This window comes from Leucoraja erinacea, chromosome 24, assembly GCF_028641065.1.
Source record: "Leucoraja erinacea ecotype New England chromosome 24, Leri_hhj_1, whole genome shotgun sequence".
NCBI lineage: Eukaryota > Metazoa > Chordata > Chondrichthyes > Rajiformes > Rajidae > Leucoraja > Leucoraja erinaceus.
The window spans coordinates 2,600,301-2,888,658 of record NC_073400.1 but is presented as its reverse complement, the minus strand read 5'-3'; the positions used below and the strand labels follow the sequence as shown (position 1 = coordinate 2,888,658).

At 45.2% G+C, this 288,358-nt stretch overlaps 3 protein-coding genes and 2 long non-coding RNA genes across 11 annotated transcripts in view; 2 read left to right on the top strand and 3 right to left on the bottom strand.

Annotated features, from left to right (window-relative positions):
- Positions 1-71,477, bottom strand: part of srgap2 (SLIT-ROBO Rho GTPase activating protein 2) — a 206,037-nt gene extending 134,560 nt beyond the window's left edge. Inside the window, exon 1 of one of the 2 annotated variants that reach the window (XM_055654380.1) lies at positions 69,989-71,477. In XM_055654380.1, the coding sequence (XP_055510355.1) occupies positions 69,989-70,055 (67 nt within the window). In that variant the 5' untranslated portion in view covers positions 70,056-71,477. The remainder of the gene's footprint in view (positions 1-69,988) is intronic. The other variant, XM_055654379.1, reaches the window with a different exon arrangement.
- Positions 71,478-98,006: 26,529 nt separating this feature from the next.
- Positions 98,007-116,073, top strand: fam72a (family with sequence similarity 72 member A). Of its 3 annotated transcripts, none has more exons than XM_055654377.1 (5): positions 98,007-98,093; positions 99,896-100,047; positions 108,477-108,554; positions 111,492-111,616; positions 114,853-116,071. In XM_055654377.1, the coding sequence occupies exons 2-5, from the start codon at positions 99,902-99,904 to the stop codon at positions 114,939-114,941; spliced, it is 438 nt and encodes a 145-aa protein (XP_055510352.1). In that variant the 5' UTR covers positions 98,007-98,093; positions 99,896-99,901; the 3' UTR covers positions 114,942-116,071. The 3 variants fall into 3 exon arrangements, with proteins under 3 accessions (XP_055510352.1, XP_055510351.1, XP_055510353.1); XM_055654376.1 differs by lacking the exon at positions 98,007-98,093 and adding an exon at positions 98,100-98,243 and having other exon boundaries at positions 114,853-116,070; XM_055654378.1 differs by lacking the exons at positions 98,007-98,093; positions 108,477-108,554 and adding an exon at positions 98,100-98,243 and having other exon boundaries at positions 114,853-116,073.
- A 25,713-nt stretch (positions 116,074-141,786) lies between these two features.
- On the top strand, positions 141,787-261,027 carry tfeb (transcription factor EB). Of its 4 annotated transcripts, none has more exons than XM_055654373.1 (9): positions 141,788-142,251; positions 218,890-219,137; positions 229,847-230,098; positions 230,687-230,782; positions 245,243-245,348; positions 250,298-250,348; positions 251,820-251,895; positions 258,092-258,260; positions 260,207-261,027. In XM_055654373.1, the coding sequence occupies exons 2-9, from the start codon at positions 218,937-218,939 to the stop codon at positions 260,618-260,620; spliced, it is 1,365 nt and encodes a 454-aa protein (XP_055510348.1). In that variant the 5' UTR covers positions 141,788-142,251; positions 218,890-218,936; the 3' UTR covers positions 260,621-261,027. The 4 variants fall into 4 exon arrangements, with proteins under 4 accessions (XP_055510350.1, XP_055510348.1, XP_055510349.1 ...); XM_055654374.1 differs by lacking the exon at positions 141,788-142,251 and adding an exon at positions 190,244-190,446; XM_055654375.1 differs by lacking the exon at positions 230,687-230,782 and having other exon boundaries at positions 141,787-142,251.
- Positions 181,455-190,195, bottom strand: LOC129708567 (uncharacterized). The gene is made up of 3 exons (XR_008725369.1): positions 189,926-190,195; positions 186,121-186,227; positions 181,455-184,700 (listed from the first exon to the last, which is right to left on the bottom strand). It is a non-coding gene; the product is annotated as an uncharacterized LOC129708567 (long non-coding RNA).
- Positions 219,144-247,724, bottom strand: LOC129708568 (uncharacterized). The gene is made up of 3 exons (XR_008725370.1): positions 246,842-247,724; positions 229,859-230,079; positions 219,144-222,086 (listed from the first exon to the last, which is right to left on the bottom strand). It is a non-coding gene; the product is annotated as an uncharacterized LOC129708568 (long non-coding RNA).
- Positions 261,028-288,358: the final 27,331 nt, after the last annotated feature.

Below are 288,358 nucleotides of genomic sequence, written 5' to 3'. Positions count from 1 at the left end.
ATTTCAGTATGCAGTATTTCAAGAAGGCAGTTCACCTCCATCTCAAGGGCAATAATGTTTTATGAAATAAATGTTACCCTTTTCAGAGATGTTTACATTCTGAAAAAACGAATAAATAAAAAGTTGTCATGATTGCTTAATCTCAACACATATTAGCAACAAAACCTGCACTAATCCTGCAGCATTATCATTTGACATTGTGCCAATTGTAGAATAAATACTTCTTCTCGCACAGATTGCAATGTTTCCATAAAGACCGCTGTCCAGAGCCAACAATAATTAAAAGAGTCGACATCCTGCCAAGTCCAAATCATAATTTTCTCTCAGCTGCTGCGAACTGCACCAAACCCGAGTAAACAAAAGCGCACGGCACCTATTGCCAAGTAACAATTACAAGATAAAAGCTTCCACAAAGCAGTCAGCTAAAGGCCCTGTTCCACTTTCGCAATTTTTTTCGGCGACTTGCCGGCACCCGTCATAGTTGCAGCAGGTGGCCGAAAATTTTCAACATGTTGAAAATCCAGCGGCGACCAGAAAAAGGAACGACTCTTTGGGCGACTACTCAGCAGGCGTCACCCCGCGATGTCGCATGTTTGGACAATACTTTCTGTGCTTTGTACTGATAAAGCAAGAGTCACCTTACAACAATTTGTGGACTCGAATTCTTGGCCTATTGATGCACAGACTCCCTTTCATGTTCATGGTGACCTTTGTGGACAATGCGATTCTAGATCCCCACTCATAGGTAACATGGTAACTCAGTGAGCAACGAGGTGATTCAGCACGAGACTGTGACAGCAGGCTTAATGATGGATAAAGGACATCCAACTTTCTTCACATTTTATCAATCTGTTAAAACTTTAGAAGAGAGGCAAATCACATGAAAAATGGCTCGATTTCCGCTGACTTGTTAGCACGCAACAAAAGCTTTTCACTGTACCTCAGTACTTGTGACAAAAAACTAAACTGAACAGGCTTCCCACATTGTAGCAGGCCTTATGAGACAGAACAAAATGTAGTCTGTTGCTGGAATAATTCAGATTATACTGATGGAAGGAGGCAAAGCTACATTTGGATTGGATTAGCAGTGGAGAGAACTAATGGAAAGTTCAGATGAGAAACAGTGGGAGGTTACAACTCTAGCATCCATCTACACCAGGGGTTCCCAACCTTTCTCAACCCGTTTACCCCGCATCTTTAATAGCACATAACAATATTATTTCACTTATTTATGAACAACTAATGATGAACAGATACCCGTATACCAGAACCAAACACAGTCAGTCAATGAGAAAAAATATGTACAAATTCAGAATCAACAAATATACCCCCTGGGGGTAAAGTTACCCCAGGTTGGGAACCTTTGATCTACACTAATGAGAAACCATTTGGGATTTATTAAATGAGACGATAAATATGGAGACAAAACAAAAATGGGAAGGGAGAGAGAAAGAGAGCAATTTCCATAATTACTTAAATATATTGAGGTTACATTTGCAATGCAAATTAAATTAGGCAAAGACATAGATCTCCAATGTAAAGCTGGAGAGAGGCTTATGGAACGGTTTCATCGTTGACAGTCGATCTGGTTCGAGATTTTTCAGGCGAGTGCCCTCGAGCTTGAAGGTCGAAGACAGTCGCTGAAAAGTCGCGTTAGTGGGACGTGCCCTTTAAGCTTCTCTTCCATCATCTATCTTCATCTCACTCCTACTCAGATCTCTGCATTTGTTCTTCTACATTACTCCAACAAAGGACAACATATGATGAAGAAATAGCATCTTTCAGTTCAGCTTTATTGCTGTTAAATGTACTGAGGTACAGTGAAAAGCTTTGTTTTGCATGTCATCCAGACATGATCAGATATATCACGCATAGATCCACTCAGTTCAAACTCAAGTACAACAGATGAAGCCAAGGGGAAGATACAGAGTGCAGGATATAGTTCTCAGCACTGGAGCACATCAATTCCACAGACAAAGTCCAATGTCCTCAATTGGGGTAGAGGTGAATCAAGCTGAACCCAATCTTATGCAAGGTCCTATGTAAGGACCATTCAGAAGGCTGATAACGCAAGGGAAATAAATTGTGATTTTCTACATCTTCTACAGATCTTCTACATCTACTAACTTCAATAATTTCAGATAGATTGCTTTTCCTGAACTGGCCAGTTCTGATGAAAGGTTAAACATTCAATGCTGGAGTAACTCAGCGGGATAAGCAGCAACTCTGGAGAGAAGGAATGGGTGATGTTTCGGGTCGAGACCCTTCCACAGACTGAATCTGAAGAAGGGTCTCGACCCAAAACGTCACCCATTCCTTCTCTCCAGAGATGCTGCCTGTCCCACTGAGATTCCAGCATTTTGTTTCTATCTTCGGTGTAGAAACATAGAAACATAGAAAATAGGTGCAGGAGGAGGCCATTCGGCTCTTCGAGCCAGCACCGCCATTCATTGTGATCATGGCTGATCGTTCCCTATCAATAACCCGTGCCTGCCTTCTCCCCATATCCCTTGATTCCACTAGCCCCTAGAGCTCTATCTAACTCTCTTAAATCCATCCAGTGATTTGGCCTCCACTGCCCTCTGTGGCAGGGAATTCCAGCATCTGCAGTTCCTTCCTACACATACTGATGGAAGGTTAGGCGGCTGCTGCATTTATTCAATTCTCTCTCTCCACAGATGGTTCCCGATTTGATGCTTATTTCCAGTAAATGCTGTGTTCTGCATCACACAGTTCCAGCAAATGTATTTTCATTGCCTGTGCTCACATTCATCTGCCGCTATTTATACTGCACCAGATGATCAAACTGTCTCATTGAGTAATAGGGTGGCATCAAAACCAATTATTTATTCTAGATAAACTTGAGCTTCACCCAATCACAGATAATCCTTTTGTTCACTGCGCACACCTCAAAACTGGCTGCAGCTTAAAACCTACTTGTTTTCTCATTTATGAGCTCTGATGGAGGGTCATTTAGCCAATACTGTATGTTTGTCTTTCCACAAGTGCGACCTAATCTGCTGGGCATTCCCTACATGTTATACTTTTATTTTGTAGCCCCCACTTAGGCGATTTTGTTCGGCGAATGTTAAAGTCGTGGCAGGTCGCCGAAAAGCTGTTGGGCCTGACTGTTAGTCGACTCTCCCACTAGTTGAATTATCCTCTCCACATCGACTTTCACTATTTGGTAAGTTTCAACAAGGTCTCCCCTCATCATTCTAAATTCCAGCGAGTACAGGCCCAGTGCCGTTAAATGCTCATCATAGGTTAGCAGACTCATTCCTGGGATCATTCGTATAAACCTCCTCTGGACCCTCTCCAGAACCAGCACATCCTTCCTCAGATATGGGGCCCATCTGTGCTGGTAATCCCTTCATACTCCTCACTAGCCATCCTTCTGTCCTGATATTACTGACTTTATTTTTCTCACCTTGTTATCCAGCCCTGGGGCTGATGGCCATCATGACTCTAGTGTTGCAGTGAAGTACTGGGCAGCAAATGTTCAAACTCAAACATACAGCGTTCAGTCTTGGCACAAAAGCCATGGGTCTCGGTTAAATTAAAGTTTGGAGCACATGCAGCCAATGAATAGGATAACACTTGGCATCTCGCTGTCATCGATATACTGCACATACCCATTAGAGTATACGAGAAACTCTAGACCACCGGTTCACATTTCAATACTCACAGTACATTGCAGATTATAAGATCATAAGGTCATAAGTGATTAGAGCAGAATTAGGCCCTTCAGCCCATCAGGTCTACATCAAAGATCTTATAGCGAAGCAAGATGGGTTACTCTCACGCAAACGTGAGGTACGCTCATGGGCGGATTCATGGGTGATTATAGGACACATTTTATCAACCTGACTCCGCCATCTTGGTCCGCCATCTTGTTCCGCTTTCTTGCTCCCGCCTTCTTGCTTCCGGCCAAAGATTGGATCCGCAGCGAGGAGAGAGAGTGCGGGGCCCGGGGCAGCGGGGAGAGAGAGTGCGGGGCCCGGGGGCAGCGGGGAGAGGGAGTGTGGGGCCCGGGGCAGCGGGGAGAGAGAGTGCGGGGCCCGGGGCAGCAGCGGGGAGAGAGAGTGCCCCAAGACAATGTTTCTTATTTACAATGTTTCTTATATTTAATGTCCCTTGTCTAGTCTGAAATAAAGTTCATTATTGGATTAGAAGAAATATAATTGTGTGTGTTATATACATTTATATAATTTTCATGTATGTGTGTTTATAAACATTTTATTCTTTAACAAGAATCAACAGAATTATGAACTAACAGAATTATGAATCTAACCCTATAATCACGCACAAAAAGTCCCCCCCTGTCAATCACCCTGCGAGTCGGGTCGGTTCCGGTTACTACAAAATCAACTCAAACACTGTTTGTGAGCCATTTAAAAAGAAATGATTTAAAAAACATTAAAAAAGACAATTACCAGAATCAAATTTTATTCTTGACAAGAAGTTTGAACTGACAGATTTATGAATCTGACCCACACAAACTGTTGCCCCGCAACATTGATTACAGTGCGAGTCGGGTCGGGTTAGGTAGGCTCAGGTTGCTAAAATGGGCGTGGAAAAATGCCCATGATCCCCTCCATAGCGTACTACACGTCAGTCCATTGCATTTAGCAGGAGTAGCCTATCTTGCTCTGCTGTAAGATCTTTGGTCTACACCATTCAATCATGGCTGATCTATCTCTCTCTCTCCTAAGCCAATTCTTCTGCCTTCTCCCCATAACCTCTGATATCCTTCACTAATCAAGAATCTATCTGTCTCTGCCTTAAAAATAACCATTGACTTGGCCTCCACAACCTTTAATGGCAAATAATTACACAGATTCACTAAAGAAATTCCTCCCCATCTCCTTCCTAAAAGAACGTCCTTTAATTCTGAGGCTATGCCCTCTAGTCCTAGACTCTCTCACTAGTGGAAACATCAATTCTAAATGATGTTATTAATGACAAATTTTTATAACTATGTATATTTACAGTTGATATGTGTGCACTCAGTATTTTAGCAAAGAGGAAGAGAAAAAATAATGTGTCGTTGAACAGATGTCAAAGTACAAAATAAAGTCGAATCCCCAATTGTGAAAATGGTAACAGGGAAAATGGGAAATAGACAGCAGGTTTGAACCCAATCAGCATGGAATTAGGAAATGGAATTGACAAATCGCTACAATGCTGAGAACTATCTTCTGCACTCCATCTTTTGCTTTGTTGTACTTGAGTTTGACGATTGTATTTATGTATAGCATAGCATGCAAAGTAAAGGATTTTGCAAGGTCTCTACATGTGACAATAATAAACCTGAAATTAAATGTGGAATTTTTAAATTAAAACGAGCAGAATACGCAAGGACAAATTAGTTTGTGTGGTATTTTGGGATTTTCAGAAAGCCTTTCATGAGTTGTCACATTGGAGCTTATAAACCAAAATTAGAGCACGTGGTATAGGGGGGAATTCTCTGTTGTGCGTTATAGATTGTATAAAGGGCCTGTCCCACTTAGGCGATTTTTTTCAGTGACTGTCATAGTCATAGCAGATCACCGAAACCCTTCTACGGCAATGTCTACAATAACCTACCACCTAGTCGACATCCAGCTACGGCAAGCTACCGACAACCGGCGACGTCCACACCTACGACAAGGTAAGACTATTTCCTTCGCTCCATAGATGCTGCCGCACCCGCTGAGTTTCTCCAGCACTTTTGTCTACCTTCGATTTTACAGCATCTGCAGTTCCTTCTTAAAGACAAGGTAATACAATACAGTCGCCGGTCGGTACCTGTCGCCAGTTGACGTTGGTTGACGTAGGTAGTCGCCAGTGGAATTCACCGGTCAGCACCGGCAACAAACCTACATCATCCTGGCGACCCCCTACGTCAGGAGAAGTCAAGCAACGCTCATTGGCGTCAAGCCAACTATCGCCGAAAAGTTTTAAACATTTCAAAAACCAGCGGCGACCAGAAAAACGTCACAATTCTTTGGGTGACTGAGGAGACGACACACGACCATACAGGTGACACCATGTGGACACAGCCTAGTCGCCTAAAAAAATCACCTAAGTGGGACAGGGGCATAACAGACAAAAAACGAAGATAGAATAAAGGGAATATTTTTGTTTGGAAAATTGGGACCAGTGAGGTGTGTCAGATATTGCAAGGGGTTCCAAATGTTGGCAACCTATATCAATGATTTGGGTGACACAGTCGGGTGTAAACCAGTTAAGCCTGCTGCTGATACATAACAAGCTGATATTGTAGGCTGTGGAGAGGATGCTAAGGGCGGCACGGTGGCGCAGCAGTAGAGTTGCTGCCTTACAGCGCCAGAGTCCCGGGTTCGATCCTGACAATGGGTGCTGTCTGTACGTACGAGTTTGTACGTTCTCCCCTGCGTGGGTTTTCCGTAAGATCTTCGGTTTCTTTCCGTACTCCAAAGACGTACAGGTTGGTAGGCTTGGCATGAATGTAAATTGTCCTTAGTGTGTGGATAGTGTTAGTGTGCGAGGATCACTGGTCGGTGCGGACTTGATGGGCTGAAGGGCCTGTTTCCGCGTTGTATCTCTAAACTAAACTAAACTAAACTAAATCTCAGGAGAATATCGGCAGACTAACTGAAGGTGCAAGAACATTACAAATAGAACATAATGTGAACAACTGTGAAGCCATCCACATTGGTCGAGGAATGTGGAGTATTTTTTTAAATGGTGAGAGAATGAATGAAGTTAATGTTCAGAGGAACCTTGATGCCCACGCATACAAATCAAGTGAATGTGCTGGGGCAGCAAACAAGTTGTGAGGCAAATTATTACTGCAAGATGATATGAGTACAAGGATAGAGATATCCAGCTGCAGTAATATGGGGGTGTGGGCCTCATGAGACAGCAACTGGAATATTGTGTAGGAAGGAACTGCAGATTTGGTTTAAACCGAAGATAGACACAAAATGCTGGAGTAAAGGGCATGTCCCACTTGGCCGTCATTTGCATGTAATTTACGCGACATCATTTAACCGTCACTACGCACGCGCCGTGATACGCACGTGATGCGCGCATGGTGCGTGATGACATAGGCAATGACGCACGGTCGCGCGCGGCGTTGCAGGATTTTGTGATGTACAAAATCTTCGCACGCCATCTGCGTGATGCGAAAATGACGGCCAAGTGGGACTGGCCCTTAACTCAGCAGGACAGGCAGCATCTCTGGAGAGAAGGAATGGGTGACATTTCAGGTCGAGATCCTTCTTCAGACTGATGTCCGGGGAGAGGGAGATACGTAGATAAGGAAATGTAAAGTGTACAAACATGACAAAGGGAATGGAGATCATGGAAATGTAGAATAGATAATTGTTAGCTGGGAGAATGTAACTACGAAGCAAACAGAGATAAAATGTAGTTTGAGACAGTAAGGCTGGTGGGAGAACTGGGAAGGGGGAGGGATGGGGAGAGAGGGAAAGCAAGGGTTACTTGAAGTTAGTGAAGTCAATGTTCATACCACTGGGGTGTAAACTACCCAAGTGAAATATGAGGTGCTGTTCCTCCAATTTGCATTGGGCCTCACTCTGACAATACCCAGGGCAGAAAGGTCAGTGTGGGGATGGGAGGGGGGTTAAAGTGTTTGGCAACCAGGAGATTGTGTTGGTTTAGGCAGACTGAGCAGACATGTTCACCGAGTGAAGACGGAGAGAATATTTGCTCCCTTGCCCAGGGAACATTATATCTGCAGTGGATGGAATGCAGTAAAGGTTTCCTGGGATGACATGTTTCTCTAATGAGAGAGGATTAACCAGATTAGGCCTCTACCTTCTTGTGATAAGAAGAATGGGAGATTTTCGTATTAAAATGCACAGCATTCTTCAGCGATGTTAAAATGGCAAAATAGATGCAGGGATGATGTTATCCAGGCTGGATTATCTGGAGCCAGGAGCCACTGTCTCAAAATAAGAAAGCATTCAGGACAGATGAGAAGAAATGTTCTCAGTGACACAGTGCAACTTGGCATTCTCTGCTTAAACTCTGTGAGATTAGTTGCTCAGTGGATTCAAGGCAGAGTTGAGTAACCATTGGGTGTTAAGGAATTCAAAGTATTATGGAGTTAATAGAATTAAATTGTGCTGGGTAAATCCCCAGTCCCACTTTCACGACCTCTGCCGAGTTTGTCCTTGACTCATACTCGCTGCATGGTTGTCACGAGGTCGTAGGAGGTGGTAGGTAGGTCGTAGCAGGTCGCGATGCTAGTCGTAGGTACTTGTGGCATCAAGTAGGTCAGGGCGTTTTTTCTAGCATGATGAAAAACGTCGACGTAAAAAATATCTTGAATTAGGTCGTGAAAGTGGGACATGCCCTTAATAGATTGGTCATGATTTTTTAAATGATTAGACACAAAAGACCAAATAACCTACTCTTTCTGTGTTTTGTTTGTTCTTGTGCTCAATATTGAACACATATATAAGATAGACACAAAATGCTGGAAGGGACAGGCAACACATAGTCTCCTCAGTTGCCCAAAGAATCATAGCGTTTTTCAGGTCGCTGCTGGAGTTTGAAATGTTTAAAACTTCTCGGCGACAATTGGCTTGACGCCAATGAGCGTAGCTTGAGTTCTCCTGACGTAGGTGCTGTCGTAGGTTGTCGCCAGGATGACGCAGGTTGTCGCTTTGGTGAATTCCATTGGCGACTACCTACGTCTACCGGCGACAGGTACCGGTGACTGAATTGTCTCACCTTGCCGTAGCTTGTCGCGGGAGGACGTAGGTTGTCGTAGGTGGACGTCCTAATGGGTCGCCAGCTGTCGGTAGCTTGTCACACTAGGTGGTAGGTTGATGTAGACATTGTCGTAAGGGGGGTCCAGTCATCCAGTGGGAGGGTCGACCAACAGTCAACCGTTGGGCCTGAATATATTGATTTTCACAATGAAGTTTCCAATGTGAATAAGACTTTATTACGGATGTTTAGATCAACAAATGGCTGTTTCCAGTCCAGAATGGTTGGATGGTGACACAAGAGGCTGCACATGCTGCAGTTTGTAGCAAAAAGCAAACTGCTGGAGGGACTCTGTGGGGGCAGAAGGATTGTTGACGTTTCGTGTTGAGCTTCTCCAAGAGGACCAAGTGTAGAGAGTAGGATAGTATGAAGAGCTGAGGGGGAGAGGTAATACAGGGAATGGCAGACGTCAGGTGGAAACAGATGAGGCGGTGGGGGTGGGCTGGGTAGAAACATAGAAAATAGGTGCAGGAGGAGGCCATTTGGCCCTTCGACCCAGCACCGCCATTCATTGTGTATGGCGATCCACAATCAGTAACCCGTGCCTGCTTTCTCCCCATATCCCTTGATACCGCCAACCCCTAGAGCTCAATCTAACTCTTTTAAATTCATCCAGTGAATTAGCCTCTACTGCCTTCTGTGGCAGAGAATTCCACAAATTCATAACTCTCTGGGTGAAAAATATTTTTGTCATCTCAGTTTTAAATGACCTCCCCTTTATTCTCCCCCCGGTTCTGGACTCTCCCGACATTGGGAACATTTTTCCTGCATCTAGCTTGTCCAGTCCTTTTATAATTGTATATGTTTCTATAAGACCTCCTCTCATCCTTCTAAATTCCAGTGAATACAAGCCCAGTCTTTTCAATCTTTCCTCATATGACAGTCCCGCCATCCTGGGGATTAACCTCGTGAACCTACGCTGCACCGCCTCAATAGCAAGGATGTCCTTCCTCAAATTAGGAGACCAAAACTGCACACAATACTCCAGATGTGATCTCCTGTACAACTGCAGAAGGACCTCTTTGCTGCAGAAGGACCTCTGTAGAGTCAGGAGAGAGTGACCGGTGGGTGATGAATAGGAAGAGATAAGGAGGGTGTGGGGAAAAAAGGTGACGGATAGAGACAGGCAGGGGAAGGCCAGCATGGACGTGGAGAGAGATCCTGGAAGTGAAGATGCAAGAGGCTGCAGATGTGCAATCTGATAAGTAACGACGGTGATTTGAAACTAGGTAAGGGAAGAATGCTAAGAACCAGTCGGGGTGAGGGCAGGAGACACGGTAAATTAAACATGTGAGCGATGTTGATGGTGGAATCAGGATACTTTTCTCCAGAGATGTTGTCTCTTGGGTACCCCTTGGGTACTCCAACTTTGTGTCCATCTTTAGAATAAGGAAGGGGCAGGTGAGAGAACCTGCGTGGACCAGGAGAGATGAGGGTTACCTCAAATTGGAAAAATCAATTTCATACCGTTGGGTGGTAGAACCCAGAAGGAATATGAGGTGTTGCTCTTTGAGATTAATTTGGGCTCGCCGTGGCAATGGAGGCCGAGTACAGACCAGTGAGTGTGAGTATGGTAAGGGGAGATGAAATTGCCACTGCTGGTAGAACACAGGTGCTCCGTAAAACGATTGCTTAGTCTAGGGTTGGACCCGCCAATGTGGAAGACTCACATCAGTAACACCGAATGGGTAGATGAGGTTGGAGGTGGTGCATGTGAGTCTTTGCCTGATGTGGAAGACCCTGGGTGGTAATTTGGGAAGTTGCAGTGGAATGGGCCAGGTGAATGGCGTAGTGTGGTTGGGGAAATTGCTTCCAAGATGGCGCCCATCCCAGGCGACTATTTGCGTGCTGGTCACAGAAGCAGATCCACAATCACATATTAAAATCGCTCCGCACTCTTAAATATCTACTCCTACAGCAACATTTCTTACTTTAACCACGATCTCCTTATTCCCTAATCCCTTATCATGTATCTGTACACTGTAAATGGCTCGATTGTAATCATGTATGGTCTTTCTGCTGACTGGACAGCATGCAACAAAAGCTTTTCACTGTACCTCGGTACACGTGACAATAAACGGAACTGTAACTGCAAATGATGAGGATACCAGGGGGTCATGGAGAGAGTGGTCCTTGCAGAAAGTGGGAAGGGATGGGGAGGGGAGGATGTGACTGGTAGTTTGATTCCGTTGTCTTTCATCGCTGCTCGCTGCTATGTGGCGGTGGAGTGAAAAGTGAGAACCAAGTCCAATAACCCACTGTAATAATACTTCAGAAATAGAAATGCAGAGGAAATGATGTTATCTCATGTATATTTGGCACAGAAACAGTCAGGGGCATAAGAGCAATTGACGCCAGGAATTTCCGACTCCCCGTTTACTCCAGAAAAATAAAATGATTATTATTTTTCCAGCAATACACAATTGTAAAGCTGTTTTATGGCAAAAATTCCATGAACGCATATTTATAAACCATCACTCACAGGGGCTTATGAGGTGGAAGCCCACAATGTGAAAATATATCTCTTTCGGACCATAGATATGAGACACTAAATCACAGCCCATGATCTGGCAACTCCATTGCACAGTGTCGTTCCTCATTTTTGGTTAATTGATGGGCTGTCCCACTTAGGAGACTCTTTAAGGGCCTGTCCCACTTGGGCGTCATTTGCGCGCCACGCAGATGGCGAGCGAAGATTTTGTACATCACAAAATCCTGGGGCGCCGCGCGCGACCACGCGTCACTGCCTACGTCACCACGCACCATGCGCGCGTAAATGGTGTCGCGTAAATGATGCGCAAATGACGCCCAAGTGGGACAGGCCCTTTAGGCGACTGCCAGGGACTAGTTCTAAAGGAATTCACCTACGACACCTGGCGACAACCTACGACAAGCTGCGACATCAACCCATGTCAACCCATGTCAACCTACGACAGCAAAATTGTCGCCACTGTCGCCGAAAAATGTTCAACATGCCCAAAAAAATCGCCTGTGGGTAGGCCCATAAATAAGGAACACGAAGGAGCCTATCCTACAATGTAGGGACCAAAGGAGTAAAAAGAAATGAGATACAAAGTCCACTTTTCAGTTGAATAATCTTCATGAGTACTGATGATTTGTCATCAACCAGAAATATTGATATTGTTTCTTCCTTCACAGATGCTTTTTTACCCTGCTGCGAATTTCAAGCCTAATTTAATTTCACATTTGAGTTTGCTGAGTTTAGTTCATTCTCACGTGTACCAAAGTACAGAGATAAACTTTTGTTGCATGCTAACCAGTCAGCAGAAAGACAATACAGTCTGATGAAGGGTCTCAACTCGACAAGTCACCTATTTCTTTCATCCAGCGATGCTGTCTGTCCCCGCTGAGTTACTCCAGCATTTTGTGTCTATCTTCGGTTTAAACCAGCGTCTGCAGTTCCTTCTTACACATGATGACAATCGAGCCATTCACAGTGTGCAGATACACTAGTAGTTCAGGGCTGCTCTCTAGTTGTTGTTAGGATGGTTCAGTTGCCTGATAACAGCTGGGAAGAAACTGTCCCTGAATCTGGAGGTGTTCGTTCTCATGCCTTTTGCCTGATGGGAGAAGAGAGAAGAGGGAGTGGCTGGGGTGCGACTTGTCCTTGATTATGCTGCTGGCCTTGAAGCGCGAGGTATAAATGGAGTCAATGGAAGAGAGATTGGTTTGTGCGATGGTCTGGGCTGCGTCCACAATTCTTTGCAATTTCTTGCGGTCTTGGATGGAGCTGTTCCCAATCCATCAATGCTTTCTGCAGCGCATCTGTTGGTTGGTGAGAGTTGTAAGGGTCATCCCAAACTTCCTAAGCCTTCAAGGAAGTGGAAGCGTTGATGTGCGTTTTTGGTGTGGATGGGGTTTTAAAGGGATATGATGAGATGTCAGGCCCAGGCCTGGCTTTTTAAACCTATGGGTTTCACTCTCTGTACAAGTTACTGCTATGGAGGAACTACATCCTCCTGACAATACATTTAACATTTTGTAGATTATGAATTAATACTCCTCCTGCATACTAAACAGACAACAAAGGACAAATTGATCAGATTGTAATCATGTATTGTCTTTCCGCTGACTGGTTAGCACGCAACAAAAGCTTTCCACTGAATCTCAGTACACGTGACAATAAACTAAACTGAAATCTGTATTATGCCTTTACACAGTCACGGGCCATTTGCTATGCGAAGTTCATGCGAACATTTCACATTATTCGTAGGAGGCCATTTGGACTCCCCGTTTGGAATCTGTTCTTGCTTTCAGAGCAATCCCATCAATCCCATTCCTCTTTCTGCATCCCCCAATAATCTTTTTTTCCTTTTGGCCCACCCACCTTCCAGGGTAATAATATACAGAGACCAATTAACCGATCAACCATCATGTCTTTCAAATATGGGAGCAAAGCCGAGAAGCTCGAGAGAAGCCCATGTCCTCACACGAGGGACACGCTAACTCCACACAGACAGCATTTGAGGTTAAGATTGACCCCAGCCTCTGGTGTTGTGCAGCAAACAGCACTACTTGCTACGTCAGTCTGCCATCCTTCTATATCGACCCTAACTGCACATATTTCCATTCCTCTTCCATGATTTCATCTTCTCCTTCAAAGTAGCTAACCTTCAACCCGCCCATGTGGTACTTAGTTCCACATTCAAAGTCATTGCCAGTTAAAAATAGATTCTTCTGAACTCCTTACTGGATATACTAGGAAGTATTTTACAAGATGAACCCTTTCTTCTGATGACAATAGAAATAGCGGTTTCTATAGAAATAGGAATAGAAATGCAAGATCTGAATAGTAACACAGCACATGAACATACCCTCTCTCTAAACCCTTGGCATTTCCCAAGGGCGAGTTGGAATTCTCAATTCCATCCTGAACTGACTTTTCCGAACAGCTGAGAATTGGGTCTCCAGTATTCCGATCGCTGTTCTTGCCTGCTGATCACATCTGCTTTTCATTAAAATTCCAATGGATTCCTGAATGGATGTGTTAAGAAACCTTCTCTGCACTCGTGAGTACATGTTTAGCCAGAGCATTTTGCCAGTGAATTTTCTCCACAGAATCCACAGATGCTGTAACCCTGGAATCTACCACTTGGGAGAGAGGGCCAACATCTGGAATAAATCAATGAACCTTTCCTGCCTTTGGTGAGGGGAGGGGAGGGGGGGGGGGGGGGAACAAATGGAGTAATCATTCAACCAGAACTAAATAAAGGGAAAATACAGAGGGAAGGACTGAAACAGTGGCTCGTTTGTACAGAGAAGTCTGCCCTTTCTTTCAAATGACATCTACTATTCTTTAAAAAAGATTTGTTGTTTACCCCGGTATTTTGAATGCAACATAGATATTGTAGACGATCAGTAACAAATAAGAACAAACAAATTGAGAATGTTATTCCAAGATAGCATGGGAGAGGGGGTCTGTCTGTAGTTCTCACTGGACAACCAAAGCAACAGAATTATTAGAGAGTTTAAAATTATATACATAGCAGAACGATCAATACTCTGCCCTCGTACCTACATCCACCCATTACTTGTGCAAGAAGGAACTGCTACCAAGTTGCCGAATATCATTAGGATAACGTACATTTTCAAGGCCATGCTTTTTTCAGTTGCCTGGTTTATTCAACTTAATAAGAGAACCAATCCTGTCCTAACTAACAAAACTTTGCAAATGACTCAAAGCGGCAAGGGGGTGCAGCGGTAGAGTTGGTACCTTACAGCGCTTGCAGTGCCCGAGACCCGGGTGCCATCACGACTATGGGCGCTGTCTGTATGGAGTTTGTACGTTCTCCCCGTGACCGGATGGGTTTTCCCCGAGTTCTTCGGTTTCCTCCCACACTCCAAAGACGTACAGTTTTGTAAGTTAATTTGCTTGGTATAGCGTAACAACTGTCTCTCCTGTACGTAGGGTAGTGTTGATGTGAGGGAACCAGGTGGGCCCAAGGGCCTGTTTCCACACTAACTAAAGCATCAGTTTGAATGCATTTCGTTGTCTCTGTACTGTACACTGACAATGACAATTAAAATTGAATCTGAATCTGAATCTGACTTCTTCTTCTCTGTGTGCAAGGTGGAAATGTGAAAGGGGAGGGAATAGCTTTAAACTGGGATGGGGCAAAGTTTAAATGAGATGTCCGGAGCAAGTTTTTCCACAGAGAGTGATGGGTGCCTGGGATGTGCTGCCAAGGTTGGTGGTGGTGGTGGTGGTGGCAGATATGACAGTGGCATTCAAGAGGCTTTTGGATAGGCACACGGGAATGCAGGAAATAGAGGGATACGGATTACATGTAGGCAGAAAAGATGTATACAAATAGTGTTTGTACATCTCAACTACCTTCTCTGGCAGCTTTTTCTGCATACCTACCACCCTCATGAGTTTAAAAGTTTCTCCTCAGATTCTTATTAAGTCTTTCACCTTAAACCTATGTTCCCTGGATCTTGGTTCCAGTATTCTGGGTAAAAGCCTCTGCATTTACCCTACTATTCCTCTCATGATCTTATAGACCTCTATAAGATCAACCTTCATCCTCCTGCGCTCCAAAGAATAAAGCCTTAATCTGCCCAATCTCTCCCTACAGCTCACACCTTCAATTCCTGGCAACATCCTCATAAATCTAAGGTAGACACAAAATGCTGGAGTAACTCAGCGGGACAGGCAGCAACTCTGGAGAGAAGGAATGGGTGACACTGCAGGTCGAGACCCTTCTTCAGACTTGTAGTCTGATATAGTTGTCTGTGGAGACAACGTCTACAGCTTTGCCCTCGTCGTCATTTTTGGTTACTTCTTCTCAAAACGTAATCACATTTGTAAGACAGGAACACTCGCGCATTAAACCATACTGACTATCTCTAATCAGCCCCAGTGTATCCAAATGCATATGTATCTTATCTCTCAGAATATTCATTGGAGACCCTCAGACTATCTTTAATTGGACTATTCTGGACTTTATTCCCATTATCCAGTAGTGGACAGCTTGATGGAACAAGTGTGCCCTGAACCGTTGCAATCACACTTTTAAAAACATCCCACATACCAGACTTCCTTTTCCCACAATCAACTCGAATCAACGAGCAAGTTCCTGTCGAATGCAAAGTTGGCTTTGCCCCAAATCAGCATTTTAACTCTTGGGCCCGCCCTGTCTTTATCCATAACTATTTTAAAGCTATTTGTTCACTGGTCCCAAAAGGCTCACCCACCAACACAACGGTCATTTGCTCTTCCCAATTACCTAAGAGTAGGGGGTGAGTCCAGAACCAGGGGTCACAGTTTAAGAATAAGGGGTAGGCCATTTAGGACCGAGATGAGGAAAAGCATTTTCACCCAGAGAGTTGTAGATCTGTGGAATTCTCTGCCACAGAAGGCAGTGGAGGCCAATTCACTGGATGTTTTCAAGAGAGAGTTAGATTTAACTCTTAGGGCTCAAGGAATCAAGGGATATGGGGAAAAAGCAGGAACGGGGTACTGATTTTAGATGATCAGCCATGATCATATTGGATGGAGGTGCTGGCTCGAAGAGCCAAATGGGCGAATCCTGCACCTATGTCTATGTTTCTATGTTTCATACCTTGCCCTTTCATGCCAAGTAGATCAAGCCTTGCCCTTCCTGTGAAGGGCCCTCTACATATTGCCTGAGGAAACTTTCTGAAACACATTTAACAAAGTACACCCTGTCTAAGCACCTGGCACTATGACAGTTGCAGTCTATATGGGGAAAGTTAAAATCCCTTACTATGACAATCTTATTAGTCTTGCAGCTGCCCGCAATCTCTTGGCATATTTGCTCCTCTAATTCCTGCTGATTATTTGGGGCCTATAGTACACTCCCAACAAGGTGAACATCCCCTTTTTATTTCTCAGCCTCACCCATGTAAACTCACTGGACAAACAATCAACTAATGTCATCTTGGGGTACTGCTGTGACATTCTCCTTGGCAACATCCTCTCCTCCTTCACTCTGCCCGCATCTCACCAATAGCACCTGTACCCTGTACTTCTGAGTGTTCCATTACTGACTGTCAGGGTTATGCCTCAAACAGAATGCTGGAGTAACTCAGCGGGACAGGCAGCATCTCTGGAGGGAGTGACGTTTCGGATCGAGACCCTTCCTCAGACTCGACCCGAAATGACACACATTACTTCTCTCCAGAGATGCTGCCTGTCCTCCTGAGTTACTCCAGCCTTTTGTGTCTATCTTCGGTGTAAACCAGCATCTGCAGTTCCTCCCTACACCGTATCCCTCAGACTAGTTCATCAGAGGACAGTGAAGAATGCCTGCATATTGGGAGGCCCATGCCATGCCCCAAAAGTTCAGATCAAGTAAAAAACAGTAAACTGGATTTTATTAACATGTAATGAGAAATATAATTACAGCCCACAACATCGACATGGCTATTGTTTATGTTTATGTCTAGGTCCTGGTTTGAACACTCCATTACAGAAAGATATCAAACCCATAGATATTTGACATTGTAGAGTTGGGTAAGCAATGTCAGATAATACAACTACACATAGGAGAAGAGATTAGAACTGCTTGGATTCACTGGAGATAATAGAAGAACAATAAGCAAAAATAACGTCATGGTTTTCCGCTTCTCCTTGTGATTTCTCTCGGCCAGCCTTTGAGATACATTCCTCCTTCCTCTCCACTAGGATTATATCAAACATGTCATTTACTTTTCCACAGAGTTCTAAGCTCTGCCCGATGCTGCTGATCAATGTGCATTTTCTGTTTTTGTCATCCCTTTCCAAATGACGTTTTTAACATTCTCTGCTGTGCAAAGTAGATCTTGGGCTTTACCAATTGATTTGGGGATAGTTTAATCATAAACTAAATAAATCAAATCTTCTTCAAATACGTTAAGCCATCGACAAAGTGGAAGAGATATGTTTGATTAAATAGCTATTCAGCATCCCATTAGTGTTAAGCTGAACAAACCCAAGAGCATTGAGGCAATATTTTGTGAGCATCGCAGAAGGGCCTTCTTGTGCCTAATGAACTGGAGATTGAATAACTATCGGATTACCCAACTAATCAGAGACGTCAGATGGATGAGTAGTGACATCTGGACATGAGTATGTTGAGGAATATACACTTGGAATATTCAATGCACAGTATGGTGATGAATATCTATACAGATAAGTGAATTAAGTGTACAAAGACCAACTCTGCATCAGAATGAGTTAATGTTTTAAACTTAAAACATCTTAAAGCTGGAGTTTTTACTGCTCATTTCCAGAATGTGGCATTCTGTTTCCACGGAAGTACAGGTGAACTCTGGGAGGGGAGGAAGAGAAGGGGAGGGGGAGCGGTGAGGACCCTAGAAAATGTACCCTAACACAAAGCCACATCATCTATGGATGCATTGAGAAACACAAGTTGAAAAATAAATCTTGCGTTGACTTATTTATGTTCTCCACTCAAATCATCAGAGCATTATGTTATTCTGAATTATTTATTCTGTGCCTCAAATATTTGCGTAGTGATTTGTGAATTCCGCCAGGGTGAATTTCTGTAATGTGGGTGGCCGTAATGCCGGGGCCGGCTGCAGTGGGGAATCGGGAAAAGCGACGCTGCCAACAATCGCACGTCTCTCGAACTGTATCACAGCCATTCCGTCCCATCCCCATGAATATTGATGAGAGCCCAGATGGCGGGGAAATCTGTTGAGTGATACAAATGGTGGCACTGGCAATCTATTTTACGCTCCGCCACTTCATTAAAGAAGCATAAAGCATTAATTAACCATTACGTTCATCCAATATTAGACAGAGTTTCAGTGCAGAAAAAAAAATTGTCAACAAAAGCGTGGACTATTGCTACAGCACTGCTCAGATATTATGAAATATGTGCCATCTCTTCAAACCAAAAGAGGGGTCGGTGTCCCACTCATAGTCTCCGAGCCCTTTGACATCCCCTAATTAAACCACTGACAGCACCCATGATCCAAAGACCTTCCTTGCCCCCTCCTACATTAAAAGTCTTCTCACCCACCACTCCCACTCCAGGTCCCTCAGATCGGCCGACTTGGGGCTGCTGAATATCCCGCGGTCTAGGCATAAGCTTAGGGGCGACCGCGCCTTTGTGGTTGCAGCTCCTAGACTGTGGAACAGCAGCATCCCCCTTCCCATCAGAACGAACTGCCCCCTCCATCGACTCCCTTAAGTCAAGACTAAAATCTTATCTATACTCCAAAGCCTTTCCTGACGTCCACTGAGCGAGGGTTATATGTATAGATGTATGTAGTTTGTTTGTTTACACTATTCTTATAACAAATGTAGAGCACTTTGGCCAACGAGAGGTGTTTTTTTAAATGTGCTATATAAATAAATTTGACTTGACTTGAACCTCTTGACATACTTTTCTTCTTTAACATGCTCCTTCCGTCAACCCATATTCCTTCTCAAGCTCATGGCCATCTGCCCTTGTATGGCTCAGTGTCAAATACTGGATAGTCAAGTGCCATGGAATGCTCTGCTACAAAAAAAAAAGTTTTATAAAAATATATGTTATTGACACCGATCAAGGCATCAGAAGGTCTCCCTACTTTGGCACCACTGTGGCCAGAAGTGAGATTAACGTCCTCCGCACTGAAGAGAACTGGAACTCAATTTGACTTACTCTCGCTCTGTCCGTGTCTCTGTCTCACTCTCTCTACCAGAAGCACATCAAATAAATAAACTGCAGAGCCAGAGTATTTTCCTTCTAAATATAACCAGAAACCCCTTTCATATATTGGATTTTAGAGATTACAGTGCATATTTATTTTAAAAAGAGCAAAATAAATAACGACTATATTGCACCAGTTGCCATCTGGAGAGCTACAAGCTGTCAAGAGTTTCAGTAAAACTGCAAAACAGCTGCATCCACCAACTTGTGCACAACTTCCTCTTTTAATTGTGTTGGTGACTAAACCTGAGACTCATTCTCAGGCCTGAAGTGAAATATTTTGCCCAAAAACGACAACATCTGATCTTTTCTCATGACCTTTCACTATTCACCAAATGAGGATCTAATCTAAACATGCAATAGTTGTGTAAGTGCTGGGATGTGTTTACGCAGAGGGATATATTGCAAGGACTGCTCAGCGCACAAATTCAATGATAAAAATATAGATCACTGGTGTATTATGTAAAATCATCTGATTGTAGGTAATTTGAAATTAATTATGTCATTTACCTATTGTGAAGATAGACACAAAATGCTGGAGTAACTCAGCGGGACAGGCAGCATCTCCGAACAGAAGGAATGGATGACGTTTTAGGTTGAGACCCTTCTTCAGAGTGAGTGTCAGAGGAGAGGGAGACAGAGAGAAATGGAAGGATAAAGGGCCCGTCTCACTTGGTCGTCATTTGCGCCTCATTTACGCGTCATATGTAAAAATGGTCGACGCGTCGTGATGCGCGACATTGCGCGCAAATCACGCATCAGCACGGCCGTCTGGTGCGTGCGATGTCATTAGAATACCCTGCGGCGCGCGGCAACACATGGTTACGGACGTTAACGCACGGTGACGTAACCATGCATCACCACATGATACACGTGAGACGTCGGGACACCAGCGTGCGACGCCAATGCATCAGCATGCGTACGCTATACGTCACGCAGGTGGCGAGCAAGGATTTTGTTACGGTACGTAATCCTGGAGCGCCGTCCGATACCGCGTGCCACCACACGCGATTCCACGTCTCGCCATGCGCAATGCGTGCGTCTCCCACACTCACCCCACGCGTCACGACGCGTCAGCCTATTTTACATATGACGCGTAAGTGAGGCGCAAATGACGGCCAAGTGGGACAGGCCCTTAACGTGTGAGAACAAGAGATCAATGCGGACGATGGGCGAGGAAAATGTAGAATTGTTAGCTAGGGGAAGGTGACAACAAGGCAAACAAAGGTAAAATGGAATCAGGGGAACAGTCAGACTGGTCGGAGAACTGGGATGAGGGAGGGATGGAGAGAGAGGGAAAACTAGGGTTACTTGAAGATACAGAAGCCATTGTTGAAGGGCCTACTCCTGCACCTACTGTCTATTGTCTATTGCAACAGTACCTGCCTCAAATATCTCCTGCAGCAGCTCATTCCAAACACCCCCCCGCCCCCCCATTGTGTGAAAATGTTTCCCTTCATGTACGTATTTAATTATTCCCCCCTCTCCTTAAACCCAAGTCCTCTGGTTCTTGATCCCCCTACTCTGGGCAAGAGATTGTGTGCAATAACCCGATCTATTTTTCTCATGACTTTGTACACCTCTATAAGATCAACCTTCATCCTCCTGCTCTCCAAGGACCAGAGTCCCAGCCTACTCAACCACTCCCTAAAGCTCTGGCCCTCGTGTTCTGGCAACATCCCCGTGAAGGTTCTGTGCACCATTTCCAGCGTGATTGTATTCTTTGAAATTTGAATTCTGAAAAACCATCCAGACGTTTAAAAAATTTAGACTTAAATTTCCAGCATCTCTGATCAGGTTCAAACTCAGGCCTTCTGAATACTAATACCAATGTTTCAATTAACCATAATACTACCATCTCACTCATGATCCCGGTACAGGCCAAAGACGAGGAGTGAATTATGGAAGCGCAGGATGCAACAGTAGGTGAAAGGGAACGTGGGGAAGAAAGGAAAATTGGGGACTTGGGAGCGTGTAGGGGTTGGAGATTGGAGTCTGGGAGGGAAAATGGATAATGAGGGCAGGGAAAGTATAACGAAAACTGTGCGTGCAGGAAAATGGGGGAGGGGGGGAGGGGCGAGATGGACGCCGGCTCGGGGCTGAGACAGCGCCGACAACGCCGGCTCGGGGCGGCGGCGGCCTGAATCCGGGGCTCGGCCACGGGCCAGTGGACGACATCGTCGGGAGCTCGCAGGCTGGTGCCTGTTTTCCGGAGCTCCCGCGGCAACAGCTGCATCCGCTGGACTGGAGGGCAGCAGCTTCGACCACCCCGGGCCGCGGAGCTTGAACCAGCCCGTTCGCGGAGCTTGGTTGAGCCGTGGGACTGTCCATCGCCCGGTGGGGTAACAACATATCGCCTCAGCGCAGAGGGAGAATGAGGAGGGAAGAGACAGTAACTTTAAGACTTTTGCCTCCATCACAGTGAGGAGGTGCCTGGTGAACTCACTGTGGTGGATGTTATTTTGTGTTTATTGTGTGTTTTGGTGTTATTATTATATGTATGACTGCAGGCAACGAAATGACAAACAGCAGGGCTTTAAACTACGGGGAGAGGTTGGAAAGATCTGGATTGTTTTCTCTGGAACACAAGATGATAGAAGTATGTAAAATGATGAGAGGCATAGGTAGGGTAGACATTCGGAGCCGTTTATCCAGGATAGAAAAATCAAATAATACAGAGCAGGGCTTTAACGTGAAGGGGGAAAATCTTGATTTAGATTTTTTTTAACAGTAGCATAGTGCAGCAGATGTCTCTGCATTCTCAAAGAGAGAAGTGCTGAGGAATTAAAGGGCCCATCTCACTGTACGAGGTAATTCTCCTGAGTTTTCCCCTGATTCGAACTCGGAGAATGTCTGTAGCGGGTCCGTAGGAGTTCGTGGACGTCTCGTAGCGGCTCGTACGAGTAAAAAGTAACAATTTATTTCATCAGGAGTATTATTTTTTTTTACTCGTGGACATTTTTCACAGTGTTGAAAAAACGTCACGAGTTTACCGGATTTCCCGAGTACCTACGGTTACTCGTAACAGCCGCTACGGGACATCCACGAACTCCTACGGACCCGCTACGGACATTCTCCGAGTTCGAATCAGGGGAAAACTCGGGAGAACTCTTGAATTACCTCGTAGAGTGGGACAGGCCCTTTATGTACCCTCCAATGCGAGATTCGTGTGGCCGTTGCATTATAATTTAACGTTTCTATATTGAGTGGTTACACCCTGAAATCTGTGGTGTTTCTGGAGACTTTGCAGGAACTCGCCTGCGAACCGCACAACATTCCAGCTGCAGCTACTTCCCCACTGCTCAGTGCTGCAAAATCTCTCTCACACAACAGTACACTTGTAGCCTCGATAAACAAATCATCCCGCTTTATGTTTTCTCTTTGGTAGCTCTTTGCGTGGAAAGTAACTTACATGGTTATTTAATTTGTCAATAGTAAACCAGAAAAGAGAATTGAAATAGTCAAGTCAATAGTGTTTTAATGTCATGTGTCCCAGATAGAGCAATGACATTCTTACTCGCAGCAGCACAACAGAATATGTACACATAGTGCACTGTAAACAATATAGTAAATGAGAAAAAAAGTTCAGTGTGTGTGTGTGTATATATATATACACACACACATACTCACACATACACACACACACATCAAAATCAAACACACAATAATAGTGCAATTATAAACAATTATAGCCTATGTGGTTCAGAGCTTGGAGGTTGTGGTGTTTAATAATAGCCTTTAAGAAGGAACTGCAGATGCTGGAAAATCGAAGGTATACAAAAATGCTGGAGAAACTCAGCGGGTGCAGCAGCAGCATCTATGGAGGGAAGGAAATAGGCAACGTTTCGGGCCGAAACCCTGAAGGAAATAGGCAACGTTTCGGGCCGAAACCCTGAAGGAAATAGGCAACGTTTCCGGCCGAAACCCTGAAGGAAATAGGCAACGTTTCGGGACGAAACCCGGAAGGGTTTCGGCCCGAAACTTTGCCGATTTCCTTCGCTCCATAGATGCTGCTGCACCCGCTGAGTTTCTCCAGCATTTTTGTCTACCTTCGATTTTCCAGCATCTGCAGTTCCTTCATAAACATCAAATAGAACAAGTTCTTCCGGGTTTCCTCCCGAAACGTTGCCTATTTCCTTCAGGGTTTCGTCCCGAAACGTTGCCTATTTCCTTCGCTCCATAGATGCTGCTGCACCCGCTGAGTTTCTCCAGCATTTTTGTCTACCTTTAATAAAAGCCTGATGGCTGTAGGGGAGAAGCTGTTCCTGAACCTGGACGTTACAGTTTTCAGGCTCCTGTACCTTCCTCCCGATGGCAGGGGTGGAATGAGAGCGTGGCCAGGGTGGTACTGAGATGTTTGAGGGGCTTGGTAAGGAGCACAGAACCGTTTCCCCCCTTTCATCCTTCTTCTTCTTCAGTGCTGCGAGGCACTATCTCCATGTTAAAGTTACAACATAAATCCAAGCCGTTATTTCCCTGACAATGCTCAGCAACATGTGAATCGAGTTCATTTGATCGGAGGCCAACAGAGCCTTGCACTAATCTCTGCACAAAACCTTCCACCAAGAGCACAAAAAACAAAAAAGAGCAAGAACAAAGAAACAAAGACCAGACGGCAATTGTCCAAATGGAGAAAAGGAACCATGGATAGAATTTAGAATTATATAGAAAAGGAATGCAGAGAATAGACAGAGAAAAGTACAGGAAATGGTGCGGCATGGGGGTGCAGCTCGTCGCCCCGCTGCCTCACAGCTCCAGTGACCCATGTTCGATCCTGCAGAGTTTGCTCGTTCTCCCCGTGACATTGTAGGTTTTATCGGGGGGCTCTCCAATTTCCTCCCACATCCCAGAGGCAGGCAGATTTGTAAGTTAATTGGCCGCCGTCAATTGCCCCAAATGTGTAGGGAGCGGGAGTGAAAGTAGGGCCAAATAGAACGAGTGTGAAGGGAAGATCGATGGCCGGCAATCGACCTGGTGAAGCTGTCTATAGCGGCATGCTGTATCTCAAGGCAGGCGAATGTGCACTGGGAAATGGCAGAGATACAACACCATTTGTGGAACTGGGAATAACTCCCAAACACACATCACAAGTCTTATCTAAAGTGGTTTTCTGCTTTGTGTGTTCATCTCTGACCATTCATCTGCCATTGTTCACCTATGACCTGTCGTGCTTTGTCCTGCCCCTCCACTCTTCAACCTTATTTCCCCTCCCACCCCTGCAATCGGTCTGAAGAAGTGTCCCGACTTGAAACGTCGCCTATCCATGTTCTCGACCTGCTGAGTTACTCCAGCATTTTATGTCTTCCCGTGGTTACAGACTGTTCAACTTAATTCCTATTTTGCTATAAAAAAAACCTCATACCATTGAACCATAATTCCTTTATGCGTTTGTTGCATTCCTGTCTGGATGATTCGCAACTTCCAGATCAATTAGGAAAATGACAACAATTGTTGGTCCGACCAGTGAATTAATAAAAAAAGTCTGTAATATTTTCCAGTTGTGTAAACTCTACAACTTGATGTCCGATTCTAACCATATCCTCTGCCATGATGGGCAACTGAGCTTTCCCAGCATGGGTACCGACCTCCCTACATGGAAGGTTGTCCACAGGAGTCACTGGCTCATGAAGACAGCCTGCATCATCAGGGACCCCATGTTCTCATATCACTCCTACTATCACAAATGTACAGGAACATTAAAAGTAGACAATAGACAAGTTGGGCAAGGAGTCGAAGGACCTGTTTCCACACTGCATCACTGACCAGCCAACATGTCACATCTACAACTAGTCCCACCTGTGTTTGGCCCATATATCCCTCTAAACCTGCCCTAGTCATGTACCTGCTTAAATGTTGCTTAAACATTGCAAAGTACCTCTTCTGACAGCTCATTCCACACACCTACCACCCAAATCATACATGAACCCCACTTGGGAGACAATATTGCCGTCCCTCATCACTATGGAGTGTAAATCCTGGAACACCAATGACAACACCTTGGAGATAGCTCCTTTGCCAGTGGATTGCAGCTGCTCAAAGGTTCACCACCATCCTTCAAAATCAAGTACGAATGAGCATGAAACGCTGGCCGCGTCAGCAATGCTGAGATTCCTTCCTGCCTCAAAGAAAGTCCAAACCCACTGCAGATTATACCAACCAAAATGTGAACTCTGCATTTTTAAAACTTGTATTTGTACGGTTTCATAAAAACATGGTTAGATCTCTCATAACCTGAAGAGACAAGACCCAACACGTCTGCATATATATAAAACACTCCGTGTAACGAAACAAGAACAAAGAGAAAACATGTAAATCTGATGTTTGTTTCTTAGGCAATGATACAGCTCCTGGAACAATGGTGTACGCAACTCTTTGACAAAACAACATTTTGTAACTGGCTCTAAATATGTGTCGTATATTCTGCGCACTTGATCTTTAATAGAGAAAACATTGCGCACACATTTTGTCTTTTACTATGTTTGGCTCCACTGTGTCAATAAAACGCTGATCAAAACATTGAATAGAGTGATAAAACTGTACAATAAATGTTTCATATAACCAACAGGCAGATATTGGATACTGGGTGAAAAAATCAAACTCGACAGATAATGGTCAAACTGGCTAGCATACATGGCTACATTTTAAAGAGCTAGCAAATGAGTCTCCATGGCCCATCCGCAAGGCATCAGTATATAGTAATTCTACCTTTACAACCTTCTTCAGAAAATTATTAATGAATCCGCTCTCATCACTTTGGCAAAACAATGCATTTCACATCTGCACATAATCACATCCACCTGGATACAAGCCCTATCGCTCCAATCCCTGCATATCCATACGCTTATCCAAGGTTGTTTCACCGTGGCCAATGTATCTGCTTGAACCAGCATGGTGCATAATACTGCATCATTATTTCATGATTCTTATACTCAATGCCCCAATCTATGAAACCAAGGGTATCATATGCCTTCTTCACCACTTTATCTATCCAGAGAGCTGTGGACTTGAACCTCAAGATGCCATTTCTCTGCTCTTCCTTGCAGCTGATCTACACCCCCCACTCCCCACTGTATACTCTGGCAGCCACTACACCAGCAAATTGATGTCATCTGCAAACTTACTAATCAACCCATTTATATTTCCATCCAAGTCATTAATACATATCACAAACAGCAGCGGTCCCAACACAGAGCCCTGCCCACAGGTCACAGAGCACTAGCCTGAATATTGTCCTTCCACCTCACCCTTGCTTTTCCATCAGTTAGCCAGTTCTGAACCCATATGACCAAGTCACTATTAATCTCATGCATCTTAATCTTCTGGATCAGACTTATCAAATACCTTGATTGGAGGGTATTAGCTATAAGGAGGGGTTAGACAATTTGCTTTGTTTTCTCTGGAGCATCGGAGGGTGAGAGAGATGAGAGGTATGAGAGTCATTGATAGGCTAGACAGTCAGAATCTTTAAACCAGAGTGGAAATATCAAATATGTCAAAGGGGTGCAGCATAAATTTAAAAAAAAAACATGAGAGAGTAAAGGGCCTGTCCCAATGTACGAGGTAATTCAAGAACTCGCCCGAGTTTTAAAAAAATCAAACTCGTGGTAGGTACGTAGAATGTACGCAGTGGCTACGTCAGAGCTCGTGGACGTCTCGTAGCGGCTCGTAACGCTAACGGCAGGTACTCGGGAAACGCGGTAACTCGGGAAGTTTTTTCAGCAGTGTGAAAAATGTCCACGAGAGCCCCGATTACCTACGAATGGCCATTACCGTAATTCTCCGAGTTCGAATCAGGGGAAACGCGGGAGAACTCTTGAATTACCTCGTACAGTGGGACAGGCCCTTAATGGGTACGTGGATCGTGCTGCCTTGGGTGGTGGTGGAGGCAAATACAACATACAACAGCACAGAAACACAGTGTTTCTCTCTCAATAACCACAATGTTTGCACTGGGCATTATCCCCAAGTTAAAGTGATCCCATCTGCCTGCACATGTATCTATGTGAAAGCCTCTTAAACGCCACAGTCATATCTATACTCTCCCCTTACATTCAACCACCCAACACCTCATACTTGATCAGATTAAACTCCACCTGCCATTCTTCTGCCCATGTCTGCAACTGATCTAAATCTCGCTGGCTCATCGGACAGCATTCCCAACTCCTCCATTTTTGGCGTCATCAGCAAACTTACTCACCAACCCATCTACATTTATGTCCAGGTCATTTATATATATCACCACAGATCCCCGCAGAACTCCATTGGTCAAAGACCTCCAGCTAGAATACCTTCCTTCTTTTTACCACAACCCTCTGCCTTCTATGAATAAGCAAGTTCTAAATTGGAAGTCAACGCCACCTGCCCGCGTTTGATTCTCGATTCCCCTACTCTGGGCAAAAGACTCAGTACATTCTCATGATCTTGTACATCTCTCTCTATAAGATCACCCCTCGTCCGCCTGCGCTCCAAAGAACACAGTCCTAGCCTGCTTAATCTCTCCCAATAGCTCAGGCCCTCAAGACCTTGCAACATCCTCATAAATCTTCTTTGTATCCTTTCCAGCTTGACAATATCTTTCCACATAGTGCCCAGAACTGAACACAATACTCGAAATGTAGCCTCACCAACGTCTCATACAACTGCAACATGACCTACAGCCAATACCAATACTCTGACTGATGAAGGCCAATGTGCTGAGAACCTTTTTGACCACTCTATCTACCTGTGATGCCACTTTCAAGGAACTATGTGCCTGCACTCCTAAATCCCTCTGCTCTACAATACTCTCCAGAGCTCCTGCCATTCGCTGCCTCGGTCCTGCCCTTGTTAGACTTCCAAAAATGCAACACCTCACTACATTAGATTCCAGCAACCATTCCTCAGCCCACCTGCCCAACCGATCAAGATCCTGCTGCAATCTTCGACAACCACCTTCACCATCTACAATGCCACCCACTTTAGTGTCATCTGCAAACTTGCGAATCATGCCTGACATGTTCTCATCCAAATAATTGACTTTGATGACAAATAGTAACGGCCCCTGAGGCACATCACTAGTCACAGGCCTCCAGTCCGAGAAGCAACCTTCCACCATCACCCTATGCATTCTTCCATGTAGCCAATTTTGTATCCAGTCAGCTATCTTTCCTTGTATCCCATGCAATCTAACCTTCCAGATCAGCCTACCATGCAGATTCAGTGTCAATGAGATCCATATATACAAAGCAATTGCTGAGATCCATATATACAATGTCCACATCGCTGCTCTCATATCTGGTCACATCTTCAAAAAGCTCAGATTCGTCAGACATGATTTCCCATGTACGAATGTGTAGGAAGGAACTGCAGGTGCTGTCTGTAGAAAAGTCTCGACACAAAACGTCACCCATTCCTTTCCTCCAGAGATGCTGGCTGTCCCGCTGAGTTGACTCCAGCACCTTGTGTCTATCTCCCTTGTACAAAACCATGCTGACTATCCCTAATCAGCCGTTGTCGATATGAATGTATGGAATCATGTGCAGTCAGAGAAGATTAATTTAATTGCCAGCATGGCCGATATGGACATTGTGGGCTGAAGGGCCAGTTCCTGTGTCGTTCTGTTCTATATTTAGCTAACCTTCTTTTTGAACATCTCAATCAAATATCCTCCTCCTTCTACTTTCTGAGATAATTTAGTGAAGGCCTTTCCATGTAACTGAACCCCCTCACCCGAACCACTGGTGCAATTCTGGTTTATTGTTGAATTATCATAAGATCTTATACCTTGCTCCAACCATAAGAGAGTGGTCGGGGGTGACCAGAGATTTACAAACATTTAACATAGCGTCCTTACTTTTGTACCAAGTCTTGGTATGTAAAGTTGCTTTTTGTTAAAACAGTCTTTTCAAATCATCCTGCCACTTTTGCAGATGTGTGGACCTATCCTCCCATTTTAATGTTATGCCTTATATGCCGCAGTGAAACTTAAATATTAAAAAGAATGCTGTGCAATAGCAATTCATGGAGAGAAATTACACACTTCTCACCAATCTGAAATATTATAGACAATAGACAATAGGTGCAGGAGTAGGCCATTCGGCCCTTTGAGCCAGCACTGCCATTCAATGTGATCATGGCTGATCATCCCCAACCAGTACCCCGTTCCTGCCTTCTCTTCATATCCCCTGACTCCGCTATTTTTAAGAGCCCTATCTAGCTCCCTATCTAACATTCCGAATAGGCCTGAATGTTAGCCCTATCTAATATTCATTTTGTGTCTACGTTGCCATTTTATCTTTAATTCCACACTTCAATTTTACCAGTGAGTTGAAGCCGGAATTACTGAACTACCACCTTCCATCAGCAAACTAGATGGCCGAACATCAGAACAAGTTAATTAAGATTATTGATGATTGAGTTAAGTATGTCGAGCGGTATGAATATTGATTTCTCTAACTTCAAGTAACCTTTACTTTCCCTCTCTCTCTGTCCCTCGCCCACCCTAGTTTCACTGTCCTCCTGATTAATTTACCTGGTCGTATACTTCCTTGTCACCTTCCCCTCAGCCAACAATGAACCATCTACATGTCCTTGATCATCGTGTATAAAATCACAAGGGGGAATAAATCAGATAGGTGCACAACAGTTTCTTGCCCAGAGTAGTTGAATCGAGGATCAGAGGACATAGATCTCTGAAGGTGGGAAAGATTTAATAGGAAACTGAGGGGTAACTTTTTCACACCATGGATGGTGGGTGTATGGAACAAGCTGCCAGAGGAGGTAGTTGAGGCAGGGTCTATCCCAATAATTAGAAACTGTTAGACAGATACATGGATATGGTTGGGGGGGGGGGGGGGGGGGGGGGGGGAAATATATGGTTAGACAGGTACATGGTTTTGGGGGGGGGGGGGGGGGGGGGGGGGGGGATATGGACCAAACGTGGGCAGGTGGGACTAGTGTAGCTGGGTCATAGTGTTGGCTGGTGTGGACAAGTTGGGCCAAAGGGCCTGTTTCCACACTGTATCACTCTATGACTCTATGACTGTACTAGCTGCTTTGATCTTACCCTCACACCTTGCCCTTCCATATCTCTAGTCTCCCTCTCCCCTGACTCTGTCTGAAGATGGGTCTCAATGCGAAACATCACCCATTCCTTCTCTCCAGAGATGCTGCCTGTCCAGCTGAGTTACTCCAGCATTTTGTGTCTAGCTTCGCGCTAAACCGGCATCTGCAGTTCCTTCCTACACAGAACAAGTTAGGTGTTGCTTAAGGTAGACAAAAACGCTGGAGAAACTCAGCGGGTGAGGCAGCATCTATGGAGCGATGGAAATAGGCGACGTTTCGGCTCGAAACCCTTCTTCAGACTGGGGGGGGGGGGGGGGGGGGGGGGGGGGGGGGGGGCGGGAAGAAGAAAGGAAGAGGTGGACCCAATGGGCTGTGGGAGAGCTGGGAAGGGGGAGGAGAAAGAAGGAGAAAGCAGGGACTGCCTGAAATTGGAGAAGTCAATGTTCAAGTGTTGCTTAAGTCAGTGTTGCTTAAGACATCTTTTGGTAAATCAGAGGCACCTACTTATATAGCTCCTCATTACCACTCCCATGTCTTTCTATTATGCACTTGATAACAGCAATTTGTAAATCAGGTATACATTAACCGATGTGCGTGTGGATCACGGAAAATCACCAAGGTTATGTTTCCGTGTCTGACCCATTCTCAGCAGGAAGCCACACTCTCGGCAAGTATAGACTGCCCATCCCAGTCTCCTATACTGGAAGTCCAATGGTACTTCATTGTCACATGTACCTTGGTACAGTGAAATTCCTTTTTGTGTACACAGTTCAGTAAAAATCTTAATATCCATAGACTCAATCATACTTAAGTCCAAGAGAATAGTGGCATGCATTGAGACAGTACACAAGAGTCTTCACATTTCCAGCATTCTCCCATTCCTGTCCAATGCTCGTTTGGCTTTCTTCCTCAATGGAGGAGCATTATTATAAAATCTAACCTGAAATGCAGATAATTTTTTTAAATTAAAAAATTGAGAAGGGCAAATCCATGGGACAAACGGACACTTCAGAACTAGAATAGACTACTTCTGTTCGTATGTACGAAGGATCTCATGCTAAATGAAAGCTTTTCACTTGGAAAAGAGAGTGGGTTGAGTGTTTGCAGAGTCTGACGTCTGTTCCTGGTCTACTGATACATTTGCAATAATGACAACATGCTCCATCCCTCCCATGGCAGCAGCTAACTCCAGTGAGCTTTCCAAAGCTGCTCTCCCTTGGATAAAATTACAGTAAATAGTCGTTTTAGCGACCCTCGCATGTTTAAACTTTGCCCCTTTCACCATGATAATGCCCTCTAGTCTGACACCTCCAAACTGGGGAACTGTCCACCCATTGTCTTCATGCAGTGAATCAATGAAAGTATGAATATTGATTTCTCCAACTTCAACTAACCCTTGCATCTCCCCTCTCTCTCCGCCCCTCCCCCACCCGAGTCGTTGCACTAGGTTCAGTCGCCTTGTTGAGTCTCATTGTCTGTAACACGATCTCACACAGGACACAGCTAACAATGGCCTGTTTCCTTTATCATCATGTTGTTCAAGAAGGAACTGCAGATGCTGGAAGATCGATGGTACACAAAAATGCTGGAGAAACTCAGCGGGTGCAGCAGCATCTATGGAGCGTAGGAAATAGGCGACGTTTTGGGCCGAAACCCTTCTTCAGACTGATGGGGGGTGGGGGGGGGGGGGGAAGGAAGGAAAAAGGGAGGAGGAGGAGCCCGAGGGCGGGGGGGATGGGAGGAGACAGCTCAAGGGTTAAGGAAGGGGAGGAGACAGCAAGGGCTAGCAAAACTGGGAGAATTCAATGTTCTTTATCATCATTATTGTTTTGCATTCATTCGTTTGTTGTATATCTCTCTATATCACCATCTACATCTCTCGTTTCCCTTCCCCCTGACTCTCAGTCTGAAGAAGGGTCTCGACCCGAAACGTCACCTTATCCTTTTCTCCAGAGATGCTGTCTGACCCGCTGAGTTACTCCAGCTTTTCGTGTCTGTCTTCAAAGAAAAAGTCAGCACAGCCTGCATGCATTCCACCATTCAGCGGTACAGCATTCTAGAGAGCAATCTCTGGAATAAAATGCTGGTTAAATGATACTGGCTATGACAAGCTGAACATGTCTTCCAGCCCCATACAAAGAGCTTCCAATGACAGCCTGCATTATTCATACAATAACAGCTCTACCTAAGAGCAATACAACAGTTTAAAATAACTTTAGAAAAGCAACAGGAAAGAGTAAGGACACAGCTGGCAGTGAAGGGAAAGAACAGGAGTCACAAAGAAATGCGAGTGCTACAAGCAGAGGACATCTCATTGCATCCGGGGACCACATGCCAAGCGGATCATCAGTGTTTGTGCTGGCACCTCTTCCTGCTCAGCTATAAGGGACTCTGGAAAGACATCATTTTGGAAGCTCTCAAAACGAGAATCACATATTAAGTAAGTTTATTGGCCAAGTATTCACATACAAGGAATTTGCCTTGGTGCTCCGCCCACAAGTAACAACATGACATACAGTGACAGTTATGAATGACTCATAAAATACTAAACATTAATAATAATAAAACATTAATGATAAAACACCATTGATCAAGCATGTGAACCAACAAAATACCAGATCAAAGGGAGGCTACAGATTTTTGGATATTGAGTAGAGCAACTACTCGTTTATGTCTGGCTGTGGCAGCTTTGACAATCCGGAGTCACCTTCCAGAGGGAAGTGATTCAAAGAGTTTGTGGCCAGGGTGAGAGGGGTCAGAGATGATCTTGCCCGCTCGCTTCCTGGCCCTTGCAGTGTACAGTATTACAGGGAATTACTACACAAAGCCGGGCATCATTCACAACTGTTATGATTTACAAATCTTCCTTCGTTTCATCTTCCTCTGTAACTGAATGTTTGGAATTGATGGGGTACAGTGGTGTGGTGATGAGGTAGTTGCTGACCCAAAGAACCATTCAGGTAGCAATGAAACACAGAGCAATGGCAGGCTAATTAACTCTGGGGGTAATTCAAATGAAATGCACGCATCACTTTTCACCTGGGTATCATGGGCTAGCACAGAAGAAAAAGTCACACAATGGCGCAATCTGTTGCTTCTTTGCTTGAAGATAGACAGAAAAAGCTGGAGTAACTCATGCAGCATCGCTGGAGATAAGGAATAGGTGACGTTTAGGGTCGAGGCTCTTCTTCAGACTTTCTGGCGCTGTCCGTGTGGAGTTTGCATGTTTACCCAATAATCATATTGGTTTCCTTTGAATGCTCTGGTTTCCTTTCTCATCACAGAAATGTGCTGGTGGTTAATAAACTGCCATGAAGTACCTCTACTGCAAATAGATGGCAGGAAAATCGAGGGGGAGGGAATCGACATGCAAGAGAAAATGGGTTGCAAGGAAATAGGTGGAGGAGAGGATTGAAGGGATTGCTCTCTGAGCTTGCAATGACTTGATGAGCCAAGTAACCCCTTGCAATATCGCAATGAAAGTCTGAATAAGGCCATGGAACTCACGAATCTATGAGATCTTCCTCTAGTCTGTCAAAGAACCCAAGACGCTAGAACAACTGTATCCATAGGTGAAGGGGGCAACAAGATGGATAATCTTTATTTTCTCATACACTGTGTTCATTTATCAGAAGGTCCGCATTTAATGCACGTCCTTAATTGCTTTTGGAAGCACTGCAGTGAGACAACTTCTTAAAATTAGTTTAGTTTATTTTCACGGGTACCGAGGTACGGTGAAAAGGTAAAGATAGACATAAAATGCTGGAGTAACTCAGCAAGACAAGCAGCATCTCTAGAGAGAAGGAATGGTGAAGTTTCGGGTTGAGACCCTTCTTCAGACTAGTCAGGGGAAAGGGAAACCAGAGATATAGACGGTGATGTCGAGATATATAGAACAAATGAATGAAATATATGCATAAAAGTAACAATGATAAAGGAAACAGGCCATTGTTAGCTGCTTGCTAGGTGAGAATGAGACGCTGGTGTGACTTGGATGGTGGAGGGATAGAGAGAGAGGGAATGCCGGGGTTACTTGGGGTCAGAGAAATCCCTGCATTCCCTCTGTCACCATCCCTCCCCAGAGTATAGTCTTTCAGCATTGTAGCACAACAGTTCCAGAGAACAAGTCCAATGTCTACAATGAGGTAGATTAGATAATCCGGAATGCCCTCGTTTATGGACGTCTGTTCAGAAGTCTGATAACAGAAGGGAAGAAGCTGTTCTTAAGTTTGGTGGTGCGCTCTTTCAAGTTCCTGTGTCTTCTGTGAAACGGAACCAGAGAGAAGGAGGAATCAGTTGATATTTTTAAGGCAGAGATAGATAGATTCCCGATTAGTACGGTGTCAGAAATTCCGGGGAGAAAGCAGGAGAATGGGGTGCGGAGGGTGAGATAGATCAGCCATGAGTGAATGATGGAGTCAACTTGATGGGCCGAATGGCCTAATTCTATTTTTGTCTTCATGAATGCCCTGGGTGGGAAAGACCCTTGATTATGTTGACTGCTGGTGAAGTCAACGGCCGGGAGTCTGGTCTCTGATGCTTTGGATTACATCCACAACTTTCAGCAATTACCGGCAGTCTTCGGCAGAGCTGTTCCGCAAACAAGCTGCGATCCATCCCGACAGTATGCTCTCTGACGTGCATCTGTAGACGTACGTCAAAGTCATTGGATACATGAACATAGAACAGTGCAGGACCGCACTTCAGCCCACAATGTATGGTGCAGCCCGAAGATGAACTGATCTCATCTGCCTGAATCGACTTTCCTCACTCCCCTGAGCCTATTTAGAAACATAGAAACATAGAAATTAGGTGCAGGATTAGACCATTCGGCCCTTCGAGCCTGCACCGCCATTCAATATCATGGCTGATCATCCAACTCAGTATCCCGTACCTGCCTTCTCTCCATACCCCTCTGATCCCCTTAGCCACAAGGGCCACATCTAACTCCCTCTTAAATATAGCCAATGAACTGGCCTCGACTACCCTCTGCGGCAGAGAGTTCCAGAGATTCACCACTCTCTGTGTGAAAAAAGTTCTTCTCATCTCGTTTTAAAGGATTTCCCCCTTATCCTTAAGCTGTGACCCCTTATCCTGGACTTCCCCAACATCGGGAACAATCTTCCTGCATCTAGCCTGTCCAACCCCTTAAGAATTTTGTAAGTTTCTATAAGATCCCCTCTCAATCTCCTAAATTCTAGAGAGTATAAACCTAGTCTACCCAGTCTTTCTTCATAAGACAGTCCTGACATCCCAGGAATCAGTCTGGTGAACCTTCTCTGCACTCCCTCTATGGCAATAACGTCCTTCCTCAGATTTGGAGACCAAAACTGTACGCAATACTCCAGGTGTGGTCTCACCAAGACCCTGTACAACTGCAGTAGAACCTTCCTGCTACTATACTCAAATCCTTTTGCTATGAAAGCTAACATACCATTCGCTTTCTTCACTGCCTGCTGCACCTGCATGCCTACTTTCAATGACTGGTGTACAATGACACCCAGGTCTCGCTGCATCTCCCCTTTTCCTAGTCGGCCACCATTGAGATAATAGTCTGCTTTCCTGTTTTTGCCACCAAAATGGATAACCTCACATTTATCCACATTATACTGCATCTGCCAAACATTTGCCCACTCACCCAGCCTATACAAGTCACCTTGCAGTCTCCTAGCGTCCTCCTCACAGCTAACACTGCCCCCCAGCTTAGTGTCATCCGCAAACGTGGAGATATTGCCTTCAATTCCCTCATCCAGATCTTTAATATATATTTCCTCAAAAAGGCTGGCAGCATCATCAAGGACCCACACCATCCTGGCCACACATTCATCTCCCTGCTACCTTCAGGTCGAAGGTACAGGAGCCTGAAGACTGCAACGGCCAGGTTCAGGAATAGCTACTTCCCCACAGCCATCAGGCTTTAAACTTGGCTCGGACAAAACTCTGAACATTAATAGCCCATTATCTGTTTATGTGCACTTTATCAGTTTATTTATTCATGTGTGTATATATTTATATAATGGTATATGGACACACTGATCTGTTCTGTAGTCATTGCCTCCTATGTTCTGTTGGGCTGAAGCAAGGCAAGAATTTCATTGTCCTATCAGGGACACATGACAATAAACTCTCTTGAATCTTGAATCAAGTAGAGCTGTTGTGCTTTTTTTGGCTGTAGCTTCAATGCAGTTGGTCCAGGTCAGATTGTTAGTACTACTTAGACGCAGGAACATAAAGCTCTCAACCATTTCCACTTCAAAATCATTAATGATGATTGGGTCATGTATTCCACCATGCCTCCTGAAGTCGATTACGTCATGATCTGAAGTATTGTGAATGGTGATGATGTGAATGATATATGCAGATATCATCAGCAAACATTTCTGCTCCAATTATGCGTTCATCCATCTCGCTGGTGAATGCTGGGGCAAAACCTTCATTCAGCAAACCACGCATATCCCCAGGCACCACACACAAATCAAACTGCAAACGCCCATGCACTGTCATGAATTATGGCCCTTCTTCATGGCAGGCATGAATGTGACAGTACCCAGAGATTTACTATAAGACACAAAAAGCTGGAGTAACTCAGCGGGCCAGGCAGCATCTCTGGAATGGGTGACGTTTCAGGTCGGGACCCTTCTTGACTACAAGGGCACTATGAGAACACAAGTTGCTATCTGTTTTTCAAATTGCCGCAGGCAACAAATACAACATTTAGGACACATCAGCCCAAAATATATTCATGGCATTTTTGGCTTAAATGTTCCAAGTACAAATGAATTAACTGTTCTGCATCAACATACACATTGACAAGTCAAGTCAAGTCACATTTATTTATATAGCACATTTAACAACTCTCGTTGACCAAAGTGCTTTACATTTGTTATAAGAATAGTATACACAAGCAAGCTACATACATATATACAAATAGCCCTCGCTCAGAGGACGTCAGGAAAGGCTTTGGGTGAACAGATACGTTTTTAGACAAGTAACGACACTCATAGAAACATTGAAAATGGGTGCACGAGGAGGCCATTCGGCCCTTCGAGCCAGCACCGGCATTCATTGTGATCATGGCTGATCGTCCCCTATCAATAACCCGTGCCTGCCTTCTCCCCATATCCCTTGACTCCACGAGCCGCTAGAGCTCTATCTAACTCTCTTTTAAATTCATCCAGTGATTTGGCCTCCACTGCCCTCTGTGGCAGGGAATTCCACAAATTCACAATTCACTGGGTGAAAAAGTTTTTTCTCACCTCAGTCTTAAATGGCCTCCACTTTATTCTAAGACTGTGGCCCCTGATTCTGGACTCGCCCAACATTGGGAACATTTTTCCTGCATCTAGCTTGTCTAGTCCTTTTATAATTTTATATGTTTCTATAAGATCCCCCCCCACTCGATCAAGCAAATAATCTTTCCCTTTTATGCAGGGTTTTGAAAGCAGACCATCTCACACCCTTCATTGCAGACCACTTTTTCTTGCTCCCACTCTTTCCTCACAGATTTTATCTGAACACTCTCATTCCATTGCAGCTACATAACTACTCGGGGAGAAAGCCATGGAGCCATCTGAAATGAATCAAAAACAAAAAAATAAAAATCTGGAAATGAGCAGGGTGTCCAACATTCCCCACCCGTAGCTCCACATTGACCACGCTGATTTATCCACCGACTTCCGCTTCATGCTACAATAGACTGCCATCCCACTGGGTAATAGCAAGCGACTCTGTGAATCATCTTCATTTATTCATAATATAGCTACATAGTGAACTGAAATAAACTTCAGAAATTCATTGGAATTTAGAAGCATGAGAGGGCATCTTATATAAAATTCTTAAGGGGTTGGACAGGCTAGATACAGGATAAATGTTCCCCATGTTGGGGGAGTCCAGAACCAAGGGCTCACATTTTAAGAATAAGGACTGAGATGAGGAAAAAAAAATTCACCCAAAGAGTTGTGAATCCGTGGAATTCTCTGCCACAGTGGGGGCCAATTCACTGGGTGTTTAAAAGAGAGAGTTTGGGCTAACGGAATCACGGGATATGGGGAGAAAGCAGGAACGGGGTACTGGTTTAGGATGATTAGCCATGATCATATTGAATAGCGGTGCTGGCTCGAAGGGCCACATGGCCTACTCCTGCACCTATAGATGACGGCAATCATGCCAACTTACACAGTGTGGGTTGTACAAACTGAATTCAAGCATACCCTGGAAGAACAAGAATAAGTGAAATAATTTTTCAAGAGCTCATGGGTTAAGTAACAGATCCATCCATTCCTCAGCTTGATCGGGCTTGGGGAAAGTTGACATGTCTACTAGTATGGAAATCGGACTGCTGGAGTAACACAGCGGGGCAGGCAGCATCTCTGGAGTGAAGGGATGGGTAATGTTTCAGGGTCGAGACCCTTCTTCAGACTGAAAGTCGGGGGAGAGGGAGTCTAGAGATATGAAGGGGTATGGTGTGAAAATGACAGATCAAAGCAGACGATGATACGGAAATGTAGAATGGTTCATTCTCCTCTCAGCTAACAATGAACATTCATTGGATTCTGAGGTTTTGGAGAGAGCGCAGAATGTTGCCTGGATTAACAGGTTTCAGCTACAGTTGAACAGACGGATTGTTTTCTCTGGAATGGCAGAGGTTGAGGGGAGACTTGATAGAAGTGTATAAAATGATGAGGCATAGATATGGTAGACAGTCAGAACCCATTTCCCAGGTGGAAATGTCTAATACTAGAGGGCATAGCTACAAGGTGTGAGGTGTAAAGGTTAATGGAGATGTGTGGGGCAAGTTTTTTTTCTACACTGATAGTGGTGGGGGCCTGGAACACATTGCCACGGATAGTGGTGGAGACAGATATAACAGTGGCATTTAATAGGCTTATAGATAGGCACAGCGATGTGCGGGAACAGGGGGATAGGGACCATGTCTAGCAGATGAGACTAGTTTAACTAGGCATCTCGTTTGTTATAAACTGTGCTGTACTGTTCTATGTTCTATGTTAATAGACTAGGTGAAATTGAAAATGAGTGCAGCATTGGAAAGGCTGCCTGTGCTTTAATAAAGGAGCCCGGTGTGGTTGGGTGCTTCCTGATGTAATGCAGATTAGTTTATAGAGTCATATAATGTGAAAACAGGATATTGGAACATTTGGTCCAAGTTGCCCAAGTCGACCAACATGTCCCATCTACGCTAGTCCCACCTGCCTCGTACATTTTCTCTGCCCCCTTTCCAGTTTCACATCTAACATCATTAGTTTAGTCTAGTCTGGTTTAGTGTAGTGACACAGCATGGAAACAGGCCCTTCGGCCCAAGCCTACCACCAATTACCTGTTCATACCCGTTCTATGCTATCCCACTTTCGCATCTACCGGTGTATACATTAGGGGTGATATACAGAGGCCAATTGGCTTTGGAATGTGGGAAGCAACATGCAAACTCTGCACAGTCAGCAGGATCAGGATCAACCTGTGTCCCTGGCGCTGTGAGGCAGCAGCTCCACCAGCAGTGCCACCCATAATTGCTGGAGGGCTGGGAATGAAAATTGCAGAAGGACTTGCCATTTCTTTGCGCTCTTTCCTTGGAACAGGGGGGGGGGGCACCCAAGAACTGGAAAATGGTACCAAAAAAGACATGCCCGGGACTATAGACAATAGATGCAGGAGTAGGCCATTCGGCCTTTCGAGCCAGCACTGCTATTCAATGTGATCATGGCTGATCATCCCCAATCAGTACCCCGTTCCTGCCTTCTCCCCATATCCCCTGACTCCGCTATTTTTAAGACCCCTATCTAGCTCTCTCTTGAAAGTATCCAGATAACCTGCCTCCACCACCCTCTGAGGCAGAGAATTCCACAGACTCACCACTCTTTGTGAGAAAAAGTGTTTCCTCGTCTCTGTTCTAAATGGATTACTCCTTATTCTTAAACTGTGGCCCCTGGTTCTGGACTCCCCCAACATCGGGAACATGTTTCTTGCCTCTAGCGTGTAACAATCTTATATATTTCAAAAGATAGGTCAATCATTTTTATTCTCATCAGTAGAAGAGCTTTTCAAAACAATACTCGGGAATAAAAAGATATTTGACTGAACAAAAGAGATGCAACACAGACTTGCTGAGACCAAGTCATGTTTAATTAACCTGAATTGACTTTATGAAAATTATAGTGAAGAGAATGCATTTTCCAATGTCATTTGACAAAGTGCCGCATAAAAGGCAGACGAGCAAAACTGAGTCCCATAGGACAAAGTAATGGACTAAAAAGCTTGTTTCAGGACAGAGAACAAAAGAGTCATGATCTTGCTTTACCCCAGATTACAGTTTGTTAGATGGTAACGTGTCACAGACGTCAAGTGTTAGGACCTTAGAATTATTTAATTTACATGAATAACTTGGTTATTATAAGTGTGCAGATTTAAATTTTACAATTCGCAAATGCAACCACGGTAGAAGACTACAAAAGGACATAGATGTGCTGACTGAATGGTAATTGTATCTGGGTATCTGTTAACTGATACGCTTTGGCAGAAAGCACAAAGAGAAACAATAGGGACTCACTGGCACTGTTCTAAAGGGATGTATAGAAGCTGAGCAGAGCAGCCGGTATTTGGATGATTGTGAGCAGTTTTGGGCCTCATATCGGAGGAAGCATATGCTGGCATTGGAGAGGGTCCAGAGGAGGTTTACAAGAATGATCCCAGGAATGATTGAGTTAACTATGATGCGTGTTTGAAGGCACTGGGCCTGTACTCGCTGGAGTTTTGAAGGATGAAGGGACACTTTGTTGAAACCTACCGAATAGAGAAAGGCCTGGATCGAGTGCATGTGGTGAGGCTGGTTCCACTAGTGGGAGGGTCCAGGGCCAGAGGCCACAGCCTCAGAATAAAAGGACATACCTTTAGAAAGGAGATGTGGAGGAATTTATTTTGGTTAGAAGTGGTGGATCTGTGGAATTCATTGCCACAGATGGCTGTGGAGGGCAAGTCAATGGATATTTTTATGGCGGAGATTGAGAGATTCTTGATTAGTACAGGTGTCAGGGGTAATGGGGAGAAGGCAGGAGAATGGGGATGAGAAGGAAAGATAGATCAGCCATTACTGAATGGAGAGGTAGATTTTATGGGCCGAATGGCCTAATTCTGCTCCTTCAACTTATGAACTTGTAACCCTGCATGCAGACATTAATGTTAAGAAAACAGCTTGTATACCAGGGCGTCATATGTCAAGGCAAACAACAAAAGTGGGGAGATTATGTTGTGTGTTTTAAGGGAACGATCAAGGCACACGTGATGTATTGCAAACCTATTCTGGTCGTCACAGTTTACAAAGGAGTTGGAGATTTGAGGAGGCAAAAGAAAGACATTTACCAGAATAGTTCTAGACATTTAGGATTTGGCAAATTGTTTTATTGTACTTGCGTACTAGACAGAGACATACAAGAAGGTGACTGGTTCAAATACAAATATAAAGTAATGGGCAAACGATACTGTGTGATGCAAGGATTTTTCTTTAAATGCAAAGTGGATATTATCTGGAAGTCAGTGTCTGAAAGGGCTGGATAGTGCTGGAGTATCTGTAGATCAGGCAGCATCTCTGGAGAGAAAAGGAATAGGTGACGTTTAGGGTCGCAACCCTTCGTTGTATCCTTGTATCCCCGTTGTTAGCTAACCTTCCCCAGCCAACAAAGGGCCATTATGACTCCACACTGCCTGAGGTGATCTGTGGCCGGCCCGGAGTTGTTCTGGTCTTTTCTTGCCTTCCGTTTCCCCCCCTCAACCCTGCCTCTTTCTCTCCGTATGAAGAAGGGTTCCGACCCAAAATGTCACCGATTCCATTTCACCTGACCTCGCTGAATTACTCCAACGTTTTAGTTTACTTTAGTTTAGTTTAGAGATACAGCACGGAAACATGACCTTCAGTCCGCGCCGACCAGCGATCCCTGCACATTAACACCATCCTTCCCACTAGGGACAATTTACACTTATACCAAGCCAATTAACCTACAAGCCTGTACGTCTTTGGAGTGTGGGAGGAAACAGAAGACTTCGGAGAATACCCAAGCAGGTCAAGAGGAGAACGTAAAAACTCCGTACAGACAGCACCCTTAGTCGGGAATAAAACAGTTATCCAGCTATCCAGCACTACAAGCGCTGTAAGGCAGCAACTCTACCACTACCACCATGCAGCACATTCTGCCTCTATCTTCGGTATAAACCGGCATCTACAGTTCCTTCCCTCACCAAACGCAAAGAGGAACTGGACGCACGCAAGGGAAGGCAAATGGAATTGCTCAACAAAGAGCTGGAATAGACTCAACTGGTCAAATGATCACTTTCAATGCTGAAGAAGGGTCTCGACCCGAAATGTCACCTATTCCTTCGCTCCATAGATGCTGCCTCACACGCTGAGTTTCTCCACCATTTTTGTCTACCTTCGATTTTTCCAGCATCTGCAGTTCTTTCTTAAACACTTTCAATGCTGCAACATTTTAAAAAAAATCAATCCCACTTGGGTGAGATCAACAGTAGCAATCTCTTTCAATTTCCCTTCACAACTTTTATATTTATGCTTTTCATATACTTATTGCTGCTGACAACTGATGGTCTCATCTGACTCCACTATGACAAAGTGTTGAAATAAATTGTATCCCAGTGACTCAGTGAAATATTTACTTTGTTATTTTCATTTTTCAGATGAAAGCCTTCAATCTATTTCCCCATCTTACCCAGCCAGGGATAGACAATATTATTACTGTGCTCCCTGCTGATCAGCTGCAATTTTACGAATTGCTTTGCAATTCCCCACACCTTGTTCACAACATCCCCCTTCTTTCACCTCCCAACTCCCAAACTGTTAATATTCTTAATGATTTTTTTCATTACAAGAACATTTCCAGGTGCGATTTCTGGCGAATCATTTTTATCTCCTGACCACTGCTCAAATCAATTCCTGTAATCGGGCCTTTGGAATTACGCACAGTACTAACATGGTATCGAGCCCACAGCACATGTGCTGTACAAGGAAAAAACGGAGTAAAGGGCCTGCCCCACCAGCATGCGACTGCATGCGGCAAGCGCGACCAAACCGGAAGCGGGGGCCGCGTGGAGGTCGAGTGATCCGTACGAGTTGATGTGAAGTTCGAGCGAAGTCCGTGGGAAGTTCGCGCATGACGTACGGCGTCACGACGCTGCGCACGCCGTTGAGACGCTGCGCACGCCCGTCGAGGCGGTGCGTACGGCCTCAATGCGGCTGCGGGCCGGCAGGCCTTTGCCGCGCGGAATTTTTTGACAGTGTCAGTTTTTCGGAGCCCCACGCGGTGTCGGGACCAGCTCCGCACAACTCCATACAGCTCCGGCGATCGAAGTGGGACCGGCCCCGCGAGGCCGTGCGGCTCAAGCGACACGTTAGGCCGCGCTTGCCGCATGCTCGTGGGACAGGCCCTTAAGTGCCTTGTATCCCACATTTCCAATTGCCCATTAGAGCAGGGGTCGGCAAACTTGTTCTGTTAGGGGCCAGGACGCATCTATCACGTGTACACATGGATCACGCCCCCATCCCGCCCCGGACGGCAGGCATCAAATCACGTGTTCACAGAAGGTAGACAAAAATGCTGGAGAAAATGCTGGAAATGCTGGAGCAATTTCTTTTGTCTACCTTCGATTGTTCCAGCATCTGTAGTTCTTTCTTAAACGTGTTCACAGAAGGTGCGCGGCCGAGCCGGCGGCTTTGCGCAGGATGCGGTACAGCCAGACGGTTGATTACGGGGGATAAAAATGATTTTGGGTTACAGGCCGCATTCGGGCGTAGGTTGCCGACCCCTGCATCAGAGGTTGCGCATGTTCAGTCTTAATGATGCCCCGTAGAGCGATAGTGTAGAAATTGATCCTTCGGCCCAACTTTCCCACATCGGCCAACTTAGCCCAGCTATACTAGTCCCACCTGCCGCGTACTCGGCCTATCCATGTACCTGTCTAACTGTTTCTTAAACGTTGGGATATTCCCAGCCTCAACTACCTTCTCTGGCGGCTTATTCCATACACCCACCACCCTTTGTGTGAAAAAGTTACCCCTCAGATTCCTATTAGATCTTTTCCCTTTCACCTTAAACCCATGTCCTCTGGTCCTCGATTCACCTACTCTGGGCAAGAAACTCTGTGCATCTATCTGATCTATTCCTCTCATGATTTTATACATGGACTCAGTGGGCCAAGGGGCCTGTTTCCACGCTGGATCTCTAAACTAATCTACATTGGTGTAAACATATAAATCTGGGTACAAATTTTTGTCAATGCCAGATATAAATAAGCATAAAGTGTATATAAATAATAAAGATTAATGATGGTTAAGTGCTGTGAGAGTTGAGAACAAGAAAGCTTTATCAAAGGGAGAAGCTTATCTTCAATAGTTTGTGCAACAAAATAAAGAGATCTGAAAAGTACCTCTATAAGATCACCCCTCATACTCCTGCACTCCAAGGGATAGAGTCCCAGCCGACTCAACCTCACCCTATACCTCACACCCTCTAGTCCTGGCCACAATCTTGTAACATCCACGTCCTGCACAACTGAAAACATTTCCACAATTTTACCCACATCTACTAATTGCTTAAAATAAGGTAATCAAGGATGTTTGCAGAACTGCAGAGAATACTGAGGTCCCAAGTATATTTATCTTCAATGTATTAATTTAAGATTGTAAGGTATGCCCTGATGCATCGTTTGAGTACGGGAACCTATATTGAAAAGGAAAGACGTAATCCAAAATGAAATGAAACTCAAACATCTAAGAAAGGTACAGCATATTGCAGGTGCATTCTCTGACAAAATGCATACACATGTCCTCCTTGCTTCTCAGCTGGAGCTTCTACATGGAATCTACTTGTACAACCTCAACTTAGTGTGGAATATCTAGTTAGGGGTGACACAGTGGTGCAGCTGGTGGAGAGAGCTGCTGCCTCACAGCGCCAGAGACAGGATAGATCCTGACATTGGGTGCCGCCTGTGTGAAGTTTGAACATTTTCCCTGTGACGACATGGTTTTCCTCCGGGCGCTCTAGTTTCCTCCCACATCCTAAAGATGTTTGAGTTTGTAAGTTAATTGGCTGCTGTGAAATGCCTCAAATGTGTAGGGAGTGGATACAAAAGTAAAACAACATAGAACTAGTGTGAACAGATGATCAGCATGGACTCGGTAGGCCAAAGGGCCTATTGAAGGGCCTTGATGAACTGTACACTGCAAGGGCCAGAAAACGAGTGGGCAAGATCATCTCTGTCCCTCTCACCCTGGCCACAAACTCTTTGAATCACTTCCCTCAGGAAGGCGACTCCGGACTGTCAAAACTGCCACAGCCAGACATAAAAACAGTTTTTAACCCACAAGTAGTTGCTCTACTCAACAGCCAAAAATCTGTAGCCTCCCTTTGATCTGGAATTGTGTTGGTTCACATGCTTGATCAATGGTGTTTAATCATTAATGTTTTATTATTATTAATGTTTAGTATTTTCCGAGTCATTCGTAACTGTCAATGTATGTCATGTTGTGACTTGTGGGCGGAGCACCAAGACAAATTCCTTGTATGTGAATACTTGGCCATTAAACTTACTTACTTACTTATAAACTTATTTCCATGCTGGATCTCCAAACTAAACTACATTGGTGTAAACATATAAATCTGGGCACTCATTTTTGTCAATGCCAGACATAAATAAGAATAAAGTGTATATAAATAATAAAGATTAATGATGGTTAAGTGCTGTGAGAGTTGAGAACAAAAATGAGCACAAACCATCAGAAACCTATCTTCAATAGTTTATAGAACAAAATAAAGAGTTCTGGACAGTACTTTCAAAGAAACATTTTCTGGAGAATATGTTTAATATGTCAACATTATTCAAAGCATCGAGGTTTCCCAATAGTCACTTTCTGCACGTCTGCCAACACACAAGGACAATCTGTAATTGTCGCTCGGATGGAGATTGACCTGTTGCCTGCTAATAGCACTGTGTTTTTGTCTGAGCCATTGCGAACATGCCTTTACAGTAACATTGTTACGGTCAGCTGAGGCTCAGACTGTATTCAGAGTTCATTATTCTTTCAAGCCAATGCTCCTTTTGTGCCGTCGATGTGCATGGATTTTCTTTGTTGGTTTGCGGAGAATAGTCCCACAGCAAACAGGCAGTGGCATGCCTTGTCGCATTCTCCTGCCAACTCAGCAGAGGCAGCTAAGGAGAAAGATGAGCTTTTGAAATTTAAGATAGACACAAAAAGCTGGAGTAACTTGGCGGGTCAGACAGCATCTCTGGGGAAGAGGAACAGGTGACGTGACGCTTCGGGTCTTTGAAATTTAATGTGAAAGGGAGGAAAATTGGTTAATCGTGGTTTAGTTATTTTCTTTGGGGAGAAGAAAGAAAGAAACACTCTTTGTAGTTTTTATCTGCATGAAGACACTGGGTTTCCATTGACCAGGCACCACCAAGTATGCCACCTTAGTTGATCACCCGACAGCCCAGACAGTGGATTATTAGACAGTCTGGTTATTTGACCAGGAGCAGCACAATAATGCAGCAATTAGTACTATCTCACACTTCCAATGAACCACGCCCAATGCTGACCTTGGATTTTAACTGTGCACACTCTACTTGTGACCACTTGGGTCACCTCCTATTTCACTTGGGCATCTTACACCCCAGCGATATGAACATTGACTTCTCTAACTTCAAGTAACCCTTGCTTTCCCTCTCTCCATCCCTCCCTTACCCTACTTCTCCGACCAGTCCGACTCCCCCCCCGATTACACTTTATCTCTATTTGCTTTGTCCTCACCTTCTTCTAAATCTACATTTTCCTTGATCCACACCCCTTTGATCTCTCGTTTTCAGACCTTACCCTTCCTTATCTCAGTGTCTCCCTCTCTCCTGACTCTCAGTCTGAAGAAAGGGCTCGACACGAAACGTCACCCATCCCTTCTATCCAGAGATGCTGCCTGTCCCGCTGAGTTACTCCAGCATTCTGTGCCTATCTTCGGTGTAAACCAGCATCTGCAGTTCCTTCCCACGCATTGTGTCTCCTTCCTGTTTTCTCCCCCTGTGCTCGCACAAGTAACTTAACAATTACAGGACTGTGGGCGTACAGCACTAGCTGAAATACTGCCTTTCCAAGGATTTGTAGTTGCTGGTTTAAACTGAAGATAGACGCAAAAAGTTGGAGTAACTCAGCGGGTCAGGCAGCATCTTTGGCGAGACAGAATGGGTGACATTTCGGGTCGAGACCCTTCTTCAGACTAGTTAGGGAACAGAGATATAGACAATGATGTAGGGAGATAAGGAACACTGAATGAAAGATTTGCAAACAAGTAACGCTGATGAAGGATCTGCCAGCTTGTTCAGTTGGACATTAATTATTTCAGAATTTGCCATGGAAAATGTTCAAACATTCTCGCAGTGTCCTGGTCAATGTTTGTCTCTTAAACAATATCACTACATTAACCAGTTTCAGTCTGAAGAAGAGTCTTGACCCAAAACGTTGCCCATTTCTTCTCTCCAGAGATGCTGCCTGTCCCGCTGAGTTACTCCAGCATTGTGTGTCTATCCTTTGTGATTCTTGGCTGCCTGTGTGTGCAGAATGATTGCAACATTTGTGCAACCCACAATCACTATACCCCAATCAACAAATTCCATCTGTAGTGGGTTAGCCATTTTGAAATAAGTGAGAGAAGGTCCTGTGTAAATAAAAACCATTTGCATGGGAAGCGGTTTGTGGCGATGGGCCAAATGATTTTTGTATGAGGGCCCACTGCTACGTCATTTAGTGACGCACAAAGCCCAAAGCCTGTGGCATCTGAACAGGCCTAAAGTAGACAAAGGCCATTCATTCACTCATTCATTCATTCATGACAAGCTGGGTGGAAACACACCTTGAACAATCAAACACCTCCCAAACACTCATTTTGCCAGTGTAGCATAAGCAAAGATCAGGTGAGTGGAAACTAAATACATACAATGAGGAGGGAAGGGAAGAGTGAGACAAGGAAAAATGTCAGAGCCCAGGTTTGCTTGAGGTTGAGGACAGGGGTAGGACCAGAGATTGGAACCAGGTTTGGTTAGAGCTGGTGAATCCATAGTTGGGGAAATAGAGGATTAGCACATCATACAAGGGTGACAAGATGGAAGGATGGAAAAAGAGCACTATTTAAAGAGACGGATACAAAGTGCTGGAGTAACTCCGCGGGTCAGACAGCATCTCTGGGAAAAAAGGATGGATGACAAATCAGTTTGGAATCCTTCTTCGAAAGAAGGGTTCTGACCCGAAACGTCACCTGTCCTTTCTCTTCAGCGATGCTACATAACCCCCTGAGTTACTCCAGCACTGTGTGTCTGTCTCTGGTATAAAGCAGCATCTGCAGTTCCTTGTTTGTGTCAATGGGTGGGTAGTTCAGCTGATCATTTGTGCTGTGCCACTAATTAACTTCGTCAATGCAGCTCAAGGGTCTGAAATAAGTCATTAAGTATTATAATTGGATATCTATAAACAGCAAACTCAATGGATCTTGACCAAAGAGAGAAGGGAATCTTGACTATACCCAAGAGAGACACAAAAAGCTGGAGTAACTCTTCAGAAGAAGGGTCTCGACGCGAAATGTCATCAAGTCCTTTTCTCCAGAGACGCTGTCAATGACCCGCAGAGTTACTCCAGCTTTTTGTGTCCATCTTCAGTTTAAACCAGTATCTGCTACTCCTTCCTACACCTGACTGTTCCCACACAAACTAAACAAAATCACTTTATTCTTACACAGAGCTGTCAGAAAATATTTACAGCGGCCGGCAAGGTGGCAGAGCGGTAGAGTTGCTGCCTCACAGCACCAGGGATCTGTGTTCGATCCCGACTACGGGTGCTGTCTGTACAGAGTTTGTATATTTTCCCCGTGACCCCGCGTGGGTTTCCCCTGGGATATCCGATTTCCTCCCTCACTCCAAAGACGTCCTGGTCTGTAGGTTAATTGGCTTTGTCAAATTGTGAATTATCCCTAGTGTGTTGGATATTATTAGTGTGCGGGGATCGCTGGCCGGCGCGGACACGGTGGGCCGGAGGGCCTGTTTCCGCGCTGTATCTCTGAACTAAACTTTCTTGTGCGAGACCTTTCGTGTCATGAAAAGCGGATATCGGGGCTGTAAGAGGTCTTTCCATAAGCTAGGGTATCGTCTAATTCACCTCCACCCCATTGTGGACATTGTTGATTGGACCGGGTTGTTTGAAGGAAAAGGAACATCAGCAAAGTAGGATGTTTTATTAAAGTGTGCTAACTAGGGTCCAGGACATGCATGTTCCTGGTAGAGTGAAGGGCAAGGCAGGTGAGCGTAAGGAAGCTTGGCTGACAAGAAAAATTGAGGCTCTGGTTAGGAGGCATGGGGCAGGTTTAGGCTGCTGGGATCAAGTGTATCCCAGGAGGAGCACATTTAAAAAGGGAAATCAGTAGGGCAGGAGGTAGCTCTGGCATATAGCAATGACGATGATCGTAGGAGATATTATATGTACGGTGGTACATAAAAGGGGAAAGGATAACCAGGGAGAGAATAGGGCCCCTAAGGAATCAAAGCGGTCAACTCTGTGTGGAGCCATAGGAGATGGAGAAGGTCCTCAACAAGTATTTCTTCTGTTTTTATCAAGGAGACATGAGGACTGGGGAACTTCAATGGAAGTGTCTTGAGAGCAGTCAGTATCATGGTCGTGGAGATGATGAAGGTCCTGAAGCAAAAGAAGGTGGACAAATCTCCCGGGCGTGGTCAGATACAGCTGTGGGAAGCTGGGGAGGAAATTGCAGGAGCCCTGGCTGAGATTTACAGCTCGTCACTAAATACAGGGCAGGTGCCCCAAGACTGGAGGGAGGCAAATGTTGTGCCTCTATTCAAGAAGGGCTGTAGGGAAAAGACTGACAACAACATCGCATCACATATTCTCCATCCTGCCATCTGGGAAGAGGTACAGGAGCATTAGCCGCAAAACCAGCAGGATGCTCCTCAGCTTCTTCCTGCAGGCTATAAGACTGATAAATGGACTTTGCCCCCTGCCAAAGTATCGCGCACCAACCACCAACCTGGACACACTGCAGCAGAGCCACTGTCGTGCCGCTGCCCATCGGAACGCCTGTTGATGTTTAGTAGAGTGTTAATTTGTTCATGATATATGTATTTTTATTTCTATTTATTTTTAATGCACACTGAATGGACACTGGTTGAGCAACGTTTTATTGTTTCCTCTGGGTATGTGAATACTCAGGAAATGACAATAAAGATATACAATACAATACAATATAGCCAAGTGAGCTTAACATCTGTGGTTGGAAAGTTACTGGAGAGTTTCTGAGTGATAGGATAGACATGAATTTGGACGGACATGGGGTGATTAGGAATAATCAGCATGGTTTTGTATGTGGGAATTTGTGTCTCACAGACTTGTGTGTTTTTTGAAGTTATGACCAAAAAGGTAAAAATATGTATTCCTGCCCCCCTCTTCCATAATAAACCATGTTGTCAAAACGACCCCAGTACTGCTGTATGTTTAAAGTAACCACTTAAGAAAGATTCAAGGAAATAAGAGGGGCCATGGAAGAATCTAAGCCCATCATCTTATCATCCATCCTCAAAACAAAAGCCACCTATTATATTTTCATGTGGATTTAAATAGAAACATCACACGTACCATAACCGCCTTGTGTCTATAAAACACCAAAGACAAGAATGAGCAAGTCTATCCCTAATTACTGATGTGATGAAAGATGCCTGTGCATCCACTTGTAATCGTATCTTACACTTTAGTGTTTCCCTGTTTCAAGCAAATGTCTCCTATCCTTGTAGCTTGTAAACTGTGTTCTGATTCCAGGTCTGTTCTTGGCAGAGTTACAAACGCTGCCCGACATTCAAGCGGAAAGTGAATCAGAGATAAATTTAAACAGTTAAAAAAAGTTTCATTTTTCCAACCACTGGCTTCTAAGTCTGCATTTTCATTGTTCTTCTTCATTGCTTCCATACTAGGATGCATCTATGTTTTAAAGAATGGTACCAAGCGCGATCGAAGATAGGATAATAGTTACATAACAAGGCCGGGATTTAAATTAACTTCTCACTATGAAACTGATTTTACTAGGGTGGTGGGTAAAATTTAAAGATAACACCTTAACATAGATTCTTATGATCAATTAAATAAAATCAAGCAACTCACTAATCTTCATCCAAGGAGAAACAAAACACAGTTGTTGGGCAGATTAGTGCAAATCTTGTTATTTTTGATGCACTTAAAATGGCTGCTGTAATGTCAGGTAGGGAGGAACTGCAGATGCTGGTTTACAACGAAGATAGACACAAAATGCTGGAGTTTGAAGAAGGGTCTGTTGGGCGGCTCCGCGGCGCTCACTGGGAGCTTCCAGCGGCCCACCTCCCTCTCGGCCGTTCCTCGCGGGTCCCGTTGACATCCCCAGCGGGCAAGCCGGGCCTAACGGTGGGCTTGGCCCCGCTGGCCAGGAATCTCAGAAAAACTGGGCCGAATGGCCTACTTCTGTGCTGTACTGTTTAATATTCCATGTTCAGCTTGATAGTCAGCTTATAGCCTGACCTAAAAACAGCTTTTTCCCACAAGGTGTAGCTCAACCCAACAGCCAAAAGTCTGTAACGTCCTTTTGCTCTGGTATTTTATTTCATTCTTCACGTTTAAATTATAATGTTTTATTTTTAAGTTGTCTACTGTATGTCATTTTGCTATTTGTGAGCAAAGCACCAAGGCAAATTCCTTGTATGTATACATACTTGGCTAATAAAATGTATTCAATTCAATTTATAACAAAACTACTATCTGCTTCCATTACCCATAATTGGATATAACCACACAGATGAAGTAGAGAATGGTATTCGTATTACAAGGATCGAATTGGTTGTAATGCCTAGTTTTAATTTGTTATGGATTTTAATTGGGAACTAAAGAACCATTTAAAAAAAAAAAAAACTTTGGAAATTGAAAAGCAGAAAATAAAATTATCTTGGGGTAGAAAACAGTCTGGGGGGAAAAAGGTTTCCATGTAATCTCCCCCCAGTGATCAGACACCAATGTCTCATTCATCTCATTCAGGCTACTTGTTTCACCACAGATGGCTATAGAAATTGACAAGCAATTACTTCCATTGACACTTGTCAAATGATTTGCTATTAAACACTGTAATATATAGCGTTTAGCACTTTTAGTTGGCAGTAACAAAATTAAATGTTTTGGCATAGCGGTAGATTTGCTGCTTTACAAGCGCCAGAGACTCGGGTTCGATCCTGACCACGGATGCTACCTGCACGGAGTTTGTATTCTCCCCGTGAAGCAGGACTCCCCATTGGATTGCAACCTTATTGTGGTTGGGGAGCTTGTGTCTCTCAGTGACCCCTAGAGCTATGCCAGCGGGAGATTCGTCTCCTGTTAGGGTCTCCCATGCTGGACAGGTCGAAGGGTAGAGGCGAGACGAAGAGTGATCCACTGGTCCTCCAGGTTGGAGGTTGAGCACAGGGCTAACGACCCTGTCTCGTAAAACAAATATGTTGCGGAAACAGCAACTGAAGGAATCGACACTACCAAGCGTGATGGACCTCCAGGGCTCTCGACAGATGCTAGGATGAATGGCAATGGTGAAGAGAACCAGACAGCATCCCAAGAATAGCCCTGCACTGGACACCGGAAGGGAAAAGGAAAAGAGGGAGACCCAAAACCACCTGGCGTTGAACTGTAGAGGAGGAAATTAAAAGTGTCCAGAAGCTAGTGTCCAGAAGCTAGCCCAGAACAGACTGGAGTGGAGGACCTTCCTTGCTGCCCTACATGCAAGGAGGCCTAACAGGCAGTAAGACGAGAGATTAAGTCGTGAAGCAGGAGTATGGTACAGGAGTAACAGTCATATGGGACCCAGTTCAGTAACTCCAGTAAATGGAAACTTTCAGATTGTTCTATTAGCTTATATAAACAACATATACAAAAAGTTCACCACTTGCTTTGGCAAGTTTTAGACTCAAGGCTTCCGAGTAGTTAGTGCTGCACATTAACCAGTTTGTAAACATATTGTGATGAACTGGTTTGATGGATCACAACATATAGTTTTGCCCACGAACTAAAGACACAAGTTTGATGAAGATGGAAAGTTCAATTGTTGTTCATAAATGTGGTGCCAGATCAACAAAGCCATATGTTCAAGACAGGTTCTTAAAAATCAAATACTACCTGCATGAACAGTTGTATATCTTGTTTGACCATTATACTTTAACGGCAGGTTACACAAAAAAGCTGGAGAAACTCAGCGGGTGCAGCAGCATCTATGGAGCGAAGGAAATAGGCAACGTTTCGGGCCGAAACCCTTGGGTTTCGGCCCGAAACGTTGCCTATTTCCTTCGCTCCATAGATGCTGCTGCACCCGCTGAGTTTCTCCAGCTTTTTTGTGTAACCTTCGATTCTCCAGCATCTGCAGTTCCCTCTTAAATACTTTAACGCCAATCTTGCTATCTTCACCTCATGAACCTTACCACAGCACGACTCAATAATTGGTAGAAGGGAAATTGTCAACGGAATAAAAAAAATGTGAAATAACTTGGACAATCAACACAGCAACAAAGAACTACAGCCATTATGGCATTCAGAAATAGTTCCTTAAAATAGGTCATAAGGAATAGTAGAATTAGGCTATTCGACCCACCAAGTCTACTCCGCCATTCAATCATGGCTGTTCTATCTCTCCCTCCTAACCCCATTCTCCTGCCTTCTCCCCATAACCTCTGACACCTGTACTAATCAAGAATCTATCTATTTCTGCCTTAAAAATATCCACTGACTTGGCCGGTAAAGCCTTCAGTGACAAGGAGTTCCACAGATTCACCACCCTCTAACTAAAGACATTTCTCCTCATCTCCTTCCTAATAGAATGTCCTTTAATTCTGAGGCGATGACCTCTAGTCCTTGACTCTCTCACTGGGACATTGGGCAAAAATGCACTGATTTCTTATTCCCATTTCAATTACAAGCGATAGCAATTTATTTCATTGTATCTGGAGCACAACAGAACAGGAACCAGAACTAAATTATTTGACTCAATTAGCTTCCAATCCTCTTATGATTTGACTGAAATCTCAGATGACGTAAAAAAAAGGAGAACAAGTTTAACAACTGTCCTCTTAGAATATGGACTAAAAAAATCACGGGTATTTTTTTAAATCTGTACATATGCAAAGAAGATCATCTAACAAAATATTCAAATGTTAGACAAAAAAACAGCTTAAGAACAAAGACGACGAGCAGATTTATAGGACCTTTCAGAAGCTCAGGACAGCAATTGTGCTTTTCAACTGTTATGTTCTTAAATCATAGAAACATAGAAACACAGAAATTAGGAGTAGGCCATTCGGCCCTTCGAGCCTGCACCGCCATTCAATATAATCATGGCTGATCATCCAACTGATCAGTATCCCGTACCTGCCTTCTCTCCATACCCCCTGATCCCCTTAGCCACAAGGGCCACATCTAACTCCCTCTTAAATATAGCCAATGAACTGGCCTCAACTACCCTCTGTGGCAGAGAGTTCCAGAGATTCACCACTCTCTGTGTGAAAAAAGTTCTTCTCATCTCAGTTTTAAAGGATTTCCCCCTTATCCTTAAGTTGTGACCCCTTGTCCCGGACTTCCCCAACATCGGGAACAATCTTCCTGCATCTAGCCTGTCCAACCCCTTAAGAATTTTGTAAGTTTCTATAAGATCCCCTCTCAATCTCCTAAATATCATAGGAGCAGAAGTAGGCCATTCGGCCCATTGTGTCTAATGCACCATTCAATCATGGCTGATCTTTCTTTCACTCTCAACCCCATTCTCCTGCCTTCACCCCATAACTTTTGACACCCATACTAATCGTGTATCGGTCAATCGCTGCCTTAAAACAAAAGGCAACAAAGACAACAAAATCCAGATTCACCTCCCTCTGACTAAAGAAATTCCTCCTCGTCTCCTTTCTAAAGGTATGCCTTTTTATTTTGAAGCTTGCCTTACCTTGCACTAAATGTTATTCCCTTATCATGTAGTGCCCTCCATAATGTTTGGGACAAAAACCCATCATTTATTTATTTGCCTCTGTACTCCACAATTTGAGATTTGTAATAGAAAAAGAAAATGTGGTTAAAGTGCACATTGTCCGATTTTATTAAAGGCCATTTTTATACATTTTGGTTTCACCATGTAGAAATTACAGCAGCGTACCTATACACTGTATATGGCTCAATTGTAGTCATGTATTGTCTTTTCGCTGACTGGTTAGCACGCAAAAAAAAGCTTTTCACTGTACCTTGGTACATGGGACAATAAACTAAACTAAACTGAACGTCTGGTCCTAGACTCTTCCAGCAAATCCTAAAGACAGTAATTCCAAGAGTGCATCACTCCCTTCGTACTACAGGAGATCTAATATTCAGATTTCTTATTGAATTACTTTGATAAATATTATGCTAGTCAAGGACCATAGATAGAATCTCACTGCAGACAAACCTCACTATTACTTGAGAATCAATACAGGATATTTGGTCCATTTTCAAAAGGAACTGTTCTGTACATCCATCTCATGGTTAGAGAAGAGTAACTACAATGCAATCAGTTATAGAAAAATGCACTCTTATATCCAGATGTTTTATGCATGAAATACTTTCTGCTGTAGACACAAAAAGCTGGAGTAGCTCGGCGGGTCAGCCAGTATCACTGGAGAAAAGGAATAGGTGACGTTTTGGGTCGAGACACTTCCTCAGACTAAGAAATACTCAGACTAAGTCTGAAGAAGGGTCTTGAAACATCACCGATTCTTTTTCTCCAGAGATGTTGCCTGACCCGCTGAGTTGCTCCAGTTTTTTGTGTCAAGAGTCAAAATTCAAGAGAGTTTTATTGTCATGTGTCCCAGATAGGACAATGAAATTCTTTCTTGCTGCAGCACAACAGAATATGTAAACATAATGCAGAATGGGAGATAAAGTTGAGTGTGTCTATAGACCATAAACCACAAACACACAATAAACAGATAAAGTGCAATAGTAATAATACTGTTATTGCTCAGAGCATGTTTGATGTCTTGTTTAATAGCCTGATGGCTGTGGGGAAGTAGCTGTTCCTGAACCTGGACGTTACAGATTTCAGGCTCCTGTACCTTCTTCCCGATGGCAACGGAGAGATGAGCGTGTGGCCAGGATGGTGTGGGTCTTTGATGATGTTGGCAGCCTTATTGAGGCAGCGACTGCGATAGATCCCTTCAATGGTGGGGAGGTCAGAACCGATGATGGACTGGGCAGTGGTCACAACTTTATGCATTCTTTTCCGCTCAAGTTGCCGTACCATGCCACGATGCAGCCAGTCAGCATGCTCTCTACTATGTACCTGTAGAAGCTCGAGCAAGTCCTCCTTGACATACCGACTCTCCGTAATCTCAGGAAATAGTGGCGCTGATGTGCCTTCTTAGAATTGCATCAGTGTGCTGGGACCAGGAAAGATCTTTGGAAATATGCACCCTCAGGAATTTGAAGTTCTTGACCCTTTCCACCATCTTCCCGTTATAGACGGGATTGTGGGTCCCTATCCTACCCCTTCCAAAGTCCACAATCAGTTCCTTGATTTTGCTGGTGTTGAGAGCCAGGTTATTGTGCTGGCACCATTTGGTCAATCGGTCAAGTCAAGTCAAGTCAAGTCAAGTCAAGTTTATTTGTCACATACACATACGAGATGTGCAGTGAAATGAAAGTGGCAATGCTCGCGGACTTTTGTGCAAAAGACAAACAACAAAACAACCAAACAAATTATAAACACAATCATAACACACATATTCTTTTACATAATAAATAATAGAAGGAAAAACGTTCTGTAGAGTTAGTCCCTGGTGAGATGGGCGTTTACAGTCCGAATTGCCTCTGGGAAGAAACTCCTTCTCAACCTCTCCGTTCTCACTGCATGGCAACGGAGGCGTTTGCCTGACCGTAGCAGCTGGAACAGTCCGTTGCAGGGGTGGAAGGGGTCTCTCATGATTTTGTTTGCTCTGGAGTTGCACCTCCTGTTGTATAGTTCCTGCAGGGGGGCGAGTGAAGTTCCCATAGTGCGTTTGTTCGGCCGAACGCACTACTCTCTGCAGAGCCTTCTTGTCCTTGGCAGAGCAATTCCCAAACCAGATGGTAATGTTCCCGGACAAGATGCTTTCCACCTCCGCTGCGTAGAAGCACTGGAGGATCCTCGGAGACACTCTGAATTTCCTCAATTGCCTGAGGTGGTAAAGGCGCTGCCTTGCCTTACTCACCAGTGCTGAGGCGTGTGATGACCATGTCATATCCTCAGAGATGTGGACTCCCAGATATTTAAAACAGTTCACCCTATCCACAGGATCCCCATTTATCCTCAATGGAGTGTACGTCCTCGGATGATGTGCCCTCCTAAAGTCCATGATCAGCTCCTTCGTTTTTTTGATGTTCAAGAGGAGGCTGTTATCCTGGCACCAGAGTGCTAGATCAGCCACCTCCTCCCGGTCGATCTCACTTCTATACTCTGACTCTGTGATTCGTCCAACCACAGTGGTGTCGTCGGCAAACTTGATGATGGAGTTTGCACTATGTCTGGTTAAGCAGTCATGAGTATAGAGTGAGTACAGCAGGGGGCTGAGCACGCAGCCTTGAGGTGCTCCCGTGCTGATTGTTATCGAGGATGACATATTTCCACCAATACGGGCAGACTGTGGTCCGTGAATGAAGAAGTCGAGGATCCAATTGCAGAAGGATGCGCAGAGCTTGCTAACCAGCTTGAATGGGATGATGGTATTAAACGCCGAGCTGTAGTCTATGAATAACAGCCTGACATATGAGTTTTTGTTGTCCAAGTGGTGCAGAGCGGAGTGGAGGGCCAGTGAGATCGCATCCACCGTTGATCTGTCGTGGCAGTAAGTGAACTGCAGTGGGTCAAGGTTTTTGTCGAGGTAGGAGTTGATTTGCTCCATGATCAGCCTCTCAAAGCACTTCATCATCACAGACGTTAGTGCCAATGGTCGATAGTCATTGAGGCACGTCACCTTGCTCTTCTTGGGCACCGGTATTATTGATGCCCTTTTAAAGCAGGTGGTAACCTCAGACGTGAGAGATTGAAAATATCCGCAAAAACTCCAGACAGTTGGTCTGCACAGGTTTTGAGAACACGACCGGGTATACTATCAGGTCCAGGTGCTTTGCGAGGGTTCACCCCTCTGAAGGATTTATGACTGTGACTAAAATGCCATCACGGCGAATGGGGGCTCGGGAAGGCACATCTGTGTTCTCTTGATCAAAACGTGCGTAGAACGTGTTGAGCTCGTCAGGGAGTGATGCTTCGCTGTCGTTTGAGCTGCCTCCTGATTTTGCCTTGTAGGAGGTGATGGCATTCAAGCCATGACACAGTTGCCGAACATCCGTCTCATCCTCCAGCTTAGAGCAGAAGTCTTGATGGCCTTACCATGGTCGTATCTGGACTTCTTGTAGACCTCTGCATCGCCAGCCCTGAATGCCCGGGATCTGGTCTTCAGAAGAATGCGGATCTCATGGTTCATCTTTGCTTTTCATGTCTATCTTCACTTTAAACCTGCATCTGCTGTTCCTTCCTACACAGTTTCTGCTGTGTTGCGTTTATTTTATCACAAAAGGACAACACTATTAATTTAGTTTTCATGCTTTCAAGAGAGAGTTAGATAGGGCTCTTAAAGATATGGGGAGAAGGCAGGAACGGGGTACTGAATGGGGATGATCAGCCATGATCACATTGAATGCTCTGTATCTCTGTATCTCGAAACTAAACTAAATGAAACACCAAAACATAATTAGAAAATAGAAACATAGAAAATAGGTGCAGGAGGAGGCCATTCGGACCTTCGAGCCAGCACCGCCATTCATTGTGATCATGGCTGATCGTGAAAAAGATGAACCATTTATAGATAAACTATTGAAGACAGTGAAAAGAAAGCTTGTGCAAAAGGTTTAGAATGACTGTGTCGGAAATCTTACAAGTGTGAAGAAATAGCCATAGAAATCCTTGTGCGAGTGCATGAATTCAAGAGGGAAGATGATGGAAAAAAAAGAGATGTAACGGAATATATTGGCCAGAACTTCTCCAATTTTTGATGTTACCGCAAAGGGTGCAGAATGAAATTCCAGTTGTCCTCCGAGTTCTTTCTTATTCAATCATTGACTAGATAATGTGATCCACTGAAGGTTGCCGGATCCCAAATTCCATTTGAAATTGACTGCCATCCTGTGTAGATTTCCAGTCACGCCTGTCTTTCATCATTTTACTGACAATACTTTAGAGATAAAGTGCGGAAACAGGAGCCTTGGCCCACCGAGACTGCATCAAGCAGTAATCACCCCATACACTAGCACTATCCAACACATTAGATACAATCTACAATGTAACTAAAGCCAATTAACCTACAAGCCTGTACGTCCTTGGAGTGTGGGAGGAAACTGGAGCACCCGGAGAAAACCCACGCAGTCACAGGGAGAACGTACAAACTCCGTACAGGTAGCACCCGTAGTCAGGATCAATCCTGCGTCTCTGGCGCTGTAGGGTAGCTGCTCTATGATACTGAGCCGCCTATGGTATATCTAAATTTAAGATTCACTCCTCCGCACTATACAAAACAGCCAGAAGGTACTTCCTTCGCCATTTGGTAACATTTATGCTCATTATGCCAAAATATTTCTATACTAAGGCTGGATAACTTACAATTTTCAGCATTATGTGAGCCCTAATTAGGAAGAGTCTAATCAATGGGAGAGTGACATCTCCTTCTGCAGCAGCCCATAGATGATGGCTCTTTAATGCAAGTTTGGAAAAGAGTACTCGCTCTCTCTCTCCCTTCTATTTCCAACCAATGCAATCCTATGGCCTTGCTGGTCAAGCTTAAGATTTATTAGCAATTGACAGTAAATAAACATTTTTGTTTCTCTAACAGGAATTGTGTCAAGATGACGGGTTGCCCTCAAGAGGAAATACACTTTAGAAGCAAAGAACTGCAGATGCTGGGTAATGCACAAAAGGACACAAAGTGCTGGGGTAACTCAGTGCGGCAGGCAACCATGGAGAACGTGCATTGGGCGGCGTTTCGGGTTGAGACCCTGTTTCAGACTGATTGTGGGGGGTGGAGAGAAGAAAACTAGAAAAGGGGGAAGGCAAAACAGAGTTAGCTGTGGAGCAAAATAATTCACAGAAGGGGGGGGGGGGTGTCGGGCAGTGAGAGAGGGCGTCTCAGAACCCGGAGAGAGAAGGGAAACCTCTTCAAAGTAAGCATACCTTGAGGAGATTTCACAGTGGAGCAGTGAAAATATACAAACAAAGAACTGAAGATGTTGGCTAAAACACAAAAGGACAATAGGTGCTGGAGTAACTCAGTGAGTTAGGCGGCGTCATCTGATTTAGCAATCAGTTCCAATATTTGTTTACATGGGTGAAAGTCTAATCCACCATTCCTGAAGCACTCTTAATAACAACCAACATGTTCTAATGCAATGTCTCTACTTTGAAAATGCATTAAACATCCAGATCTACACAGCAGGAAGAAACTGATAACAGTTTATGCCTGGAGAAAAGGAATAGGTAGCTTTGCAGGTCAAGACCCTTCATCAGATGAAGGGTCATCGGGTGAAGGGTCACCAGATGTGAAGGGTCATCAGATGTGAAGGGTCATCAGATGTGAAGGGTCATCAGATGTGAAGGGTCTTGACCCAAAACGTTACCTATTCTTTTTCTCCAGAGGTGCTGCCTGTGTTACTCCAGCATGTTGTGTTTATCTTTGGTGTAAACCAGCATCTGCAGTTCCTTCTTACACGATTTATGCCTGTTAATTCAAAGTTAGTTTCAGCTCCAAAGCACCTCCCTCTAGCAGCCAATAATTGGATTGTTACTAAATAAAATGACTAAATAAACTTTGCTTTTACACCAGGTGAAAAAAAAAAATGAAAATGAACTGTATGAGTTTACTAAACACAGCAATTATCCCTGCAGTTAAATCTAAACACAAGGTCGAGTATAAATATATTAGAGCAACATTCATTCACTGTTTTTACCTTTCTGTACACAAAACCAGACGTTGCGATAATAAGGCAGAAAGACCATGACCATTCTTGAATTATTGGAGCCTCAATGGAAAAATGTTCTCAATTATTCTGAACAAGGCCTAAGCCACAGGGGGTACACCTCCTGGAATCTAGGAATTGTTACAGATCAGAAGCAGCAACATATTTCCAGGGAACCTGGAAGCTGGGGCATCTGTTGACAAGAGTGGGCGGTAGCAGAGAGTTTTTTTGAATAAACCTCAGTTTAGTAAAACATTTAATTGGTTAGTAGCTGAGAATGGAACATGGCTCCAGTCAGTCACACACACAGACATACATGCTGAGAAATATGCCTTCAATGTATTGTGCATCCACTGCCCACAATTGATACATTTAACAAAGAACATAGAACAGTATAGAACGGGCCCTTCAGCCCACAATGTGTAGGCCGAACATGATGCCCATCTGCCTATATCCGATCCATATTCCTCCATCCCCTGCACTTCCACGTGCCTATCAAAACGCCTCTTAAACACCGCTATCATATCTGCCTCCACCGCCACCCCTGCTGATCCCGGTCGGCACCACCTCCTGTTTAGAAACATATCCCATTAAAACATATCCCATCTCCATTAAACCTTCCGCCTCTCACCGTATAATTGTACCCTCTAATGTTGTATATTTCCACCTTGAGGAAAAGGCTCTGGCTGTCTACCCTATCTATGCCTGTCATCATTTTATATACTTCTATCAAGTCTGTCCTTAACCTCCGATGTTCCAGAGAAAACAATCCAAGTCCATCCATTCTCTCCCTGCAGCTAAAACAGTCTAATCCTGGCAGCATTCTGGTAAACCTCCTCTAAACCTTCTCCAAAGCCTCCACCCTCTTCCCGTAAAGCGGCTGTCCCACTGTGGCGTCCTAATCTGCGAGTTTAGAAGAGTTTGCTCTCGACTCAAACTCGCAGCATGGTCGACACGTGGTCCTAGGAGGTTCTATGAGGTCACTGGTCCAAAAAATGTTTCCACCTCCAGCATACCTTTACCATTCTTTTTCCTCAACTTGCTTCTAATATTTCCCCCAATTAATTTAAATCTGTGTCACGCATCCACAAGAGAAATAAGCACTTCCTCCGCATCCTTTTAAAGTTCTCATAATTCTGAACGTCTCAATAAAATTTCCCCTTAGCTTCCTTTATTCTAAAGAAAGCAAGCCCAGCGTAATAAATCTCATCATTAGATATTTCTAGCTTTAGCCACGTTCTAGTAGAAAGCAGAAGGGTAGTGTAGGAAGGAACCGCAGATGCTGGTTTACACAGAAGATAGACACAAATGCTGGAGTAACTCAGTGGGACAGGCAGCATCTCTGGAGCGAGTGGGTGACATTTTGGGTGACATTTACATGCGCCTGTGTAAAAGTCTCTTAAACACCATTATCGTATCTATCTGCCCCATCACCTCTGTCAGCGCGTTCCAGGTACCCACCACCCTCAGTGTAAAAGAACTTGCCCCGCATTTTTCCCTAACTTTGTCCCCTTCATCTTAAATCTATGCCCACCAGTCTTTGATTCTCTAGATAGACACAAAATACTGGAGTAACTCAGCAAGACAGGCAGCATCTCTGGGGAGAAGGAATGGGTGACATTTCGGGACGAGACCCGGCTTCAGACTTTAATTCATTGATTCTCTACCCTGGTAACATGGGTCTGACCCCAGCAGTGCAGCTCACAAATTACGTGGTCTCCCCTCAACATCTGGCACTCCAGAGAAATCAATCCACATCTGTCCAACCTCTCCTTGGAACTAATACACTCTAACCCAGGCAATATTCTGGTAGTAAATTTCCTCTGTATACTCTCCAACGCTATTAATAAATTGTTCTACAGTATAGGGGCCACAAAACTAAATAATTCTCCACTGATAGATTAACTGATGCATGTGCAGCTCAAATACTTTTCTTATATTCTTTGGTTTGACTGATAAAGGGCCGTACAGGTTGAAACTCCAGTCCAGTACCCCGACTATCCATTAAACCAGTGAAAATGCCAGGCAAGAGAAACTGCAGTATGGTGTGCAGTTCAGGTGGCCACATTACAGGAAGGATGTCGGGGTTTTGGAGTTTTAAAGAAGGCGAGCTTGTGTTCAGCAGTGGGAGCATTTAGTACTGGAGTCAGGAAGTTATGTTCTCATAAAGCTGCATGACAACATGAGCCATAAGGGGAGGTTGGACAAACTTGAATTGTTTACTCGGGAGGTTGAGATTACACAGAGTGTGCTGGTTCCTGCACAACCAGGGCTGATGGAGAAAGCAGAAACGGATGTCAGATGTTATGCGGAGAAGGCAGGAGAATGGGGTTAGGAAGGAGAGATGAATTGAATGGCAGAGTAGATTTGATGGGCCGAATGGCCTAATTCTACTGCTATCACATATGATCTTATGAAATGATAGCGGTAAGATATATCCAATCAGGTCAGATATATCCGAGGATAGTGGGCAGCTACAGAGGAAATTGCGGGTTCCCTAGTTGAGATTTACGTGTCATCATTAATTGCAGGTGAAGTGCCAGAAGACCAGGGGGTGGCGAATGTTGTGTCTCTGTTCAAGAAGGGCTTCCAGGGAAACCCTGGGAACCACAAGCCAGAGAGCCTAACATATGTGGTCAGAATGTCACTAGAGAGTATTGTGCGGGGTAGGATGCATTCAGATGACCCAAAACGTCACCCATTCCTTCTCTCCAGAGATGCTGCCTGCCCAGCTGAGTTACTCCAGCATTCTGTGGCTATCTTAGCAATAAAATAGTTATGGATAAGGAGAGGGTGGTCCCACAAGTTAAAGTTCTGAATTGGGCAAAGCCAGCTTTGATAGGAACTTGCTGAAGTTGATTGGAGTAGGTTGTTTGTGGGCAAAGGGACATCTGGAAATTGGGATGCTTTTAAAAGAGTGGTAATGAAAGTTCAAGGCATGCATGTTGCTGTTAGAATGAAGGGCAAAGCAAATGGGAACCAGGAAGTCTGAATAACAGAGAAATTGAGATTCTGGTCAGGAAAAAGGAGACATGGGCCATCTATAGGCCGCTGGGATCACGGTTTTCCCTGGAGAGGTTTAGGGGGATTGACGAGCATACTTAAGAAGGAAATCACTAAAGGTTGAGAGCAAAAAGGAGACAAGAGATTAGCACATGAAGGGAAAGAGGTTAACTAGAGAGAGAATAGAAATGGTGGGGCCCTGGGGAATGTTGTGGAACTTCAGAGTATAGGAAAGAACTGCAGATGCTGGTTTAAATCGAAGGAAGACACAAAATGCTGGAGTAACAGGACAGGCAGCATCTCTGGAGAGAAGGAATGGGTGACGTTTCGGGTCGGGACTCTTCTTCAGACTGATGTCAGGGGAGTGGGCAGGACAGAGATTGAATGTAGTCGGAGACAGTAAGGCTGGTGGGAAAACTGGGAAGAGGGAAGGGATGGAGAGAGAGGGAAAGCAAGGGCTATTTGAAGTTAGAGAAGTCAATGTTCATACCGCTTGGGTGTAAGCTGCCCAAGCGAAATATGAGATGCTGTTCCTCCAATTTGCGCTGGGCCTCACTCTGACAATGGAGGAGGCCCAGGACAGAAAGGTCAGATTGGGAATAGGAGGGGGAGTTAAAGTGCTGAGCAACTGGGAGATCAGGTAGGTTGAGGCAGACTGAGCGGAGGTATTCAGTTATGCGATCGCCGAGCCTGCGCTTGGTCTCACATGTAGAGTACATGCACTGTTTTGCTTTCCTAATTTCACCACTGAATCTCTGGGCTTTCAGTTCAGCTTTAACCCAAGATAAAGCCAAGATAAACACAAATGTTGGCGTAACTCAGAGGGACAGGCAGCATCTCGGGAGAGAAGGAATTGGTGATGTTTTGGGTAGAGACTCTTTGTCAGACACCCCATCTTGTTTGTTCTTTGATATCCACAGGGACCTAGGTTTGGAAATTTCCCCCTTTTCTCTTATTTGGTTCAAATCTTCATCATCTCATCTCTGAATGGCTTCCGTTGCCCTGATATTGATTTTTCCTGGAAAAAGCTGTTCCCAATTTTTATTTATTAGTTCATATTTCAGTAAAGTAAAGTTGGCCTTACCCCAATTTAAAATTATTGCACCTCGTCTAAATTTATCTTTTCCATGCCAAATCTAAATCTATTATGAGCATTATCTCGAAATAGTTTGGCCATTTTTTTCATGGTTCAGTCCCAGCGGTAAATTCACAACTCATCAATCCTGGTATAACATGTCCAAACATAATGAGAATTCTTTACCTCTCACAGAAATCAGCAAACACTATTGAATCCGATACATTCCGCAAGATCTTTTGCATTACATTATAATTAAGTTACCATGCGTTTAGATAAACTATGCAACACCATGCCCAGCAAAAATGCTGACACTTGAAAAAATTGCAATTAAAAAAACACTTTATTTAACTGGTTGCCTATGGAAATCGTGGCTCTGTAGAAGTACGCAGTAGAATCTTTTGGCAACTAGGCTATTTGCCCAACCATGTTTGTGTCATCTATTTAAAAACTATTAAAAAAAATATTATATAGTTTATTCCATTGCTTCTCTTTATACCCAGAAATGCTGTAATTTTCTCTCTATTTATTTATCCAGTATTATCACCAATGATAAAATGCCAAGGCTGTTTCGGGGCAAGAAGTAAAATAACGAACCAACAAGGATTTGGTGGATCTCCTCCATTTTGTATCTCTGCCCTCGGAAAGTCTCAGCTGTTCCCAGACTTGGTGATTCAACAATGTACAATTCCCAAGCTGGAGTAACTCAACAGGATGGGTAGCATCACTCAAGAGAAGGAATGGGTGATGTTTCGGGTCGGGTCGGGTCTGAAGAAGGGTCTCGACCCGAAACATTGACCCATTTCCCTATTTCCTTCTCTCTAGAGTTGCTGCCTGTCCCGCTGAGTTACTCCAGCTATCTTCGGTTTAAACCAGCATCTGCAGTTCCTACCTACACATGTACAATTCCAACCTCAATCCTTCTTTTGCTAAAAGAATAGATCATTAAGTTTGATCCACAACTAATTTAAACTGGGTACGGCACAAAGCAGGAAGGCTCAGTATTTTGGCTTGTTGAAAATTAAGCTTCCACCCTGCTGTTGACTAAAGCAAATTTTTCTTCATAGACCATAGAACAGTAAAGCAAAGGAACAATATTTATACCAAACATGATGCCGAATTAAACTGATATCATCTAAATATGATCCATATCCCACCATTCCTTGCACTTTCCCATGCCTGTCTAAAAGTCTTTTAAACGCCACTATCCTATCTGCCTCCACCACCACCCCTTGCAATGCGTTCCAGGCCCCCACTACTCTCCCTGTAAATAAACCTGCCCCACGCATCTCCATTAAACATTCCCCCTCTCGCCTTATAGCTATGCCCTCTAGTGTTGGGCGTTTCCATCCTGGGAATAAGGTTCTGACTGTCTACCCTATCTATGTCTCTCATCATTTTAGTCAAGTCAAGTTTATTTGTCACATACACATACGAGATGTACAGTGAAATGAAAGTGGCAATGCTCGCGGACTTTTGTGCAAAAGACAAACAACAAAACAACCAAACAAATTATAAACACAATCATAACACACATATTCTTTTACATAATAAATAGTGGAAGGGAAAAAAACGTTATACACTTTATACACTTATAAAACGTTTATACACTTCTATCAAGTTTCCCCTCAACCTCTGACATTCCAGAGAAAACCATCCATGTGTCCAACCTTTCCCTGCAGTTGAAACCCTCTAATCCCGGGAGCTTTCTGGTACACCTCGTCCGCACCCTCTCCAACGCCTCCGCATCTTTCCTATATGGGGCGGCCAGAACTACGCTCAATACTCCAAATGCAGCCTGACCAAAGTCCTACAGTGCTCCTTTCCCTTTCTAGTCTAAGTGTACCAATGAAATGATTTTGCTTTAGGATCAATTAGGATGTGCCAATAATTTTTCAAAAGTATAGTAAACCCTTGTTTTAATGGACCATTTATAACAGATTTCAGATATAGCAGGCGATCGGCAATAGCATACACCACTCCCCCTTCCCCCGTGATCACGAGGGTTTACTGTACATATACTTGGGGCCACTAGCGTTTGGCTCTCTTTCCAATGGAACTGGGTTTGTTCCTAGAGTATAATACCATGTAATCCATAGGAGAAAACAAAAATTCATGACAAACTATAACTATTGTAGATTTAATGCAGAGACTCATAACAGATTTCAAAGCATGGTACAAATATTTCTGAAATCGTTAAGATATGGAGAATAACATTTATCTGTGTGTATAATGTAGATCATCACTGAAGCATTAATCTCCAAACGCAAGGCACTAAGAGATAAAATTGGAAACCACAATTTGCTTTGTTAAGGAAATGAAAGGGAAAGGGGAAAAAAACAGATGGGGTGGGGGGGGGGGGGGGGGGGTGGGGGGATTGGGGGTTGAATGATATGGGTTCAACACTCTCAACCCCTTGAGTGAACTTTTGATACCAGCGACATTCACAAGTTATAGAATCAGAATTATGCCATTCGGCCCACCGAGTCTACTCCACCATTCAATCATGGCTGATTTCTACCTCCTAATCCCATTTTCTTGCCCATAACCCTGGACCCGTTCTAATCAAGAATTTGTCTATCTCTGACTTAAAAATATCCACTGACTACGACTCCATGGCCTTCTGTGGCAATGAGTTCCACAGATTAACTACTCCCTAACTATAGAAGTTCCTCCTCACTTCTTTTCTAAAAGAACGCACATTAATTATGAGGCTATGACCTCTGGTCCTAGAGTTCCACCAGTGGAAACATCCTTTCCACGTCTATCTATGCCTTGATCTTCAGAATGTACAGCACTTTTCTGCAGATCATGTCCTGCCTCAGGCATAAGTAAATCAGAGATCAGAATTGATCAGGATTTAAAATCCATGCAATGTTTATTTCTGACAAGAATTGTACACACAATCCTGCACCTCAGAGAATGAAAAGCTCTACATTCACACATCTAGTTCTGTTCTGTACACCCTTACCCCTGTGTTGCATCCAGACACACAGAGAACACTTGCCTGTGCCTCCGCACATCCTCTCCCCCACCACCACCACCACCCTCATACAAGTTGGAAAGGAAAGTGGTTGTGTACACTAATATAGAAAAACTGGCAAAATCAGCGGCTCGTTTTACAATATTTCTCCCATTAAATCTAAATGTAGTGGAAATTAAAATAGTCTGCTTTTCAGCTTGTGTTTGGTTCAGGTCTCTGCCCAGGACCAATTTCATCCCACAAATATTTGGGGTCCAACTTTTAGAAGATCCCGCCACTCCTTCCTCAGCCCCATCCCATTCCCAATACTTTAATGTATAGTGTATCTTGTATCTTGTACGAAGGAACTGCAGATGCTGGTTTACACCGAAGATAAGACACAAAATGCTGGAGAAACTCAGCGGGACAGGCAGCATCACCCGCTGAAGGAATGGGTGACGTTTCGGGTTGAGAATCTCCTACAGACCATATATATGCTTTTGTTTTTAAACACAAGTTCAAGGCACCAAGTTTTGGAAGGCCACTTGATTTTCATGGCAAGGAATGATCCAGCCTCATCTAACATCAATTGGTACATTCCTGCAGGAGTCAGTGGCGGGCCAACAGATAGAAAACGGTTGGTAGTGGCTAGTCAACACATTGGGACGCTGTAATATCACACCTGTTGCTCTGAATGAAGTCCACACTGACTGAGGACCAAACCCATGATTGGGTAATGTTCCTTGAAGGTACTGAACATTACTGGAAGAACCAGATTTGAGAGATGTCCCATGTTGGATTGGTGCAAACTGGTCTACTTGCTTGCTACGAAAACACCTATTTGGCTCTAACCTACCACTGAAGTAACTTGATATTTAATCCCTTGCTGCAGGACCCAGTATTGTCTTCCCCTCCCCCCCTCATACAATTAAGATTTTCACCACATCAAAAACCTAAAGCACATCTACCCTCATATGAACAAAATCATTCCAAATTCATTATTTCAACACGAATGTGTGTCTTTTTTGCTAATACATAATTACAGAATTATTTATATGCCTGACTGAGATAAAACAGACAGGAATTGCAACTGAACCCTGTCATACTGTCGCTTACAGATAGATGGTCCACGTATCTTCTATGTTGTCGAATATTAACAAATAATGTCAATATTAATTTCCTTGATTATTCCACAATAAAATCTCAACAAACTGGATGGCAGCAACCCAGATTGCATCGCCGGCCCTGCGACGACCTAGACTGCCAACATTGTTTTATATACCAGAACTCTGCTCCACACACAATGCTGAATAAAACAGATATGGACATCAACCTACCCTTGACTTGGGTTTCGTACTCGGTAATAATTTCCTTGTCCTTCTTGAATTTAGCAGGCGATGTCATGACTGTTCGTGTAGAAATGTGTTAATCTTCCGCCAGAAGGAATTGGAAACGCAGTCGCCAGATGCTAATCTTCTTGCAGGCGATGTCCTCCCCTCTTTCGGTCAATCCATAAGCACGAAGACGTTTGGGTGGAGATCGAAACCACGCAATAGACACACACAATCGAGACGGAAACTGGCGGTGGGGAGGAAAGGAGGATATCATGCATGTATAAATAGGAAGCGGGAGAGAGAGAGAGAGACACTGACTGCACCAAATCTCCAGAGTACAGTCCGCAAGGTCTTTCAAACAAGGAGGGGGCGAGGGGGATTAATGTGTAGGCTGGAAAATAATTCAAAGGCTTTCATATGGTGCAAGGAGCAGGAAAAGATAGAGAGAGGAGTGCGTGGAGAATGTATGGCTGCGCGTCTTTGTATCAAAGCTCAGCATGTTGCAATCCCACACCAGGCGAATTCCATTACAGTCCACCCAATGCGGCTACACAAATCTAGATCGGTATTTATATGGAAGGTTTTGCTTGAAAGGACAGGCGTTGTCGACAAACACACAATAACGAAAGCTTTCGGTGTTTTTCAACAAAAAATGTTATTTTAGGGAAGCACAGATGTGTTGAAATCAATGTCGTTTTTTTCTTCTAAACGAGGTTGATATCATCCAGAAATCGATCAGACCACAGGGTGAAGGCGAGGAGGGCCCCTGAAATTGCAGTATTTCGGTAATTCTTCTTTCCCTTCAGTGATCGAGTGATTCGCGAGTAAACGGGACCAGGAACAGCAAGTCATCCAATGTATTCTCTGCCTTCTGTTTTAGCAAATATTTAAATCTTTATGAGCAGCATGGAATCCTCAGGGTTTGTAGATCTTGTCCAGGGCAAATCCCTTTCTCGATTGAAACAAAGGAGAATTTTTAAGCAATAAGAAGTTTACCAAAGGGCAGATTTTGTTTTTAAAGAAAGTTTTTGGAGTTTAAATCGCCGTTTCTGGATTCTATTCAACTTCACATGGCAGAAAACTCCATCATACCCTTTCCGGTTCCAGCAAACTTGCACAAAACCGACATTTTTTTTTGTTCAAGTCCAGAAACTTTTTTTTTTTAACCAATCTTTTCCCCAGCGTCTTGTTTCCCTTCCTTGTTTAGTGGAATACACAATTTCCTTTGTGCAAGTCCCTCGTCCTGTTGTCCCCACTTCAAATATTCACGTTCCACGTTCTTCTCAGATTCATGCAGAGGTTTAAACCTGCAGGATTTGAGAGGGGGGTTTGGTCACTGCAGTCCACTGAATAAAAATCTCCAGCCACGAACAAGAGCGTTCGATCTCTTATCCATGAGGAGAGCGGCTGTTTGCTGCAACAAAAAAACGCAGCTTCTCCGAAACGAGGAGCGCTTCCTTCTGTCTGGGAGTGGGACTGTAGGAATGCAATTGAAACACATGAACGAAAATGACTGAATACATTCATTAGCAATCCAATACAGATTTTATTCAGTGTTTAAGAGGGAACTGCAGATGCTGGAGAATCGAAGGTTACACAAAAAAGCTGGAGAAACTCAGCGGGTGCAGCAGCATCTATGGAGCGAAGGAAATAGGCAACGTTTCGGGCCGAAACCCTTCAAGGGTTTCGGCCCGAAACGTTACCTATTTCCATCGCTCCACTAGATGCTGCTGCACCCGCTGAGTTTCTCCAGCTTTTTTGTGTAACCCCAGATTTTATTCAGGTCAGGTTATACTAGTCGGACCCAAACAATTACAACGTTTGTAGTGGCCTTCCAAATTCTATTGGTCATGAATTAGATCATTCAAAACTTGCCCCGTTCTAACTTCTCCACGTCCATTCAACCCATTACATTTGAGGTTGTATTGTAGACCTGCAATTGTTTTGGTTAAGCAATGCCGTCAGTTTAAAACGTTTAAGTATTTTCTTTATAAATCCAAATGATCTCATCCCTCCTTGTTTTTTTGCAATCCCTTCCAGGCCTGCAAACCAACTGCCCGCCCCCAAGATAGACACAAAAAGCTGGAGTAACTCAGCGGGACAGGCAGCAAGCATCTCTGGAGAGGAATGGGTGACGTTTCGGGTCGAGACCTTTCTTCAGCCCACCACAAAGATATTAGAGGAGCTCTGGTATCTTTGGCCCACCCCGAACACATCTCCAAATCTGACCTCTTGAACTGCAGTAGATGTAATCACTCTAACTTCACCACCCATGCTTTCAACTCTGTGGGGTCCCTAGCTCGGAATTTCCCTCCCCCAAATCTTTCCATCTATGATATCCCTTGGAAGCTCTGACCAGCCTTTTGATCATTTGTCCTAATACTTCCCACATAATTAAGAGACCAATTGAATTTGTATTAGCCCTGTGAAGAGTTTTGGATTATTTTATTGTATCAACATGCTATTCTAAATGAAAATGTATGTTGTTTTAATTGGAATTATGTATTTTTCCCCGCCTATCATTTACTAGAAAAACGAGCAAAATTTAAGTGACATGCTCCATCCTTCAACATATCATCATCCATTTTAAAACGTTTCAAAAGAGATATATATGTTAATTACTTTTTAATGTCATGGAGAAATGAATTCTTAATGGGGTCCATAGACATGTGGAATTCTCGGCCACAGAAGACAGTGGAGGCCAATTCACTGGATGTTTTCAAGAGAGAGTTAGACATATCTCTTAGGGCTAACGGAACCAACGGATGTGGGGAGAAAGCAGGAACGGGGTACTGACTTTGCATGATCAGTCATGATCATATTGAATGGCGGTGCTAGCTCGATGGGACAAATGGCCTACTCCTGCACCTATTTGCTATATGTATCGATGTTAAACTCTTGAGATGCAAGAGTCTAGGTTGAGAAAATGTTTTTCTTAAAAATAATATATAGAAAATAGGTACAGGAATCGGCCATTCGGCCCTTCAAGCCAGCACCGCCATTCAGTATCATTATGGCTGATCATCTAAAATCAGTAGGTAGACAAAAGTGCTGGAGAAACTCAGCGGGTGTGGCAGCATCTATGGAGCGAAGGAAATAGGCGACGTTTCGGGCCCAAAACGTTGTCTATTTCCATCGCTCCATAGATGCTGCCGCACCCGCTGAGTTTCTCCAGCACTTTTGTCTACCTTCGACTTTCCAGCGTCTGCAGTTCCTTCTTAAACATCTAAAATCAGTACACCCTTCCTGCTTTCTCCCCATATCCCTTGATTCCTTTAGCCCGAAGAGCTAAATCTAACTCTCTCTTGAAAACATCCAGTGAATTGGCCTACACTGCCTTCTGTGGTTAAAAATTCCACAGATTCACAACTCTCTGGGTGAAAAAGTTTTTTTCTATCTCAGTCCTAAATGGCCTTCCCTTTATTCTTAAACTGTGACCCCTGGCTGTGGACTCCCCCAACATCGGGAACCTCTTTCCTGCATCTAGCCTGTCCAATCCTTTAAGAATTTTATACGTTTCTATAAGATTCATAACATAGAACATAGAACATAGAACATAGAACATAGAAATTAGGTATAGGAGTAGGCCATTCGGCCCTTCGAGCCTGCACCGCCATTCAATATGATCATGGCTGATCATCCCCAATCAGTACCCCGTACCTGCCTGCTCTCCATACCCCCTGATCCCCTTAGCCACAAGGGCCACATCTAACTCCCTCTTAAATATAGCCAATGAACTGGCCTCAACTACCCTCTGTGGCAGAGAGTTCCAGAGATTCACCACTCTCTCTGCGTGAAAAAAGTTCTTCTCATCTCGGTTTTAAAGGATTTCCACTTTATCCTTAAGCTGTGACCCCTTGTCCTGGACTTCCCTAACCTCGGGAACAATCTTCCTGCATCTAGCCTGTCCAACCCCCTTAAGAATTTTGTAAGTTTCTATAAGATCCCCTCTCAATCTTCTAAATTCTAGAGAGTATAAACCAAGTCTATCCAGTCTTTCTTCATAAGACAGTCCTGACATCCCAGGAATCAGTCTGGTGAACCGTCTCTGCACTCCCTCTATGGCAATAATGTCCTTCCTCAGATTTGGAGACCAAAACTGTACGCAATACTCCAGGTGTGGTCTCACCAAGACCCTGTACAACTGCAGTAGAACCTCTCTGCTCCTATATCAAATCCTTTTGCAATGAAAGCTAACATACCATTCGCTTTCTTTACTGCCTGCTGCACCTGCATGCCTACCTTCAATGACTGGTGTACCATGACACCCAGGTCTCGCTGCATCTCCCCCTTTCCCAATCGGCCACCATTTAGATAATAGTCTGCTTTCCTGTTTTTGCCTCTCATCCTCCTAAATTCCAGTGAATACAAGCATGTTCGACCCATTCTTTCATCATATATCAGTCCCGCCATCCTGGGAATTAAACTGGTGAACTTGCGCTGCACTCCGTCAATAGCAATAATATCCTTCCTCAAATTAGGAGACCAAAATTGCACACAATAGTCCACGTATGGTCTCACCAGGGCCCTGTACAACTGCAGTAGGACCTCCTTGCTCCTAAACTCAAATCATCTCGCAATGAAGGCCAACATCACATTAGCTATATTCACTGCCTGCTGTACCTGCATGCTTACTTTCAGTGACTGATGTACAAGGACACCCAGGTCTTGTTGCATCTCCCCTTCACCTAATCTGACATCATTCAGGTAATAATCTGTCCTCCTGTTCTTGCCACCAAAGTGGATAACTTCACATTTATCCACATTATACTGCATCTGCCATGCATCTGCCCAATCCCCCAACCTACCCAAGTCACCCTGCAGCCTCATAGCATCCTCATCGTAGCTCACACTGCCATCCGGCTTTGTGTCATCCACAAACTTGGAGATGTCACGTTTAATTCCATCATCTAAATCAGTAACATATATTGTAAATAACGGAGGGCCCAGCACCGAGCCTTGTGGCATCCCACTAGTCGCTGCCTGCCATTCTGAAAAGGACACGTTAATTTGTGCTTTTTGCTTCCTGTCTGCCAAGCAGTTCTCTATCCATGTCAATACCCTACCACCAATTCCATGTGCACTAATTTTGCACACTAACCTCTTGTGTGGGACCTTATCAAATGTTTTTTGAAAGTCCAGATACACCACATCCACTGGCTCTCCCTTATCCATTCTACTTGTTACGTCCTCAAAAAATTCCAGAAGATTAATCAAGCATGATTTCCCCTTCATAAATCCATGGTCATTTTGATCGCACCTGTCACTGCTTTCCAAATGCGCTGCTACATCTTTAATAATCGACTCCAGCATCTTCCCCACCACCGATGTCAGGCTAACTGGTCCATAATTCCCTGTTTTCTCTCTCCATCCTTTCTACAAAAGTGGAGTTACATTGGCTACCCTCCAGTTATTAGAAACAAAGAAATGTAGAAACTAGGTGCAGGAGGAGGTCATTCGGCCCTTCGAGCCAGCACCGCCATTCATTGTGATCATGGTTGATTATCCCCAATCAATAACCCGTGCCTGCCTTCTCCTCATATCCCTTGATTCCACTAACCCCATAGAGTTCTATCTAACTCTCTCTTAAACCCATCCAGTGACATGGCCTCCACTGCCCTCTGTGGCATGGAATTCCACAAATTTACAACTCTCTGGGTGAAAATGTTTTTTCTCACCTCAGTCTCACCTTAAATGGCCTCCCCTTTATTCTAAGACTGTGGCCCCTGGTTCTGGACTCGCCCAACATTGGGAACATTTTCCAGCTTGTCCAGTCCTTTTATCTATATTACTAAAAGTCTTATCTTGACCACTTCCTATTGTTCTGTATATTGATTTTAGAAACAACGCTGCCACTTACGGCTGTGATTTTTGGCCATCTTACTCAGTCCCCCTCCGCTGCGCAGGACAAGAGGATTTTTTCCATCGATGAAAAATAAAAGAGTTATTAGTGTTTAAACAATGTTGAGATTCTCTCTCCGATCAATCACGCCATGAAGGCCACGCCCCTTCTGGTGGGGGGGGGGGAGGGTCTATAATACCCAGAAGTGTGGACGTTGCTCAGTCTCTGCAAGATGGAGGAGGGAGAGGCCTTGCACCCTGCTTGAAATGGAATTTCAATGATTAGCCGTGAGTCAACTGCCAGCCCACCGACCATGAGTAAGTGAGTTGCCAGCACAACAGGCTTGAGTGACTGAGCCACCAGCCCAAGAATCCATTCAGCCCACAACGTTCATACTAGCGCTCCAGAAAGCATCCCCCCCCTCCCCCCCCCCCCCCCCCCCCCCCCCCCCCCCCCCCCCCCCATATCCACTGGCCATTAGAATTGGTGGAGAAATCGAATATTGCTTTGGGGGACCAGCCCTCATGTGTGATGCTGGGAACCAACGGGTCCCACTTAGTCTAGTAATTTTATATGTTTCTATAAGATACCCCTCATCCTTCTAAACTCCAGTGAATATAAGCCAAGTCTTTTCAATCTTTCCTCATATGACAGTCCCGCCATCCCAGGGATCAATCTTGTGAACCTACCTCAATCACAAGGATGTCCTTCCTCAAATTAGGAGACCAAAACTGTACACAATACTCTAGATGTGGTTTCACCAGAGCCCTATACAACTGCAGATGAACCTCTTTACTCCTATACTGAAATCCTATTGTTATGAAGGCCAACATTCCATTAGCTTTCTTCACTGACTGCTGTGCCTGCACTCCAACTTTCAGTGTCTGGTGTACAAGGACACCCAGGTCTCTCTGTACCTCCCCCTTATCTAACCTAACGCCATTGAGATAATAATCTGCCCCCTTGTTTTTGCCGCCAAAGTGGATCTCACATTTATCTATATTATATTGCATCTGCCCACTCACTCAACCTGTCCAGGTAACCCTGCAATCTCCTAACATCCTCTTCACAGTTCACACTGCCACCCAGCTTTGTGTCATCCGCAAACTTGCTAGTGTTGCTCCTAATTCTCTCGACCAAATCATTAATATATATGGTAAACGGTTGCGGCCCCAACCCCGAGCCTTGCGGCACTCCACTCGCCACTGCCTGCCATTCTGAAAAGGACCCTTTCACTCCTACTCTTTGCTTCTTGTCTGCCAACCAATTTTCTATCCACGTCAACACTCTACCCCCAATACCATGTGCTCTAATTTTAGTCACCAGTCTCCCGTGGGACCTTATCAAAGGCTCTCAGAAAGTCTAGATATACTACATCCACTGGCTCCCCTTCATCCATTTTACTTGTCACATCCTCAAAACATTCCTGAAGATTAGTCAAGCATAATTTTCCTTTCATAAATCCATGATGACTAGGACTAATCCTTTTACTGCTATCCAAATGCCCCATTATTAGCTCTGTAGTAATTGACTCCAGCATCTTTCCCACCACCGATGTCAGGCTAACTGGTCTGTAATTCCCCATTTTCTCTCTCGCTCCGTTCTTGAAAAGTGGGATAACATCAGCTATCCTCCAATCCATAGGAACTGACCCTGAATCTATTGAACATTGGAAAATGATCATCAATGCATCCACTATTCCTAGAGCCACCTCCCTGGGGACCCTGGGATGCAGACCATCAGGTCCAGGGGATTTATCGCCCTTCAGTCCCATTAGCCTACCCAATACTATTTCTCGCCAAATGAAAATTTCTTTCAGTTCCTCTACCCCTTAGATCCTCTGTCCTCCAGTACATCAGGGAGATTATTTGTGTCTTCCTTAGTGAAGACAGATCTGAAGTACCTATTCAACTCTTCTGCAATTTCCTTGATCCCCATAATAATTTCACCCGTGTCTGCCTTCAATGGCCCCACATTTGACTTTGCTATTCTTTTTCCCTTAACATATCTAAAGAATATATTTTACTGTCCTTCTTTACATTCCTGGCCAGCTTCCCCTCGTACTTCATCTTTTCAGCCCGTATTGCCCGTTTTGTTTCCTTTTGTTGTCCAATGAAAGTTTCTAATCCTCTGGCTTCCGGCTACTCTTTGCTGTGTTATACATCTTTTCTTTTAGTTTAATTCTATCCCTAAATTCTCTTGTCAGCCACAGTTGCCTCATACTCCCCTTAGAATCTTTCTTCCTTTCACAGGAACTGATCCAGAATTGAGAGAACATTGGAAAATGATCACCAATGCATCCACAGTTTCTAGGGTCACCTCCTTGAGTACTCTGGGATGCAGACCATCAGGTCCTGGGGATTTATCTGCCTTCAGTCCCAACAGTTTACCTAACATCTTTTCCTGACTAATGTTGATTCTCTTCAGTTCCTCCCTCCCACTAGATCCTCGGACCCCGGGTATTTCTGGGAGATTGTTTGTGTCTTCCTTAGTGAAGCCAGAACCAAAGTATTTGTTTAACTGTGCTGCAATTTCCTTGTTTCCCATTACAAATTCACCTGTTTCTGACTGTAAGGGACCTACATTTGTCTTCATATAGGATATAAGATCGTAAATTATCATTCGAAGAATAGAATATAACAGTAAGGAATTCACAATGATGATTATAAAAATACTGTGTCATCCATACCAGGAGCATTATCGTAACATTACATGTCAAGGGAGCATGTGAAAGTCTTTGATATGGAAATTATTCAGCAGAATTATTCCAGGGCCGAGTGACTTCAGTTACATGGATGACTGAAAATGCTCAGATTATTCTCTTTAGATTATTCTCTTTGAGAGGAGTTTTGATAGAGATGTTCAAAATCTTGAAGGATTGAGTCAAAGTACAAAACATGAAATTGCTTCTATCAGTCGAATAGTTCAGAATGAGAGGATTAGTTGCTCTCTTTAAGCGCTGCCCTTAATTTAAACTTCAAGTATTTAATGATCATAAGGTTATAAGTGATAGGAGCAGAATTAAGCCATTCAGCCCATCAAGTGTACTCCTCCATTCAATCATTGCCAATATATTCTGTTTCTAACAGCGTTGGTTATGTGATGGACATTTTCCAGGTCACAAGGGGAAACATTCTTGCCTTCAATATAATGGTTGTGGGAATTTTTTTCTTAGACACCCAGGAAGGGAACTGTTTACAAGGATTACAAATTAGCAACAAGGCAAAGAGCTCATTCAGGTCCACACTGAGAGGTGGTTATGTTTTACATATTCCCCACATGAGTGAAGTACCAAAAGATTGGAGGATAAGGAATGTTGTCTCCTTGTTCAAAAAGTGCAGTAGGATTAAGCTAATATCAGTTATTGAAGATGCAGATGGGCAGGATGTATGTTCATTTGGAAAGTCAGGGACCAATTAGGAGGAGTGAGCATTGTTTTGTGCAGGGGATATTATCTCCAACATATCTGAATTTTCTGAGGAAGGAACTGAGATAAAGGCAAAGTAGACATGGTTTACACAGACCTGAGTAAGGACTTTGATAAATTCGGTAGGTTTAAGGCACAAGGAATCTGAGGCATGTTGACAAACTGGATCCAAAATTGACTTGGGTATAGGAGGCAGGGGGTGGCATTGGCTAACTCCAAGTCTGTTATAAGTGGTGTACCACATGGAATAGGTGCTGGGACCACAAATAATTTTTATGGTTCCTCCAATTTGCATTTTGCCTCACTCTGACAATGTAGGACACCCAGGACAGAAAGTCTGAAGAAGGGTCTCGACACGAAACGTCATCTATTCCTTTTCTCCAGAGATGGTGTCTGACCCGCTGAGTTACTCCAGCTTTTTGTATCTATCAATGATTTGGATGAGAAAGTTTAACGGTCAGTTTGCAAATGACTCAAAAATTGGTTGTGACGCAGAGAGTGAAGGTTGTCCCAGGATACAGAGGGACCTAGATCAGCAAGAAAGTTGGGTGGAGAAGTGGCAGATGCAATTCCATCTGTGCAAGTGAGAAGCAATGCATGTTTGGATATCAGATTCTGGTAGGATATAAAGAGTACTCGGCAGGGACCTTAGGAACATTGAAGAAGTCTGAAGAAGAGTCTCGACCCGAAACGTTACCCATTCCTTCTCTCCAGAAATGCTGCCTGTCCCGCTGAGTTACTCAAGCATTTTGTAAAAAAAGATATTTGATATGCTTGCCTTCAGAGGCAGAGGCATTGAGTATAGGATTTGGGACGCCACGATACAACATTGGTAAGACCACACCAAGAACAATGTGTACAGTTCTGGTTGCCACACTAGAGGAAGGATGTGGTGGCAGTAGAGAGGGTTCATCACTGATTTACGAGGATGTTATCTGGGTTGAAAGGCTGCAGTTACAAAGTGAGGTTGATCAGACGGTTTGTTCTCACTGGAATAGAGGATACTGCAGGGCTACCTTATTGAATGTTATAAATTAGGTTTATAAAGGGTTTAATGATTTATGATTGTGTAATCTTACACCACCAAAGACATTGTATTTCCTAAGTGTGTTTTTCCAGTAATATCTGCAGGTACAGCCTTTTTATATTTTCATTGTCTTGCAGAAAGTTTAGTATAATTTATGTATTTGAGTGTTTGCCGAAGCCTGCGATGCAGCTGCAAACAAGATTGTCATTGTATTTGTACCTCACTGTGCTTGTGTACTGTATATGACAATAAATTGGACTTGCCTTTTAAATATCTAATCTCTCTCCCTTAAGCCCGGCTTTCCTGCCGCAGACGGGGACTCACCCGCCGCGGACAGAGGACACGCGGATCGGAACCCACCCTGGAGGACCAGCTCGCTCGCCTCAGATCGAGGATCCACAGGCTGTGGGAGGGAGTGCACGGCCTCGCAGTTGGAGGCCCTCCAGCAGCCTGGGGCTCAGCTGGGCCGGGCACCGCTGCAAGAGGCCGAGCACGTGGACCGCACGCGGCCTATCAGCAGTGGAGCAGCGGAGGAGGACACCATGGATACGCTTGGCCAGGCCGACCCTGCAATGCCGCCAGGACAACAGACCTCCATGGTCAGATCAAGATCCCTGCACTTACAACAACTGGGACTTGAACATGGTGGCAAACTATTTGGTGACGCTGTATACTGTATTTAGGGCCTGTCCCACTTTCCTGAGTTATTCACAAATTCTCCCGTTAATCACAAATTCTTCGGAGTTTTCCCCTTGATTCAAACTTGCAGAATGTTCGTAACGAGTCCGTAGAAAGCCGTAGGAGTCCGTGGATATATTTTAGCGGCTCGTTATGCCAGCCGTAGGTACTCGGGACATCGGGTAAGTCAGGACGTTTATTCCAACCTGATCAAAAATGTCCACGAGTAAAAAAATTGCCCCGAGTACCTATGGCCGGCATAACGAGCTGCGACAATATATCCACGGACTCCTACGCACTCGTTACGAACATTCTGCAAGTTTGAATCAAGGGGAAAACTTGGGAGAATTTGTGAATAACTCGGGAAAGTGGGACAGGCCCTTTGGTGTATTACTGCTATACATTTGAACTGTATATGAGATGCTTACCTAATATGTATCTTAGTGCTTATGTATAGTGAAATTTGTAATGAACTGTACACAAAATATAATTTCATTGTAGGTACACAAAAAAGCTGGAGAAACTCAGCGGGTGCTACCTGCCGATCACCAACCCCTCACACTCACCCCCTACGATGTGTATGTGGCACTGAGTAGGACTAATGCACGTAAGGCTGGCGGCCCTGACGGCATCCCCGGGCGCGTGCTCAGAGCCTGTGCTGCAGCATCTATGGAGCGAAGGAAAAAGGCAACGTTTCGGTCCGAAACCCTTCTTCAGACAATTTAATTGTACCTTGGTACATGTCACAAATAAAGTACCATACCAAGTTAGTCTTTTATTTTTAGTTAAGATGTATTTTAATTAAAATGCCCACAGGTACTTAAAGGGATATTGTTACAGCCAGTTATATTTTGTCCATACAAGAACAACTTGCACTGATGCAACGGTAGTTCCCTGATGCCCGAGGACAGGGTTGTTGACTGCACACTTTCAACAGTGCAACATACTAAACGCTATATAGAAAATGATTACTGCAATCACCCAATTTACAATGCTTAAGCATCCAAAATGGTGACTGCCATGCAAATAGTTGGTAAAATGCCATGCATCATAGCCATAACAAGCTGCCAGGAATCTTGAGCAAAACACAAAGTGCTGGAGGAACTCAGTGGGTCAGACAGCAACTTTGCGGGGAATGGAAGGTGACTTTTACCTTTAGGACCCTTCTTCAGACAAATATTTATTTAGCATTTTTAATTTCTCTAGAACAGCCAAAAACAATTTTACAGCTCGTGAATATCACTAATGGAATATAAGCTTCACAGTGCAAGATGCCGAGCAACCATTTTGAACATATCCATAGCGCCACAATAATAATGGTAGAATTGCCAATATACTCTGTTTCTAACAGCGTTCGTTATGTGATGGACATTTTCCAGGTCACAAGGGGGTACATTCTTGCCTTCAATATAGTGGTTGTGGAATTTTGTTCTCAAACACCCAGGAGGGGAAATGGGGCCTTACTGTTTACAAGGATTGCAAATTAGCAACTAGGCAAAGAGCTCATTCAGTTCCACACTGAGAGGTGTTTATGTTTTACATATCCCCCACACCCACCCCCATTTAACACCATCAATGTATATTCCTATTTCTTTTAAATAAAATTGATGTATTCCATATTTGATATGCTACAATTCCATCAGTGAGCCTTAGCATTATGCTATTTCTCTCAGAGCCACAATAGACCTTGCTCTGATTGTCTCCCATTGTCAGTAACAACTTCTGGCTGTCGTTCACCAGACAGATTTAAGCACATTGTGAACTAATATACTGTAGATCCAGTTTTATCTGGGTCTACCTTATACCTTAAGCCCAACCTCTCCCCGAAGTCCAGGCCCTCAGATCGTGGCAATATCCCAATATGGCCTCACCAACATCTTGTACAACTGTAACATAACATCCCAACTTCAATACTTAGTTCTCTGATTGATAAAGACCAGCGTGCCCAAAATCTTCTTTGCCACTCGATCCACCCGTCCCACCACTTTCAAGGAACTATGAACTTGTACTCCTAAACCCCTCTGTTCTACAACACTCCCCAGGGCCCTCCCATTAACGGTGTCAGTCCAGCTCTGGTCTGGCTTCCCAAAATGGCTTCCCAATACCTCACACTTATCTGAATTGAACTTCATCAGCCATTCCTCAGCCCATTTGCCCAGATCTCCATGATCTCATGATACAAAGCAATGTTGGGCATTTTCGATGGCTACAATGGATCCCTCCCCTTTGTGAGCTCAATGTATTCTATCCCCGCTTTGAGCAGAAGGTCGGTGGAGAAACAGCAGTCTTCCCGCCAGTCTCAGATGCACCTGCACCAATGGTTACTGTGGACGATGTGAGATCGATCTTCCTGACAGTGAATCTGTGGGAAATAAGTGGCCCAGATGGAGGACCCAGCCACACTCTCAGGTCCAGCTTGATTCAGGACAAAATGGTGGCATCTAACACGCCAGATATTTTCTCATTCTCCTTGTGCCACTCGGTGTCCAAGTCTCTGTGTCAAGAAGACAGCAGGCCATAAACCGTATAGCCATGTCCTATTGGTGCCAAGCTGATAACAAGTATGTTTCTTGTACGAGAAAATCTCAGGCTGTGAAAGAAGACTGTGTAGGAAGGAACTGCAGGCGATGGTATACGCTGAAAATAGACAAAATGCTGGAGTAACTAATTTCTTCTCTCCAGTGATCCCATTGAGTAACTCCAGCATTTTGTGTCCAAATGCTGAACCTGCCTAGATTTTCCAACAGTTCCTCCAGTTAAAAGGAGCCAACTCAGCACAGATTAAGAACTGGGTTCAACATTGTTTCAATTTAACATTAGCCCTGCCCTCCCTGGAAATGTTCCCACAATCGGTTCCATTCCTTGCAAACAATGGAGTGTGGTTCTTGTTACCAGGCAGCTCCGAGCTTAATCTGTCCAGTGCCTGGTCTTTGCATGAATCTGGGCAGAAGGTGCCAACATGTTGAGCTGACCTTATGTGTTGTGGTGAGGACCAACAGTCTCCGAGCACTGACTGTGGGAATGCTCCTGATTCATTCTCCTGCACAGTGATGCAGTGGTAGAGTTGCTACCTCACAGCGCCAGAGTCCCGGGTTCGATCCTGACTATGGGTGCTGTCTGTACGGAGTTTGTACATTCTCCCTGTGACCTGCATGGGTTTTCTCCAGGTGCTCTGGCTTCCTCCCACGCTCCAAAGACGTACAGGTTTGTAGGTTAATTGGGTTTGGTAAAATTGAAAATTGTCCCTAGTCTGCGTAGGATAGTGTTAATGTGCAGGGATCGCTGGTCGGCGCAGACTCTGTAGGACAAAGTGCCTGTTTCCGCGCTGTATCTATAAACTAAACTAAACTGAAATGAGACTTGTGCAGTGACTGGGCTGAGTGCACAGTGGAGCAGTAGTAGAGTTGCTGCCTTACAGCACCAAGGTTCCTGGTTCGATTCTAAATCCAGGTGCTGTCTGTATGGAGTTTGTACGTTCTCCCTGTGATGTGTGAGTTTTCTCCAGGTGCTCCAGTTTCTTCCCATGCTCCAAAGACGTACAGGTTTGTAGGTTAATTCACTTCGGTAAAATTATAAATTGTCCCTAGTGTGTAGGATAGTGTTAGTGTGCAGGGTGATCGCTGGTCGGTACAGACTCGGTGGGCCGAAGGGCCTGTTTCTGCGCTGTATCTCTACAGTCTGCAGCTGGCAGAGATCTTTCATCTCTCTGCTGCTCCATCCCGAGATCCCCAACTACATCAGAAATACATTGATCCTGGTGTCAAAGACAAGTGAGATATCATGCCTTAATGATTTCCATCCAGTGGCTCTGATACCCATCATCATGAAGTGCTTTGAGAGAGTGGTAAAGGCTCACATGAGCTCCAGCCTCCCACACAGTCTTTCATCCTTTACAGTTTGCCACAGGTCCACAGCAGACGCCATATCCCCGGCCCTAAACTCACCTGTGGAACCACAAGGATACCTATATTAGACGTGTGTTCAAGAAGGAACTGCAGATGCTGGAAGATCGAAGGTACACAAAAATGCTGGAGAAACTCAGCGGGTGCAGCAGCATCTATGGAGCGAAGGAAATAGGTGACGTTTCGGGCCGAAACCCTTCTTCAGACTGATGGGGGGTGGGGGGGAGAAGGAAGGAAAAAGGGAGGAGGAGGAGCCCAAGGGCGGGGGGATGGGAGGAGACAGCTCGAGGGTTAAGGAAGGGGAGGAGACAACAAGGGCTAGCAAAACTGGGAGAATTCAATGTTCATGCCATCCGGACGCAAGCAACCCAGGCGGAATATGAGGTGCTGTTCCTCCAATTTCCGGTGTTGCTCACTCTGGCAATGGAGGAGACCCAGGACAGAGAGGTCGGATTGGGAATGGGAGGGGGAGTTGAAGTGCTGAGCCACCGGGAGTTCAGGTAGGTTATTGCAGACTGAGCGGAGGTGTTCAGCGAAACGATCGCCCAACCTCCGCTTAGTCTCCCCGATGTAAATCAGCTGACATCTAGAGCAGCGGATGCAGTAGATGAGGTTGGAGGAGATACAGGTGAACCTTTGTCGCACTTGGAATACCTATATTAGACTCCTGTAAATCCATTAGAGCTCTGCCTTTCACACCATAATCCCATCCAAACTCATCTGCAAACTCTGTCAGTCGATCCATGACTTTCTGACCCACAGTGAGAATAGATGACAACACATCCTCCACAATTATTCTCAACATTGATCCCCCACAAGGAAGCGTTCTCTATACTCCCTATACTGTAGACTCCCTATATGTACATGACTGTGGCCACATTCAGTTCCATCTACAAATTTGCAGGTAACACCACCAGAACCAGGGGCCACAGTTTAAGAATAAGGAGTAAGCCATTTAGAATGAAGACGAGGAAACACTATTTCTCACAGAGAGTTGTGAATCTGTGGAATTCTCTGCCTCAGAGGGCGGCGGAGGCAGGTTCTCTGGATGCTTTCAAGAGAGAGCTAGATAGGGCTCTTAAAGGTAGCAGAGGCAGTGGATATGGGGAGAAGGCAGTGGATATGGGGATGAACAGCCATGATCACATTGAATGGCGGTGCTGGCTCGAAGGGCCGAATGGCCGCCTCCTGCACCTATTGTCTATTGTCTATTGTCACTGTGGTGGACCGGATCACGAACAATGATGAGACAGAGTGGAGGAAGGAGATAGAGAACTTGCATGACGTCTCACCCTCAATGTCATTAAGATGAAGGTGCTAGTTATCAACATCAAGAAGCATGGTGGAGGGCATGCCCCAATCAACATCAATGGTGGGAAGTGGAAATGATTGAGAGCTTCAAGTTCCTTGGCATTAATATTACCAATGATCTGTCATGGAGCAACCACATTGTAGCAATAACCAAGAAGGCACACCTATACATCTATTTCCTCTGAGTCTGAGGAGCTTTGGCATGGCTCCACTGACTCCAACAAACTTCCACAAATGCATCATAGAGTGCATGCTATCAGGCTTCTCCACAGCTTGGTTTGGGATCAGCTCTGTCCAAGGCTGCACAAGATTGCAAAACTGTGGATGTATCCATACCGTCATCCAGACCAACCTCCCCACCAGTGACAAAGCAGCCAATATAATCAAAGATAGACATAAAATGCTGGAGTAACTCAGCGGGATAGGCAGCACCTCTGGAGAGAAGGAATGGGTGACGTTTCGGGTGGAGACCCTTCTCCCCCTGCTTCACCGTGCCACCCAACTAATTTACTGAAGGGACCGTGGTGGAACCTTTAGTGACCAGCGATCACAGATCTATTAGCTTTAAAATAATTATGGATAAGGACAAAGCTGGTCCATAAACTAGGGCAAGGCCTCCTTTGATGGTATTAGACAGGTACTTGCAAAGGCTGATTGGAGTAGATTATTTACGGGTAGAGGGAAATTCATAACGTGCTATGCTTTTACATTTTTGAGAGTTTAAAACATGTTCTTTGACTTAAAAATATGGATGTTCCCATTAGAGTGAAGGGCAAGGCAGATAGGAATAAGGAATCCTGGGTGTCAGGAGAAATTGAGGCTCTTGTCAGGAGAAAGGAAAAGGTGGCATTTGGGTGGCTGGGATCAAGCATATCCCATCCTGGAGGAGTATATGGGATTGAGGATTCATGTTTAAGAAGCAAATCAGGAGGGACAAAAAGGGGCATGAGGTAAGACTGGCAGATAAGATTAAGGAGAATCAAAATAGATTTTATCATTAGAGGGCCTCTCAGAAACGCAAATAGTCATTGTATATGGAGCATCAAGAGATGGGCTTTGTTTTTATCACATAAAGACTAGGGAAATTGGAACATGGAATATAGAACATGGAACATAACATAGAAAATGGAACATGACATAGAACATGGAACATGGGACATAGAACATGGAACATGGAACATAACATAGAACATGGAACATAACATAGAACATGGAACATAACATAGAACATAGAACATAGCACATGGAACATATAACATGGACCATAGAACATGGAACATAGAACATAGACCATGCAACATAGAACATGGACCATAGAACATGGAACATAACATTGAACATGGAACATAACATAGAAGATGGAACATGGAACATAACATAGAACATGGACCATGGAACATAGAACATGGACCATAACATAGAACATAGACATGGAACATGGAACATAACATAGAACATAGAACATAGAACATGGAACATAACAGAGAACATAGAACATAGAACATGGAACATGGAACATGGTACATGGAACAGAACATAGAACATGGAACATAGAACATAGCAGAAAATCATAAGGTGGATAGACAGGGTGAACAATCTTTTTCCCAGGGCAGGAGAATGTAGAACCAGAGAGCATGGTGGTGGGATCCAGTTGCTGGTGGCAAAAATGTTGGAGGATTATGTGTTGGATGCGACGGCTGATCGGGTGAAAGGTAAGGATGAGGGGGACTAGGGGGAGGGTGAGCAAGGGCAGAGCTGTCGGGTACCAATGAGACACCTGGGAGAGGGGAATCCCCGTTCCCTAAAGAATGCGAACATCCTCGATAGTCATCTTGGGCGCACATGCGGTGTAGACGGAGGAATTGGGAGCAGGGGATAGTCTTTACAGGAAGCAGGGTGGGAAGAAATGTCGTTGAGATAGTTGTGGGAGTCAGAGGGTTTGTAATAGACGTCAGCCGATAGTCTATCTCCTGTGATGGAGACTGTGAGATCAAGAAAGGGGATGGAGGTGTCCAAGCGAATTTGAGTGCAGAATGTAAATTGGTGGTGAAGTTAATGAAGTCCATGAATGCAGGAGGTAGCACCGATGCAGTTGTCAATGTAACGGAGATAGAGTTCGGGGATCAGGCCAGTGTATGCCTGGAACTGGGATTGTGCAACAGATACAATAGTGTTGTTTAAGAGGCTTTTAGATAGGCACATGTAAGTGCACGGAATTGAGGGATATGGATCACATACAGGCAGATGAGATCAGTGGCACAAATTGGCACAAATATTGGTCGGCACAAACATTGTGGGCCGAATGGCCCGTTCCTGTGCCGTACTGTTCTATGTGGAACGAGCAGCCCGAGAAAGTAGTTGGGGAGGCACAATAACAACATTTAAACAACAATTGTACAGGTACTTGGATAGGAAAGGTTGGAAGGATTCCGCCAAAACTCAGTTCAATGGGACTGGCTTTGATGGGGCATCTTGGTCAGCATGGTCAAAGGGCCGGTTTCACTGCTGTATGACTCTATTACTCAGATCTGTTTGCTTGTGGGAGACAATAATTTTAGAGCAATGCTCAAAGTCCTGGGAAAACTTGACCCATTGCGTTCCTCCAGCATTTTGTGACTTGCTCATGATGGAACGCTTAATTCCTCCGGCACTTCATATTTTGCTCAAGATTGCAACATCTGCAGGTTCCTGTGTCTCCAACTATAATTTTAGCATTAGAGTCATAGAGGGATCTTGCAATGCAGGTACATGGTTCCTTGAAAGTGGCGTCAAAGCTAGCTACTGTACAGTAAGTTGTCAAGAATATTTTTGACACATTGGTCTCCATCAGTCAGAACATTGAGTATAGAAGTTGGGAGTCATAGAGTGATACAGTGTGGAAACAAGCCCTTCGGCCCAACTTGCCGAATTGGTCTATATCCCTCCAAACATGTCCTAGACAAGTACCTGTCTAACTGATTCTTAAACTTTGGGATAGTCCCAGCCTCAACTACCACCGCTGGCAGATTGTTCCATACACCCACCACTCTAGGCTACACCAGTACATCGATGACCCCATGGATGTCCCTGGCCAGGAACTGCCCCGAAAGCAGTGGACAACCCTCAACCGCTTGAGGACAGGCATCGGACGCTATGGAGTAGCGATGAAGAGGTGGGGCCTCGTGGACAGAGCCTCCTGCGAGTGTGTGGACCCAACACAGACAGTGGAGCACATAGTCACCAGTTGCCCCAAACACCGAATGGTGAACGAGGTCTGATTGACCTGGCCGATGACACGTTGGCCTGGCTCGCCTCAACTGAGCTGCAGGTCTAAAAGACATACGACAGGAGAAGAAGAAGAAGACCACTCTTTGTGTGAAAAAGTTACCTCTCAGATTCCTATTAAATCTTTTACCCTTCACCTTAAACCTATGTCCTCTGGTCTTTGATTCACCTACTCTGGGCAAAAGACACCCAATCTATTTGTCTCATGATTTTATACACCTCTATAAGATATTCCCTCATTCTCAGTAATGTCATTAACAATAGACAATAGATAATAGACAATAGGTACAGGAGTAGGCCATTCGGCCCTTCGAGCATGTGATCATGGCTGATCATCCCCAATCAGTGCCCCGTTCCTGCCTTCTCTCCATATCCCCTGACTCCGCTATTTTTAAGAGCCCTATCTAGCTCTCTCTTGAAAGAAAGGGCAAAAGGCAGTCATCCCGATGTCTCTTTACATCTAGGAGGACAGTTATACAAAGGGTGATAGAAATGTTGACCAATCTCCAATACAATATACAAACCCTTGTTATGAGATGAATTAATTTTAAAGCTGAATAAATACATTTTACGCTACGAATGAGTGGTTGATGCAGATTAAACATGACAACCATAATGTTAGTGAATGATCTCCCCTTGTTGTTCCAACGTAAGAATTTGAGCAGGGGGACATGCAGCAGAGTTGTAGCAGCACCATCTGGTGATCAAAAGCCTGCAATTGTAGTTGGACCAACTGATGCATAAAGTATTCAAATAAAAAATGTTGGCACACAAGAAAAAATATTGTAAATAAAATATACGTGCTCTGTTTAGTTTAGAGATACAGCACGAAAACAGGCCCTTCGGCACACCGAGTCCGCACCGACCAGCGATCCCTGCACATTTAAACGATCCTAGACACACAATGGACAATCTAGAGTACATTTATACCAAGCCAATTAACCTACAAACCTGTACGTCTTGGAGTGTGGGAGGAAACCGAAGATCTCGGCGAAAACCATCGCAGAACAAGGGGAGAATGTAAAAACTTCATACAGACAGCACCCGTGGCCGGGATCTAGCCCGCGTCTCCGACGCTGTGAGGCATCAACTCTACCGCTGCGCCACCGTGCCACTCTGTTTAAACATGGAAGCAAAAATTAGTCTGCTGGAAGGATGCAAAAGGTTAAAAACAGCATCTGCAGAGGCAGAGAGGTTGTCAAGACCCTACATCATGGCTGAGTGTGTAGAGAGAAGATGGCCAGTGTATAGAATTACAAGGGAGGCGAGTAGGTGGTAGCTGGAAGCAAAGGCCAGTGGGATAGTGGGATAGTGGGAAGATGGTGCAAGATGGGGTGGGGAAGGGAGGAGAGGGGGAAGAATATGACTGAAAAAGGTACGTGAACGGAGACGGGGAAACACGTTTTCTCACAGATAGTGGTGAGTCTGTGGAATTCTCTGCCTCAGAGGGCGGTGGAGGCCGGTTCTCCGGATGCTTTCAAGAGAGAGCTAGATAGGGTTCTTAAAAATAGCGGAGTCAGGGGATATGGGAAGAAGGCAGGAACGGTGTACTGATTGGGGATGATCAGCCATGATCACATTGAATGGCGGTGCTGGCTCGAAGGGCCGAATGGCCTACTCCTGCACCTAATGTCTATTGTGATAGATGAAACCAAGTAAGGGAGGGATTATGGGGCGATAGAACCAGGTGGGAGAGGATGATATCCAGATAACAAGGTGGGGAAATATGGAAACAGACTGTTCCAGCTGCTACGGTCAGGTAAACGCCTCTGTTGCCATGCTGTGTAAACGGATGAGAAGGAGTTTCTTCCCAGAGGCCATTAGGACTGTAAACTCCTATCTCACCAGGGACTAACTTTACTGTACCAATTTACTGTTGTGTTGTGTCTTTTTAAAATTGCTGTTTTTTCTTTTTTTTCCTCCCACAAATATGTAATACGTGAATATGTGATTCCGTTCCATTCTGGTTTGTAGTATTTTTGCACAATTCACAAGCATTGCCACTTTTCATTCCATTGCACATCTCGTATGCATTTTGTGACAAATATACTTGACTTGACTTGACTAGAAGGGAGATTGGTTTGTGTGATGGTCTGGGCTGCGTCCACAATTCGCTGCAATTTCTTGTGGTCTTGGATGGAGCTGTTCCCAAACCAAGGTGTTATGCATCTTGATAAAATGCTCTATGTGGTGCATCTGTAGAAGTAGGTGAGAGTTGTAGGGGACATGCCAAACCTCCTAAGCCTTCCAAGGAAGTAGAGGCGTTGGTGTACTTCAGCGTTACTTCAATATGGGTGGTCCAGGAGAAGTTGTTGGTGATATTGACTAGGAATTTGAAGCTTTAAACCATCTCTACTTCGACACCGTCAATGCATGTGGACCGCTTCACTTCCTGAAGTCGATCACTATCTCCTGTGTCTTGCTGACGTTGAGAGGAAGGTTTTTAAGAAGGAACTGCAGATGCTGGAAAATCAAAGGTACACAAAAAAGCTGGAGAAACTCAGCGGGTGCACCAGCATCTATGGAGCAAAGGAAAAAGGCAACATTTCAACAGCACCTCATATTCCACTTGGGGAGTCTGCATCCTGGGGGCTTGAGAGGAAGGTTGTTGTCTCGACACCAGGACTCGATCTCTTTCCTGTACTCCACTTCATCATTATTTGATATCTGGCCCACAATAGTGGTGTCATCTGCGAATTTGAAAATTGCAATAGATTTGTACATGGCTGCACAGTTATGGGTGTACAAGGAGTGAAAAAGGGGTTGGGAATGCATCCTTGAGGATCCCTGTATTGAGGGTTATCGTGGAGGATGATTTGTCCCCTATCCTCACTAATTGGGGTCTGTTGGTCAGGAAGTCGAGGATTCAATTGCAGAGATGAGTTCTGACACCAATTCCCGCAAGTTAGGGGATGAACTTGAATTTAACGCGTTCCATAATTAGCTTGTGAAAACATTTCATGATGGTGGATCTCAAGGTCACTGTAAGGTAATCGTTTAGGCATGAGGACTTGTATTACTCAGCTCTGTGATTATGGTGACTTTCTTGAAGCAGGTGGGTACCTGAGAATGTAGTAGAGAGAGATTAAAGATGTCGGTGAATACTCTCGCTAGCTGGTCTGTGCAGCTACTAAGGGCATGGCATGGAACTCCACGTTACTAGCTATAAGCTAACAGGTGATCGATCTACAGCATGTACTGATTGCTGTTTTGTGTTGAGAAGGATGTCATTCAGGGTTGACAGTATAATGACTATTATGTCAGAAGTACAACACAGACACCAACAGTTCTGAAGCCATGGGAGACCCAGTGGCATTGTTGAATTTGAAACTCCTGTCTTCCCTCAGGGTATCTTCCATCATAGGCCACTCTATGTCCCCTATAAGGCCACAGGCAACACTTAAATCTTAATAAATCAAATAAACCCTCAGGCTGAAATTGCTTTTATGGTCAACCTGAACACCGAGAGAGTGAGTTCAGTGATTCATGAAGAACTCCAAGTTGTACAGGGAAGTCCAAAACATTCCACAGTGGCATGGCAAGGTGACATGGTGGTGCAGCGGCAGAGTTGCTGCCATACACCACCAGAGACTTGGGTTCGATCCTGACTGCGGGTAGTGTTAATATGGAGTTAGTCCGTTCTCCCCGTGACCTGCGTGTGTTTTCCCCGGGAGCTCCAGTTTCGTCCCACATTCCAAAGACATACAGGTTGGTTGGTTAATTGTCTTGGTAAAATTGTAAATTATCCCTAGTGTGTGTAGGACAGTGTTAATGTGCAAGGATCGCTGGTCGGTACGGACTCACTAAACTAAACAAATGTGTCATATGTTGTGCCATAACTTCAGGAAAGCAGGTAATTCTGGAAAATCCAGATGCCCCTCCTAGTTCATCTCAGTCGAGAGGCCACATCTCCATAAACATAGAATATCAGTAGCTTCAGCAAAAATATCAAATTGAAATGTTATGCAAATCAACCTCAGATATCTGGAACGAGCTTACAGTCGAGTTCAAGAAATACCAGCAGCAGCAGCATGGCACAGTAGTACATTGTGAAGGATTTACAAGTACAGAACTGGTTGTGGATGTCAGCAAAAGTCTCTGGGATGAAGAGTATTTAAAAAATATATATATTTATAATGAAGAGGCAGAGGAATTTTCTTAGCAAGAGGGTAGATTTGGAAATATTTTGCCGAATTTTCCCTGCAATGTTTGAAGCAACATCACACAAGGATTGATATCATTTGATGCATGACTGGCAGTGGAACCACTTCATCGTAGAGAACTTGCCTTTAGACTTGTTTAGGAATTGCTGAAAGGTGGCCAAACACAATAAAAACTAAAGAAACGACACAAATTGCTGGAACAAACTCAGAGTCATGCAGCATGGAAACAGGCCCTTCGGCCCAACTTGCCCATGCTGACCAAGATGTCCCATCTACGCTAGTCTAAACCTGCCTGCGTTTAGCCCATATATCACCAAACCTTTTCTACCAATGTACCTGTCCAAATGTAATTTAATTGTCAAAAGTCTTTTAGAATAACTCCTCTAAACTTTGCCCTATCACCTTTAAAACTATAGTTTCTAGTGTTTGATATTTTCATCGTGGGAAATGGTTCCGACTGTCTACCCCATCTATGCCTCTCATCATTTCATATACCGTATTTCCCGGCAATGATGACGCACCTGTGTTGAAGACACACCCCCATTTTGAGTCGCTAAATTTTAAAAGGTAAAAAACAGACATTCACCGTGGTGGCGGCTATTTCCATTGTCAAACCCGCGTTGTCTGATCCGTGAAGGAGTCTGATCCGGCCCGCGGGGTGATTTCCCCGATGCCAGAGCGGGCATGAGGTTGCATTTTGCCCCTGACCTAAAATGAGGTAATATGAGTTTGACACACCTGCTATAGGCCTATGAACAGCCTAGCCTTCGGCCTCAAAGCCACAGGTAATTTTTCGGGCCTTATTTTAGGGTAAAAAATAGCGTCTCATTGCTGGGAAATACGGAACTTCTACCAAGACAGACCACAGACAGTAAGAGTTGGCAAAAACTCATCAGAGACCACCATCATGAACACCGGAGTCCCACAGGGATGTGTGCTGAGCCCTCTGTTGTTCACGCTGATGACACATGACTGTTGTGCCAAACATAATTCGAACCACATCATCAAGTTCGCAGATGATACAACAGTGGCGGGTCTCATCAGCCACGATGACGACTCAGCCTACAGAGAGGAGGTACAACAACTCACCAACTGGTGTGACATCAATAACCTTCAACTCAATGTCAATAAAACAAAAGAAATAACTGTGGACTTCAGGAAGAAACAGACAACACACACCCCACTCACCATCAATGGCAGTGCAGTGGAGTCTGTGAAAAGCACCAAGTTCCTGGGAGTGCACATCACAGATGATCAGACATGGTCCACCAACACCATCTCCCTAGTCAAGAAAGCACAGCAACGCCTCCACTTCCTTCGACGGATGAGGAGAGCCGACCTCCCCCCTTCTGCCCTCACCACTTTTTGCAGGGGTGCCATTGAGAGCATTCTTACCAGCAGTCTCTCAGTCTGGTATGGCAGTTGCTCTGCTGCTGACCAGAAGGCCCTACAGAGAGTGGTGAGGACAGCGGAGAAGATCACCAGATCACCCCAACCAGCAATCCAGGACTTATACCCATCTCGCTGTTGCAAGAGAGCAACCAATATCATCAAAGACACCACCCACCCAGCACACAAACTGTTCACCCTCCTACCATCCGGCAAGCTCTACCGCAGCATGCGGAGCAAAACAACCAGATTCAAAAATAGCTTTTTTTCTCAGGCCATCAGACTACTCAACACACTCAAGAAAATGCCATGAACATTACGCAAACTAAGACCAATTGACTGTCAAAATAACTGTAATTCAATGTCTGCAGTATGCCATTTGCACTTTTCCATATTGCACCTTTTATTATTGCACCTTAATAACATACCTCAAAATTTAACTACACTCTGGCACACTGTGAATATTTTATATAATGTATATATCCTGTCTATTTTTATTGGTATATAGTCTGTCTGTGTTATAAATATTACTTGCACATTTGGAGTATGGGAAACACAATTTCAATCCTCTGTGTAACTACTTGTTGCATTATTTGAATTGACAATAAAGTTTACTTTACTTTACTTTACTTTAAGTCTCATGTTCAGACTGACTATAGTAGAGGGAAGAAAGCATAATGCGAGGTAGGAGCAGGACAAAGCCTGGTAAGTGATAGGTGGATACAGGTGACAACAGGTTTGTTTGGCAGATGAGTGGACAAAGTCCAGAGATGAGAAGAAGACAAAAGGCAGTGAGATAAGGAGAAATAGCAAGAAGTGGCATCCAATATGAAGTCAGCGGAAGGGATATAGATGGAAGGCAATGGTGGACAAGGAAAGGGTGGTATTCGGTTATTTAGCTACAATTGGAGAATTGAATGTTCATGCCATTGGATTGTAAGCTGCCCACGCAGAATATGAGGTTACGGTCCTCCAGTTTGCATGTGGTCTCAATCTGGCAATGGAAGAGGCACAAGACAGAAAGGTCCGTATGGGAAAAGGGAGTTAAAATAGTTAGCAACGGGAGATCCGAAAGGCCATGATGGATCGAGTGCAACTAGTCGGTAAAACAGCCGAGATTAAGCTTGGTCTCGTTGATTTAAAGGTCAGGTCAGAAGCACCAAATCCAGTAAATTAGGTTAACGGAGGTGCATGTGAAGCTCGGTTAAACCTAGAAGGGCTGCTGGGGTCCCTGGAGGAACGGCATTTAGGGCCAGGTGAAAGTACCAGGGGAGTGGATACTTTGGGTGGGAACGGATGAGTGAAGTGTGTATGGAGGAACCAACTGCAGATGCTGGTATAAACCAAAGCTAGACATAAATGCTGGAGTAACTCAGCGGGACAGGCAGCATCTCTGGAGAGAAGGAATGGGTGGTGTTTCAGGTCGAGACCCTTCTTCAGACGCCATCTCTAGAGAAAAGGAATGAGTGACGTTTTGACTCGACCCGAAACGTCACCCATTCCTTCTCTCCACTGCCTGTCCCGCTGAGTTACTCCAGCATTTTGTGTCTATCTAAGGGATGAGTGAATCAAGGAGTTGCGGAGGAGGTAGTGTCTGCGGAAAGTAGAAAGGGGTGGGGATGGGAAGATGTGAATGCTGGTGGTATCATGTTGAAGATGGCGGAAAGTTGGAGAATAATGTGTTGCTTCCGGATGCTGGTGGGTGAAAGGTTAGGAACAGTGGAGCTCTACTCTCATTCCGTCAGGAGGAAGAGGAAGGAGCGGGGACATGTGTGAGGGATCCATCAATGATAGCGGGGGGGGGACCACGTTTACTAAAGAAAGAGGACAATTCAGATGCCCCAGAATGTAAAGCCTCATCTTGGGGTGGAAGTGCAGATGCGGTGGAAGTGGAGACGTTGAGAAGAGGGAATGGCATTGTTACAGGAGACCAGGTGGGAGGAGGTGTTGTCAGATACCTGTAGCAATCAGTGGGTACATGGATAGGATGGGCTTAGAGGGATATGGCCAAATGCAAGCAGGTGTAAGTGGGGCTTGTTGGTCGGTGTGGGGTAGTTGTGTACCATTGTTTCACCTCTCTGTGGAATTCTCTGCTTCAGAGGGCAGTGGAGGCAGGTTCTCTGGATGCTTTCAAGAGAGAGCTAGATAGGGCTCTTAAAAATAGCGGAGTCAGGGGATATGGGGAGAAGGTAGGAAGGGGGTACTGATTGGGGATGATCAGCCATGATCACTTTGAATGGCAGTGCTGGCTCGAAGGGCCGAATAGCCTACTCCTGCACCTATTGTCTATTGTCTCTCCAGCATTTCACCCCATCGCAGTCTCTCCTTGTCCTCACCTGCCATCCTTGTCCTCTCCCTCTTCAACTTATATTTGACTTTTAACTTTTTATAATTCTGATGATGGGAGATTAAACCCGAAACATGAAGCCTGTTCTCTTCCCACAGCTGCTTCCTGGTGTCAAGACTGAACTCTCAGTGTGAAGAAGGGTCTCCACCCGAAACGTCAACCATTCCTTCCCTCCAGAGATGCTGCCTGTCCCGCTGAGCTACTCCAGCATTTGGTGTCTATTTTCTGTGAAAACCAGCATCTGCAGTTCCTTCCTATGAACACCTGGTCTGCTGTGTGTTGTCAACACTGTCGGCGATTTCAGACTTGCAGCCTTTATAACTTTCGAATGGAAGGAACCCTTTAGAATGTGACAGTCCGGGCATTTCTAACAACTCGTGTTGATGGAATCGGTGTTTGAATTAACACGGTTACAATTATTTCTGACAATTAAGAGGGGAAACAACAAACAAATCTGCAGCCTGGTATCCGTTATAGTTCCACTCACTCATGTATCACAGTTGCTACAATGCCCCTGCATGTTTGGGGGGGGGGGGGGCATGGTTCTTACACCAAGCGCTTTAATTGGATGTTGTCAAGCCGACGGCTCGCTATTTATGGAGTTTTAACTAGAAAAACACAGAATTTAAATCATCCTCATCAGCCAAACGGACCTCAGGGTTGATGCAACCAATGACAACCGAGCAAGGGGATTTGAACTATAGGACCTTTGATTTGCACGGCGATTAACCTTGACTTGTAACTGTCAGGGTGAGTGGGTGAGTGAGTGGGTGGACCGGCGGAGACAGCTTGTTACACACAGCCAGGCCCAGGCAAGGTGAGGGTGTCCGGGGTGCCGGCTCAGACACAGAGCTGCGGCCGCTGGACATCATTCAACCGGAGGGCGGAGGCTGAGAGACGGCAGGAGTGTGAGTTGGGGAGACTGGAGGAGAGGGAGGAGGGTGGTAGTGTAGGTTGGAGGGACGGGTGGGGGTGGGGGTTGAAGACAGAGAGACCATGGCTGCAGATCGGGATAGAGGAACGGGTGCGTAGAAATGAAGAGATGTCTTGTGTAGTGTTCAAGGGAATCTAGATGTACAGTTATAACGCAAAACAAACTCCCGAAGGAAACATAAGCATAGTCTGGAGAGATCTAGATGTCGAAGCAGTTGTGTGGGGGATATCCATTGAGATCGAAAAATCCGTGTACACCAAACTAATGATAGTCCAAATGAGTTCGATGTTATGTACCAAGAAGTTAATGGAAGGAAAAAAACAGCACACATATCTACTGGAGTTAGGTGAAACTTGCATACTTAAACCCTTCAGGTGTTTTTTTCAAAGTTGGGGTGATTCCTGAGAAACAGTGACGGAAAGGACTACAGATGCGGGTCAGGCAGCATCTCTGGAGAGCAGGAATGGGTGACGTTTCGGGTGGAGACCCTCTTCAGTAAAGTGTAATTGATGGGCACGAATTTAAAAATAGTAGAAGCATATAGCGGTGGAATAACGAGAAAGGGATAAACACTGGGCAGTGTCAGTTCGAAATTGAATTGTAGACGCCAACTACAAGCAAGGGTGGAGGTAAAGGCAGCTGATCGTTCATGGTTGAGATATTCCAGTTTGTCCAGGCGCTTAGACGAGTTATACAGTTACAAGACGACTTTGAAACTAGTACAACATCTAGGGTGTGGGGAGGGGCGGAGAAAGAGGGCATGCAAAGGTTACTTGAAGTTAGAGAAATCAATATTCATACCGCTGGGTTGTAAACTGAGATGACTATGATTTAAGGTAGTCATGTCAATTGTATCGCGGGAGCACACGCACACGATTCCCCCAGGTATTAACACGCGAGGTTCATGTCAAGTTGAAGGGGAGGTGAAGTTGGTCAACTTCAATGTAATTCACGGCAAAATATTCTTGTTAGAGATCTGAGGATGGGCTTCTCCCGCCCGAATTGCGGGGTTGAAAGTGACCTGGAGCGGGGCCTTACATCGCCCGGCGCGGCTTAAACAGCCGCGGGACTTGCTAGCGCCCGCCGGGGGCTCCAACATCAAGACCCGGAGCAGGGCCTTACATCGCCCGGCGCGGCTTTAAATGGCTGCGGACTTGATAGTGCCCGCCAGGGGCTTTGACATCGGGAGAAGAATGGAGAGCAGGGGAGAGACAAGACTTTGCCTTCCATCACAGTGAGGAGGAGATTCACTGTGATGGATATTTGTGTGAATTGTGTTGGTGTGTGTCTTGGTTCTTTTCTTGTATGGCTGCAGAAACCAAATTTAGTTTGAACCTCATGTGAGGTTCAAATGACAAATAAATTGTATTGTATTGTATTGTGTATATATAGTGTGTGCGTAATTACAGGAAACAGATGAGTGGTTCAAGATTTGCTTTGTGCAGATACACGTAACGTTAATCCTTTCCCTGTTCATATTAAATGCAATGATATTATGAGTGATCAATTTCTGATCAATGAGTGAGGAATTGAACGCATTTCACACTGATTATTCGCACAGAGAGAGGGAGAGAAGCAAATATTGAAAACTTTTTTTGACATTTTCCGACCCATTTCTCCCAACAGACAGAGATGTCAACGCTGACTTTTCAAAACAAGCTTGTCACGTTTTTGTGTTGCAAGTTCTGTGATCATATTTTGTGTGCCCGAGGTATGAAGGCAGTCCTGCTGTCCGACTCTGACCTGGAACTCTACTCCACCGATATCCCCCCTACCAGGTAAGGATCAGACCGTGACATTGCTCCCATTGTGCTGTTGAAAACACAGTTGGAAGACACAAATTTCCTGCCCCAGGGAGTCATTAAAACAAATCGCAAATTCGATTTTAAAGGGCAACATACTGGAGGAAGGAATAGATTATTCTGAATCTACTATAATAGTCAGATAAAGCTGTGTGGAGAACTGTGTGGTATTTAAAAAACAACATAGACTGGTTAAGCTTTATGGCCTGTTATCTCTGCTCTAAATTCTATGTAATTATTTCTTCATCTTTTTATGCTTAATAATTTGATCAGCACGGGTTAGAAATGTATAGTGTTAACATTATTAGAGTCCCAGGGTCATACAGCACAGAAATAGACCCATCAGCCCAACCTGCCCGTGCCAACCACGATGCCCAATCTATGCCAGTTCCACCTGCTACATTTGACCCATGTCCTTCAAAACCTTTTCTACCCATTCTCCTGTCCAAATGTATTTTAAATGGTGTATTAGTACCAGCAGTGTGTCCCATGTAGCCACCACTCTTTGTGGAAAAAATTGCCACTTCGGATTCTGAAAAAAATGTCCCCTCTCATACAGCGTGGAATCAGACCCTAAGGTCCAACTTGCCCACACCGACCAACATGTCCCATCTATGCTCATCCTACCTACTTGTGTTTGTCCCATATCCCCCTCAACCAGTCCCATCCATGTACCCATCTAAATGTTTTTAAACATTGGCGATAGTACCTGCCTCAACTACCTCCTCTGGTAGCTCATTCCATACATCCACCACCCTTTGCGTGAAATTGTTACCCCTCCGTTTCCTATTAAATCTTCCCCCCCCCCCCCCCTCACCTTAAACATATGTGCCCTGGTTCTTGGTTCCCCTACACTGGGCAAGAGACTGAGTCTACCCAATCTATTCCTCTCATGATTTTGTACACATCTATAAGATCATCTCATCCTCTTGTGCTCCAAGTAGGTCGAGTCCTAGCTTGCTCAACCCCTCCCTAAACCTCAGAGGTGCCTGAGCTGAACACAATACTCTAAATGCGGCCTCACCACTGTCTTATATAACTGCAACATGACCTCCCAACTTCTATACTCAATACTGAAGAAGGGTTTCGGCCCAAAACGTTGCCTATTTCCTTCGCTCCATAGATGCTGCTGCACCCGCTGAGTTTCTCCAGCTTTTTTGTGTACCTTCTATACTCAATGCTCTGATTGATGAAGACCAAAGTGCCACCACGTATTTGACCACCCTAAATACCTGTGGTGCCACTTTCAAGGAACTATGCACCTGCACTCCTAGATCCCTCTGCTCCACAACACAACCCATAGCCCTGCCATTCACCGTGTATGTCCTGCTCTTGTTAGACTTCCCAAAATACAACACTGCACATTTTTCTGTATTAAATTCCTTCAACTATTCCTCAGCCCATCTGCCAAATCGATCAAGATCCTGCTGCAATTTTTGACGACCATCTTTACTATCGACAAAACAAACACTTCTGTGTCATCTGCAAACTTGCTAATCTTGCCCTGTACGTTCTCATCCAAATCATTGATATAGATGACAAACAGTAACGGGCCCAGCACCGAACCCTGAGGCACATCACTAGTCACAGGCCTGCAGTCTGAAGAGCAACCTTCCACCTTCACCCTCTGCTTCCATCCATGAAGCCAATGTTCTATCCAGTCAGCTATCTCTCCTTGGACCTCATGCAATCCAACCTTCCAGAGCAGCTTACCATGTGGAACCTTGTTGAACGCCTTACTGAAATCTATATACACAACATCTACAGCTGTGCCTTCATCAATCTTTTTGGTCACATCATCAAAAGTCAGATTCATGAGACATGACCTTCCACGTACAAAACCATGCTGACTATCCCTAATCAGCCCTTGTCCATCTTGGTGAATGTATATCCTATCCCTACGAATACTCTCTAGTAACTTTCCAACTACAGATGTTAAGTTCGCTGGCTTGTAGTTCTGAGCATTTTCCCTGCAGTCCTTCTTGAAGAGAGGCACAACATTTGCCTCCCTCCAGCCTTTATTTAACGATGACTCGTAAATCTCAGCCAGCGCTCCTGCAATTTCCTCTCTAGTTTCCAACAGTGTCCGCGGATATATCTGATCAGGTCTACCTTCATACACGTCAGGACCTTCAGCAACTCCTCGACCATGATACTGACTGTGATTCACTTACCTTATAATGGTGGTTTATTGTTACACGTGCGAAGTGCAAACGTCCAACAAAATTATTTTCTTATCAGTCCAGTGGAGTATCACCATGCCACTCCAGATTAGCAGTTGTAGTGAAATAGTCCAGTGAGCCCGCATGCAAGAAGTGCCATGTACGGCGCCATTTTCCAAGTCCAATTCCAATCCAGTTGTTTAGAACGGAGCCCGATTCAGGCAAGCCCCAGGCTGCTGTAGGCCTCCAGTCGTCGCCTTGCCTTGGTCAACCAGCAACCAAAGTCCTCTCCTCGCCCATCCACCTTTGTTCCCTGAGCTGACCTCGAGGGCGCAGTATGTCTGACCCTGGTTCCCTCTCCTCCCGACCTCTCTCCTCTCCCATCCCTGTGCATTCACCCTATCTATTCCCCTCTTTATTTTATATTTCATTAGTAATAGTCAGAGAGCGATATAACATAATATCAGCCCATTGGTCCCACTCTAATGTGACCAAGTTGCCTAACCAAGCTAGTCCTGCACCTGAAGAAAGACACAAAGCTGGAATAACTCGGTGGGACAGGCAGCATCTCTAGATCGATGATGTTTTGGGTCAAGACTGATCCCTGGGATGGCGGGACTGTCATATGAGGAAAGATTCAAAAGACTAGGCTTGTATTCACTGGAGTTTAGAAGGATGAGGGGGGGATCTTATAGAAACATAAAATTATAAAAGGACTGGACAAGCTAGATGCAGGAAAAATGTTCCCAATGTTGGGCGAGTCCAGAACCAGGGGCCACAGTCTTAGAATAAAGGGGAGGTCATTTAAGACTGAGGGGAGAAAAAACATTTTCACCCAGAGAGTTGTGAATTTGTGGAATTCCCTGCCACAGAGGGCAGTGGAGGCCAAATCACTGGATGGCTTTAAGAGAGAGTTAGATAGAGCTCTAGGGGCTAGTGGAATCAAGGGATATGGGGAAAAGACAGGCACGGGTTATTGATTGGGGACGATCACCCATGATCGCAATGAATGGCGGTGCCTGCACCTATTTTCTATGTTTCTATGAGACCCTTCTTCAGACTAGTCCTCCACTTGGTCCATGGCGCTGCAAACCATTTATTTCTATGTACCTGTCCAAGTGTCTTTTGAATGCCACAACTGTACCCACTTCTGTTACTCCTTTGACAGCCTGTTCCTCATCCGCACCACATCCTGTGTGAAAACATTGCCCCTCAGCTTCCTTTAAAATCTTTCCTCTCTCACCTTAAACATGTGCATTCTAGTTTTAGATTTCCCTACCCTGAGGAAAAGACAGTGGTTATTCACCTTTGTCTATGTGCTCAATGTATTTCGGGTTGGGCAAAAAGTCACTCAAAACAAGAATAAGTGTTGTGGGAGTTAAGAGCCATAACTGGCCTCCTCATCCAGCATCAGAATGGAACTAAATGCTTTGGAGGTCTTGACATTTCTTAAGCATACCCAAGAGAGTTTAGTTCTCATATGTCCCAACAGAACAATTCAATTCCTAATTGTCACATCTTAACAGGTCTGTAAATGCAATTCACACAGACAAATATAATAATTTAAAAAATCAATACATTAATAACTGTAATAGTAGTGCCAAAAAAGTCGGTAGAGCAACCAAAGGCACAGTTCATAGTAGCTGAGGTTAATGTTGTGTGGAGTTCAATAGTCTGATGGTTGCTGGGAAGAAGCTATTCTTGAACTTGGGAGCCATGGTTTTCAGGCTCCTGTACCTTCTTCCCATGGTAGAACCTAACCTGCAAAGTAACCTGGAAGGTAGAAAATTGTTGGTTTTAAGTTGCAAAGCAGGTGGGATAGAGAGGATAATGGAGATATCTGTGACAGGTTAAGGCAAAAGTTGCACTAGGAATAAGTTGTAGAAGTCCTCTGGTCAATTGTATTGAAGAATGCAGTTAAACAGAGGGAACTGGGAATAACCGTGCATAGTTCCTTGAAGGTGGAATCTCATATAGATAGGGTGGTAAAGAAAGCTTTTGGTATGCTAGCCTTTATAAATCAGAGCATTGAGTATAGAAGCTGGGATGTAATGTCAAAATTGTACAAGGCATTGGTGAGACCAAATCTGGAGTATGGTGTACAATTTTGGTCGCCCAATTATAGGAAGGATGTCAACAAAATAGAGAGAGTACAGAGGAGATTTACTAGAATGTTGCCTGGGTTTCACCAACTAAGTTACAGAGAAAGGTTGAATAAGTTAGGTCTTTATTCTCTGGAGCGCAGAAGGTTAAGGGGGGACTTGATAGAGGTCTTTAAAATGATGAGAGGGATAGACAGAGTTGATGTGGACAAGCTTTTCCCTTTGAGAATAGGGAATATTCAAACAAGAGGACATGACTTCAAAATTAAGGGACAGAAGTTTAGGGGTAACATGAGGAGGAACTTCTTTACACAGAGAGTGGTAGCGGTGTGGAATGAGCTTGCAGTGGAAGTGGTGGAGGCAGGTTCGTTGGTATAATTTAAAAATAAATTGGATAGGCATATGGATGAGAAGGGAATGGAGGGTTATGGTATGAGTGCAGGCAGGTGGGACTAAGGGAAAAAAGTTGTTCGGCACGGACTTGTAGGGCCGAGATGGCCTGTTTCCGTGCTGTAATTGTTATATGGTTATATGGTTAATGGATTTATGGAAACAGATCGAGTTATAAGGCATAGTATTGTGAAATGCACACTGCAGAACATGGCTAGCATATCAGGCTGAGCTAATGCAGTAAAACAAAAATTGACCAATATCATGGATGGATATCTTGCTGCAGAACTAGGCCATTCTGATAGATAATGACAAGATGAGCTACCTGAATGTGTAATATTCAATAATGAACCCAGGAGGCTGCGATGTGCCCTTGTGGAAGATGAGGAGCTGGTCCCTTAGGTTTGGTTTTGGCCTCGTCACAACAGTTCAGTAAACAATGTCTGTTTGAACTCCACTCCCCTCTCCCAGACCATAGGTATATGGGAGCTTGCATGGGCCTGAGATACATCCACCTTTTTGTGGGTATGTGGAACAGTTTTTGCTTCAGTTCTATGTGGGCCTTTCCCCACAGCTCTATGTCAATGACTACGTAAATGCCGCTTCCTGCAGATCTGAAAAATGTCATTACTCTTATTCCCAATTTCCATCCTGTTCTCATCTTAACATGATTCATCGCTGCCCATTATAGATCTCTCTGCCTCCAGCTCAGAACACCAACAATCATTTTACTGACCATTTCTGCCGTAAATTATCCATCTATGATATTGGTTCCATTTTCCTATCTCCATCAGGACAGCCAGAGCCTTGGAATTCATAACATTTTACGGTTCTTAGCTTGTTTTATCACCTTCTTGCTGTTCCTATTAACCCAGTGACCAAACAACCTTTACAACCTGTCCCTGTGAGAACTATGGCCTCAACCTGTCACATTGTCCTATTCACCCCATCCATGCCTCCCTATCCTCCTCCACCCAACTCTGCAACGTAAAACTAACTGTTCAACAAGGAACTGCAGATGCTGGAAGATCGAAGGTACACAAAATTGCTGTAGAAACTCAGCGGGTGCAGCAGCATCTATGGAGCGAAGGAAATAGGTAACGTTTCGGGCTAAATCCCTTCTTCAGACTGATAGGGGGTGGCAGGGAGAAGGAAGGGAAAAAAAGGGAGGAGGAGGGAGGAGGAGCCTGGGGGATGGGAGGAGACAGCTCGAGGGCTAAGGAAGGGGAGGAGACAGCAAGGGCTAACAAAATTGGGATAATTCAATGTTCATGCCCGCCGGATGCAGGCTCCCCAAAGGGAATATGAGTTCCTGTTCCTCCAATTTCCGGGGCAGAGAGGTCGGATTGGGAATGGGAGGGGGAGTTGAAGTGCTGAGCCACCGGGAGGTCAGGTAGGTTCTTGTGGACCGAGCGAAGGTGTTCGGCGAAACGATCGCTCAACTTCCGCTTAGTCTCACCGATATAGATCAGCTGACATCTAGAGCAGCGGATGCAGTAGATGAGGTTGGAGGAGATACAGGTGAACCTTTGTCGCACCTGGAACGACTGCTTGGGTCCTTGAATGGAGTCGAGGGGGGAGGTAAAGGGACAGGTGTTGCATTTCTTGCGGTTGCAACGGAAAGTGCCTGGGGAGGGGGTGGTACGGGAGGGAAGGGAAGAATTGACAAGGGAGTTACGGAGGGAGCGGTCTTAGCGGAAGGCAGACATTGTGGGAGATGGGAAGATGTGGCGAGTGGTGGGGTCACGTTGGAGGTGGCGAAACTGACGGAGGATTATTTGTTGTATGTGACGGCTGGTGGGGTGAAAGGTGAGGACTAGGGGGACTCTGCCCTTGTTGCGAGTGCGGGGATGGGGAGAGAGAGCAGTGTTGCGGGGTATGGAAGAGACCCTGGTGCGAGCCTCATCTATGGTGGAAGGCAGATTATTATCTGAATGGTGTCAAGTTAGGAAAGGGGGAAGCACAACGAGATCTGGGTGTCCTTGTACATCAGTCACTGAAAGTAAGCATGCAGGTACAGCAGGCAGTGAAGAAAGCTAATGGCATGTTGTCCTTCATAACAAGAGGAGTTGAGTACAGGAACAAAGAGGTCATTCTGTAATTGTACAGGGCCCCGGTGAGACCACATCTGGAGTATTGTGTGCAGTTTTGGTCTCCAAATTTGAGGAAGGACATTCTTGCTATGGGTTCACGAGGTTAATTCCCAGGATGGCGGGACTGTCATATGTTGAAAGAATGGAGTGACTGGGCTTGTACACACTGGAATTTAGGATGAGAGGGGACCTTATTGAAACATATAAGATTATTAAGGGATTGGACATGCTAAAGGCAGGAAACCTGTTCCTGCAGTCCAGAACCAGGGGCCACAGTTTAAGAATAAGGGGTAAGCCATTTAGAATGGAGATGAGGAAAAACTTTTTCACCCAAAGAGTTGTGAATCTGTGGAATTCTCTGCCTCAGAAGGCAATGGAGGCCGATTCTCTGGATGCTTTCAAGAGAGAGTTAGATAGCTTTCTTAAAGATAGCGGAGTCAAGGGCTTTGGGGAGAAGCCATGAATGGGGTAATGATTGGGGATGATCAGCCATGATCACAGTCATTGCTGGTGCTGCTTCGAAGGGTTGAAAGGCCTACTCCTGCACCTATTGTCTATTATCACCTTCTCCTAGCTAACAATCTTCCTTGAGCTCTATCCCCTCTGATGTCTCGTTCTTACACTTCCTTATCTCTGTGTCTCCCTCTACCCTGACTCTCAGGCTGAAGAAGTGTTTCAACCCGAAACGTCACCCATTCCTCCTATCCAGAGATGCTGCCTGTTCCGCTGAGTTCTGGCCCTGTCCCATGGTGCGAGTTCATTCCAAGAGCTCTCCCGAGTTTAAAAAAAAAAAATCAAACTTGTAAGCACGGAGAATGAACATAGCGGGTACGTCGGAGCTCGGGGATGTCTCTTAACGCTAATGACAGGTACTCAGGAAGACTCGCTAACGGCAGGTAAGCTCGGGAAGACTTGTGAAGATTTTTCAGCATGTTGAAAAATGTTCACGAGAGCCCCGAATACTAACGAGCGGCCATTACCATAAATCTCCGAGTTCGAATCAGGGCAAACTCAGGAGAACTCTTGGAATGAACTCGTACAGTGGGACAGGGCCATTACTCCAGCATTTTGTGTCTATCCATATAACCATATTACAATTACAGCACGGAAACAGGCCATCTCGACCCTTCTAGTCCATGCCAAACACGTATTCTCCCCTAGTCCCATATACCTGCGCTCAGACCATAACCCTCCATACCTTTCCCGTCCATATAACTATCCAATTTATTTTTAAATGATAAAATCGAACCTGCCTCCACCACCTTCACTAGAAGCTCATTCCACACAGCCACCACTCTCTGAGTAAAGAAGTTCTCCCTCATGTTACCCCCCTTAATTCTCAAGTCATGTCCCCTTGTTTGAATCTTCCCTACTCTCATTGGGAAAAGCTTATCCACGTCAACTCTGTCTATCCCTCTCATCATTTTAAAGATCTCTATCAAGTCCCCCCTTAACCTTCTGTGCTCCAAAGAATAAAGCCCTGTACTATTATCCTCCTTGACACAACTGAAATTATTTACAGCAGATATCCATAGTGTGGATGTAGTTGTTATTTTGGTGTGAATACTGGCGGAATGAACTAGAGGCGGGGTGGGCATGTCCCACTGACTGACGCAGATTGCGGCTGTTACTTTATGCTGACTTGTTCTAAATTATAGGGCTGTGGACTTTATTGGAAATTGCTACTCCACAGAAAGCTGCAAGTGTAAAATAAAGGACATTGCATGTTTAAAATGGTAAGTCTGTTTTTATCTGCAATTTAAAATCTCATATGAATAGCCCTGGAGGAATAATGTCTGGATTCTGATTTTGTCACATGACAAGAATAACTAAATTGCTTCATCCTCAAGTAAAGTCACAGTAATTCTACCAGATACATATAAGGGAATGCTATCTGGATCCTGAAGGGATTTAGAGATACACCATGGATACAGGCCCTGTGTATCAGCGTCCATGCCAATATATACAACAGTTCAATGCTATCCCACTTTAGCATCCTACACACTGCGGGCGATTTACAGAAGCCAATTAACCTGCTCATCTTTGGGGTGTGGGAGGAAACTGTAGCACCTGGTGAAAACACACATGGTCACGGGGAGAACATACAAACTCCATACATACAGCACACATGGTCAGGTCAGGATCAAACCCAGGTCTCTGATGCTGTGAGGCAGCAACTCTACCGCTGTGCTGATATTTCAGGCAGGTCCAATATTTCAATTAGGTCACAGCTGATCCACATTTAATCCATGTAGTTTTCTCTGTTCCATTACTCCTAATTCCATAGCATAAGAGAGATCAGCTCATTTGTCTTTTACTTTCATTCAAAAAAACAATTTGGCCCATTGTCTACTCTGCCATTCAATCATGGCTGATCTATCTCTCCCTCCTAACCCCATTCTCCTGCCTTCTACCTATAACCCCTGTCCCCCATACTAATCACAAATCTATATATCTGCCTTAAAAATATCCATTGACTTGGCCTCCACAGCCGTCTATGGCAATGAATTCCAAAGTCTCACCACTCTCTGACTAAAGAAATTCCTCCTCATCTCGTTCCTAAAGAAACGTCCTATTATTTTAAGGCTCTGGTCTTAGTGGAAACATCCTCTCCACATCCACTCTATCAAGGCCTTTCACTATTCAATAAGTTTCAATGAGGCCCCCTCTTCCTTTTAAACTCCAGTGAGTACAGGCCCAATGCTGTAAAACATTCATCATATGTTAACTCACTCATCGTTGGATCATTCTCATAAACCTTCTCTGGACCCTCTCCAGCGCCAGCACATCCTTCCTCAGAAATGCGGACCCAAAATTGCTCACAACACTCCAAATTGTACAATATTCCAAATTCCCTTTCTAGTGAGAAGGAAGTCCATGTTTGGGGCACTATCCTTTATCATCAGTGAGCATGTGAGGAGATACTGACAATGTCAGGCATGTCCGAGCAGCTTCGCCCTTGTCTCAAGGGAGGAGGCACGACGAACCGAGGCAGTTCACTCTTGGCTCAAGAGGAGGTGCTGGTGGTTTCAGGCCCGCCGTGGCAGCCCAACTTATGGGCTTCAAGGAGGTGGCTCTGCAATCTCAGGCTTATCCCTGCAGTGCACACTTGATTCAGGAGGAGGTGATGGCGGTCTCAGGCTTAACCTGGCAGCTCAGCCTTTGCCTCTGTGTGTGGGCGCGGTTCTTCGTGGGCATGTAAAAGACATTGATGGTCTCAGGCGTGCCCCTGCTGCTTAGACTTGGTCTCAGTGGAGGCTCTGGCCGTCTAAGGCTTCTCTCCGCAGCTCAGTCTTGTCCAGACAACAGCGGCACTAGTGGCCTGGGGTTTGTCCCAGTGGCTCAGTCAGGGGTGGCACAGCGGTAGTTGTTATCTTAGAGCACGAGAGACCCGGGTTTGATTCGGAATATGCGTGCTGCCTATACAGGGTTTGCACATTCTCCCTGTGACCGTGTGGGTTTTATCCAGGTGCTTCGGTTTCCTCCCACATTCTAAAGACATACAGGTTTGTAGGTTAACCTGCTTCTGCCAATTACAAATGTCCCTAGTGTGTAGGATAGTGTTCGTGTATGGGGTGATCACTGGATGGTGCGGACTCAGTGGGCTGAAGAGCCTGTTTCCAGGCTGTATACCTCCTTTTGGGAGCAGATGCGGCGTAGTCAGAAGGATTGAGATTAGTGGATAGCTATTCAGTTATGCAGAGCGGCACAAATTGCTCTTATTCTCTTAGCAAACTGAGCAGTCAGGCATAACTTGATAGTGAAGGATATCTTAATTAACTGTATGGAGATCTTTGCAAAGTTCAGGAATATTTCACTTCCTTGTGATTTAGTTTTTAACGATACAACATGGAAATAAGACCTTCGGACCACCAGCTGACCATTGATTACCCATTCACATTAGAACTGTTATCCCACTTTCCCGACATATTGGAGGCAATTTACAGAGGCCAATTAACTTGCACTCCCGCACGTCCTTGGGATGTGGGAGGAAACTGGAGCAACACAGGGAGAACGTGCAAACTCCACACAAACACAACTCAAGGCCAGGATTGAATGTGAGTCTCTAGCGCTGTGCGCCAGTGGCTCAACCAGCATAGTTTAGTTCAGATATACAGCATAGAAACAGGCCCTTCGGCCCATTGAGACCTTGCCGACCAACATCACCCGCACACTAGTTCTCTATCCTACGCACTAAGGCCAATTTACAAAGGGCAATTAACTTACAAGCCTACACATCTTTGGAATGTGGGAGGAAACCGGAGCACATGGAGGAAACCCAGGCAGTCACAGGGAGAATGTACAAACTGTATGGACAGCACCCGAGGTCAGAATTGAATTGAGGTCTCTGGTGCTGTCGGACAGCAGCTCATTCACTGCACCACTGTGCCGCCCGCCTTAATTTAGTATTATCCAGTACAAACCTGTGAGGTTATAAATTAAGGCAAAGATTCCTGAGCATTTCAAGAAAAAATCTAGTTTTCCTTTGTGCGTGCTTTAATATTCTGCTTGCAATATGTAGTGAATATATGCTCTGCATTGATATTCAATTTGTTGCTGACAAGAAAGTCATGATTCATCTTTCTGTAAATTTAAATGGACATTATTGCAGTATCTTTTGCACCATCATTGAAACAAATCTTGCATGGTCAACATGCTCTTCTTACTTTCAGTGGCAATGCCGTTGGCTACCATGTGGTCGTTCCATGCAAGTCTTGTTTGCTCTCCTGTAACAATGGCCATTTCTGGATGTTTCACAGCCAGGTGATCTATGCTGTCAATAGACTGGATTCTTCTGGTAAGCACTTTGTCAGACTAAGGGTGGAAAACTGCAGAATAGTGCCTTTATTGTTCAGCCAGCTCGTGCTGTACCCGTGCAGGGAGATGGCAGTCTAGTTATTGTTTATCAAAATATGAAATATTATTTTGTCTGTCACCACGACTTTAAATATTATTGCATTGCAGAGATTTAAATGTTTGCACACTGTGTTGTTATCTGCGTTCCTGGTTATCTTGAGAAGCCATCTGCTTTAGCAATGATTGCTTCCACTGGCATAGCTTCACATTTCTGAGACTTTCATGAACTTTTATCTTTGTGGATATTTATAAGAATGTAAATGTGTGACGGTGTCACGACATCTCAGACGTTTGTAATTCTATTGGATCTGAGTAATGGACTTGTGGCCGACCATGAAGAGCTCCCACTTTCAGGATTTCCAAGATGAAGTAAACTACTTTCTGCTGGGGCTACTCCTTGGAGTTTATTTTATTTTACTGGTTGGTCTATTGCTGGTGGAGAGCAGACAATAAATCATTTGGCAAAAATGATTAATGAACGGGGAACCAAGTGAAAAACCTGTTGAATATCAAAGGTTCTAAGGTTCAAAGGTCAGTTTATTGTCACATATCAGTTAAGGTACAGTGAAACTCAAGTTACCAGACAGCCATACTAAAAATAAGCAACAAGACACACAACTACATAAAAGTTAACATAAACATCCACCACAGCGGATTCCCCACATTCCTCACTGTGATGGAAGGCAATAAAGTCTAACTACCTTAGTTGGTTAAGTGACAATAAACGCCAATTTGAACTTTATTCCCCCGTGGTCGGGGCAGTCGAACCATCCGCAGTCGGGGCGATCGAAGCTCCCGCAGCCAGCGATCGAAGTCCTCGCGTCTGGGCGATCGAAGCTCGTGCGGCTTGGATCTCCCGAATCAGTCCCTAACAGCGAGCTCCACGATGTTAAAGTTCGCAGGCTCCCGCAGTTGGAGCTCCAGTCTGCAGTTTGTGCTGTTGGTGCTTTGAGCAGGGAGAGTCGGGGCACTATAATCGATAGCAATGATTATGGGGGCAAAATGTTTAAAAATAATAATTCCCAATTCTAGATGGAAGGAGATAATTCGCCTTGGTTATAATGCCTTCCACTGTTATCTTGTCTTCCAACACACAGTGTCATCTTGTCTTCCAACATACAGTATTCCTGTTTACCCAGTTGCCTACCATTACTGATGAAGTGATATCCTTGTCAGACAGCATCTCTTGAGAAAAGGAACGGGTGACGTTTTGGGCCGAGACCCTCCTTCAGGCAGAAGACATTTAGCGACCCAAAACATCTCGTAGTCCTATTCTCCAGAGATGCTCTGTCCCGCTGAGTTACTTCAGCTTTTTGTGTCTATCTTCAGTTTAAACCAGCATCTGCAGTTCCTGCCTGCAAATTATATCCTTGCATGAGTAAACATCTTTAGTCAAGGGTGGAGTGTAGCATGGGTTTTAAAGCTCAACGGTTTCCATGCGCAGTTAAGGCATTCAATAATGAGATAAGAGGCAAAGTTGTGAATGGAACTCAGTGGAGCAGAAAAAATAATATTTTATTTCATCCAATGAAACCCATAAATGTACTACCTGTAAGAACACAAGAGCAGCTTTTCTCAATTTGCTGGCAATTGAATGGGAACATAATGTTTGTTTGGAACAAATGGAAATGGAATGATCCTGCAAATGTTTTTCATTGGAATCTGGACATATTCCAGATATTTACAATGTTGCAACATTTGGATCTTGGATAACATTTCCACTTATTTTAATCACCATTTCACAATGTTTCAGTTCCAAGTGCAAACTGCTTATTCGTCCAAAATTCCTCAACTTGAATATTTCAATTTGAATGTTAGTATAAAATGTGCATAGGAGAAAGAATGAACTGCAGATGTTGGTTTATACCAAAGATAGACACAAAATGCAGGAGTAACTCAGGGGGATAGGCAGCATCTCTAGATAATAGGAATAGGTGAGGTTTCGGACCTTTCTTCAATAGACAATGGGTGCAGGAGTAGGCCATTCGGCCCTTCGAGCCAGCACTGCCATCCAATGTGATCATGGCTGATTCAAATTCAGTTGGCTTTAACCTCATAATTTTGTAGTTGTGAATGTAACATGGGGTGGGGTGGGAGGGGAGGGGGGGGGGGGGGGGGGGGTGGGGGGGGGGGACACAACGACATGTTATAGAGGCATGATGGCTGAAGGACAGCAGGACACACCAAGAATCAAAGGAAGAACACAGAATGCGAGTAGTGATGGAGATTTGCGTCCGGCTGTGGTATGAGCGTGAAATATAGAATTAAAATATATATAATGGTGTAGAAAGTGCTGGAGTAACGGAACAGGTCAGGCAGCATCTGTAGAGAAAAAGGACGTGTGGTGTTTCGGATTGGAACCCTTCTTCAGACTGAGAGTAAAGAGGAGGGAACTGGAGGTATGAAAAGGCCAGAATGACCATGGAAGGGTGGAGCCCACAATGGCCCATTGTTGGCTGAGGAAAAGGTGATAACGAAAAGACTGAAGGATGCGAACAGTGGAACTAGTCAGATGACCAGGATGGGGGAGGGGGGAGAGAGAGAATGATGCAAGAGTTACTTGGAATTAGAGAAAGTTCATACCCTGAGCTGCCCAAACGAAATATGAGGTGCTGTTCCTCCAATTTGCTTGTGGTCTCACTCTGACAGTGGAAGAGGCCCAGGCCAGAAAGGTCGTTGTGGGAACGGGAAGGAGAGTTTGGAAACTGGAAGATTGTGTAGGACAAGGCAGATTGAGCATGTGTTTAGTGAAATGATCGCCCATTCTGCGCTTGGTCTCACCGCAGAATGAGACAGATGAATACAGATCGCCCAATATATTGGAGCCCACACCTGGAATAGAGGTACAGTGGCTGAGGATGGAGGAGGTGCAGGCGAACCTCTGCCTCGCTTGGAAGAACTGACAGGGGTCCTGGATGGAGTCGAGGGTGGAGGTATAGGGACAGGTGTTGCATCTCCTGTGGTTGCAGGGGAAGGTACCTGGGGATGGAGGTGATTTCAGTAGGAAGGGACAAGTTAACCAGGGAGTTGCGGAGGGAGAGGTCTCTGTGGAAAGCAGATAATCGTGGGGATAGGAAGATGTGACTAGTGGTGGGATCACTTTTATTTTGATGTATGAAATAAATACTGATGGGAAAATTAATGTCACTACTAACAGTGCAACTTATTTGATTTCAGGTGTTGATTTCCTTCTGTGGGGGAACTTACCCGATACAGAGGATGATGAGGATGAATATAATCTATCTGAAGAGGAATTCATCAGATAATGAACTGAGAAGTCAAGACATTTCAATTTCGGTGCTTTCCAAATATTCTGTATAAGGTACCTGGACGTTACTTCAAAATTCCTAAGTGCGTTGAATCCACTGTAGTGGGGAACTGCAGTTAGTGGACCAGTGTGAGCTTGTTTGATACTCTCTTCACCAGGAATATATGTGCTTGTGCATAGACTGATGAGGAACAAGAGTGCACCAAGCCTATTTGCTAAGTTGTGGAAATTTTGCAAATCTGTTGGGAGAAAGCAAACATAGAACTTTGCTTTTGATAGAAGGTTAGCTTTGGTTGGACTTGCCACTGGACACGACCATGAATGACAAGTGAAGAACCTTGTGATTGCTGGAATCGGGAAAATACCCTGTCGCTTCTCCATAATGTTTCAATGATTTTATGCAATGTAATATAATAGCTCTTTAAAAATATTCTATTTGCACTGAGAAAACATCTGAGATGGAGAATTTATTTTCATAGGGATTTATTTATTTTGAGACCAACTTCTTCAGAGATAACTTTATCAGATTCATCATGAAATTTGTAATTGTTGCCCCCTCGTTCAAGAGTTACGGCTGTGACAAAGAAAGAACACCATTAAAAAAAAATTGCTCCACGACACGGGGACAGTGTGGAATTTTGAAACAATGTAAACCTACAAAATCATGGATTCATGATTAAATAATACATTTGGACAATTTGAAATGCTGCATAATCTTGTCCATCCAGATCGCAACCCAATCCTGTTTCGGCTACTTGATTTCTGGCTTGGAAAGTCACTTTAGGCACCATGTTCAATAATGTGAAGGACATAAAAAAGCTGTAAGTATTCAGCAGATGAGGCAACATCTGTGTAGGGAAAGCAGCGTTAATATTTCCTTGCATCATATGTCCAATAATTGAATTGAATTGAATATTTATTACATGTCATTTGAACCTCAGTGAGGCTCAAACTAACCTCCGTTTCCACAGCCATACAAACAGAGACAACCCTTACAAGACACACAAACAAATCAATTTACACAAACATCCATCACAGTGAATCTCCTTCTCACTGTGATGGAAGGCAAAGCCTTTTCTCTCCCCTGCTCTCCATTTTACTCCCGATGTTGAAGTAAATGTTGGAATGTCCCACGGCCATTTTAGGCCGCGCCGGGCAATGTACGGCCCCTGCTCCAGGTATAAAAGTCTAAAAGTCACAAAGTTAAAGCCCCCAGCGGGCACTGGAATGTCCCGCGGCCATTGAAGCCGCGCCAGGCGATGTACGGCCCCGCTCCGGGTCGTTCCAACCCCGCGACACGGGCTGGAGAAGTCGCGTTGCAGGTGCTCCAGGAAAGCGGTCTCTCACCCGGACCCGTGAGCTCCCGATGTCACAGTCCACCGGACCTGCAGCTGGAGCCTCCAAGCTCCTGGGTCGGGCCGCAGCAGCGAGCCACCACCGCTCCCCACGCTCCGAGGCCGGCCAGCCCCACGATGGTAAGTCCGCAGCTCCGCAGGTTCCGGGACTGGAGCCCCCAGGTCGTTCCGGCTGGTGGCTGCTCCACGGTGCTAGGCCCCAACAACAACGGAGACCCGACAGGGAAAAGCTGCCAAAGGAGGTTGTAACTTTGAAATGTAATTAGCCACACATGTGTTTTTTATGTTTAATATTAATGGCAGCAATGCTAACCTGGAAAGAGAATTAGCTTGGAACTTTTCTGAAAGCTAGCTTTCTTTATGTTAGCTTTACATACACTTTCTGTGGCAGGCAAGTTTTATGTATGTGCCTTATGTACATAGCTTATGACAAAATGGTCACTCACCAATTTATCATTTTGACTAAGTCATGTGCCTGGCCCATGCGAAAATGTTTTCCACTAAGGGCTAAAATGATTTAATTGTATAAATGAATAATATCTGTGCATAAAGTCCAATATACCTATACCTAAAGGAATATGTGATTAGTTTGAAACTGTAAAGATTACAGTTATTTACAATACAATACAATACAACGGTTTATTGACAATGGTGCACAAAAGGTGCAAGTGAAATATATGTCAGCTGCGATTTCATGATAAAGTTATTTTACCAAAAAACAATAAAATGTTAAAAGTACACATCCACCACAGCATTCATCAGAAAGGCACAAACATTGAGAAACCTCCTCCATTTTCCAGAGTGGTCGGGACTCGAACCCTAGGTTTACCGGTGAAAGGGGCGTCCAGATGGCAAGGACAGGGTGTAAGTCCAGAGTCGGCTCATCCCCACCGGAGACAGCAGCTTTTAGTTGGTATAGGCTGGCGGCCAAAAGATTTAAAGTTCCCTCCACGTTGCAGCCATAAGCACCGCAGTCTGCAGGGCCGGCGGTATATTTCTCCCTCCAGGGGTGATGTTAAGTCCATACCGGACCCGCGGTAGAAGTTGGCCGCGGGCCAGCGGTGGTTTTTTATATTAAATATAATGCTTCTTCTTCCCCCCTAGCTTTCTTTACGTTATCCCGGGCTGTACACTTTCCGTGGCAGGCTGGAGCTGTGCAGACCGCCTTCAGGCTGTACATCTGCTTATGACAAAGCGGTCCCCTCAGCCAATCCGTTACAGTCATTTGCACTAAGTCCCGATGTGCCTGGCCCATCCTCAAATGTTTTCCCACTAAGGGGCGACCTGGAAAAAGTCGCCTCTCCTTGGAGGAAATGACCGAAAATTTGTTACATAAAGTCCCCACACAAACCTAAGGAGCATAAAGGAAAATGTGAAAAGTTTGTTGAAAAAACTAACGATGCTGACAGGGCTTTGTACACCACCGATCTTTGTACAGACAATACTCAGACATTATTCACAGTGTAATCTGAACAGTTTTGCTGTCAAACCAATTTTCTTTAGTTTTTGCATTGCTTCACAATTTACACAAGGTCTCCATCTGTATGTAAACCAATCAAATAACATAGAATACTGCACACAATCCTCTGGGTTTTGTAATCTCACCTCAGCTCTTTGGAGGATGCCTGTGTCTGTCAGACCGACTTCTGTCCTTTCAAACCATAAGTAAAGCTGGGACAGCTTGTTGATTAGTTTAGCTCAGAGATATAGCGCGGAAACAAGTCCTTCGGCCCACCGAGTCCGCACTGACTAGCGATCCCCGCACATTAACACTATCCTACACACACTAGGGACAATTTAACATTCATACCAAGCCAATTACCCTACAAACCAGTACGTCTTTGGAGTGTGGGAGAAAACTTGGAGAAAACCCATGCGGTCACGGGGAGAACATACAAACTCTGTACAGACAGCACCCGTAGTCAGGATCAAACCCGGGTCTCTGGCGCTGTAAGGCAGCAACTCTAATGCTGCGCCACCGTGCTGCCCGATGCTCATAAAGAACAAAGTGCCTTTATCTGAAGTTACTTTTGGGAAATCTGATATAAATTAAAAGCTGACTGCTTTGTGTCGATAAAAATTCATTTGTGTTTAATAGAACAATAAACAATCTGCTGGAGGATGTCAATGTTACAGGTCGAAACTCTGAATCAGGGCCAGATTCCAGGATCCCTAGTCTCTGGTTTCTCCAATAAAGTTAACTCATTTAAGACAAGAAAAGTTGTGAAATAAATCTGCAAAATATATGGACCAGGAGTTCCAGGTTTGTTTCCCAATTTGTGTTAAACCAGGTCACTAGTAGATATGTTATCAGTGTCATAGACATAGAAAATAGGTGCAGGAGGAGGCCATTTGGCCCTTCGAGCCACCACCGCCATTCATTGTGATCATGGCTGATCGTCCCCTATCAATAACCCGTGCCTGCCTTCTCCCCATATCACTTGACTCCACTAGCCCCTAGAGCTCTATCTAACTCTCTCTTAAATCCATCCAGTGACTTGGCCTCCACTGCCCTCTGTGGCAGGAAATTCCACAAATTCACAACTCTCTGGGTGAGAAAGTTTTTTCTCACCCCAGTCTTAAATAACCTCCTCTTTATTCTAAGACTGTGGGCCCTGGTTCTGGACTCACCCAACATTGGGAACATTATTCCTGCAACTAGCTTGTCCAGTCCTTTTATAATTTTATATATTTCTATAAGATCGCCCCTCATCCTTCTAAACTCCAGTGAATACAAGCCTACAGAATGATGAAATGGAAGTAGAGACTCTGAAGAAGGGGTCTCGACCCGAAATGTCACCCATTCCTTTTCCTCCTCTCCAGAGATGGTGTCAGTCCCGCTGAGTTACTCCAACATTTTGTGTCTCAATGATGAAATGGAATATTGTCCAAGTCCCTGCAGCTGCTTTCTACCTTGCACATAACATAAATTAGTACACTGAGTTCCCCTGTATACCTGCTCACACCCACCCCCAATGCAATGGACAAGGTGCCAGGGCATGATGAACAATAGTGACAGAATGTTAAGGACGGCACAGTGGCGCAGCTGGTAGAACAGACTCGGGTTCAATCCTAGCCTCAGGTGCTGTCGGTGTGGAGTTTGCACGTTCTCCCGACCACCTGGGTTTCCCCCATAAGCTCCAGTTTTCTCCCAACCCAAAGCCGAGCAGGTTTATGGTCAATGGATCTCTGTTATTTGCTCCTCATGTGTTGGGAGTGGATGCAAGAGTGTGATAACATAGAACTAGTGTCAATGGGTGGTTGATGGTCAGTGTGGACTCGGTGGGCCGCACTGTCAGTTTTCATGCTGTATCTCAACACTAAACTAAACTGACAACTGAATAACTGTGAATTTGGAATGGAACCTAGATTATTATAAAGACAGGATGGGCCCACAAGTTGAATTTGTGAATTGTAGCAAGGCTAGCTTTGATGGTATTGGACAGGAACTTGCTCCAGTTGATTGGAGCAAGTGGGTTGTTTGCTGGCAAAGGATTGTGTGGAAAGTGGGATTCTTTAAACAGTGTGATATCAAGAGGTCGGGGCATGCATGTTCCTGTTAGAGTGAAGGGCAAGGAAGGAGGGCGGATGGAAGCTTGGAAGATGAGAGAAATTGAGCCTTTGGTCAGGAAAAAGGAGGCACGGGACAGGTATAGGCAGATACAATCTAGTGTATCCTTGGAAGAGTTTTGGGAAGTCCCCATGGACACCGTGTGTTCCCTCTCGCAGGCACGGACGTAGGCCCGGAAAAGGGGCAGGCAGCCGACCCTGTTGCGGCCGTCGACTACCCGCTGCCTGGACCCACGAATGGCCATCTTGGCCAGGCCCAGGAGCAGACCGACAGGGAGACCCCCTCAAACCTCCCTCCCTCCCGACCCTCCCCCCTCTGTACCGGGGGCCCAAATATCAGGAATGTGGGGCTTAAATGCAGCCAATACTTGGGGTGCAGCCCCTTCAGATAGTCGAACAGGGGCTGCAACCTCTCACACTCCATGTAGACGTGGAACACGGTCTCTTCCTCGCCACAGAAGTGATTGGAGGGGGTAATTGTGCAATGTCCGACACGAAGATTCTCCTGCATGACTAGTTGAACTAATAATAATCAACTGGTCATGCAAGACAAATACAATCACCACCTCCAAATATGTACCACATTTATTTTAATAAAAATAAAATTACTAGCGGAGTGGATAGGGAAACAAAGAGCAAATGTAGATTCATATTCACAATCTAAAGGACCTGTTTCCATGATGTATAGCTCTATATGAGCATGCATTCACTCACATCTATATCAGCCAGGACATTCAATTAGAAGTCCTGCTTTGCCTTACAACTTAAAACATTGAGAAAAGAACCAAATGAACAACAGGACTCATCTAATTCTACTCCATTGCTGATATAAAATGGTCTCTTGCATCTTTCTGCATTCAAAATAATTCTCACACTTTGGAAAGTAAGAGAAAATTCTGGAGAGAATGCTCTAGTTACTTGACAGTAATGTTCATTTATGTCACGTTTTAACGTGAAAAAAAGTCCAAAGGAAATTTGCAACACAATTAGGGACATTTGACTGAGGTTTGAGATATCTTTGTCAATCAGACGGTTTTTAATTAGTGCTTAAGAAGGGATTTTGAAGAGAGAATTCCAGAGTTTGGGCCCTGAGCAGTTGAAGGTACAGGCTCCCAGGAACAATCCAGATGGCAGAACTGGATCAAAGAAATGAAAGAAAGGCCCGAAGGGTGAATGTTTCAAACTGGAATTTCCGTGCTGAACTAGAAGCTAATTTGGATCAGGAAAAACAGGCTGCCAATTGGTTGGAGAGTTTCGGGGACAAGGCCCCAGGCAGATTTACTCAATGTACGCACACCAGAAGCAAGATTGATTTTTTTTTACGTGACATAGAAACATATGAAACAGGAAAAAAAATTGTAAGTAGAAGTTGCAGCTAAGAATGTCCAATGGCTGGAACCAGTGAGCAGAGACACTGCTGGTTAGCAGCAATAGTCCCAGTGACCAGGCGTCCCGGGTCCCTTCCCGAGAGCTGGCCCCACGCAAAAAGAGCCGCCTTCCCGAGATGCTGTTCCGTGATGCGGAGAGACGTTCACTGTACAGGCTGCTCCAGCACGCTACACTTCCTCGCCCTAGTCGCCCGTCCAGACACGCCCTGGCGGTCTCTCTATAAGGAAGTCCTCCCCCTTTACATCGGGGATCTGGGGTGGAGAGTGTTACTGTGGCCTGTAACAGATACTTGAGCCAGTTCACGGACTCGCCAGCCGTATCAACCAGGAACAATTAGAATACCCAGAGATGACAGCCCTGGGTGGGCAAATTCCACATATGCCCCCAAAATACACAAACACTCAGGCATGTGGACAGTGCCAGGAGAAATACCTCCATTAAAGCCCATTGTGCCTGAATGCAGCAGTGAATCTTACAGGGCTGCAGAATACATTGACTACTTTTGCAGCCCACTTGCTCCATCTGCAGAGATACATAGGTCTTCACATGAACTCCCAACTGTACCCACTGATGCTGTTCTCTTTACCGTGGGACATCAATCCCTGTACACTAACAGAAATAGTCAGGGACATACAAGTGGCACAAAATATCTTGAAAAAACACAAATGTGACAGATCAAATAAATGAGACTTCCAAGCAAACTGAGGGGAGTTTGCCTCAATTTACGCCAACATTTGGCAATATTGGAAGAGACTCACCTTCGCAGACACTTCCGGCAGCATTGGACCCAATTGTGAGATCCTGGCTGGAAACTAACAAAAAAAAATCAGTCAGTTTCAGAGGAGGGAAGAGGGGAATAAATTGATTGTGGCAATGCAAACAAACTAAACCAAATGTACCCTTAGACCAACTCCAAACACAACATTCATTGAATGAATGATGGGGTTGGATTTGTAAACCGTCATGCAACTTAAAGTGCTATGAATATTAAACTCTACTTTGCCTTGTAACATGAGCCAGCTATGATTACTTTAACCAGGGAATATAACTAGGTCCAAAATAAAAGTGCTGGGTGTACTCAGCAGGACAGGCACCATCTGACGGATTACAATGGAATGATCAGATTACATTTTGGCCCAGGACCCTTCTGACTGATTAAATAAGGTGGAGAAAGCTGGAAAAGAGATGGTGGGTCAAATCCTAACAACTGTAGGTGTTTATAGGACAGGGGATTATTGGGAGGGGGATGGAGCTGGTCACAAAGACTAGAGGTGAGAATGAGACAAAGAGATGTCAATTTAAAATGCAAAGTCAGAGTGAGGGATGTCGGTGGAAGGTGAACGTGGGAAATAGAAGGTGTGTGAAGAAGGGTAAAGGAGCAGGGTGACTGGGATGGTGGTGGGGAAGTGTGCACATCAGGGTGGAGAGGGTGAAGGGAAAGAGGGCGATTCCTGTGAGAGACACAAAATGCTGGAGTAACTCAGTGGGCGGGACAGGCAGCATCTCAGGAGAGAAGGAATGGGTGATGCTTCAGGTCGACACCCTTCTTCCGTTCCTTCCGACACAGGGTGATTCCTGTCATTGGTACACTCAACCCCCCTCTTCTAGTTCCACATTTCACATTTATCAGTTCCTACCCATCCCCTGTGCCATTACATCCAGATACCTCCGTTTTCACATATCACTCTCGTCTTATCTGGCATCTTATTTTTCTCTTTTAGCCTTTGTCACATACCCCAATCATCCCAGCACAAAACCACAAGTAACAACATGACATACAGCGACAGTTGCGAATGACTCAGAAAACACTGAACATGAATAATAATAAAACATTATTGATAAAACACCATTGATCAAGCATGTGAACCAACAAAATACCAGATCAATGGGAGGCTAAGAACACCAAATTGACAGAGACCAAGGAGATTAGAGACATTTTTAGGAGGCCTGCAAAGATCTCGGTGCACCAACTAAAAACAATTAAATCAACTGGGATGGACAACCCCATGTGAGGAAATGCTACACTCCAAGATAAACACAAGGGCCGGGAGAAATGACTCCAAGAAACTCTATGTTTAAGAAAGAACTGCAGATGCTGGAAAAATCGAAGGTAGACAAAAATGCTGGAGAAACTCAGCGGGTGAGGCAGCATCTATAGAGCGAGGGAATAGGTGAGTCTCGACCCGAAACGTCACCTATTCCTTCGCTCTATAGATGCTGCCTCACCCGCTGCGTTTCTCCAGCATTTTTGTCTACCCAAGAAACTCTGCTGTCTTTTTTATGCAGCAGAGAATCCTATAGGGTAGCAGAAAACATTGATTTTACTTCGGAGTCACGTGATGGAGCGCCAGGGCTCATGGAGCAAATGCTGCAACGTGACAGACTCCGGGAGATGGAGTCTAGTCACCGTGGGTCATATATAACACCCACAGCAGCAGCTTACGTAGGGCTGCCCAGTGCATCGCCCTCGTCAGAGGGGAGTACTGGGGGTCAATTCTGGGCTGACCCCGAAGAGGGGTTTGCTGAACAAACTACAAGTGTGCAGGGGGTGCAGGAAGGAGAAAATCTACTGGACATGGTGTCCAACTACATACAGCCGGATCAGACTGGACGAATCCTAGAACAGAAACTAGCTGCCAGCATTGATGTCCTGTCATTCAAGCAACTACAGGAACAGCCTGTGATGGACACCACTGCCAAATATCTGGCACCAGGAAATTGCGTATCCTTGAATGTTCCAGTCGTGAATAATTGTATCTGGAAACACGTCGGAGCAGGAGTTAGAAGCATGGAAGTCAAGGTCCAGAGAATACTAAAACTACTAACAGCAGGGATCGCAGCATTCGCTGGCACAGTGGATGGGAAGGAAATGTCACAAGAACAACAGGATGCACTGGCACTATTCTGCAATACGCAGTATGAAATCAATAGTATCAGAAAGAGTGCCATCCGACCTGCCTTAAATCCAAAATTTGCAGGCCTGTGCAAACCTGGAGACACAAAGCCACTAATATTATTATTTGGTGGAAACCTGTCCAAGCAGGTTAAGGAGCTTGATGAGGAGGCAAAAACCCTGGGGCTCATAAAGGCGACAACAGCAAGGACCTCCCACAGCCACAGACAGCACCCTTACGCACCCACCAGCAGAACAGGAGAAGCTGGTGAAAGCTCAAAGGCCGGGCGTACAGGATAGCGGTCTTTTTTAGGCCATGGCCCAGACCAGCCTTCGTGGAAAATGTGCAAACCCCAACCCCAAACCCAAACCCAAACCCAAACCCGGATACCTCAACCTCCTCGAAGACCACACAGGAAGAAGTAAACCTTCCACTGGTAATCATGGAGGTAGGTGGGTCTGGTCCCTTACAAATTATAGGAAGTGTGGATAATATACATATCGGTGGGAGATTATTTTGGGAGGCATTGACAACAGGCACTTATATCCTAAACAGTATCCAGCGATATACCATTGAATTTGTGCACAAAAATAGCCCCCCAGTTCAGCATGTACCGAACCGAACGTTCGTACTTTCACGAAAAGAAAAATTAGAAGCACATGCTGAACTGGTGAGACTTCATGCAAAGGGGGTAATTGAAAAAACCCACCACGATTCTCTGGAATTTGTGTCTAATATCTTTACCAAAAACAAAAAAGATGGTGGTTGTCGCATCATCATAGATTTGACCAACTTGAATACATATGTGCAATATATTCATTTAAAAATGGAAACCTTTGTTACTGCCAAACAATTGATTTCCGAAGGCTACTTCATGGCTTGCATCGACTTAAAAGATGCTTACTATTCAGTGCCTATACGGACTGACCACAGACATTATTTAAAATTCAACTGGACGGGGCAGACTGGCAGTATAGAGCTCTACCAAATGGATAACATCAGCCCCCAGGCTGTTTACAAAAATCTTGAAACCAGCCCTAGCGTTTCTTCAGAAACAAAAACATATGATCATGGCCTATCTAGATGACATTGATTGTGGGCAAAACTTTGGAATTAGCCAAACTAGCTGTATCAGCCACCAAACAATTGTTTGAGAAACTGGGGTTTATCATCCATCCAGTTAAATCTAAACTAACGCCTTCCATCATAATGGATGATTTGGGGTTCACTATTAACTCAGTTCACATGTCGGTGACTTTACCAAAGGACAAGGCTACAGTCTAAACTGAGGCCTGCAACAACCTCATTGACATCAGTGAACCATCTATCAGATTGGTAGCATGGGTGATTGACAAAATAGTGGCTGCTTTTCCAGCCACACAATTTGGACCTTTGTATTATCAAAATTTACAAAGGGTAAAAATACAAGCACTCAAAATTAATGCTGGTCATTTCGCCAGACCAATGAAGCTACCAATCAAAGCAATTATGGGATTAAAATGGTGGAGGGATAACATTCGGCATTATTCTAGCCCTATTATTATCAGCAACCCCTCAGTGGTGCTACAAACTGATGCCAGTGCGCTTGGTTGGGGTGCAACCAATTCCATCTCCAGCTGTGGAGGTAGATGGAATGCACAGGAGGCATCATTACTACAGACACTTGGCATAAACTACCTGGAAATGTTGGGTGCGTTCTATGGCCTAAAGTCATACTGTTCTGGAATATATCACCAGCATGTTAGACTACAGATTGACAATACAACCGTGGTAGCATATATTAACCATATGAGTGGGATCAAATCAACATCATGTGACAATCTGGCTAAACAATTTGGCAATGGTGTATCCAGCGAAATATTTGGAGATCAGCTACTTACCTACCAGGTTTACCTAAATTCAGTGGCAGACACCAGGTCACGTAAATTCAATGAAAACATCGAATGGATGTTGGATATAAAAATATTTGCTGAAATTGTAGCACGGTATGGAAGACCAGATATCAATCTATGTGCATCTAGACTCAATCACCAGTTACCAAACTATGTTTCTTGGGAACCAGACCCTGGGGCATCAGCGATAGATGCTTTTTCGCTGCATTGGGGGAAATTGTTTTTCTATGCATTCCCTCCTTTCTGCCTCATCAGTCAGGTATTACGCAAAATACAACAAGACTCGGCGTCTGGTATTTTGGTAGTGCCCGATTGGCCTACTCAACCATGGTTCCCTGTGATACTCAACATGGTCTTAGAACCATGTATCACCATCCTGAAACAACCAGATTTGTTGGTTCATCCCGTAACTGGGGATAGCCATCCATGTCATAAAACGACAAACTTATTCATTTGTAGTGTCTAAAGAAACCTCTACTGGAACTGGGACTGACGGACCGAACATTGAACATTATCTCAGCGGCTCACAGGCAGTCCACCAAAAAACAATATCTGGTACACATCAGGAAATGGGAGATATATTGTCACAGAAACAACATCACTTACAGCTCGATGAACATAACGTCTGTTCTGGAATTCCTGGCAGGCCTCCATTATGATGAGGGGCTCAGTTACAGTGCCATTAACTGCATCAGAAGTGCCCTTTCAGCATATCTATGGCGAGGATCAGAGCGTCATTCTGTTGGGACTCACCCCCTGGTAACCAAACTTATGAGGGGAATTTTTAATATCAATCCCCCAAGAACCAGGTACTCTCAAATATGGGATGTGAGTATTGTCCTAACGTTGCTAAGGAACTGGTCTCCAGCAACAGCTCTGTCCCTGCAAAAACTGACGCATAAAACAGTCATGCTGATGTCTTTGGTCACAGCACTAAGGGTACAGTCTTTACATAAGTTAAGGCTGGACAATATGACTTCTTCAACAAGAAATATAAGTTTGCATATTCACGAATTAGTAAAACAGAACAGACCGGGATCATCAGGCCTCAAAATAGAATTTAGGGCCTACCCTATAGATGATCGTCTCTGGATAATAAGACATTTATTATTATATATGGAGAACACCAAAAACATCAGAGGCAATGAGAGCGCACTACTAATCAGCCACAAGCAAAAACCCCGGAGGTTTTTGTCAGTCTCCCTACCTGCTTCCACTTACAACTTACAAACCCCACAAAAAAAGTGTCGGTTCAAACTATTTCCAGATGGCTGAAACAGGTTTTAACAACAGCTGGGGTGGATACTAACATATTCAAATCTCATTCCACCAGGGCTGCAGCTACATCGGCAGCTATGGAGTTGGACGTACCGATGGACCAAATCCTGGAGACAGCAGGATGGTCAAGGGAAAAAACATTCCAACAATTCTACCATAAACCAGTGGTTAAACCTGGAACTTTTGCAGAATCAATTTTAAGTTCTGCAATATGATTTCACCCCATAAAATATGGGCTATAATTTGTTGTTAATAAATTTATCATGGATTTTCAATGTCGGATTCATGTTTAAACATGTTAACACAATTCCTCCCTTAGTCAATTAAGGCAGATGTGATGCATGGACTCGTTTCCACGGCATGAAATCACAGAGCTTTGAAATCTTCACGTAGTCACTCACGTGACTCCGAAGTAAAATAGTAAGATTAAACGAGAACTTACCAGTTCGAAGTTTGATCATTATTTTATGAGGAGTAACGTTGAGGGATTACGTGCCCTCCGCTCCCACCCTTGATCATAAAGTTCAACTGGTATCCTCCTCTCTAATCTTACTATGTTCAGTCATTCCTGTTATCTGTGATTTCACACAGCTGCTTTGAAGAATGACACGCTTGCGTCCTGGCGGGTTCTTTACGTAATCCCTCAACGTTACTCCTCATAATATAATGATCAAACTTCAAACTGGTAAGTTCTCGTTTAATCTTACTATTAGACTTTACTTTTAGAGTAGAGTTCGAGCACAAACAGACCCTTCGATCGCCGAGTCCACGCCGACCAATGATCACCACATACACTAGCACTATATTGCACACTGGGGACAATTTAACCAAACGCAATTAACCTACAGCAAGTCATTAGAGTGTGGGAGGAAACCAGAGCACAGGGAGGAAACCCCTGCCATTCATGGGGAGTGTTGTGTTCGAGGGCTAAATAATTCACAAACTACACTTGGTGTACAGAACCCAAAGTGGATTTATGACAAGGCAAACATGGCTGCCACTAAAACCCTCCAGATCAAAGATCCCAGTATATTTGCTCCAGATCCCCCAGGGACCCTCCCTGAGGAAACATTCATTTCGAGACAGAGCCCTCTAGTGGTGATTCCAGAACACAACAGGGAGGAAGTATAAATTCTGTAGAGACAGCATCTGTAGTCAAGTTTGAACCCGAGTCTCTGATTTGGTTTGATTTGATTTAATTTATTGTCATTGTCTTCAATGAAGAGACAACAAAATTATTTTTCCCTTACAGTCATACAAAAGAAAGTAAATGCAAAAAACACAGAACACAGTAGTCCACAACACAAACATCACCACAGCAGCACCAAAGTTCCCCACTGTGAGGGAAGGAACCAAAGTCCAGTCAACCTCCTCGACGATGTTCCCCAATGTTCACCCGTGGTCGGGGCCTCCCGAGCACCCCGCAGTCGCCACTATGGGCGGCCCGATGTTCAGGCCCCTCTCGCCAGCCACCTTCCACCGGAGTCAGCGACTCCCGATGTACACAGGCCGCTCTGGGCGGAGATTCGTGCTGGCGACCCCCGGCAACTCTATCGTGTTGCCCAGATTACTTTCTTCAACTGACACACTAATACACACAGCTACAAAGATACATGCCACTTCACAGATATACTGTCGTCTTTGCTGTAGTCTTTACCATGGACAAAGAATCCTGTACACAGACAGCTGGGAACATAAGTTCAAGATTAAGTACAAGCAGTACAAGATTTTTTGGTGAGGAAACCTGACTATGACAGATCATATGCTATTTTAACCAAAATGACAAAGAATTGCTTTGAATTGAATGAATCTGGCTGACAAATTGAAGGAAAAGTGATGGGGAATGGACAGTCCAGCCCTCATACATATCTAGCAGCACAGAAAATATCAGCCCTTCAGAGGAAGTAGATTCAGCTGTGCAGACATATGTAAACAGACTAGAACAATTCAAGGGTCTGAGCTATAGGGAGAGGTTGAGTAGGCTGGGACTCTATTCCTTGGTGCGCAGGGGGATGGGAGATCATCTTATAAAGGTGTATAAAATCATTAGTGGAATAGATCGGGTAGATGCCCAGCGTGGCGGAATCGAGGACCAGAGGACAAAGATATAAAGTGAAGGGGAAAAAGATTTAATAGGAATCTGAGGGGTAACTTTTTCAGGCTACTGAATCATCTTCTTCTTGCGTATGGCGTGCACAGCCTAAAGTTGCGGGACAACTTGTTCTATTTGATCTTATTTGATTGTACTCGCCAGGCTGATTGCATTTTTTGAAACAGGGCGGACCACGTGAAGGTTGCAATCTCCCACCCCAGGCAACTGAATAAACCGACCACAACCACAGAGCAGTACTATCAACCTCTTTGGTGACTCTCGGACTATCCTTGATGGGACTTTGCTGGCTTTGCCTTGCACTAAACATTATTCCCTTATGAATCTATACACTGTAAATGGCTCGATACAAATATAGACTGAGATAGACGCCAAAAAACTACAATAGGCTGAATGGAAGTGACACAATTAATAAATTGCAATGAGACTAAAACAAGGCTCACAAATATGAAACTCTGGTTTGTGTTGCAGTTCAGTTCGATGTCACATGTATCGAGGTACAGCGAAAAGCTTTTGTTGCGTGCTATCCAGTCAGCTGAAAGACAATACACGATTACAATCGAGTTCTGCACCACCCTCTCTTGCAGCTCCCCCTCTGTGATTCCTCCTGCCCACCGACTCTGTTACCACATTTTGACCCAGACCCGCCATTCTATATTTCCTTGATCACCATCTGCTTGGATCTGTTATTTACACACCTTGCCCTTCCATATCTCCAGTTTCCCTCTCCCCTGACTCTCAGTCAGAAGAAGGGTCTCGACCTGAAACGTCACCCATTCCTTCTCTCCAGAGATCCTGCCTGACTCGCTGGGTTATTCCAGTATTTTGTGTCTAATCTTTAATCCAGTGAGCATCTGCTGCTGTCAATAATTATGTTAATCCACCAGAGGGCAACCTCAGCTCTGATAAAATGGAAACGTTTAAAATAGGAAATGAAGTGTTAGATATTTAAAAGTGTTATTTGTAGATGATAACATTGAAACATAGTGAAGTTAATGTCCTGAAGAAGGGTCTCGACCCGAAACGTCACCAATTCCTTCTCTCCAGAGATGCTGAGTTACTCCAGCTTTATGTATCCATTTATAATTTCCTGTGGCCCTGCAGCACTGGTGACAGACCGTCCTGGCCTACATTTAGAGAAGATGCCTGGACCATTCTGATCATCGCTTCTAAACATAGGAAGTATAATCCATGTGGCAACATGCTGCACAGTAGAGGGCCCAATAATTGCTGGCCTAATTTAAATATAATGAAAATATTTGCTTTTGCTGCCTCTTAACCTGCCACTCCACATTGCCACACCTATAACACACCTGTCCACCATGGCACTGGTAGCAGTGACAAATGCACAGTGAACTGACCGCCATGAGGTTAGAGGGGCCAGTGTGATGGCTAGTGACAATTTTTATGTGAACATATAGTTGTTGTACTCAACCACCCCAACCCCAAGACATTGGTGCAGGATCTCGTTGGGACAAGTTCATGGGCTCAGCCATCTTCAGATGCTTCAACAGTGATCTTCCTTCATTCCCAACATCGGACGTTTGATGCCCTGGCATCCTTGTGAGTTTCATTGTCTGTATCACATTTCCCCCTAGCCCATAGCTAACAATGGAACATTTCCTTGATCATCTTTTTGACATATTGTTCATTCCTTTGTTCTATATCTTTTTATCGCTGTCTATATCTCTCGTTTCCCTCTCCCCTGACTCTCAGTCTGAAATAGGGTCTCGACCCAAAACGTCACTCATTCCTCCTCTCCAGAGTTGCTACCTGTCCTGCTGGAGTGACTCCAGCGGTTCTTTTTGTCTATCATCAGCAGTGTGAATGTTTGCTAATCATTGCTCATTGTTCATTTCCATTTACTCCTTCTCAGTAAATGAAGCATTCCGCAAGGCAACATTCAGGCACAGGCTGGAAGGTAGCAAGTAATGTTTACACCATAACATGTGTCACTCAATGACAATTTCCAACAAGGAAGACCCTGACCACATCCCATTGATGTCCAATAGCATTACCAGAGCCAATTCCACCACCATCAACATCCTCAGCGCGGCGATGAAGCAGGATGTCGACTGGACCAGCTATGTATGTACTGTGGCTACTAGAGTGTGGCTACTACTGTACTGTAGTGACTCACTTCTTGACTTGCCAAAGCCTCTCCACCATCCACAGACACATTTAAAACACAATGCAATCATTTCCACTTGCCCAAAAGAGTGCAACTTCAATAATAATCAGGGATCGCCATCTAATACAGGACGTCAACCTACTTGATCAGTACCCAAACCACCCCAAATATTCATCCGCACCGACGCTGTTCATAAGGGATAGGAGCAGAATTAGGCCATTCAGCCCATCAGGTCTACTCCGCCACTCAACCATGGCTGATCGATCTCTCCTTCCTCAACTCATTCTCCTGCCTTCTCCCCCTAACCCCTGACACCTGTAATAAACAAGAATCCATCTATCTCCGCCTTAAAGATATCCACTGACTTGGCCTCCACAGCCTTCTGTGATAATTAATTCCACAGTTTCACCACCATCTGACTAAAGAGATTCTCCGTCATCTCCTTCCTAAAGGAACGTCCTTTTATTCTGAGGCTGTGACCTCTGGTCCTCGACTCTCCCACTAGTGGAAACATCCACTCCACATCCATTCTATCCAAGGCCCTCACTGTTGCAATGTTATTGTCGGGTATACCATCAACACGATGCTTGATGGAGCTACACCAGAAAAGTTGCTGTGATGGAAGAGGATGGTTTCCCACAACCTCAAGGGTGAGTACGGACGGCAATAAGTGCCCTTTAATCTTGATAAAAATGTAAACACATAAATAAAATTGTAAAGAAGCCTCCCCTGTTCGGGCATTAAAAGGTGGAAACAAACACCAGTGATGTCCGCATTCTAAGAACGCGTTAAAAAGGACCATCTGTAAAGTCCTGGGATAAGCATGAGGAGCTAAGTGACGTGTAGGAAGGAACTGCAGATGCTGGTTTACACGGGACAGGCAGCATCTCTGGATAGAAGGAATGGGTGATGTTTTGTGTCGAGACCGCTCCTCAGTCTGAAGGAGGGTTACTTCAGCATTTTGTGTCTATCTTAAGAGCTGCGTGATCTCGTCTTGGGATTGCAGAGAACAGATCCTGCAGCAATTAGCAAGCTGCGATTATTGATCGTCATTTGCGCCTCATTTACGCGTCATATGTAAAATAGGTCGACGCGTCGTAATGCGCGATGATGCGCGCAAATCACACGTCATCACAGCCGTCTGGTGTGCGTGACGTCATTAGAATACCCTGCGGCGCGCGGCAGGACGTTGACGCAAGGACGTAAGGACGATGACACACGTGGACGTAACCAACATGAGACGTTGGGATGCCAGCGTACGGCGCCAATGCATCATACGTCACGCAGGTGGCGTGCGAGGATTTTGTTCCTGTACTAAATCCTGGGGCGCCACGTGATACCGTGCGCCACCGCGTACGATTCCACACCTCACCATGCGCAACGCAATGAGGCGCAAATAACAGCCAAGTGGGACAGGCCCTTAAGTTGTGTAAAACGTGCATGGAACACTTGTCATTTGTCGCTATCACTGTAAAAGTGATTCGTTAGGATCAGTATTTCCAAAGTAGATTCAAATCATTGTCTTGTAGCTCTTTAGCAATGTAAGCAAATTTGAAATAAAAAAAAACTAGTCCGCTTGATATGTGGGTCCCACAGGTAGGTGATACCTCTGCAGTTTACTTCCTAATTTGGGAGCGGCAGCACGGTGGCGTAGCGGTAGAGTTGTTGCCTTACAGCGCCAGGGACCCGGGTTTCATCCTGACTATGGGTGATGTCTGTACGGAGTTTGTACGTTCTCCCCGTGACCTACATGGGTTTTCTCCGGGATATTTGGTTTCCTCCCACACTCTGAAGACGTACAGGATTGTAGATTAATTGGCTTGGTATTAATGTAAATCGTCCCTAGTGTGTGTAGGATAGTGTTGATATGCGGAGATCGCTGGTTGGTGCGGACATGGTGGGCTGATCGGCCTGCTTCCATGCTGTATCTCTAAACTAAAATAAACTAAACTAAACTAAACTAAACTCAATTTGCCAAGAATTTTTCATTAGGGCTAACACTAACACTAACACTAATTTTCCCCCTCACATCAATACTATAAAACCTCAGTGGGAATTTCAGTGGATTGCTAAAGAAAAAAAGATTAATTGGTGGTTTAATTAGTTAGCCACGTCTAAAGATCAGAATGGTTATAGGTTTGACTAGTTTGCATGCAATACTTTGATCGATGTCGCCACATGTGGTATTGACCAATACTGTGAAGGATTAAGCAGCTAATCTCGCCACGTTGTGTAATCTTTGCCATGGGAACACTTTGTCATTTTCAGCACACTGTGTGCAACAACAACCACAACCACTTCCACTTATATAACATCTTTACTGAAGAAACACGTCCCATGCCAATTCACAGGCACATTATCAAAGCAACATTGACACCGATCTACGAAGGAAATACCGGGGTCAATGACCAACAGTTTGGATAAAGAAGGGTCTGAAAGGAGTTACACAGCTAGACGTCTAGAGGTTCAGTGGTGGTAATGTTGAATTTTCCAAACCAGCCTTAATCCATCATCAATGGAATCATAGAGTTCTAAAACACAGACACAGGCCCTTCAATGCCCACTGTCCTGTTGTCTCTTTTGCCCATTTACACAAATACCATTTTTCTGCATTAGAATTGTATTTTCAAATGCCTTGCCTATTTATCTTTTGTTCTAAATCCTATGTCAATTGAAACAATATTAAGTAAATATAATATCACACACCATTTCTGATATTATTACTTCCGGCTCTCTGCCGTCTAAAGGCTCCAACCTTGTTGTTACCCAGCACCGCACCGCCCGATTTTATCTTCACCCCAAAATCCACAAACAGAGCTGTCCTGGCAGACCCATTGTTTCTGCTTGTTCATCACACCAAATTAATTTCCACATTCCTTGACTCCATTCTATCCCCCCTGGTCCAATCCCTCCCTACCTATGTCCAAGACACTTCACATGCTCTTCGTCTCTTCAATGACTTCCGTTTTCCAGGCCCCCACTCCTTCATGTTTACTAAGGATGCCCAGTTACTCTACACATCCACCTCCCACCAGGAAAGTCTTAAGGACTTCAATTTCTTCCTAGACTGCAGAACCAGCCAATTTCCGTCTACCAATACTCTTCTCCACCTAGTGGAGCTGGTCCTTACACTCAACAACTTCTCCTTCCACTCCTCCCACATCTTCTAAATCCAAGGAGTGGCTATGGGCACTCGCATGGGCCCCAGCTATGCCTGCCTCTTTGTAGGGTACATCGAAGAATCCCCGTTCCAGGTGTACACTGGCCCTAGCCCCGAACTATGTTTTTCCACAGAGGAATAGGCTAGTAAGATTATGCTCTTCCACCTGAACAACATTTTTCTTGCCTATAATCATCTCTCAGGCCTTTTTATATGTACATAAAGACAAGAGAGTAATTACAGTTATATATACACACATACACACATACTCCCTTGCCTCGCCCAACTTCTTGGAAGAGACAAGGGAGGAGATTACAGGGACTTGATGAAGATCATCTCTAACCATAGGCGAGGTCCCAGCGGACTGGACCTCTGTGCTGTTCATTTGTTTAAGAAGGGAAATAGAGATAATCCAGGAAATGATAGGCTGGTGAACCTCATGTCAGTGGCAAGGAAGCTATTGGAGAGGATTATCCGGGATAGGACTTACTTGCATTTGGAAGAGAATGGCCTTATTGCGGACAGCTAAGATGGATCTGTATGTGCTCGGCTGTGTCTTACTAACTTTTGAGGAGGTGACGAAGGTGATAGATGAGGATAGGGCGGTGGATGTTGTCTATGTGGATTTTAGTAACACATTTGATAACATCGCACATGGTTGACTGATCTAGAAGATTAAGATACATGGGATCCATGGTGACCTGGTCATTGGATTCAGAACTGACTTACTCATAGAAGACAGAGGGTTGTGGTGGAAGGACAATATTCAGGCTGGAGGTCTGTAACAAGTAGAGTTCTGCAAGGATCTGTAGTTGCGATGTATATAAATGACTTTGGCGTACATGTAGATCTGTTGGTTAACAAGTTTGCACACGACACAGGCTGTCAAACTACACATCAGCATATAGATCAACTACAGAAATCCAGGAGAAATAGCAGATGGAGTTCATTGTGAGGTATTTGACTTCAGGAGGTTGAATGTGAATGGAAAGTATTCTGTTAATGTAAAGACCCTTAACAGCATTGATGTACAGAGGGAGCTTGGGAACCAAGTCCATAACTCACTGAAAGTGGTGATGCAAGTAGATAGAGTGGTAAAGAAGGCATGTGGTATGCTTGCCTTCATTGGTCGGGGCACTGAGTCTAAGAGCCAGGAAGTCATGTTGCAACTATAGTCTGAAGAAGGGTTTCGGCCCAAAACGTTGCCTATTTCCTTCGCTCCATAGATGCTGCCGCACCCGTTGATTTTCTCCAGCACTTTTGTCTACCTGCAACTTTATAGGGTTTTGGTCAGGCTGCATTTGGACTATTACATGTCATTCTGTATACCCCACAGGAAGGATGTGGAGGCTTTGGAGAGAGTGCAGAAGAGGTTTATCAGAATACTGCCTGGGTCAGATGGTATTAGCTAGTGAGAGCTTGGACAGACTTGGGTTGTTTTCACTGGAATGTTGGAGACTTATGCCCCTGTCCCACTTAGGAAACCTGAACGGAAACCACTGGAGACTTTGCGCCCCACCCAAGGTTTCCGTGCGGTTCCCGGAGGTTGCAGGTTGTTGCCGGAGGTTGCCGGTAGTGGAAGCAGGTAGGGCGACTGACAAAAACCTCCGGGACCCGCACGGAAACCTTGGGTGGGGCGCTAAGTCTCCAGAGGTTTCCGTTCAGGTTTCCTAAGTGGGACAGGGGCATAAGGAGAGGGGCCTGATGGAAGTGTGTATCATTATGCGAGTCATACATAGGGCTAAATAGGGCGTAAATGTCAAAGGCAAGAGGTTTAGTTCAGCTTTAGATAGACACAAAATGCTGGAGTTACTCAGCGGGACAGGCAACATCTCGGGAGAGAAGGAATGGGTGATGTTTCGGGTTGAGACCCTTCTTCAGACTGAAAGTCAGGGGAGGGGGAGGTTGAGATAAGGAAGTGTAAGGTGTGAGAACGAGGGGGTGGAGATGGAAGATGAGTTTATCTCTGGTTTAAACCAGCAGCTGCAGTTCCTTCCTACACATTCAGTTTAGTTTAGTTCAGTTTATTATCGTCACATATACCAAGTAGAGTCAAAACCTTTGTTTGCATGTTATCCAGCGCTAGTATGGGTGTTGTGGGCTGAAGTGACTGGTTTCCAGAGGGCTAGTATGGACATTGTGGGCCGAATAGATTCTTGGGCTTGCGGCTCAGTCACTCAAGCCTGTTGTGCTGGCAGTTGACTCACTCGCGGCTGGTGGGCTGGCAGTTGGCTCACGGCTATTCCTTCAAATTCCATTTCAAGCAGGGTGCAAGGCCACCAAATTCAAGTGCAGTTTCATACCACTTCAAGCAGGGTGCAAGGCCACCAAATTCATGTGCAGTTTCATACTATTTCAACCAGGATGCAAGGCCACCAAGGACAGCGAATCGTGACCTCTCTCTCCCCCATCTTGCAGAGACTGAGCCACTCTCACACTTCCAGGTTTTATAGTCCCTCCCACTCTCCCACTAGAAGGGGCGTGGCCTTCATGGCATGATTGACAGAAGGGAGAATCTCAACATTTTTTAAAACACTAATAACTTTTATTTTTCACCGATGGGAAAAATCCTCGGCACCTGATGAGCGGTGGGGGTCTCTGAGTAAGATGGCCAAAAATCACAGCCGTACCTGGTACCTTTTTTTCTAAAATCAATATAAAGCGCAAACAGGAAGTGGTCAAGATTAGACTTTTAATTATATAGAAGGCAAGGCAACTTTAATTAGGCAAGGCAGCTTTAGCATTTTCAAACCACAGGCAAGGCAGCTTTAAGGGCCTGTCCCACTATACGAGTTTACCCAAGAGCTCTCCCGAGTTAAAAAAAAAAATCAAACTCGTGGTAAGTACGTCAGAGCTCGGGACGTCTCTTAGCGGCTCGTAGCGCTAATGGCAGGTACTCGGGAAACGCGGCAAGCTCGTGAAGTTTTTTCACATGTCGAAAAATGTCCGCGAGAGCCCCGAGTACCTACGAGCGGTTAGTACCGTAATTCTACGAGTTCTAATCAGGGGAACTCTTGAATTACCTCGTACAGTGGGACAGGCCCTTTAGCATTTTCAAACCAAAGGCAATGCAGCTTTAGCATTTTCAAACCACAGGCAACACAGATTTTGCATTTTCAAACCACATTAAGGGCACTGACAAGTCAGTAAAACCACTCACAGTTTAGTAGACATGTGTTCAGTGTTATTCACAGTTCAGACTGAGAATTGCGACCTCTTGCTCCCCCATCTTGCAGAGACTGACTGAGGCACCTCCACACTTCCGGGTTTTATAGTCCCTCTGGAAGGGGCATGGCCTTCAGGAGAGAGAATCTCAATATTTTTAAAACATTAATAAGTCTTTTATTTTTCATCGATGGGAAAAATCCTCTTGTCCTGACCAGCTGAGGGGGACTCTGAGTAAGATGGCCAAAAATCACAGCCGTAAGTGGCAGTGTTTTTTCTAAAATCAATATGCAGTGCAACAGGAAGTGGTCAAGAACAGCCTTTTAGTAATATAGATAATGTCTGATTAAAGATAGTCCTGCATGTAGATGGGAGGTCAGGACCACACTCTAACTGACAAGAGGGCACAGCTTTAAGGTGAGGGGGAGGCTAGTTTAAAGGAGATGTGTGAAGATTTTTACACGGATGGTGGTGGGTGCCTGGAATATGTTGCAAGGTGTGGTGGTCGATGCGGATGTGACAATCGCTTTTAAGAGCCTTTTGGACAGGCAAATGAATATGCAGGGAATGGGGTGATATAGATCACATGCAGGCTGAAGAGTTTAGTTGGCGTCATCTTTGGCATGGATATTGTGGGCCGAAGGGCCTGTCTTGTGCTGTACTGTTCTGTCCCCCTCCCCCTCCCCCACCCACCTTCATCTCTTGAGTAAGTTAAACAATTATTGTTTTGGATTACAGCTGTTTTTCCCCAGTTGGAGCATTATCACACCCTAAGATGGACAATAAAACCAACTTGTTATCTTATGCATTGATGGAAGTTAAATGTTATTTATTTGCTGACATGCTCATGTTTCTAACGTATCTCACCTAAATCAAAGCAAAGTGCATGTTGCAATACCGACTTTGTGTATGCTCTTCGACAAAAGTTCACTGTGTTTAGCCTTTGACTGATAATCCAGATAAGGGCTTCTGGTTTAATTAATGAAGATGTGTAAGTAAGTAAGTAAGTTTATTGGCCAAGTATTCACATACAAGGAATTTGCCTTGGTGCTCCGCCCACAAGTAACAACATGACACACAGCGACAGTTACAAAGGACTGAGAAAACACTAAACATTAATAATAATAAACCATTAATGATAATCGTCATCTAAGATCAACTTGGTGGTTTTGGTTATTTGGAGTGATCGAGTGTATATGTGGTGATGTTTACTGTACAACTGGCTGGTAGGCACTCACTGGCCTTCTTGCATTCCCATTCATCCCGTTTAGTTTAGTTTAGAGAAACAAGCCATTCCGCCCACCGAGTCCGTGGTCCCCGCACATTAACACTACCCTACACACACTAGGGCCAATATTACATTTATACCAAGCCAATTAACCTCCAAACCTGTACGTCTTTGGAGTGTGGGCAGAAACCGAATATCTCGTAGAAAACCCATGCGGGTCATGGGGAAAACGTACAAACTCCGTACAGACAGCACCCGTAGTCAGGTTGAACCCAGGTCTCTGGCGCTGTGAGGAGTAGCTCTACCGCTGCACCAGCGTGCTGCCCGTGGAGTCAGGGCGTCATCAACACTGGGTTCTTGCCCCAATTCTGCAGTTACCTAGCGTGACCTTTTATGTCTCGTCTTCATGGGTTTACTATCTATGTGGCTCCCCTTGGAAAATCTGCCCAGGTGCAGCTCACTTTCCACTTTGACGTTAACGCCAAGTGCTTCCACCTCATCATTAGCTCTCTTGACCCTCTTCCTGGTTCTAAATTGTCAGATAACTCGTCTCACACGAACCACCAGAAATGTTCACCAACTGAAGGTCATTTTCCTCATTTATGGTTCCCAACTCACTCCACCAGTCCGCCTGGGCCTACATGATCTCCTGGTTGCCAAACGCTTTAGCTCCCCTTCCCATTCCCACACTGACCTTTCTGTCCTGGGCCTCCACCATTGACAGTGAGGCCAAACGCAAATTGAAGGAACAGCATCTCATGTTTCGCTTGGGCAGCTTACACCCCAGCGGTATGATTTTTGATTTCTCTAACTGCAAGTAACCCTTGCATCCCCTCCTCCTCTCTCCGTCCGTCCCCCACGCTACTAGTTGTACTAGTTTCAAAGTCATCTTGTTGAGTCTCATTGTCTGTAACTCGTTTTCACCTAGTCCCACAGCTAACAATGGCCTGTTATCATCCTTTCTCATCGTTACTATTTTGCATATTATATCATAAGTGATAGGTGTAAAATTAGTGCAATTCGTCCCATCAAATCTACTCAGCCATTTAATCATGGCTAATCTTTCTCTCCCTCCTAACCCCATTCTTCTGCTTTCTCCCCATAATCCCTGACATTCTTTCATTCATTTGTTCTATGTCTCTACATCACCGTCTATCTTTTGTTTCCTTTTCCCCTGACTCTCAGCCTGAAGAAGGGTCTCGACCCGAATCGTCACCTACTCCTTTTTGCCAGAGATGCTGCCTCACCAGCTGAGTTAAGGGCCTGTCCCACTTAGGTGATTTTTTCGGAGACTGCTGGCAACTGTCATAGTCATTGCAGGTCACTGACAAAACGGTGACTGGACCCCCCCTTACGACAATGTCTACGACAATGTCTACAACTATCTACCTCCTAGCCGACATCAAGCTACCGCCAACCGGCGACCCATTAGGATGTCCACCTACGACAACTTACATCCACCCGCGACAAGCTACAACAAGGTAAGACAATAAACAATAGACAATAGGTGCAGGAGTAGGCCATTCGACCCTTCAAGCCAGCACTGACATTCAAAGTGATCATGACTGATCATCTCCAATCAGTACCCTGTTCCTGCCTTCTCCCCATATCCCCTGACTCTGCTATCTTTAAGAGCCCTATCTAGCTCTCTCTTGAAAGCATCCAGAGAACCTGCCTCCACCGCCCTCTGAGGCAGAGAATTCCACAGACCCACCACTCTCTGTGAGAAAAAAGTGTTTCCTTGTCTCCGTTCTAAATGGCTTACCCCTTATTCTTAAACTGTGGCCCCTGGTTCTGGACTCCCCCAACATCGGGAACATTTTTCCTGCCTCTAGCGTGTCCAAACCCGTAACAATCTTATATGTTTCAATGAGATTCCCTCTCTTCCTTCTAAACTCCAGAGTGTACAAGCCTAGCTGCTCCATTCTCTCAGCATATGACATTCCCGCCATCCCGGGAATTAACCTATGCTGCACTCCCTCAATAGCTCTCTATCCATGTCAGCACTCTACCTCCAATACCATGTGCCCTAATTTTGCCCGCTAATCTCCCATGCGGACCTTATCAAATGCAGTTTTGCCGACAATTCATTTGCCGGTACCTGTCGCCGGTTGACGTAGGTAGTCGCCAATGGAATTCACCGAAGCCAGCACCAGCGACAACCTGCGTCAGGCTACGGTTGTTGGCGTCAAGCCCACGTGTGCCGACTGTCGCCGAAAAGTCTTGAACATTTCAAAATCCAGCGGTGACCAGAAAAAAGGTACGTCTCTTTGGACGACTGAGGAGACCATACAGGCGACACCCCAGCGACCATGTGGCAACAACATAGTCGCCTAAAAAATCGCTTAAGTGGGACAGGGGGCCATGACTCCAGCATTTTATGTCTATCCACCATTCGGATGCCGGTTTTCTAAACCTAAACTCAGGAAGGGGGCCTCTTCTGTGCTGCATGGTGTATATCTTATTATTATTATTATCATCATATATATAGATTCAGATTCAGATTCAACTTTAATTGTCATTGTCAGTGTACATTACAGAGCCAACGAAATGCAGTTAGCATCTCCCTGGAAGTGCGACATAGAATATGATTTCAATAATATATATATATATATATATATAACACTGCACAGATCAGGCCCAATTCCAGAGCATATATATAGACATAAAAAGCTGGTGTAACTCAGCGGGTCAGACAGCATCTTTGGAGAGAAGGAATGGGTGACGTTTCGGGTCGAGACCCTTCTTTAGACCTATATACTGTATACATAATAATACATATGTGTGTCTACGTTCCATCATTGCTTCCTTTAATATTTGCACCTTTATCTTTTCCCACGTGCTTGGCTACGTTGAGGTGAGAATGATGCCTGCAATTATATTGCTGGGTCAAAGACGCCATCTGACTGTGACCTGTAGTAACTGTGTCTAACACGGCGGCTTCCTTCACGGACTACAATCCCCAACAACCTTCGCCCGGGCCCGCTGTCAGTGGCGAGTGCAGGTGGTGATCAGCTGGAGGGGGTGAAATCTGCGCCAGTTTCACTAGAAATCCACTGTGCCCGGCGGGTTAGTTTCCGAGTTGAAACCCCGGGCGTTTAGTGTGCGGCGCGCTAGGAGCTTCTGACTTCAGTGGGTAAGTGAGTGATCGCTGAATGGTTACAATTCATGAAGTGTCCCCCGAACAGAAACGGATACACTGCAAGCGGCCACATTTGTAGCGACGCCGTTACCATATTGCCAGTGCGAGTAGCATTGATGTTTACACCACTTTACTTCTGCCCTACACTGTTTCGCAACATTCAGCTAAAGTTATAAATTAGATACAACTCTCGGGGAGGGAGACCGATTGTAGAAACGATGGGAATCTTTGGCAATAGCGGTGGTAAAGAGTTCCCAAACAATCACAAAAGGGAGTTGGAGCCGCAGATCGAGGAACGACTCCTCTTGTTGTTTCATCTGCTGCTGTGTACAGATCTGAAATTTGCAAAGGCGACTATTTATATTCCACAAGATGGCTCGCATCATGCAGACTATTAAAGGCAGCGACCTCTAGAGATTGTGTGGGAAGGAGCTGCAGATGCTAGTTTACACCGAAGAGAGACGCAAAAAGCTGGAGTAACTCTGCGGGACAGGCAGGCAGCATCTCTGGAGAGAAGGAATGGGTGACAGTTCGGGGCGAGACCCGTTTCGGGTTTGAAGAAGGGTCTCGACCCGAAATGTCACCCATTCCTTCTCTCCAGAGATGCTGCCTGCCCGTCCTGCAGAGTTACTCCAGCAATTTGCGTCTCTCTTCGACCTCTAGAGATTGTTACACGAAGCAGGCAATCTTTGATAGAAGTCAAGGGCAGGCAACTAGCAGAATCTGTCAGTGGGTGCATTCCTCCACGCCCGCTCCGCTTCACAAGATTCACAAAGTGTATTGTCATTATAGTTGCGGCTGCAGCGACGTATTTTAAGTTTAGGCCCGATCCCTCCTGTCGGAAGTTACGAGACGCCCAGTTATGTTGTAGACTGCGCGGATAATGAGATCAAGATCCTGCTTCAGGCAGCAGCGTTCACCATTTGAGAAATCTTCAACGCTGTTCAGACACTTCTAAAAGCTGGGGAAAGAGCAACATCACATTTGCACACACATGGCCCCCACACAAAGGACAGATAGTTCGATTTATTTCAGAAAAACAAATGTTTTGGGGGAAAATGTATGCATTGTTTGACTCATACCTGAAAACTGGGAATGTTTTAGACCAGGATATCTCTTTCCAAATGTTTTTTATTTCACACACTGCCTGCAGATCAAGTGGTATCTGTGGTTGCAGATAAGTTCATTATTATCTGATTGCCAGGATGGTAAGCAGTGAACTAGATGGGGAGTTCTGGTAAAACACTGCAATCTACATTCCTATAATTTGATTTTCGAGCAATTTGTTAAATATTGACCTGGACAATGATGAGAGCTCTCCGCACATGAAATCATTACATCGTTTAAAGACCATGCTAAAATAATTATGCTTGCTGTTTCCATTTTAACCTGGACAAAGGAGTAACGACAAGGACAAGACTGATATCAGGTCTTCTTTACCGAATCTGTCAAATGGTTGCAGATTTGAGACGTTGATTGTTCTTCCACAGCTGTTGCCTGGGTTTTTCCAGCTTTTTCTGTTTGAATTACTGCGATCAGATGGCTCATCTTCATGGGATGGACTTCACCGTGTGAGATGTGTTGGGATGCTGGTTTAAACTGAAGACAGACACATAATATCTCAGCGGGACAGGCAGCATCTCTAGAGATAAGGAATAGGTGACGTTTCAGGCCGTTGGTGGTTCAGGTCGATGATGTTTCATCAGTTATTGATTTGAAACAGTGACTGTTTCTCTCTCTCTTGCCAGAAGTGGCCTGACCTTGAGTTTTAACATTGGTGTTAACATTGCTGTAAGTCTGCACCATAGGATTTGGTTTTGCCTGTTGCTCTCCATTGATTCTGGCTTGTAGATGTTTGTCGTTTGGGGCTCCAAGTGCTGCCTGTTCTCATATCATCCACACATGGTTGCAAGCAGCGTCACATAGCTTCCTCGTATCCCTTTCCAACACAAGGAGGCCTTATCAAGGCTAGCTCTAGGACCAACCACATCAGTCCCATTCCCCATTGAAAGTTACCACTGCATAGGTTCCCTGCAGCCTGTTTGTTCTCTTTCTGTGCCCATCCACTTTGTCCTGATCTACCTGCTATTCACTGTAGGTTATTTATGGTAGGCAGCAAACCTGGATCTCGTGGGAAACCAGGGCATCCTCCCAAAGCCCACATGGTCACTGGGAAATGTGTAATATCCACACAGTCAGCACCAGTCAGGATCAAACCTGGGCCATTGGAGCAGTGTGGCAGTAACACCATCTTTGCTATTTAGAATTTGGGGCAAGTAAACTGGATAATAATGTAGAAAAATGCTGTCGAATGCTAACAAGAAATATGTACAACTGTTTAAAATTTTCAGGAAAATATAGCATGCTAAAGGAAAGAATGAATTCAATCTTAGTGAAACATCAGGGATTAATAAAGAATTGGAAACAAAACAGAGATTAATAAAACACTGCATAGACCTAGCATTTAGACAGCAGGGGTAAAACAAGGAGGCGTACAAAACCATTCTATATCAAGCCATTTTATGAATTCATATGATTAATGAATACTGAACAAAATAGAGCGTTCCACAAGCACATTAAAATTAAGACTCAAGCTGGGAATTGGACAACTGAAAGATGGGCAATAAAATATCACAAACATTGATAAAGAAATGGCAGAAATACTTAATAATTCCTCCCGTTACCAGGGAGATGTTTAATTGGACACTGAACTGAAGGCGGAATTTAAATGAACATATAAAACATTTAACACAAAATGCAGATAAATATTTAATGAACTGGTCTAACATGAAGGAGAATATGAGTCTAATCCAGAAGAAGTTACAGCCATTCAGTTGAAAAAGAAGAAGTCGGCCCAGTCATCCCTGTACATCAGGATCACTTCATTCCAAAAAGGAAGAAAGATTCTAATGGGAGTTAAAGGCAACCATGGCTGACAAGAGAAGTTAGGGATAGAATAAAACTAAAATAAAAGATATATAACACAGCAAAGAGTAGCCGGGGAGGTCAGTCTACCCCATGACAGAAGGGGGAGAAGTTGTACAGTTTAATAGCCACAGGGAAAAGGGATCTCCTGTGGCATTCTGTGCTGTAGCTTGGTGGAACCAGTCTGTTGCTGAAGGTGCTCCTCAGGTTGATATTCTGGTTTCCTTCCTTTTTACCCACCTTTATTCTATTCCATTACATTTGAATCTCACCACATTATCATTGCTTTTGTTTAATTGTTTCACCACTAATCTCTCTTTTGGCAGCACTGAGTTAATTTAAAAAAAAACTGCATTTGTGTAGCACCCTCCTTGGACTGCTGAGGAAGTAGAATCATTATGTGCTTTCTTGGCTGTCACCAGTCTGGTTGGTCCACCACAGGCTGTAGGTAATATTTATGCCCAGGGCCGGATTAAAACCCATAGAGGCCCTAAGCACTTGAAAGATTTTGGTGCCCCCATATATATGTAATTTAAAATATAAACAATTTTTTTTTATATTTCAAAATGAAACAAAACTAACAGTAAGATGGAAAATAATGTTTAGTTTTGTATACTTCCGATCATATAAACCACTTTGAATATTATTTTAGCAAGTTTAAAGTGATTTCTTTTGTGCCGTAAACCATTTACCATTTCTGTGGTACCCCCCCTTCCCTTGATGCCCTAAGCACGTGCTTATTTTGCTTAATGGTTAATCCAGCCCTGTTCATGCCTAGGAATTTGAACCTCTCAACCATTTCTACTTCAGAACCATTGATGTACTCCACAACACTTCCTGAAGTCAATATCTAGCTCCTTCATCTTGCCAACATTGTGGGAGAGGGTGTTGTCCTGACACCATGTTACAAAGTTCTTTATCTCCTTTGTGTACCTGCACACTTGCACTTCAGTTCAGTTCAGAGATACCTGTCCAGGAGGTATATGGTTTAGTTTAGAGATACAACGTGGAAACGGGCCCTTCAGACCACTGAGTCCACGATGACCAGCAATCACCCATCCGCTAGTTCTATCCTACATACTAAGCACAATTTACAGAAGCCAATTAAAGGGCCTGTCCCACTTTCACGACCTAATTCACGACCTCTGCCGAGTTTGCCCTTGACTCATACTCGCAACATGGTCGTCACGAGATCGTGGAAGGTCGTAGGAGGTCGTAGCAGGCCGTGATGCTAGTCGTAGGTACTCGTGGCATCAAGTAGGTTGTGGTGTTTTTTCTAGCCTGATGAAAAATGTCCACGAGTAAAAAATTAGGTCGTGAATGAGGTGAAAGTGGGACAGGGCCTTAACACAAACCTTACACATCTTTGGAATGTGGAAGGAAACTGGGGCACCCAGAGAAAACCCATGTAGTCACAGGGAGAACGTGCAAACTCCATACAGGCAGCACCCATAGTCAGGATGAACGTGGGTTCTGTAAAGCAGCAACTCTACCACAATGCTCCCCCCTGTATTATATATGCTTCTTCCTATACACTAAATATTGGAGATAGAATGAGAAAACTGATGTCTTTGCCCCAGAACTGGGGACTTCAGTATTTTTGAGAAATATCTATTTATCTAAATATCCCGTCTCTTATCTGGAATGGGTCCATCTCACCAATGACAACTCAAAGTGGAGAAGGAGCATTTGGGACAGAATTGAGCAGCAGGAGCGTGGCAGAGTCACATATAAACTGTAGAAGGAGCGCACCACCTCCCAAAGAGCTGAGCTTCCTGCCCCTTCAAACATCACAAGTTCCACCAGTGTAAGGGTTTGTCTTTGCCGTGGCAGCCTCACCAATCTTCTCAGAGTCAAAGCAGGTCATCCTTGACACTGAAGATAGACACAAAATGCTGGAGTAACTCAGCGGAACAAGCAGCGTCTATGGAGAGAAGGAATGGGTGACCTTTCGTGTCGAGACCCTTCTTCAGACTGAGAGTCAAGGGAGGGGGAAACGTGTATGGAAGGGTACAAAACATTGGACCCTTGGGCGGCACTGTGGTGCAGCGGTAGAGTTGCTGCCTTACAGCGCTTGCACATGATAACCAGACCCGGCATTGATCCCGACTACGGGTGCTGTCTGTATGGAGTTTGTACATTCTCCCCGTGACCGCGCGGGTTTTCTCCGAGATCTTCACTTTCCTCCCACACTCCAAAGACGTACAGGTTTGTAGGTTAATTAGCTTGGTATAAATGTAAAATGTCCCTAGTGTATGTAAGATAGTATTCATGTGCAGGGATTGCTGGTCGGTGCGGACTCGATGGGCCAAAGGGTCTGTTTCTGCGCCATATCTCTAAACTAAACTAACTAAAAGTTGGGTCTACAGTTCCTTCCTGCAAATTTCATCCTTGATACTGAGGGACTGACTAGTTTATCACTAAAATGAAAGCTGTAAGGTTAAGAAAATCTAAGAGCTAGCTATTTGAATTGAAATCATACCCTTCCTCAGCAAGTAGGCAGCCGACAGTGTTGTTGTGTACACCAGGAGCTGAGAGAAAGTACAACAAGTACAGAGGATGTTTTTCACACTGGAAGAACGTTGTTTATGACGAAGGTTGAGATGAAAGGGAACATCGATTATGGCGTTGGCAAAACGCCATGGTTGTGGATGAGGAGAAGTTTTCACAACAGTACAATCTTATTAAACTGGAATGTGCTGCCTGAAAAAGTGCTAGCTTCAAAATGGAAGCAAATGTTACAGAGCTCTGCGGATAAAATAAGCAGTGTGGTGTAATGGAGGCAATGGGACAAATGGCCTCTAATACTGTACCATTCTATGGTCTGCCAGCAGAGTAATGAGTATTAATTGCTGCAATTGATCTGGACAACGTGCAGACAGTTGAGCCTCCATTTACACAGAGGTGACATTCTTGGAAAAACACTATGTAAATAGAAACTGTAAAATGATACAAGGGTCAAAGGGGAAAAAACCTGCTTTACTAGATGCATCAGTGTAACTTGGTGACCAAGCTGAACTGTTTAAAAACTCAATGAACATAAAGTAAAGGGACACAATTAACGCTGGTCTGGCTATCACGTAAGAGTCAGGAAGTCATGATTCAGCATTAAAGGGACTTTGTCCAAACCACATTTAGAATATTGCGTGCAGATCTGGTCACCCCATTACAGGAAGGATGTTCAGTTTAGCTTATTGTCACATGTAGCGAGGTACAGTGGCGGACTGGGTCTAAAAATATTGGTTGCCAGGAGACAAAGGGGGCCCACTTCATCAGGGGCCCACTTGATATAGGGGGCCCACTTCATCAGGGGCTCACGTGCCATCGGGCAAGCTGACACCCTGGCCAGCCCGCCACTGGCGAGGTACAGTAAAAAGCTTTTGTTGCGTGGTCTCCGGGAAGCAGAAAAGCAATACATGATTACAATCGATCAATTTACAGCACACAAAGATACATGATAAGGGATTGGAATATGGTTTAGTGCAAGGTAAAGCCAGCAAACCAGCATGTAGAGGCTTTGGAGAGGGTGCGGAGAAGGTTTACCAGAATGTTGCCAGAATGTCGTTTGGATTGGTAGGTATTAGCAAAAAGGAGAGTTTGGACAATCTGCGTTGTTTTTTCTGAACCCCAGAAGTTGAGGAAAGACCTCCATAAATTGAAGAAGTCAACACACTTTGGTGGGGTATTGGTGGCTGTGGAATGTGGCTGAGAATGAGAACACTGCTCAATGCCTTGGTTCAATTGCAAAACGTAATTTTTGGCATTACGTAATTGTAAACCAAATTCATTTCCTAAAATAAGTGACCGCTTCTGGGATGTTTCATGTTAGTCGGAAAATTTGGGAGGGCACATCATGACATGAGTGGGCCCATCCTGACCGAGCCTTATCTGGTGTTGCCTTACACTGATGTGAATTGTGAAGTTGGGGGGTGAGGGGAGTGGCTTTGTGGCTGGCTCATGTACTTCTTGGACACTGAGGAAGGCTGTGGCAAATTTTACTTTGGAGTCACGTGAGTGACTACGTGAAGAACCCCGCCAGGACGCATGCGTGTCATATCGCTACACGCATTGCGAAACGTCAGGCGGAGTGGAACCACGTTCCCCCGCAGCGGCAGTTTAAAAGCCGGAACCTGCAGGTAAGAGTTACTCTGCGGTCTTTTTTGTTCCCTATACCAACTTACAGGTCCACGCGGCCGGGCGGTAAGGCAAGACAGAAAACAAACAAAGGGATCGTGGACTCAGAGGAGTCCGACTTTGAGCAACCGCGAGCGGCCAGCGACCGTGAGCGCTGAAGCCGGATGGAGCGGTGTGTGGAGCATTTGGTCCAATGTGACAGGCTCCGGGAGATGGAGTCGGGTCACAGTGGGCTCTATGGCAAACCCACAGCAGTACCTCTTGAAGGGCTGCACAGTGCTTCTACCTCATCAGAGGGAGCACTGCGGGTCAGTTCTGGGCTGATTTGGAAGAGGGGTTCGCAGAAGAAAAGTCAAGTGTGCAGGGGGTGCAGGAACAAGAACACCTACTGGACATTGTGTCCAACTTCATACAGCCAGACCAGACTGGCCAAAACCTGGAGCAAAAGCTAGCTGCCAGTATAGACTATATGTCTCTCAACCAGCTAGAAGAACAGGCTGTACTGGACACCACATCAAGACACCTGGCACCGGGCAACTGCATATCCCTGAATGTTCCAGTAGTAAACACCTGTATATGGAAACATATTGGAATAGGAGTCAGAAGTATGGATGTCAAACTACAAAAAGTATTGAAACTCCTAACAGCCGGGATAACAGCATTTGCCCACACAGTGGATAACAAGGACATGACCCAGGACCAACAAGATGCACTGGCACTGCTTTGCAACACTCAATATGAGATAAATAACATCAGGAAGAGTGCCATCCAACCCACATTAAATCCAAAATTTGCGGGTCTGTGCAAACCTGGGAACATAAAACCACCGATACTAATATTTGGAGGCAACCTATCGAAGCAAGTCAAGGAGCTCGATGAGGAAGCAAAAACCCTGGGACTAATAAAAGGGACTCCATCAAAAACCCACTACAGCCACAGACAGCACCCCTACGCACCCACCAGTAGAGCAAGACCGACTGGTGAAAGCTCGAAGGCCTGGTACACAAAACATGAGTCTTTTTTAGGCCATGGCCCAGGCCGGCCTTCCTGGAAAATACGCGGATCTCCAACGTCAACCAAACCACAAATCCAGACACCAGCGCATCAATGTCAGCGAAGGACTTACAAAAACAAGTAAACCTGCCACTGGTAACTATGGAGGTAGGTGGGTCTGGTTCCCTACAAAATACAGGGAGCATGGAGGTTGAGGGGAGATTACATTCCTTTCTGAATGCATGGAGCATGTTAACAACCGATACTTACATTTTAAGCAGTATCCAGCGATATACAATAGAATTTATACCCAAGTACAGCCCTCCAGTTTAACATATACCGAACCGAATGTTCGTACTTTCTGGTAAAGAAAAATCAGAGGCGCAAGCTGAACTGGCGCGGCTTTACGCAAAAGTTGTAATTGAAAAAACCCAACACGAACCGCTAGAATTCGTGTCCAATATATTTACCAAAAACAAAAAAGATGGTGGTTGTCGCATCATCATAGATCTGACCAAATTGAATACATTTGTACAATATATTCATTTAAAAATGGAAACCTTTGTTACTGCTAAACAATTAATTTCCAAAGGTTAATTCATGGCCAGCATCGATTTAAAAGATGCTTACTATTCAGTGCCTATACGAGATGTTACTTAAAATTCAACTGGATGGGACAACACTGGCAGTATAAAGCACTACCAAATGGGTTATCATCAGCCCCCAGGCTGTTCACAAAAATTTTGAAACGAGCCCTAGCGTTTCTACGGAAACAAAAACACATGGTCATGGCATATCTAGATGACATACTTATTGTGGGCAAAACTTTGTAATTGGCCAAACAAACTGTATCAGCCACAAAACAATTATTTGAAAAACTGGGGTTTATTATCCATCCAATTAAATCTAAATTAACGCCCTCCACTACTATGGACTATTTGGGTTTCACCATTGACTCAGTTCACATGTCGGTGACTTTGCCTAAGGGAAAGGCTACAGATTTAATAGAGGCTTGCAATAACCTCATTGACATCAGCAAACCATCCATCAGATTGGTAGCAAAAGTAATTGGCAAAATGGTGGCTGCTTTTCCAGCCACACAATTTGGACCTTTACATTACCAAAACTTACAGAGAGCAAAAATACAAGCACTCAAAATTAATGCAGGTCACTTTGACAGACCTATGAAGCTACCAATCAAAGCTAAAATGGAACAAAAATGGTGGATAGATAACATCTGGCTTTGTTCCAATCCAATCATTGTCAGTAACCCTTCTATGGTACTACAAACTGATGCCAGTGCACTTGGGTGGGGTGCCACCAATTCCATCACCAGCTGTGGAGGTAGATGGACTGCTCAGGAGGCATCATTATTACTCACTCTGGGCATAAACTACCTGGAAATGCTGGGTGCATTCTATGGCCTAAAGTCATATTGTACTGGGTCATATCACCAGCATGTTAGACTACAGATAGACAATACCACCATGGTAGCATACATCAACCACATGGGTGGAAACAAATCGACATCTGGCTAATACAATTTGGCAATGGTGTATCCAGAGAGATATTTGGATATCAGCTATTTACCTACCAGGAAGACTAAATTTAGTGGGTCACGCAAATTTAATGAAAACACCGAATGGATGTTGAATAAAAAAGTATTTGCTGATATTATAGCATGGTATGGAACACCAGATATTGATCTATTCGCATCCAGACTTAATCACCAGTTGCCAAATTATGTTTCATGGGAACCAGACCCTGGGGCAGCGGCGCCAGATGCATTTTCGCTGCATTGGGGGAAATTCTTTATTTACACATTCCCTCCTTTCTGCCTCATCAGTCGGGGATTAAGTAAAATACAGCAAGACTCTGCGTCTGGTATTTTGGTAGTACCCGATTGGCCTACTCAACCATGGTCCCAGTGGTAAACTAGAACCATGTATCACCATCCCACATAGACCAGATTTATTGCTTCATCCCGTAACAAGGGATAGCCACCCATGCCATAACCATTTGAATTTATTAATTTGTAGAGTTTAAAAACACCACTACTACAACTGGGACTGACGGACCGAACAGTGAACATGATCTCGGCGGCCCAAAGACAGTCAACCGAAAAACAGTATCTGGTCTATATCAGGAAGTGGGAGATGTATTGTCACAAAAACAGCATCACCTACTGAGATATGAACATCCCACCCCGTCTGTTCTGGAATATCTGGCAGTCCTCCATTATGATGAGGGGCTCAGTTATAGTGCGCCAGAAGTGCCCTATCGACTTACCTATGGCAAGGAACAGAACGTCACTCTGTTGGGACTCACCCACTGGTAACAAAACTTATGAGGGGAATTTTTAATACCAATCCCCCAAGAACCAGGTCCTCCCAAATATGGGATGTAAGTATTGTCCTGAAGATGCTCAGGAATTGGTCTCCAGCAACAGCTCTGTCCCTACACAGAATGACATTAAAAACAGTCATGCTAATGGCTTTGGTCACGGCACAAAGGGTACAGTAATTACATAAATTAAGACTGGACAACATGACCTCTACATCTGAAAATATTACGTTTCATATTTTTGAATTAGTAAAGCAGAACAGACAGGGATCAGCAGGCCTCAATATAGAATTTAGGTCATACCCAACAGATGATCGTCTCTGTATAGTAAGACATTTGTCATTATACATGGAGAAAACAAAAATCATCAGAGGCAATGAGAAGGCACTTTTAGTCAGCCATAAGCAACCACACAAAAGAGTGACGGTCCAGACCATCTCAAGATGGCTGAAACAGGTGCTAACACAGGCTGGGGTGGATACTAATATTTTTAAATCTCATTCCACCAGGGCTGCAGCTACATCGGCAGCTATGCAGTTGGATGTACCAATGGACCAAATCCTCAAGGCAGCAGGATGGTCAGTGGAAAAAACATTCCAACTATTTTATCATATACCAGTCATGAAACCTGGAACGTTTGCAGAAACAATTTTAAGTTCTGTAATTTAATTTACCCCATAAATAGGGGTTATAATTTTGTGTTAATAAATTTTATGAATTTCAATGTCGAATTCATGTCTAAATTATGTTGACACAATTCCTCCTACAGTCATCAAGGCAGATGTGATGCATGGACTCGTTTCCACGGCATGAAATCCCAGAGCTTTAAAATCTTCACGTAGTCACTCACGTGACTCCGAAGTAAAATAATAAGATTAAACGAGAACTTACCAGTTTGAAGTTTGATTGTTATTTTATGAGGAGTAACGTTGAGGGATTACGTGCCCTCTGCTCCCACCCTTGATCATATACTCAACTGGTATATCTTCTCTAATCTTACTATGTTTAGTCATTACAGTTATCTGTGATTTCACACCGCTGCTTTGATGAATGACACGCATGCGTCCTGGCGAGGTTCTTCTTCACATAATCCCTCAGTTACTTCTCATAAAATAACGATCAAACTTCAAACTGGTAAGTTATCGTTTAATCTTACTATTGTGTGTGTATGATTCTTGGCAACAGTGGTGAGCTGCTGTTTTTATTGTCTATCAGGCTATTAAACGCTACAATAAGCTCTGAACTTCAATAGACTTTTATTATTATTATTATTGCACTACTATTGTTTGTTTTTTGAGTATATGTGTGTATGTATACGTATACGTATATATGTATGTGGATATATATATATATATATATATATATATATATATGTGTATGTGTATTTGTGGGTATGTGTACATATACACACTGAACTTTTTTTCTCTCTATCTCATTTATCATATTATTTACAGTGTACTATGTTTACATATTCTGTTGTGCTGCAGCAAGTAAGAATTTCATTGTTCTATCTGGGACATGACAATAAAACACTCTCTCTACTGGTCTCTTTCACATTGAGAAATGATTCTTTCCTAAAAGAAAACAACATGTCAAATACCTGCAGGATATCTGAGGCCTGCTGAATGATGCAGGCCTTCACGCAGTGTAAACCTGCCTCGTGTTAAAGGGGGATTGTGGTTAGTTGAAGACATCCATGTAGTTCCCTATGTATTGATTTTGTGCAGGAGAGCGGGATTTAGAGTTTTCACAGCCGATCTGTGCTCACTGCCTTTATCCAATGTATCCAATGTATCCACCAACCAAATTGTTGTAGTATATATGTATTCATAAACTATAAGAGTCCTAGAGTCATAGAGTGATGCAGTGTGGAAACAGGCCCTTCGGCCCAACTTGCCCACACTGGCCAACATGTCCCAGCTACTCTAGTCCCACCTGCCAGCGTTTGGTCCATATCCCGCCAAACCTGCCCAATCCATGTGCCTGTCCAACTGTTTCTTAAATGAGGGAGAAAGTTTGAGATCTTTATCATTCTTTTTTAAATAGGACTTCCTGATTTCATTTGATATTGCAATGCAATTATCCAGAATTCTTGGCACTTTAATTAAGACCATGAAAATCGCCAATGTTTTGCAGTTTGGATGAAAGGTCAGCAATCTGAAACGCTGACTGTTCCTCTGCCCACATCATGCTCAGACCCTCTCACATTTATCTGGCATTTCTTTGGTTTACTGTTTGAGGAACTTTGCAAAGCAGAACACAGTTGCCACAACTAGGACTGCATTTCAAAATGCTGAAATAAGCGGAGTGCTATCCTGAGATTTTGAAAGGCAAAGTATACATGCAAGTGGTTCTTTCATTTGTATATCAAATAAAATAAAATATAGTGAGGCAAGAGTGGGAGTAAGGCAGAGGATAAGAATAAAGTAGTCAATGTTCCGCTGAATCAGGAGAAAGTTCAGAATGTGGAAACAAAGAACTGAAGATGCTGGTTTATACCAAAGATAGAACAGTGGGTCAAGAAGCATCTCTGGAGAACAAGGTTGGGTGACGTTTCCAGTTACCCATCATTTTTCTCCAGAGATATTGCTTAATCCACTGAATTACTCCAGCACTTTATGTCTATTTCTGAGACAGTTTGGCAGAGTAGATACTAAAATGAAGAACCTTACATTAAGGGGCATAGTTTAAGAACAAATGGTCAGCCACGGAAGACTGAAGTGAAGAGACATTTCCTCTTATCGGAGGGTTGTCTATTCTTGGAATTTTGTGTCCTAGGACAATACAAGGTGATACTTAAGATTGATACACAAAGCTGGAGTAACTCAGCGGGTCAGGCAGCATCTCTGGAGAAAACGAATAGGTGACCTATCGGGTCGAGCCCCTTCTTCAGACCATCCAGAAACGTCACCTATTCCTTCTCTCCAGATATGCCGCTTATCCTGCTGAGTTACTCCAACATTTTGTCTATCTTCGGTGTAAACCAGCATCTGCGGTTCCTTCTTACACAAGGTGATGCTTATTGGAAAGTGAAATAGGTAGGGCATATAGTGTAAATGGTAGAGTGGTAAGGAATGTTGGTGAACAGGGAGACTTAGGAGGCTGTCCATCATTTCCTGAGATTGGCTAATCTGTAGAAAGAGTGGTGAAGAAGGGAGATGCATGCTTGCCTTCACATGTTGGGTCACAGAGCACAAGATTCGTGACAGTTGGAAGAGTGGGCTGAAAGATGGCAGATGGAGTTTAATGCTGATAAGTGTGAGGTGCTACATCTTGGCAGGACAAATCAAAATAGACGTACATGGTAAATGGTAGGGAATTGAAGAATGTGGTGAACAGAGGGATCTGGGAATAACTGTGCAAGTTCCCTGAAAGTGGAAACTCATGTAGATAGGGTGGTAAAGAAAGCTTTTGGTGTGCTGGCCTTTATAAATCAGAACATTGAGTATAGAAGTTGGGATGTAATGTTAAAATTGTACAAGGCATTGGTGAGGCCAATTCTGGAGTATGGTGTACAATTTTGGTCGCCTAATTATAGGAAGGATGTCAACAAAATAGAGAGAGTACAGAGGAGATTTACTAGAATGTTGCCTGGGTTTCAGCAACTAAGTTACAGAGAAAGGTTGAACAAGTTAGGGCTTTATTCTTTGGAGCGCAGAAGGTTAAGGGGGGACTTGATAGAGGTCTTTAAAATGATGAGAGGGATAGACAGAGTTGACGTGGAAAAGCTTTTCCCCCTGAGTGTAGGGAAGATTCAAACAAGGGGGCACGACTTGAGAATTAAGGGACTGAAGTTTAGAGGTAACTTGAGGGGGATCTTCTTTACTCAGAGAGTGGTAGCTGTGTGGAATGAGCTTCCAGTGAAGGTGGTGGAGGCAGGTTCATTTTTATCATTTAAAAATAAATTGGATAGTTATATAGATGGGAAGGGAATGGAGGGTTATGGTCTGAGCGCAGGTATATGGGACTAGGGGAGATTATGTGTTCGGCACGGACTAGAAGGGTCGTGATGGCCTGTTTCCGTGCTGTAATTGTTATATGGTTATATGGTTATTACATCAGGTTGCAACTTGGCAAAATAATGCTTTGGATGCACAGTGCGGATATGGGGGATATCACTATAGGGAGGGTATGACTGTGCTGCAAGAGCACAGACGGAATTCACCAGGATAGACACTAGCCGGAGATGCTGTCTGACCTCAGTAGGTCAGGCAGCATCTCTGGAGAAAAGGAATAGGTGACGTATCGGGTCGAGACCCTTCTACAGGATTCACCAGGACGCTGCCTGGATTGGAGGGCTCCAGTTACGGGGAGAGATTGGGTAGGCTGGGCTTATTTACTCAGGAGTGGAGGCTGAGGGTTGACTTGACGGAGATATGAGATGACAAATGGGGTAGATAGAATATTTTTCCCATGAGGGGTGACAATAGACAATAGACAATAGACAATGGGTGCAGGAGTAGGCCATTTGGCTCTTCGAGCCAGCACCGCCATTCAATGTGATCATGACTTATCATCCACAATCAGTACTCCGTTCCTATCTTCTCTCCACATCCCTTAACTCCGCTATCTTCAAGAGCTCTATCTAACTCTCTCTTGAAAGCATCCAGAGAACCAGCCTCCACCGCCCTCTGAGGCAGAGAATTCCACACACTCACAACTCTCTGCATGAAAAAGTTTTTCTTCATCTTCGTTCTAAATGACTTATTCTTAAACAATGGCCCCTGGTTCTGGACTCCCCCAACATTGAGAACATGTTTCCTGCCTCTAGAGTGTCCAAACCCTTAATAATCTTATATGTTTCAATAAGATTCCCTCTCATCCTTCTTAATTCCAGAGTGTACAAGCCAGCCGCTCCAATCTATCAAAATATGACAGTCCCGCCATCCCGGGAATTAACCTCATGAACCTACGCAGCACTCGCTCAATAGCAAGAAATTCCTTCCTCAAGTTTGGAGACCAAAACTGCACACAATACTCCAGGTGTGGTCTCACTAGGGCTCTGTACAACTGCAGGAGGACCTCTTTGCTCCTATACTCAACTACTCTTGTTATGGAGGCCAACATACCATTCGCTTTCTTCACTGCCTGCTGTACCTGCATGCTTACTTTCAGTGACTGATGAACAAGGACTCCCCAGATCTCTTTGAACTTCCCCTTTTCGCAACCTGACACCATTGAGATAATAATCTGCCTTCCTGTTTTTTCTACCAAAGTGGATAACCTCACATTTATCCACATTAAACTGCATCTGCCATGCATCTGCCCACTCACCCAACCTGTCCAAGTCACCCTGCATTCTCATAGCAACTTCCTCACAGTTCACACTACGACCCGGCTTTGTGTCATCTGCAAATTTGCTAATGTCATTTGTAACACCTTCATCTAAATCATTAATGTATATTGTAAATAGCTGCGGTCCCAGCACTGAACCTTGCGGTGCCCCACTAGTCACTGCCTGCCATTCTGAAAGGGACCTGTTAATTCCTACCCTTTGTTTCCTGTCTGCCAACCAATTTTCTATCCATGTCAGCACTCTAGCCCCAATACCATGTGCCCTAATTTTGCCCACTATCTCCTATGTGGGACCTTATCAAATGGTTTCTGAAAGTCCAGGTACACTACATCCACTGGCTCTCCCTTGTCCATTATCCTGGTAACATCCTCAAAAAATTCCAGAAGATTAGTCAAGCATGATTTCCCCTTAGTAAATCCATGCTGACTCGGACCGATCCTGTTACTCCTATCAAAATGTGCTGCTATTTCATCTTTTATTATTGACACCAGCATCCAACACCACCGATGTCAGGCTGACTGGTCTATAATTCCCTGTTTTCTCTCTCCCTCCTTTCTTAAAAAGTGGGATAACATTAGCTACCCTCCAATCTACAGGAACTGATCCTGAGTCTATAGAAAATTGGAAAATGATCACCAATGCGTCCACGATTTCTAGAGCCACTCTCTTCTCTTTTATTTTTATACTCTCCCTGACTTCCCTTGTCAGCCACGGTCGCCCCCTACTCCCCTTGGAATCTTTCTTCCTCTTTGGAATGAACCGATCCTGCACCTTCTGTATTATTCCCAGAAGTACCTGCCATTGTTGTTCCACTGTCATTCCTGCTAGGGTATCTTTCCTGTCAACTTTGGCCAGCTCCCCCCTCATGGCTCCATAGTCCCTTTTGTTCAACTGTAACACTGACACCTCTGATTGACCCTTCTCCCTCTCAAATTATAGATTAAAATTTATCATTTTATGGTCACTACCTCCTAATGGCTTCTTTGCGTCGCGTTCCCTTATCAAATCCGGTTCATTACTAAACACTAAATTCAGAATTGCCTTCTGCCTGGTAGACTCCAATACAAGCTGCTCTAAGAATCCATCACGGAGGCACTCCACAAACTCCCTTTCTTGGGGTCCAGTTCCAACCTGATTTGCCCAGTCTACCTGCATGTTGAAATCTTCCATAACAACTGTAGCTTTGCAACATGCCAATTTTAACTCTTGATTCAACTCCTGATTCAACTTGCACCCTATATCCAGGCTAATGTTTGGGGGCCTGTAGATAAGTCCCATTTGGGTCTTCTTACTGTTACAATTCCTCAGTTATATCCATACCTTGTGTCTAAAACTAGAGAGCATAGATTAATGGTGAGAGGATGTAGCTTTACAAGAGACGTTACGTTACGAAGAGGTTACGTTTTTTTTTTTACAGAAAGTGTGGTTGATATCAAGTCAAGTTTGCCAAAAGAGATGGAGGAGACAGATATAACTACTATGTTAATTGGACATTTAAAGATACACTTACATGGATAGGACAGGTTTGGAGGAATATGAACCAAGCGCAGGCAGGTGGGACTAGTGTAGCTGGGACTAATGTTGGCCATTGTGGGCAAGTTGGGCCGAAGGGCCTGTTTCCACACTGTATCGCTCTATGACTCTATAACTCTATGACTTACATAGGCCGGGCGTAGATTAATACAGACATAATGTGGGCACATGAGATTGGAGAGGATGGGCAAAAATGTCGGCATGGATATGATGGGCTGAAGGGTCCGTTTCTCTGTTGGATGATGACGCCATGATGACGAGTTAATGAGCGTTTCCAAGGGTGTGATACCAGATTGAGTTTTGAACCAGAAAGGACTCAAGGATGGTAGGAATCAGGGAGCCCGGCCTCAGGTCACATCTGGCAGCATTGCTAGGTTGGGGAGTAAGTGAGTTACAATTTCTCCTTATATCTGCCATGGAGATTCGAATAATCAAAGATAAAGGGATGAAATAATTGAAAATAAGTGACTAATTTCATTTGGGCAAAGTTCACAAACAGATTAAAGGCATGATGTGGACACTTCCATCACTTCACAGAGGTTTTGGTCCCGGAGTATTTATTGGTGATTATGATTAAATTAATTCAAATCCTTCCACCAATTACTGGGTTATTTTCTTCGCTATGAATAGTTTCAACCATGATATCTTTGTTCAAAAGTATTGGTCCAGTAAATCATCTGCACAATGTCAGAAAAAAACGTTTTGTTTTGCTGAAACATTAATGCAGCCTTAAACCCCTGTCCCATGGTACGAGTTCATTCCAAGAGTTCTCCCGAGTTTGACCTGATTCGAACTCGGAGATTTACGGTAATGGCCGCTTGTCGGTACTCGGGGCTCTTGTGGACATTTATCATCGTTGAAAAATCGTCACGAGTCTTCCCGTGCTTACCTGCCGTTAGCGAGTCTTCCCGAGTACCTGCCGTTAGCGTTAAGAGACGTCCCCGAGCTCCGATGTACCCGCTACGTTCATTCTCCGTGCTTACCACAAGTTAGATTTTTTTTTAAACTCGGGAGAGCTCTTGGAATGAACTCGCACCATGGGACAGGGCTATAACCAATGTTATGGATGTTTCTGAGGGAGTTAATGCCTGTCACTAATTGTGTAGGAACAGTTTGGAGCGATATTTTTATTTATCGATCGCCTAATGACATTCTGCCTCAAGTACCCTTGAACAAGGAAATGAGCCCCTGTGTAATGGGCATCCTGAATACCAGCTCACACACTGCCAACTCTGCAAAATTAACCTCAAATCAACTGACCCAAACGTGACCTCAGTCTTTAATCTCAGCCGGCTGCCCTTCAAAACTGCAGGAGCAGAAACACAAGTAGTTCTGTAGAATGGGAAATGGTTCCCTGATCATTAGATGAGAAAGGATTCTCATCATTTGGTGGAAGAGGTGATACCAAAAACCTCCAGCCAATCTCTTAACAATAAGCAATCTCTGATCAAAATCTGCTGCAGCAGCAAAGTCTACCAGTCTACCAAGGTTAATTCCCGGGATGGCGGGACTGTTACATGCTGAGAGAATGGAGCGGCTGGGCTTGTACGCTCTGGATAGCATTGGTCTAACATCGGTAGTGGGTGAAACTGCTAGAGTCAGTTATTAAAGATGGGATAGCAGCACATTTGGAAAGTGGTGAAATCATTGGACAAAGTCAGCATGGATTTATGAAAGGTAAATCATGTCTGAAAAATCATATAGAATTTTTCGAGGATGTAACTAGTAGAGTGGATGAGGGAGAACCAGTGGATGCGTTAAATCTGGACTTCCAGAAGGCTTTCGACAAGGTCCCACATAAGAGATTAGCATGCAAACTTAAAGCACACAGTATTGGGGGTTCAGTATTGATGTGGATAGAGAACTGGCTGGCAGACAGGAAGCAAAGAGTAGGAGTAAACGGGTCCTTTTCAGAATGGCAGGCAGTGACTAGTGGGGTACCGCAAGGCTCAGTGCTGGGACCCCAGCTATTTACAATATATATTAATGATTTGGACGAGGGAATTGAAGGCAATATCTCCAAGTTTGCGGATGACACGAAGCTGGGGGGCAGTGTTAGCTGTGCGGAGGATGCTAGGAGGCTGCAAGGTGACTTGGATAGGTTGGGTGAGTGGGCAAATGCATGGCAAATGCAGTATAATGTGGATAAATTTGAGGTTATCCACTTTGGTGGCAAGAACAGGAAAGTAGATTATTATCCGAATGGTGGCCAATTAGGAAAAGGGGAGATGCAACGAGTCCTGGGTGTCATGGTACACCAGTCATTGAATGTAGGCATGCAGGTGCAGCAGGCAGTGAAGAAAGCGAATGGTATGTTAGCATTCATAGCAAAAGGATTTGAGTATAGGAGCAGGGAGGTTCTACTGCGGTTGTACAGGGTCTTGGAGAGACCACACCTGGCGTATTGCGTACAGTTTTGGTCTCCTGATCTGAGGAAAGACATTCTTGCCAAAGCGGGAGTATAGAGAAGGTTCACCAGACTGATTCCTGGGATGGCAGGACTTTCATATGAAGAAAGACTGGATAGACTCGGCTTGTACTCGCTAGAATTTAGAAGATTGAGGGGGGATCTTATAGAAACTTACAAAATTCTTAAGGGGTTGAACAGGCTAGATGCATGAAGATTGTTCCCAATGTTGTGGATGTCCAGAACAAGGGGTCACAGTTTAAGGATAAGGGGGAAGTCTTTTAGGATCGAGATGGAATTTTTTTTTTCACACAGATAGCGGTGAATCTGTGGAATTCTCTGCCACAGAAAGTAGTTGAGGCCAGTTCATTGACTATATTTAAGAGAGAGTTAGATATGGCCCTTGTGGCTAAAAGGAGAGAAGGCAGGTACAGGATACTGATTGGGATGATCAGCCATGATCATATTGAATGGCAGTGCAGGCTCAAAGGGCCGAATGGCCTACTCCTGCACTTATTTTCTGTGTCTATGTTTCTATGATTTTAGAAGGATGAGAGGGCATCTTATTGAAACATATAAGATTATTAAGTGTTTGGACACGCTAGAGGCAGGAAACATGTTCCCGAAGTTGGTGGAGTCCAGAACCAGGGGCCACAGTTTAAGAATAAGGAGTAAGTCATTTAGAACGGAGACGAGGAAACACTTTTTTTCACAGAGAGTTGTGAGTCTGTGGAATTCTCTGCCTCAGAGGGCGGTGGAGGCCGGTTCTCTGGATACATTCAAGAGAGAGCTAGATAGGGCTCTTAAAGATAGTGCAGTCAGGGGATTTGGGGAGAAGGCAGGAACGGGGTACTGATTGGGGATGATCAGCCATGATCACATTGAATGGTGGTGCTGGCTCGAAGGGCCGAATGGCCTACTCCTGCACCTATTGTCTATTGTCCCTCCCACATGGTCCCCTCACTCACAATACAATACGGTTGAATGCATGAATGAACGAATGAATGAATGAATACCTTATTGTCACATGTGACAAGTCACAGTGAAATTCTTTGCTTGTATACTCAACGTATGCAAATAGTCGCCAATAAAGGGCGCTTACAAAGTTACAAAGTTACAAAGTACCCCCGCGCCAGGTCCCCTTTTGTACTTCCCTCCCCCCTCCCTCATGGTGGTCCCCCCACGCTGGGTCCTCCTTTGTTCCTTCCCCTGACAGCGGCGTCCTCACTCCCACGTGGCCCGTCCTCGTCCGTCCGTCAGGTCGGCGTCATCATCGACCGCCGCACCGACCTCTCCACTATCGCCACCGGGCCCTCTCCGGACGCCTCCGTGGCGCTGACCCCGGCCCCAGCCGCCTGCGCCGCAGACTTAGTTGGTCGCGGGTTTCGTCGACTCGTGAGGCTCCACATCCGACCCGCGAGGCTCCGACGTAGGCTTCTCAGCGGCTTCGCGGATACGATACGATACCACTTTATTTACCCCAGAGGGAAATTAGTCTACCACCAGTCAAAAGATACAATTAATAGGATGTTGCATTTATAATAATAATGAAATTGAAGTGACTAGATACAGCACAGCACTTATATAATATGTGGATGACATGTATATGACTTAATTCTGTCACTGAGGACAATCTCAGATGAAGTTCACACAAACATCCGGTTGCATCTCAAAGTCAAAGGATCAAAACATTTGCCTCAAGACCTGCGTAAGTTTCCTCTTCTGACACCAAAGACACTTTGTTGCTTATGGGCCTGCGATGTTTTTAGGCGACTACAGGCAACTAGGCTATGCCACATGGCCGCCGGTGTGTAGCCACATGGTCTCCTCAGTCGCCCAAAGAGTCGTAGCATTTTTCTGGTCGCCGCTGGATTTTGAAATGTTCAGGAATTTCGGCGACAGTCGGCGCCCGTGCGCTTGATGCCAGCGTAGCCTGACATAGCCTGACGTAGGTGCTGTCGTCAGGATGACGTGGCTTGTCACCAGGGTGACATAGGTTATCACCGGTGCTGACTTTGGTGAATTCCGTTGGCGACTATCTACGTCAACTACGTCAAACGGCGACAGGTACCAGCGGCTGAATTGTCCTAAGGTGTCCCGTTGCCGCTGACAGGGTCGTACCTTGTCGTAGCTTGTTGCTGGTGGACGTAGGTTGTCGTAGGAGTGGTGGTAGGTAGGTAATAGGTCGCCGGTTGTCGGTAGCTTGCCATGGGTTGACGCGGAAGGTTGTCGTAGACATTGTCATAGGGGCGTCCAATCACCAGTTTTTCGGCACCTGCTGCGACTAAGACAGTCGCCGGCAGTCGCCGAAAAACTTGCCTAAGTGGGACAGGCCCCTGACTTTGTTGTCTGTACCATTCTTTCAACCTTAAAGCAGCATTGACAGCTCACTGATGCTGTTTTAGAAAGACCTTCAACAACAAATAGAATCATAAAATGCATTAGCACCAGTTGTGAAACAGCACCACTGCGCTTCCTTATGTAACACAACTCCATTTTAGGAGCAGTAAGCATTAGAGATTACACGTTTCAGTGCCTATCACCACAGCTCTGATTTCAGGAAGTGCTCATTCAAAGACTCTCCAGAATACACCAGTCCTGTGGTTACTGCTTGATGAGTGAGTGAGCGTATGCTACAATGGTGGCAGTAGGGGTGCCAGACTCTCCCAGGGAGATCAGACACCAGGACACCATGTAAAGGACACTTGGCCAGGAAAGCAGCAGAGAGGACTTGAGACCCTGGACCAATGTCCTTTAAAGAACCCTCTAATGCAGGGTGCGAACACAAAGAATTAAAATTGACTAAAAATGGTGCGTGCAGAGTTCTTTATTGACTTCTGCAATTCAGTAGTAAGCAGTAAAGAATAAACGTAGGAAGGTCCTGGGATGGAAGGCATGAGAGATTAAATGACAGTAGCTGATGGTGCAAAGCAAAGGAGGGCGGTAATGGAACACGTGATCTGGGTCAAAATGAGGTGTAAATGCAATGGTAAAATAAGGTCATAAGTGATAGGAAGAGAATTAGGCCATTAGGCCCATCAATTCTAACCCACCATGCAATTATGGCTGATTATCTCTCTCCCTCCTAACCCCATTCTTCTGCCTTCTCCCCATAACCCCTGACACCCATACCAATCTGGAATCAATCTATCTCTGCCTCACAATATCCATTGACTTGGCCTCCACAGCCTTCTGTGGCAAAGAATTCCGCAGATTCACCGCACTCTGACTAAAGAAATTCCTCCTCATCTTCTTAAAGGAACGGCCTTTAATTCTAAGGCTGTGACCTCTAGTCCCAGACTCTCTCACTAGTGGAAACATCCTCTCCACATCCACTCTATCCAGGCCTTTCACTATTCGGTCAATGAGGTCCCCCCCTCATCCTTCTAAACTCCAGTGAGTACAGGCCCAGTGCCTTCAAACGCTCATCATATGTTAATCAAAATGATTCTGCGCAGCTACTGTTTGAATGATTGGCGGTGGTGGTTATTGTCTGAACATGTTGAATTTTTCCAGACTCCAGCTGTAACGTGCCTCGTCAAGAGAGTCGTTGCTGTTCCTTGTGTTTTTGCAGGGAACCTGTTGGAAGTGAAGTGGGTGGTTTTACAGATAGTCAAGTCAAGTCAAGTCAAGTCAAGTTTATTTGTCACATACACATACGAGATGTCACATACACACTTTTGCCTTCATCCGTCAGTGAAGATGGTGGTGAAAGATTGCAACAGGATCTTGATCGATTGGCCAGGTGGGCTGAGGAATGGTTGGTGGAATTTAATACAGAGAAATGTGAGGTGTTGCATTTTGGGACGTCTAACAAGGGCAGGACCTACACAGTGAACGATAGGCCTCTGGGGAGTGTTGTAGAGCAGAGGGATCCAGGAGTACAGGTGCATGGTTCCTTGAAGGTCGAGTCGCAGGTAGATAAGGTGGTCAAAAAGGCTTTAGGCACTTTGGCCTTCATCCGTCAGAGTATTGAGTATAGAAGTGCTATCTCCTACACACATTTACATTTACAAAGCCAATTAACCTACAAACCAGTGCGTCTTTGGAGTGTGGGAGGAAACTGAAGATTTTGGAGAAAACCCATGCAGGTCACGGGGAGAACGTACAAACTCCATACAGACAGCACCTGTAGTCACGATCAAACTGGTCTCTGGTGCTGTAAGGCAGTAGCTCTATTGCTATGCCTCCGTGCTGTCCTAAATACTAATTTCACCAAAGAGGTTGTTTGTGGCCCTGAAGGCTGGAAGAGGCCAGGTGTTGTAATCCTGCACTGGAATCTGAGAGCTTTTGGGGTTGATTGAAGAGCAGGGCAAAGTGTCATTGGAAGATCGGGTCCATCCAGGCTGCTGAAAGAGGAGGAAAGTGTGGCAGCACCTCACTGAACTTGATAGAAATACAATGAATGAATGTGAAGTCTACACTGTACCCACATATCTCCCTGTAAGGCCACCTTTATACATCAGTAAACATTCGCACACCTTTATCACAGCACAACTGCAGCACTTACTTTCCTGCTAGTCACTTACATCTTTCTCATTGGAGTTCAATGCATTAACTGCACAATAGGAAGACAAGATGAGCCATTGGATGAGCTAAGATAGACATAAAACGTTGGAGTAACTCAGCGGGACAGGCAGCATCTCTGGAGTGAAGGAATGGGTGATGTTTCGGGTCGAGACCCTTCTTCAGACATGAGCTATTTGCCCACCTCCTTGATTCAATCTATTAGTGTGATGCTGAACCTCTAATTGTTTGTTTGTTTATTTGTTATTTGTTTATTTGTTTCTCCCCCATTCCTGTTCTGGTCCTTTCATCTTCGCCCATCTAGTTATTCTTCTCAAGTGAAGTGTGAAGTACAAGGTTTCATCTGCTAATGGGGAATGGCACAGCCTTGCAGGTTAAATGTTGCTTCCTGCAATTGACAATTACAACAGCAACTGTTAGACTCTGAGACTTGGGCCGACTTGGGGTTACTGACCATTCCGCGGTCTAGTCATAAACTCACTTTTGCAGTTGCAGCACCTAGACTATGGAACAGCATCCCTCTTCCCATCAGAACTGCCCCCTCCATCAACTCTTTTAAGTCTAGACTTAAAACTAGTGTTTCTTGTGGTCCTCTGAGGGAGCGCTGTATGTATGCATCTATGTATGTGTTTATGTATGTATTGTTAGATCTATGTACCACTGTTTGTAGCACGTTAGTACCTGCACTGGTGTAAAGCACTTTGGTCATCGAGAGTTGTTTTTAAATGTTCTATAGAAATAAAATTGATTTGGCGACTTACAGTGTCAGACCAAGGTTCCATCTTGACTACGGGTGCTGTCTGTACGGAGTTTGGACGTTCTCCCTGTGTAACTTGCGTGGGTTTTCTCCACGATCTTCGGTTTCCTCCCACACTCCGAAGTTGTACAGGTTTGTAGGTTAATTGGCTTGGTATAAGATGTAAAATTGTCCATAGTATTTGTAGGGTGGTGTTAATATGCAGGGAGTGCTGGTCAATGCGGTGGGCCGAAGGGACTGCTTCAGCGCTGTATCTCTAAACTAAACTAAACTAAACTAAACTAAACTAAACTAAACTAAACTAATGCTTCATTGCATGTGAGGAAGCCTGGATTTTCCAGGAGTGATCAGGGTTTACAAAATGTTTTACCCATTTAATCAGTTGCTAGGATCACAAACCTCCAGCAAAATTGGAGAAAATTACGATTGAGCTTAAAGGGTCAAGTGTGAGAATAATCTTGGTCAAAATGAACATGACCTTCCACATTTTAAAATGAATGAATGTCACTGAACATATTTTGAAAGCTGGGCAGTTGCAGTCTCTCTGCTATAATAATAGATAATAGACAATAGACAATAGGTGCAGGAGTAGGCCATTCGGCCCGTCGAGCCAGCACTGCCATTCAATGTGATCATGGCTGATCACACACAATCAGTACCCCGTTCCTGCCTTCTCCCCATATCCCCTGACTCCGCTATCTTTAAGAGCCCTATCTAGCTCTCTCTTGATAGCATCCAGAGAACCTGCCTCCTGAGGCAGATAATTCCACAGACTCACCACTCTCTGTGAGAAAAAGTGTTTCCTCGTCTCCGTTCTGAATGGCTTACTCTTTATTCTTAAAGCCCTGTCCCATTGTACGAGCTGCTACATGATGAAGCATGGAGTTCCCAGTCTTGCTACTGCACAGGCTGAGTGATCATAAGGACATAAGGAATAGGAGTAGAATTAGGCCATTTGTCCATCAATCATGGCTGACCTATCTCTCCTTTCAAACCCCATACTCCTGCCTTCTCCCCATAACCTCTGACACCCGTGCTAATCAAGAATCTATCTATAAAAATAGTCTTAAAAATATCCACTGACTTGGCCTCCACAGCCTTCTGTGGCAAAGAATTCCACAGATACTTCACCCTCTGACTAAAGAAATTTCTCCTCAACTCCTTCCTAAAAGAACGTCCTTTAATCCTGAGGCTATGACCACTGGTCTTAGCCTCTCCCACTAGTGGAAACATCCTCCCTACATCCACTCTATCCAAGCCTTTAACTATTCTGTACATTTCAATGAGGTCCCCCCTCATTCATCTAAACCCCAGCGACTACAGGCCCAGTGACGACAAACGCTCATCATATGTTAACCTACTCATTGTTGGGATCATTCTTTCCACTTTCTTACATGTTTCTCCCATTACTGACAGTGGGTGTGACTGCTTGCATCTGAGGAGTTCCACAGCTAAACAAACAGCCTTCTTCATTGTAGACACAAAATGCTGCAGTAACTCAGCGGGTCAGGCAGCCTCTCTGGAGGGAAGGAATGGATGACGTTTCAGGTCGAGACCCCTCTTCAGACTGAGAGTCTGGTGAGAGGGAAAGAAAAGATATGGAAGGTTAAGGTGTGAAAATGAGAAATCAAAGGGGGCGAAGTTCAAGGCAAATGTAAAACAGATAATTGTTAGCTAGGGCTTCCCATTCGTATCTCTCTTTTCCCTCTCCCCTGATTCTCATTCTGCAGAAGGGTCCTGACTAGAAACGTCACCCTTTCCCTCTATATAACCATATAATAACCATATAACAATTACAGCATGGAAACAGGCCATCTCGGCCCTACAAGTCCGTGCCGAACAAATTTTTTTTCCCCCCTTATTTTTTCCCCTATCCCGTGGCGCTGCCTGTCCCGCTGAGTTACTTCAGCTTTTCATTCTATCTTTGGTGTAAACCAGCATCTGCAGTTCCTTCTTACACTCACAGCCTTTCTTCATTTGTGAGTTTGACATTTGAAAGGTCAGTTTTAATTTTGGGATCATTCTATAGATGGTGACAGGCAGAAGCAACAGTGGAAAATATCTCCAGTTTCTACAGTGTCTTTCTAAAGAAGGGATCCTCAAAACCCTAATCCTTGAAAATGTGTGGGTAATTTTGAACAGCGATGTGGGTGGATTTATTTTCCACCTCTTTCTATACTCCCTATACAGGAGAGTACATTGAAGCTATACAGGGCTGTGTGGCCTGGTTCTGCAGGACTGTCATATGCTGGGAGAATGGAGCAGCTGGGCTTGTACACTCTGGAGTTTAGAAGGATGATAGTGGATCTTATTGAAACATATAAGATTATTAAGGGTTTGGACACGCTAGATGCAGGAAACATGTTCCCGATATTGGGGGAGACCAGAACCAGGGGCCACAGTTTAAGAATAAGTGGTAAGCCATTTAGAACGGGGACGAGGAAACACTTTTTCTCACAGAGAGTGGTGAGTCTGCGGAATTCTCTGCCTCGGAGGACAGTGGAGGCAGGTTCTCTGGATGCTTTCAAGAGAGAGCTAGGTAGGGCTCTTAAAGATAGTGGAGTCAGGGGATATGGGGAGAAGGCATGAACGGTGTACTGATTGGGGATGATCAGCCATGATCACATTGAATGGCGGTGCTGGCTCGAAGGGTTGAATGGCCTACTCCTGCACCTATTGTCTATTGTCTATTGCTGTAACTCCATTTACAAATATGCCAATGACATCACCATAGAATCATAGAAACATAGAAAATAGGTGCAGGAGTAGGCCATTCTGCCCTTCGAGCCTTCGATATGATCATGGCTGATCATCCAAAATCAGTACCCCGTTCCTGCTTTCTCCCCATTTCTCTTGATTCCGTTAGCCCTAAGAGTTAAATCTAATTCTCTCTTGAAAACATCCAATGAATTGGCCCTCACTGCCTTCTGTGACAGAGAATTCCACAGATTCACAATTCTCTGGTTAAAATTTGTGAATTTTTTCCTGCATCTTGCCTGTCTAATCCCCTAAGAATTTTATATGTTTCCATAAGACCCCTCTCATCCTTCTATGGTACGGTCTGACTGGATAGCACGCAAACAAAGATTTTCACTGTATCTTGGTATACTTGGCAACAACAAAATACATTTTATTAAGAAGTGACAGGAACAGATAAACACCTGTAGGTGGATATTTCCCAATGGAGTTCCCTGTGGAAGATTGGGAGCGCACCAGTTAGCCTCACCTCACCACTTGTTTTTGATGAGGCTACAAACAGTTGATAAATGCTTTTTAACATTTGTGTTTTAAAGCTTGAATAACCAGATCTTTGAGGTTATAAATTTTGGCACTTTTTCATCTGATAATACTTTTAAGAGAAAGCTCATTAGATGGATTTCTATGTAAAAGTCACATAAATCTGTTTACTACCTTGATGTAAAGTTCTACCCGTTTATATTCTAGAATGCGTTCTCAACAAGTTGTGCCTGTGGGACCTGACAGTGCCAGCTTGGCCCATACCCTGCAGACTACCAGGAAATCACTGCGTGAAAGGATTTCAAACCCTAGTGTGACATGATTACACTGAGACAAAAAAAAATAGGGAAATGGGAGGAAGATTTAGCTGCAATGGCCAATGTGAAGGAGAATCCTGTAAGAGTGACTCAGGACATAGCAGTAGATGAAACAACCAGAATAATTAGGGAGGGATGGCGGCACGGTGGCACAGCGGTACAGTTGCTGCTTTACAGCGCTTGCAGCACCAGAAACCCGGGTTCGATCCCGACTACGGGCGCTGTCTGTACGGAGTTTGTACGTTCACCCCGTGACCGCGTGGGTTTTATCTGAGATCTTTGGTTTCTTTTCACACTCCAAAGACGTACAGGTTCGTAGGTTAATTGGCTTGGTATAAATGTAAAATTGCCCCTAGTGTGTGTAGGATAGTGTTAATGTGTCGGTATCGCTGGGTCGGTGTGGACTCGGTGAGCCGAAAGGCCTGTTTCCGCGCTGTAAACCTAAACTAATCTAGGAAAGGTTTTTCCTTCAATCAAATCTATTGCCTTTGAAAAAAAATCGCCTACTCATCCCTACCTTCCCGTCTCACCATGTTCCTAATCCGAGTTTCTCATCTTTATCCCTATTATCCACTTTTTCACCTTGTCGTCATATCTTTCATTTCCATAAAATATTCCCTGGCCACTCCCTCTTCTCCCCTCTCCCATCAGGCAAAATATATAGAAGTGTGAAAACACACACCTCCAGATTCAGGGACAGTTTCTTCCCAGCTGTTACCAGGCAACTGAATCATCCCACAACAACCAGAGAGCAGTGCTGAACTACCTCATCGATGACCCTCAGACTATCCTTGACCGGACTTTGCTGGTTTTACCTTGCACTAAACGTTATTCCCTTATCATGTATCTGAACACTGTAAATGGGTCCATTGTAATCATGTATTGTCTTTCTGCTGACTGGTTAACATGCCACAAAATGTTTTTCATTGTACCTCGGTACACGTGACAATAAACTAAACTAAACTGAACTGAAGCTCCCTCTCTGCTCTGGGCTGCAAGGCTCTGCTGCTGATGGAAGTCACATGAAAATCTTGCTAATTAATCTACTGATTAATGAAAGCTGCAGACACCAGAGACTGCAGATGTTAGAACTGTGAGCAAACGTAAGCTGTTGGGAGAACTCAGTGGGTCAGGTGGCATCTGTGGAGGGAATGGACAGGTGACATCTCGGACGGGAACACTCTTCAGACTAAATGTGTAGGAAGGAACTGCAGATGCTGGTTTAAGCTGAAGATAGACACCATAAACTGGAGTAACCTAAATAGATCAGACAGCATCTGATCCATTTAAGAGACCCTTCTTCAGACTGAGAGTCAGGGGAAAGGCAAACGAGAGATATAGATGGTGGTGTAGAGAGATATAGAACAAATGAATGAATGATTTGTAAAAATGTAAAGGCCCTGTCCCATGATGCGAGTTCACCCAAGAGCTCTACCGAGTTTAAAAAAAAATCAAACTCGTGGTAAGTACGTAGAATGTACGTAGCGGGTACGTCGGAGCTCGTGGAAGTCTCGTAGCGGCTCGTAACGCTAACGGCAGGTACTCGGGAAATGCGGAAACTCATGATGTTTTTTCAACACGGTGAAAAATTTCCAAGAGTTAAAAAATACTCGTGATGATGTACCATGAGTTTCATTTTGTTTAAACTCGGGAGAGCTCTTGGGTGAACTCGCATCGTGGGACAGGGGATTAACAATGATAAAGGGAACAAGACCATTGTTAGCTGTGGACTGGGTACGGACAATGAGACTCAACAAGACACTCTTCAGTGATGTAGTAGAGTGGAGATAGCTGGAAGAAGGAGGTGAAGGGTAGGAATGGGGAAAATGCTGGCTAGTGATAGGATCCAGTTGAAGAGCGGTTGAATGGCAGCTGTGTGGCGGGAGAAAGAAGAATGGATATGGCGATGATGAGCGTCAAGGGAAAGGTGGGGGAGAAGGGAAACCTTTTCTGCTTGGAGGAGACTGAAGAGGGGAGAGGAAGTGGATGATGTGGGGGGGGGGGATGGGAAGAAAGGTACGTGTGAGGAGGGGAATGCTGGACAGTTGTTGGGGGGGGGGCTAAATTGATGATATTCCATGATCATGTCGTTGGGGAGGAAGCCACGCATGTAGAATATCAGCTGTTGTTCCTCCAGTTTCACGTGGCCTCACATTGGCAGTGAAGGAGTTCCCAGACAGACAGTCCGGTGTGGGAATGGGATGGGGAATTAAAATGGCCTGCAAGCAGGAGATGCAGACAGCCCTGGCGGACAGGCGCAACTGTCGGAGGAAGGGTTGCCTTGTTCATGTTGGTGTCGACGGTGTGATTAAGGCCGGCGCTCACTAGCAGACAAGGTGGAAGAGTCTGACTCATTTTCTTAAGCAAAGAAATGCTTTTACCATTTGCCTTATAATTTGGAAACTCCTGAATAGCAAGCTGTTCCACTCTACAGAGTGGGTGGAACTGATAGATGAGCTTGCGGCTGCTGAGAAGAATCTCTGAGTTTGTTTTATTCTGCTTGCCTTTGTCCTGAGTAGAAATACTTGGCGTCAAGTCTCTGTGGCAACACACTTGCAACTAGAGCAATATCTGCTGTATTTGCTCCACGTAAACTTGTGGAAGAGTAATCCACAATTTGATTTCTCATGACATAACTACCAGCTCCAAGCTGGTTCTCAGAACAATCGCATTCTCCCACCCATTCCTGGGAACCTATCCATTAACTCCAGCCCAACACCCCCCATCTAACTGGCATGGGTAGTTTACAATAGCCAATTAAATCACCAACCTGAATGCTTTTTATGACGCACAGTCAGGGCCTTTTGCAGCCTGCCTATCCTCGTAGCAAGTTCAGCCATCGCCTGTGCTGATGCAGACATTAATAACATTGGAGTGATGGATGAATGGGCCTTTGTTGGCGTTAGGATACTAGCAGAACTTGGTATGCTTCTGAATTTATTCAGACTGTACGATACACTGAAAATTCACTTCGATGTGCTTCCTGAATGGTGTTTATTTCAACATTTACCCCACCTCTGATTTTTTTATCTTCCAGTCTGACTAATTATGACGAGGATAGACGCAAAATGCTGGAGTAACTCAGCGGGACGGGCAGCGTCTGTGGAGAGAGGGAATGGGTGATGTTTCGGGTCGAGACCCTTCTTCAGACTCTTGTTATGACTCTTATCCCACGTCTAATTTTTTTTTTTTTTTTTTTTTTTTTTTTTCCACACAGAGAGTGGTGAATCTCTGGAATTCTCTGCCACAGAGGGTAGTTGAGGCCAGTTCATTGGCTATATTTAAGAGGGAGTTAGATGTGGCCCTTGTGGCCAAGGGGATCAGAGGGTATGGAGAGAAGGCAGGTAAGGGATACTGAGTTGGATGATCAGCCATGATCATATTAAATGGCGGTGCAGGCTCGAAGGGCCGAATGGCCTACTCCTGCACCTAATTTCTATGTTTCTATGTTTCTAATCCCAGGCCAAGCAATTACACTCTGCGACCAAACCGCCCAGCGGGTTAAGTCCAGTGAGTGCAAACTGGGAGAAATGTAGTGAGTCAGCAATTGAAATCAATTGGAGGGATGAAATGAGTGAGCAATGTTATGATTGGATTTTGATTATCGCACAGAGGAGAATGGAGAATGGAGAGATATTGTGTTGTTGCATACTTGGAATTTTATGCCGAGTTTACAGCAATTAGGTGTTTGGACAGATACATGGATAGGAAAGGTTTAGAGGGATACGGGACAACATGGGCATGGCTAGTGTAGATGGGACATCTTTGTCGGCGTGGACAAGTTGGGCCGAAGGGCCTGTTTCCGTGCTGCATGACTCTAATAAAATAGCCTCTAATAAAACGATGACTGTCATCATTTGATGAAAGTGGAGACAAGAAAACATTTATGTTGTGAAGTTAATCGCCCAGCTGCTTTCTGAATAAGTGACAGTATGCTGATGTACAATAGGAGTTTGTTGACTTATGGAACGTAGAAGTGTGGGCTCTGAATTCTAAAAGGATGTCATGAGGCTGACCAATAACAAGGACAGCTCAGCCCCTGGGAATTATTTTGCGAAGAAATATTACTTATTTTGTCATTTGAACCAAGCAATTTAAATACTTCCCCAAGGAAGAGGATCTGACAACAGAAGGTAAGGTCAAGAACTGAGGATATAGGTTAAAGTGAGGAGCAAGAGGGAGTCCGAGAAATACATTTTCACCCAGAGACTGATTGAAATCTGGAACATGGTACACACAAGGTCATACAGTAAATGATGGGAGCTGAATTAGGCCATTCAGCCCATCAAGTCTGCCCCGCCATTCAAGCATGGCTGATCTATCTCTCTCTCCTAACCCCATTCTTCTGCCTTCTCCCCATAAGCCCTGACAAGTTGATGAATGTAGGTATTTGCAACATATAAGATGCATCTGGTAAATGACATTACTATCAACAAGTTGAGCCATAGATTCATACAGCACGGAAACAGGCCCTTCGGCCCAACTTGCCCAAGTCGACCAAGATGTCCCACCTACACAAGTCCACCTGCCCGCGTTTGGCCTTGATACCCCTAAACCTTTCCTATCCATATACTTGTGCAAATGTATTTTAAATATTGTTGATAGTACCTCCCTCATCTACCTCATCAGGTACCTCATTCCATTTGCCCATCACTGTCTGTGTGAAACGCAATGGCAGCGTAGCCACGGTGGGCTGAAGGGACTGTTTTTATGCCGTGTGACTTTATAACAAGAGGCCGCCTTTGTATGAATCCCATTTGACTCAACGGATCAATATTGCAGCCACCTACTAGTGGGGCATCTAAGGTAGATAATATGCCATAAAGTGCTGTAATTAAAGACATCTATCTCTGGCCTGCACTTCATTGAAGGACTTCTCTTAATAAGGGTTGAAAGATCATCAGATTTAATCAACGTTCAGTTTGAAATTAGGAACCCAGGAATGAATGGAGTTATGGTCCGGTGACTGATTTCCTGCATGTGCTCACCCACCGATCAGTGACTGAGGGTTTTGCCCAGAGGGGCTGGTCTTGTATGTACCAGCGTGTGGCAGATATCCACTCAAGCATTGAATTCAAAGCATCACCCATAAATATTTCAGCCTCTGGGAAAGTACTTTCGACTTGGCTTGTGTTTATTTTGCAATGAATGGAATCTCCACCAGGGGGCAGTATTTTATATTTTTCAACAAGGCTGAAGTTGGTCAAGATATTACCAAATAATGGGGAATTCCACAAGCCGTGTGTGTGTGTGTGTGTGTGCGTGTGCGTGTGCGTGTGCGTGTGCGTGTGCGTGTGCGTGTGCGTGTGCGTGTGTGTGTGTGTGGCCAACCTGCAAATGTCTACATTAGTGTTACCAGGCTTGGCTTTCGTGCGCCTGGCCTTGCTTCTGAATAAAGCAGGTTTTCATCAGAGCATGAAGTGAAGCAGGCACTTGGGAGTGATGATGAGGGTTTGGACACATTGGAGAAATTTTATGTTCAAACGACATAGAAGCACAATGAATCCACTCGACCCATAAAGACCACTCCACCATCAATCATGCCTGATCTATCTTTCCTTCTCATCTCCATTCTCCTGCCTTCCTTTGACATCCTAACTAATCAAGAACCTATCAACCTCTGCTTTAAAAAGACCCAATGACTAGGCCTCCAGAGCCTTTGCAGATTAATGTTTGATGGCTCTGGGCCTCTTCTCACTGGAGTTTAGAAGAATGAGGGTGGACCTCATTGAAACTTAACGAATAGAGAAAGGCCTGGATAGAGTGAATGCGGAGAGGATGTTTCCACTAGTGGGAGAGTCTAGGACCAGAGGGCACAGATTCAGAATAAAAGGATACGGAGATTTATCGATAATATGACTGACTATTCCGTCTTGGTAAGAGGTGTTTACAGATCATTTTCAGTGTTCAACCTCATCACTTCATGAGATAGATTAATGCTAAAATCTCACTTTTCTCCAAATGATTGAATTTGAAAGCACTGTGTCTGCATGGGTTTGTGGCTGTTTTACATTCAGCTTTTCATCACATTCAAATGCTTGGATTGGACCAAGTGAACAAGACAAAACATTCTAAATCTCATGCACCCTGGAACAGTGCCCCCCTCCCCCCACGCCAACTTCCCGTAGTGAGGTGCACCCTCTAGAACATTCACTGTGGAGAGATGCACCATCTAGAACATTCCCTGTGGAGAGATGCGCCCTCTAGAACATTCCCCGTAGAGAGGTGCATGCTCTAGAACATTCCCTGTGGAGAGATGCGCCATCTAGAACAGTCCCCCGTGGGGAGGTGCATGCTCTAGAACATTCACTGGAGAGAGGTGCACCCTCTAGAACAGTCCCCTGTAGAGAGATGCACCCTCTAGAACATTCCCTCTGGGGAGGCACACGCTCTAGAACATTCCCTGTGGAGAGATGCACCCTCTAGAAAAGTCCCTGTGGAGAAGTGCACCCTCTAGAACAGTCCCTGTGGAGAGGTGCACCCTCTAGAACATTCCCTGTGGGGAGGTGCACCCTTTAGAACAGTCCCTGTGGGGAGATGCACCCTCTAGAAAAGTCCCTGTGGAGAAGTGCACCCTCTAGAACATTCCCTGTGGAGAGGTGCGCCCTCTAGAACAGTCCCCTGTGGAGAGGTGCACCCTCTGCAACTTAGAGACGGCACTGCTTGGAATCAACTGGCCAATGTGTCTGTCGTGTGTTGAATGTATTTTGTGCCTGAACTGAGTTGGCACAAAGATAATTTCAAACAGTGAGCTGGCTCCACTGCCAGCGTGTGAGACTGTCAGCTGCAGTGGGTGTCATGTTTGCTGAGTGTCTGATCGGGTAGCACTGAAGCACTGATCCCCGCATTGTGCCCCATGGTCTTTGGCAGTGCGGAGCTGGGCACCACTTTGAGCGGGAACGAGTTGACCCCATTGTCCCACGGACAGCTGCAGATGTGAATTCATCAAGGACCCCTTTAGTCTACAGCAAAGAGCAGCATTCAGGCGGTGGCTGCTTTGACTGCTGCTTTGTGAGAAAGCATTTCCAGTTAATGTGCGGCCTGCCGACACTCCCACTGACTTCCCGCTGATGTGTCCGCTCACCGACACTCACTTCTAGATAACTTGTAAATGGTCCTAGAGTCTCTCGGTATTGGCAGGAAAAAATAGAGGCAGATTACAACTGGAGGCGAATATCTTCCCTCTCCCGGCCCAATGAATCCGTGAGGAGTCTCAAGATTATTTTTAAACATGTCTTTCTCTGTTCCCGTGCACCGTCTCTGCGAGAGACACGGCCTGGTGCTGGGATGGGAATACGCCAAGGTGAAGCAGCAGGGTCGGAGCATGACACACACACAGGCTCACCATTCTCACACAGTGCAGCAACACAGTGGCTGGCCCTCACTCTTCATGGCATCTCGGGTCGAGACCCTTCTGATATGGTTCGATTGTAATCACTTCCTCGATCTGGAGGTTCTGGTCAGGATAAGAAGGCGGCTATTTAAGACTGAGATGCAGAACATAATTTTTTACTTGAATAATGAATCTTTAGAATTGTAAGCACCAGAGGGCTGCAGATGTTCTATTGCTGTACACTTCTAAGACTCAGATGGGGTGGGTTTCAGACATGACGTGCTTGGAGGGGGAAAGTGGCACTACAGTAAATTCCATGATTGTCATCGATGGAAGAGGAGGCTTGTGGATCTTTTGTGTGGAAGGAACTGCAGATGCTGGTTTACAGCAAAGATAGACACAAAAAGCTGGAATAACTCAGCGGGACAGGCAGCATCTCGAGAAAAGGAATAGGTGACTCTTTGGGTCGAGACCCTTCTTCAGATCCGAATCTTATGGGACGTCTGAAGGTCTTCAGGTCTGAAACCTGAAACGTCACCTATTCCTTATCTCCAGAGATGCTCTCTGTCCCGCTGAGTTTCTCCAGCTTTTGGTGTCTATCTTCGGTTTAAACCGGCATCCTACCTACATATTCATTCTTCATGTCTCATTTCTCACTGCCTCCCGTTGTCCTTCTCTCTGGCCTTTTCCTCCTCGACAACTCTATTTCTCATTTCCTTCATTCTGAACTCTTGTTTCTTCCTTCTCTCTCCGTCTTTACTCATGCATCAGTTTTTCCTCAGACCCACCTGTCCTTCTCAGCAACAGTCCCTCTGGGTTGCCTCTCCCTGGATTTTGTACCTTTTGCCCCTTTTTATCCTTTATGCTCTGGACTTCCAGAAAGCATTTGAAAAGGCCCCACATAGGAGATTAGTGGGCAAAATTAGGACACATGGTATTGGGGGTGGAGTGCTGACATGGATAGAGAAGTGGTTGGCAGACAGGAAACAAAGAGTAGGGATTAACGGGTCCCTTTCAGAATGGCAGGCAGTGACTAGTGGGGTGCCGCAAGGCTCGGTGCTGGGACATTTTTCTTTTTGTAGGCATGATTATTCTTTCATCTCTTCATCACCGGTGTCCCCTCTTCGCTCCATCTAATTTACTATTCGTCTATTCCAGTCTTGGTTTCACATCTCTCTGTTTATATGGCTCTATGTCTCCCGTTCCTTTCAATGTGTCAAGTACGATGACTCTCAGTGAAGACATGGAATTAGTTCTTGCGATGGTTTCCCAGGGTGAAATCATAAAGGGGCAGGGCACGAGAATGTGTCTAGGGGAACATTCCTGTGGACTCGTGGTATCTAGTGTTGTCTGCTGGTTCCCCTCTCGCCCATCCTGTAACTCCCCAACCCTCCCATGCCCACCCCCCCACTCACCCCCCCCCCTCCGTCCCTGAGCCCCCTCTCTCCCCCTGCCATAATCATCCCCTCTCTCACTCCACCTGTACCCATTGCCCTCTCACACATATCCTGCACCCACCCCGTCTCACGCTCCACCCATCCGCCTCTGTTGCCATTCGCTGTGCCTGCCCTTTCACCACCTATACCTGCCCCCTCTCTCGCCCTCCCCTCCCCTGCACCCTTCTCCCTCACGCTCCCCCTCTGTAGCCATTGCTAGCCTGCCCCTACTAATCATTCTCTCTGCATCTCATTCGTGCCAGTTGTCAGTGGTTAGAGTTTGCAGTGAGGGAAGGGAAGGATTGTTGTTTTCCCATTGCTGTTATTTACCAGCAAGATTTTGGTTTGTCATAAAGATGGAACTTGGTTAAGCCGCATGCTGAAGGACAACGATGTAATACTCATTGTATCGACTTGGGCTCCATGTGACTCTGCTGCCCTGGACCATTCACTTCCCTCTAAAGTTGCTGAACATGTCATTTGGTTGCTTCAGAAATCCCGTAAAGAATGACTGGCGGACCGCAGCAATTCTAGAATGATGCCATTGTTTTCCCCGCGGTGACCAGTGATGTCAAAGAATCGCCGGTCTTGCAAATCGATGAGAAAACCTGAAATCAAAAGGGAAAGTGCCGACAATACTCAGCGCGGTACACAGCATCCCTGAAGAGTTTGAACTGGTCATTGAACTTCAGAGATCAATGACTTCACCTTAAAACTGTACAAAGCTGGAAATGTAACTAATTTTAAGGAAGCAGAGAGACTGGGAAATGTGGAGCGGGGCATTAGTATTATCTCCCTGAAAGCTGGAATAATGTCAAGAGGATAAATGGCCACTGTGAAAGAACAACACGTGAACTCTGTAATTGGGTGGAGCAGGTGTGAGTATCAAAAAATAATAGAACACGTGTCATATAGTCAGTGACCATTTGGCCCATTCAGTCTGCACCAGTCATGATGGGCAATAAAGCTGATTCTGGCTTCTCAAATGAACACCATAATCCTACAGGTCAAAGTGCTTTTGAAGTATGATCAATACCCTGTTTCATGATCAATACCCTGTTTCATGATCAATGGCCTGTTTCATGATCAATACCCTGTTTCATGATCAATGGCCTGTTTTTAACCTGTATCATGTATGAAGTATGACCCATGTCTAGTATGACGTATGATCAGTGCCCTGTATGATGCATGACACATGTCCTGTATGAATTATGACCCTTGTGTGTGTGTGTGTGTGTGTGTGTGTGTGTGTGTGTGTGTGTGTGTGTGTGTGTGTGTGTGTGTGTGTGTGTGTGTGTGTGTGTATGTATATGGATATGTATATCTATCTATATAACGGAAAGTCTCATCTTGACCACTTCCTGTCTGCGCTGTATATTGATTTTAGAAAAAACGCTACCATATATCGCTATAATTTTTGGCCAACTTACTCACAGTCCTCCTTCGCTGAGGCAGCCCTGAGGATTTTTCCGATCGATGAATAATGTAAAAGTAATGAGTATTAAATAAATCTTGAGATCAGCTGATTGGTCCTCTCGCCTGTCAATCACCACGATTAAGGTAGGGGGAGGGGCAGGACTATAGAACCCCGGATGCCTGGACGTGAGTCAGTTACCCTGGAAGATCGCGAGGGATAGTCCACAACTGTGATTCTAAGCTGTGAATCAACTGAACTGTGAGCCTGCAATATACTTGCAATAAATGATTTGTTAGCCCTTAATGATAATGCAATGAGTTGTTTGGAAATTTGGTGGCCTGCACTCTGCTTGAAATGGAATTTCAAGGAATAGCCGTGAGTGAACTGCCAGCCCACCAGCCCTGAGTGACTGAGCTGCCAGCCCACCAGCCCTGAGTGACTGAGCTGCCAGTCCAAGAATCCATCCGACCCACAATGTCCATACTAGCCCTCTGGAAAGCAGGCCTTTTGGCCCACAACACCCATATTAGTGCTCCAGAAAGCCCCCCCACTGGCCACCAATATTGGAATTGGTGGAGAGGTGAAATATTGCGTTGAGGGACCAGCCCTCCCAACGGGTCCCACTTAGGCGAGTATTATTATAAAACTCTGATCTTGGATGTTTATTTGTTTGCTTGTGAATCACATCTTCTAGAAAACCCGACGCGCTAATGGTGAAATTTTTACATATTCTGGTAGAGATTTACCTCATGATGTCGAAAATTGCCTCATGTGAAAATTGGATTCTTTATTTCCCGATTTTTTACGGAAATTGTTCACCAATCTGCGATCTTTTTTGAAGTTAACGAGCTGAAGCAAGCTGGATGACGTCACGAGTGCCTCTGTGCTCATCGCGGCCAGCTGCGCAGAGTTTTCAATGCGCAGAAACTGTGAGTTACATAAACCCCCCCCCCCCCCGCATAACTCGGAATCGGCCGGGCGTCTACGAGCCAGCACCACCATGCAATGTGTTCATGGCTGATCATCCACAATCAGGACCCCGTTCCTGCCTTCTCCCCATATCCCTTGATTCCGCTTGTCCTAAGAGCTCTCTCTAACTCTGTACTGAATGCATCCACTGCCTTCTGAGGCAGAGAATTCCACAAATTCACAACTCTCTGGGTGAAAAGGTTTTTCATCATCTCGATTCTGAATGGCCTACCCCTTATTCTTAAACTGTGGCCCCTGTTCTGGACTCTTCTAATATCGGAACCATTTTTCCTGCATCTATCATGTCCAATCCCTTAATAATATTATGATTCTATAAGATCCCCTCTCATCCTAAATTCCAGTGAATACAAGCCTATTCACTGGCACTCTTTCCTGGCCAACCTGCGCAAGATTTTCTCTCAGTTGTTCTTGCATCCAACTCCCATCGACACTACACACGGTCCAGTTATGCATTCATTATTTATTGCATGGCTGTCCAGGACTTTCACCCTTGCCAGAACTTGTTTGACTTGCTGAGTTAAGTCTCTCATCTTGATTTTCCAGATCAAGGGCATTGACAGTGGACATTCCAGCACTGTAGACTGTGCCTACATCATTAATTATACCTCTCCTCATATGGGCCTTAGCTTTAAGCTCCCTCTTTTTGTTCTTCCCCACTTCTTGCTCAAGCAATGTTTGTATCATTGGAATATATATATATATCTCGGATTGGAATTGGACACCAGTCATTCAGGTAACTGTCTACCTGTGATATCCAACACAGTGGGTACCAGTTTGTGATGTATGTTGTCGTATAGGACTTTACCTGCTCCTTTCAAGATCAACCTATGTTGTGGTCCATCTTTTGTATTGGGACATATTTTGAGGTTAGCAGGGGTGATTGAAGAGGCAGGTGGGATGGCTGAAGGTTCAGCTGGGGTTGAGAGGGGAAACATAAAACAGCCATCCACTTGCCTATTGGGTGTCCCAGTCTTCATGGTAGCTCTGCATACCCCATACCATTTTCTGTACCATGGGCAGGCCCATTATGCCAGGGCCAGAAGTACCCGATAAAGGAAACAACAGCTATATTGGTGTTTCCCTGTCCACAATGTGATCCTACAATTGTGATTCCAACCTTCTCTCCACCATCGCTGACCTAACTTTCGATTTTTCACACGTTGGATTGTGTCTTCATTAGTGCATTTGCCACATAGTGTATCTGCACCAGAGTAGGCCAGAATGGTTCTGCCTCCGAGACGCAACACCTGGGTTAAATTATATATCAGTCCGACATCAAGCTGTTCCGCCCCTGACCAGCATCCCATGTGTTATCACCACAACATCATTTATCTGTAAAGCAAGAGCACTTTCTGCTTGTATTTACAGTTCTTGGAATGGGCTAATGAGACAATATTCTAATACTTCTTGCACATTGCCTTCTGTGGGCAGCTTGTGTGATGGGGATGTGTGGCCATTCTCCCTAGTTTGTTCCACTTGGGGTACGTGTGGCCGTGGTGAATGGACGGCAGATGCGGACAATGTCTCACAGGCAGCACCCAGCAGGATGTGGTACTGGTGATTACTCTATAGGATTAACATCAATGAATGATTTTAATTGATTCACACGATACCATCCCTCTTTCACTTGATTCCCTTGATTCACATAATACCGTCCCTGCAATACAACCTTGCACACTGAGGGGCTTGCTTTATCCACTACAGAATGGAGTCCAGAATATTTGAGGTACCTGGCTGATAAATCCTCATAACATTCTGTCTTGCGTTGTATTCGACAGGCTTCACCTTGCCATTGAGATATACTTCATTACACTTCTTTCTCCGTCCCATATTGACTGCTGCTGTTATTTGTGCAGCCTGGATGTTGTCTCACAGCTGCTCCTCAGCCTTTTCATGACCAATGACCATAAAGTCTGCTTCTGTGTGCCAGGAACTCCTCAATTCCTCAAAAGAATTATTCAATTATTAAAAAATGATCCCAGCAAAGATGGCCGATGGGACCAATGTGGCTAATCTGTACAAAAGCATGGAGGCCACGAGTCGGTTAAAAACCTGCAGGAAAGTTTACATAAAAATTTACAACAAAAAATGGAAATCAACCAGTTGTTTTAGTTGCTATATTGGTTTGAACTTGCAACAAGTGAGTAATCCTCAGACTTGGATGGAGGTTATATCTTGCTACACATTACATAGGCAGAAAAACTGACATTCTCCACTCTGCCAAATAAGTTTAGAAGGAAAAAAATTGATAAATAAAAACAAACATTGACAGTCTTACACCCTGTAGGAAAGCACTCTGACGGGGGGACCCGCCCAGTGCCCCAGCCGCGTGGCGACTTTCATCTCCAGCTCCTGACAGTTCGCCAGCCGGGTGTCCGCACCGGGACTCAGGTAGACTCCCAGTCAACTCCTCTCATGGGTTGTCTGTCATCACAATACATTGTCAGTGTCAGTTGTCAGTGGTTAGAGTTTGCATTGAGGGAAGGAGAAGGATTGTTGTTTTCCCATTACTGTTATTTACCAGCACGATTTTGGTTTGACATAAAGATGGAACTTGGCAAGCAGCATGCTGAAGGATGACAATGTAATACTCATTGTATCGACTTGGGCTCCATGTGACTCTGCTGCCCTGGACCATTCACTTCCCTCCAAAGTTGCTGAACATGTCATTTGGTTGCTTCAGAAATCCCGTAAAGAATGATTGGCGGACCGCAGCAATTCTAGAATGTTGCCATTGTTTTCCCCGCGGTGACCAGTGATGTCAAGGAATCGCCGGTCTTGCAAATCGATGAGAAAACCTGAAATCAAAACGGAAAGTGCTGACAATACTCAGCGCGATACACAGCATCCCTGAAGAGTTTGAACTGGTTAACTTCAGAGATCAATGACTTTACCTTAAAACTGTACAAAGCTGGAAATGTAACTAATTTTAAGGAAGCAGAGAGACTGGGACAGGGAGCAAGGATTTAGATTTATAGACCACTGGGATCTCTTCTGGGGTAGGGGTGACCTGTACAAAAGGGACAGGTTACACCATAACTGGAGGGGGACCGACATTCTGGCAGGCAGGTTTGCTCGGGCTACACGTGTGGGTTTAAACTAAATAGTGGGAAGGAGGGATTGACAAATTGGGAATATAAAGATGGAGTTGAAGGGGAAGTGAGTACAGGAAAAATTACAACAGATTCCCGAATTAATGGGAAGGAATGTTCGAGAAGGGATAAAAGAGTAAGGTCAGGGCCAATTGCGAGCGGTGCGAGGGGGGGACGTGAATACGGAGGGCATAGTGCTGTATATGAATGCGCGAAGTATAAGAAATTACAGTGGACGAGCTTGAGGCTCAGTTAGAAATTGGCAAGTATGATGTTGTGGGAATTACAGAGACATGGCTGCAAGAGGGCCAGGGCTGGGAACTGAATATTCAAGGGTATACCTCGTATCGAAAAGCCAGACAGGTGTGCAGAGGGGGTAGGGTAGCTCTGTTGGTGAGGAATGAGATTCAGTCCCTTGCAAGGGGTGACATTGAAACAGGAGATGTGGAGTCAGTATGGATAGGACTAAGGAATTGTTAGGGTAAAAAGACCCTAATGGGACTTACCTACAGGCCCCCAAACAGTAGCCTGGACATAGGGTGCAAGTTGAATCAGGAGTTAAAATTGGCTCGGAGGGCTGAATGGCCTACTCCTGCACCTTTTGTCTATTGTCTAAGGGCAACTTGGTCCTTATGAACATCAGCATGTGCCAATACATCATCGGTTGGAACAGCACCTCATGTTTCTTACACCCCAGCGGTTTGAATATTGACTTCTCTAACTTCAAGTAAAGCTTGCTTTCCCTCTCTCTCCATCCCTCCCACTTTCCAGTTCTCCGACCAGTCTGACTGTCTCCATCTCCATTTTATCTCCGTTTACTTTGTGGTTACCTTCTCCCAGCCAACAATGATCTATGTATCTCCATCTCCCCTGTCATCAGTCTGAAGAAGGGTCTCGACCCAAAACGTCACCCATTCCTTCTCTCCAGAGATGCTGCCTGTCCCGCTGAGTTACTCCAGCATTTTGTGTCTATCTTCGGTTTAAACCAGCATCTGCAGTTCCTTCCTGCACACATCATTGGTTAAATCAGTCTCGGCCTCCCTGCTTTTTCCGTTGGTAGATGAGTTCCCACATATCAATGCTGCCTGTGTCTGCCATGGATTTCAATGCTCCTCATTCAACTCACCTCAAAGACTTTGAAACTTCCTTGCATCCTCCCCTCAATGCTCACTTGCATCTTGCCTGCAGGTTTAGAAACATTACTTAAATCTAATAGCTCCAGGTGCTGGAAATCTGAAATAAAAACAGGAAAAAAAATGCTGGAATGTGTCAGCAGGTCAAATAACTAGTACCTCTTGGATGGCACAGTCATGGTGGGCCGAAGGGCCTATTTCTGTGCCCTATGACTGTGGAGTTAAAAATTCTTCATTGGAAATATTACATTTGATACCCTCATCCAAGGGCGTCATGGTGGCGCAGCGGTAGAGTTTCTGCCTTACAGCGACAGAGACCCGGGTTCAATCCTGACTACGGGTGCTGTCTATATGGAGTTTTTACGTTCTCCCCATGTGTGTGTTGTCTGTACGGCCACGTTTCCTCCCACACTTCAAAGCCATACATGTTTGTAGGTTGATGGGCGTGTGTCTGTGCTGTATCTCTAAACTAAAGAACAATACAGTATGAATGTAATCTAGAATTGTTAACTTGATCTGAATCCAGCAGGGTCCTTTTTAGCAAAGGATTGCAGTACACTTTCCCGAGCTACCATTGGGCTACCAACTGCTGGCAAGCATGTGATTCATTGAAGCTGTTGCAGAGATGAATGAGTTTGCTTATGGTTCAATTATAATCACTTCCTAGACCTGGAGGTTCTGGTTAGGATAAGAAGGCGGCTATTTAAGACTAGAGTTGCAGAAAATCAAATTTTCCTTGAATAATGAATCTTTAGAATTGAAAACACCTGAGGGCTGCAGATGTTCTATTGCTGTACACGTCTAAGACTCAGATGGGGGTGGGTTTCAGACATGACGTGCTTGGAGAGGGAAAGTGGCACTCCAGTAAATTCCATGATTGTTACGATGGAAGAGGAGGCTTGTGGATCGTTTGTGTGGATGGAACTGCAGATGCTGGTTTAAACCCAAGATAGACACAAAAAACTGGAGTAACTCAGTAGGACAGGCAGCATCTCTGGAAAGAATGTATAGGTGACCTTTCAGGTCGAGACCCTTCTTCAGACCCAAATATTATGGGAATTCAGAAGGAATATGTGGCGTTTCATATCTGTGGGTTAGGGGCTAGTGGAGTCAAGGGATATGGGGAGAAGGCAGGCATGGGTTATTGATAGGGGACGATCAGCCATGATCTTAATGAATTTCGGTGCTGGCTCGACGGGCCGAATGGCCTCCTCCTGCACCTATTTTCTATGTTTCTATATCTGAAGAAGGGCCTTGACCTGCACTAGAGAGCAGTGCTGAACTACTATCCACCTCTTTGGTGACCCTTGGACTATCCTTCATTGGATTTTGCTGGCTTTACCTTGCACTAAACGTTACTCCCTTATCATGCATCTATACTCTGTAACTGGATCGATTGTAATCATGTATTGTCTTACTGCTGACTGGACAGCATGCAAAAAAAGCTTTTCACTGTACCTCGGTACACGTGACAACAAACTAAACTAAACTGAACTGAACTGAAACACCACGCATTCATTCCCTTTCTCCAGAGATGCTGTCTGACCCACTGAGTTACTCCAGCTTTTTGTGTCTATCTTGTAGACCTTATGTCTTGCTGCTTCTGGATTCCTTATTAAACCGATTACTCCTTGTCTTTAGCTCGCTCCCTTGGCTGACTGAATGTGGACACGAGTTTTTGTGAAGGTCGAAATGGCACTGACTCATTCTGTGGGATGATGATACGTAGCTTTTTTTTAAAGTCATCAGCAGATTTTAGATTTTGGAAAATAGGAAATAAAACCTCAAAATAGATGACTGGAAATGCCTGAAGCTTCTTCCTTCACCTATTAACGTGGGGGAGTTTCCCACCCTAGATTTATATTGCTATGTCATAGTTATTTTTTAAAAATCATTGTTTAATCCTAAAGATAGCTTTTTTGGGAAACAATTTCCGTCAAGTTAATCAGAAATTCATGATTATAAAGCAGATCTGACGTGTGGCAGCGTTCTCACATCGGGGTCAGGAGGCTGTGTGTGCATTTAGACCAAGCAACAAAGGCTTGAGCGTGAAATGTGGGCTCACACTTCCCAGACAATGATGAGCGATTACCACACTGTTAAAGGAGCATTTCTAATGGAGTAACTCAGCGGAACAGGCAGCATCCATGGATAGAAGGAATGGGTGACATATCGGGTCAAGACCCTTCAATCCCGTAACATCGCCCATTCCTTCTCTCCAAAGATGCTGCCTGTCCCACTGAGTTACTCCAGCTTTTTGGGACTATCTTCAGCGTGAACCAATATTTGCAGTTCGGTCCTACACATTTCTGATGTAGTGCTCCTAGCTTGGTTGAAGATGCCAAGGGAGTGTGCCACTGCGAGCACCACTATAATGAGGCAACTGAATCATCCCTCCATAGAACCATAGAAACATAGAAAGTAGGTGCAGGAGTAGGCCATTCGGCCCTTCGATCCTGCACCGCAATTTAATATGATCATGGCTGATCATCCAACTCAGTATCCTGTACCTGCCTTCTCTCCATACCCCCTGATCCCTTTATCCACAAGGGCCACATCTAACTCCCTCTTAAATATAGCCAATGAACTGGCCTCAACTACCTACTGTGGCAGAGAATTCCACAGATTCACCACTCTCTGTGTGAAAAATGTTTTTCTCATCTCGGTCCTAAAAGACTTCCCTCTTATCCTTAAACTGTGACCCCTTGTTCTGGACGTCCCCAACATCGGGAACAAACTTCCTGCATCTAGCCTGTCGAACCCCTTAAGAATTTTATAAGTTTCTATAAGATCCCCCCTCAATCCCCCCTAAATTCTAGCGAGTACAAGCCAAGTCTATCCAGCTCTAACCAGAGAGCTGTGCTGAACTACTAACTACCTCTTTGGTGACCCTCAGACTATCCTTGATCAGACTTTGCTGGCTTTACCTTGCACTAAACGTTATCATGTATCTATACACTGTAAATGGCTCGATTGTAATCGTGTATTGTCTTTCTGCTGACTGGATAGCATGCAACAAAAAAGCTTTTCACTGTACCTCGGTACACGTGACAATAAACTAAACTGAACTGCTCAAAAAGCCAATAGCAAAATAATGTGTAGGAAGGAACTGCAGATGTTGGTTACAAGGAAGATAGACACACAAAAAATGGAGTAACTCAGCGGGACTGGCAGCATCTCTGGAGAGAAGGAATGGGTTTAAGAAGGAACTGCAGATGCTGGAAAATCGAAGGTAGACGAAAGTGCTGGAGAAACTCAGCGGGTGCAGCACTGCATCCGCTGAGTTACTCCAGCACTTTTGTCTACCTTAGAAGGAATGGGTGACGTTTCCTACCTCTAATCCTAAAAGGCCGTTGCTTTTTGGGAGTCTGAAACAGGGGGGCATTGCACTGGCAGTGAGCGGCACAGTCAGAGGAGCTACAATTACATTGCACCACGCAGCAAAGGTGTTGAGCTGAGCCTCTCGTCTTTAGTCTTAGAAGGACATAAAACTTTACAAGATGGGTAAGGATGCTTGCTGAATTTGTTCGGCCTCAACACGAGATCACAAAGTTCGGATCATGTGGCATTAAGGCATGGATTGAACTGGAAGTGAACTTATTCCAAAACCACCAGGAACGATGAATAAATGGAAGATTGTTTTTGAATCGAGTGTGCTATGAATCTCAGCAAACAGTGTCTGCTTTCTTCATTATGCAGTTTCACCAGGTCAGCGTTGACATCAGTCGGTCTACATAGTAAATACAGTTCAGGATAAAAATAGATTCTTAAAAAGCCTAAAAGAATCCTGTGATGTACCATAATAACTCTGTCCTGGCAGCCATGTCATGGTCGTTCCTTGGGTCCTGCCGCCTTCAAAACACTCAGCATGTGGCTTGATAGGCAGAACATGCCAGCTGTGGTTTCCACTGACTCCACCTTCTCAAGCACTTCACCCAAACGAGCCAAGTGGCCACAGGATTTGTGTGAAGGAGTACAGCCGTCTACCCCGGCACACGATGAGTTAACTGCGAGCTTGGGCTTCCTTTATTGTGCGGCAGAGCGTTGCCTGTTCTTGTTGAGGCATTTTCAAGAAGTGGGAAGGTCCTGAGCAATATCATAACTTTTGTTGACCTTGCTGAGTGTGTCAGCTGCGCAGTTTATGGGAACGATCCAGAGTGGAGGCAGCAGGCGGACCTCTTCTCCCCCGGCTCCGTGAATTATCCCCACCAAACCTTTCTTTTGCAGTCTTCGGGAGATTTCAGAAAGTCTGATTTATATGAAGGAGGAACGTCGACAGGAGTGCAGCACTGAAGCGTCAGGTCTGCAGCATAAAGGAGGTAATTGTTTCAAGTCTTTTAAACCGGCTTCTATTTATTTGCGAATGCAAAGCTGCACTGTGTGTGTGTGTGTGTATGTGGGAGCCGCTCTTCTCATTGGGGAAGAACAAGCTTCAATTTGTAATGTCACTTTTAGAATCGCTCAATCATAAAGCGCTTAGGAGCCAATGCTGCTGAAATGTGATAAAACCAGAAACCTTCAGCAGGGCAGGCAGCAGCAGCTATGGCAAGAGAAACACGTTTGACGTTAGAGGTTCAACAGGTTCAGTTTTTGACGAGCGGTTATGAAATGTAATCACTGCGGTAACGCAGGAACAATGGTGTTGAATGGCAAGTTCCCACAGACAACTATCTGGTAACGAGCAACGGGTCAAGTTTTGTGATGTCTTTTGAGGAATGGGTCAGTCAAGTCAAGTCAAGTTTATTTGTCACATACACATACGAGATGTGCAGTGAAATGAAAGTGGCAAATGCTCGCGGACTTTTGTGCAAAAGACAAACAACAAAACAACCAAACAAATTATAAACACAATCATAACACACATATTTTTTACATAATAAATATGAGGAATGGGTCAGGGCCAAGACACAGAGGGCGGGAGCTCTGTTATTTTACTTTAACGTCCTGCAATGGGACAGTCTGCTTCGACCTGACACACACTGACTGTAATTTCTACAATGTGGCACTCCCTATAAAATATAGTTTCAGTTTTTACTTTTAGTTTGGAGGAGTGACAGCATGGAAACAACAGGCCCCTTGGCCCACTGAGTCCTGTGGACCAATGCTCATCTGTACACAGGATTGTTTTCCAGCAACATGTGTGTGGACTGGGGCTTCTATCCACAGCATATAAACTCTGGAGATGTTCTTGCAACTCTTCCAGCCCTAGCTGGTTCTATGGATGTTGGATGAAGGAACTTGGTGGTTCAGTTGAACAGCTGATTGAGTAATGTGTCGGATGGAACTGCAGATGCAGGGTCTGAAGAAGGGTCTCGACCCGAAACGTCACCCGTTCCTTCTCTCCAGAGTCTCGCTGCGTTACTCCAGAATTTGTGTCTAGCTGATTGAGTAACCCAGGCTCGACGGACTCATAAAGATCACCCACTTAAGAATGGCATGGAGGACCATTCACACTGGGATGTTATCAGTCAGTTAACTCTCTAACATCATGCTAGTTTGCACACCTTGGGAATTAGATCTAGAGATGCTATGGCTTTATGAGTGTCGCTTTATTTTGGGAGAGGTAGCCATGAGCAAGTTGATCATTATCTTTTCTTGGATCCAATTAATTACTATATGCCAGAATAAGACAAAATAATTGATATGAACCGTGTTTTGCAACGTTCTGAAGTTAAGACTGAGAACCTTTCTTCCCCCAGTGTTGAGATAAATCTTGCTGACGGAATAATTGGCCAAGGCAGGAAAGATGCAATTTGCTGCATTAGTGTAATAGGGATTAGCGGAATAAAATGTTGTGGTTGCTTTTGGTTTAAGATGCTCTTTGTGCACAGTCTGGAATGTGGTGCAAACTCTTTCACTGGCAAACATTTAACATGAAGCTCTGCATTTATGAACTCTTCTGATGTACCTTTATGTTGCAGGTACTGCTCTGGTAAGATATAGAGCTCGTTTTACATTGCTTCCAACATTTGCCTTGATCTTGCTGATGTTGAGTGCAAGGTTGTTGTTCTGGCAGCATTCAATGAGGTTTTCACTCTCCTTGCTGTACACGGACTCTGTCTCCCTGTTATTTGTCCACAACGGCAGTATCATCTGCAAATTTAATGTTGACATTGGAACAGTGTCTGGTTACCTGATTGGCAACTAACTTGATTGAGTTTTTTTGAGGTGACAAAGGATGATGAAGGTAGGGTGGAGGATGTTGTCTACTTGGGTTTCAGTAAGGCTTACGACAAGATACCCCATGGGAGGCTGATCCATAAGATTAAGATGTACCGGATTCACGATGACTTGGTCGTGTGGATTTAGAACTGCCTTATTCATTGAAGACAGAGGGAAGAAAGATTCTGGCGGGAAGTCTGTGACCAGTGGAGTTCCCCAGTGATCTGTGCTGGGAACTCTGCTGTTTGTGATATATATATATATATATATATGACATGGACATAAATGCAGATTGGTTACTCAGTAAGTTTGCTGATGACACCAAAATTGGAGGAGTAGCCAACAGTGAGGTAGACTACCGGAAGGTTCGGCGGGATATAAATCAGCTGCAGAAATGGGCAGAGAAATGGCAGATGGAGTTTAACCCCAGCAAGTGTGAGGTGTTGAATGTTAGGGGGAAAATATACTGTTCATGGCAAGACAACTTAATAGTGTTGATGTCCAGAGAGATCTTGGAGTCCAAGTTTAAAGTTCAAGTATATAGTGTGGCAGCACAAATATATAGGGTGGTGTAGAAGGTATATGCTTGCCTTCATTGCTCAGGGCATTGAGTGTAAGAGTCAAGAAGTCATGATGCAGCTCTGTAGGACTTTGGTCAGGCTGCATTTGGGGTGTTGAGTTTAGTTCTGGTCGCCCCTTTACAGGAAAGATGTGGAGGCTTTGGAGAGCATGAAGAGGAGGTTTACCGGAATGCTGTGGGTTTCAGCTATAGGGAGAGGTTGGATAGACTTGGATTGTTTTCTACGTAACATTGGAGGTTGCGGGGAGACTTAATAGAAATATATGAAATGATGAGGCATAGATAGGGTAGACAGTCAGAACCTTTTTCCCATGGTGGAATTGTCCAACACAACATAATGGAAATGTGCAAGTCTTTTACACAGAGGGTGGTGCGGGGTTGGAATGCATTGCCAGGGGTGGTGGTGGAAACAGACACAAGAGTGGTGTTTGTGGATTTTAGATAGGCACATGGAAGTGTACAGAAGGCACATAAACAGGCAGATGAAAGCAGTTTAACTTGGCATCATGTTGGACACAAAGATTTGGGAGCGGAAGGACCCATTCCTGTGCTGTACTGTTCTATGTTCTATGTTCCAAACAATTGGAGTGCATAGAGTAGGCGACCCAGTACACAACCTTGAGGTGCCCCTGTGCTGATTGCTATCAAGGAGGGAGTGATGTTGCCAATTTGTTCTGATTGTGATGAGGAAGTCAAGGATCCAATGGCATAGGGATGAGCATAGACTCAGTTGCCTGAGTTTGATAACACATTTGTTGATGTTGAAGATGTTGAACGTTGAGCTGTAGTCGATGAACAATAACCTGATTTACGTGTTGTGATTATACAAGTGGTCCGCTGCAGAGTGGACAGTCAAAGAGATTGCATCACTTACTGATCTATTGCAGCTGTAGGCAAGTTATAGTGGTGAGGAGGGAATGCTATGAACATCATCATGGACATCAATGATCAATGCCACCGGCTGGTGATGATGAGGCATGTCACGGTCCTCTTTTTGGGCATATTATTTGATGCCATTTTAATGCAGGTGAGAATCTCAGACTTCACTAATTGAAGATGAAGTTGAAGATGCCCGCAAAAACTTCAGCCAGTTAGTTCATGCAGGTTGAAACACGAGGCCAAGTATATCATTAGGGCTGGATGAGTTCCGAGAGTTCATCCTCAAAGAATCATCTGACATAGACCTCGATGACAGATTACAATGCCATCAGGGTTATAAGGTCCCCCCAAGCCCCTTATCTTGGAGACATCTCACCATCCACTCAATTCATGCCCCTCATATTTTTTGTGTACCTCAAAATGCTCTCCCCTCAGTCTTCTTTGCTCTGAGGAGAAGAAATCTAGCCTATGCAATGTTGCAGTGCAAGAGCTCCCGTAAAACGTTGTACCAAACTCTTTTCAGGAGCATTAACAGATATGTTTGACATCAGGCAACATGTGGAGTACTCGGGGGCAGGTGACCAGAATTTGTCCCACTTGGAAAAGGGGGAAAGTGATGGAGGGCATTACAATTTAGGGGGGGAATTGCAGCGATTGTGTCGTGGGTGGTTGAATATGCAGGGCTGCATTGATTACTGTTCAGGGACGTTTGTCTCTGCCAGTGCCCGGCATCTCCTTCTTGCGAATGAAACATAAACCAAAGGGATAGTTAGATATCAAGCCGGGTGTTGAGCAGCCAGGTTGTTGTCTCTGCGTCAATATCTGCCAGGCCATGAGCTCCATTTGGCGGGTGGTATAGCGGGCACCCAGAGATGACATGGTTGGCTGTCTGTTGTTCTGCTCCGCATTCACAGGCTGGGCTCTGGCGGAGCCCCCATCTTCACCCAACTCCAGTGCCAAGTCTGTTGAGCTTCACCCATGCTCCACTGGTGCCCAGCAGAGCCGCCCCCTTCCCTGTCTCACTTTCCTTCAACCTTGCAACTTATTTCCCCTCACCTGCCTACTAACTCCCTTTAAGCTCTTTTGCCTTTTATCTACAGTCGGGGTTTTCCTGCCAGTGATATTGTGAGGCGGGAGGAAACTAGATCTGTGTGACAGGAAGTTTGCTCTTACAGAGAGAATTGTGTAAACACAGCAGATACAGAACCTTAGGCCAGGATCAAGCCTAGGCAGCTGTGGCGTAAGATGCAAAATGCTGGAGTAACTCAGCGGGACAGGCAGCATCTCTGAAGAGAAGGAATAGGTGACGTTTCAGGTCAAGACCTTCCTTCAGTCCTTCTGGCTACGGTGGGGACTTTAAATCTTCGACCGCCGGCCTGCAGCCTACACCAACCTAAAGCCCTGGTCTCTGGTGGGGAAGAGCCGATCCTGGACTGACTCTGGTCCCGACCACGGGGGGAAATGGAGGAGGACTGGCCAAATTTTGTGCCTTCCCCCACAGTGATGAATGCTGTGGTGGATGTTTGTGTTAAATGTCTATTGTGCATTGTGTGTTCTTTATCATTGTACCGCTGCTGACAAATTCATTTCACTTGCACTTTATGTGCAATGTGACGAATAAAACTGATTGATTGATTGATTGTATTGTATAAGAAGGGACTCGACCTGAAATGTCACCCATTCCTTCTCTCCAGAGATGCTGCCTTTCCACGCTGAGTTACTCCAGCGTTTTGTGTCTATTCTCGGTGTAAACCTGCATCTGCAGTTCCTTCCTACGCACCAGGAAGTTGTGAGACAGCACTAACCACTGCAACACTGTACACTTACATTTTACCCTGGCCTTTCAAGCAGAGTTTCACAAAACCAGAACCTTGGTCATCTTTTTACCTCAGTGATTGATAAATCAGAATTATAACCCCAAGACCCGTTGAGGATTACGGCTGAGAAATTTGGAAAGGTTGGCAATGGGATCAATGCCTTTTTCCTTGTTCTCCTGACTCCGTGATGTGTTGGAGGCACACTTCATCTGCAGTTCTCCCCCATCCATATCCAAAATCTGATGGTTTTAGGATTCAGAAGGTTTGTTTCTGTATGCAGTGAGTCGGACTAATTGTCCTCGGAGCGTGCTGTTTTCTTATTCAGGTGCACGTGCACCTGCCACTGTTTTAGTTTACAAAGATTGATTTCTCAGCTACCTAGCTGACCATGCAGCTTATCTCTGCAACACAGCTTCCTCTCTTGTCTATTGTGAGCTAAAAAAAATAAGCTCCACTGATTTTGAAAAGAGGAACTGTTGCATGAACCCAATGGGCCATAAACTACAGTAGTCAGTGTTTAGAACTGTGTAGGAAGGAACTGCAGATGCTGCTTTACACAGAAGATAGAAGCAAAACGTTGCAGTAACTTAGTGGGAAAGGCAGCATCTCTACAGAGAAGGAATGGGTGACGTTTCGGGTCGAGACCCTTCTGCAGAAGAGCGCCTATCCACAGATGCTGCCTGTCCCGCTGAGTTACTGGGGTATCGCCCCAGCGCAGAGGGAGAAGAGGAGGGAAGAGACTGCAGACCTAAGACTTTTGCCTCCATCACAGTGAGGAGATGCTGGGTGGACTCACTGTGGTGGATGTTAATATGTGTTTATTGTTGTTTTATTGTATTGTATTATATGTATGACTGCTGCAATTTCGTTCAGACTTCGGTCTGAATGACAATAAAAGGCTATCTATATCTATCTATCTATATCTACTGCAGCATTTTTGTGTCTATCTTTAGTTTAGAACTATTTGGGAGTATTTACTGTCTAACCTAATCCTGCTGATTTATTTTTACCATGTTAATATATTTATTAATTTACACCTTTTATCCCAAAGTTCCATTTTCTTATTGTTAGCAAATGTTCTCTGGTTTATCCATTCCACCATGGTCAGTGTGGCTGTTTGGGAGTGAGCCCCTCTGCCTGAAGATGACGTCCTGCAGCCTACGCTGTCCTCCCTTGCCCTCTGTGCTGAAAGCCTCTTATGTTTTCTTCTTGGCCATATTTCACTAGATTACAAAACTGCGGATTCCTTGCATTCTTTCTTACTACAGTGTAGATTTTAAACTGGACATCACCAAACTCGCACAGTTGGTCCACTTCAAAACTTTTTTTTTAATCAGGATGTATCACAGCAGGGTTTGGGAACAGCACCATCCCTGACTGCACGGAATTGCAGGGAATTGTGGGTACAGTCCCAAATCATCACACATTGACACCATCGAAAGTTCATGCTGCATAGAAACATAAAATAGGTGCAGGAGTAGGCCATTCGGCCCTTCGAGACAGCACCGCCATTCAATGTGATCATGGCTGATCATCCACAATCAGTACCCCTTTCCTGCCTTCTCCCCATATCCCCTGACTCCGCTATCTTTAAGAGTCCTATCAAGATCTCTCTTGAAAGTATCCAGAGAACTGGCCTCCACCGCCCTCTGAGGCAGAGAATTCCACAAACTCACAATTCTCTGTGTGAAAAGGTGTTTCCTCATCTCCGTTCTAAATGCCTTACCCCTTATTCTTAAACTGTGGCCCCTGGTTCTGGACTCCCACAACATTGGGAACATGTTTCCTGCCTTTAGCGTGTCCAAACCCTTAATAACCTTATATGTTTCAATAAGATCCCCTCTCATCCTTCTAAATTCCAGAGTATGTAAGCTCAGCTGCTCCAATCTATCAACATATGACAGTCCCGCCATCCCGGGAATTAACCTGTGAACCTATGCTGCACTCCCTCAATAGCAAGAATATCCTTCCTCAAATTCGGGGACCAAAACTGCACACAATACTCCAGGTGTGGTCTCACTAGGGCCCTGTACAACTGCAGAAGGACCTCTTTGCTCCTATACTCAACTCCTCTTGTTATGAAGGCCAATATGCCATTTGCTTTCTTCACTGCCTGCTGTACCTGCATGCTTACTTTCATTGACTGATGAACAAGGACCCCCAGATCCCGTTGTACTTCCCCTTTTCCCAACTTCACACCATTTAGATAATAATCTGCCTTCCTGTTTTTGCTACCAAAGTGGACAACCTCACATTTATACACATTAAACTGCATTTGCCATGCATCTGCCCACTCACCCAACCTGTCCAAGTCACCCTGTATTCTCATAGCATCCTCCTCACAGTTCACACTGCCACCCAGCTTTGTGTCATCTGCAAATTTGCTAATGTTAATTTGAATCCCTTCATCTAAATCATTGATGTATATTGTAAAAGGCTGTGGTCCCAGCACTGAGCCTTGCGGTACCCCACTAGTCACTGCCTGCCATTCTGAAAGGGACCTGTTAATCCCTACTGTTTGTTTCCTGTCTGCCAATGTCAGCACTCTACCCCCAATACCATGTGCCCTAATTTTGCCCACTAATCTCCTATTTGGGACCTTATCAAATGCTTTCTGAAAGTCCAGGTACACTACATCCACTGGCTCTCCCTTGTCAATTTTTCTGATTACATCCTCAAAAAATTCCAGAAGATTAGTCAAGCATGATTTCCCCTACGTAAATCCATGCTGACTCGGAGCGATCCTGTTACTGCTATCCAAATGTTCCGCTATTTCATCGTTTAGGATTGACTCCAGCATCTTCCCCACCACCGATGTCAGGCTAACTGGTCTATAATTCCCTGTTTTCTCTCTCCCGCCTTTCTTAAAAAGTGAGATAACATTAGCTACCCTCCAATCCACAGGAACTGATCCTGAATCTATAGAACATTAGAAAATGAACATCAATGCGTCCTCGATTTCTAGAGGCACTTCCTTAAAGTACCCTGGGATGCAGACCATCAGGCCCTGGTGATTTATCAGCCTTCAGTCCCATCAGTCTACCCAACACCATTTCCTGCCTAATGTGGATTTCCTTCAGTTCCTCCGTCACCCCAGATCCTCTGGCCACTATTATATCAGGAAGATTGTTTGTGTCCTCCTTAGTGAAGACGGATCCAAAGTACCTGTTCAACTCATCTGCCATTTCCTTGTTCCCCATAATTAATTCACCTTTTTCAGTCTTCAAGGATCCACCTTTGGTAATAACTAATTGTTTTCCTCTTCACATACCTAAATGTGAGGTTATCCATTTTGGTGGCAAAAACGGGAAAGCAGACTATTATCTAAATGGTGGCCGATTGGGAAAGGGGGAGATGTAGTGAGACCTGGGTGTCATGGTACACCAGTCATTGAAGGTAGGCATGCAGGTGCAGCAGGCAGTAAAGAAAGCGAATGGTATGTTAGCTTTCATTGCAAAAGGATTTGAGTATAGGAGCAGGGAGGTTCTACTGCAGTTGTACAGGGTCTTGGTGAGACCACACCTGGAGTATTGCGTACAGATTTGGTCTCCAAATCTGAGGAAGGACATTATTGCCATAGAGGGAGTGCAGAGAAGGTTCACCAGACTGATTCCTGGGATGTCAGGACTGTCTTATGAAGAAAGACTGGATAGACTTGGTTTATACTCTCTAGAATTTAGGAGATTGAGAGGGGATCTTATAGAAACTTACAAAATTCTTAAGGGGTTGGACAGGCTAGATGCAGGAAGATTGTTCCCGATGTTGGGGAAGTCCAGGACAAGGGGTCACAGCTTAAGGATAAGTAGGAAATCCTTTAAAACCGAGATGAGAAGAACTTTTTTTCACGCAGAGAGTGGTGAATCCCTGGAACTCTCTGCCACAGAGGGTAGTTGAGGCCAGTTCATTGGCTATATTTAAGAGGGAGTTAGATGTGGCCCTTGTGTCTAAGGGGATCAGAGGGTATGGAGAGAAGGCAGGTACGGGATACTGAGTTGGATGATCAGCCATGATCATATTGAATGGCGGTGCATGATCGAATGGGCCGAATGGCCTACTCCTGCACCTAATTTCTATGTTTCTGTGTTTCTAAAGAATGCCTGTGGAATTCTCTGCCTCAGAGGGCGGTGGTGGCAGGTTTTCTGGATGCTTTCAAGAGAGAGCTAGAAAAAAATAGCAGAGTCAGGGGATATGGGGAGAAGGCAGGAACGGGGTACTGATTGGGGATGATCAGCCATGATCACATTGAATGGCGGTGCTGGCTCGAACGGCCGAATGGCCTACTCGTACACCTATTGTCTATTGTCTATAAAGAAGCTTTTACTATCCTCCTTTATATTCTTGGCCAGCTTACCTTTGTACCTCATCTTTTCTCCCCGTATTGCCTTTTTAATTATCTTCTGCTGCTCTTTAAACATTACCCAAACCTCTTGCTTCCCGCTCACAGACGATGTTAAGCTTTTGGCCACAATCTGAGACCATTGAAGACACCAAAAAACAACTTTGTTTGCTTTTGCACGGCAATGGAGGATGGATATTTTCCTCTCACTACACCCACTGGTAACAAGAGCAGATAGGTTGATCAGCTCAATGTAGATGGGATGGAGCCAGTGGACCTCAAGCTTCTCTCAGCCCACTTGCTCCCTGAATGTACAAACCATCCCATTGCTGGGCGAGAACTCATTGGAGATGTGGGAGACACCAACAAGGCCTGCATTTGTTTAGGTCCCTGGAGAGAAGATGGTGGTGAACTTCCTCCTTGAACTATCATGCTGTCAGACAGCGATTTCCAACATCATGACCCCACCGATGAGGGAAAAGATTGAATGGTGAATAAACATCAGAGTGAGGAGTTTGATTGTGTGATCCTCAAGGTGAAGCCAGTATCTTGCTCATTTTATTCTCAAGCTCTTTGCTCTGATGTTCTGGGTCAGCACAAGAGAACATCATTCTGAAGAAGGGTCTTGACCCAAAACGTCACCTATTCTTTCTCTCCAGAGATGCTGCCTGACCCACTGAGTTACTCCAGCATTTTGTGTCTATCGTCATTGTAAACCAGTATCTGCAGTTCCGTCCTACACAATTCCCCAGAGATACTGCCTGCTCTGTTAAATTACTCCAGTACTTTGTCTTTACACGACAACAAAATCAGTGAACTCTCCAATGCTGCAGCATTGGCTCAGTGCAAACAACTCTGGAAGTGTACTACAAGACACACTATCAGAAAGAGGAAGATGCTTTCATAATCTGTGTAGGATCATTCAACATGACACAGGCAATGAGCTGTTAGTGGGGTTTTCAAAAGGTTGGGGGAATCACAAAGTACTGGAGGAAACGCATTGGTTGGCTGAGGGGATTGTGGAGTACATGTAGTATAATACTGTATGTACATATATTACACAGTGCCCTTCACAATGTTTTAGACAAAGACCCATCATTTATTTATTTGGTGGTGGGTGTATGGAACAAGCTGCCAGAGGAGGTAGTTGAGGCTGGGACTACCCCAACATTTAAGAAACAGTTAGACAGGTACATGGATAAAACAGATTTGGAGGGATATGGACCAAGCACAGGCAGGTGGGACTAGTGTAGCTGGGACTTGTAGGCCGTAGTGGGCAATTTGGGCCGAAGGGCCTGTTTCCGCACACTGTCACTCTATGACTCTGTATTAAAACAAGAGGCTAACCAGGAAGAGGATAGCACCACTGAAGCATAAAGGAGGGCATTTGTGCTTGGAGTTTGGGCATGTAGACGATATACCAAACAAGTACTTTGCATCTGTTTTCACCAAGGAGAAGAACATAGAGGACAGGGAGATCAGTGCACAGAATACTAGTATACAAGGGCAGTTTGAGATTAAGAGGTGTTCAAGAAGGAACTGCAGATGCTGGAAAATCGAAGGTACACAAAAATGCTGGAGAAACTCAGCAGCATCTATGGAGCGAAGGAGATTATAAGAAGTGTTGGGCTCTTGAAGAGCATTAAGGATTCAGAACAGGCTTATGGATAGAATCAGAGGACGGTGGTGGGAGGACAATGCTGAGGTTGAAGGTCTGTAACTTCTGGAGTTCCGCAGAAGTTGGGAACACTGCTGTTGGTAATATATATAAATGACTTGGATGTTTCTCATTGCTGAGTTTCTCCAGCATTTTTGTCGACCTTGGATGTAAACTTAGTCGGGTTGGTTAGTAAGTTTGCAGATGACACCGAGATTTCTGGGGTGGTGGACTGTGGGGATGGCTGTCAACCTGCACAGCAGACTATAGATCAGCTACAAAAATGGGCAGAGAAATGGCAGTTGAAGTTTAATCCGTGCAAGTGCGAGGTGTGCACTTTGGGATGTCGAAGGTAAGGGAAAAATATACAATTAATGGCATGACCCCTAGCAGTAATGATATACAGAGGGATCTTGGGGTCCAAGCCCGTAACTCACTGAAAGCAGCAACACGGAGATAGGGTATGATGAGTGCTTGAAACATGCTGCTGGGGTTGGTGACTTTTGGATAGCATATGAATCTGCAGGGAATGGAGGGATATGGATTATGTGCTGGTAGATAAAAGATGGTCTTGACATCATGTTTGGCACAAGCATAGTGGGTTAAAGGGCCTGTTCTTATGCTGTACTGCTCTGTGTTCTAAACTAGTATGTTGACATGGTTGGGAATGATAACAAACCACCAAAATCAATGCCATCGATTCACTTCATCGTGTCTGCACAGCAGCAACCTTTTAAGTTAATTCTTCTTTCAATATGAAGGATCACAATGAATGGCGGTGCTGGCTCGAAGGGCCGAATGGCCACCTCCTGCACCTATTTTCTATGTTTCTATGACTCGTTCGAACTGTACCTGATACAGTTATGCTCAGGTACAAACTTCAGAGACAAACTTCATTGGCAAACAATTTTAAAACAATTTAATGAAATTAAGCTGCTGGATTGAATAAGTTCAGATGAACACTGCAAATAGTAATGTGTTTGGTTTGATGCATGCACATGATGGAGGGCTTAAACATAGAAAGGCAGAAATGTTATTAAATGTGATACTCCAGTAAAATAATCCTTAATTTAGAGGCAGATATCAAGAATTTCATGTGGAAGTTTGCATTTCTGAGGAGCTTTAAATTGGACTTGTTTTGGGCTTTCTGCCATTGATTCATTGGTCAGAGGTTTCACAGAATGCTTCTGAGAATCTCCATCGTTGGGGAAATTTGCAGAGAGGACGATTGTAATCCAGACTTTGTACAATTAGTCACACAGAATTTATTTAAGTTTATTGTGGAGAAGATCTTCAAGAGCAAACCAGTTAAAACAGGGAGTTGCATTAATTGAAAAGGAAGAACTTGCATCTTTCGCAATCTCAAAATATCCTGACGTGTGGTAAGACTTGAGATGGGTGCATTATAAATAGGCCCAATACAAGGCTATTGCTACCAGCTCCACCCCAATCCTGAACATGTCCGCCCATCCTTCACAATCACAGCTAATCTTCTGCCTCCACCCCATTTCCATGCACTAACCCTGCCCCTAGATTAACTTTTACGGACCTGTGTCGATTTCTGTATGGAATAAATCACTGCTCTCTATTCTCTGCAGAATTGGGGAATGTGTTGTATCACGTATATTGTGCACCCCTTACATCTTCATCACTTGAGGCATGGGCCTTGGACATCACCGCAATTGGTGTGAACTCAACCGTGTCTAACTTCTGGCACAAAACTGTATTTGCAGTGTGATTGAGAATTTGTTTTGTTTAGTTTTAGTCGAGAGAAACAACGCGGAAACAGCACTTCGGCCCACCGAGTCCACACCAGCGATCCCCCGGACAATTTACATTTATACCAAGCCAATTAACCTACAAACCTGTATGTCTTTACAGTGGGGGAGGAAATCGAAGATCTCAGCGAAAACCCACACAGGTCAGGGGGAGAACGTACAAACTCCATACAGACAGCACACGTAGTCAGGATTGAACCCGGGTCTCTGGGGGTGTAAGGCAGCAACTCTACCGCTAATTCCCCCCCCCCCCCCCCCCCCCCCGTATTCTCTTCTTGTAACTCTTCATGAGCAGCTGAGAATGGGGCAGATTGTCAAAACGTGTTCATCGGTGGCTCTCAGCATTGCCACTCACTGACATTATTCACAGCCAAAGGGGAGAAGTATTCACAGAGGCGTTTGAGACATAAATAATCATTAATAGTGAAAGCAGTTTCTAGAGAAAGTAAAACAAGCAAGTGGAGATCATGGGTAATGTCTGGAAATACCCATTGGAGATCAGAATGAATATTGAAGAAGTGTCTGGACCCGAAACGTCACCCATTCCTTCTCTCCAGAGATGCTGGCTGTTCCGCTGAGTTACTCCAGTATTTTGTGTCTATCTAAGCCAGCATCTGCAGTTCCTTCCTACACTGAATGAATACAGCACTGTTCCTGCAAAATAACTCAATTCGGCTTCCCTTTCCGGCGTGTGGACATACCATGGATTCTGGTGCAAAGGCCTGAGGTCAATGCGCATTGTAATTCATCAGCACAAGGACCGCACTGTTGGGCTCTGATTCACATGCTAAGCACTCCCTTCTCCTACTTTGATCTCCAGCCAATTCCGAGCGTGCAGATTCTTGAGGCTTCAAACCAACTATTCCAAACATTCTGCAGAATCCGATGGCCCAAAGATTAGGCCCATTAGACCCATCTTGCTTCTGCCAGCCCTTCGTAAGAACATCCAATAGCTCCTTCCCCACAGCCATGTTGGTGTTCGTCCAATCTTTCATTCTGAAGTTACTTGTACAATGTAAACAGAAAATGCTGAAATTACTCAGCTGGTGCTCGGAAAAATGAACGATGAACGATGATGTTCCTGTGTTTTCACGTAGCTGAAGTCCCTCAGCCCTGGTGCCAGTCCAATGAAAGTCTGGCTCAAGGTCTTGATAAGGGTGCAGCTGGGATCTCGTGCCACCCCGCTCCAGCAGCTTGTCCCTGTTAGGTCGAGACCTGGTGTCCATGACTCCTTTTTCTGCTGCCTCAGGATCAGCTTGCCCTTCAGACCAGAGTTATGCTGCCCTGCTCATGTACTTTGGCTATGTAGGTATAAAACGGACATTGAGACCATGAATGATGGCCAAAATAAATGTTGTGTCTATCTTCGGTTTAAACCAGCATCTGCAGATCCTTGCTACACACTTTGTCTGCTCCACTGCGAAATCTCCACAATGTATGTCTCTACTTGTATAGAGGTTCTCCTCCTCTCTCCGACGAGAGTTCTGCCACATTCTCTCTTGCTGCTCCCCCTCTGCGGTTCATTGTGCTCTCCCACTCATTCATCTGTTCTTTATCACAGTCGAAATCTCACGTTTCCCTTTCCCCTTACTCTCAATCTGAATCGAAGGGTCTCGACCCAAAATGCTATCTATTCCTTCTCTCCAGAGATGCTGCCTAACCCGCTGAATCAATTCATCTTTTGGTGTGTATCTTCCGTTTGAAACCAGCATCTGCAGCTCCTTCCTACGCAAGATGCAATACTCCAGGCCCAATCGAACTGAGGATTATAAACGTTGAATTCAACTGGGAGAGTGATGCTCGAATGTGGGCAATGTTTGGTGTTCACTCCAAGGGTGGAGACCACAGATTGACACGAAACAGCAGAAAATTACCAACAATTGTTTGAGAAAGCATATCTCAAACACAGTAAAGGCTTTGCCAGCATTTCCTTATATTATGAGTATTTTGCCACAAGCATTGGGCCGTGAGATGATGATGCTCAGAAAACGCATCCTACCTACGGCACGCATCACTGCCATCTCTGATCGGAGGCAGATTTGGAACTGAGGCTTGGGAAACATTCACCAGGACTGGACAGCATTCTCTGTGCAATGTGTAGGAAGGAACTGCAGGTGCAGGTTTAAGCTGAAGATGGACACAAACAGCTGGAGTAACTCAGCAGGACAAGCAGCATGTCTGGAGAGAAGGAAGGGGTGACGTTTTGGGTCGAGACCCTTCTTCAGACAGTCACTTCTGCGGCATAGAATTCCACAGATTCACCCCCCTCTGAACGAAGAAATTCCTCCTCATCTCCTTCCTAATGGAATGTCCTTTAATTCTTAGACTACGACCTCTGGTCCTTTACATCACAGGCCCGGGACACTTTGTCAGACCTAGTTTCTCCATTGGTGCCAACTAGGAATTATTTTTATGTTGCTTCAGTTGGCAGGTATTGATCTCTCGAGCCACTGATCCAGAAATGCATTTGTATCGAACCAGGATGGTATATTGTTAATAAGCCATAGCTGACGTTACATTGGAGAGCCCTAGACAGGGAGCAGGGCATTGGTATTTACTGTATAGTTCTTTCATAAATCTTTCATTAGCAATCTATTAAATCTGCTAAATCTGCTAATCTCCCCCCCCCCCTGCCCCCCCCACCCCCCCCCCCCCCCCCCCCCCCCCCCCCCACCTTACCCCCCCCCCCCCCCCCCCCTCCCTCCCCCCCCCCCACCCCCCTTACCCCCCCCCCCCAATTTTTGCACTTCCCCCACATCCTTTCCACTTATCACTTTAATTTCATGTTTCATGTATTTTGTGTTTTTATGACTGTTGGCAGATCAATTTCCCTTCTGAGATAAATAGTTCTATCGTATCATATCGTAAGGTCTCTTAATTTATATAAATCAACAATTCGCTCCTGGATTGAAGATAGGAGTTATGTTTAGACAATAGACAATAGCCAATAGGTGCAGGAGCAGGCCATTGGGCCCTTCGAGCCAGCGCCGCCATGGCTGATCATCCAGAACCAGTACCCCGTTCCTGCCTTCTCCCCGTATCCCCCAACTACGCTATTTTTAAGAGCCCTATCTAGCTCTCTCTTTTAGGTTGTGGTGCAGCCTATAGATGATTGATAACTAGGCACATAAAGTTGGATTTGCTGCCTTTTTTTAAGCAACACTGACTCGTTCCTTGAATTGATTGCTGAAAATCTTGGATAAAGCAGCACTTTGCTGGATGATGGAAGTTTGCAGGAACAAAGCGCAGACTAAACGTGTAGGAAGGGACAGCAGATGCTGGTTGAAACTGAAGAGACTCATCTACTTATACCCAAGCGCTTTCCACCATTGCAAGGCACGTCAGGAATGAGATGGAATACTCTGCTGACCAAGATGAGGACTCTCTGGATGGTATCTACCATAATGGACCAGCACCATCAGGCACCTTGCCCAGTTGCACACCAGTCCAACCTGGAAAACTATTGCTGTTCTTTGAACATTGTTGGGTCTAAATCTTGGAATAACATAAAGATAGCCACAAAAACTGGAGTAACTCAGCGGGTCAGGGAGCATCTCTGGTGAAAAGGAATGGGTGATGTTTCAGGTCTAGACCCTTCTTCATACAAATCTGTTGTGAACAAGTTGTATCTGCATATCTATCAGAATCAGCATGCATGAAGAATAACTCCATTTTAAATTGGTTTTGGTTCTGCGCTGGTTTTATTTGCCTTGTATGCTGCAGCTGTGCTGTCCTTTTATTAAACCTCGGTGGATTTGAATGAGTAATTATATTTCCTCAGAACTCTTCTCACTTCTTGATCTTGAACTCCCCGTTTCACCTCTTTGTATCGAGCACTTTCTTACGCCTGATGCCTTCAGGACCCCACTCATATGCCACCCCCCTCGTATATAATATGCCTCCTGATAGAAGTATATGCAGTTATGAGAGGCATAGATATGGTGGACAGTTAGAACCTTTTCCTCAGAGTGGAAATTTCAAAGACTAGAGGGCATAACTTTAAGGGAAGTTGGAACAAAGTTTAAAGGAGGTGTACGTGGCAAGTTTTTTTACACAGAGAGCAGTGGGTGCCTGGAATGCATTGCCAGGGGTGGTGATAAAGGCAGATACAATGGTGGCATTTAAGAGACTTTTAGATAGGCACATGGATATGCAAGGAATGGAGGGATAGGGATAGAGTGTAGGCACAGAGGATTAGTTTAACTTGGCAACACGTTTGGCACGGATATTGTGAGCCAAAGAGTCTGTTCCTGTGCTGTACTGTTCTATGCTCTAAGAGGGCGACTGACAGTAAAGGGCCTGTCCCACTGTACGAGGTAATTCAAGAGTTCTCCCGAGTTCTCCCTTGATTCGAGCTCATGTAATGTACGTAGCGGGTACGTAGGAGGTCGTGGATGTCACATAGCGGCTCGTACGGGTAACGGTAGGTACTCGGGAAATCCGGAAAACTCGTGACGTTTTTTCAACACTGTGAAAAATACCCACGAGTAAAAAAATACTTGTGATGAAAAAATATTTTACTTTTTACTGGTACGAGCCCCTACGCACAGTGGGACTGGCCCTTAAGGGGATTGCTCTGAGACCTGGCATGGACTCAAGAAGCTGAATGGCCTCCACTCTGTCACGGGGAGGTCTGAGAAACATAAGGGCTAACATGGTAAACCACCATGCCGTATTTACCTGTTGTTTCAGATTACTGATATCATGCTAATCCCTATAGCTGCACACACCCCTACAACCGCTCGTATTCAAGAGGGAGCGAGATATGGCTCTTAGGGTTAACGGTATGTTAGATATAGTTCTTTGGGCTAACGGAATCAAAAGAATCAAGGCCTCAAGGGAATCAAGGGATATGCGGAGAAAGCAGGAACGGGGGTACTGATTTTGGATGATCAGCCAGGATCATATTACATGTGGGTGCTGACGCGAAGGGCCGTATGGCCCGCTCCTGCATGTATTTTTTATGTTTCTATGTTTCTGATCTCCTTGCAACTAAACTTTGACTCAAATAGTCCACAATCCGGTGCTGGGCCACCAGCTCTCCCTTCTGTACTTGGTTCTTGGTTTCCTGGTCCTCCAAAATATTCCAAATGGAATTTAAACTGGAGGTGGTGTAACACTGTGTTCAAATGCAGAGTATGTGAGAGTGTGCTGCAGAGTGCGGTGTGCGGGGAGAGAGAATGTAAACACTCGCATTTGAGAATGAGGTTGGCTAAATAATGATTTTTTTTGGTAAATAGTTTTTACCTTGCCTTTAAATATTCTGCAATGATTTTTGTGGTTTTGTTGCAGAAGCTAGTCAGTGCTGTTGAATAAAATCAAAAAGGGGAAGAAGGTGTTATGAGTTATAGAAAAAATATAGCCTGTGGTTTACTTGGCATTTCCCCCAGTGTAACAACCCATTGGCTGGATCAATGCACTTGCTGAACACTGAAGGGCCTGTCCCACTTACGCGACCTTTACAGGCGACTGCCGGCACCCGTCCTAGTTGAAATCTATGTTGAAAATTCAGCGGCGATCAGAAAGACGCTACGATTCTTTGGCGGACCCATGGGAGACCTCTCACCACCATACAGCCTATGGTCTTGAGAGGTCCCCAACGTGTCGTAGCGTCTTTCTGGTTGCCGCTGAATTTTCAACATGCTGAAAATTTTGGCTACCTATGACGTGTGCCGGCAGTCGCCTGTAAATGTCGCGTAAGTGGGACAGGCCCTTGATTAAACACTGACTGCCCACTCACACTTACCACAGTAAGATCCATGTACATCTCGCACATCCCCTGTATCTTGAAGGTGCTGGAGAGAAGATTTACGAGGATGGTGCCAGGACTGGAGGGTCTGAGCTCTAGGGAGAGGTTGAGCAGGCTGGGTCTCTATTCCTTGGAGCGCAGGAGGATGAGTGGTGTATAGAAGTCGAGAGGACTAGATCATGTAGATGCACAGAGTAGGTGAATCAAGGACCAGAGGACATGGGCTTAAGGTGAAGGGGAAAAGATTTATTGAGAACTTGAGGGCTAACACATAGGGTGGTGGGTGTATGGAACGAGCCGCCAGAGGATATGCTTGAAGCAGGTTCTATCGCAATGTTTAAGAGACATTTGGACAGGTATGTGGATAGGATAGGTTTAGAGGGATATGGAGCAAACGTGAGCAGTAGATGGGACATGTTGGCCGGTGTTGACAAGTTAGGTCCAAGGGCCTGTTTCCATGCTGTATCACTCTATGACTCTATGACTTTGTGACTCGACTGTGTGCTAATCTAATAACAATACAAAGTAAAAGATGAGCTTACTTCTGAGTATTCATCCAGTACCTAGATTGTTTTGGTTTCCTGAGAATTGGCCGATCGTCTGTTCCCCTGAAGAGTGCCGGATATTTTTTTAGTTTAGTTTAGAGATGCAGCGCGGAAACAGGCCCTTCCACCCACCGAGCCTGCACTGACCAGCGATCCCAGCACATTAACAATATCCTTCACACACTCGGGACAACTTACACTTATACTAAGCCAATCAACCCATAAAGCTAGGTTACACAAAAAAGCTGGAGAAACTCAGCGGGTGCAGCAGCATCTATGGAGCGAAGGAAATAGGCAACGTTTCGGGCCGAAACCCTTCTTCAGACTGATAGGGGGCGGGGGTGGGTGGGGAGTCCCTTCGATTCTCCAGCATCTGCAGTTCCCTCTTAAACCCATAAAGCTATACTTCTTTGGAGTGTGGGAGGAAAAAGGTACAGGTTTGTGGGTGAATTGGCTTGGTATAAGTGTAAATTGTCCCGAGTGTGTGTAGGATACTGTATAGTATCATCTTTTTCCAAGACATGTATAGTCCTTTATTTGATAGCAGGCAACAAAAGGCTTTTCACTCCCTTGATGCACATGACAATAATCACAAACTAACCAAAGGCCACCGGCATTCTCGCTGTGGGGACTTCACTGTCTAGTACAACTTTGCTTACCCCACTTCCCCTTCACCCCTGCTCTATCTGTTTCTCACTGCCTCCCTCACAACACTAAACCCTCAGGGTTTCAACTCACTGATGGTCCCAGTGTGAATGTTTATCCTGAGCAAGGTGGGGGAACTGGCAAAGATTTCACAGCATGTTTAGCCGTCAGTTTTAATAAATTATTTCACTGGAACAAGAATGGAATTTAATGCTATTCAAGTCTTCTTCTCCTTTCGTGTCCATGTTCCATGTTTCAAATGTTGACATTGCTGTTGTCGCCCGCCCCGACAAGGACGCAAGCTTCCGGGCGACAATCAGTGGGAGCCATCACTTGTTGTGATAGATGATGTTGGTGGCAGAATTAGCTCGGGATACTTCCAGTTTCCAGCCCCGCAACATGGAGGCTTCTGCTATGGGTTCATGCAATTCCGGTCATTATATTTGGAGGATAATTTATTCTGGAATATAGCTGAAAGATGGGAAGTAGCGAGCAATTAGGAAAATTGTATGTTGGGCCTTATTGCATGAGGGTTGAGTACCGGGCTAAAGATGTCTTACTGCAAACATTGGAGGCTCAGGAGCGCATTGACGATGACCAGATGGATTGCTGAGATGCACGTTTGTCATATGAGGAGGCATTGAAGGTGTTAGCGCTCAGTGGCGACCACATTGAAGCACACAGAACTCGGAGAGAACTGAACAGAATAGGCACAAAAAGCTGGAGTAACTCAGCGGGTCAGGGCAGCATCTTTGGAGAAAAGGAATAGGTGACCTTTCGGGTCGAGGCCCTGCTTGTTCCCTGACCCTCAATCTGAAGAAGGGTCTCGACCAAAAACGTAACCTATTCCTTTTCTCTAGAGATTCTGCCCGTCCTGCTGTTACTCCAGTTTTTTGTGTCTATCTTCAGTTTAAAGCAGCATCTGTAGTTCCTTCCTACATAACAGGATAGGTATGTGGCTGAATAGTTTAGAACTGAGGTTCATTTATTCAAAATAAGGGATGGGCCCCTTAATCTCTATGCCTATTAGAACTTCACCCAAACACGTCCAAGCCAACCAAAATGTCCCATCTAAGCTATTCCCATTTACCCACATTTGGCCCCTATCCTTCTAAAACGTTTCCGATCTATGTACCTGTCCACGTGTCTTTTAAATGCTGTTATATTACCTCCCTGAAGAGAATTTAATTCCTTGTGTTATGGATGGTTTTCATCCCTTCGGTCATCAATTGTATTCAAACTCAAGGATGGTTTAATTTAGTTTAGTTTAGAGTTACAGCACGGCAACAAGCCTTTCGGCCCACCGAGTCCACACCGACCAACGATCCCCACACTTTAACACTATCCAATACACACTAGGGACAATTTACACTTTTACCAAGCCAATTTACCTACATAGCTGTACGTCTTTGGAGTATGGGAGGAAACCGAAGATCGCGGAGAAAACCCACGCGGTCATGGGGAGAACGTACAAACTCAGCACAGACAGCGCCCGTAGTCGGGATCGAACCTGGGTCTCCGGCGCTGCCAGCGCTGTAAGGCGACAACTCTACCGCCGTGCCGCAAGATCTGATCCTCGAGTAATGGAAAAACTAGATCATAGCAAAATCAAAGAAAGTGGGGATGTGGACCCGAGGTGGAACATTGGTCGTGATCTTGTTGGATGGCAGAGCTGAATAGATTTATGCTGTATTGTTTTGGTACAGAACTATTACAGTTTGACATGGTGCAGTTCAGGGTATAGGTGTCTCCTTGAGAACAGCAGTGTACAATATGATCTCATTCACTGTCATAAAAAAAAGATGGAAAGAAAATGATATAAATACTTGGTTCACTTGCACCTCCTCCAGCCACGTCTATTGTGTCTGTTACTCAAGGTGTGGACTCTTATACATCGGCGAGACCAAACATAGACTGGCCGATCGTTTCGCTGAGCACCTTCGCTCAGCCTGCCTGAACCTACCTGATCTCCCGGTTGCTAAACACTTTAATTCTCCTTCCCATTCCCACACGGACCTTGTTGTCCTGGGGTAGAGTGAGGATAAATGCAAATTGGAGGAACAGCATTTCATATTTCACTTGGGCAGCTTACAGCCCAGTGGTATGAATATTGATTTATCTCACTTCAAGTAGACCCGGCATTCCCTCTCTCTCCATCCCTCCCCCACCCAAGTTGCACCAGCTTCTCGTTTTCACCCAACAAACAGCTAACAGCTCTTTCCTTTATTCTCATTACTTTTTTGCACATCTTTCATTCATTGTTCTTTATCTCTCTACATCATCGTCTATACCTCTCGTTTCCCTTATCCCTAAGTAGTCTGAAGAAGGGTCTCGACCCAAAACATCACCTATTCCATCTCTCCAGAGATGCTGCCTGTCCCGCTGAGTGACTCCAGATTTTTGTATCTCTCTATAATATAAATATTGGTGGGTACAGATCTGAGAACAAGAGTTGAGCAAATTAACTTGATTTAATATTAACAAAAAATTGATAATGGAAAAAATAACGAAACTACAACTAAACAAGCCACCTGAAAGTATGTTATCACAGGAGGAAATTATGGATGTTATAACCACAATCTTCCCAGAGTCATTAGATCCATTCCTTCTCTCCAGAGATGCTGCCTCACCCGCTGAGTTACTCCAGCATTTTGTGTCTACCTTCGATTTAAACCAGCATCTGCATTTCTTTCTTACACAAGAATTCTCTTGTTGGTCTGGAAACTTCCCCATGTTTCTCCATGACTCGAGGACAGTGGAAATTAGATGTGAAAGATATAACGAGTCTAAAAACAGTTTTGAGGAAATGACTTGCATCGGTTATGAAGAACAGTGCGAGCTTTGAGACCAGCATGAAGTAGTCAGAGAGCGAGCAGGGACTGGGAAAAGACACAGCATCTTCAATCAACCTCATTGAATGTTATGCAACTGTAACTAATGTAATTGAATGAGTACCATAGAAGCTATTTGTACAGGCTTTTGGAAGGCATTCGATAAAAATACACATAAATATCTTCTATCAAAACAAGGGGAGATGGAATTGGACTCTACTTCCTGACTTAAACAACAAATTTGTTCAAAGGCAGAAGATTAAGGAACCCATATTAGAACTGCTTGTTAATGAGAATACTAGTGTTCTTGGCTTCTCTAACTTCAAGTAACCCTTGCTTTCCCTCTCTCTCCATCCCTCCCTCTTCCTAGTTCTCCCACCAGTCTGACTGTCCCTTGATTCAATTTTACCTCTGAATGCTTTGGTATCGCCGTCTCCTAGCTAACAATGATCAATTCTACATTTTCTTTGAACCCCATCCCCTTTGATGTCTCGATTTCACACCTTATCCTTCCTTACCTCTGTGTCTCCCTCCGCCTGACTCTGTCTGAAGAAGGGTCTCGACCCGATACTTCACCCATTCCTTCTATCCAGAGATGCTGGCCTGTCCTGCTGAGTTACTCCGGCATTTTGTGTGTATCTTTGGTGTAAACCAGCATCTGCAGTTCCTTCCAACACAGTAAGTCGTTTAGATTAGTGCAGAAAGTGAGGCAGGCGTGAGGATTGGGCAGGAGTTAGTGAACAAACCCAGGTGATGCAGTTTAATGTGGGGTGCACCCAATTTAATGACCAACAGATAGGTCAAAGGTGAGAGGGCAGGAACACAGGAGCTGAGATACTGGAGTTGACATCGACAGATAAAACATTTACAAACGACAATGGATTGATTGTGTTTGATGCAGATCTGATTACTCTTTCCATACGCTGTCTACATTTCTTCGTGTATCACCTTAGGATGGGTCGGCATATTAGTTTGGCTGAGCAGATTCGTCAGTGGCACTTAAACATAAAGGGTCACATTTTGAGGACAGTTATCAAAAATCTAGTTTATGTCTTTTCGAGATACGGCGCGGAAACAGGCCCCTTTGGCCCAACCGGGTCCGCACATTGACACAAGCCTACACACACTAGGGGAAATGTAAACTTATACCGAGTATACAAACCCAAGCCATTAACTTACAAACCTGTACGTCTTTGTCGTGTGGGAGGAAACCAAAGATCTCGGAGAAAACCCACGCAGGTCACGGGGGGAACGTACAAACTCCATACGGACAGTACTCATGGTCGGGATTGGACCCGGGTCTCCAGCGCTGCAAGTGCTAAAAGGCAGCAACTCTACTGCTGTGTCACCGTGCCGCTCAAGTTCAAAAACAGGATCAGCCGTCCAGGGCCGGCCTTAGGAGGTGCGGGTCCAATTGGGAACAATTTTGGTGAGCCCCAGGTTCCCAGCCAAGGTCTGTAGAATCATAGAAATACAAATAAAGTCTATTATAAACTTTATATGTCTCTATAGTAGAATGGAAAGTCATCAAAATGTGCGCTTAAAAAGTGCCAGCGAGTTAATGGACCAACCAGATCTAAGCTCCATTTTAATATAAAATTGCATACATGTAAGCCTACAAGTAACAAACAAAATGTGTAGATCACCTCTGAAAAGTACATAGAGAGTAGATTACTCTAGCACGGGGCTCAATTGGTCCAATTGGCTTAAGGCCGGCGCCTGCAGACGTCTCAAACGATGAACCAATTTTAAGATATTAAGAAATAGACTTGTTAGGAAAGAAAATGTGAAAATATTTCACAGAAACGGGGGCCATGGCAAAATTCCACTGAGGCCAATTGAGGAAATGTCAGGCAACACTTCCTCTTCACGGATAATGAGCCTGGAATGCTCTTCCGACTGATGTTGTGGAATGGGATGACTCAGAACTGAGATTCATAGATTTTTATCTTGTGTTGAGACGTTTGAAACCATGATAAATTGAGGTACAGATCAGGCTTGATATAACGGATTAAATAAACAGGTTCAAGTTTGTGACTGGATTATTTCTCATCCTGTTTTTCTCCCAACAGTGCTATGCATAACTGTATAAGATTGAGGTACGGGATTGGAAGGCACAGGGATTTCTGTTCTGCATCCCCGAGAGCCAGCTTCCATGATTAGGATTGACTAGTTTAGACTTTAGACTGTAGAGGCAAGTCAAGTCAAGTTTATTTGTCACATACACATACGATATGTGCAGTGAAATGAAAGTGGCAATGCTCGCGGACTTTTGTGCAAAAGACAAACAACCAAACAAACTATAAACACAATCATAACACACATATTCTTTTACATAATAAATAATGGAAGGAAAAACGTTCAGTAGAGTTAGTCCCTGGTGAGATGGGCATTTACAGTCCGAATGGCCTCTGGGAAGAAACTCCTTCTCAACCTCTCCGTTCTCACCGCATGGCAACGGAGGCGTTTGCCTGACCGTAGCAGCTGGAACAGTCCGTTGCAGGGGTGGAAGGGGTCTCTCATGATATTGTTGGCTCTGGAGTTGCTGGATGTAGAGTTCCTGCAGGGGGGCGAGTGAAGTTCCCATAGTACGTTCGGCCGAACGCACTACTCTCTGCAGAGCCTTCTTGTCCTTGGCACAGGGTGGAAACAGGGCTGTTGGCCCAGCGAGTCTGCGTTGACCAGCGATCACCCCATACTACACTAACACTATCCGACACACTCGCGACAATTTACAATTTTATCGAAGACAATTAACCTACAAACCTGCATGTCTTTGGAGTGCGGGGGGAAACTGGAGCACCCAGAGAAATGCCATGCGGTCACAGGGAGAACGCACAAACTCTGTACAAACAGTACCCATTGTCAGGATCGAACTTGGGTCTCTGGCGCTGTGAGGCATCAACTCTGCCACTGCGCCACCGTGCTGCACTGTGTTTCGAAAATTGGCAGGTGATGGAACCAATGACAGTGGATATCACAAGTGATCTCCAGTTGCCATTGACTTTAGAGTCATACAACTCGGCCCAACTCATTTATACTGACCAATTAACCGAGCTAGTCCCACTTGCAGTTTCTGGCCCCTGTCACTCTAAACTTTTTCTATCCATGTATCGCTCTTTTAAACGTTAAACACAAAATGCTCGAGTAACTCGTGGGACAGGGTGACGTTTCGGCGCGCAAAGATTTAGTGTAGCATGTCCCACTTGGCCGTCATTTACATGACAGGCCGGTAGTGACTGTAGCACGTGTCATCATGCGTCCGCACAGACGTCTGGAGCGCGTGACGTCATTTAAATACCCAGTTTATGATATTTACCCAGTTTATATTTACCCAATTTATGATATTTACCCAGTTCATGATATTTACCCAGTTATTGATATTTACCCAGTTTATGATATTTACCCAGTTTATGATATTTACCCAGTTTATGATATTTACCCAGTTTATGATATTTACCCAGTTTATGATATTTACCCAGTTTATGATATTTACCCAGTTTATGATATTTACCCAGTTTATGATATTTACCCAGTTTATGATATTTACCCAGTTTATGATATTTACCCAGTTTATGATATTTACCCAGTTTATGATATTTACCCAGTTTATGATATTTACCCAGTTTATGATATTTACCCAGTTTATGATATTTACCCAGTTTATGATATTTACCCAGTTTATGATATTTACCCAGTTTATGATATTTACCCAGTTTATGATATTTACCCAGTTTATGATATTTACCCAGTTTATGATATTTACCCAGTTTATGGTATTTACCCAGTTTATGATATTTACCCAGTTTATGGTATTTACCCAGTTTATGATATTTACCCAGTTTATGATATTTACCCAGTTTATGATATTTACCCAGTTTATGATATTTACCCAGTTCATGATATTTACCCAGTTTATGATATTTACCCAGTTTATGATATTTACCCAGTTTATGATATTTACCCAGTTTATGATATTTACCCAGTTTATGATATTTACCCAGTTCATGATATTTACCCAGTTTATGATATTTATGGTGATTTTCTAAATAGTTCCAGTTTCTTGAATGGTGCTAGCAATTGGAAAAACTGCAGATGTAATGCTCCTATTCAAAAAAAATGGTGAATGAAAAGTAGCAAGCTGCAGACCAAATTCACCTGTGGGAAGGAACTGCAGATGCTGGTTTAAATTGAAGATAGACACAAAATGCAGGAGTAACTGAGCGGGACTGGCAGCATCTCAGGAGAGAAGGAATGGATGATGTTTCAGTCTGAAGAAGGGTCTCGACCCGAAACGTCACCCCGTCGCACTTGGCCATCATTTACGCGATAGGCTGGTGGCGCGCAAAGATTTAGTGCAGCACGAAATCCTGGCGCGCTGCGCGATACCGCGCGCAACTCCACACTCTCCATGCCAATCCATGCACCCGTTCTGCACTACCCACACGCTACCCACACGCTACCCACATGCTACCCACACGCTAACAGGTTGCGCAAATGACGGCCAAGTGTGACAGGCCCTTAAGGCTCTAGCTCTGGAACCAGGACTAGACCACTTGGACTCTGGGACTCTGGTCCTGTACAGTGGGTCTCCGCCTTACAATCCGTTCCTATACACTCACCCTGACGCCGCGGGCATTCGATTTAAGCAGCAGCCTCCCACGTGACACCTGGTCAAATGCCTCTTTGGAATCCAAATCTACTCCACTTACAAGCTCACCTCTACTAACTCTTCCTGTAATACCCTCAAAGAATAGACCAATTCTGTAAACGTGTTGTTCTTTTCATAAAACCACGCTGGATAAGTTAAATTATGTCCTGCCAAAAACAAAATGCTGGAGGAACTCAATGGGTCAGGCAGCTTCTGTGGAGTGAGTGGACAGAAGGTGTTTCGTGTCAGGACCCTTCTTTGGATGTGAATGTTATCTGTCCATTACCCAGCCTGAGGACGGAAATTGGGAGCAGAAGTTCTGGCTTCCGCCTCCTATAGTTAGTGCCGTGATGCTATTCCCACATTTCCCAATATTAGTTACTGACTTCTGGTGAGATCTCGGCCTGTATTGGTTGCAGCACATGGACAGGCCAGTCACTAACGGAGCTTTGTGAGCTCTGGGTATCTCCTGGCAAGGTGCAGTCTGGTATGTCGTGAGGTCAAGATGCCGGGATGGTCTCTGGGATTGGCCTGTCAGGCCCTGCTGTATTGGGTTCCCAGCCATGGTCCACGAATGGTTCATCTTATCAATGTCAGACGAGGAAGGAGGGGGCAGAGGTGTAGAGGGCAAAGGAAGAGGAGGAATAGGCCGAGGAGGCGGGGAGAGGGGAAGGAAGGAGGAGGCAAGGAAAGAGGGGGAGAGGAGCAGACGGGAAAGAGAGGAAAAAGTAGGAGGGATAGGGGGCGTGAGGAGGAGAGGAGGAATGAGAAACAAGGGCCAGAGAAGATCAGGAGAGAGGAAAGTGTAATAGGAAGGGATAGAGGTGAGGGAGAGATGGGTTGGGAAAGAGGGAGAGTGGAGGAGAAGGAGAGGACAAGGAGTTTTGAAGGATGGAAGGGAATGAATGAATGAATGAATGAATAGGTTTATTGGCCAAGCATTCACATACAAGGAATTTGCCTTGGTGCTCCACCCGCAAGTGACAACATGACATACAGTGAAAGTTAGGAATGACATATAAAACATTGAACATTAATAATAAAGCATTATTGATTAAACAAGTGAGGAGGAGATTTAGTCACTTGATGAACAAACTGGTCTTGACGAGACTTCTATCTGAATGTTTTGCAGTGATTAATTTTGACGGAGGATTTCGAGAGGGGCCTTGATCTTCCGCCATGGCGTCCCGCACCAATATGCGGATGATGCTCATGCGGGAACAGCTGCAGAAGGAGGAGCAGCGGGAGAAAGAGCAGCAACAACAGGCAGCTATGCATTTAATGCAACAGCGCATGCCGATCAACACCACACCTGCTATCAATGTCAGCAACTCCATCCAGTACCCGACGCGCCCGGAGGTTCCTCGAGAGATTCTAAAGGTGCGTTTAATTCTTCTTTTACCTCAGGCATTCATCCCCATCCTCACAGGGCAGGGTTGACTGTGGCCAATGGACTAATGGGGTGGCAGTGTCCAAACCCCCAGCGGCTGGGTCGACACCTGGACATTAAGTCAGAGAGCTACGCAGCATGGAAACAGACCCATTGGCCCATGTTGTCCAGACCGACAAAATTGCTTCCCTGGGCTAGTCCCACTTACCTGCAACTGGTCCACATCCCTCACAAGATGGCGCCCTTTTGCTTCCAAGATGGCGCCCACACCAGGTGACTATTTACGTGCTAGCCACAGAAGTAGATCTACAATCACATATTACAATCGCTCCACACCCTTAAATCTCTACTCCTACAGCAACATTTCTTACTTTAACTATAATTTTAGAAACATAGGAAAATAGGTGCAGGAGGAGGCCATTCAGCCCTTCAAGCCAGCACCGCCATTCATTGTGATCATGGCTGATCGTCCCCTGTCAATAACCCGTGCCTGCCTTCTCCCCATATCTCTTGACTCCACTAGCCCCTGGACCTCTATCTAACTCTCTCTTAAATCCATCCAGTCACTTGGCCCCCACTGCCCTCAGTGGCAGGTAATTCCATAAATTCACAACTCTCTGGGTGAAAAAGGTTTTTCTCACCTCAGTCTTAAATGGCCTCCCCTTTATTCTAAGACTGTGGCCTCTGGTTCTGGACTCTCCCCACATTGGGAAAATTTTTCCTGCATCTAGGCTTGTCCAGTCCTTTTATAATGTTATATATCCTCTCATCCTTCTAAACTCCAGTGAATACAAGCCTAGTCTTTTCAATCTTTCCTCATATGACAGTCCCGTCATCCCAGGGATCAATCTCGGGAACCTACGCTGCACTGCCTCAATCACAAGGATGTCCTTCCTCAAATTGAGAGACCAAAACTGTACACAATACTCCAGATGTGGTCTCACCAGGGCACTATACAACTGCAGAAGAACCTCTTTACTCCTCTACTGAAATCGTCTTGTTATGAAGGCCAACATTCCGTTAGCTTTCTTCACGGCCTGCTGTACCTGCACGCCAACTTTCAGTGGCCGGTGTACAAGGACACCCAGGTCTCGCTGTACCTTCCCTTTACCTAACCTAACCCCATTGAGATAATAATTCTTAATCTTAATAATAATTTTCTTGGATATCTATACACTGTAAATTGCTCGATTGTAATCATGGATTGTCTTTCTGCGGACTGTTTAGCACGCAACAAAAGCTTTTCACCGTACCTTGGTGCACGTGACAATAAACTAAACTGAACTGAGCTGAACTGAACCTTTCCTATTTACGTTCCTATCTAAATATCTATTAAATGTCATATATTTGTATCTGCCTCCATCACTTCCTCTAGCAGCTTGCTCAAGATAAGCACCACCCTTTGTGTGATTCAGGACCATTTCAAATCTGCCCCCTCTCACCTTAAGCCTGGAGCCTCTTGCTTTAGACTGCCTCTTCTGGGGAAAACACTATGGCTATTCATTTTATCTGTGCTCCTTGTGATAAGGTACCTGTTATAAGGTCTCCCACCCCCTCAGCCTATCCTATCCTTAATAGAAGATTAATTACATTTTAATTTGTGACCGGATCTTTGAAGGACATGACAATGTAATTTGGGTCCAACTGCATTTTTAAAGGGGAAGCTCGGATCTCACCACCAAAGAGAAGCAGGGGAAAGGGGATCAGGAACAGGGAGAGCTCATGGCAGCTCCGTTGTGAGTGGGACGGCAGGTGGATGGGCAGAAGGCTGTGGGAGAGGGAGTGGGAACAGAGGTCTGGAGCGATCGTAGAGTTATGTTGGTGGATGGGAGAGGAAGGCAGGTTGGGACCAGGGAGGGTTGGGTGCGGGTTCGAAGGGCAATCCTGGGATTTTCCCGTCCTTTTCCAACCCTTTTCCCAGTGATTCCATCCATTTCCCATGAGTTTCCCGTGTGGACCAGATGCACGACTCAATACATGAAATAGTTTCAATATCATAACTTTCACTACAACCAAGTTTCTAACGATGGAATAATCACTTTGTATTGTTACAGGCAGAAGGTGGTCATAAGGTCATAAGGTTATAGGTGATAGGAGTAGAATTAGGCCATTCGGCCTATGAAGTCTACTCCGCCATTTAATCATGGCTGATCAATCTCTCCCTCCTAACCCCATACGCCTGCCTTCTCCCCATAACCTCTGACAACTGTACTAATCAAAAACCTATCTCTCTCTGACAAAAATATCCACTAACTTGGCCTCCACAGCCTTCTGTGGCAAAGAATTCCACAGATTCACCACCCCCTGACTAAAGAAATTTCTCCCCATCTCCTTTCTAAAAGAACGTCCTTTGTGAAATATGTTAGAAACTGAGATGAATCAAACTTCCCCGACCCTGAAGAATCAGACATTCCCATGTGCAGCCTGAGGTAAATATAGCATGGAGCTTCTTCTCACTGTCCCATGGAGGCCTCCCAGTGCAGGTATGAACCAGGGGCTCAAAATCTATCCTCCTCACTTTCATAATCAGCCCCCTGTTCCCCATTGTCTCAGGACTGGCTCCCTTTCCCCAGGCAAGATGAAAAGTGATGGTCCCTCTGTATTGTCGGCGTATACGGAGGGAGTTAGAGGCAAAGGACTCTGCCCTGTCGCTGCAAGCTGTGTCCAACTAGGAATCAGAGCGGGGGATGGAGAGATGGGAAGGGAGCTGAGGTGACCGATAACTGGGGCACTGACTTCTGGCTGGGGGACATTTGCTTCACTGTTCCGGTTTGATGTGTAAAACATAGTCACTGAATCCCTGCGTGAAGCACCGTCCATTTTATTGAGAACAAGCCGGCACTTTCCACGTTTGGCTCCTTTATATAAAGCATTGGATCAGATGTCAGCTTGCTGCGTAATAGGTCGGTGTTGGAGTGGGATGGCAGAGGCACGAGTTCCTGAAACAGGACAAAGACAGATTTCATGTCTTAATCGCAGTGACATTTTGATTTGAAAACAAGGAACCTCAACGGCCACAGTCGTGACTAGGGTGGGGGAAGGGTGCACGGCATGCAAAGGAAGGAAGTCTTGAAGAGCATAAGCATTGATCTTCCAGATCAACCCATATTTTGGCTGATCCACAAGATTAAGATGCAGGGTGACTTTAGTTTAGAGATACAGTGCGGAAACTGGCCCTTATGACAACTGAGTCCGCACCGACCAGCGATCCCCGCACACTAACACTATCCTACACACAATCGGAACAATTTACATTTATACCAAGCCAATTAACTTACAAACTTGCATGTCTTTGGAATGTGGGAGGAAACCGAGGATCTCGAAGGAAACACACGCAGGTCACGGGGAGAACGTACAAATTCTGCACAGACAAGCACCCGTGGTCAGGATCGAACCCGGGTCTCTGGCGCTGTAAGGCAGTCGCTCTACCGCCAGGCCACCTTGGTTAAAGCCCTGTCCCACGGTACGAGTTCATTCCAAGAGCTCTCCCGGGTTTGCCCTGATTCAAACTTGGAGATTTACGGTAATGGCCACTCGTTGGCTCTAGTGGACATTTTTCGACATGTTGAGAAAATCTTCACGAGTCTTCCCGAGCTTACCTGCCGTTAGCGAGTCTTCCCAAGTACCTGCTGTTAGTGTTACGAGCCGCTAAGAGACGTCCCCGAGCTCCGACGTACCCGCTACGTTCATTCTCCGTCCTTACCACGAGTTTGATTTTTTTAAAACTCCGGAGAGCTCTTGGAATGAACTCGTACTGTGGGCCAGGGCTATAATATGAGTGTGGAACTGGCAAACTGAGAGAAGACTGTGGTGGAAGGACAATATTCAGGCTGTGACAAGTGGAGTTCCGCAGAGATCTGTGCTGGGACCTCTGCTGTCAGTGATATATATATATATATCTCTAACTATATATATATAAATGACTTGGACGTAAATTTAGACGGGTTGGTTAGTACATTTGCAGAGTTTGCTGGGGTCACAGGCTGTCCAAGCATACAGCGGGATATAGAAGAGCTACAGAAATGGGCAGAGAATTGCCGTTTAATGGGATTTAATCCTAGCAAATATGAGGAGTTGCATTTTGGGAGGTCAAATGTAAGGGGAAAATATACAATGAATGCATGACCCCTAAAAGCATGAATTTACAGAAGGATCCACTGGTTTGGAATATCTGATACACATTGTCTATAAAGAAACAATCTTAAATCCCACAGCCCATCTAGCTGGGAAGAGGAGGCACGAACTTCAGATAAATAGAGAAGAGGAAGTGGGAAATGTCACGGCAAAGGCAGAGAATGCCTGTAGTGCATCATGTGATTTTAGTCATGTTTCCATTCACATGTGATTCAGAGCTGGTCCATTGCTGAATGACTGTCACAAGGTGGACTGCCAGAAATTGACCCTTTCAATTCAATCACATATCTAGTGCGCAAGTTGCTGCTGTATATTTGCAATGTTGAGGTGATTAGCAGAACACATGAGGGTGGCACGGTGGCGCAGCGGTAAAGTTGCTGCCTCACCAGCGCCAGAGACCCAGGTTCGATCCTGACCACAGGTGCTATCAGTACGGGGTTTGAATGTTCTCCTGGTGACCTGTGTAGGTTTTCTACCGGAGCTCCGGTTTCCTCCCACACTCCAAAGACGTACAAGTTTGTAGGTTGATTGGCTTTGGTAAAACTGTCAATTGTCCCTAGTCTGCAAGATAGTGCTGGTGTACAGGCTAATCGCTGACTCTGTGGGCTGAAGGGCCTGTTTCCATGCTGCTTGTCTATAGTCAAGCAGAACTTGTGAAACCTAACCGTTTTGCAGGATCAGATGTTTACATTTTAATTAAAATAATTTGAGGCCCACCCACCCAAACCCCTCTTTGAGATTGAGCATCTCCAGTGCTGATTGGGGTGGGTGGGTGGTTGACAGACCCACTCTCCAGGTTACAGGGCACCCATTTAACTATTCTGATGAACGCTGATATATTCCTTCTGCCACCTTTAATGGTTAATGGGACACCTGGACCTTAGGGAACCTGCTGCTAGAGAGGCGATGTGGCAAAGGCAAGTGCAGCCACCGTGCTGATCTAGAGCTTTGAGAATGTGCGTGCCACTGCCTAGCACCCTGACGATATCCTATCCCATGCAACATGTTGTCTGACCCCTTGGTCAGATCAATTCTTGCTATTGAGGGAGTGCAGCGTAGGTTTACAAGGTTAATTCCCGGGATGGCAGGACTGTCATATGCTGAGAGAATGGAGCAGCTGGGCTTGTACATTCTGGAGTTTAGAAGGATGAGAGGGTAGCTCATTGAAAGATATAAGATTGTTTAGGGTTTAGACACACTAGAAACATGTTCCTGACGTTTGGGGAGTCCAGAACCAGGGGCCACAGTTTAAGAATAAGGAGTAAGCCATTTAGAACGGAGACGAGGAAACACTTTTTCTCACAGAGAGTGGTGAGTCTGTGGAATTCTCTGCCTCGGAGGGCGGTGGAAGCCGGTTCTCTGGATGCTTTCAAGAGAGAGCTAGATGGGGAGAAGGCAGGAACGGGGTACTGATTGGGGATGATTAGCCATGATCACATTGAATGGCGGTGCTGGCTCGAAGGGCTGAATGGCCTACTCATGCACCTATTGTCTATTGTCTATCAGATCACCTTTCAGTGTGGACTCTCACTTTCATCATAGACAGCGCTTGAGAACAGGTGGAGAGAGCCGCTCGGAGCTTTCCTCATTCCCTTCTTGTGTTCTTCCCAGCTTTCTTTATATTCCTCAAAGACTCAAGTCAAGAATATTTTATTGTCATATGGTCCCAGGTAGAATAATGGAATTCTTACTCATAGCAGCACAACAGAATAGAATACATAGTACACTGTGAACAAGAAAAAAAGTTTGTGTGTATATATATTCACATACCCACATGTACACATATATTTGTGCAGGAAAGAACTGCAGATGCTGGTTTAAATCGAAGATAGACACAAAATGCTGGAGTAACTCTGCGGGACAGGCAGCATTTCTGGAGGGAAGGAATGGGTGACATTTCGGGTCGTGACCCTACCTCACACATATATATATACCCACATATATATGTCTGATTTCTTCTTCCTATACCATACACACGCTTCCTTTTTCTTTTTGACTAAATTTAAGTATAACCTCTCTTGTCATTCAAAGTTGTCTTATCTTACCAGCTTTGTCCCTCCTCGTAACTGGAACATGCCAGTCCTGACCTCCGATCAGCTTGTCTTTGAACAACTCCCACATGCCAGATGTGGACTTACCCACTAACAGCTAATCCCATTTTACTCACCCTAGCTCCTGCTGAATAATTGACCCACCTACAATGTAGCATCTTCTGCCAAGCTCCACATTTATCCTTATTCACAACTGCCTCAAACCTTGAGGAAATGGTGGTCGTATCCCCACTGAAACACTGGTCACCTGGCCAGGACTGTTTACCAATACACGGTCAATTTAGTCCTTCCTTTGGTTGAACTGTCCGCATGCTGTTTCAAGAAATCCTCCAGGATGCACCTGATAAATGATGTCCTGTTTAAACCTTTTGCACTAAGGAAGTTCCAGTCAATGTTGGGGAGTTAGAGTCACCACTGTGACACCCTGTCGCTTTTACATCTTTCCATACTCTCTCTGTTTATCTGTTCCTTTATCTCCCGCTGTCTATTGCACCTTTTGGATTTTTTAACTCTAAACATATTGCTTCAACAGTTATGCAAATCCTTCAAAGCTTTTAACTCCATATCATGTCTGAAACAACAAAACCCTGGAGCTTTGTCTTGCCAGCCCCGTCCCTCACACAACCACATGTCTGTAATGGCCACAGTACAGAGATAGAGACATATAGCATGGAACCAGGACCCTCGGCCCAACTTGCCCATTCTGATCAAGATGCCCCATCTACAGATTCAGATTCAGATTCAGATTCAAACTTGATTGTCATTGTGCAGTGTACAGTACAGAGACAATGAAATGCAGTTAGCATCTCCCCAGAAGAGCGACATAGAATATGAGCAATAAATATATATACGTACATACAGTTGTAGTAGTGCAATTTTTCTGGGGGAAGGAGTGTCCGGGGGGGGGGGGGGGGGTGATTGGCAGTCACTGAGGTACGTTGTTGAGTAGTGTAACAGCCGCAGGGAAGAAGCTGTTCCTGGACCTGCTGGTCCGGCAACGGAGAGACCTGTAGCGCCCCCCGGATGGTAGGAGGGTAAACAGTCCGTGGTTGGGGTGAGAGCAGTCCTTGACGATGCTGAGCGCCCTTCGCAGACATCGCTTGCTTTGGACAGACTCAATGGAGGGGAGTGAGGAACCGGTGATGCGTTGGGCAGTTTTCACCACCCTCTGCAGTGCTTTCCGGTCGGAGACAGAGCAGTTGACATACCATACTGTGATACAGTTAGTAAGGATGCTCTCGATGGTGCAGCGGTAGAAGTTCACCAGAATCTGAGGAGACAGATGGACCTTCTTCAGTCTCCTCAGGAAGAAGAGACGCTGGTGAGCCTTCTTGACCAGTGTTGAGGTGGCGTGGGTCCAAGAGAGGTCATCGGAGATGTTGACACTGGTCCCACCTACCTGTGTTTGGCCCATATCCCTCTAAACCTATCCTATCCATGCACCTGTCTAAAAGGTCCTTAAATGTTGCCTCAACTACTTCCTCCAGCAGCTAGTTCCATACACCCACCACCCTTTGCGTAAAATAGTTACCCCTCAGATTCCTATTAAAACTTGCTCCCCTCATTTTAAAGCTATGTCCTCTGGTTCTCGATTCCCCTAATCTGGGGAAAAGCTTCTGTGCATTTACCCGATCTATTCCTCTCATGATTTTGTACACCTCTATAAGATCACCCCTCAACCATCTGTGCTCCAGGAATAGTCCTAGCCTGTTCAATCTCTCCCGACAGCTTTGGCCCTTGAGTCTTGGCAACATCCTCAAACCATCTCCACACCTTTTCCAGCTTGACAACATCTTTCCTATAACACGGTGACCTCAATACTCTAAATATGACCTCACCATTGTCTCACTGTATGTAACTGTAACATGACCCACATTCTATGCTCAGTACTCTGACTAATGATAGTCAATATGCTGGAAGCCTTTTGACCGCCCTATCGGCCAATGATGCAAGGAAGTATGTACCTGCACACCTAGATCCCTCTGCTCTACAACACTCCCCAGAGCCCTATCATTCACTGTGTAGGTCCTGCCCTTATTAGACTTCCCAAAATGCAACACCTCACATTTCTCTGTATAACATTGCATCAACTATTCCTCAGCCCACCTGCCCAACCGATCAAGATCCTGCTGCAATTTATGACAATCATCTTCACTGTCCACAAACCAACCACTTTAGTGTCATCTGCAAACATGCTAATCATGCAATGTACGTTCTCATCCAAATCATCGATATAGACAAGGTTCTGCAAGGTAGGCTGCTCTGGAAGATTCGATCCCATGGGATCCAAGGAGAGATAGCTGAATGGATAGCAAATTGGCTTCATGGAATGATGCAGAGGGTGATGGTGGAAGGTTGCTTTTCGGACTGGAGCCCTGTGACTAGTGGTGTGCCTCAGGGTTCGGTGCTGGGCCCGTTACTGTTTGTCATCTACATCAATGATTTGGATGAGAACGTACAGGGCAAGTTTGCAGATGATACAAAAGTAGGTGGTTTTACAAAAAGATGGTTGTACAAAACACTGCTGACTCTCCCTAATCACCCCTTGTCCATTTAAATGCGTGTATATCTTATCCCTCAGAATACTCTGTGGTAACTTTCCAAGCACAATGCCAGGCTCACTGGCCTGTAGTTCCCAGCCTTTTCCCTGTAGCCCTTCTTAAATAGAAGCACAACATTTGCCTCCGTCCAGTCTTCCGTCACCTCAGTGTAATTAATGACAACTCAAACATCTCAGCCAGGGCACCGGCAATTTCCCCTGCTGCTTCCCCCAATATCCTCGGATTTATCCGATTAGGCTCGAGAGATTTGTCCACCTTCATGCACCTTTCGACCATAATACTGACTGCTTTCATGACACTTCCACTGATTGCCCCAAGTTCCCCAGTCCTCATGCCTTTCTCAACAGTAAAGACAGAGGAGAAATACTCATTGAGGACCTTGCCCATCTCCTGTGGCTCCTCACAGAGGTGACTGCTTTGATTCCCTCTCTGCTTCCCCTTTTCCCCTTTATGAATAAAATCTCTTGGACTTATCCTTAAGGGCCTGTCCCACATGCGATTTTTTCGGAGACTTGCCGGCACCCGTCATAGTCACTGCAGGTCGCCGAAAAGCTTCAACATGTTGAAAATCCAGCGGCGACCAGAATAAAGTACGACTCTTTGGGACATGTCGCGGGGTGACGCCTGTTTAGTTGCCCAAAGGGTCGTACCGCTGGGTTTTCAACATTCAACAACGGGACCTGCTGCGACTATGACGGGTGCCGGCAAGTCACCGAAAAAATCGCGTAAGTGGGACAGGCCCTTTAATGTTACCTGCTAGAACCATTTCCTTTGCCCTTTTTGCCCTCCTGCCATCGTTTTTTAGCTTGCGCCTCAGTTCCGGGAACCACTCTAGGGGTGCACGTGATCCCAGCTGCTTATACCTGTCGCAAGCCTCCTTCTTTGGCAGGCATCATAGTTGCAAGCACGGATCCAGGCTCTAGGTATCTCTGAATGACCATAATACGCAGTGCCGTGAGATAAACACACTTCATCCCATGGGTCTCAGCATGGTCATTAGCCTGTCCCTGTCTGACCTTGTCATCACCTCTATATTCCACCAGTCCCTCCTCCCAGGAATAGCTACTTCCCCACAGCCATCAGGCTATTAAACTTGGCTCGGACAAAACTCTGAACATTAATAGCCCATTATCTCTTATTTGCACTTCATCAGTTTATTTATTCATGTGTGTGTATATTTATATAATGTTATATGGACACACTGATCTGTTTTGTAGTCAATGCCTACTATGTTCTGTTGTGCTGAAGCAAAGCAAGAATTTCATTGTCCTATCAGGGACACATGACAATAAACTCTCTTGAATCTTGAATCTTGACCTGATGCTCTGGCTCCAAGTCAGTCTAGATAACCACTCGGTTAATATGTGTGACTATAGATGCAGTTGGTACTCCTTTCCTTGCGGGATATGGTTTCCCCTCAACTTCACGTACTAACTGTTCCTCTTGTACATGACCCACCTTAGTTTCAGTTTGGTTTTAGAGATACAGTGAGAAACAGGCCCTTTGGCCCACCGAGCCCTCGTCGACCAGCAACCCCTGTAGATTAACACTATCCTACACACACTAGGGAAAATCCACATTATACCAAGCCAATTAACCTGTAAACCTGTACGTCTTTGGAGTGTGGGAGGAAACTGAAGATCTCGGAGGAAACTCATGCAGGGCACGGGGAGAACGTACAAACTCCGTACAGACAAGCACCCGTAGTCAGGATCGAACCCGGGTCTCTGGCGCTCTAAGCGCTGTAAGGCAGCAACTCTACCGCTGCTTGGAAGAGAGCCCAATGATCACCTACCTGATCAGATACCCAAATGATCTCTTCACTTTCTCTGCAATGTCCTCATTTTTAGACTATCATTAAAGTTGTGTTCTGGCAGACTGTTTATCCTGGACAGCTGTGCATTTAGCAGGATTCAAACATGCTAACAAAACTCTTCTCCTCCTTGCCTGTAGGTCGAGACTCACCTGGAGAATCCGACCAAGTACCACATCCAGCAGTCACAGAAGCAGCAGTTGAAGCAGTTCCTCTCCACCAACTTTGGCACCAAGTTAGCCATGCAGTCTCTGGGACACGCGCACTCCCCTCAGCCTTCAAATATCTCGCCCGGCTTGAGGAACGACCATGGACTGTCTGGATCCACAGGAAACAGCGCCCCGAACAGCCCCATGGCCATGCTGAACATCGGCTGCAACATGGAACGAGAGGTACACACAACATGATATCAAAGAGTGTTGGAATGAACTGCAGATGCTGGTTTACACCGAAGATAGACACTAAATGCTGGAGTAACTCTGCCGGGATGGGCAGCATCTCTGCAGAGAAGGAATGGGTGACGTTTCACGTGTGAGATGAGGAGACCTTTCTTCAGACTGAGAGTCAGGGGAGAGGGAATCGAGATATGGAAGGGTACAAAGAACATGTAATGTGAAGAAAAGTCTCGACCCGAAACGTCACCCATTCCTTTTCTCCAGAGGTGCTGCCGATGAGTTATTCCAGTATTTTGTGTCTATCTATGATATCAAACAGGTTTCCCAAGTAAAGAAAAGTGGAATGACGGTACCTCCCTCCTTTCTGATCATGGAATGAATCTGCCCTGCCTCACCCATCCTTTAACCCTTGCCCACATAATCAACTTTTACAGCCCATCTGTATGCTTCCCAGTTAAGGACTCTGCCCTGCCATAGTTTGATTTTGACAGGATTTCGCTGTTAAACTGAATCCAGTTGTTATCTGAACAGAAAAGGTGTTTGCTGCAGAGGCATTTACCGATTTATTAATTCTCTCTTTTCTAGATGGATGATGTAATTGATGATATAATTAGCCTGGAATCCAGCTATAATGATGATGTCCTTGGCTACAGAGACCCCATTGTTCAGATGCCAAACACCGTAAGTTTCTGACAAGTTAATCACTCCATGGAGGACTGGGAGAGGTGAACTTGAGGATAAAATTCCCCCCCAAAATGGTCCTTTTCCGATGGTCATCCAAAATATGACTCAGCCTGTGACGTTGAAATGACTGCAATGTCCATTTCTGTCATGGCGGTTGGTTATAGCGTTGAGCTCAATTTTGTGAATGAATGGAAATAGATTCATTCTTTTGAGCCTGTCCTCCAACCAAGATGGAAATTGATCAATTAGTTGACTTGAGTTGAAAATATCGGTATTGGTTTTTTGTTGTCACCTCTGCCAAGATATGGTGAAAAGTGTTGTTGTCAGGCTACCCAGGCACATCATTCCATACTTGAGTGCTATAAATCACACAGGCATGTCAACTGGGAGCTTACAGCCCAATGGTATGGCATTGAATGCTCCAATTTTAGGTAACCTATAGCACCTCCCCACCTCCCCTTTCCTCCCCTGCCCATGTCCCACATAGACTCACACCTATTCACCCCCTTCCCCCACCACCTACATCCCCTCCTCTGACTTCACAATTTGCAACTAATCAATCCTTTTAAATTCACACCTTTTTTCCCTTGTTGGTCTTTGCCTAACCATCTGCCTATCACCCCCCCCCCTCTCCCCCCCCCCCCCCCCCCCCCCCCCACTTGCCAGTGTTCACCTTTTACCTGTTACACTCTGTCTCCCCCTCCTCTCCTCTAGCTTTCTCCTTTGCCCCCCCAACAATCAGTCTGAAGAAGGGTCCCCATCCAAAACGTCACCTGTCCATGTTCTCCGGGGTTGCTGCCGGGACCGGCTGAGTTACTCCAGCACTTTGTGTCTTTTTTTGTTGTTGTAAACCAGCACCTGCAGTTCCTTGTTTCCACACAGGAACAGGTAGTACAATAGGTGATGCCGGGGAAATGGAGTGCAGAATATTAGTGTTACAGGTACCAAGAAAGTGCAGGTTAAAAAAAGTGAAAGGGCCACAAAGAGAGAGATCAGGAAAACACCCTCAGCTTACAGGTGGAACGTTCAGAATGCTATTAGCAGTGGGAAAGAAGTTGTTCGTGACGTGGTGGTAAGTGCTTTCAGGCTCTTGTATCTCTGCCCAAAACACCTTTACCATCATCCTGTATGTGTATGCTGTAAATGGCTCAATTGTAATCATGCATCGTCTTTCCGTTGACTGGTTAGCACGCAACAAAAGCTTTTCACTGTACCTCCATACACATGACAATAACTACAACTGAACTGAACTGATGGTAGAGGGCAAGGTACACAAAAAAGCTGGAGAAACTCAGCGGGTGCAGCAGCATCTATGGAGCGAAGGAAATAGGCGACGTTTCGGGCCGAAACCCTGAAGGGTTTCGGCCCGAAACGTCGCCTATTTCCCCTGAAGGGTTTCGGCCCGAAACGTCGCCTATTTCCTTCGCTCCATAGATGCTGCTGCACCCGCTGAGTTTCTCCAGCTTTTTTGTGTACCTTCGATTCTCCAGCATCTACAGTTCCTTCTTAAACACTGATGGTAGAGGTCATGTGTGTGAGTGGTCCTTGATTACGTTGGTGCCTTTCCTAAGGCAATGTGAAGTGTACATGGAGCCCATGGTGGATAGGTTGGTTTAATGATGGACTGGACTACATCCACAACTCTCTGTAATTTCTTGCGATCATGGGCAAAACCATGCATGCTGCGAGGATGCGTTCTACACTGTTGTTGGACACATGCTGAACTACCTTCAAGTTACCGTTGTGGCTGAAGGGTGATTTGCTTGTGTTTACCCTGGTAAATGTCCGTGAAAATGAACCCGCCGAGAGAAAGTGGAGACTAGAGTCTTTATCTCTAGTTAATGACTTTGGTTTGAAACATTGCTGCTCATTGGCAGATTTCCCAACCATTTAGTTGGCAATTGGCGCAGCTTTATGAAGAAGGTATTTGTGCCACTTAGGAGCACGTGACCTTTGTGCGGCACACACACTGGGTCAACACATAACGGGACAGACGGCATCTCTAGAGAGAAGGGATGGGTAATGTTTCAGGTCGAGACCATTCTTAAGACTCGACCCGAAACGTCACCCATTCCTTCTCTCCAGAGATGCTGCCTGTCCCGCTGAGTTTCTCCAGCTTTTTGTGTCAATCTTCGGTTTAAACCAGCATCTACAGTACCCTCACTCATATCTCCCAGCAGCTCCGCCCTTGCTCCCCCAACCCCTAGTTACAACGGAGCCAGAGTCCCCCTAGTCCTTACTTTTTCCCCATTAGCCGTCGCATACAACACACAACCCTCCAAAATTATCGCCACCTCCAACGTGATCCCAACACTAGTCACATCTTCCCATCTCCACCCCTTTTCACCTTCTGCAGTGACCGTTCCTTCCGCAACTCCCTGGTTAACTCATCCTTTCCCACCCAAACCACCCCCCACCCAGGTACGTTTGGTAGAAGATGCAGCACCTGTCCCTATACCTCCTCCCTCGACTCTGTCCAGGGACCCTGAGTCCTTTCAGGTTAGGCATAGATTCACTTGCACCCCCTCCAACCGCATCTACTGTACCCGTTGTTGAAGATGTGGACTCTTACACATCGGCGAGACCAAACATAGACTGGGCCATCTTTTCGCTGAACACCTTCGCTCAGCCCGCCTAAACCTACCTGCTCTCCCGGTTGCTGGACTCTTTAACTCTCTTTCCCATTCCTACACAGACCTTTCTGTCCTCAGTCTCCTCCATTATCAGAGTGAGGCGAAGTGCACATTGGGGGAACAGCATCTCATATTTCGCTTGGGCAGCTTACAGCCCAGTGGTATGAATGTTGATTTCTCTCACTTCAGGTAGCCCCGGCATTCCGCCTCTCTCTATCCCTCCCCCTGAGGTGTGTAGGGTGAGAATCAAAGCATCCCACCTTTGTGCCTTGGCCCCGGGATACTGCAACATCAGGTCGCTAATCTGGATTCCAGAAAAGGATTCATTATATCATTAGGTACACAAAAATGCTGGAGAAACTCCCGCAACGTTGCCTATCTCCTTCGCTCCATAGATGCTGTTGCACCCGCTGAGTTTCTCCAGCATTTATGCGTACCTTTGATTTTCCAGCATCTGCAGTTCCTTCTTAAACAATTCATTATATCATTAATTCATCGTCGTTGCAAACATTGGCGACGCAGCAGTGCTGGGCTCCAATGGGAACGGTGACGGACGCACCACACATCTCTGTCCTCCAGTTCCTGCGGACTTCCGCCGCTGGAAGTATAGAGATTTGGTGTGTGTGTGTGCTTTATCATCATTCCTTACAATGCTGGGTGTACGACAGTGATGGCAACTTCTACTGAAGTGTGGATGGCCGTTGGCTCACTAGAAGCTCATCCGCCCTTTGACAGGTCTTGTTTTTGGTCCTGCTGGGGGTCCACAGCCCCCTCCTCACCTGGCAAACCAGGTGGGGGAGACGGTTTAGTCGTCGACTATCCGACCAAGGAGCAGGTAGCACGGGGTTACATGGTAACGGTGGCGGGGGGGAGCTCCCCTCCCGACCTGACCTGAGCTCATTGTATACTTTCATCAATATTGGTTAGAATATACATAGAACATAGAATGTGTGGGAAGGAACTGCAGATGCTGGTTTACACCGAAGGTAGACACAAAATATCAGAGTGAATCAGCAGGACAGGCAGCATCTCTGGAAAGAAGGAATGAGTGACGTTTTGGGTCGAGACCCTTCTTCAGAACATAGAATATTGTGGGTCTGAAGAAGGGTCTCGACCCGAAACGTCCTCCATTCCTTTCCTCCAGAGATGCTGTCTGACCAGCTGAGTTACTCCAGCTTTTTGTGTCTATCTTCAGTGTAAACCAGCATCTGCAGTTGCTTCTTACACAAATGTTGTTTGTTGGTGGATGCGCTGCTCACACTGTGTCGAGTTGTCTGTGGATAGTTCAGCTCACCCCCAACATTGCTATTCTGCAGCCCGAAACACATCACGGGATCCCAGTGATCAAAGACATCAACTTCCTGCAGATCTGAAGGCATAGCAGTTCCCAGAGGGAAGCCTTTGGGATCACCATCACTGGACTGCCCCTTCCAGTGGTAACACTATGTCCAGCTTTTCTCATTCCCAGAAATCTCTAGCCCAGTATAGGCGGCAGGCCTCTGAGAATGATGAGAATAACCACTGAGAGATTAACGTAAAAAACAACCACCGTAATCTACTGCTCCCGCTCCGGACTTCTCCGCAATCCAGTATCGTCAACATGGCCTCGACCGACACCTACCCGTTTCATTCTGCTGAATAAATGTGCAATTGATGAGCTATAAATTGGCAGTTTTAATTGCTGTGTTGCCTTAAAGTCGACCGATTGTGTAGAATGAAGGAGATTGTCCGAAATGGTTAAGAGCTGAGCCAAGTTTATACACAATGTCAGTATAAGGCAGTGAGTGCGTCAATGTGCAGTCAGTCCCCAGCTGGCAGCAGTCATCACTTGTTACTGCTGTCTGAACTTCTCACTGCTGCCAAGCTGAACAGTTCATTAATTTGGGTCGGGCTCTGCAGTGGAAAGATGTCAGACCTGTCGGGTCACAATTACATGTAGTCAGTGGAAGCATCAGATGGTCAGTACAAGGCATGGGTTTGGGGGAAAGAGACAACTTTGCTGATGTTTTGTGACTGCTTTCCTGGTAAACTCGGCATTACCATCCACCACAAATGCTCAGCTGGTTGCGTTTGTTTCTCCTGTTAGGCTCAGCTTTCTCTGTCTATCCAGTGTAGCCCAGATCTGCAGTTGCTTTTCCAAATGACATTTTGTTGGTGGATGCGCTGCTCTCACCAATCGAGTTGTCTGTGGATAGTTCAGCTCACCCCCAACATTGCTATTCTGCAGCCCGAAACACATCACGGGATCCCAGTGATCAAAGACATCAACCTTCCTGCAGATCTGAAGGCGTAGCAGTTCCCAGAGGGAAGCCTTTGGGATCACCATCACTGGACTGCCCCTTCCAGTGTAACACTATGTCCAGCTTTTCTCATTCCCAGAAATCTCTAGCCCAGTATAGGCGGCAGGCCTCTGAGAATGATGAGAATAACCACTGAGAGATTAACGTAAAAACAACCACCGTAATCTACTGCTCCCGCTCCGGCCTTCTCCACAATCCAGTATCGTCAACATGGCCTCGACCGACACCTACCCGTTTCATTCTGCTGAATAAATGTGCAATTGATGAGCTATAAATTGGCAGTTTTAATTGCTGTGTTGCCTTAAAGTCGACCGATTGTGTAGAATGAAGGAGATTGTCCGAAATGGTTAAGAGCTGAGCCAAGTTTATACACAATGTCAGTATAAGGCAGTGAGTGCGTCAATGTGCAGTCAGTCCCCAGCTGGCAGCAGTCATCACTTGTTACTGCTGTCTGAACTTCTCACTGCTGCCAAGCTGAACAGTTCATTAATTTGGGTCGGGCTCTGCAGTGGAAAGATGTCAGACCTGTCGGGTCACAATTACATGTAGTCAGTGGAAGCATCAGATGGTCTATAGAAGGCATGGGTTTGGGGGAAAGAGACAACTTTGCTGATGTTTTGTGACTGCTTTCCTGGTAAACTCGGCATTACCATCCACCACAAATGCTCAGCTGGTTGCGTTTGTCTCCTGTTAGGCTCAGCCTCTCTCTTATCCAGTTCAGCCCAGATATGTTTTCCAATGACATTTCTTCCTACTTCTACAATAGCCTGACAAACCCCAGCTCAGCCTCCCACCCACGACCACCTCTCCACGACCCACTCACCCCTCTGGTACCTGCCCTTCCTCCCCTCTAGTACCCCTCCCCCTCCTTCCCTCCCCACACCCTTCCCCCGCCCACCCTCCCCCCCCTCTCCCCTCCCTCCCTCCCCCTCACCCCTCCTCCGCTCACCCCTCCAACCCCCTGCTCACCCCACGACTACCTGCTCAAACACTGCGCTACCTCTGTGTCATCTGTCCGATTAATGAATTTCTGGACTCCATAACATTGTCATTAACGTATTTCTGTTGGAGTGACTCAGTGAGTCAGATCAGGCAACACTTTGTATCTTTCTTTTGTCAATTAGCAGCTGCAGTTCTTTGTATCCACATCACACGTCGCTACCGCTGCCCCCACATATCCTGTGTGGCCACTCTCTCAGACTGAACCAGACGTCAATCAACGGGACAGTGGAGTGAAGGGGTGGGTCAGGCAGAGTTACTCCAGCACTTGGTGCCTTTCTTTTGTCAGTGAGACAGTGCGGGGCAAGATGATGGCAGCAGAGTCCTGAAGCTTTTGAAACAGAATCTAAGTGGAACAAATGTAGGAGAGGAGGAATGTGTTGGACCTATGACCACTGTGGCAAAGTTTAATCTACAAAATATGATCTGATGTTCTCTCACTAATTTTAGCCTGCAGTGAGTACACAAGCCAGATACTGCCAGCTATACATATATTGTAGTCTACCCAGTCATCCAATGTTGCTCACTATTTCATTATTTAATATGAATAATTCTGGAGACTTTCCAAAGTCTGCTGATCAGGAAATATTCCCATCTCGGCACTTGGCCAATACGTATGTATATTATTGGAGGTTCACTTGTACCTCCTCCAACCTCATCCACTGTATTTGTTGTTCAAGATGTGGACTCTTATACATGGGCGAGACCAAACGCAGACTGGACGATCGTTTCGCTGAACACCTTCGCTCAGTCCGCCTGAACCAACCTGATCTCCCGGTTGCCAAACACTTTAATCTTCCCATTCCCACACTGACCTTTCTGTCCTCGTCTCCTCCGTTGTCAGTGAGACTAAACACAAATTGGAGGAACAGCACCTCATATTTTGCTTGGGCAGCTTACAGCCCAGTGGTATGAATATTGATTTCTCTTAACTTCAGGTAGCCCCGGCATTCCCTCTCTCTCTATCCCTCCCCCACCCAAGTCACACTAGCTTCTCGTTTTCACCCAACAAACAGCCAACAGTGGCCTGTTTCCTTAATCATTGTTACTTATCATATCTTTCATTCATTGTTCTTTATCTCTCCACATCATCGCCCATATATCTCCTGTTTCCCTTATCCCTAACTAGTCTGGAGAAGAAACGTCACCCATTCCTTCTCTCCAGAGTTGCTGCTTGTCCCGCTGAGTTACTCCAGGTCTATTATTGGAGGCAATGTCGTTCTGACCTGCAGCAGAAGACATGAAACGATGGGTCAACAGCTTCATGTCACCATCCACTGACCAGGGCCCTGAGGGGGTCACTAAAGTGACAGCCTTCCAGAAAGCTTTCAGTGTGATTACAATTAATCTGCTCGTTGAATGCACCTCTAATTCTCTGTCATTCACCGCCACAGAGGGCTGTGGAGGCCAAGTCAGTGGATATTTTTAAGGCAGAGATTGATAGATTCTTGATTAGTACAGGGGTTATGGGGAGAAGGAAGGAGAATGGGGTTAGGAGGGAGAGATAGATCAGCCATGATTGAATGGCGGAGTAGACTTGATAGGCCGAATGGCCTAATTCTGCTCCTATCACTTCTGACCTTCTGACCTTATTCCACACATGAAGCACTAAAATTTGGCATGGGCCAAAGTTAATACAGTTTCCAGATTGCTAGCTCGTGATAGTCTGGAGAATGTGTGCCAAACATATACAAACAATGATCTTATATGGTGCCGAGCAGGTGGGATAGGCATGGCACAAGAGACTCGAGGCTTCCGAGCAAAATTCTTACCTTGGACCGCTTAGTTGAAGTTTATTACTGAGAAAACAATTGGTATAAATTGGGAAGACTGCATTTCTCACAGAGCTACATACAAACTGCTGTGGTAACTCAGTGGGACAGGCAGTATCTCTGGAGAGAAGGAATGGGTGACGTTTCAGGTCGAGACCCTTCTTCAGGCTGCCTGACCTGCTGAGTTACTCCAGCACTTTGTGTCTATCTTTGATTTAAACCAGCACCTGCAGTTCCTTCCTATGCATTTTCTCACAGAGCTCCTTGCTTCTAACCTCATTAACTCAGCACAATCTTTGACCCGTTGCAAACAAGGGAACTTGCTTAATCTCAGATTTTGTTTTGAAAGCCTCTGATGTAAACATTAACGACGTTGCTTCCAGAGGTTAGTGATCAAACTGCTGGGAGCAACTAAAAGCTAACTGCGGCCGCCCCTTGCCCAGCGAAGGGGGAGAGGGGAGGGGACTACACGAGGTGGTGAGCAATGCAGGTGGTAGCGGTTAGGTGGTGAAGGTTAGTTCCTCCCCTCCTTTGCCCAAGGTTGGTTGTCTCCTCCAGCCACTCCTTCCGGTCACCCAGCGATGCCGGTCTTTGAAGACAACAGGCTCATGAAGGGCCAGGGTGGAACTGCCGCAATCCTCGAGGTTCCTCACCCACAGAAGTTCCAGCGGGTAAGGCCTTTGTCAGCTCGATGCAAACCCAAGCGGAGCGTGTAGAGGCATTGGATGACCAGTCACTCGATACAGTCTGGATCCGACCGTATGTATCTGACTGGCACACAGTGCAGGTGCTCCCACTTCTGCCAAATAGATAACAGATATCACACTCTCAGTCTTTAACTGTACGATTCCAACTTCACCTTTACTCTGAAGCTTCTGACCGTGTCTGAGAGCCACAGTTTAATTTCTCCATGTTTTTCACTGCACCAGCACCTTCCCTCAGTGTCTCTCTGTGCCTCTTTTACTGTTTCTGCAGCTCTCTCTCTCTTTCTGTGATCAGATTCTCATATCTTTTTCCTCCACCCACAGCTCTGTCCATCATTTTTTCTCATGCTCTCCCCCCCCCCCATTTCATCCTTTACTTTGTGAGAACAAACAAAATCTCCTCGGTCCTTCGTCGCCCTACAGGAGTTGTCCCACTTGGGCGACCTAATCTGGCGAGTTTGCCCTCGACTCATACTTGCAGCATGGTTGACACAAGGTCGTGGGAGGTCTTTGTGACTCTCCTTCATGCTCGAGAGTAGTCCCCGCATATTCGAGGTCTCAGCTAGGTCGTGCCGTATTTTTCAACATGCTGCAAAATGCCCGCGAGTAAAAAAAGGGTCGTCGTGGAAAGAAATCGATACTTTATCTACTCGTAGGTTTAGTCGTAGTAGGTTGGCATGTTAGTCGTAGGTAATCGAGGGTAGTCGAGGGCAGTCGTAGATAGTCTTCATCATAGTCGAAGGGAGATCGAAGGAGATCAAAGGAGGTCGTCTTCACTCTCCACTATTCTGTATCCAATTTTCCTGAAGTTAGCCATAGCTAGTCGAAGCTGGTCTTCAACATAGTCAAAGGAGGTTGAAGGAGGTCTTCGACATAGTCAACATGACATTTTTTCAAACTCTCCTAAATTCTTCTAAACTCGCCAATTAGGTCACCGCAGTGGGACAGCCCCTTTTGGGCGGACCACAGTTCACTGGTTGAAATACAACTTTAACTCTTCAACACCTGTGGAAGGCCACAGAATGCCCACTTCCTTTCTCAGCGCTGCGAAATGTTTAACAGTTGCTCTGCAGCTTTGTTGAATGCAGCCAACCCTTGCATTGAATCTTCTGTACAAGCAGCATCACTTCTGTAAGCGACGTACATGGCATTATTGGGTGTAACTGGTCGAACCTTAATCAGCATAGCACAGCTTGGAAAACACACATGTTGAGGTCGCAACTTAGCAGTAGGCTTCACAATAGATCCTTTACCTGGTTAAGTTTCATGTCCTTATTTTTAGGGTTGTGAGCCATTGATAAGGAGCAGAATTATACCATTCGGCCCATCAAGTCTACTCTGCTGTTCACTCATGTCTGATCTACCTTTCCCTCTCAACCCCATTCTCCTGCCATCTACCCATAATCCCTGACACAGGTACTAATCAAGAGTCTATCTATCTCTGCCTTAAAAATATCCATTGACTTGGCCTCCACTCTCTTTTGTGGCAATGAATTCCACAGACTCACCACACTATGAATAAAGAAATTCATCCTCATCTCTTTCCTAAAAACCTCCTTTTTTTCTGAGGCTATGACCTATGGTCCTAGACTCTCCACGTCCACTCTATCCAAGCCATTCACTATTCTGTAAGTTTCAATGAGGTTCCCTCGCATCCTTCTGAACAGCAGCGAGTGCAGGCCCAGTGCCGACACACAATGAATGTAATCATGAAATGTTAGATCACATTGTCCTCGCATACGAATGGAATGTATTCCATTGCATTATTTTGAAAAAGAGAAGCATAGATTACCTTGGTGCCTGGCTGACTAAATAGTTTATCTGGTCATTGTCATTACAGTGCGTGTACAATTTTGTAACATGCAAACCTGCTACTGAATTTTCTACATTTTATCGGTGTCGGAAAGTGAAATTATTTGCAGATGTGAAGTCGAAATTGAAGTTGATATGCCTGTAGAGGCAAAGAAAATGAGGGGGGAAAGATAGGTAGAGAAGGGAAGGGAGGTTGATCATTATGGTGAGACAAAATGAAATAAAGAGACTTAAATGAAAATGGAGAGACTGTGAGAAAGAGATGTCCAAAGACATCCAAAGATGTACAGGTATATGGGTTAATTGGCTTGGTAAAAGTGTAAATTGTCCCTAGTGTGTGTAGGATAGTGTTAATGTACGGGGATCACTGGTCGGTGCAGACTCAGTGGGCTGAAGGGCCTGTTTCTGCCCTGTATCTCTAAACTAAACTAAACTTAATACAGTGAAGGTAGAAATGCATACAAGAAAGCAGAGAGAGAGAGAGAATGAGAGAGAGAGAGAGAGAGAGAGAGAGAGAGAGAGAGAGAGAGAGAGAGAGAGAGAGAGAGAGAGAGAGAGAGAGAGAGAGAGAGAGAGAGAGAGAGAGAGAGAGAGAGAGAGAGAGAGAGAGAGAGAGAGAGAAGAATGGATGAGAAACTGAGGGAGAGACCCTTACACCTACAGTTTACCACATTCAAATACAGTTGCACAAACCACACATGTTTTTCATATAATAAGGGCTCCAACAGAAAAGAGAGATGTGTTGCTTTCCAGTCCAATCAACAGACAGTAAATATTCTTGTGCAAATGTTCTTGCCATTGACCTGACAGTTTACAATGATATTAGCTGAGTTGTGAGAAATCGAGTAGTTATCTGAGAACATAGTTATATTCAAATTCATACAGCATGGACTCAGGCCCTTCAGCCCAACTTGTCCAGTCCATGTTGAAATGTGTAGGAGGGAACTGCAGATGCTAGTTTTCATTGAACATAGACCCAAAATGCTGGCGTAACTCAGCGGGCCAGGCAGAGAAGGAATGGGTGATGTTTCAGGTCGAGACCTTTCTTCAGACTAAGAGTCAGGGGAGAGGGAGACACAGAGATAAGGAAGTGTAAGGTGTGAAAACGAGACATCAAAGGGGACGAGGTTCAACAAAAATGTGGAACAGATGATCGTTCTGAACACCTGAATACTGTGCATATCTATTCCCCTGATGATTTCATACATCTCTCTAAGATCATCCATCATTCTCCTGCGCTCCAAGGAATAACGTCCTAGCCTGCCCAACCTCTCCCTTTAACTTAGGCTCTCGTGTCCTGGCAACATCCTCATATTTTTCTCTCTCTGCACTCTTTGAAGATGAATGACATTCTTCCTATCGCATGGTGATCACAACCCAACATAGTTCTGCAAATGTGGTGTCGCCAGAGTCGTATCATCACAACCTCAATACACAATACACCTACCGACGAAGGCCCATGTCCTGAAAGCCTTCTTGACCAGTGTCACTTATCTACCTGTGACACCACTTTCAAGGAGCTCTGTATGTGTGATCCTGTATCCCTCTGTTCTACGACATTCCCCAGGGACCTGCCATTCACTGTGAAGGTTGCTGGCCTGCGCTTGTGAGGCCCTATTATGGTGGGAAGATGAGATGTGAAGATTTGATTGACCCTGCAAAAGCTTGAATATCATTTCTGGCACGGTAACCTGGCCTTGTCCATGGATATTATCCTCCGAGTCCATCCTGGACTATTCTGTGCTTCCTCAGCCACTCCCCCAGAACATCTATACCACTCAACTCTCAGGTAGACACTTATTCCTCTTGCGTATGGCATGCGCAGCCTAAAGTTGTAGGTCAAGAAAGATAGAGAGAGACAGAGCGAGACAGAGAGAGACAGAGAGAGACAGAGAGAGACAGAGAGAGAGACAGAGAGAGACAGAGAGAGATAGAGATAGATAGAGGGAGAAACAGAGACAGAGAGAGAGAGACAGAGAGAGACAGAGAGACAGAGAGAGACAGAGAGACAGAGAGAGAGATAGAGATAGAAAGAGATAGATAGAGGGAGAGACAGAGAGAGATTGTGCACATTAGTTGATTGCATTAGTTGAAACAGGGTGGACCACGTGAAGGTTGCAATCTCCCACCTCAGATAGATACTGCAGTGGCTGAAGAAGGTTAGATAGTCTGATGAAGGGTCTCGACCCATACCGTCACCCATTCCTCTAACAGAGATGCTGCCTGTCCTGCTGAGTTACTCCAACATTTTGTGTCTATTGCAGTTTAAACCAGCATCTGCCGTTCCTCCTGCACCATTCAGCTCAGTTCAGTTTATGGTCACAAATTGCTGGAGTAACTCAGTGGGACAGGCAGCATCTCTGGATAGGAGACGTTTTGGGTCGAGAACCTTCTTCAGTCTGAAGTAATCTGAAGATGGGCCTCGACCTGAAACATCACCCACTCCTTCTATCCAGAGATGCTGCCTGTGCCTCTGAGTTACTCCATCATTGTGTGTCTATCATTGATGTAAACCAGTTCCTTCCAATAATATTAGTTTTGTGTTATGTGTAACAAGGTACAATGAAAAGCTCTGTGCTAGTGCGTTCCACCAGGAAGGGTTTTTTTCCTGAATAATGTGGATTTATTAGCGACCGTTTTGATCTACAAACTCCTCCTGCTTCCAGAAGTGGATCATCATCACTGTGAAGGATTCTATATGTCTCTGCAGCCACCACATCAAACCAAACTTCACTTTCCCATTGAAAAATGCCCCAGTCTGTTCATCTTTCTTTGATTGATAATGTCAGAGGGTTATAAATGCATGTAAATCATTTATGTACCTTTACCAGCATCTCTATTATCACTTTGGGGGTTTATCTAGCTTGTAGATGTGATGGGAAGAAAGTTTAGCAGTTTTGGGAAAAGTAAGTAGGGTTCAGAGGTTCATAAGTGATAGGAGCAGAATTAGGCTTTCAAGTCTACTCCACCATGGCTGATCTAACTCTCCCCCTCAACCTCATTCCCCTGCCTTCTCCCCATTACCCCTGACATCCGTACTATTCAAAAATCTATCTATCTCTGCCTTAAAAATATTCATTGATGCCTCCACAGCCTTTTGTGGTAAAGAATTCCATAGATTCATCATCCCCTGACTAAAGAAATTCCTCATCATCTCCTTCCTAAAGGAACATCCTTTAATTCTGAGACTATGATCTCTAGTCCGAGATGCTCCCACTAATGGAAACATCCTCTCCACATCCACTCTATCCAAGCCTTTCACTATTTCTGTACATTTCAATGAGGTCCCCCTCATTCTTCTAAACTCCAGTGAGTACAGGCCCAGTGCCGTCAAACAAACCCTCATCATATGTTAACCCACTAATTCCTGGGATCATTCTTGTAAACCTCCTCTGGATCCTCTCAAGAGCCAGCGCATCCTTCCTCAGATATGGGGCCCAAAATTGCTCAAAATACTCCAAATATGGCCTGACATACAATGCCTTATAGAGAGAGTATACATTACATTCTCTTCACAACATAGCAAATCTGGACGCTTTCTTGTCTCCATAGAAGAACATTTAAGCAAAGAGCAAAATATTAGGAATAATTAATTTAGATTTGGATGGGCCTAAAATGTTGGGAGTAAGTTCATATCCATCCAGAACAAGAGTAAGGACAAGACATATACTAATTATTAGTTTCTGCATTGGGTTTGGGATGTGTGGTGTTTGGGATTGCAGTGGGTGAAACCTGGGAGATCACTGATCAACTGGCAAAGTCTGCACATTGGATCCATCCCACATTCCAGTAACTTCTCCATGAAACTATCATAAATCCAGATAGACACTAAAAGCTGGAGTAACTCAGCGGGACAGGCAGCATCTCTGGAGAGAAGGAGTGGGTGATGTTTCAGGTCGAGACCCTTCTTCAGACTGGAAACATATAATCCAGTCCCCAGTCCAGTCTCCAGCCTCTGTGAATTTCCCTGGGGTGCTAAATGGGTGGGAAGAGAGTTAACTTGCTCCTCTGACACCAAAACATTTCTGAAAACATTTAGACTAATTACTTGAAGACGTGCATTTGCCATGGAGTTTCACGGAAGCAAGGAGCATTGAGCCATTTAAAGGGATGTTTGGGTAGGTGACCAAAAGCTTGGAGAAAGGATTGGATTTTGAAGGAACTCTAATGTTTGCCATGTATCTAATGAGAATAAAGCACAGGCTAACATCCTGTGTTGATTGTGTTTCTCCTCTAGTTGCCTCTATCCAGCAGCCACATGGAAGTCTACACAACTCATGCCATTGCAGCGCCCACTAGCAACTCGTGTCCCGCCAACATTGCCATTAAAAGGGAAATATCAGGTAAAGTGTCCTGTGCCAGCCAGTGTAAATGAAGATTATTTAAATTGTATTGCACCTGTTTGAAGTGTTTGATTCTTTCATCCATGCATTAGGTGATTTTTCTCACCCCTACATCATTCTTAAATTCCATTTTTGCCATATATTCATCAACCATTATTATCATGAGCCTGGAGTCCACATCTGAGTTTCTTGTATCTCTCTACTACTCCTCTCCCATCTCTCAACTACTCCTCTGGGCTGGCTTCATCTAAACGTTATTTCCTCATCATGTATCTGTACACTGTGAATGGCTCGATTGTAATTGTGTATTGTCTTTCCACTGACTGGTTAGCACGCAACAAAAGCTTTTCACTGTACCTCAGTACACGTGACAATAGGTTAAACAAAACAATAAGACAGTTACATGGATAGGACAGGTTTAGAGGCATATGGGCCAAATACAGATGTGGGACTAGTGTAGATGTCGCATGTTGGTCGGTTTGGGCAAGTTGGGCCAAAGGGCCTGTTTCCATGCTGACTCAATAGACAATAGGTGCAGGAGTAGGCCATTTGGCCATTTGAGCCAGCACCGCCATTCAATGTGATCATGGCTGATCATCCCAAATCAGTATCCCGTTCCTGCCTTCTCCCCATATCCCCTGACTACGCTATTTTTAAGTGCCCTATCTAGCTCTCTCTTGAAAGCATCCAGAGAACCTGCCTCCACTGCCCTCTGAGGCAGAGAATTCTACAGACTCACCACTCTCTGCGAGATACAGACTGTATCCCAGAACTGCAGCTCTTTCCCTCATTGTCCTCTTCCCAGTTGGTCATAGCTGCTTCTTGGATCCATTTTCCTGACTAACATGTTGCTGATGACCTCATCCAATACTCTGGCACGCCTGTGTCGGCGACCTCCACCAAACTTCTCTTTTAATTCCTCACTTCCTCATTTTTTGTTTGTGTTGTGCGGCCTCAGAATCACGGGAACCATTCAACCTCTGATCTTTTCAAAAAAGCAAGCCTGGTTTTTAGTTTAGCTTATTGTCACGTGTGCCGAGGTACAGTGTAAAGCTTTTGTTGCGCGCTTACCAGTCAGCGGAAAGACAATACATGATTACAATCAAGCTGTCCGCACTGTGGATAGATACAGGATAAAGGGAATAAGGGATAATGGGATTTTTGAAACCTTTGCTATTAATCTCAATTCCCGATATTGCCGAGAAAATTGCATCCTAAAAGTAGTGGCCAGGACCTCCAATTTCCCTAACACTGTTGTGATCATAGATTCATACAGCACAGAGGAGGCTCCAACCTTATCGTTTGCCAGTCCCACACAGCCCGGTTTTATCTTCTCTCCACAATCCATAAGCAGAACTGCCCTGGTAGACCCATTGTTTCTGCTTGCTCCTGTCCCATTGAATTAATTTCCACGTACCTTAACTCCATCCTATCCGCCCCCCCCATCTGTGTCCAAGACACCTCACACGTCCCTCGTCTCTTCAATGACTTACATTTTCCAGCCCCCACTCTCTCGTCCTTACTATGGATGTTGGTCTGAAGAAGGGTCTTGAACCGAAACGTCACCCACTCCTTCTCTCCAGAAATGCTGCCTGTCCCGCTGAGCTACTCCAGCGTTTCGTGTCTATCTTCGGTGTAAACCAGCATCTGCAGTTCCTTCCTCCTGCAAATTCTCAGCGAGAAGTCGAATGCATCCACCTTTGCGACCAGTGATCTTAACTTTTATCCCTTATTCTCTATATCCTGTATCTGTCCACTGCGGACGGCTTGGTTATAATCGCGTATTGGCTTTCCGCTGACCAGATAGCACGTCGCAAAAAGCTTTCCACTGCCAGAAGCAAGGCCTGTCGTCTCCACTACCCCTGCTCCATCAATCCACCATCAGAGTCACAAACCTGGAGCAGCAGTGCCCCCCCATGGAAGATTTTCCTCCAGTCTCTAGTCAGGGTTTCCAGTGGCCGGCAGAATGAGTTCCCTTCTTGATCCTCAGCCCCACATATTATACACAGAGGTTGCCGTGGTGAAGCGTTGAGCCTAGGCCGGACAGGGCCCGTTGCCAGGGAGACGGTACTCTAACCAGCTCCAGGCCTCGGCGGCTGAAGTCACATGGTGTTGTGACTGGGCCGGGCCTGCACCCATGTTGTGAGATTTCCCAACGCTTGAGCTAAGGCTACAGCTGCTACTCCTCTGCTTTGGCAAACACAATTTTTGCAAACTCTTAAATTATCAATGCAAAACAGGCCGCAGTCTGCAGAATGATTCACCTCCACCCTCACGCTGCTCGCAGATGTTTCCTGCAACAGCCACATCACACACCCAACTTCCCTCACTGCCTACACTCCTCACAACACTCTTCCCACACCTCTGCCCACACTGCTCACGGTTTCCTCAGTCAACCCTTCCTTTGCCTCATCACCCCCTCCCTCCACCGTCCCCTTGCCCCCTTCTCCCCTCATTGTCCTCTCTCTGTCACCGCCCTCTCTCCGCTCACTGTCCCCTCTCCCCTCATCACCCCCTCTCTCCCCTCATCACCCCTCCCCTCTCCACACCCTCTCCCCTCACTGCCGCCTGCCCACACACCCCTCCTCTCACCTCACCCCCCCAATCCCTCACTGCCCCTTCTCCTGTCACTCACCCCACCTCAGTGCTATCTCGCCTCTCTCTGCCTCCTCTGTTTCTCTTTTTCAAAAGACAGTCGGTCAGATCAAGGAGAGGAAGGTTTTGGAGGGATATGGGACACATGCAGACTATTGGGAATAGCCCAGTATTCTGATATGATTGATATAGACCAGGTGGGCTGAAGGGTGTGTTTCCATGCTGTGCAGCTCTATGTCACTATGACTCGGACCCTTTACCCAAGTGCGGCCAAGTGGTGTAACGGTACAGCTATTGCCTTACAGCACCAGCGTTTGATCCTGACCACAGGTGCTTGTTTGTACGTTCTCCCCGTGACCTGCGTGGGTTTTCTCCGAGATCTTTAGTTTCCTCCCACACTCCAAAGACGTACAGGTTTGTAGGTTAGTTGACTTGGTATAAATGTAAAATCGTCCCCAGTGTATGTAGGTTAGTGTTAGTGTGCGGGGATCGCTAGACGGCATGGACTCGGTGGGCCGAAGGGCCTGTTTCCACGCTGTATCTCTACACTAAAACTAAACTAAAAATGCTGCCTGACCTGCTGAGTGTTTCCAGCATTTTGATTTATTTTACCCAAGATGTAGGCAGTACTCTCCAGTCCAGCCATCCTCAGACTAGGGGGAAAAAGCAGGAACGGGGTACTGATTTTGGATGATCAGCCATGATCATATTGAATGGCGGTGCTGGTTAGAAGGACCGAATGGCCTAATCCTGCAACTATTTTCTATGTTTCTGTGTAACAGTTGGTAAATCAGGTTGTGGGTTCTGTCATTCTCTACTTTTCTCCTAAATAAGTTTTGATTCCTGCTGATATCAGTCTGTGGGTGAATAGTGTATTCAGTAATGGTGAATCTAAGCCTCTTTGGGGACATCACTAACAGAGAGAGTCTTTGTGTCCCGGAGTACTTGCATGTATTGCGGTGGGAGGTATGACCGGATAGAAGGCCTGGAGTAGGTTGGGAGTCAGTCAGCTGAGCTGACCTTCGAAGTATGTGGCACATGCAAGGATAATGGAACTGAAAGTAGCCCCGCAAGAGCCTTTCCTTCCTCCTTTCATAGAATCATAGGGCAGAGAACGAGACCATCCACCCTTGTCAGCTGTTCGAAATAACTCAAAATAGTCCCATTTTGCTTCAACTTTCCCCCGATACACTTGTAATATTTTGCAGTTGTAAGCAAAATGTTTGTTCAACTGCAGGTACCAATGACAACAGGTCAAAGTTCTATACTTGGGAAACCCATAATTAATGCACTTGAGGATGGCAGTATTTATGGGCCTTGCACAAATAGCATGAGAGGGCCTCCAACGCTGCTCAGATGCAATTTCAAAAGGCAGTGAAGCAATTTCAGTGTGTGGACTCTTATTTCTCCAACTGCCTTTTGCAAGTTACACTTTGGTCTGATTGCGCCATACTTTCACTGATTTTCCAAATCACAACTTACCACGGGCAGAAAGAATCGAGTGTGAGACCACACCTGGAGTATTGCGTACAGTTTTGGTATCCAAATCTGAGGAAGGACATTATTGCCATAGAGGGAGTGCAGAGAAGGTTCACCAGACTGATTCCTGGGATGTCAGGACTGTCTTATGAAGAAAGACTGGATAGACTTGGTTTATACTCTCTAGAATTTAGGAGATTGAGAGGGGATCTTATAGAAATTTACAAAATTCTTAAGGGGTTGGACAGGCTAGATGCAGGAAGATTGTTCCCGATGTTGGGGAAGTCCAGGACAAGGGGTCACAGCTTAAGGATAAGGGGAAAATCCTTTAAAACCGAGATGAGGAGAACTTTTTTCACACAGAGAGTGGTGAATCTCTGGAACTCTCTGCCACAGAGGGTAGTTGAGGCCGGTTCATTGGCTATATTTAAGAGGGAGTTAGATGTGGCCCTTGTGGCCAAGGGGATCAGAGGGTATGGAGAGAAGGCAGGTACGGGATACTGAGTTGGATGATCAGCCATGATCATATTGAATGGCGGTGCAGGCTCGAAGGGCCGAATGGCCTCTACTCCTGCACCTAATTTCTATGTTTCTATGTTTCTATGTTTCTATGGTCAACTCCCATTTTGATATTTGTCTTCATTTCCTTAAATTTGTGTCCTCTGGTTGTTCATCTTTATTCATTTGTTGTCACTGGCAACAGCTCCGATTCACTCCAACAACACATTCCATGCCTTTGAACATTTTACTGTGCCTCTCTCGATTAGGGGGGTTTCTCCCGACACACGGGGTCTTGAATTGACTGTGGGGGCCACTGTCGCTGTGTATTTGTAGCCTTCACTGATTGGGCATCTCTGAATTTTGGCTAGATGCAGAAGCCAGAGCATTGGCTAAAGAGCGGCAGAAGAAAGACAATCACAACCTGAGTGAGTATAACCGTTCCTTCACTGTGTCAACCTGTTCCCACCCGTACGCTGTGGCTTTGATTTGCATTCCTTTTAGTCCCGTCTCGCACAGTGCAGGAAGCTGGGCGAACATTTGATGAGTCCACCTGTAATTTTGAGCCTAGGCAGATGGGCCATCATTTTAACAAGGTTGTAACTTCTGGTTGGAGTCAGCGCTGCAGTTTTAGGAAAGCCCAGGGTATGATGCTTCAGGGAAGTGAAACCCCGTTACTCTGGCAACAGTGTCTTGAGGAACTGAGGGGAATAACGTCTTATTGTTGGGGATTACTCAAGAGACAGGCCCCCACTTGCCTCAAAGCCTGCTTTGTCAATTATCAAATTATACACGCACAGTGGAGTGGCGGTGGAGTTGCTGCCTTACAGCGCCAGAGACCCGGGTTCGATCCTGACTACGGGTGCTGTCTGTATGGAGTTTGCACGTTCTCCCCTTGACCTGCGCGGGTTTATGCCAGGAATCTCCAGTTTCCACCCACATTCCAAAGGCGTGTGGGTTTGTAGGTTAATCGGCTTAGTATAAATGTAAATTGTCCCTAGTGTGTATAGGATAGTCATAGTGTGTGGGGAATACTGGTCAGCACGGGCTCGGCAGGCTGAAGGGCCTGTGTCCGGACTTTATCTCTAAACCAAACTCCAAGGTGCAAGCACATTAGGTGGGTGCAACAGAGAGGGAGATTAGTCGTACAATTGCTCGTTGCTTTGATGCCCTCGTTGCTGGCTATCAGCTGGAGACAATGTCAGATGTTTAAAGTTATCTTAGACTGGAGAACTTTCAGACTTCCAGATGTGCTTGTTGCTGATGTTGTACACAGTTTTATTCAACTTGTTTCGTGTTGTGCTGCAGTTTGATATGTTTATTCTGAGTTTTGGTTGGGGCAATGACTTTGCATGAGTGTGAATCTGAGAATTTGATTTTGGATGGAGAGAATGGGACAAACTGTGGCTCAGTCGAATGAGTGTGGAGGAACAGATCGCCAGCTTGCTATGACCTGTGGTATCGCTAATCCCCGCTGAGGGCCACACCAACTGGAAAGTGGGACGTTCTGGAAGGAGGAAATAGCTTTTGGCTTCCAACTCTCTGTGGTACTCAACATGTGTGGGGCAGAAAACGTGTGGTGCGGAACATGTGTGTAATGCAGAACATGTGTGGTGCAGAACGTGTGGCACTGACATGGTGCAGAACACGTGTGTTGCAGAACACGTGTAGTGCAGAACACACATGGTGCGAAACATGTGTGGTGCAGAACACGTGTGATGCAGAACACGTGAGGTGGTGACCACGTGTGAAGTGGTTTTCTGTCCCTTCAGCTCCTACGGAGTCTTGGCCGGCATTCGAGGACATGGGAAATATTGAGCGTATGTGCCAACATCACTAAACATGCTGCTTTGTTGTAAATTGTCTTCACGTTCACCTTGGCTTCAATTTTTCCACCAGTTGAACGCAGGCGGAGGTTTAACATCAACGATCGGATCAAAGAGTTGGGATTGATGATCCCCAAATCCAGTGACCTGTGAGTGAACCTTATACAGTAATTCTCACTACCAATGTCTCTCTCCGCTGCACCCTGATGCACCGGCATCTGCAGTTGGATGCTTTATACAAATGCACCATTCAAGGATGTCCCACTTTTTCCCATTCACCAACCTGCAACCGAACCGTGACGTCCCATTGACATCTTGCCCCATCGTACATTCCTGCACATTCTGGCCATGACTCAATTGATTCTGCCCTGTCGTAACCCATTGTCCAGTTACAGCTGTTACCGGCTCTGCTCCACATATGGTCCCCACACCATTGTCCCAATGCTTTGTTGGTCATTTTTCCTTGAGTCTTGTCATTTTGGAGAGTTAAGGGCCTGTCCCACTTGCGTGTCCTTGGCACGCAAATTACGCGACCTCGTGGTCCCGTAATTTGCGAGCCAAGGACAAGTAAGTGGGACAGGCCCTTTATCCTGCCTGCAGGGATTCTGGTTTTCTCCTCCCTGCCATTATATCAATGCGTAAAAGAAGGTGTAGAAACAAGGAACTGCAGACGCTGGTTTACCAAAAAAGACACAAAATGCTGGAGTAACTCGGTGGGCCAGGCAGCATTTGTGGAGAACATGGATAGATGATGTTTCGGATCGTGCCTTTCGTCAGACTGATTGTACCGGGGGGGGAGAAAACTGATAATCGTATTCAGGAGGTAGACAAAAATGCTGGAGAAACTCAGCGGGTGAGGCAGCATCTATGGAACGAAGGTTTCAGGTCGAGACCCTTCTTCAGACTCTTATTAAGGAGGGTTCTTACTGTATACATGGCTAAAGTAGCTCTTAGTGAATCCTGCAGAGGGCGCCAGAGACCGCGGGTTCGATTCCGACTACGGGTGCTGTCTGTACAGAGTTTGTACATGCTTGGGTTTCATCCGAGATCTTCAGTTTCCTCTCACACTCCAAAGACATACAGGTTTGTGGGTTAATTGGCTTTCTATAAATGTAAATAGTCCCTAGGGTGTGTAGGATAGTGTTAGTGTGCGGGGATTGATAGTCAGTGTGGACTCTGTGGGCCAAAGTGCCTGTTTCCACACTGTATCTCTACACTAAGCTAAAAAAAAGTAGATAGACACCAAAAGCTGGAGTAACTCAGTGGGACAGGCAGCATCTCTGGAGAGAAGCAATGTGTGACGTTTCGGGTCGAAACCCTTCTTCAGACTGGTTAGGGATAAGGGAAACGAGAGATATAGACAGTGATGTGGAGTTTTAAAGAACAATGAATGAATGATATGCAAAAAAGTAACGATGATACAGAAAACAAGCCATTGTAAGCTGTATGTAGGGTGAAAATGAGAAGCTAATGCGACTTGGGTGAGGGAGGGATAGAGAGAGAGGGAATGACGGGGCACCAATGGAGGTGTTGCATTGCTTGTCAGGGAAGATATTACAGCAGTGCTTTGGCAGGATAGATTGGAGGGCTCGTCTAGGGAGGCTATTTGGGTGGAACTGAGAAATGGGAAAGGTGTAGCAACACTAAAAGGGGTGTATTATAGACCGTCAAATGGGGATCGAGAATTGGAAGAGCAAATATGTAAGGAGATAGCAGATATTAGTAGTAAGCACAAGGTAGTGATTGTGTGAGATTTCAATTTTCACACATAGACTGGGAAACACATTCTGTAAATGGGCTGGATGGTTTGGAGTTTGTAAAATGTGTGCAGGATAGTTTTTTGCAGCAATACATAGAGGTACCTACTAGAGAAGGGGCAGTGCTGGACCTCCTGTTAGGAAACGAGACAGGTCTGGTGGCGGAGGTATGCGTTGGGGAGCACTTCGGGTCCAGTGATCACAATACCATTAGTTTCAATATAATTATGGAGAGGGTCAGAACTGGACCTAGGGTTGAGATTTTTGATTGGAGAAAGGCTAACTTTGATGAGATGCGAAAGGATTTAAAAGGAGTAAATTGGGACATTTTGTTTTATGGGAAGGATGTAGAAGAGAAATGGAGGACATTTAAAGGGGAAATTTTAAGAGTACAGAATCTTTATGTCCCTGTTCGGTTGAAAGGAAATAGTAAAAATTTGTTTTCAAGGGAGCCATGGTTTTCAAGGGAAATTGGATACGGTTCGGAAAAAGAGGGAGATCTACAATAATTATGGGCAGCATGAAGTAAATGAGGTGCTTGAGGAGTATAAGGAATGTAAAAAGAATCTTAAGAAAGAAATTGGAAAAGCTAAAAGAAGATATGAGGTTGCTTTGGCAAGTAAGGTGAAAGTAAATCCAAAGGGTTTCTACAGCTATATTAATAGCAAAAGGATAATGAGGGATAAAATTGGTCCATTAGAGAGACAGAGTGGACAGCTATCTGCAGAGCCAAAAGAGATGGGGGAGATATTGAACAATTTCTTTTCTTCGGTATTCACCAAGGAGAAGGATATTGAATTATGTGAGATAAGGGAAACAAGTAGAGTAGCTATGGATACTATGAGATTCAAAGAAAAAGAAGTACTGACACTTTTGAAAAATATAAAAGTGGATAAGTCTCCAGGTCCTGACAGGATATTCCCTAGGACATTGAGGGAAGTTAGTGTAGAAATAGCAGGGGCTATGACAGAAATATTTCAAATGTCATTAGAAATGGGAATAGTGCCCGAGGATTGGCGTACAGCGCATGTTGTTCCATTGTTTGAAAAGGGTTCTAAGAGTAAACCTAGCAATTATAGACCTGTTAGTTTGACTTCAGTGGTGGCCAAATTAATGGAAAAGATACTTAGAGATAATATATATAAGCATCTGGGTAAACAGGGTCTGATTAGGAACAGTCAACATGGATTTGTGCCTGGAAGGTCATGTTTGACTAATCTTTTGCATTTTTTGAAGAGGTTACTAGGGAAATTGATGAGGGTAAAGCAGTGGATGTTGGCTATATGGACTTTAGTAAGGCCTTTGACAAGGATCCTCATGGAAGGTTGGTTAAGAAGGTTCAATTGTTGGGTATAAATGCAGGAGTAGCAAGATGGATTCAACAGTGGCTGAATGGGAGACGCCAGAGAGTAATGGTGGATGGCGGTTTGTCAGGTTGGAGGCAGGTGACTAGTGGGGTGCCTCAGGGATCTGTGTTGGGTCCACTGTTGTTTGTCATGTACATCAATGATCTGGATGAAGGTGTGGTAAATTGGATTAGTAAGTATGCAGATGATACTAAGATAGGTGGTTGTGGATAATGAAATAGATTTCCAAAGTCTACAGAGAGATTTAGGCCATTTGGCAGAATGGGCTGAAAGATGGCAGATGGAGTTTAATGCTGATAAGTGTGAGTTGCATCTTGGCAGGACAAATCAAAATAGGACATACATGGTAAATGGTAGTGAATTGAGGAATGCAGGTGAACAGAGGGATCTAGGAATAACTGTGCATAGTTCCCTGAAGGTGGAATCGCATGTAGATAGGGTGGGAAAGAAAGCTTTTTGTATGCTAGCCTTTATAAATCAGAGCATTGAGTGTAGAAGTTGAGATGTAATGTTAAAATTACATCACCATTATATTACATTACATTATATTACAACACCATTATACCATCAAAACTGATCACCAAACTCGGTAACCTGGGCATCGACCCCTCCCTCTGCAACTGGATACTGGACTTTCTAACCAACAGACCACAGTCTATGAGGTTAGACAAGCACACCTCTTCAACCCTCACCCTGAACACCGGCGTTCCACAGGGCTGTGTGCTGAGCCCCCTCCTCTACTCCCTCTTCACCTATGACTGCACACCTGTACATGGTACTAACACCATCATCAAGTATGCAGATGATACAATGGTGATTGGCCTCATCAGCAACAACGATGAGCTGGCCTACAGGGAGGAGGTCCAGCACTTAGCAGCATGGTGCGCTGACAACAACCTGGCCCTTAACTCCAAGAAGACCAAGGAGCTCATTGTAGACTTCAGGAAGTCCAGAGGTGGCACGCACACCCCCATCCACATTAACGGGACGGAGGTGGAACGTGTTTCTAGCTTCAGGTTCCTGGGAGTCAACATCTCCGATGACCTCTCTTGGACCCACAATACCTCTACTCTGATCAAGAAGGCTCATCAGCGTCTCTTCTTCCTGAGGAGACTGAAGAAGGTCCATCTGTCTCCTCAGATCCTGGTGAACTTCTACCGCTGCACCATCGAGAGCATCCTTACCAACTGCATCACAGTATGGTATGGCAACTGCTCTGTCTCCGACCGGAAGGCATTGCAGAGGGTGGTGAAAATTGCCCAACGCATCACCGGTTCCTCACTCCCCTCCGTTGAGTCTGTCCAAATCAAGCGCTGTCTGCGGAGGGCGCTCAGCATCGCCAAGGACTGTTCTCACCCCAACCATGGACTGTTTACCCTCCTACCATCCGGGAGGCGCTATAGGTCTCTCCGTTGCCGAACCAGCAGGTCGAGGAACAGCTTCTTCCCGGCGGCTGTCACTCTACTCAACAACGTACCTCGGTGACTGCCAATCACCACCCCCCCCCCCCCCCCCCCCGGACACTTATTATTATTTATTCAAATCGTTTGCTATGTCGCTCGTCCAGGGAGATGCTAAATGCATTTCGTTGTCTCTGTACTGTACACTGACAATGACAATTTAAATTGAATCTGACTCTGAATCTGAAAATTGTACAAGGCATTGGTGAGACCAATTCTGGAGTATGGTGTACAATTTTGGTCGCCTAATTATAGGAAATATGTCAATAAAATACAGAGAGAACAGATGAGATTTACTAGAATGTTACCTGGGTTTCAGCAACTAAGTTACAGAGAAAGGTTGAATAAGTTAGGTCTTTATTCTCTGGAGCGCAGAAGGTTAAGGGGGACCTTGATAGAGGTCTTTAAAATGATGAGAGGGATAGACAGAGTTGACGTGGACAAGCTTTTCCCATTGAGAGTAGGGAAGATTCACACAAGAGGACATGACTTCAGAATTAAGGGACAGAAGTTTAGGGGTAACATGAGGGGGAACTTCTTTACTCAGAGAGTGGTAGCGGTGTGGAATGAGCTTCCAGTGGAAGTGGTGGCGGCAGGTTCGATTTTATCATATAAAAATAAATTGGATAGGTGTATAGATGGGAAAGGAATGGAGGGTTATGGTCTGAGTGCAGGTAGATGGGACTAGGTGAAAATAATATTTTGGCATGGACTTGTAGGGCCGAGATGGCCTGTTTCCGTGCTGTAATTGTTATATGGTTATATGGTTATGCCTGACGTGAGCTAAATCAATATTCATACCACTGGGCTGCATGTAAAAGCAACAAGGCACTGGGTAAATGTGCTGTACCTGTGGGATCAGAGAACAAGTTATGGGATTCATGCAGTAAATAGAAATAAAACAACATTTTGGATGTTGGAAATTGGAAATAGAAACAAAACACGAAGAAAATGCGCAGCAACTCAGGCAGTATCTGTGGAGATTGAAACCAAGTTATGCTTTCAGATAAATAACCGATTTGTCAGATTTAGGATAGTGCATTAACCTGAAATGTTTACTCTGCTCTCCCTCCACAGATGCTGCCTGATCTGCTGACTATTTGTGATGGTCTCTGTTGCTATTTAATACAGAGTAGTGGGCTTGCATGCAGTCAGCTCTTCACATAAAACAGAGAACAGTACAGCACACGAACAGACCCTTCAGTCTACAGACTTTGTGGCGTATATGATGACAAGACCACTCATGTCTCCCTGCACACAATCCATATCCCTCCATTCCCTGCATACTCATGTCTGAAGAAGAGTGTCGACCCAAAACGTCACCCATTCCTTCTCTCCAGAGATGCTGCCTGCCCCGCTGAGTTACTCCAGCTTTTTGTGCCCGTCCAAAAGACTGTTCACGTTCCACACCTAAAGAGTAATTACTTTAAACCACAAGATCAGCTTGTCTCCCAGCTTCTGCACTTCACCTCCTCCCATCCTAGTTCACCTTTAAGCCAGCAATGTACCAGGATCGAGTTCTTGAATAACTGCGCCTCTTCCACTCAGCACGGTGATGTGTGAATCCATAAATGGGACTGAGGTGGTCCTCTCACCAAGTGCAGTATCTCTGTGTGGCCTGTTTTTGTTTTTATCAAACGAAATAGCCCAAGGACTTGTATCACTTCTTTCCCATCATTATCCTGTGTTTTGTAACAATGGCCACTGTGTTTGTGTCGCTGCCGTGTCCATTGTTGTGCATTTTTTTTCACTTTCATTGAGGTCCTGTTCGTTGCTGCACAGGGATGTCCGCTGGAATAAGGGGACGATACTAAAAGCCTCGGTCGAGTATATCAAACGACTGCAGAAGGATCAGCTGAGGACCAGGGAGATGGAAGGCCAATCGAAGAGGCTGGAAATGGCCAACAACCACTTGCGGTTTCGCATTCAGGTGAGGAACGGAAGGTGGGCCAGTCACCATGAGCTCTGGTGTCAACCAACATCACTCGGAGTGTTTAGTTATTATGTCACAGTCATTGAGTTATACAACAGGCCCTTCGGCCCAATTCATCCATCCTCTCCAAAGTGCATTCCACAGCTAAACCCTATGCTGGAATTTGGCTCATATCCCTTTAAACCTTTCCTGTCTATAAGCAGTCCTTGAAATGTTATAGTTGTGCAACTATGGCCTCCTCTGGCAGCTCATTCAATATACCCACCATCCTCCGTGCCCTTCAAACCCCCTTTAAATCTTTCCCCCCTCACATTCAACCTATGTCCTTAGTTTCAGACTTAACTATCCGAGGAATAAGTGTGACTGTCCATTATTTTCACGATTTTATAAACCTTTATCACGGTCACCATGGCGCAGCGGTAGAGTTGCTGCCTTACAGCGGATCCAGCGCCGGAGACCCGGGTTTGATCCCGACTACGGGTGCTGTCTGGACGGAGTTTGTATGTTCTCCCCGTGACCTGCGTGGGTTTTCTCCGAGATCTTCAGTTTCCTCCCAAATTCCAAAGACGTACAGGTTTAGGTTAATTGGCTGGTAAATGTAAAAATTGTCCCTAGTGGGTGGAGGATCGTGTTAATGAGCGGGGATCGCTGGTCGGAGTGGACCCAGTAGGCTGTAGGGCCTGTTTCCGCACTGTGTATCTCAACTAAACTAAACTAAACCAAACCACTCATCCTCCTTTGCTCCAACGACAACTGTCTCAGTATCTCCTTCTCACCCAACTCCTCCAAACTATTCTGTACACTCTCTCGCACCGTTCCTATATTATGTTGACCAGAACTGTGCACAATATCCCAGATGTGGTACTGACAACATCTTGCACAGCTGTGACATGATGTCCCAACTCCTGTACTCAATGCCCCGTCTGTGCCGTATGCCTGCTTTACCACCTTGTCTGCCTCTCGTGTCTGAGTGCAAATATGGTGGCGCCATATCCCACAGTACTTAGAAAGAAGCCAAAGATAGACAGACACAAAATGCTGAAGTAACTCAGCGGAACAGGCAGCATGGCCATAAGGAATAGGAGTAGAATTTGACCATTCGGCCCAACAAGTCTACTCCGCCATTTAATCATGGCTGATTTATCTCTCCCCTCTAACCCCATTCTCCTGCTTCTCCCCATAACCTCTGACACCCGTACTAAGCAAGAATCTATCCATCTATGCCGTAAAATTATCCAGACTTGGCCTCCACAGCCGTCTGTGGCAAAAAATTCCACAGATTCACTACCCTCTGACTAAATAAAATTCTCCCCTCCTTCCTAAAAGAACATGCTTTAATTCTGAGGCTATGACCTCTTGTTCTAGACTCTTCAACTAGTGGAAACATCCTCTCCACATCCACTCTATCCAAGCCATCTCTGGAGAGATGGAATTGGTGACGTCACGGGTCGAGACCTTTCTTCAAAGATGCTGTCAGTCTTAAACTCAAACTATGGTCTAGGGCAGTGGTTCCCAACCTTTTTTAGCTCATGGCCCCCTTGGAATCTTTTAATTTTTCTGTGGCCCCCCCTGACATTATTAGCGGAAAAAAAGTACTTCAATTTCATAAAACCTTCCATAAAAATATCAGTGTCAATTAATTGCACATATATTCTCTTTTATTCTATTTCACAAACATCAAAAATTATTTCAACTACATAGATTTAAATTTAGTAGAACTGAAATTTAGGAGGCAACAGGTAGCTCTGTGGCCCCCTTCATTGAACCTGTGGCCCCCTAAATCCCAAAAACTTTCTGTGGCCCCCCTGAAATTTGCCATGGACCCTTTGGGGCCATATGGCCCCAGGTTGGGAAACACTAGTCTAGGGTCAACTAGGGTCAAGCTAGCAATGTAGGGTTTTTTCTCCAATATTAATCAGAATCATTTTTCTTCTGGTATGTAGGAACTGGAAATGCAAGCACAGGCTCATGGACTCTCCACTGTCTCACCCTCGGGGCTAAACACACCGGAGCACCTCGGTTCTTGCCTGAAACACGAGGAGAACCCCATGGATGCACTTCAACAGCAGCAGCTGAACCGGCACCACCAGCAACCTGCTCCGAGCCAAGCGGATTTTGCTCAGTCCTTTGGCTTCTGTGACAGCTCGCTGGGCTATGCTGACCCCATGGGCCAGTTTACTGACCTCTCCTTCAGCGTCCCCACCAAAGCAGATTACCAGCTGGACGACATGCTGATGATGGACGACACGCTCTCCCCCCTGGGGAAGGACCCCTTGCTCTCCTCCGTCTCCCCTGAAGCCTCCAGAGCAAGCAGCCGAAGAAGCAGCCTCAACATAGATGACGGTGACATGCTGTGATGTTGGCCTCAGCTGAAACCACCATGCAAGGTGCGGGGATGCCAGCTTTTTGAGCTACACGAATTTCCTGAACTCGTATGGAATTTTAAGAATGTGTCAGAAGTTGCTGTCTTTTTTTTTACTGACTTAATTGGGTTTTGAAGATTTCCATGTCCTTTTGCAGACCATATTTTACAGTGATTTTGTGGAGGTTGCCCTTCCCTACCTTCAGTGTGGTCCATGCCACACCATGTCCATATCAGCCCCTGCACCATCCCTTCCTCTCCCAGCAGGGAATAGCATATGCCCCACACCCGGGTAAATGGCTGACCACCAAGGAACGAACCATCTTCTATGGAAGGCATTTGGTTTAAGGTTGTAAAAATGCATCGGTGTTATTGCGTCACTGAGCTGGAGTTGGGGTTGGGGTTGGGGTTCGGGGCTGAGAGGCTGGGAGTTGAAGCTGGGGGTTGGGAGGGGTTGTGTTAAGTTGGGGCTAGGGGTTGGGGTTAGGGTTGGGGGTGGGGTGAGGGTGGGGGGTGGGGTGGGGGCGGGGGTGGGGGTGGGGGGTGGGGGGAGGGGAGGGGGGGGGGGGGGGGAGGGAGGGGTGGATTCTGTTACCAACTAAGGTTTCAAAAGCCTTACTTTGCTCTGGACGATAAAAATACCCAATCTCTTGCACAAATCTCAAAATGCTGGAGTTACTCAGTGGGTCAGACAGCTTCCATGGGGCGAATGCACAATTGACATTTAAGGGTCAGGATCCTCTTCAGATAGAAGAGTGCTGACCTGAAACGTTGTTAGTCCACTCTCTCCACAGATGTTGCCTGACCTGCTGGGCTACTCCGACAAGTTTATGTTTTGCTGAAGATTTTGGGCCATCTGCAGTTCCTTGTGTTTCTCAAGATCCCAAACTGGTTTAGTGGGCGGGCAAAGTTGTTACTGCCATCACCAAATGGACGGACTCAGAATAATCGAAGATCTGATTCCTTAACACCACTGCTATGGATGATCTGTGTTGGGGGTACAGTTAGTCTCAAACAATCTCATCTTTGATTAATCTGAGCATATGTGAACATTGAAGGCTCCAATTTTAGGTAAATAACCTACAGACAAGCTCTGAGCCCCTTTGTTTCTTTCCTGCTCTTTTCCCTGTGCCCCACCTGGACTAACCCTACCCCTCCCCTTCCACCTGCATTCCTTCCTCTGGCTTCGCAGTTTGCAACTTTTCAATTCTTATCTCGTGCGTTTTGTATTTTCATCACTAGCATTTGTCCATCCGTCTGCCTATCAAACAACCTCCTTTCCTGTATCCACCTATCACTCACCAGACTTTGTCCTGTCCCTACCTCTCATCTAGCTGTCCTCCCCTTTCCCACCACAATTAGTCTGCAGTAGAGTCCCAACCTAAACCCTCACCTACCCATGTTCTCCAGAAATACGGCCTGATTCGCTGAGTTACTCCAATACTTTGTGTCTCTCTCTCTCTGTGTGTCCTCGTGTAAGCCTGGGTCAGACTCGGATCTCATTGCCTCTGTTCCTGCTTTCACTGTTTCCCCCAACTTAGATAACTTGCAAGGCGTGTTGGCCTGCACTCACAAATGAACTAGCTCTGTCAGCAGAGCAGAGGCACTAACTAGATTAGGAAAATAGATACAAAAAGCTGCAGTAACTCAGCGGCTCAGACAGCATCTCTGGAGAAAAGGAATTGGTGACGTTTGGGGGTCGAGACCCTTCTAGAAGGGTGAGCACCTGAACAATCACCCTTGTCTCCAGAGATGCTGTCTGACCCACTGAGTTACTCCAGCTTTTTGTGTCTATGGTTTAAGCTGGCACCAGTCAGATGAATTCACCAATCTCTGGGGTTAAGGTTCATGATGGATTTGTGTGGGAATTTAAAAAGGTGGGATGAGATCACCTTGCATTTCTGAATAGTACCTTTTTAACGGGTAAATTCAGCCACAGGAAGGTATTCACTTGAGTGCGGGTTCTAATTTTGATGGCAGAGTTACGTCAGGATGTCATCATCTGATGTCCAGTTTTGAACACAGGTCCCTGCAGCCTCCATCCATTGACCACCCTGGCCAGGGAAGGGGTTAAAACCTGTGGTCCAGAAGAACCAGGAGTGACTGCCCTGCCCCTCAAAAACTGCTTCATGCCTCCCCTCCCGTGCTTTAGTGGGTCCGACAGCATTCTGGAGAAAATCAGTGGAGGAATGGAGGAATCGGTGACGTTTTGGGTCGAGACCTTCCTTCAGACTGAGAATCGGGAGTAAGGGAAACAAAAGATACAGATGGCGATGCAGAGAGAGATATAGAACAAATGAACGAAAGACAATAGACAATAGACAATAGGTGCAGGAGTAGGCCATTCGGCCCTTTGAGCCAGCACCGCCATTCAATCTGATCATGGCTGATCATCCCCAATCAATACCCCGTTCCTGCCTTCTCCCCATATCTCCCTATTTTTAAGAGCCCTATCTAGCTTTTTCTTGAAAGCATCCAGAGAACCTGCCTCCATCGCCCGCTGAGGCAGAGAATTCCACAGACTCACCACTCTCTGTGAGAAAAAATGTTTCCTCGTCTCCGTTCTAAATGGCTTACTCCTTATTTTTTTGCATACGTTGGGTGTACAAGCAAAGACATTCACTGTGACTTCCCACATGTGACAATAACGTATCCAACTGGACATTTCAAAGCACCGTGCAGGAGCTTACAACTGTCTAGGACCAAGATCCACAACCTGCTCGACCCACACCAGGTAGACAAAAATGCTGGAGAAACTCAGCGGGTGCAGCAGCATCTATGGAGCAAAGGAAATAGGCGACGTTTCAGGCCGAAACCCAAAGGCCCCTTGTTCTGGACTCCCCCAACATTGGGAACATGTTTCCTGCCTCTAAGCCCTTAACAATCTTATATGTTTCAATGAGATAGCCTCTCATCCTTCTAAACTCCAGAGTGTACAAGACCAGCTGCTCCATTCTCTCAGCATATGACAGTCCCGCCATCCCAGGAATTAACCTTGTAAACCTAGGCTGCACTCCCTCAATAGCAAGAATGTCCTTCCCCAAATTAGGGGACCAAAGCTGCACATAATACTCCAGGTGTGGTCTCACTAGGGCTCTGTACAACTGCAGAAGGACCTCTTTGCTCCTATATTCGAATCCTCTTGTTATAAAGGCCAACATGCAATTCACTTTCTTCACTGTCTGCTGTACCTGCATGCTTACTTTCATAGACTGATGTTCAAGGACCCCCAGATCCCGTTGTACTTCCCCTTTTCCCAACTTGACGGCATGTAGATAGTAATCTGCCTTCCTGTTTTTGCTACCAAAGTGGATAACCTCACATTTATCCGCATTAAACTTCATCTGCCATGCATCTGCCCACTCCCCCAACCTGTCCAAGTCACCCTGCATTCTCATAGCATCCTCCTCACAGTTCACACAAGATATGCAAAAATGTAACAATGATAAAGGAGACAGGACATTGTCAGCTGTGGCCTAGGTGAGAACAATGAGACTCAACAAGATGACTTTGAAGCTGGTATGACTTGTGTGGGGGAGGGACGGAGAGAGAGGGAATGCAAGGGTTACTTGCAGTTAGATAAATCAATATTCATACCACTGGGTTGTAAGCTGCCCAAGCAATATATGAAGATAAATCAATATGGTATGAATACGTGGTGAGGAGGCATTTGCCAAGGCCATGATGGCAGCCGATCGGATCTGGTTCAGAGATACGGAAACCTCCAATTCCCCATCGTTCCAAACCCTTGCAAAGTGAACTGCAGCCTCTGCTCATCTTTTAGTCTGTGCTTTAAAGTTTTCTTCTGATTCAAAGCCAGAAAATAATAATAACTGCAAAAGTTGCAGCAAGACTAAATGGGACACCAACTGTACTGGATCCAGTGGACGAGACATTCTTGAGCTGTGTAGGCTCTGACAAGCTACCGTGTGATCTGGACACTGATTAATTCTGAAGAAGTCTGAAGAAGGGTCTCGACCCAATATGTTACCTATTCCTTTTTTTCCAGAGATGCTGTCTAACCCCCTGAGTTACTCCAGGAGCTGACTATGCTTAAAGTTTCTTTAAATAAATGAAGATTTTATTGATCGTGACTGAGGTCTTCCATGAATGGAGCTCAGCCCAGGATGAATTACTTTGTTAAGTTCCATTTACAGAGACTAGACCATTTAGTCTTTAATGTCTGTTCTGCCCCCTCTGAATGAGCACCTCCAAATAGTTCCTCTCCCCGAGACAGACACAAAAATCTGGAGTAACTCAGGGGGTCAGAGAGCATCTCTGGAGAAAAGGAATAGGTGACATTTCGGGACGAGACAGTCTGAAGAAGGGTGTCGACCCGAAACTTCACATATTTCTTTTCTCCAGAGATATTGTCCATCCCCGCTGAGTTACTCCAGCTTTTTGTGTCTATAGGGCCTGTCTCACTTGGCCGTCATTTGCGGGTCACGCAGATGGTGCACGAAGATTTTGTACATCACAAAACCTGTGACGCTGCGCGCAGTGGCGCGTCACTGCCTATGTCATCACGCACTATGCACGCGTAATGCGCACCATGCATGCATCACGTGCGTGTCACGCCGCGCGCGTTGTGCATCATGATGCGTAAATGATGTCACGTAAATTACGCGCAAATGATGGCCAAGTGGGTCAGGCCCATGTCTTTGGTTTCCCAGCATCTGCAGTTCCTTCCTACACAGTTCCTCCCCCCTGCTCCCATTCCCAGAGGAATGCAAACATTTCCTTTTGAAGTATTTATATCAACAATACTCACCCAGTTTGTGGTTCCATGTGACTATGTGATATATATGACTATATATATCACATATATGTGACTACGGCAACATATGATCTGAAATGCTCTCCACTTTTCAACTGTTTAATGGCTATTGCCATGATGGCCTCTTGAAGCAATCTTCCCAAGAGTTTTGATCTTGTTTAAAGATTCACGTTAGTTTATTATCATATACACTAGAGTGCAATGGAGTTCTTCATTCACATGAAGCTCACAGAGTAAACAGTGTACATGCAATAATGATACATATAGCAATAAACACAATGAGTGGAAACCAGCAACATTGGTGGAAGTTTGTGGTGCAAAATACTTCAATTCTATAAATCTCTTCAAAGCCATTCATGTATGGGCTATGTGGTTCTTTGTCCCATAGAGAAAGCAAACACCTTGAGATACACACAAAATGTTGGAGTAACTCAGCGGGTCAGACACATCTATGGAGAAAAGGAATAGGTGACGTTTCGGGTCGAGACCCTTCTTCAGACTGCGAGCCAGGGGAAACAGAAATGAGAAATATAGATGGTGATGTAGGGAGATATAGAACAAATGAATGAAATAATAATAATAATAGTGATGAAGCTGTGGGCTAAGAGAAAACGAGTTACAGACAATGAGACTCATCAAGATGACTTTGAAGCCGGTATAACTAGGGTGGGAGAGAGATGGAGGGAAAGCATTTTTTTGAATCGCTTGAATTTGGAGAAATCAATATTCATACCGCTGGGTTGTAAACTGGCCAAGTGAAATACGAGGTGCTGTTCCACCAATTTGCTCCAATTTGCATTGGGCAATAACAGTGGGGGAGGCCCAGGACAGAAAGGTATCTGGATCTTTGTCCCATAGGGACAGCAGACACATTGGAGGCTTTAGTTCTAAAACATCCTGGGTACAGGTTGAGGGAGCAAGTTATCCACCACATCACTGAAGGAAACGTGGGAACCAGGCCCCTCCACTTCCCAACAAGATACTTGTTATACATCATGACATGTTGGAGTTACACAGCAGTTTGTGCATCTCAGACATCTCTTGGAGTGCCCATCTTGGAGAAGTTCTGCTTTTCTATTCAGCACCAATGTTTGTCTCTTCCGTGTTCACCGTCCTTATCTGCAGTTTCTCTTGACTTTGACCAGGTTTCCACCAACGTTTGCTTCACAGTCATAGTTTCTTTCCTGAGCAACTTCAGCATTTGTTGTTTTTTTCCAGATTTCCCAGCAGGGATATGGGTGAGGGAGGAGGGGGCGGAACAAGAGAGAGGTCCACAGGGGGGGGGGGGGGGGAGGGGGGGGGGGGGGGGGGGGGGGGGGGGGGGGGGGGAGGGGGGGGGGGGGGGGGGGGGGGGGTGGGGGGGGGGGGGGGGGGGGGGGGGGGGGGGGGGGGGGGGGGGGGGGGGGGGGGTGGGGGGGGGGGGAGGTGGGAGAGGGGGGGGGGGGGGGGGGCGGGGGGAAGGGGGGGGGGGGGGTGGGGGGAGCGAGGCCGGGCGGAGAGGGTGGGGGGGGGGGGGGGGAGAGGGGGAGGGGGGGATCCGGGGGGGGGAGGGAGGCCTTAGGGGTTGACCTGGGCGAGGGGGGGGGGGGGGGGGGGGGCAGGGATGGGAGGAGAGGAAGAGGGGTGGGGGGGGGGGGGGTGGGATGAGGAGAGGAGGGGGAGGAGGGGGGAGGGGCGGGGGGGAGGAGGAAGGGGGTTGGGGGAGGGCGGCGGAGGGGGACCTCCGGGGAGAGGAGAGGGGGAGGGGGGAGGGGGGGGGGGTGGGGAGGGGGGGGGGGGTGGGGGGGGAGGGGGAGGGGGGGGGGGAGAGGAGGAAGTGGGGAGGGGGGAGAGAGAGGGGGGAGAGAGGGTGGCAGGAGTGCTTGACAAAACAAGTTGTCTGAAGAAGGGTCTCGACCCGAAACGTCACCTTTGCCTTTTCTCCAGAGCAAAGCAGGACTGGGGTAGTTGGCTGGTGTGGGCGAGTTGGGCCGAAGGGCCTGTTTCCACGCAGTATTACTCTATGACTCTATGCTGCCTGACCCACTGAGTTACATCAGCTTTTTGTGTCTATCTTGTGTAATCTGTTTGCAGGCTGGGTTGCTATCTAACATCTCACTGCCCTTGCCATGAGTGGTTGAGGTGGCAAGTCTGGGAGAAGCTGTCATAGGGTCACCGAGGTCATAAGAGATAGGAGTAGAATTAGGCCATTCAGCCCTTCTTCTTCTCCTTCTCCTTCTCCTTCTCCTTCTCCTTCTCCTTCTCCTTCTCCATCTCCTCCTCCTCCTCCTCCTCCTCCTCCTCCTCCTCCTCCTCCAGTTGTAGGACAACTTGTTCTATTTGATCTTCTGTTTGTGCACGTCGAGTTGATTGCATTAGTCGAAACAATTAATCGCCACGTGAAGGTTGCAATCTTCCACCCCAGCCCATCAAGTCACCACTAATCAAGAATCTATCACTGCCTTAAAAATATCCATTGACTTGGCCTCTACAGCCTTCTGTGGCAAAGAATTCCACAGATTCACCACTCGTTGACTAAAGAAATTTCTCCTCATCTCCTTCCTAAAAGAACTTCCTTTAATTCTGAATGCAGAGTGGATGATTGTGTTGCCTGTGCCTGGTGTGGGTTGTTTAAGAAGGAACTGCAGATGCTGGGAAAATCGAAGGTAGACAGAAATGCTGGAGAAACTCAGCGGATGCAGCAGCATCTATGGAGCAAAGGAAATAGGCAACGTTGCCTATTTCCTTTGCTGAGTTTCTCCAACATTTTTGTCTACCTGGTGTGGGTCGAGCAGGTTGTGGATCTTGGTCCTAGACAGTTGTAAGCTCCTGCACGGTGCTTTGAAATGGCCAGACATTGATTTGGATACTTTACTGTCACATGTGGGAAGTCACAGTGAACGTCTTTGCTTGTACACCCAACGTATGCAAATAGATGCCACATACAGGATGGTGACAAAGTTACAAAGGTCCACCCTTGTTTTCCCCCCCCTCCCCCCCCCCCCTTCCCCCCCCATGGAGGTCCCCCCCAAGTCAGGTCCTCCTTTGTTCCCAGTGGCTCCCACGTGGTAAGTCATCGACCAGCCAGACACGATGACCTCCTCCATGATCTCTGCCAGGTCCCCTCCTGATGGAATTAAATCTAATGACTACATTTAAGAGGCATTTAGAATAGGCAAGGTGTAGAGAATGTGTACACCTAAATGGGATTGGTACAGATGGGTGAAAAGGGTCAATTGGATTTATAAAGTGCCTCCAATTGTAGTGATCTGTGGCAAGGTACTTTGGCAGAGTAATGACAAACACAAAGTTGACACTGAGCTTGTGGATATATGCTAGGGCAGGCAATAACAAACATGGTTGAATACACTGGTGTCACAATCAACAAGGAAAGAAACAGATTCAGGAGGGAGTGCGATGGTTTTGGACAAAGCTGGTTGAAGACAGAGTTCCCATTGTTGTGCACTGATTTTCTTGATGGAGAACAGGCTCGGAATTGAAGGGAGCACATTGATAATTGATGGTTAGGACTAGAGCAGTTCAGGGAGATGAGTCAGAATGTGGCCATGGAGGGTGAGGATCAGTTTAGAACTAAGCTATTGCAGGACCGAGAGCAAGTGTATGTTCGTGAGCACAGGTGTGAGACTAAGCAGAATGATGCAGGCTGGGGTACAGGTCTGGGCAGGTTACAATGGATGCTTTGAAAATATCAGCCGAATAACAAACTGATTGTTTTCAGAGAATGATTGAAACTACAATTCTGTTGAAATAGAAATGGAAAATTCTGGAAATATTCCGAGGGTTTGGCAGAACTAATGTTGGGAGAGAGGGGTGACAGCTCCCAGGCTCTGCACCTTTTGTCCTTTCCTGGAGGCTGATGAGGACAATAGACGCTGCGATGTGGATACGGTGAAGCAAGACAGTATGCTCCGGCAATCATGCATTCCTGGCAGCCTGTAGCTGAGAATGGAGTGGACAACATGATTGCCACATGTGACAAGTAGCAATGAAACTCTTTGCTTGCATTCCCAAGGTGTGCAAATAGTGGCCACATAAAGGGTGCTGAAAAAATTACAAAGTATCCCGCGACAGCAATTCCTTTCTTCCCCCCTCTCCCCCCCCCCCCCCCCCCCCCCCAGCGAGTCTGCCACTGTTCTTCAATCATGCCCACCCACTTTCACTGCGGTCCCCCCACGCTAGAGTGAATAGAATCCCAGAATGCTAGCGTCACATTCTTGGCAGTAGAGTATCACAGCATGGAAATAGGCCCTTCAGCCCAACTCGTCCATGCTAACCAAGATGCCCCATCTAAGTTAGTCCTATTTGTCTGTGTTTGGCCCCATCCCTCTTGACTCTTCCTAACCACCTTATACATTCACGATGCCACCAGCTTTTGTGTCATCTGCAAACTTGCTGATCATGCCAGTACGTTCCCATCCAAATCGCTGATATAAAGCACAAACAGCATTGTTCCCATACACAAGGAGGTTGTAAAACTTGGGAAGGAAAAACTAACTGCAGTCATGGTGGCACAGCGGTAGAGTTGCTGCCTTACAGCAAAATGCAGCGCCAGAGACCCGGGTTCGATCCCGATTACGGGTGCTGTCTGTATGGAATTTGTACGTTCTCCCTGTGATCTTTGTGGGTTTTCTCCGAGATCTTCGGTTTCCTCCAACACTCCAAAGACGTACAGGTTTGTAGGTTAATTGGCTTGATAAAATGTTAAATTGTCCAACTTGGCGATATGTAGAGTACTGCTCTGCCGACTACAAAATTCAGAAGGTTCAGAACTGCCTTTATACACACTTGTGAAAGGTTCCCACCAATCTTCTAAAGATATGCTGCTGGCCCAATCATAAGTCTTACCTTAATTTACCAAATCAATTTCAACTGAGATAGCTGTTTCCAACCCAGCCAATTGAAGGTTTCCTTGAATTCACTGTGAAGTAAAATTGGACTTGTTTTGGAATAAATTCCTTCTATCTAGACTGCAATGAAGAGGAAAGCCGACACATGCAGTGGCTGAGCTGTGAAATTCATCATCATGAAGCTGCCCATCAGGTTTTGATCTTGACGTCCATCTGGTAAAATACTGATCCTTTGGATGAAATATTGAACAAAGATGCATTTAATATTGAGCTGCATGGATCAGGGCAAGAGGCAAAATACAAAGAGGTAATAAAGAGAGAAGCATGAAGATTTAAAGGGATTGGATAGCTCCATGGACCAACAGAGGGGCTCCGTGGAACCAGTGTCTATCTTTGACCCTTTGAGAATTCAGTCATCTCATCTTCACAGGGGTTATGGGGAAAAGGCAGGAGAATGGGGTTAGGAGGGAGAGCTGGATCAGCCATGATTGAATGGTGGAGTAGACTTGATGGGCCGAATGGCCTAATTCTGCTCCTATTACCTATGACCTTATGCACCTACCACAGGACGTAACATTGAATTCAGCAATTTCAGATAACCAGCCTTCCAGTTTAAATCAGAACCGGCCAGTCCTGGTGGAAGCTCCTCGTCCCGTAATGCTAAAGCCCCTGTCCAACTTTCACCACCTAATTCACGACCTCTGCCGAGTTTGCCCTTGACTCATACTCGCAGCATGGTCGTCACAAGGTTGTAGGTAGGTCGTAGCAGGCCGTGGTGCTAGTCGTAGGTAATCAAGTAGGTCGGGGCGTTTTTCTAGCCTGACGAAAAATGTCCACGAGTAAAAAAGGTTGTGAATTAAATGGTGAAAGTGGGACAGGCCCTTTACTCTGCGTTTCTCTCTTCACGGGCGCTCCCTGGCTTGCACAGTATTTCCACCATTCCCTTTAGTTTCAGACTTCCACCAACCTCAGTGTTTAGCGTTTCCGTCCTAGCATCACTTCTTTATGTTGCTCCCTCCTTGAATGTATTTGTCCTTCAGTCTGAAGAAGGGTCTCGATCCGAAACGTCACCACACACGCCTCTCCAGAGATGCTGCCTGTCCCGCTGAATTACTCCAGCATTTTGTATCTATCTCCTTCAGATACATCAACCATGATTAAGAATCCTTTACCTGCCCCTCTGCACCAAACGTGTCGTTCAATCGCTCTTGTTCTCCATCCTCTCTCTCCCTCTCCCTCTCCCTCTCCCTCTCCCCTCATCAATCTTCAATTTGTAACACTTTTCATTTGTAACAGCGCCAAGCCTTAATCCCATTGATACTTTGGGATCCTGCTGTGTACTAAACAACTTTCAGAACTGCCTGTTTGTTAATTCTAAGCAATTTATTGAGAGGTGCGGTTTTGAAATGCTACAAATTTTAAATGCCGCTGGATCAGAGATACAGCAGAGGTAAAAAAAGTCAATGCGAGATGGAGAGGAATGTGTTTAGTATGATTGTGAACTGGAAGCATGCCAGGGGACGGGAGGGAGTCTCTGGTGACCCGGGTTCACCAGCACCACACCTATCCTGTAGGCTTCATCACCTGAAGCGCTGCCTCCAACTGGCCTGGCCCTTGGTAATGTGTCCATCCCTTGCAAAGCCTATTCAAACGCAGAGGACAGACTGCGCGCTTGAATGACTCCTGACGGTCAGTCACGTACTGCTTTCCGCCATCTTACACATAATTTTATCACCCATAAGCAAAGATATTCAAAGGGATATTTAAATTGGATAGTTATATGGAAATTGGATAGTTATATGGATTGGAAGGGAATGGAGGGTTATGGTCTGAGCGCAGGTATATGGGACTAGGGGAGATTATGTGTTCGGCACGGACTAGAAGGGTCGAGATGGCCTGTTTCCGTGCTGTAATTGTTATATGGTTATATGGGTAGCATTTAACAGTGTATTGCTTCAGACCCAGGGATATTTAGAGTCATGGAGCAACACAGTGTGGAAACAGGCCCTTCGGCCCAACTTTCCCACAACGGCCAACACGTCCCAGCTACATTAGTCCCACCTGCCCGCGTTTGGTCCATATCCCTCCAAACCTGTCCTATACAGGTACCTGTCTAACATTGCGTTGGGATAGTTTCAGCCTCAACCACCTCCTCCGGCAGCTTGTCCCATACACCCACTGTCCTTTGTGTGAAGAAGGTACCCCTAAGATTTCTATTAAACCTTTTCCCCTTCACCTTAAACCTGTGTCCTCTGGTCCTCGATTCACCCACACTGTGTATCTACCCGATCTATTCCTCTTATGTTTTTTCCCCTGGTTTTGCTCACAGGTGTGTCTTGGAGATTAACATGTAATATCTGTGGACTCCAGGGCACTCCTGGAGTTTTGGCAAAGCCTCATGTTTGGGTCGGGTGTATGTGATGGGGAAATTGTGATGGGTGATGTTACACGCTGTTACACGCTGAGCATGGATGCAGCACATTCACAGATCCAAGTGGAGACTGCAGTGGATGTGGGGCAACATGTACATCAGTTGGGTAAGTTAGATTAAAACCTGGGCTCGTTGGACTACCAGAGCAGAATGCATTGCGGGACCCAATTTCATCTCAGACTTCTCAAATTAAGACATAAGATATTGGGTAGGAAGGAACTGCAGATGCTGGTTTAATCCGAAGATAGACATAAAAAGCTGGAGTAATTCAGCAGGTCGGACAGCATCTCTGGAGGAAAGGAATAGGTGACGTTTTGGATTGGGACCCTTCTTCAAACTGCCAGTAAATCCTACCCAGTTCTTGGCATCCCCTGACAACCTCTGCAATGCAGAATTTGCTGTAAGATCGGTGATAGGTGACAGTGAAAATCCTATCAGTGTGGCAGAATTGGAAATGGATTTCCCAGCCTGTGAATGAAGCTGCTCCTGCCAGCTCGCAAGCTAGTGTAATGTGTAATACATGCAAAAGGAATTTGGCTGTGAGGTTGCATGTGACAAATAAAGTGACTATTGCAGCTAATCTGCAATTAGAATCATTGATCATTTTCTCAGAATGGTAAAATCAAATCATTTTTGCTGAATAGGAGGCTCTGAAGTTTTGTAAAACAACTCAGTGAGTTGGAGGCTGACACAGTTCCCCATGGAAGTCTTCTTCATTCCACCGTCACTGTTAACTGTTCAGTATTCTTTTCTGCATGGTTTGTACGCATCTTGAACTTGTTCCGAAATCAACGTGCACTCTGGTATTTCAGTCTTCTCAACCAGTTGGCAAGTAAAATGACCCATGATATTTTCAAAGCTGTGTTCTTTTTGTAATGCAGAGGAAAGGAAAACCTACAGTGGTGAATGTTAATACAGAAAGTATGTTGCTACTGAGAGAATTTACTTCTTTATAAAATATACAGATTGTTTTATTGGAACTATTTTTGAGTTCTGTGTGCTTTTTTGGGACGACGTTGAACTATGGTGGCGGGGGGGGGGGGGGGGGGGGGGGGGGGGGGGGGGGGGGGGGTGGATGGGGGGGGGGGGGGGGGAAGGACAGTGATTTATATTTTGCAGTTTGCTTTGCCCAGTGAGTGGCTGAACTAACAGTGCGAGCTCCCTGTCACGGGAATGACTCTGCTGATTTGGGGGAAACACCAGTCCCAGCCCCACTCCCCACCATCATACTCTCTGCTCACATGAGCACGTTTTCTCCTGAGGTGGGGGAAGTGAACCAGCGGCCTGGGCGTGAGGCCCGCTGAGCCGCCACTGGAGACCAGAGACCGGGAGGGTGGAGCTGGTGACAGGGTGGGAGAGGAGAGGGACCAGGGGGAGGGGAGAGGGAAGCGGGGTCAGGCCTACCACGCCCTCGAGGTTGGCTGCGGGAGGCTCTCACACCCCGAAGAGCAAAGGAGAGGAATGTGGCTTTCGAGGAAGGCGAAGGCTCGGGGCCCGCAGTAGCCTGGGGCTTCTCCGAATCGGGCAACGTTCACGATAACAGGAGCATTAACTTGACTTGTAAAATGGCGCCATGAAATGGCACCTCTTACATGTGGGCTTAGTGGACCACTTCTGTACAATTGTTAATCAGGGGTGGTATGGTGATACTCTATTATACTGTTAGTAAGAAATGGATCTCACTATGCATTTGCACTTTGCACATGTGACAATAAAGCACCAATGAACCTTAGTGAGGTTGTGAACAGCTTCATTTCCTCTCTGAAGACAGACACACAGTGCGGGACAGGCAGCATCTCTGGAGAGAAGGAATGGGTGATGTTTCGGGTCGAGACCCTTCTTCAGACTGAGAGTCAGTGGTGACGGAGACACAGAGATAAGGAAGGGTGAGGTGTGAAAATGAGACAACGGACTGAGAAGGAGGAAAATGAAGAATAGATCATTGCTAACTCTGGGAAGATGACTCTGTGGCGATGAGTTGTGAACTTATGAACTAGGAGTTAACAACTCGGGGAGGTTCAGTGTGATGCGCTCCATCTTGAAATGGCCATTCCACGTTTTTGCTTGTATTCTGATTGACGATCGGAAAACCTGGGGTAGTGTTTTAGACGCAAGCCACTGCTTCCATCACCCAGGTTGCAAACCTTCTCATTGACTGCATTATTGCATGCATCATCTGGGAAACACAAATCCCCAAATCCCACTGCAACTGTCTGAAAATGTCATTTCACTGTTAAACCAAGTTTGTACATTGGAAACTAGTAACAACAAAGCTGGACATGAAGCTGCCCGCGGTGCACAGTAGGTTGGCAAGTTGCTGAGAGAACGGGAGGCTACTGGTGAACCCAAGCACGACACCCATCCCCAATGGCCACTCCCACTCCTATCACTTCCGCAGCTCTGCACCAATCTTTGGGGAATGAGTTTTGACCTTGGAGACAACATCCAAAGAATAAATTAAAAAATAACTCAAGGGCGGCACGGTAGTGTTGCTGCCTCGTAGCGTCGGAGACCCGGGTTCGATCCTGACCACCAGGTGCTGTCTGTGTGGAGTTTGGACGTTCTTCCTGTGACTGCGTAGGTTTCCTCCCACACTCCACAGAAACATAGAAACATAGAAAATAGGTGCAGGAGGAGGCCATTCGGCCCTTCTAGCCAGCACCGCCATTCATTGTGATCATGGCTGATCGTCCCCAATCAGTACCCCATTCTTATCTTCTCCCCATATCCCCTGACTCCGTTATTTTTAAGAGCTCTATCGAACTCTCTCTTGAAAGCATCCAGTGACTTGACTTCCACTGCCCTCTGTGGCAGGGAATTCCACAAATTCTCAACTCTCTAGGTGAAAAGTGTTTTTTCTCACCTCAGTCTTAAATGATCTCCCCTTTATTCTAAGACTGTGGCCCTACAGGCGTAATAATAATAATAATACATTTTATTTATGGGCGCCTTTCAAGAGTCTCAAGGACACCTTACAAAAATTTAGCAGGTAGAGGAAAAACATGTAAGGGGAATGAAATAAATAGTAGAGACATGACTAGTACACAAAGTAAATACAGAATTCAATTCATAACACAGTATGAGGCAATGAATGCACAGATGAAAAGGGACGGCACGTGGGGCTAAGGATAGGCAGAGGCGAAGAGATGGGTCTTGAGGCGGGACTGGAAGATGGTGAGGGACACGGAATTGCGGATCAGTTGGGGGAGGGAGTTCCAGAGCCTGGGAGCTGCCCTGGAGAAGGCTCTGTCCCCAAAACTGCAGAGGTTGGACTTGTGGATGGAGAGGAGACCGGCTGATGTGGATCTGAGGGACCGTGAGGGTTGGTAGGGGGAGAGGAGGTCAGTGAGATATGGGGGGGCCAGATGGTGGAGGGCTTTGTAGGTGAGGATCAGGATTTTGTAGGTGATCCTGTGGGAGATGGGAAGCCAGTGAAGTTGTTTGAGGACTGGAGTGATGTGATGCCAGGATTTGGTGTGGGTGATGAGTCAGGCGGCTGCGTTCTGGAACAGGCGTACAGATTTCTAAGTCACTCTCGGCGAGTTACTCCAGCATTTTGTGTCTATCTTCGCTTTAAACAAGCATCTGCAGTTCCTTCTTACGGGTTCGTGGTAGGTTAATTGGCTTGATATAATTATAAATCATCCCTAGTGTGTGTAGGATATCGTAAGTGTGCAGGGATCACTGGTCGGGGGGCCTGTTTGCGCACTGTATCTCTAAACTAACACTAAACCAAACTAAATTTCCATATAACCATATAACAACCATAAAACCAAACTAAATTTCAACATACAATTGTGTTGGAAGGAACTGCAGATGCTGGATAAACCGAAGATAGACACAAAAAGTTGGAGTAACTCAGCGGGACAGGTTGTGTCTATCTTCCACATACAATAATTGCTGCTTTAAGAAGATGAGAGCCGCCCTTGCAGCGTGGTCTCGATGCCTGTAGGTGGCGATGCCGCTCCACAGACGGCAGTGGCCGGGGATCTACAGCAGGTCCTGGCTGAGGCCGATCATCCACAAAATGGTTTGCAAATTGAGTGCCTAAAACTACCAACCTTACCCACCAAACTGCAAAATTACCTTGCACTGACTCCACATTGCGTTTGCTTGGGACAGGATTTTGTAAACAAGTGTAAGGCGATCCAAGGCAGTCTGCAGGCGAGTGCCAAGTGTGGCCACAGTTGCAGCCTGGTCACATTGGTCAGGTTAGAAATTGTTCAAGTTCAAGTTCAAGTTTATTGTCATGCGTCCCCGATAGGACAATGAAATTCTTGCTTTGCTTCAGCACAACGGAACATAGTAGGCATTTACTACAAAACAGATCAGTGTGTCCATATACCGTAATATAAATATATACACACATGAATAAATAAAATGATAAAGTACAAATAACAGATAATTGGTTATTAATAATCAGAGTTTTATCCGAGCTAGGTTTAATAGCCTGATGGCTGTGGGGAAGTAGCTATTCCTGAACCTGGTTGTTACTATCTCTTACCATATAAACCATATAACCATATAACAACTACAGCACGGAAACAGGCCATCTCGACCCTTCTAGTCCGTCCCGAACACGTATTCTCCCCTAGTCCCATCTACCTGCACTCAGACCATAACCCTCCATTCCTTTCCCGTCCATATACCATATAACCATATAACAATTACAGCACGGAAACAGGCCATCTCGACCCTTCTAGTCCGTGCCGAACACGTATTCTGCCCTAGTCCCATATACCTGCGCTCAGACCATAACCCTCCATACCTTTCCCGTCCATATAACTATCCAATTTATTTTTAAATGATAAAAATGAACCTGCCTCCACCACCTTCACTGGAAGCTCATTCCACACAGCCACCACTCTCTGAGTAAAGAAGATCCCCCTCATGTTACCCCTAAACTTCTGTCCCTTAATTCTCAAGTCATGTCCTCTTATTTGAATCTTCCCTACTCTCAGTGGGAAAAGCTTGTCCACGTCAACTCTGTCTATCCCTCTCATCATTTTAAAGACCTCTATCAAGTCCCCCCTTATCCTTCTGCGCTCCAAAGAATAAAGCCCTAACTTGTTCAACCTTTCTCTGTAACTTAGTTGCTGAAACCCAGGCAACATTCTAGTAAATACCTGTCTACTACCTGTTTTTCATGCACAGTTGCACATACGAGAGCCATGACGTTAGATCCTGATAGCTGTCATTTTTTGGGGTGGGGGAAATTGGACCCATGCTGAGATTGTGTAGGAAGGAACTGCAGATGCTGGTTTAAACCGAAGGTAGACACAAACTGCTGGAGTAACTCAGTGGGATAGGCGGCATCTCTGGAGAGAAGGAATGGGGGGGCGTTTCGGGTCGAGACCCTTCATCAGATTGAAGATGTCTGGAGCTATTGTCTCCGGCTTTTAGTGTCTATCTCCCATTCTGAGTTATCTCCTGCTGTAATTCACTTTAGGACATCTCCATTGTAGGATACGGATCATCATTGCGGGCTCCATCCTCACCCGCGTGAACATGAGTTTCAGGTGCAATCCGCAACTTGTATGGGACAGGCACAAATGCTACATTGAGGTCAGATCACCAATGAGTTCCCAATGAATTCTGGCAGGGATGTCTTGCATACAACCACAATTATGCCCCTGTCCCACTTAGGAAACCTGCACGGAAACCTCTGGAGACTTTGCGCCCCACCTAAGTTTTTTGTGCGGTTCCCGGAGGTTGCAGGTGGTTGCCGGAGGTTGCAGGTAGTGGAAGCAGGTAGAGAGACTGACAAAAACCTCCGGAAACCTCCGAGAACTGCACGGAAACCTTGGGTGGGGCGCAAAGTCACCAGAGGTTTCCGTTCAGGGTTTCTAAGTGGGACAGGGGCATTACAGTTTTTCACTGTATCTCGGTACACATGACAATAATAAACCAGTCTTGGTTATAAAAACCATGAGAGGAATAGATCGGGTAGATGCACAAGGTCTCTTGCCCAGGGAATGTGAATCGAGGACCAGAGGACATACAGCAGGTTTAAGAGGGGGAAAAGATTTAATAGGAATCTGAGGGGTAACTTTTTCGCACAAAGGGCAGGAGAATGTGGTTAGGAGGGAGAGATTGATCAGCCATGATTAAATGGCAGAGTAGACTTGATGGGCCAAATGGCCCAATTCTGCTCCTATCACATGAACATGCAGAGAAAATTTAATTTGTTACTCACAACCCTCGATATTTGCCACTGATTACAAGACTTGCATACCCAATATAACACAATTCCCAAACTGTTGCCCAAGTCTAATCTGTGCTCAAATCTGTCCCATTGTAGGGGGAAGGTCATTATGTGGTGTTCTGTCCCCTTGTGGCCAATGGTCCCCTCTGGTACCCATTCCATTTCACCCCCTTTGGCACAATCCAACACAATGTCTTTCCCTCCCTGCATTGCACTTTCTGACCTCTCGCTGCGATAGGATTCAGATCTCACCTCCTCCCCACTGACCAGCAGCACAGGAGCACTGCAGTGAACAAGGGGGGAATGGCTGCAAAATATATCGCAGTAATGCATGATCTTTCTCTTTGTTTGAGACTTCTGCCAAGTGCTGATCCGTAATTGACCATGTTTTTGTGTATGCATGTGTGTATTCATGTGTGTATGCGTGAGTGTGTGCGTGTGTGTATGCGTGTGTGTGTTCTTGTGTGTATGCGTGAGTGTGTGTGTGTGTGTATGCATGTGTGTCCGCGTGTGTATGTGTGTGTGTATGTGTGTGTGTGTGTGTGCATGTGTGTGTGTGTGTGTGTGTGTGTGTGTGTGTGTATGTGTGTGTGTACGTGTGTATGTGTGTGTGTGTATGTGTGTGTGTGTGTGTGTGTGTGCATGTGTGTGTGCGTGTGTGTATGCATGTGTGTGTACGTGTGCGTGTGTGTGCGCGTGTGTGTGTGTGTGTGTGTGTGTGTGTGTGTGTGTGTGTGCATGTGTGTGTGTGCGTGTGTGTATGCATGTGTGTGTGTGTGTGCGTGTGTGTGTGTGTGTGTGTGTGTGTGTGTGTGTGTATGCGTGTGTGTGTGTCTTGTGTGTATGCGTGTGTGTGTGTGTGTGTATGCATGTGTGTGTTCGTGTGTGTGTTCGTGTGTGTATGGGTGTGTGTGTGCATGTGTGTATGCGTGTGTGTGTTCTTGTGTGTATGCATGTGTGTTTGTGTGTGTATGCATGTGTGTGTGTATGTGTACGCGCATGTGTGTATATGTATATATGTGTGTGTGACCATATGCATATTGTATATATGTATATATTTATATTATGTAAATATGCGTATTTGTCAGTATCTGTACATATACACACTGAACTTTTTTATTCTCTCTCGTTTATTGCATTGTTTACAGTGTACTATGTTTACACTTCTGTCGTGCTGCTGCAAGTAAGAATTTCATTGTTCTGTCTGGGATATATGACAATAAAACGCTCTTGACCCTTGACTCGCTTGAGCAGGCTAGCACGTGCAAGTCCACTATTTATGAGGTCTGACCAGAGACACAAAATGCTGGAGTAACTCATTGGGACAGGCAGCGTCTCTGGATAGAAGCGATGGGTGACCTTTTGGGTCGAGACCCTTCTTCGGACTGCGAGTTAGGACAAAGGGAGACCCAGAGATATGGAGGGGTAAGGTGTGAAAATGAGACATCAAGTGGGAACGAAGGTCAAGGAAAATGTAGAATTGATCATTGTTAGCTCGGGGAAGGGGACAACGAAGCATACAGAGAAATAATTAATCACAGGACAGTCAGACCGGTCGGAGAACCAGGATGGGGGAGGGGATGGAGAGAGAAGGAAAGCAAGGGTCACTTGAAGTTAGAGAAGTCAATGTTCATACCGCTGGGGTGTAAGCTGGCCAAGCGAAATATGAGAAACTCTTCCTCCAATTTGCATTAGGGTCACTCTGACAATGGAGGAGGCCCAGGACAGAAAAGTCACTGTGGGAATGGGAGAAGGAGTTAAAGTATTTAGCCACCGAAAGAACAGGCAGGTTTAGGTGGACTGAGCGGAGGTGTATCGGACCTTGAGGTACATATCCCAGTGAGCAATGAATCCCCCTGCTACATCCGAATATCTCGTGGCTTAATCATTGTATGGCACATACATCATGGTCAAAGCTCATTTGTACCAGTGTAATGGATTGAAGTCAACTAAAGGCTTCAGTCACAGCTCTTGAAGTTATGGTGTCATTGCATCATTTAATCTGCTGGCAGCCATTTCCCAAGAAATTTCTGAGAATCTCAGTAAAGATTTAAGATCGGAGTGAAACAAGTGCAAACAATGGAGGAAAGGCTGGTCTGAAGAAGGGTCTCGACTCGAAACGCCACCCGTTCCTTCTCTCCAGAGATTCTGCCTGTTCACCTGAGTCATTCCAGCATTTGTGTCTAGAAATTCTAACACTCTGGACATTTCTCCTGCTTCTTTAAGATCCTCTTTATCTTAATGAGATTATGAAAATTTGAGTTTGTGACCATTACTTATGCCCATTAAACACATTGAAGGAAGTGCAATTATCTTTTCTCTTTTTAATGTAAATGATTATAATACCATAAAATATTCAAAGAACCGGAACATGCAGTGCGGTTTTCAATAAAGAGAAATAAACGAAATGGTTGAAAAAAATAACTTATTTTCACCACCTGTGATTTTTGAGCCTTATCATCCATCAAACCTTGAGCCGTAACATTTGGCCAGACATCGATGCGGTTTGGATGGCATATAATTGTTTATAATTTGCCATGAGGCACGGGAGGAAAAATGTTCCTGGCAACCTGAAACATTACATGGTTCTCTATTCATAAACGCTGCCTGACCCACTGAGTGTCTCAAGCATTATCATCTTTATTGTAGATGAAGTGTTATCTGGGATGGGGTGGGATCAAGTGTGATGCCCGCTTTTACAGAAGGTTTGCATCGTAGGCCATCTGCAAGTGAATCAGCATGCATTCCAGATTTGACTTTCGTGCTGCCAATTTAGAATTAGAGAGATTGTCTCAATCAAAAATCATGAGAGGAATAGATCAGGTAGATGCACAGAGTCTCTTGCCCAGAGTAGGCGAATCGAGGACCAGAGGACATCAGTTTAAGATGAAGAGGAAAGGATTTAATAGGAATCTGGGGGGGGTAATGTTTTCACACAAAGGTTGGTGGGTGTATGGAACAAACTGCCAGAGGAGGTAGGTACACAAAATTGCTGGAGAAACTCAGCGGGTGCAGCAGCATCTATGGAGCGAAGGAAATAGGCGACAGGCAGGGACTATCTCAACGTTTAAGAAACAATTAGACAGGTACATGGATAGGACAGGTTTGGAGGGATATGGATCACACGTGGGCTGGTGGGACTAGTTTAGCTGGGTCATGTTGGCCGGTGTGAGCAAGTTGGGCCGAAGGGTCTGTTTCCACACTGTATCACTCTATAGCCCTAAGACAAATTGGCACTCAGTGTAGGAAATTGTGCGATGACTCCAAATGATGATTCCAGTAAGTCAATTCAAGTTGATTGCCATGTACACAAATACAGTGCGGCACAAGTCCGATGCAAACATTGGTAGCAGCATCATCACAGACACATAGACTCAGACACAGACACAAACAGAAATTATACATGAATTACACATAAATTCTACAAGACGGTAAAGGTAAAAAAAAAAAAGACATTAGTACAAAAATACACACGTCCACAGTAGCGCAAGAGATGGTCCATGGAGTTATGTGGCCGAGGTAGGATTAGGCTTGTGCGGGTCGGTTCAAGAACCTGATGGTTGTTGGAAAGTAGCTGTTCCTGAACTTGGTGGTGTGGGACTTGAGGCTTCTGTACATCCTACCCGGCGCTTGTGGCCAGAATAGGGCACGGCGCATGTGGTGGGGGCTCTTGATGATGGATCCAGCCTGCTCGAGGCATCTCCTCACGTAGATGCTTTTGACGGTGGAGAGGGCTGTTCCTGTGATGGACCGGGCTGAGATCACCACTCTCTTTTCAGACATGTCAATTACAGGGAAAGAATTGTCACTATCAACTGTATCCGTGCCCTTCATAATTTTGTTTACCTCTATCAAGTGGCCATTCCCACCCCAAGATTCTCCTTGTTGCTGAAACACTCCACCCTAGGCAGCCTTCTGGTAAATTTCATCTGCACTCACTCCAGTCCTTAATCCTTTATGTTGAATGTGGATGGCCGCATGTATTCTCTGGTCTAGGTGAGTGGAGTTAAATGGTAGTGAGTGGACCTGTTGAGAGAGGTCAGCCCACTCGTCCTACTGCAAGTCCACCGGCGTTATATCCCAGCTGTGCCAACTCTGCAGGAAGGATTGCTGCTACAAACTCCGTGGGAAGCCTCCATAGTACATCATGACAGCAAACTGAGCTTCTCCAAAAACACTCTGAGATTCCACTGTATTAGCCATTGAGTGCATTCTGCTTGAGTGTAAAGTGTTAACATGTCTGCTTCTAGGGACGCCTTGTGGCTGGCTCTGCAAGTGCTGTAATGGAAATGGGTTAAAAAAACAAATTCCAAGCCCTGTGCGAGGTCAAGGAAGGAATTCCTCATGCCCAATGGAAGGTCATGACACCAACCAGTTTGTTGTTAACTCATCTGTCTTCACATGCTACACAGTGGCACAGTGGCGCTGTGGTAGAGTTGCCTCCTTGCAGCGCCGGAGACCCGGGTTCGATCCTGGCCACGGGTGCTGTCTGTACGGAGCTTGCATGTTCTCCTTGTGACAGTGTGGGTTTCTCCGAGATATTCGGTTTCCTCCCACACTCCAAAGACGTACAGGTATGTAGGTTAATTGGCTTGGTGTAAGTGCAAATTGGACCTAGTGTGTGTAGGATAGTGTCAATGTGCGGGGATCGGTGGTCAGTGCGGACTCGGTGGGCCAAAGGGCCTGTTTCCGTGCTGTATCTCTAAACGATACTAAACTATATGTTGGCGACCCCATTAGAGTCTTAATTCCAGTCTAATGCAATAAAATTGGCATGGAGCTGGTGAGTTTAAACCTTTTCCATCTGCCTTGGTTACAACCTATTCATGCTCAACAATTTTCCACATGTAGATACAACGTGGAGCATTTGTGACTGAGCTGGTGTTTGCGGCTCTCAGAGTGAGGGTGTCTTCACTTTCTCTTTGTCCTCTAGTGCCACCTCCCATAGCAAACCACAGCCATCTCTAGAATTAGAATGTCTAGTGTTCAACTCCCCCATTAGAGAAAATAGTTTCCTCTTATCAATTTCTCCCAATGCCTCAATTAAATCACCCTATAATTTTCTACACTTGAAGAAGCACAAAGCGATGCTCCTTGTTCTGTGTTTAACGTTTCACATTAGTACTAACCTGGAGATGCCAAGCTTCTGTCCATTGAAGTCCAGGAGCTCGGAGTTAACAAAGCGAGTGTTTGAAGATCACACCAAATGATTTATTATTTTCCGAAACTTTATTCAATTTCCAAAAGTCTCGAAGATTCAAGGCTCAGAATTCTGAAAACATTGCACATCTTAGCCACACGAGGAGTTCAGAATCTAAATGAAGAAAAATTTCTAACACATGAGTTTCCCTCTGTGCTGTGAAGGGCAAGACTGAGAACCTTTTCATGTCGGCAGAATACTGAATATGATATTGTTCCATTAACTCTCTATCAATGTAAGATCAAATTCCGTTCTCAGAGAGTGCCCCTCCCCCCAACCAAGCCTCGCTGGGCTCGGAAGACTTCAATGAGCCTAATTAGGTAACTGGAATGAAAATGGGAAAATAAGGTGCCAATTTACAGCGCAGAGAATTGGAAGATCAAATCAAGTTAAGAGCAATTAATATGGGCAAGGATAGAATGAGGAAAAAAAACAGAGGAGAAAGAATCTTCACTAGTTCATTGTGAAACCTTTCATTTAAATCCTGCCGCTTAGTGTCGGCAAAATAGATTATATTCAAGGGCATGTGTAGGGAGAGATGACCTTGTGATTTTTTTTTCTAACATAAAGAGATAGTACATAATACAATAATCTAGAACTGCTCAAAATCATGCTCTGAAAGTTATTTTCTGCAGCAGGATTGAAACGTGTACAATGCTCAGAGTCGCTGCATCTAACTCTGATTCAGTCAGTCAGGATACACGCTGCCTGGTTGTTTGTTGGCTATATTTGATGGTAAAAGAGAGGCAGCTCTGATTTACTGTACAGACTGCTCCGTATATGAAGAACAGGAGCATCCCTCTCCCTCACCCCCCCCCCCCCCCCCCCCCCAATTAAACCGGGGAGCTGATGCTAAGTCAGCACACTGAATAGCAGGGAGTCATGGCCTCATTAATCAGTGAGTGTAGAAATTAAGAAGGATTCATTTTTGACAAGAATAAATTGCTGCCAAGCAATGGGTTGAAACATTACCTAAAATAATGATGCTGCTTTTATGATTTGAATGCAACATTTATAAACCCATTTCCCTGGTGGCTGAAGCAGTCTCATTATGACCAGAGCCTTGATTTTATTGGCATTGATAGCTGTAAAATAAAAATGATTACAACATTTAAAAATTAATTTTATTTATAAGATTAGTAAGGACATAAAAAATATTGTGTTTCCGTATTTCTACTTTCCCCAATAGAAATCGTGAAAGTGGCTTGGCCTCAAACTCTGGTATGTTGTATTAGTTGGTCGCCATGGCAACCAACCTCAGTGGCCTAAACCAAATCTGGGAAAACACCAGGGTCAAGGTTGATGAAGGGTCTCAACCAGAAACGTCACCCATTCCTTCTCTCCAGAGATGCTGCCTGTCCTGCTGAGTTAAGGGCCTGTCCCACTGTACGAGCTAATTCAAGAGTTCTCCTGAGTTTCCCCTGATTCGAACTCGGAGAATTACGGTAATGGCCGCTCGTAGGTACTCGGGGCTCTCGTGGACATTTTTCAACATGTTACAAAATGTTTACGAGTCTTCACGAGCTTACTGCGTTTCCCGAGTACCTGCTGTTAGCGTTACGAGCCGCTAAGAGACGTCCCGAGCTCCGACGTACCCGCTACGTACATTCTACGTGCTTACCACGAGTTTGATTTTTTTTAAAACTCGGGAGAGCTCTTGAATTACCTCGTACAGTGGGACAGGCCCTTTACGCCAGCATTTTGTGTCTATCTTTGTTTTGGACCAGCCATCTGCAGTTCCTTCTTACACAGCAGGTCAAACTCCCTGTATTGCAGTGAATTACCGGGAACACAGCAATCTCTGCAGGTATTTTGATTGTATGCGATGGTTGGAAAGCAAGTTCCCAGCCTTTACCCCACTAAAGTGGAGAATTAACACCAAATAGTCTTTCAACCAGCCAGCAAGTGGACAAAAGGGCCAAAGAATAGAATGCGTGGCTCAACATAAAATGGTTTCAATTGCTCAATGCTGGTGTTTGAACAGAAATTAATCATTTAAAAATAACCTTGTTGAATAAAAGACTCGGTTGTTGGGGAAAATCAGGAAAGCATTAAAACACAGCTGCATATAACAAAAAACAGCAATAGGAATTTGAAAATGGCGTTGGAAAAACACAGAGTACACATTCTGATTCCAGCATCAATAATAAGATTGTTTCTCTAATGTTGAAAGTCAAAATACAATTAAAGACCTGGTTGTTCATGCCAATGATTTAAGGTTATGAGGTATAGTATAAAGATTAAAGATTAGTTTTTGAGGTTTGTATTTGATGTTTGGGACAGAGTTTGGGGTGTAAGTGGTAGAGATGGGATGTTGTTTGTTGCAGGAGCTGATTGTAGGAGGCGTGTGCAGGGTTGGATGTCAGGTTTGAAATAATAGATACCTGTTTAGGACAGGTAGTGTCACTGCCTCACAGCTCCAGTGGCCCAGGTTCAACCCTGAGCTCTGGTGCTGCCTTTGTGAACTTCTCCCAGGGAAATAAGTGTGAGAATGGGATGAATCTAGCAGGTAACATCAGCTCAAATGGATGGATGACATTACTGTATGTTGTGATGGATTATGGTGATGTGCAATGATAGAATGACTGGGGCATATTTAACCCATCGTGAAGGGGTATATGTGAACGAGGACACAGGAGGGTGGGTGGAGAGAGCAGTGAGTGGAGGAAGCAGGAGTGTTGTGGATTGAAGCCTTTGCAAAGCTTGTATGTTACTCTCTTCTGGGCTGAGAATTGTGTGTTTTGTAAAGAAAATGTACACAGCTTGAAATAGGAGTGATTGAATTATTTACAGGAGATGGGAAACTGTAAGGAGTGTAAACGTTTGGTTTAATACAACTCATTCTCAAGAGAGTTAATAATTCAGGCACGGAGTTTAATACTGCTGCAAGAGACATATTGAAGCTTTCAATGGCACATTTCAAAACCAGATTTTCAAATGCCTATTTTTTGGAGACTTAAATCCATTTGCCATTGTGCTGAAAGACAGTTTTAATCTGATGCTTAATATTACTGTAGGTATAAACTTTTGTTATTCGCGATTTCTTGGACAAATAACTGTTGATGCAGCCACTCACCCACATTAGTGACACCAGGGACTTCTGAAGAGGAGGTGTTGCACCTGGCATATCGACTGGAGCTGAGGGAGAAAGCACCAAACTTGACAAAAACTTTAAATAGACACAAAATGCTGGGGTAACTGAGGCAGCATCTCTGGAGAGAAGGAATGGGTGATGTTTTGGCTCGGGATCCTTCTTCAGACTGAGAGTCAGGGGAGAGGGAGTCTTGAGATATGGAAGGGCAAGGTGTGAAAATGGCAGGTCAAAGCAGACAATGCTTTGGAAATGTACAATGGTTCATTGTTAGCTGTGGGGAAGGTGACAATGAGGCATGCAATCAGAAAAATTAATCAGAAGGACAATGAAACTAGGAGAACTATGATGGGGAGGGACAGAAAGAGAGGGAAACCAAGGGTTACTTGAAGTTTGAGAAATCAATATTCACACCGCTGGGGTGGAAGCTACCCAAGCAAAATATGAGGTTCCTCCAATTTGCGTTGGGCTACACTCTGACAGTGGAGCAGGCCCTGGACAGAAAGGTCAGTGTGGGAATGGGAGGGGGAGTTAAAGTGTTTAGCAACCGGGAGATCGCGTAGGTTTAGGCGGACTGAGCGGAGGTGTTCTGCGAAATGATCGCCGAGCCTGTGTTTGGCCTTGCCACCATAGGAGATCATCACAGCCAAAAGCTCTAGTCACCTATTCAAAAATCATAGAGTTAGAGTCATCGATTGAAGTGGTGTTGGAAGGTAACTGCAGATGCTGGTTTACACCGAAGATAGACACAGGATACAGGAGCAACTCAGCGGGACAGGCAGCATCACTGGGGAGAAGGAATTGGTGATGTTTCGGGTTGAGGCCCTTCTTCAGACTGAGCATCTGACCAGGTGTAGGGTGGTGGACACCCCAGGCCCAACAATCTCTGGTTGACCTTTCAGTCCCCCTCACCTGCTCTTTGGCCCCAGTTCAGCAGGTTATCAAAGTTGATTGGAGAAATACTTGAATAAGGAATGTGAATACTAATTCTGTTCCCACCTAGTTCAGCCAGGATTTTGAATTCCTCAACTCGCTAGGTAAAATGTTTCATCTCTGGCTCTTTTGCCAAATGAAATGGTTCCACTGGGTATCAACCCAGATGCAAACGTTTCCCTATATTTACTCAATGAGTTTACACCAAACTCATTGTAAACTCAATGTGACTCTCACCCCAAGCCATGA

Excerpts from the sequence above, each read along its gene's own strand:
- fam72a (XM_055654377.1), top strand. The coding sequence starts at position 99,902 with ATGTCAACGCTGACTTTTCAAAACAAGCTTGTCACGTTTTTGTGTTGC. Across the intron at positions 108,555-111,491 it reads GACATTGCATGTTTAAAATG|TGGCAATGCCGTTGGCTACC; the intron begins GTAAGTCTGTTT and ends TCTTACTTTCAG. Across the intron at positions 111,617-114,852 it reads CAATAGACTGGATTCTTCTG|GTGTTGATTTCCTTCTGTGG; the intron begins GTAAGCACTTTG and ends ATTTGATTTCAG.
- tfeb (XM_055654373.1), top strand. The coding sequence starts at position 218,937 with ATGGCGTCCCGCACCAATATGCGGATGATGCTCATGCGGGAACAGCTG. Across the intron at positions 219,138-229,846 it reads TTCCTCGAGAGATTCTAAAG|GTCGAGACTCACCTGGAGAA; the intron begins GTGCGTTTAATT and ends CCTTGCCTGTAG. Across the intron at positions 245,349-250,297 it reads CATTAAAAGGGAAATATCAG|AAGCCAGAGCATTGGCTAAA; the intron begins GTAAAGTGTCCT and ends GGCTAGATGCAG.